General features: G+C 32.6%; 5 protein-coding genes across 7 annotated transcripts in view; 3 read left to right on the top strand and 2 right to left on the bottom strand.

The window, feature by feature from the left end:
• LOC145286021 (SWI/SNF-related matrix-associated actin-dependent regulator of chromatin subfamily A containing DEAD/H box 1-like) overlaps positions 1-3248 on the top strand; it is a 148180-nt gene extending 144932 nt beyond the window's left edge. For all 3 annotated transcript variants that reach the window (XM_080134639.1, XM_080134640.1, XM_080134641.1), the window contains one exon: positions 2932-3248. In XM_080134639.1, coding sequence (XP_079990765.1) covers positions 2932-3011 — 80 coding nt within the window. In that variant the 3' untranslated portion in view covers positions 3012-3248. The remainder of the gene's footprint in view (positions 1-2931) is intronic.
• Positions 3249-34004: 30756 nt separating this feature from the next.
• LOC145286412 (T-box transcription factor TBX22-like) lies at positions 34005-147861 on the top strand. The gene is made up of 8 exons (XM_080135334.1): positions 34005-34603; positions 69711-69813; positions 76487-76603; positions 81320-81476; positions 94480-94623; positions 121954-122018; positions 143521-143612; positions 147301-147861. Exons 1-8 carry the CDS (start codon positions 34432-34434, stop codon positions 147837-147839), a joined length of 1389 nt encoding a protein of 462 aa, XP_079991460.1. The 5' UTR covers positions 34005-34431; the 3' UTR covers positions 147840-147861.
• A 32581-nt stretch (positions 147862-180442) lies between these two features.
• Positions 180443-213366, bottom strand: LOC145286023 (peptidase M20 domain-containing protein 2-like). Its single transcript, XM_080134642.1, has 6 exons — positions 212253-213366; positions 210006-210154; positions 205862-206004; positions 204271-204425; positions 187500-187734; positions 180443-181175 (listed from the first exon to the last, which is right to left on the bottom strand). The coding sequence occupies exons 1-6, from the start codon at positions 212649-212651 to the stop codon at positions 181030-181032; spliced, it is 1227 nt and encodes a 408-aa protein (XP_079990768.1). The 5' UTR covers positions 212652-213366; the 3' UTR covers positions 180443-181029.
• A 10803-nt stretch (positions 213367-224169) lies between these two features.
• LOC145286478 (uncharacterized) lies at positions 224170-224859 on the bottom strand. The gene has a single exon (XM_080135384.1). It carries the CDS (start codon positions 224857-224859, stop codon positions 224170-224172), a length of 690 nt encoding a protein of 229 aa, XP_079991510.1.
• A 12452-nt stretch (positions 224860-237311) lies between these two features.
• LOC145286024 (anaphase-promoting complex subunit 1-like) overlaps positions 237312-288358 on the top strand; it is a 103611-nt gene continuing 52564 nt past the window's right edge. Inside the window, exon 1 of the mRNA XM_080134643.1 lies at positions 237312-237543. Within this exon, the coding sequence (XP_079990769.1) occupies positions 237460-237543 (84 nt within the window). The 5' untranslated portion in view covers positions 237312-237459. The remainder of the gene's footprint in view (positions 237544-288358) is intronic.

The raw sequence follows: 288358 nt of genomic DNA on the forward strand, positions 1-288358 counted from the left end.
CTCTCTCTTCCTTCCTTCCTCTCTCTCTCTTTCTTCCTTCCTTCCTCTCTCTCTCTTTCTTCCTTCCTTCCTCTCTCTCTCTTCCTTCCTTCCTCTCTCTCTCTTCCTTCCTTCCTCTCTCTCTCTTTCTTCCTTCCTTCCTCTCTCTCTCTTTCTTCCTTCCTTCCTCTCTCTCTCTTTCTTCCTTCCTTCCTCTCTCTCTCTTTCTTCCTTCCTTCCTCTCTCTCTCTTTCTTCCTTCCTTCCTCTCTCTCTCTTTCTTCCTTCCTTCCTCTCTCTCTCTTTCTTCCTTCCTCTCTCTCTCTTTCTTCCTTCCTCTCTCTCTCTTTCTTCCTTCCTTCCTCTCTCTTTCTTCCTTCCTTCCTCTCTCTTTCTTCCTTCCTCTCTCTCTCTTCCTTCCCTCTCTCTCTCTCTTCCTTCCTCTCTCTCTCTCTCTTCCTTCCTCTCTCTCTCTCTCTTCCTTCCTCTCTCTCTCTCTCTTCCTTCCTCTCTCTCTCTCTCTTCCTTCCTCTCTCTCTCTCTCTCTTCCTTCCTCTCTCTCTCTCTCTTCCTTCCTCTCTCTCTCTCTCTTCCTTCCTCTCTCTCTCTCTCTCTTCCTTCCTCTCTCTCTCTCTCTTCCTTCCTCTCTCTCTCTCTCTTCCTTCCTTCCTCTCTCTCTCTTCCTTCCTTCCTCTCTCTCTCTTTCTTCCTTCCTCTCTCTCTCTTTCTTCCTTCCCTCTCTCTCCCTCTCCCTCTCTCTCTCTCTCTCTATTCTTCCTCTCTCTCTCTCACTCAGAGAGAGAGGAAGAATAGAGAGAGTGAGAGAGAGAGGAAGAATAGAAAGAGTGAGAGAGAGAGGAAGAATAGAAAGAGTGAGAGAGAAAGGAAGAAACAGTTTCTTCCTTTCTCTCTCTCTGTTTCTTCCTTTCTCTCTCTCTCTCTCTCTCTCTCTCTCTCTCTGTTTCTTCCTTTCTCTCTCTCTCTCTCTTTTTCTTCCTTTCTCTCTCTCTCTCTCTCTGTTTCTTCCTTTCTCTCTCTCTCTCTCTCTGTTTCTTCCTTTCTCTCTCTCTCTCTCTGTTTCTTCCTTTCTCACTCTCTCTATTCTTCCTCTCTCTCTCTCACTCTTCTCCTCTCTCTTTCTTCCTTCCTCTCTCTCTTTCTTCCTTCCTCTCTCTCCTTCTCTCTCTTCCTTCCTCTCTCTCTCTCTCTCTCTGTTCCTTGCTCTCTCTTCTTCTTCCTTTCTCAGTCTTTCTCTCTCTTCGTCTTCCTTTCTCTCTTCTTCTTCCTTTCCCTGTCTTTCTCTCTTCTTCCATATTTGACTGAATTGAAGTATCCTTGTACTCACATCAATTTAAAAAATTCACTTCAAATTAAGAAGACAAAAAGAAACTGCAGCAACATATCAGCTTAAAATATCCATCTTTTAGGTAAAAAAGCGTTTCTAATTGTAATTGTTGTTGTTCCAGGTTATACAATGTAACATTTAGTCCATATGCCACGACTTGTGATCGTTAGGAGCACATTAATCTCAACTTAATCTCAGTGTTTATGATGCCCCTAAATTTGGTCATCCTAGTGTTACTTCGTACAGGGTAGAACATGCTATCAAGATCCACAGCCTCAATAACAGATTTGAATCAGCTCCTCAGATCCAAAAACAGTGTAATCTTGTTAAAAAGTGATCTCTCTACAGTTAACAGATTGAATGAATTTAATTTGCGAGGCTGTGTTCCAAGATGCAAGCCAATGATTTCTGTAAAGAACAGAAAGCACCATCTGGACTTTGTCAGATGCAATGAATATCATGCCTCTTCATCTGGGTCGAAAATGATTTTTAGTAACAAAAGCAAGTTCAGTAAGCTAGGCAGTGATGGTAGTCAGTACATTCGTCAAAATGAAGAATTGAATCCAAGGTTCAAAGCTGCAAGGTGGTGGAGGTTCGGTTTTAGTGTGGGGTATTATTAGTAGGGCTAGCACAACAGCATATTCTTTTCATTGTTTTGACTCGTGTGTGGATTCGTTGATATCTTCTATGCTTTTATGTAGAGTGATGTGGTTCTCAGTTGATTAACTGTGTCGGATATATACTCGAGAGTCAAAACAATGAAAAGAATATGCTGTTGTCACATCCCTAGTTATTAGTGTCAATGATTTAGGGCCTATAGTTCGCTTGCAAGGTGAAATTTATTCAATCAAGTACATTAATATGTTGCCTGGGCATTTTCTACCCTACTTTGGCCAGAATTTGGATGATAATGTAGAAAATTAGAGGGGCTATGCTATTGAAAATTAACTAGTTCATTGTGTTCCTGTTGTATTTGTGTTGCATTAATGTTCTAAAGTTACATTTAAATAACAATTTTCTATTGTACAGAGTTTCGTTTTGCCTTCTTGATTTGAAGTTATTGTTTTTGAATTGACGTGAACACTTAAATACTTCAATTAAAAGTGAAATATGAACATGTAAAAGGAATAAAAGGCAAATCAAATGAGGTATATAAAAGGCAAATCAAATGAGGTATATAAAAGGCAAATCAAATGAGGTATAACTTGTTTAAACAGTTATGTTCAATTTAGCTTAAATTTGCGGTTTTGGAAAAAATGACGTGTGGACTTTTTGGTACCACTGTGTGTGTATATATGTATAACACTAATGGTCTTTTTTGTTGTTGCAAATTATTTTGATGACATTATTTCTGTCATATGAAGATTAAATGGAAATTCTTTTACTTACATATTATTTTATACAAAAATTTAATTATCTATATTTCTTGTAAATTTGATTTAAAAAAAAAAAAATTTTTTTAAACTGTTGCATTCTTTAATTACAGTATTGATTTAGCTTAATAATTTCGTTTAAACAAAATTGCCATGAAATATCAACAACAAAATTAAATGCTGTTAATTTTTGAAGATTTATTTTTTATTTTTTTTATTTCTTTTCTTTTTCTAGATAACACTGAAGAGTCAGAAGTTGATGTGGAGTCTTTGCTAAAAGAAGTGTTGTCTAATGCTGTGAAGAAACCAGATTAACCACATTTTCCCCAGCATTTCTACACTGTCCTCTTCATTTTCTATTTTTTTTATCATTGCCACATCATTACATATATAAGAGGTATTGCATCTACACACATGCGTGCACACACACACACACACACACACACACACACAATATGGACAGTTGAAATGAACATTGTTACATCAAATTCTTTGTTATTGGACTCAACACTTCATTCCAGCAAATTGATTAAAAGAAATTTAAAAACAGAATTTAACTCTGAGTTTAATTTACTGTCATAAATGACTTGTTAATCCCCCCCCCATGACATGTGATAGGTTATTTTATGTGAAAACTATTTCTTTCTACAGGATAATTTCTTCGTTATCCTTCACTATATTGCATTGAGGAATAATTTGTGAATATATCTAGACCTTTCCCATTAAGTAAAGTCATTCAGCTTCCCAACCTTTTTTTTATGTTTGCATAATTCATCTAAAATTGATTTCATCATTCTTCATTGAACGAAATTGCTCACCCAGTGTGTGATCCGTCCTTTAGATCAAAATTCCAAATTTTGAAACCCAAAAACAAAAAACTGGCAGTACTTTTAGACATTGTTGCTTCTCCATACACAGCACAGATCTAAGGAGCAGCTTTAATGGCCTTTACACCTAAAAAAAAAAAAAAAATTACTGCTATTTTGTCTAATTGACCTTAATGACCTGAAAATACACAGTTGTTAAAAATTTTAAAATTTAAACATTTTCAAATTTGAAAAATGCTTATAAATTATTCCTCAGTGCAATCGATTTCTTTTCTATTTATTTTTTATTTTTGTTTCACTTATATTTTCTTGTTGACATGTTTTCCTCTGTAGTAAACAAAACAACTGTACATGAATATGAAAATACATTTTTACTTATTCATTTATAATCTGTATGTTTTATTTGATATGCAAATTTTTCAGGTTGACAAGAAAGTTCTTGCGACTTTTTTACTCTTGAATTCAGATGAACATTTCTCGGCTAAAACAAAAATTTATTCAAAATACACATCAGAATCAACATACTTTTACCAACACAAAACAAGTGCATTTATTCCAGTAACGTTAAAATCTTGCATTCTTATGCCGATGAACTCGCTGAAAGCGTTTTTGATATCACATAGGTTTTTGAAGCATTTCTCACACAAAAAGTTATCAAGATGCTTGAAAAAGTAGTAGTTGATAGGTTAGAGGTCTGGAGAATATAACAGATGAGACAGTTTTGTAGCCCAATTCATTCAACTTCTGCAAGATTGGTTAAGCAATATGCAGTCAGGCTTTGTCATGGAGGAGAATTGGGCCTTTTCTGTTGACTAATGCTTGGTGGTGGTGTTCAAGTTTCTGATGCATTCCAGCCATTTGTTGACAGTACTTTTCCGCCATAATGGTTTCGTCTGCATTAAAAAAACTGTAATGGATAAGACCAGTTGCAGACCACCAAACAATCAGCACAACCTTCTTTTGGTGCAGTTCTGCTTTCAGGAAGTGTTGTGAAGCTTTGTTGGTGTCTAACCACTGAATGGAGCGTCGCCGGTTGTCGTAAAGAACCTACTTTTCATTACAAGTCACAACTCTGTCGAGAAATAGGTTGTTCTTGTTGCGTAAAAGTAGCAATACACATGAAAAAATTGAAATGGCTTAAAATATTTCAATAATGGTATATATATATATATATATATATATATATATATATATATATATATATATACACACACACACACACATAGAAAGAGTTTGATGAGCTCAGAAAGAATCTTTTTAAATTTTTTAAATCCAATTAAAATTAAGGAAGTTATGACTATTTTTGTGCCTCATGCGTTTCGTCACATTTTTTATACTACTTTTTCAGTAAAAGTGCTATATCTTTGTTAAAACAGAAGATTAAAGAAGAAATTTACCATGTAAGTGTATTTTTGTGCTAGGAATTAGAATATGCTACTGAAAATCTCCAAAAATTAATGGTTTCCAAATAATCTGCAGTTAATGCACATAAATATGCTGCAATTTCTTAAAAATGCCATGTATTCATTAAAAGAAAAGAAGTTAAAGAACTCAAAGCTGAATTGTAATGCATTATATGTACAAATAACTGAAATGGAAATCTAAGACTGTTTAAAAATGAATATATTGCAATATTTCTTTAGTATTATTGTAGATTAATACCTTCCGCTAACACCCCCTCCACCCCACATGACCACCTCTCTTTTGTAGGCAATTACATGTGAATACCTTAAAAAACTTTGATGAAAGATAAACAAGTATTATTTTAGAATTTAATATAAAATAATTCCCCATTTTGAACCATTCTAGCATTTTAAGGCAGTTAACCTTTTTTTTTTCTATCTGAAATAAATCCTGTGCGCCTTTATTTTTATTTCTAAAGACGATTATGTGTGGTTCTAAGAGGGTCTTTGTGCAATTATGAGAGGATGGAGAGGTTGCCACTCTGACTTTGGGTTAATGATAGAGCCAAGGAAAATTATGTGTGAACACCCTGAAGACTTGATAGAAACAAAAACAATTTTAGAATTTAGAGTGGGAGTTAATTTCACATAATGTAAAATAATTCACCATTTTGAGACCATTCTAGTGTTTTAGGACAGTTGACTAATTTATTTTTTTATGGGTGATAAGGATTTTTTTAAACACTTATATGTAGCTTACCAAGGAACTTTGTTTGGTGAGAAGCTTGCCACTTAGACTTTGTTATTATTAGGTTTTAAGAGGAGGAGGCTTGCCATTTGTACCTAGGGTTAGAGGTAGGATTAAGGGAGTTTTGTTTTTTTTTGACCCCCATATTTACGATTAGTGGGTCATAATTATTGGCCTTTAAAAATGTTATGCCTTAGATTTGGGACATCAAATTACTTTTAAATATGAAATTTATTTTTGTTTGTCGTAATTCTTATGGGGTGTGAAACTTAACAAGAATTATGACAAATAGACAAAAAATAAACAGAAAACGTGATGTTTGGAAAACTTATTAAGTATTTTGCCCACTTATTTAAATATCAAAAAACATTTTTTGCTAAAACTAACAAATTTTAGATAAATTTGGTTTTTATTTCCAATTACATTTCTTGTCCGAATGACACATTATTTCATTAAACTTTCCAGTTTAAGACGTTTTTTTTATTTCTCTACCTGGACATCGGGCCAAGATCAGTGTAGTATTCTGATGCTACACTTTGCCTTTTCTGTCCTCTTGTCAATGAAGGAGAAATCCTGCATGACTGAGACGATTTTTGTTTGTTTCTATCCAGATTGACCTTTTTTGGGAAGCTGGATTTTCCTCGCATTAAAAACTGATCTTGCATCTGTCCTTGTGGGGAGGCAAGTAAATAGGAACTTAACTAGAAACTGAGTACCTCCTACAAATATTTAAATATTGATTTTGCATTTTTTTTTTTTTTTTGTAGATTAGTGTCCATTCGATTATAATCAGCTGAAAAAATTGTAAAAAAAAGACATATATATATATATATATTTTTGTCTTTTTTGTCTTACGTGAAGCTAAAAAATCATTTCACATTTTCGGTTTTTTTTTTTTGTTTTTTTTAAACAAAACGCTGTTTAATTCACCGTTAAAAACTAAAGTAATGGATAAAAGTGCATACGTTACATATTTGTTTTTCAACTATATTTTTAAAATTTGACCAAAAATAACACCGGATTGCTTTAAAATTATATATTCTGATAACCAAATATCTCTAGTTGAGCTAATTATGTTCTGATAATATGAGCTCCAACTAAATATGTAAGAACATTTTTTTTCATTTTTCATTTTTTTTTTTTTTTTTAAATTCATTCTGGAATAAAAAACAGGACAAAAAAAAGTTTGTTTACAGTAAATTAATATCAGCAATAGTAAAGCTGCTGCTTCTACAGATCGTTTTGGATACTTTTTAAAAATAGAACAACTTTTTCCAGGTATCATGATTTTAAATTGCTCGGTTCACAAGATAAAGCCGGTTACATTTTTATTTTTAACGGATAAATGTAATAAAAAGATTGATTTATTTAACAGTGGGTGTCCGAAGAAATTTTTTTTTTTTTTTAATTTTTCCAAACTCGTCATGTTGAAGTCTTTTTTAACACAACAAAAAAATAAGGTGTCAAAAGGATTTCGGGCAACTAAATCTATTAAAAGTAATAGCTCTTCTAGTTGATTTCCAAATTTCATGGCAAAATTCTTAAGAGAAACGTGATACCACAGTTTACAAATCGGGGGGGGGGGGGTCATCACAAAATTTTACTGAAAATGCCGTTTTATAACATTTTTAGCACTTTATTTGCTTAAAATTCTTAAAATATATAATGTACATTATTATTTATTAATTTATTTGAAAGTATATTCATTTTCGAACAAAACGGTGGTATTTTGAGGACTTAAGATGCTTTGGTTTTTAAAATATTATTTTAGCAGAACACCCTTGAAATCTGTGATTATCCAAAGCGTTTTATCGTCCATGTGTATTTCTAGTGAGGCAACCATTTTTTTTGTCTTTCCAATCTCTCACAAGCGGTTGGAGATTTTTGTTTATGTTACTACTAATTCAGAAGTTCTCAAACAGTTGTGTGTGAATTGGCTTCAATTAAGGCTTTTAATTGATCGTCAACATCTGGTAACCACTACGCTCATCATCTTCAAGACTTTTGTCGCCATTACAAAATTTCTTAAACTACCATTGTGCTGTGCATTCAGTAATGGTTCCTGGGTCAAACACTGTTGATAATGCGAGCTGTTTTAGCAGCTTCTTAACTAAGTTTGAATTGAAATAAAACAATTGTGTGAATTTGCTTTTCTTTTTTTCATCTTGTATTCAACGTTCTGAAAAGAAGACATAATTGTTTTAAAACGATTGTAATTTAAACGATTAGATAGAGTGAAAAATGCTCTTTAAAATGATATATAAAGTAAAGGTATTCTAATGAAAACTTATTTGAAAATACATTTGAAATCCAAATAAAAAATTCCATAAGAATATTTTTCTCAACCTAATAAATAAAATCTAGGTGAAACCTTTCTTTTTTAATGTTATTCTTTATTTTAACTATTTCAACTCTTTTTCTGTACAATATTCACCCTTTTATTTATTATTTTTTTAAAATTTTTGCACAAAAAAAATACACCCATCCACTTCTGTTGAAAAATTCAGATCAGTTCCATCTGTGCTGAGACAGAACTTTTTTAATGTCTTCATGCAGTGCCTGGTGTGTCATTTGTTTTAAGATAGTTGAGTTGACTTCCTCTGAAGAAGGAAGTTTTTAGGGAATATTACATTCACAAGCGATTCCCTGTTGCATGTCAGAGGAGATGGTGACATTAGTTTGTTGCGGAGAAGTGCTAGTGTTCTCTCACAGCACCTTGTGTTTCTGAATGATCACCCATCTGGTACTGTCCAGGTTCAATCTTGCTTAATTTTGATGATGTAACAAAAACCAGTGTGTTAATGTGATAATCTGCTTAAAATGCCATTCAATATATCTGCCTTTTTCTTTCTGAAACTATCTTTTTCTGTTTCTGATTTTTTAATCTTTTGCTATGGAAGTGGGTAGTAACCTGTTTGCCACTTCTGTTTTTTCTATCTTGAATGACTAAATAGAACAATCTTAAGGTTGCTTATTGTATGGAATATTTCTGTTTATTCCTAGATGGAATTGTGTTACATGTCTTTTGTTAAGATACTTTGCAGATGTTTGACAAAAGTTAGAACACACTTAACTAAGCATTTTTTGTCTAATTTCACTTCTATAGTGATGACGTTTTCTTTGTTTCATCAAAGTTTAAAAGACAAAAACAAAATGATAGCAACACAATAACGTCCAAGAAATCAAAACAGCATATTAACAAAATATAAACAATACTTGCTGACAAATTATTCTTCCTTTCAACAAACTAGTTCCTGTGTGAAGATCATATGACACCTCATTTATTGGGACAAAGTTGTACCAATTAAATAAAATTTGAATATTGTTAAGGTTGAAAATAAGAATTTATGTGGACTCCTCAAGAAATCAATCTATACTTTTGAATAATTTAGAGTCATTCCAAAACTCTACATCAATATTTTGAGTTATACAATTGAAGACAAACTTGTGATTATTATACTATGTTGTGTGTGTTGATAATTGTTTGTATGCATCTGTCTACTTCAAGATGATGAAACTAATCTGGCAATCTAAGATAGTGACCAATCTAAAATCTATATTTCCATGAATGCATCCACACATCGAGGCAGATTTTAACATGGATTTACCACATGAACAGATTTTAAAACGGTCTTTACCACATGAACAGATTTTAAAACGGTCTTTACCACATGAACATTAAAACTAATTGTAGAAGTTATTCTAAAATTTTCTGTATTAGATTTGCTTTTCACTTTGTTTTCACTCAGATTTTATGATCTATTAGATTGTTGAGTTTTTATTACACTGAACATGCGTGCACGTATAATGAAGAGGATCTGATATTTCTTGCTCTAATTTGTGAATTGAACAGAATTGATTGTTAACAAGGAAATCTAAACTCAAGACAAAACTTTTCTTTCTAATGGACCCTCGTTTGTTATTAAATAAAATAGTTAATTTATCTACAAGATTAAGATAAAACTTAACAAGGAAAATGAAATGCTTACAAGATTGAATGTGTGCTTATGAAGCTGACATATCACTTGCCTAACGTACAATTCAAATATCTGTGTGGACATGTGTTTATATTATTAAACCATCTCCATTTGGTAGGTGTTGGCTGCAAAGATACAATGAAATTCTAATTAACATACTGTTATGTCTAATGCTGTTTTTTGGTGAACACATATTTGTTTAAATCCTTCTTCCAATCTTGTTGGAATCTCAGTTCTTTCTGTTAAAGAACTAACTATGCAAGCATATATATATATATATATATATGACTTGTGCTGGTGAAAACAAAAGCTGCAAAACTCAGCAAATAATTCAATCATATTTGATTTAACACCTATTCTACACTGACATGTTTCTGACAGGAAATACACAAAAGTTTTTTGTTCATTTGATGTATTAAGCAGTCTTAAAAGAAATACCATCTAAATAATTCTCATAATAAAAAAAACTTGATGCTTGTTTTTAATCTAATGATACAGGAGCAGCATAACTTGATGCTCACTGTATGTGTCCCTATTTCATGTTCATGCAATCCTTTGCAAAGTGACCATTCTGTCCATAGTGGAAATAATTCACTTTAGTATGTGGGTGAAGTCTCTGAATTTTTAAGACCGCTTTAGTCACAGATGTGAATCTATCCGACAAAAAATCAAAATTCTCAAATTATTAACAATTCTCAAGTTATTAATAACTAACAGGTTACCCGATCATAAAATACACTCAAATATGATATTTTGATTAATGCAGATTTCGTATTTATTTATATTGGACCCCATATATAGTAATGATATAGTAATTTTAATGTATAGTACTGTACACTAATTTAAAAAACAAAAAAAAAACTCCTGTGCCATCACCGACAATTGAAATCTAAACGTTTAGCTTATGGCTTACTTTTCTCCTTTGACATTTATGCCTGAGCTATGAAGCAATGTTTTCTGCACATGAACCAATAACTATTACGTTATGCATGCATATTCATAATGCCGTCATTCAACCTTCATTTAGCAAATTCCACTTTTTTCATTTTAACACTTTTACACCGATGTTTTTTTTTTCTCCTGGCTAAAACCCAGATATAAAGTTTTGCATGGGTTCAAATAAGTTTCATGTCTGTAGACCAAAAACTGACAGGAGTTTGGTAGACAAAATCTTTTAAACAAATATATACATGCATATATAAATGTATATAGAAAGAGGTTTGTGTTTACTATAACCTTTTTATACAAATATTCTGCAAGTATAAATCATGTAGAATATCTGCATGAATATAATTACACGTAATAGTTATAATCATCCCATGAAAAAAACTATTAGGGAATTAATTAAAATGAATGTTTAAAAGAATATGCAAATTAGCTATATCTTTTGCAGATGAATGCAATTCCACGACCCATATATAACAAAGTTGTATTTTCTATTTGAAATTTATAGGAGTATAGATTCTCAAATTATTAACAATTCTCCAAAATACAAATCTGACAAACCAAACACAAATGTCAACTCAATCTTTTCTCTTTTTCTCTCGCTGAACATTCTGTCATCTTAACCCTAACACATTAACTTTAATCTGTTATGAGAGAAAAGTTTACATTTGCACAAGTGAACTTTTGTCATTGCACAAAAAATAACAAGATTCTACTCCCAGTTCGATCTCTGATAAACACGACACTCTTTTTCCTTGCGGACCTGCATTGTGGCTGCTACATCAGCCAATTTGCCATACTCATGCTACATTTCGAGTGAAAGGGGGCAGTGTTGTCCCCCATCTGAATCATCAAAGAATTTCTAAAAGAGGGGGACACAGCTTCATTGAAAAATTTACAGGGACGTTGCAAATTGCATCACCACACTGAGAAGTCCGTAGTCAATGGTCGTTGACAGCTTGGCACATGGAAGGCATGTGTCCATATCTCAGTTCAGTGCCAGTAGTGGATAACAGCAGTTAGCATTTAATATTAAAGCAGAGCAAGTCGCTTGCCAATGTCCTACCTTTATTTATAAGAACAATAAACAAAAGCTCTCCCTTCAGAAAATCTGTCCAATGAATTGAAATATTCAGAGTTCAGGTCTAGTGTAAAATAAACATGCTGTTTGGTAACGTGTTTATAATTGATTCTACTCACATAAGAATCTGTTGCTTGAATAAAAGGGAACAGAAAATCTGACACATTTCCACTATTTTTTGAGCTAATTTATTTATGTAACGAATCATATATATAGATCCTATGAATTAACACCAACTAATCTATGTACCGACATGCACTCCTGTACAGTAAAAAAAAAAAAAAAGTAGCCACCTTATGACCACCAGCCATGATACTTTCAACATTATTACTACCATATTTCACATGAAATTGAAGGTCGAAATCTTTGTTGACAAAAAAGGAAATGCAACACTTAAAGTTCAGTAAATTTATTGAATTTTCATGCGGCAAGACAGATTGTTCTAGTGCAAACAAAATTCCAACTAATTGGCACACTCGTACTTGAAATGGCTTCACCTGAAAGCATAACAATGTGAATAGTGTGGAAGACACCTTTATAGTTAATCTCATTATATTTTGCATTTATTAGCACAAAAATTCTTGATTAAGGAAAGGAATGATCTCACGAGCACAAAGGAGGCGACTTACAAGCAAATTGAAGCTACGCACACTCCAGTAGAAGAGAGAAGTACACATATGATCTAAGCTAAGAACAATAAAACCCAACACAATGTGGACATTGCAGCAAAGGACCTCCTCAAGAAGAGTACCCAGCAAAAGAAAAATCATGCATGATATGCAATAAAAAGGGACATTTTTCTATTTCTATTGTTTGCCGTTTCAAGATGGGAAATAAAAAAACAAACAAGTAAAATGACAGTCGCAGTGGCACAAAACAGGAGAATCAACACGGCGACACAAAATGAAAATAATGCTAGTGGTTCAAGTGAAGATATATATTTCCACTCTGTTCAGCATTTACCATCAATTACTCCAGAAGCTTATGCCAAGTTAAAAATTGGCAACAGACAAATGCAGATAGATGTCAATGCTAAGGTTGATACAGGTACTATGAGCAATCTTTTGCCCAAGGGAGTTTATAAAATATTTCTAAGAAAGTAGAGGCAATTATACAAATGCAACTGAGGATGTGAAACAACTCACCAGTTTTCTAGGAATTGGTTAATTACATTAAACACATTCTCATCATGATTTGCAACCTTGACTAAACCCCTTTGTGACTTGATATCTAAAAGAAATAATCTCATGTGGCCATCCCAGCGACAGAAAGTATTTGAGGAAATCAAAGAAGAAATACAGCAGTCCGATATTTTAACCCAAACGAATCCATTGCATTACAGGTGGATGCATCGACCACAGGAATAGGTGTAGTTCTGCTACAAAAGGGGATACCAGTTGCATTTCCAAGCAAAACACTGGCCCAGAAACTCAATACTTAAACAAAGCGAGAGAAATGTTACCCATCGTTTTTGGTTTGGAGAGATTTCACCATTATGTGTGGGTTCACAAAATAACCATCCACACAGATCATAAGTCATTAGAATCGATAACGTTAAAGAACCTATCATGAGCACCTACAAGATTTTCAAGAATGCTATTGAAAGTGGAAGCATATGATTTCATAGTGAAATTTACCCCAAGAAAAACTGTACCAATTGCAGACTTCCTATCACAAGTATCATCTAGACTTAGCAAATGTACTGAAAGAATTGATCTCAATGTCCACAGTGTTGCATCAAAGAGTTGAGAAAACCAGACTAAAAGCTTGTTCAGTTATGTACTGGGTAAGGATAGATAAAGATATTGAGTATATAGTGCTAAATTGTCACACCCGCCAAAAATATCAGGCAAGTATCTATGCCGAATCAATGCACCAGCATAAAATCCTTTACTTATCCTTGGCAATATATCAGTACAGATGTATTCTCAATGGCAGCCGTCATCAAAAATATAAAGGCAAAATTTGAAGAATGAGATGTACTGGAAGTTCTGTATGCAAACACTGGTCCACATTTCATAAGGAATTTAAAGTTTTTCAAGGTCATGTAGCTACCTATACAGGACATTGTCTTCACATTACTTGAAATCTAACAGATTTGCCAAGAGGATGGTTGGAATATGCAACAGAATTCTGCTGAAGGCAAAGGAATCCAGCCCGAATCGATGACCAACAAATACGGACACCACCAATATCCAAGCAGCAACTTGGCAATAAGCAAACAAGAAGAGCATTACAACAGTACAAGGAGAAATAAAACTGTTATGACAAGCAGCAGAAGAGACAGCACCCACCTCTACATGCGAGGCAGAAAGTCTATGTCCTGCATGCAAAGCAATTGGAGCCTGGAACCATTTTGCATTCCAACACCACACACATTTCAGAACAGGTCATCACCAGACTTTTTGCCAGCATCCAGCAAATCTGAGAACCAGCCACCTCTTACATGGATAAAGCAGTCAACCATGGAATCAGACACCCTTGGATCCTGCAGACCTACCCCCTCCAAGCCAAGATGTATAAAGGTCCCACAGACACTAGATCTATAAAGCTCCTTACACCCTTAGACAAATAAACTATATTTTCCCATTAACAAAACAAATAAATAAAAATGGCCTTGGACATATAGCATTGCAGTGCCAGGGAAATGCCGAAGGAGAGGACGCATTAGCATTAGTCTCCTCCCTGACCAACTGAACACAAAGAAGCCCCCCGCCATGAAAGTATGTGTATGGGCAAGAGTGCACGACATTGATTGATTCCGGGTGTTTGCAAACTCTAGTAAGTAAAGTATGTGTCACTTACAGATCTGCAAAATGTATATCTTCAAATCCATGTTGACAAGGTGCTATGATCGTTTCAAACAGTTATTTTCAGGGTCCAGCGCTTGTCTTACACGGTTGGTTTTGGCTGAATGTGGTGCCACTGAAGTCTGTTGTATATATTGCAAGACCATGCGATCAAAAGCACCACATCAGCACATGTTGATGATATTTTCATTGATAAAAGTGTAGTTCCCATGTCGCGCATGCAACATCTTTTAGACTATGGCATGGTTTCCAAGGATCCAGTATGATTGAGTGACAAAGTCTAAGTTCTTGGCTTAGAAGTCTGGGAAAAAGATGGCACTCTCCGATGGAAACGAGGAAGTCCAATTCAGGAAATCCCTAGTGCATTTCAGCATGTATAAAAAGTTCTTGATTTAGTATAAGGTATTTGTTGCTTTTGTTATTGTTACAAATTCTTAACTGTTAAGTATTCTACACAAATGATTGTTACAAATTCTTAACTGTTAAGTATTCTACACAAATGATTGTTACAAATTCTTAACTGTTAAGTATTCTACACAAATGATTGTGTTGTTCCTACTTGCCTCTCCAAACATTCATGATTTTACTTATTTTTACTAATCTTTTCAACGTTTAATTTAATACATTTAATTGTCAGCATGAACCACCTTTTCTTGGATGCAACATATGTTAAAGCTTCAGCGAAGTTTATTGTCTTTATTTTTGAACTAACATTAAAAACATGAAAAAAATATATATTTACTTGTCTTTCTACAATAGTAAAGTTAGACACAAGGTCGGTTTTTAATGCAATGAAAACCCTGCTGCCTCCAAAAAGAGGCACTTGGGACTGGAGCAACAATTTTTTTTTTAATTCTCTATCTTAAACGATTTCTCCTTCATTGACCAAGGACAGTATAGTATCAGAATAGATACTATACTTTAACATTAATTTTATTTGGAAAAGTAAAAAATAATGCAAATAAACCGAAAATAAAAAGATATTGTAAATTGGTAAATATTTAAATCATAATTTTTTTTTTCATTTTTAAAATATTCAGAGTAGACAAAAATATACTCGATTGTGAATGGCAATGGCCATGAAAAGTGCTGCCCAATTTAATATAAAGTAACACCCTTATTTTTAAGGCTTTTTAACTGTTGAGGACTCAAGACGTAAGCATTATTCTTTTTTTGCTATAGGAGATAACTTCTGCATGCTTTACTTTTTAAGGTGATTTCATGTGGTTTTATAACATTGTGAGTCGGACTTAGGGTTAGAGAGATATTAAAGATTAGTGACCTGTCCCCAAAAGTTAGAATGTCATAGAAATGAGGGATCATTTTGATAAATATGAAAAACTAATCCCCCACTTTAAATTCTAAAATATTTTTTGAAATAATTGCTTAAAAAAACATAATCTCATTTTTTGAGATGGATAGCTAAAGGCCTTTATCTGCTTTTAAATATATATATATATATATATATATATATATATATAATTTATTTTTTTAAATTCACAAACTTCTTAATGGTTTCCCTTTAAATATATTCTCAAAGATTTTTATAAACTTGCAAGATTTTCATCTTGTGCTATTTTTCCCATTTATACACTTGTGCCATCTTACCTACCCTCCCCAATCTGCCCTTCAGAATGGTTCTAAAATCTATTTATCAATTAATACATAAATTTGGTGTCTGTGTTTTACGGATTTCTTTTTTAATTTTTGCTTTGCAAATATTAATTTTTCTGATATTTATGGAGAACTTATTTAGCAATATTCAATATTTTGATATGCCATTATTGTATTGTTTAATTTGTAATATATTTCAACTTAATTTTTATTATAAACTAGCAGTTCAGCCCGGCTTTGCTCAGACCCTATGTACTGTTCAAAGCTTGGCCTACGTGTGAATACACTTTATGTAAGATTTCAAATGTTTAAACTAAGATTTGTCTGAGTAGTTTTGTAGAGACTGCAGAGGTCATTTTTTTAAAACTTTGACCCCAATTTTGACCCCTTAACATTTATTATTTTGGTCTCAAATCAAAATACACAGTTTTACCCATGTCCAAGTTACCTACATCTAAAAGTTCAAGTGTTCAGACCCAAAATTAGCTGAGTAGTTTGCTAGACACCGCAAAGGTCAAATCTTTTGAACTTTGACCCCTTGGCAGCTCAAATTTTCGACCGAAACCGATTAAAAAGCTTGGCCTATCTCTGAATACCCTTTATGTAAAATTTTGAATGTTTAGACCAGAAATTGGCTGAGTAATTTGGTAGAGACCGCAGAGGTCAAATTTTTTTAAACTTTGACCCCAATTTTGACCTCTTAACATTTATTTTTTGTGGCTCAAATCAAATTATAAAGTTAGATCCATGTCCAAGTAACCTACATCTAAAAGTTCAAGTGTTTAGACCGAAAATTGACGGAAGAGTTTGGCAGAGTTTTCAAAGATCAAATCGCTGAACTTTGACTTCTTGACAGCCAAATTTCTGGCTGAAAACCGATTAAAAAGATTTTCCCAAATCTCAATACTCCTTTTGTCAAATCTCGAGTCTGTAGACTGAAAACTGACAGAGTTATTTGGTAGGGAAATGTACACACACACACACACATTTTCACTTTTATAGAGTGAGATATATAGGTTAAGAGTGGTTGTCGGTGTTCACTAATTCATAATTGGGGTCTATCAATTTTTAAGACCGGTGATGCAAGTGCAGGAATCCCTAGAAGTCGAAAGTAGTAGAATATTCGCAGGACCGTTAAAGGTAAATCTAATGAGATCTTCGAATTACAAAAAGTTTCCACCAAACCACATCCTCACACATATAAAATTTTTAAAAATGTGAATAATTCTGGAAAATAACGACATCTGATAAAGAACTCAACATCGCTGTATTGAAATGAAATAACATTTATTTACATGTTTAAGAAACATTAATTACAATCGTTCCAACGTTAAGATTTGTACAAGTGTTTATTAGACAGGCTTAGCTAAATGAATGTCTCATGAAAAGGGCATGAAGTTTAAGATTACTGATTTTTATGAACAGAGGGACATACGTGGTTATTTTTCAAGGGTGTGTGTGTGTTCATCACATAAGAAAACAGTAGTTCATAATAGTATTGTTGAAAAGAAGAAATAATTCTCGTTTGCTGTGGTAACTTTCCATAATGAGAATTAAGATTCATATGTCATGGCATTCTCAGCGAAGCTGTTTTATGTCTGAATAGACGGAGTCTGGCATATGTGCAGCGGTGAGGTTCACTCGTAGAGTTAAACACCGTTTTAGACACATTTATTCGTTATGATAAAATCCTACATTACATCCTAGGAGAAACATCGCCATTATTGCCAAAGTTTTCAGAGGAAAAAATTCGTATTTTTCCCTCTAGTTCTTATGTCCACCCATTGCACTCAGTTATCACCGGGAAGAAGTACACACATTATTATTATACTGACCTTGCATCCTTTGGTAATTGGATCAAAAACTCACATACACACCATTAACATTCCATTTCCCAATACAAAAAGGACAATTTCTCCTTCCAAAATTTCTTCATTTTCCATTGGCTGAGATCTGACAAACCGATTATTCTGGAATGCAATCTAAATACATAAACGAACACACTCAATATTTACAAATATGGCTGCTCTCTCTACACATCACATCTGTTAAAAATAAATTAATCCAAATACAACCATATCAAACTCCCATTATCCGAAATTTTAGTACTGATGCACTACCACTTACATATATGCACATTAACTATTCAAAACAACCACACTCCCCCCAAAATTTCCTGAAAACTAAATACATTACATTTATGTTTGACTGTGTTTTCTGAGCGGCGATTTTTTAATTCTATTTTGCTTGATTGATTTTTATTTTTAAATTTTATTTTTATAACACCAAACAGTTCTATACCTCCCCTTCAAAAATTTTTTACCATACCCTGAACCTTATATTTTCCGCATGTATGCTATATACTTAGTTATTCTACAAACGCAACCCCTTCCTTGTGTGTTTAACTTTTACGCTTTCTGTGCGGCGATGTTTTCCTTCTACTGAACGAATCTCTTAGTAAAAGACAGTTGTCCTCCCTCAGAACAATGACAAATTGTAAAACAGTATCGGCTTTCGGAAGTGCTGAAAATGAATATCACAGTTAAATTTGTTTTCATGATATAAAGAAATTGCTAGGTAGCCAGAAAGTAGGTGCTCGTTTTATGTTAAATTTATATAGCAAAGTGATCCACCAACTTTTGAAAAAGTCATTTCTTCATACCATGAAAACTACCTGTCTGCGTCAAATTTAAATGTGATATTCGTTTTTAGCACACCCGAAAACCTGTATAAGTCGTAATTTTTAAGTTTTTTTGGGCGGATGGAAAGAAACTTGACATTGATCATTTTTAGTTTTTCTTTTTGAACCTACAGAATTTTTGGCCATGTAAAGGTTTATAGAAAAAGAGACAACGAAATGGAATTTCCTTCTATATTCAAAAGCAACTTGATTTGTCATCTTCGTTAGTAGAGAGACTGACCGGTGTATATGTAAAACACCACATTTTGCAAAGTTAGAAAATTCCTGGCTACTAAACTGGGGCCCATTATCAGTTACCACCTGATCTGGTATTCCATGTCGTGCAAACTGGTGTTTCAGTTTAGTTATCACTGTCTTTGCTTATGTATTGAGAAGATGATCAATTTTCCAAAAGTTGCTCATGTAATCAACTGTGCAGAGATAGTCTCTATCTGCAAACTTAAAGAGATCTATTCCCACTTTCGCCCAGGGTCTGTCATGGACCTTTAATGGTTCTGCCAGATTAGCTACTTCATATTTTCTACACGTGGGGCATTTTGAAACGTAGTCCCTTATGTCACTGTTCATATTTGGCCAATACAAACATTCTCTTACTCTTCTGCAACATCCCTCTACTCCCAGGTGTGTGGAATGTATGGGGAAAATGGCTTACCATACAAACGTCCTCGTGTCTGTCTGTCCTGTAAGTCGCACGCGTTGAGAAAGACAGAAAGGGTCCATCATGGCAGCCGTGACGTTTTGTAATGAACGAAGTCTTGCGAGATCACGTGCGCATGCCTTATAAAAACAGGTCACTTGTCAGTAAGAAAGTATCGAGAAATCATTTGACATTTGAGAAGCGGCAAAATCAGTTGGGAGAATTTATGTGTGCTTTGATTTTTGCCTGTTGATCGACTGCAAGCTATTTCAGCCCATTTTTTTGCAATGGACAAGTTTGATCTGAGATTGATACCGGAGTTCGACGGCTCCTCTGCCGAACCTTCAGTAGTTGAGTGATGGGAAAAAGCTGAGCTTGTCTGCCAGCTTTGCAAAATAAAGGATCCTACACTTGTCATCTCATTAAGGCTGACCAAGGGGGTACACTCCGTTTATCAACAGCTTGAGGATGAACCAACTCTGGAGGAGGTTAAGGAGGCACTATACGCGGCCTTTGCTATGGACCCTTTTATTGCCTGGAGGTAGTTCACCAACGGCGGCTTGGGTTGAATGAGATGGTGGGTGTCTACCTGGCGGATTTAAAGAGATTAGCCACGCCGTTTGGTGAAGTGACTGAACGCATATTAAGTTGTGCCTTTCTCACGGGGCTCCCGGATGACATCAGCCGACTGCTACGAGCATCGTCAAGGCTTAGCGAGATTGGGCTTCAGGAATTGTTGGCTAGATCTCGCAATATTTTAAAAGAAAAAGATGCGAAGCCGGTGCTAGCAGCTGCAGAAGCATCTACTCCATTAGAAGATGGTGTAAGCTGTTATAAATGTGGCGGGCCAAACTACTTTTCTAGGGACTGCCGAAGCCAAAGCAGTGCAAAGAACACGTCTGCTCAGGAAACGTCAAGATGCATGCATTGCTACCAGTGTAGCAAGCTAGGTCATGTAGCAAGAAGTTGTCCGGGAAACGGACAAGGGGAGTAAACTATAGTGCCAGTATTCTCCCCAGATCATTGACAAATAGGGCGCTACCTGCAGTGAGAGTGCGCGTGAACGGATGTGAACACTTTGCACTCGTAGACACAGGGTGCACACAGACTCTCGTGCACAAGGCATGCTATGATGCATGGGACAAGAAGAGGATTCCAGTATTGACAGTTGGCGGGGGCACGCTAGCCTCTTGTGGAGTTAGTGTCATTCGTACACATGTCGATGATAGGCTTACAATAACCATACGAGCCCTGGTTGTGAGCGGGGACCTTCTTGGTTATGACTTGTTGTTAGGAATGGACGTTATCAAAGAATTGGGCGGTATCCGTATTGGTGGTGAGGGTAAGGCACATTTCTCTAACGCCTGTCTTGCTCTGGGTGCATCCATGAAACTGGAACAGCCTGACTTTCATGTGGAATTCGACCAGCGTACGAGGTTCTGGACAGTTTTTTGGAAATAATCAGACGAGCAACCACCCGGGAAGTTGTACAATAGGGTTCCAGAATATAAAATTCCCCCTGGAGTTCATGGAGAATACGATAAGGAACTACAGACTTGGATAAAAAATGGATAGCTAGTTCCCTATTCAGAGAAGGAATTGGGCCTCCCAAAGTGTCTGATCCCGTTAATGGTGGTTATCCGCATAATAAACAGAAGGTGAGGTACTCGACTATCGGGAACTAAACGAGCACGTAAATCCTTTTACAGCCTGCGCGGATGTATGCACCGAGAAGTTGAGGGAATGTCGGCAAGCAGGATCTAATGTATCTGTGCTGGATCTTCGTAAAGCATACCTTCAAGTGCATATACATTAGTCACTATGGCCCTATCAAATGGTGCTCATCAAGAGAGAAAGGTATTGCTTAATCTATATGGGATTTGGACTTAATGTGGCACCATCAATTATGCAAAGGATTGTTGACGCTATATTGACGCTAAGGATGAGTGCATTCAGCAACATCTGCATATATCGATGATGTGTATGTGGATGAAGAAATTGTGCCTGCAACACACATAAAAGAACATCTTCACAACTTTGGCCTTCTCAGCAAGGGACCAGAAAGGCTACGGGACGGTGCAAGAGTGCTCGGTTTGCAGGTCTGGGAAGAAGATAATGTCCTGTGCTGGAAACGAGGCAATGAAATCCCAGGTATGCGCTGTGTTTTCATGTGATGGAACGTATTTTCATTGTGTGTAAAGTTGGTTGGACACCCTGGTGGATGGCTTCGTATTGCAGTGGCATTCATTAAACAGATGGAATGACAAAATTTATGATGCCCCTCTCAATACAATGGTGAGAGAGGTCCTCACCTAAGTGCACAAAGAAGATCCAGCATGGGGCAAATGGTGTGTTGACAGCCAGGACCGTAGTGTATGGGTTGATGCAAGCTCTCTTGCCATTGGTGTGTTATTAGTCCATGATGGGACCGTAGTGGAAGATGCTTGCTGGTTGCACCCAGAAAAGGACTCCCAACACATAAACCTGGCAGAACTCGATGCAGTGATCAAGGGAATAAACTTGGCAATCCTTTGGAGACAACCACCCTGTGACTATTCACAGATTCTGCTTGCGTTCATAAGTAGATTTCAGAAACTCTTACCGGGCGGGCTAGAATGCGAACCAAAGCAACAAGTGAGATGCTCATCCATTGGCGGCTCAACACAATCATGAGCTTGATGAACGAATATGCACTATCAATAGAGGTGTCCCTGGTCAGATCCAGCATAAATAAGGCAGATTGTTCAACAAGGGTACCTCAAAGATGGCTTGATGCCATAAAGAGAACTGTTGAACCTACGCAACCTCCCTGTGCCGCATCTATGATCCTTGGTCAATCTAATCGGATTAAGGAAATCCACCAACAAAGTGGGCATCCTGGAGTCAAGCGGATCCTATATTTCGCTAAGTTGGTTGAACCAGGAGTGCAAAGGGCAGACATCATGGAAGTGGTCAAAACTGCGTGGAATGCCAGTCTGTTGACCCAGCACCCATTCGCTGGGAAAAAGGGAAGTTGGAAGTTAGGAGCCACTGGAGCCGGCAAGTGATAAACATTACTAACCACAATGGCGAGGATTTCCTGACTCTCATTGATTGCGGTCCATCAAGGTTTGCCATATGGCGTATGCTGCGTCGACAAGATACAGTCACTATTGTCCATCAACTAAGCAATATTTTCCTTGAACATTGACCCCCAACAGAGATATTGCTTGACAATGGTGCTGCATTTACCAGTGAGCAGTTTAGGAAGTTTATTGACAGCTGGGAAGTACATCTGAGGTTTCAATGCACCCATGTACCTAGTGGAAATGGGATCATTGAACGGAATCATCGAACTGTCAAAATAATCATGGCTAGATCAGACTGCACAGTTTATTTTTACAATGTAACCCTGAAAGATGATGGTTTGCCCTCTACGGCGCCAGCTGATACATTGCATAGGTATCACGTTAGGGTGAAGGGCATAGAGATGAACCCGCTACCTGAACTGGAAGTAGCCGGAGAGAGAGTGAGGAAAGAGGATGTTGTGTGGATCAGAAACCCGTGAGACACGTGCACAACAAGGTATGGAGTCGGGCAAGTCACTGAAATAATCAGCCCACAAGTGGTACAGGTCGACGGCGTGCCCTGTCATGTTAAAGACATATGGTTAGTAACGCAACCATCACTAGATGACACGAGCGAATCAGTCAGAATCTAGCGAGGCATCACTTTGGATTGCAGCACCACCATCAGACAGTGACTCAGAGATCAGTAGCCTCCCAGAAGACATAGAGAGAAGTAGCCTCCCAGAAGAGACAGAGATGCTCGACCCTCAGACCGAAGACGAAAGTACAAGTGAAGATGAGGCATGTGTCGTCCCCCCTCGAAGAAGCACCCGGCGAAGACGATCACCACCCCCTTGCCAGCTCTGTGATCATGAAATCAGGGGGGGGGGAATGGCTTACCATACAAATGTCCTCATGTCTGTCTGTCCTGTGAGTCACACGCGTCGAGAAAGAAAGAAAGAGTCCATCATGGCGGCTGTGATGTTTTGTAGTGAACGAAGTCTCGTGAGATCACGTGCGCGTGCCTTATAAAAACAGGTCACTTGTCGATGGGAGAGGATCGAGAAATCATTTGACGTTTGAGAAGCGGCAAAATCAGTTGAGAGAATTTGTGTGAGCAGTGATTTCTGCCTGTTGATCGACCCCAGAATGCAGTTTTTCTTTCAACACTCCCCGCTGTGTCAGTGGGACCACTACCCAGTTTCCTCCGAAAATTAACCCATCTTGCACCGTCATTTCACTCCACATATTAAAATATGGTCTCACCTCTGGGTCAAGATATGTTTTGTCTTCTGGCCATCCTTCCAGAATTACTTGCTGCAACTGCTGCATGCTTCTGTCTTCCTTCGTTGCTGAGCACAGTTCAAGCAGCCTTCTCTCTGTTACAGGAATATATTCTGCTTCCTTGACATCATCTTCATCATCCATATATTCACTGCCCAATCCATAAATATATGCTCTTGATAGCAAGTCTGCAAGGAACATTTTCTTACCTGGATGGTACAGAACTGTAGAATCGTAAGTCTATAGTCGCATCAGCATGTTTTGCAGTCTCTTTGGGCATGTCACCAATTCTTTTTTCATGATCGCTTCCAGTGGCCTATGATCAGTTAGTACTGTTATCTGTCGACCAAATGTATATTGGTGAATCCGTTCACATTCGTAGACTACTGCTAGTAGTTCCTTCTCAATCTGTGCATACCGAGTTTCTGTGTCAGTCAGTGCACGGGTGATATAGGCTAGGGGTTGATCCTCTTGCAGTAGTGCAGCCCCCATGCTCTTCTCACTTGCATCGCATTGAATGACCAAAGATTTTTTGGGGTCATAGTACCTTAATACTGGTGCCTCACTCACTCTTTAATTTTCCCAAAAGCCTCTTCATGAATTTGGGACCATGTCCATGGCACATCTGCCTTCATTAAATTTCTAATAGGGGCCATCACATCAGATATGTGTGGTAGAAATTTTGCCAGGTAATTTACGAATCCAACCAATCGTTGCACTCCCTTCACATCTGTTGGGCACAGCATTTCTTTTATGGCTCTTACCTTTCCAGGATCAGGACGTAAACCATAACTGGTAATCATGTGTCCTAGGAAAGATGTAGACATTTGTTGTAGGTTCAATTTTTCAGCATTCAATCGCATCCCACGATCACAACATCTCTGCAACAGTTTCCTGAGTTTTTGTTCATGATCAATTGTTGTTTCTTCCATCGTTTTACCCTTCCCAATCACCAGAAGATCATTTGCTTTGTTAACCACCCCCTCTAAATCGGACACATTGTCAAAAAGGGTCTTTTGAAATATCTCCGGTGATGGAGCAATCCCGAAATGTAAAACTTTCCACCGGAACCTACCATATGATATAGAAAATCTTGTTAATCAACTGCTGGCTTTGTCTAATTTTACACGCCAAAATCCGTCTCGTAGATTCAGGGTAGAAAATATCTTGCTGTCAGCCAGTTCTGGTAGTAAATTGTCCAGTGTAGGTAACTGAAAATGTTCCCTCTTCAAAGCTTTATTCAGTTGTCTTGGGTCTATGCATATACGTAGGCTTCCATTTTTCTTAGCTACCAGTGCTACAGCCTTTACCCATGGTGTTAGGTCACTCACTGGTTCAATAAAATTCTTCTTAACCAGTTTTTCTAACTTGACTTTTAGCTTGTCCTTAAATGCCACTGGTATTATTAGTGTTGCTGCAACATTTGGTGTTACTCTTGGATCCACCTACAAATGTACCTCTTCTGGTAATTGACCCAATTCTTCCTTGAATACATTTCTGAAGTCATTGATAATGCTGTCTGAGTACTGGCTGCTGGATTAATTAATTTGGGAAACTTTGGCGACCATTTTGAATTTGTCGTTATTGATTGTGACAATTTGTCGTTATTGATTGTGACAATTTGTCGTTATTGATTGTGACAAGTTCCATTTTCTGGATTGCATTTGCTCCAAGTAAGGGATGGAAATCCTCTTTCACAAGTTTTTGGGCTTTATCATATTTCTCGACACTCTCCCAATGGCTTCACTTCTGCTCCATTCCACATGATAAGAGTCTTATTTGAATGTTCCAGTGTTTTTCTAATCATGTGTTTCTCATTCAATATGTTCACGGACGCTCCACTATCGAGCTGAAAGGCAATTGGTTTTCCTTTCACCATCATTTCCGCTTTTATCAGCTCTTGACTTGCAGCATTCACCTTTTCCTTAATTGTCACGCTGTCTACATGTCCATAGTCTGAACAACTACTACCGTCGTTTTCCTGGTCATAATGTTGGGTTTTGACCGTCTGCCCCGTCTTTTTCCTTGATATTTTGCATTTCACGGCAAAGTATTTTTTTCCCTTACATTTATAACAGGTTTTACCAAATGCAGGACATAACTCTTTGCTCACTCCATGCCGCAATGCACTCCTTCAGACCTTAGGATTCTGGACTGGACTATAGCATTTTCAGACAGCTTACAGATGTCAATACATTTTTGTAAGTCTGTTTTATTTTCAATAACTCAGCTTGTGTCTGGGGGTTGTGTATTCCCAGTACTACCTGATCTTCGAGTACTGATGAAACGCAATTGTCGCAAAAATTGCACGTTTTTATCAACGTCCGAAGTGCCGTAATAAAGGATTCCACAGTCTCTGATTCTCCTTGCTTTCTAGAATGAAATACATAACACTCATAGGTTTCATTCATTTGAATAATTTCGATAGATGTTCTTTCATCCTCAGGTGTTGAAAATTGAAACCCATAGTAAACTTTCAATACGTCGTCTCCCAACGTATGAAGCAAAAGTGCCCTCTGATATTGTAATTACTGTTTTGTCAAATACGTAATAATGGCGTTTCAGTTTAAAAACTTCCAATTCGCCGCTAAATTGTCTCCCATATATAGGGGCGCTGGAGGCCTTATGACAGCCACTGGTTTGTTTGTTTCTTCCATGTCCGCTTCCAGCATTTTTTTCCGTCCACGTGACGTACGTATAAATTACAATTCGAAACAAGAACAATAAAGTTACTTATCTGTTTCTGCAAATAACTTTCAGCTTCTTATTCTTTTATACATCTTACTTGGAGTATTTCCATCCCACCGCTGCCGCCATGTGTCATTATCTTATTGAGGATGTCAATAGATTAGAAAAGACATAACGATAGATCAGCTTTTACATAATGGCGTCTTTATTTAACATCACTCAACAAAGCAAAAAAAGTACACCTGTAAGGGACGCAACTCGAGATGGTGAAAACTCTTGTTAGTCCCTCATGCAACAGTATCCAGGTACAGCACTGTTCAAAGATCGGATTAATTATAGCTGTTGAAGGGGTTGGTATGATGCCGTCTGATGAAAAGATTCAATTTTCGACTTGAGTCGACATTACAGAAGTTCATAATTAATGTTAATTGGAAGGAAATGTCATTAATGACAGGTCGATAATTCTGACCTTAAAAAGTCTCTAGGAGACATATATGATAATAACGTAGCCTAATCATTTAGGCTTAAAAATAAAGTCTCAAGGAGACGAAGGGTAGAGCCGCCCAAATGCCTCATATCAATAGAGAGTTGAGTTCCATGTTCCTTCTTCTACGGCTTCCATGTCTAGAACCACCTATAAAGAGAAAAATGCATTCAAGACCCGCCAAGCTCGTCGCTGGCGGTTAAAACATCGACTAATATGATTGGTCTAAACAAAGACAGTGGGTGGCCAAATCAGCCAATGAGGGGCTTGCTTATAATTGTAGAATTTTTCACAATTCATATTTTTGTGAGGTTAAAATATAATATTTTTCTTTTTTGAAGATTTTTGTCCGAATTAGCGGTTTTTGAAATTTTCAGACAGAGAAAGTAAAAAATCTAGCTATTTTTCTGGAGATTTCTTTTGCTTGATCTAGCGGGTTTTTAAAATCTCAGTTGGCAAACAATAAAGTTAACATAGTGGTTATGCTTTGTTTGTCGGTCATGGCCTGAACACAATTTTGTATGGCAGTAAATTATTAGCTGTTAAAGTTTAATAAAAAAAAAAAAAAAAAATAGAGCGATCGAAAAAAAGGGTGATTTTTTCGTGTATTTTTTAATCGTAGTCCATTGTTGATTTCCGGTTTCACGTGTTATAAGAACGTGTGTGAGTGTTGTCAAGAGATGGAGAGAAATAAATAAAGAATTTCACAAAATTTTCAACCATTTGGGGAGCACCTGCAGCGACGCGTATTGGCGGATCGAGATGCTAAGGAAAGATGCATCTAGGAATGCAAATATGAATGAGATAAGTGCAATGCAGCATCTTGCACGGGAAGTTAGGATGAATTGATTTAATAATATTGAAAGAAAAAACATGAAGAAATGCAATGAAAAAATAACAGTGGTGAAGCTGGGGGACAATTGGTAATGCTATGAAAAAATGCGGTGTGCACTCTCTGGAAAAGTCATGAAGATTGATTGGTCAAAAATTTGACAGGACACAGGGTGTGTCTCTGTGACATGCTAATGAAAGATGCATCTAGGAATGCAAATATTAAAGAGATATAACGCAATGAAAACCCTACAGCTTGGCGCTGTGTTCTCTACCCAGCCATGGAAATATGGCCGACTCTGCGACCCATTGTTGATGGGGAATTGTAAAGGACAATGTGTCGATGAGATATAGAAATTAAATAGAGAATAGAGAGAGAGAGAGAGAGCGAGAGAGAGAGAGAGAGAGAAAAGGATGCCCTCGCTGAGATAACTTTAAAATAAATAAATAAATGTGAAAAGAAAATTAAATAAGGAGGCAGAGTAGTATATATTTTATACCTATCCTGAGAGAAAAAGAAACCGATGGTATCAATGTCATTCTGATTCTTTGTAAAAGAGAGAAAGAGGTTTTTGTTGAGATAATTAATTAGATAAATGTGAAAAGAAAACCAAAGGAGGATAGATAGAGAAAATACGGAAATGTGTATCTTGTTCGAACATGTTTTCCTCACATACACGCACGCACATGTACGCACGCACATACGCACACACACGCACGCGTATACACATCCTCATACACACACTTACAAGCATATATACGCGCGCGCACGCACACACACACACACACACACACACACACACACTGTGCGCACGCACCCGAGATATGATGTCACAACAAAAAATGCTGACTCACGGTAACAGGATATAAAAAGCATCAGCATCCACGCTAATCCTCTTTTTCACTCCTGGCGTTTACGGCAACACACGTTAAACACGCGAGATGTTACTACTGTTTTTGACCAGTGCGAACATTTGATGACTCACATCCCTTTGTCCTCTCCTTCTCCCGTTTTTTTCCACCGTCGAAACAAGTCATCATGATTTCTTTCGCGACCAACGTTAACCACCAGGTTCGACAAACATTTTCTGGTGCCTTTCAGTAATTTCATCATGCGGTTTCGTTTTTTATCTCTCATCCATTTCATACCACAGAACTGAATATTATCCACAAGAGACTTCATTTTTCCATGAAAAATAAATAAGTTATTTATTTCAACCATTGTGTTTCTTCTCGCCAATACATTCGTTTCATTATTTTCTTTTGTAGTGAGTTAGGATTATTATATCCTGGTCCTCAACAATCTTGCGGATTTGAACATTTAATTTTATAGGATAAAGCAAAATTTTATAAAAGAATCAAGCGATAAATTAGTTGAGTAGAATTTTGAAACATTTAAACTGCCAATGTCATTTCTAACGTCACTTCTGTAGACTGTTACGATACAGTTGTAAAACAAATGCTTTATAAAATGAAATATTTTATTTTGATCCTTGCACTATAAAATGTGCGTGGTTGTGCCTGGTGTTGTTTGTTGATACCTGTGGGAGAATGAGGTCAGATCATCGATGAGATAATAGCTCGTCAATAATTAAAGAATTGTTTTGATATTTTGTGGTAGAGGCGAAACAAGAGCCTCTGGTGTTGAATGGCAAGAAATGGCCGAAGAATTCAAACAATTGCCTTGGTAGTCGAGAATTCCGACCAGAAGAAAATAAAGATTGGTCAAGGGCTTTGGGAATTTTATTTTTTAATCCTAGCGGCCATCCAGCGGTGCTGGAAAGGAAATTCTCTCTTTATTTAAGGAACTTAAAAGAGACTGTCTTGGTAGTCAAGAATTCCGACAATTAAATCGAAGTTCCCTTCATGAAAGACATTTGATTTTAAAAGAAAAAAACATTAGAATCAGAAGGTTCTAGAAGATTGAGAAAGCGTCTTTCAAAGAAAAATACTGAAAGACAAATATAGCATTTTAAAGAAGCTTTAAATTTTGCATGTTTCTTGCCTTTCAGGTTTTTATGTGTAAAATAAGATTGTTTTTTTATTTTAAAAGAGAACACCAATATTTCCCCGTTTTTTTTTTCTTATAATTTGTTACTGTCCTTTGAACGATAAATTTAACGTTGTCATTCCAGTCAATTAATTATAGAATTGTCTCTCAATTATTTTTAATTTTTTGCAATTTTAATTTTTTATCCTTGCTTTGGGAAATAAAAGCAACGGCATTTTATTTCAATAAAACTTGGATTAAATTTATATACTTTTCAGGTCCAGTCTTCATTTTCTCCCTTTTTATTGTGCTTATATGTACGAGACTTTGCTTTATTTGTTTTTTCTACTTTTTAAATATATTTATGAAAACGTATTTTGGTAACGACCCCCCCCCCAAAAAAAAAAAAAATGTTTGCATTTTTAATCTGTTTGATTTCTAAGCTTAGTGATAAACTGCAATTAACCTCTTAGTTTATGATTTGGGAAAAGATGCTCGTTGTATTGATTCTCGTCTTTATTTTTGCTAGAATAAAATTGGTCACATTATCAAAACTGGTATGTTACGTATCCGCTCTCAAGTAAGATTGTTTTTGTTTTTTTTTAGCAGAAAAATGAATATTTTCCCATTTCTTCCTATAATTTGTTGCTATCATTTGAACGATAAATTTAACTTTCTCGTTCCAGTCGATAGGAATAGTCTTTCAATTAGAGCCCCATTCTTTATGTATGTTTCTATTTTTTATTTATTTATTTTTTGTAATTGTTCCTTTAAGGGAATTTGACTTGACCCTAGCTTTGGGAAATAAAAGCAACGACATTTTATTTCTTTTTAATAAACTTGGATTAAATTTATATACTTTTCGGGTCTAGTTTTTATTTGCTCCTTTTTGATTTTGTTTATTGTTGCTTTGCTTTTATCTTTCCAAGTCTTTGCGCACTTCATAAGACATTTCTCTTTAAATTCCACGTTACTTTGCTTTATTTTTCTCCCTATTTTTTATATTTGTTACACTAAAAAACGTATTTTGGTAACGAAAACTATAAAATACGTCAGGGTTGACCAAACTGAAAAAAAGCATCCTGGACAATTGCCATGTTGTCGAGAATTCCAACCAGAAGGAAAAAGTTGTCCAAGGACTGACTGAATTAGAAGAAAAATATGAAAAAAAAATGTATATGTGAACGGGGTATGACCTTTTCTTTTACCTGGTGAAGTGTGAAAAATCTTGAGATTGCCTTATTGAAATAACGTGTAGCTGGAGTAGCCCATAATAAAAGAATTTCCCAATGTTACGTTACAAAATATGCCAAAATTGTTTTAATGGGAGATTAAAATGTCATCCCTAATCCCATGATAGACAAGGTTGGAAGGGGGATAGAGGGGCGGAGAGGTGTGAAACCAGACTGGCTGATCTGATGGCTAGATGCGATCTGGTTGACAGATTTTGTGTCAACCACCTGGGCAGGGAGATTTAGACACTGACAAATAGTGTGCCTTCCTTCCTGAATATTGTTAACTCTGACACTGACAAGCGTAAGGATGTCTCTAGTCAAGCACTTTTGAATCAACTCAGGAGATTTGCGAGGGATTTCAAGAGTATTTGGAGGAGCGCTTCATCCAACTGTCCAACCTCCCGGTACAGGAGTTTGGAAACTATTTGGCCGATTCTCCCCTCCTCTAGGCGGTTAGAGCGGCTGATTGCAAAGGTAGAGTTACCGAGCGTGAGGTATTGACTGCACTGAAGCAGGTTGGCTGTAACAAATCACCCTATGAACCGTATTTGAGTTTGTCGCACATGTTTATACCGATTCTGATGAATGTGTTCAACCATCGGTTTAAAGAGGGTTCCATCCCTGGGCAAGTCACCAAGAGAGTGATTGAAGAAGCGGGACAGGCATGTTGGGGAAGAACTAGACGATTACAGGCCCATAACGCTGCTGAACACAAGTTCCTAGTGAATCAGTTACAGGAAGTTATCAAAGAGTTGATCGAACCCGAGTAAAAGTATGCTGTGAAGGGGAGATCGATTCAAAACAACTTGCATCTGATCTGTATGATCCTAGATGGCTTCTGTGTCATCTTCTATCCCTCCGATAGAAGATGACACAGAAGCCACGCTGATCAATTGGGATCAGTCCAAAGCTTTCTTCTGTCCTCATTGGGACAGGAAGAGGCATTGGGTTTGCAGACAGATCTGCATTCAAAGTCCAAATGCCCGATTTGGCGTACAACTGAGATGCTGAAACTGGCCTTCCTAAGTCAAACCTGTTGAACCCCGTGATTAATGGTGACTTTCCTAATTTCATCTTCGACCACTTAGTCGAGGGTAGGTGTAGGCTGAAGGGCGACACACAATTCTTTAGAGAGTGCCAAGTCGTACTGAAAAAGCTTCCTTGGTCCAGTGACCTTTCATGGCTTTCTAGAAAAGAACTACACAGGAACTAGCCGGGGGTGGGGTTGCTGAAAACCTGCTTGGTTGACGCCTGGGATGGCCGAAAGGGGAGATCTGCTCTGAATGGAGTTGGCCGTCAGGCTTAAGTCATCTCAACAGCTCTCAGTTCTCGCTCACCTGGTGATCCTTAATGCCTTGCAACACAATGCCGGAATAGTGGAAACATCTGATTATTCCTGCTGTGGTTCATTTGAAGGTGAAATAATCGAGCGCGCTTTCTTCGAATGCCTCGAACTCTGAAGGAGTAAGTTAACGAGGTAACGGTTCTTATCGATCCCAAGCATCCTCGCCTACTAAACGTTTCCTATGTTATCGACAATGTCCGTACGCTGTGGGACAAGGAGAGATGGATGGTGTTTTTGCAACACCTGAGAGTGGGCCAAGGAATTGAATCTTTTGCTGATCAGGATCTAATCGCTTTCTTCAAGCACAAGCTGAAGGTCAAGATCAGATGTGATAGAAAAATTTATTTCCTCGGAGTTTGAAAGAAGAGTAGCGAACTTGTGTGCGAGAAGAAGAGTCAAGTATATGTACGTGATCCCTGCCTTTGGGTAAGTTTTTAAGTTTTTAGCCTCTTCGCTAGTCAAGTGAATTAGTTTCCTCCTCCCTGGAAACAGAAAGGCTTCAAAATGCCCACACTCCATTTTCCTTTCTTTTCGTCCCTGACATTTCTTCCTCATTTGCCCTCATCTTGGAAGGACTCTTCTTACTCTCCAACTCCCATCATCAACATCAATCTCCATGTGACGTCACTCCACGTTTCCACATCTCCAGCCTTTCCAGTTACCTAGCACCTCGCACTTGTCCAGTCAGTCTTGCTGCTGTCAAGGTAGAACACTTCAAGTTTTTCAACCTTCCTGTTTCCAAAATCTTCGTCGATCAACTTTCGCCAGTTTTTTTTTTTATCCTTTTTCTCCCTGTATTTTATAACGACATAAATACATTTCTTTTATAACTGTTCATATGCGTTTGTCCTCTCTTCTTTTTCTCTGATCACTACCCACACTCAAAATAATTTTTGAAAATTTGACAGTTGAACTTATTACTTTTTATCACTCTTTCGGCAACCTGTACTTAAATACATTGGTATTTATAGAAGGCCATTATTTTCCTTTCATTCGACAACCATTTTATTACAAAATATCACAGGAATTCATTCATGTGAAAATAAGCTCCTATAATTTCCCATTCAGTTTATGTAATGTTTATGTAATGTACACACGGTATCACTCACATAAATTATAAAAATAATAAACCTCTTTACAACTATGGATAATATGGAAATAATTGTTAGTTATGCAAGAAGAATGGTGTGACGTTTATGCATTTTCCAATGAAATCAAAATGGAATAAATAATGGCTGCGGTTTTACATCTTTATTAAAATATTTCTCTTACTTTTCATGTAATCAAACTAAGAAAGATTATATTCTCAAGTGAGAAAATTCATTAAAAAAAAATAAATAAACAGTAAACATTTTTCGAAGTAAAATCCCTAATCGTCGAGTATACGACTATTAAGTGTGAAAAGAACACACACTACAAACCGATTTATCATGACGCCCAGATAACATTGTTTTGTGTGTGTGTGTGTGTGTGTGTGTGTGTGTGTGTGTGTGTGTGTGTGTGTGTGTGTGTGTGTGTGTGTGTGTGTGTGTGTGTGTGTTACTCGGTTGGGGCAGTTCACGCATCTTTATCATTTTGACACAAAGTTCAACCCCCTCCTGTACACCTGCGTTCCCTTGACGGTGTCAGACCACATCACAGATTCTTGCGTTGATGATTGAAGCAAGCAGACGTAAAAAATCTAATGTGTTCGTTTATTTTTCATTCAGGAAATTTAATGATTAAAAAACAACAAAAAGTCTATAAGAATAAATCAAACCAGAAGAAAAAAAATATACTTTAAAATGAGTTTTTTACCTGCATGATCAATTTCAAACAAAAAATCCAGAAACTCGAATTGCCCATGATCATCAAAGAATCTTCTCTAGTGCTGCTCAACATTAGTTTTCGGTATTTCTTTGCTCATTTGCTCATTCTTTTCTTTTCTTTTTTTTTTTTTTTGTGAATGCAAGAATTCTATTCTTTTGAAATTTGACAAAACCTTTTCAAAAGATTTAAAATGTAAGATACATGGATTAATCTTTGCGTTTTAGTTAACTGGATTCCCCATTTTCTTTTCTCATTTTTGTTATCGTCATCAACAACAAGATGATGAGCGCTAACGCACGCGCCTTTTCAGTCGAATCTCTTCTTGCTGAGAAGAATGAAAACTTGAACGCTGAAAAAACAGAACGCGAAGATGGAATTTGCTTGCGCAGTCCTCTTTTACAACAAATTGAACCTTTGTCCTCGCCAACATTCCAGCACACGAGAACAAACAGTAAGATTCTTTTTTTCTATTATTGTCAAATGGAATTGCTTTCATGTTTAAATGTGCCTACGCACCTCAATAAGATGCGCAGTCTGCCAATTAGACTTCAATAATAATAATAATAATAATAATAATAATAATAATAATAATAATAAAATCATTTTGTTGATTTATCCGTTTGAAACTGTCATCGCTGAGCATGTTTTATTGTGTTATTGTTCTTTAGTTGCTAACAGATATTGCCTGGAAATGAACGAGAACCCCTGTCTATTACCCAATATTTGCGTTTTTTTTTTTTTTTTTTTGTGCCGAACAAAAGATACGGAAGTTTATTGAACGCAATACAACGAACTTATAATCAAATCCTCATGTTTAAAATGGGCTTATAGATACGAACGTTGTTACTTTAGCACGGTACATTCATTTTGGCCACGAGCGCCAATGTCCACTATTTTACTGGGCCGGCAGTGGTTCCCACTAACAACTGTAGTTTAATTGTTTTTTGGGTTTTTTTTTTTTTTACTGGTGGGTTAGGGGGGCATACTTACACCGGACAACGCTGGTACACGGTTCTTCGTCACAACACAAACAAAATAAACAACCTTGCTATCGTACAATATTATTATACTGACATAAATAATTATTTCTTGTGTTTGTTTACCATTATTTTATCAAATTTTGTTTGCTTATTTCATTTCTTTCATTATAGTTTGATTTAGTTTTCAAATTATATCATTACTTTTTTCTTTTTTTATATCATTTTAATTTCTAGTATGTAACGAATATGTTTGTTCAAATATAAGAGTTTTAAGAAGTTAGAATTTAACAGTAGTCCTATCTGTAAAATCTTACCATTTAAAAAGCTTTTCAAAATAAACAAGCCTTGAATTTCACATGCAATAAAATTGCACTATTCACATTTCTAATATAATCTAATTTAAAGTCGTCATCATCATCATCATCATCATCATCATCATCATCATCATCATCATCATCTGCATTAACCAGGGTTAGATTGTTAGGTGAACAGCTAATTATACGGATATGTAACACGCTAGAAGATACTCTCGAATCCAGATAACAAAACAAGAGGACAACATCCCAAATCACATTAGATTTCGGTTTACATTGTTTAGACAAATAAGCAAAGAAGGTATCTTAGAACTGCACGTGCACGGCTGTGGAACTCTCTGCCGCTTGCCTGCCCCCCCCCCCCGAATTCAGCTTGGATGTCTTCAAGTCCAACACAAACAAATTCCTGATGAACCGCCCCCTTAAGTAATGACACCTTATCAAATCCCCAATACTAACTATTACTACGATACTATCCCAGTGATTACTGTACACACAATAACCCTTATCCCCGAGTGGCTCCTGGACCTTGATAAATGGTGACCCCCATGTAAAAAAAAAAAAGTAGACAATGTCAGAAACACGAGAAGTTGAATCCATGATGATCCATAATTCAATCTAGCCGACGTCTAATATTCATTCTATACCCTCCATCAAAATACCTTGGGTTACGAAACTGAAACTGTTACGAAAGAACTTTACTACGTTTTGTAGCAGCAATTAAAGAAAGTCTTATAGTTTGCTATTAACTTGAATTAATGAATTAATTATTAATGAATTAATTATTAATGAATTAATTATTAATGGATTAATGAAATTATGAGGCTGGTGGAGCATGCGGGCCCGATTTTACGACTGAGCATAAAAACGATGCATGTAAAAACATTGCGAAAAGAAATCAACAAATCATTGCGCTTTGAAACATTATCTCTTTTTATATCTTTGTGCATATGATTTCCTCCCTTAACTAATTATGAGTTTTAGGACACACTCGCTAGGCATAAAGGTCTTAATGTGGGCCATATTTAGTTTAATTTAGTGTGTTGCAAAGATGGCAAAAGAGTGGAATACCTTCTTGAAAATTCAAATACATCCGTTTTTTGTCTTTGTCTGTCTGTCTGTCTGTCTGTCTGTCCATTCCACCTTTTCTCGGAAACTACTGTGCTTAATTTGGCTGAAAATTTGTGTGGACATTTGAAATGTTAAGGTGCAGTGAACTAAGTATTATGGCATCCGTTCGATGCACATGAATTAATAGGAATTAGTATTTAATGCAAAAAGTGAGCACAAATTTAATCATATTCAACCATCAATTCGGCATAAAGCAATCGTTCTAAGTCAACAGTCTATAACTTTTGCCCATTTTTAACGGCTAAAAGTCTAGCTTGAACAATAATCATGTAATTGATTTGAATCAAATTTGGAATAAGAATTGTAGACATAAGGTAGACATATAGACATAGCAGTATATATTGATTTTAAATTTCGTATGGAGTTGTATATATAAAGGTTGTGCAAAACTGTCTTATTTGAGGAATTAGTTCTTACTGAATATAAATTAATATATTAATTCTTCTAATTCAATATAGACATACATATTGCATGGTGAAACAATTTTAGAACTGGCAGTTTTTGTTAACGCACTTTATATAAAATTTCTGTCCAAGGCATTGTTAGCGTGGAGGTCCCATTAGTACGGAGTTCTATCCACGTGTTTTGTTTTGATTGGTCGACCCTACCACAATTACGACCACAGTCACGGAGTGAGTTGAAGAAAGCTGCCGGGTGAGCTGAAGTCGCTGGAAGCTGCAGAAACTAGTGTGGCAGGATGTAAGGGAGAGTTCCAGTGGTAGAGAGTGGAGTGCGCATTGCGTTCTGCCGTCCCTGATGCGTCCTCACCGGGGACCACTCCCGACTTGACGAGTCATCGAGATGAGAGTGGTCCAAGCTCCCGAGCGAAATTGAGGGTTTTTAGTTCTCTCCCACTGGAAGATCCAGGGTTGGAAAGTGGGATTGTGATATCAGCACCCCATAGGACACTCTGACCTGCAAAAAGTGCTTGGGCAGTTTCGTCAGCATTCCTCAGTCGACTAACTCCTTCTTAAAGAAAGAAGGTAAAAGTATAGGAGGATGGACTTCCTAGAACTGCACCGAAATAAACTCCCACCGCAAAATCAACAGGGACAGGATCATATGCTCATAACAATATCTTATATCTGTAAATTCTGGAGTTGCATGAAAAGGTAGTGATGTTCCTAGATTCGGGATCCAGTTCTATTTTGTAATAATAGGAGTTTCGGTCGATTTTCGAAAAAAACGTATGCGTTGTCAATTTCACTCGGTAATTGCTCAACTGTTGGTATTTGATACCAAACACATTTCACTGTTTATTTGACACACATAAGTCGCCACATATTCTAATTTCTCTGTTTGATTTTTGTACTGCTCCTAACGACGAGACTTATGGAATGGGGCTTTCTACTAATTTTCTAGTATTTCCTTGATTTTTTTCTCTACTGCTTGTTGAATATGAAATGATTTTGATTTTTTCCATTCTTCCAACGAGGGCAGGTGATGATCTCGAATTTCTTTTGTTGATTTCGATATATTTTTTGCTGTAATCGATTTCACATATACAGTAGTCATAAACTCTAGTTGGACACTGGCACAATTTCATTATCTGCTGAATAAGTTTCACCTGAAAAACGAATGCCTGAATGTCTGAATTATTCAGATTCGTCGATATTGAATGCACGTAATTGTGGCCATCTAACATTTTCGTTTTCCTTTTACTATTGTTCATTTTTTTTAGCATGTTTTGTTTTTTCAAATGCTACGCTATAGTTTTTTTTTTTTTTCAAATGCTAAGCTATAGTTTTGTTTTTTTCAAATGCTAAGCTATAGTTTTGTTTTTTTCAAATGCTAAGCTATAGTTTTGTTTTTTCAAATGCTAAGCTATAGTTTTGTTTTTCAAATGCTACGCTATAGTTTTTTTTTTCAAATGCTAAGCTATAGTTTTGTTTTGTTTTCAAATGCTAAGCTATAGTTTTGTTTTTTTTCAAATGCTAAGCTATAGTTTTGCTTTTTTCAAATGCTATGCTATAGTTTTGTTTTTTCAAATGCTAAGCTATAGTTTTGTTTTTCAAATGCTAAGCTATAGTTTTGTTTTTTTTCAAATGCTAAGCTATAGTTTTGTTTTTTCAAATGCTAAGCTATAGTTTTGTTTTTTCAAATGCTAAGCTATAGTTTTGTTTATTCAAATACTAAGGTATAGTTTTGTTTTTTCAAATGCTAAGCTATAGTTTTGTTTTTTCAAATGCTAAGCTATAGTTTTGTTTTGTTTTCAAATGCTAAGCTATAGTTTTGTTTTTTTCAAATGCTAAGCTATGGTTTTGTTTTTTCAAATGCTAAGCTATAGTTTTGTTTTTTTTCAAATGCTAAGCTATAGTTTTGTTTTTTTCAAATGCTAAGCTATAGTTTTGAGGGCAGGCAGGTGATGATCTCGAATTTCTTTTGTTGATTTCGATATATTTTTTGCTGTAATCGATTTCACATATACAGTAGTCATAAACTCTAGTTGGACACTGGCACAATTTCATTATCTGCTGAATAAGTTTCACCTGAAAAACGAATGCCTGAATGTCTGAATTATTCAGATTCGTCGATATTGAATGCACGTAATTGTGGCCATCTAACATTTTCGTTTTCCTTTTACTATTGTTCATTTTTTTTAGCATGTTTTGTTTTTTCAAATGCTACGCTATAGTTTTTTTTTTTTTTCAAATGCTAAGCTATAGTTTTGTTTTTTTCAAATGCTAAGCTATAGTTTTGTTTTTTTCAAATGCTAAGCTATAGTTTTGTTTTTCAAATGCTACGCTATAGTTTTTTTTCAAATGCTAAGCTATAGTTTTGTTTTGTTTTCAAATGCTAAGCTATAGTTTTGTTTTTTCAAATGCTAAGCTATAGTTTTTTTGTTTTTTTTTCAAATGGTAAGCTATAGTTTTGTTTTTTTCAAATGCTAAGCTATAGTTTTGTTTTTCAAATGCTAAGCTATAGTTTTGTTTTTTCAAATGCTAAGCTATAGTTTTGTTTTTTCAAATGCTAAGCTATAATTTTGTTTTTTTCAAATGCTAAGCTATAGTTTTGTTTTTCAAATGCTAAGCTATAGTTTTGTTTTTTCAAATGCTAAGCTATAGTTTTGTTTTTTCAAATGCTAAGCTATAGTTTTGCTTTTTTCAAATGCTATGCTATAGTTTTGTTTTTTCAAATGCTAAGCTATAGTTTTGTTTTTTCAAATGCTAAGCTATAGTGTTGTTTTTTCAAATGCTAAGCTATAGTGTTGTTTTTTCAAATGCTAAGCTATAGTTTTGTTTTTTTCAAATGCTATGCTATAGTTTTGTTTTTTCAAATGCTAAGCTATAGTTTTGTTTTTTCAAATGCTAAGCTATACTTTTGTTTTTTTCAAATGCTAAGCTATAGTTTTGTTTTTTCAAATGTTAAGCTATAGTTTTGTTTTTTCAAATGCTAAGCTATAGTTTTGTTTATTCAAATACTAAGGTATAGTTTTGTTTTTTCAAATGCTAAGCTATAGTTTTGTTTTTTCAAATGCTAAGCTATAGTTTTGTTTTGTTTTCAAATGCTAAGCTATAGTTTTGTTTTGTTTTCAAATGCTAAGCTATAGTTTTGTTTTTTCAAATGCTAAGCTATAGTTTTGTTTTTTCAAATGCTAAGCTATAGTTTTGTTTTTTTTTTCAAATGCTAAGCTATAGTTTTGTTTTTTTCAAATGCTAAGCTATAGTTTTGTTTTTTCAAATGCTAAGCTATAGTTTTGTTTTTTTCAAATGCTAAGCTATCGTGATGTTTTTTTCAAATGCTAAGCTATAGTTTTGTTTTTTCAAATGCTAAGCTATAGTTTTGTTTTTTTCAAATGCTAAGCTATAGTTTTGTTTTTTTTCAAATGCTAAGCTATAGTGTTGTTTTTCAAATGCTAAACTATAGTTTTGTTTTTTCAAATGCTAAACTATAGTTTTGTTTTTTCAAATGCTAAGCTATAGTTTTGTTTTTTCAAATGCTAAGCTATAGTTTTGTTTTTTCAAATGCTAAGCTATAGTTTTGTTTTTTCAAATGCTAAGCTATAGTTTTGTTTTTTTTTCAAATGCTAAGCTATAGTTTTGTTTTTTTCAAATGCTAAGCTATAGTTTTGTATTTTCAAATGCTAAGCTATAGTTTTTTTTTCAAATGCTAAGCTATAGTTTTGTTTTTTTCAAATGCTAAGCTATAGTTTTGTTTTTTCAAATGCTAAGCTATAGTTTTGTTTTTTCAAATGCTAAGCTATAGTTTTGTTTTTTTCAAATGCTAAGCTATAGTTTTGTTTTTTTTCAAATGCTAAGCTATAGTTTTGTTTTTTCAAATGCTAAGCTATAGTTTTGTTTTTTTCAAATGCTAAGCTATAGTTTTGTTTTTTTCAAATGCTAAGCTATAGTTTTGTTTTTTCAAATGCTAAGTTATAGTTTAGTTTTTTTCAAATGCTAATTATAGTTTTGTTTTTTTCAAATGCTAAGCTATAGTTTTGTTTTGTTTTTTCAAATGGTAAGCTATAGTTTTGTTTTTTCAAATGCTAAGCTATAGTTTTGTTTGTTTTTTAAGTGATTTATTACTCCACAGTAGTTAACATTTTTTTCCAAATGCTGGGCATTTTGTTTGACCGTCTATGTAATTGGAGCCATTACAGCCTTAACATTTTGTAACTGTTTTAATAAATTGTTGCTCCTGGAATATTTCCCATACTCACTACTCACTGCTATCTTGTAAATTTGTGTATCTCTGAGCGCTCTCTTTCACTTTCTTCTTTGCTTAGCTTTCGCTTCAGTAGATTTGAATATGAATGTTCTTTGAAGTGCTTCCGCTAATGTTCCCTTAATTCGAAGTTTTACTCGTGCTGTTGTTGAATCCGAGTATTTTTTCTGTTGAGGGGGTAATGTTTCGTTAATTTTAAGTTTGTTAAATTGCTCCATCTTCGTCGCCAGGTTTGCTGTACACTGAAGATTCTCTCACCTCAACCGAGCGGGTTCTATTTATACTCGCCCTGACCTCACACTAAGAACTATGAAACAAATCAAACACTCTGAAATGTTTATTACAGCTTTGTTATCTTTGTGTTGGACTTACAATACAAAGACTTCATATACAATTATCGGATATTGGATTATCTACATGATCACATGGTTTCCTGCTACTCAGACTGAGATCGATGTGTAATATCTGTTTTGTCCTCGGTTGGGAAATAAGAACTCATCGTAGACTGAAATCATTTTAATTTTTGTCCCAATTCAGAGTACCTGGATTTTCCGTACATTAAAACCTGACCTTTTGTCTAACTCTGACCTTTTAACTCTGATCTCGTGAGGAGGCAAGTAAAATCTGGACTAAATTCTCTAAACACATTTTCTGCTTGACTAATGTTTAAAATAGGCAAAAATGTCTCTTCTTTGGATTATTCCGACTAATAGAAGTTCGAATAATCCAAAGAAGAGATATTCTTATATTCGCAATGTTTCAGTCTGTGTAACTTCTGCCCTTCATGAAGTGCATCTTTTTAAACCTGTAAAAACTGTCGTCAAACTTGGGAACATGTACAAAAGTTTAATATTTATTCCATTGGAGACGGTTGTTCTCATTCCACATGACTGGATAAAAGTATAAATGGTATTTTTAGGTCTTATGGTCTGTAATAAAGATTAAACGACTTCCATAAAATTGCCACTTAAAGAATTGATTAATAATCTATTCTAACTATCCATGTGAATAATTTGAGTATGAATTTCATAAATATTTGATTAATTCCATCTTTTCTCTTTCTTTGCAACATCTCTTTCACAGACGTTATGTGGCTAGTTTCAGAACACATACCATAATAGTATTTGCAGAAAAGATTCTATTAATACTATTATGGCATGTGTTATTCGAAATTGTCTGATCTATTCCCTGCTTCTCTTGTTCCAGCTCGTTTTACTCGTTGGTCTAGTGGTCTTCATCAATTTACTGTTTTAATACTTCATTGTAATACAACTTTTTATTCTTATAGTTTCTTAAAACTTCATCTTTGTGGAACTCTCTTTCTACTGACTGTTTTCCTCCTACCCATAGATATTGTAGAATGGGTTGATTAATCACATATGTATATTTGATGTACTTCATATACTTCTGTTAAAATCACAGATAACTTGCTGCAAAATAAATCGCATACAGTTTCACATAAATACACGTAAAAAGCCTGTGCAATCGCCAACTGAACAGCATTGCTTGCATCCAGTGGTGGGAAGACCAAGCCTAACACAATGAAAACAATGTAGAAAAAGACCGTTGTGTTATTTCGGGTGTTTTCTTCTAGACTAGTTGCAAAATTATCGGCTTGAGAGTGTTCTTTATTATTTAATCAATAATTGCAATGATATGGAGTTTATACGACACAATCACTTTGACACACGCCAGATCACCGAAGTTAAGCAACGTTGAGCCTGGTCAGCGCCAAATGGGTAACCATTTGGGAAGGCGAGGTGCTGTATGTACCGTGAGGTAAAATACCAGGTTGAGAAACTGGCGCGGTCTATTCTTCTCTTGAAGGTAGATGGGATTCTCTTAAGCTGTGATAGGCACTACATCTAGTGATGGCGTCACGATAAAAGATATAAATCGCATAGGGTAGAATACCAATGTTAGTTTTAGAGACAAAATCGCCAACATATAATCGTTTTCATATATTTTTTAATATTTTCTGATAGTGGAAAGAACTTCGAGATAACTATAGAGGTGAGAGCGGTAGCATAGGACAAAAGCTATCAGCAGCTGCTTTGCATGCCATAGCATTGGTGTTTGCAATCGACTCGTTTTGTCCTGCTCGTCCAGTTTAAACATTTGCAGATAAAGGTGATAAGAAGACACACTTAAGACTGAAGATGGCGCCATAGTAAACATCTTTATTTGTCCCCCTCTCTCTCTCTCTCTCTCTTTCTCTCTCTTTCTATCTCTCTCTTTCTCTCTCTCTTTCTCTCTCTTTCTCTCTCTCTTTGGAGTGTTATACACTTGAATACAATTTCAAACCGACAAGAAAACCCAATTTCTGAAAAAAAAGTGTTTTCTTCAAAATCACAGAAAAAAACTTTTAAAGAATGGATAATTCATGAAATTGCAATAATGTGTTAAAATAAATCAACTTTATTATTGTTATGAAATTCTGTCTGGAAAGATACTGAACCTTTTATATGTACAAAGCCTACTGTCTTGATTCGGCTCCATTTCGAAATTTATGTATGCTAGGTTTATTGATATAAAATTAGGTAAGCGTTATATATTTGTAGATTTCCATGTATAGGATTTACCCATAAACTAATTAACCTATCAATATATCAGTATGAATTTTGGAATACAGTTACTAAGCTATGCTTACTTTGATTTAGTTTGTGCAAAGAGGGTAAAAAGAATGTGGAAACAGTAAAAATTCTGATACAGTTTTGTGAAATTGTAACGATTTGTTCACCAAATTCCCTCTCTGGGAAACAATAAATGGAAGTAAAAAAATGGAAACGGCAAAAATAAAATAAAAAAATTAAAAAAAAAAAGAAGCAAATAAAACTAGACCCGGAAAGTAAATTAAATGAGTCCAAATTTTATTGAAGACAATTATTTTTGTTTCCTAAAGCAAGAGCTAAAATTAACCAGGTAACAATTACGAAAATAATACAAAACAAAAACATGAAAACATACATAACAAGAGGGATCTCTAATTGACAAGAAATTCAAGAATTAATTATCGCTAGCAACAATGACAAAAACAATATCTGCTTATTTAAATAAGACTTAAAAGAGAAACAAAATTAAATGCAAAAGTCCTTCATGAACGCTTTTTGAAGTCCTTCCTTCCAGTTTTTTTTTTTTTTTTCTCTCCGATATTTCTTCTTTCAAATAAGTATCTTCTAGAATAAATTCTCTTCCAGGTTGGGCGCTCTTTTTCTCTTCCTGGAAAGGTCAATCTGTTTTTGTTCTTTAAAGGGAGGTTCCTTTTTTTAGTCTTTCTCTTAGAATCTTTTAGGATTTTCTGGTCTTTGTCTATAAAACTTGTTGATAAGAGGGAATTTCTTTTCTTTCAATTCTTTCCAAAAAGAAAGTCTGTCTTACAGATGGAGTTAAAAAAATAAATAAATAAAATAAATAAATAAAACTCAACCGTTCATCAGAGTGAAATATCTGGAATAAATAGTTAACTTGCTCAAATTAACGCAAAATGTATCAGACTTTCTTGTTCTAATACTGTGTATTCTCTTTTTCAAGGACCCTTTTCTTTTTAATTGAATGGAGAAATTCAATAAAATAGGTTAATAACAAATGCCCCCAAAATGTATCTGGTAGACAAATGGGGTCCGAAAATCCAGCTTCGTTCTGAGTTTGGGAAAAGGTGGGTCTGCCACGGGTGTCCAGGTAGAGCCTTTGAATGAACGCGGCAAACCATTAACCCTTTCAACATTGATATAAAGAGTATGAGAAAGTTTTGAAGTTGCTTTCTTAAGGGAGAAGAGGTAATTGTTTAGTTTAATCAAGACATTGAAAAAATGAAAATATTGAAAAAAATATAATTTTCCGGTTATGGAATTAAGTTCTCATAAAAAAAATCACTTAATTTGATCAAATATTTTTTTTTATAAAGGAAAGTTAAATTTTAATGATATCGATCGTATCTCGCCGTCTTGCCTATTTCACGGATGAGGAGGGTGGCGCCAAGGAAGATAACTCCATCACTGTTTAAAGTTTGTCAAAATTTGACGAGATTATTTTAAAACATGAGCAGAAAAAATATCTAGAAAAATATTTTAGTTTTTTTAATTTACTTTACAGAGTTTCTATTTCATTTTTTAAATCACTTTTTCATTTTGTCCTTTGTTAATCATTTTTTCGTTTAAAGACACCCCCTCCTTATCCACGAAATAGGCGAGATGGCGGGATACGATAATCTCATTAAAATTTGATTTCCCTCTGTTATAAAAAACTACTTGATTAAATTAAGTGAAATTTTTTATGAGAATGTAATTCCATAATGGGTAGGTACAATGTTAAATTAAAAAAATCTAATTCTTTGAACTGTTGAATAAAAAAAATCTAATTCTTTAAACTGTTGAATTAAAGAAAATCTAATTCTAAAATGTTGTCTATAGTAATAAATGCTCGAAAATTCTTTGAATTACTTCTTTCTTTACTTCTTTGAATTGCTTCTTGTTTTCTTTTAACTTGTCTTGCCTTTGGTAGCATTTATTTATTTTCTGTTTTTCTGTTGTTCGAAATTAACAACTCTGCACTTTATTCAAAGGAGCTAGGTTAGGCCTCGAGACCTTTTCCCGAACTCAGGACGAGTCTATGTTTTCTCTAAGGAAAATCTTCCAGAACTTGATTAACGTGTATATTTCAAACAGAGTCTAAAATATACGTCCCGGTTCTTCAATGGCAATTTTGAAACTGATTAAAAATGGACGAGGAAAAACGCAGGAATTCCATCACCTCTCTCCTTCACCTTTGGGTGAATACTAGACTCACTGTCATGCTAATAGAGGATTAGAGGGATGAGCCAAGCCATAACGAAAAATATGTGCAAATCCCCACTGCTTAATGGCTAGAAAAATGTTAAGAAAAATAAAATTCCTAAGCAATAGTTATTAGACATCAATTAATAAATATTTAATACATTTCAGTTTTTTATAGTGTTTTAGGCTTTAGAGGTGCATATTATGAGTAGAACCTTCCCATTAGAAGATGTAAATATTTCAAGTTTTCATTAAATTTGATCCATAATCATCAGACGTCAATTAAGTAAGAATCCCTGAATTTTAATTTCTTCTTTAAAATACTGTAAGTTTTAACTTTAAAATTTAGACATTTTCTAGAATCAAACTCACGTAACGAATTTTGATCAAAATTGGAATAAAGATTCTTGGCAGTAATAGTATAGTCATAATATCTCTTGATTTTAATCTGGATATAAAAGTAAGACAGAACTGTTTTGTCCGGAGAATTAATTTGCTCATCCTGTTCTGAAAATATATATTTTTTAATTTTATTTTTTATTTTTGAACAATTATTTTTTTCATGATATAAATTTTTTCTTGATAAGAAATTCAAGATCTTTTGAAAAGTGATTTTTCCATCAAATTAAACACAGAAACAAATCCAAACCGCCAACATCGAAATTATTTTTTTTACAATTTTGCTTTTTTAAAAACAGTTTTCCAATAATGAAAAAATCTACTCGTTACATTCTTGTTTGACAAAACATCAAATCGACATCAGAAGACACCAACAAAAATAGTTTAATCCACTTTTCCTTTGATTAAAAGAATATGCATAAAAACATGAATAAATACATTTTTTAACATACTTTCATCTTTTCTTTTGCTTCACGATTTTCATTGAAACTAGGACCCATTCAAACAATTAACCATTGCTAATCATCATCACGCCAACCAACTTAACTGGTGATACTTGATCTAAACACTTTGAGCTGCTGTATTTAGTTTCAAAAAGGGGCTGTGCATTTCAAGCATATGGTGATCATGAAATATTGGATTCTTTACTTTTTGTAACTTTGATTTCTGCAAATACTAACGGGAATAACCGTTACAGAATGATCTTATCAACAACATCGAATATGTGTGTGTGTGTGTGTGTGTGTTTACTATGTTACCATTATTATGCAAAATCAATCGATTTTCTTCTTCCCAAATACGTTTAACTAATCCATATCATTTGTTAAAACAGCAGATATCTTTGCATCTTTGCAATCGCTACAACGTTTTGTTTCCTTACATTTCAATGGCTACCGTTTACCTTCCAAAAGAATTATTGATCACATTTTGCATGATTTTTATATTGTATGTATTTATATTAATGATAAAATCTGTGATAAGTTATTCAGTGGAAGAACATACGAAATACTGAAAACTAGTTTTTGAAATATTCAAGAAATATAGAATGGTGATTAATGCAAATAAATGCAAAGTTCCAAGACGGAACCTACATTTCTGGATCATCGTATATAAATATAGCTTGCATTTCCCATAAGAAGCTCAAAATTATTCAATAGTCGCAAGTACAAATATGGCAAGTTTACAATAAATTTTACTGCTGTTTTTACCTAACTGGACCAGCGTCCCTCAACCTCTTAGTGATCTTCTAGCTGCTATAAAAGGTGACATTGTAGTTGAGATAATTATGTAATCGCTGCATTCACAAAAAAGGCATATCGATTGCATTTATTTGAAAATGGAAAAGATTAACAGGTGTTCGAAACTCTCTTCCCATTTTATCGCATTTGCACATGGGCTCTCAACCACAGCCAAATATCCAATTTCAACTGTGACCAGCAGTGAGGATGGTGCAGGCCATAATCTATTGGATAAGAATGCAATCAAATCAGTTTATTTTCTAAGAAATAGAATTTTTCATTAAATATTCGATAATTTCAGCTTACAACTTTTATAGATAGATGTGGTGGTATTATGGATCTGAGTTGATATTATGGATCTGGTGGATTCTCATGCAACATTTATTGCTAATGGGAGGAGCAGGCGAAAATTTGATTCCCAGACAATAAGTTGAAAAGAAAAAAAAAAAAAAAAAAAACAGCTCGTAAAAACAAGAAAAGTCATCCAGATGAATTGGAGTGTTTTTCATGAAAGATAGAATCTCCCAATGAAATTAATATTCTCTGATAAATGGAAAAACTGATTTAGTTTGAGAAAGGGAGAAAGAAAAGAAAAAGGGAAGTTATTACATTAGAATTTCCATATAGTAGGGGGAGGAGATCATTACTATAGAGCATAGAGGAAGATAGCATGATTATTAAAAGAAAGGAGGATTATATAGAAAAAGTCGTTGAGGTAGAAATAATAATCCATTAAGGGAATAGAGAAATAAATTATCAATAAAAACATTTTTTCCAGACGATTGTGAGTTTCTTTCACAGTTGCTGGCAAATTCACACTAGTGCCACTCGCAATTTGTCCGGATCGTGATCGGCCAAAAGAACTTAATTAAATTAAAACAAAAACTCTAGCCGATTCAGAACGTGTTTCATCCATCGGAAGAAAAATTATAACTATTTTCTGTATATCATGGACTCTCCCGCTGATTTTGCCGTATGGGGTTCTTACAACTTCATCTTTTTAATCTTGTGTTTGAGTCACAGATGACATTTCAGTGCAGTCAATAACCTACAGAGAAGTCCACAAATTGTGCAAGAGTATTGTTGGAGTATGGATTGTTGGAGTATGGATTGTTGGAGTATGGATTGTTGGAGTATGGATTGTTGGAGTATGGATTGCTGGAGTATGGATTGCTGGAGTATGGATTGCTGGGACGGCAGGCGATACTTTATTTCTTTCCCTAGTTTGACGCAGCTTGACAATATTTGATGCTGCATTTTTCATAATGTTTTCATTGAAGCATGTAAGACCTCCATTCATTATGATCATTTACAGAGTGTTCGAGGGCATTAGTGTTTATTTCAGCAGCTAAGAGATTGCTTTTTAATTTGTCTTTGAACCTAAATAATGGTCGGCCTGTTGTGCAGTGACCACTGTCAAGTTGATTGTACATCAACATTTTTGGAATTCTTTCCTCTTGCCTTCCGTAATACATGGCCAAACCAGCGCAGTTGTGATTTTACGAGAAAGGACTCAATGCTGTCAATGTTATACATGGTGAAAAGGTCAGCATTTGCAATGATGTCACTCAAACTAATTCCACAAATTTCTTGAAGACAACTTATGTGAAAAACATTCAACTGTTGAATTTGTTTTCTGTACAGTGACCAAGACTCTGAACCATACAAGAGCGAGAACTACAGCTTGTAGACCTCTATCTTCATTTGAAGTCTAATACCCCGAACTTTCCAAAGTCGATGGCAAAGTTTCCTGAGGCTTTTGTAATTTTATTGACTATCTCATCATCAAGCATTCCACAAGTGTTTACTTTAATGCTGAGGCAATTAAAGTTTTTGGCATATCTCAAACTAATATCGTCAACTTGAATTGGCACCTCGGGGAATACATGCACAGGCGAGTTTTGCTTGACACTCCCAATTTATTTTGGTACTGGAGCTGGATGATGAAGAAGTTTAGTTTTGTTGTGCTTATGGTTAATCAGAATGCCTTGCAAGCAGCAAAGACGTTGAGCTTCCTCAAACGAAGCAACCACAAGTGCAGCATCACTCATGAATTATACTGGTTTAAACTTCATCAGTTTTGGTTAAGCTAGATGAAGTGGAGAAGGAAAGTTTAACTGTATTTTGCTTAGCTTACATTCTCTTATATTGTACTATCTATATTATATTATTGTCTCTCCTGCTATAACTGGAAAAACATATTTACAAGAAAACCATAAAAGTATAATATATATATATATATATATATATATATATATATATATATATATATATATATATATATATATATATATATATATATATATAATTGACAGAAGCTTTGAAATACCTTCGAGTTACAGATTCTATAATACTGTAAAATTAAAGTCCATATAAATATTAATATCAATATCTATAAGACAACCCAACCAGATAAAGAAGCTCAATATACGAGATAAAACACTAGTATAACTGAAACTTTATTTAAATTCAGTCAATTAAAAAATTTACAGCAAATTTATTATTTGACAAACTTTAAATTTTTGTATTCATTGTCGAAGAATAAATTTGTCGTAAATTTTTTACTAAATAAAGCATGGAGAAAAGCAATCAATGAAAGTTGATACTCATACAGACGTTAAGGGAATGTAAAGGCGGGTGTATTTTATACAATGTTAATAATGGTTGCTTGATGCATTACATATATATGCTTGTGGATAAAAAAGGGAATACTGCCATGTTAATAAAAGGGTCCTGTTCATAGGCTGTGGAAACTTGTAAAAATTGGATTTTTCTATGCGCTGATGAATGGCCCACTTGTGCAAAATTATAATTAATGAACTATTATATAGTTATATACCAGCATTAGAAATAATTGTATGCAAATTGTTACCAAATGATCAACAATATGAGCATTTGTTCATTGTAAAGTGGTATTATATATATATATATATATATATATTAAATACCGGGATTGTGCAACAAACTTCAGCATCGACTCTTTCTCCGTATTGAGTCGAGCTCACTCCGTATATCATCTAAAAGTCTTGGATACTGTTCATGTTCGCCTTAGGAAGCCTTCCCGTTGTAAGCAAAAGGACTGTTTGTTGGGTTTGAACATGATCAGCCTCTAAAATTCATCCCCATACGATTGCTCTTGCTCCCGTCTCTTTTTTTAGATTTTATCATTACGGAAAACAAATCACTAAAAAATAAATCCCTTGATTCCAATTTTGATGAGTGAGGGCGAAACATGTCAATTGACTCGTTTTGATTTTTTTTTTTTCTATTTTCCTACTTTTATTTTTTAGTCGCTATCCATTTTCCTTTTCTCCTCGGTCTATTTTTTTAATATAAAATGAATTCCGAAGAAATACGTCTTCCCTTCATGATTGCCTTAATAAAGTTTTGTACCCCCAAGAAAATCATGAAATATATATATATATATGAGAGACATATCGGTAATCTAGCATGCTGAAGTTTGTGAAATATTTTTTATTAAAAAAATAAATAAATAAAAGTAAATAAAATGAAAATGAATAGTTATTTACCGTCGTTATCCTTTGCTTAGTTTGGTTTTCATACATAAGTAAATTTCATAGTTTATAAGGATTGTTTGATACTGTAGATATTCATAGTTATACCCTATTCCCAAAAGAGAAGAGATGTAACATATGAGAAATATTTGGAAAAAAAAACCCTCCTTGCTGTTATTTCAGATCATTTGAAACCATAGCAACAAGTTTTAGTCTCCTCTCCATAAAGGCCAAAGGTTTTGGGGAAATATGAGATATTTTGTAATTCATATGCAAAACTAGGAAAACAAATGACTATGATTGAAACATTGATAAAGGTGCAGTATCTTTCCACCTACCAAAAATCTTTTAAAATTTATTATAAGTTTTTGAGTGTACTGAAAACAAAAATAATAATTAAAATCCCAGAAAACCAGTAGTTTTCAAGATATGAAGAAATTGTAGTTTTAAAAACTGGGGAATCACTTTTCTATATTAATTTAACGTAAAATGAATACCCACTTTATAACCAGCTTTTTTTTTTGTTGGGGGAGCGTCTGTTATTTTATTTAGAGGTGGTGTTTATTATATAATTGTGACCTGGTAGATCAACATAAAACCTACCTTGAAAAACTTATTTTCTATAGGTTTTTGAGTATGCTGAAAACAAATATCGCAGATGAATTTTCCGCAAATAAGTTTTTCCCGGATATTGTGCAATGTAATTCTGCATGCTATGAGTAGTGGCCATTGTTGTATGCACAAGCGCGCATATTTTTGCTTAATACCCGGAAAAATACTTATTTATAGAAAATTTAAATGCGATATTCGTTTCCAGCACACTCGATAACCCATAAAAAAAAACAAGATTGTTAAGGTAGGTTTTGTGTTGGTCTACCAGGCCAGCTCTAAAAAAAAAAATAAGAGACCCCCCCCCCCAAAAAAAAAAACAGTGGCCATAAAGTTGGTTCTTATTTTACGTTAAATTAATATAGAAAAGTGATCCCCCACTTTTTGAAATAATAATATACGGCCTTAAGGGCAAATGTCACATAGTCCACTCATTAGCTTTCCAACGAGCTTTCATTTGTTAAATTCTGATCAATAGTTGCTGAGATTTCGAACATAAAATTGCCAAAAAAGTAGTATATCTATATAGGGACATATCTATACTCGTAGCCAAATTGAATATTGAAATGCTCATAGCTTTGGTTCTATGAAAATGTGCAGGATTTTTGAAGATTACAATACTATTCTATAGTTAAAATTTTATGACTATTTATTAAAAAAAAACTATATTTTCAAACCAATAAAACATGCCTAAATTTGTCTACATTTGTATATAGAGTGTCCTGGCAAGCAACTTCGGTTTTGTTGCTTCGGTTGTCTCCTCTACATTTGTATATTTAGTATCCTGGCAGGCAGTTTCGGTTTTGCTGCTTCGGTTGTCTCCCCTGTGGTCTTGCCAGGCCATTTATGTACAGTGTTGTGCTTAGCATTTATGCGCGCCTCCCCTCGCAAAATGCGCCTTGCGGCCCCTCTACCCACAAAATACAATGTTCGCCCCCCCCCTCCCCAAGATACTGAACACACACTAAATGGTACTTTAAACAACTCGAAAAAATGTTTTGAAGAGATCGCAGAATTGGTGTTTTGAAGCTATACATGACGAACGTTTTTACAACTTTTATTTACTTTTTAGTATTTCTTAGCTATTTTTATAGCCATTTCAATGTGTTTCCGTTCCCAATCTTCTATAATTTTTTAAATGGGAATTAAAAAAAAAAAAAAAATGGACGTAACATTCAAAGTATTTTGCCACAGATAATTTGATATACTTTCAAAAATTAGCTTCCGTAGTTTATTTTGAAAAAATAGAGGGAGTGTCAGAAAGTGTTTGTATTGGAAGTGGAGGAGGAAAAAACGAATTAAATCGTTAATAGTAGTAACGGAATGTTGCTGAAAGTAATCAAATCATTTTAAAATGTCACGATGTAAGAGAAAGTCATTAAGTGCTAAAAGACTACTATCGCTAGGTGTATCAGAATTTTGGGGGAATTTTTGTCACCCCTAACACAAAACTACGAATAAAATATAAAAAAAATCGTAATTTCTCTTTTTAAAGTGGGTTGTTTATTTTCTTTATGGAAAAAAATAAACTATTAAAGTTGTTTGAAAAATAATAGAAATATTATTTTTTATTTAAAAAAAAAATAGTGTTTACAAAGTGCCAGCGCACCTTCATGCAGCCATTTTTTTACGTAATGAAATCAATTGAATTTTACGAGTTAAATATTTTTCAATTTTTAAACTTTAAACAGAGTCAATGTGAAATTTTATGCTCTTTCCAATAAATTAAATATAATATTTTAGACAAACGTTTTTTTTTAATTTTGAAATGTCTATTAAGATTTAAATAATTAATTTACGCACCAAAGTTTTATATATCACAAATTGAAGATAAAATATCAATAAATAAAATATTCTTATTTAAAACAAAAAAGAGAAGTGTTTTTTTGGAAATTTACCTGTAAAGTCCAAAGTGTAAAACCTGTTTTTTTTAAAACCACATTGATTTAAAAAAAAAAAATTTTACATGAAAACTCATGTGATGCTTACATTCTCAAGTAAATGTCAGATGCTGATGGCAATTTTTTCTATTTCATTCAATGTTTTCTTTTTTTTTAGATATTAAAAAAAATCACTCGTTGAAGTAGAAATAAAATATGTTAATCAAAAACTCATGTATTTCATTAAGAAAATCTTTTTTAAATCGGTGGAGTGGGTTTGTTTTTAAACGGCAAAAACTATTAAGTGAATGCGTTCAGTTTTCACCTACAGTGGTCCAAATATACTAATTTTGGTTTACAGCACGCAATAGAAAGAGACATTAACTGTGACGCTTAGGGCCATCGAAGATTCAACGTGAAAAAAAGCAGACAGTTGTCTCCCTTTATTTCAACTGTGAGAAACATCTGATCGTGCGTTTTTTTTATACTTGCTTAAAAAATATTTTATTTAAAAAGGACATGGAATATAAAATATAAATATGGATAAATTCTTAACAGTGAAGAATGAAAGTACCCATTGAATAGTACTTTTTATAGGTAAGTGATTTTTTTTAATTTATATATATTTTTTATAATCGAAGTAAGTAAAATTTCATTGATTTTCTTTAAATCTTTTTTAAAGAAAATCGATTTAAAAAACAAATATTGCATGATTTGCTATTAAACCTGTTTTTTTTTTTAATTTGGTCTTTGCTCCTTTAATTGAAAAAAAATTAGGGTTTTAATGGCATTTTTCAAGTAGTTATAAGCTTAGAAAGATATTAAAGTTCTTATCACGCATTTTTGATGGCCGTTTCTGATACACCTACTACATCGCAATTAAGATGCAATAAAGGCAAACTTCATAACTTTTAAAGAAAACTGTGTGAATTGTTTTCAATTAATGCAATTATTGGAGCTAGTCTGAACTTACCCCAAAGCAACAAATTTGATCTAATACTTTTACAGCAGCAATTGCTCCCTCATGATCTGTTAAAAAATATTTTACTTCAAATATAATTGATGCAACTGCAGCCTTCTGTTGAATAATATAATTATTTCACAAATCTGTTAACAATAACAAAAACAAATGACATGATCAACAATGAGAAAGCAGATAAAAAATGAAAACTACTCAAAACATATATGTTGATTTAAATCAAGTTAATTCCATTATTAAGAATAAATATGGAACTCACTTGGGTGGCAAATAATGGAAATTCAAACAGGTTTTTAGGTTGCGTTAATTTGTATTCTCTTTAATGGTTAATAAACCCCAGATAAACGTATTTTTTGTATACTATCTGTTAATTTGTATGTTTTGTGTACGGAAATGTGTGTGAGTACTTTATTCAACTGTTCATGAAATATTAAAAAAAATTAGTTTCAATTTACAGAAACTGCGTTCACAAGATGCCACTGTAACTGGCAATATTGTTACATTTCGAAGTCCAACAGCAATATTTGGATATCAGTTGACAAGCGTGTGTTTCATTTTATGAAATGTGCCTACATCTGCGACCAAAGAATAGTAACGATTACTTCGACAAATTCTTCAGAAAATCCCTAACTGATACAATTGGGCAGACAATATTCTAATCTGTGGCAAAGACACAAGAGAACATAACAGAACCCTAGATATAGTATTAAGCACATTGAAGGAAAACAACCTCAAAATTGCAGAGCACAAAAGCATATTCCACAGTGAATAAATCGAATTCCATGGTTTTATAGTGTTCAATATAGGAATCAAACCGACTGACTTGACAATAAAAACAATCAGAAATTTCAAAAACTCTGAAGAATCTTAGGCCTAATCAATTACCTCGCAAAGTTTATTCCATGACTAGCAACGTGAACCAGTAAAAAAAAAGAATAATGTTTTCTTATGCTGAAGAATTCAATCATTCAGAACAAACCGCTCATGTAGTTTGATCCAAAACTGCAAACATCTGTCATGTTTGCCAAAACAAGGGACACTCAGTCCCATCAGCTACGCACCCAGACGAACGACAGTACTATCAATTAGAAAGAGAAGCCCTAGCAATTGTATGAGCTTGATAAACGTTCCCCTTTTAGCTTTACAGAAAGAACGTTCTTATAATGATCGACCATCAAACTGTAACAACTATCTTCAATCCTAAATATAACCCTCTGCACATATTCTGCGATGGATTTTACATGTGCAACAATATGATTGCACAATAAAACACATTGATAATAAAGATAACCCGACATACTCTCTCAGCAACTTTTAGGGTATCAAAAAGTAGTCGTACCTGAAGAAGATATTGCCGAAGGGTTTATCAACAGAATTGTGGCTAACAGTATTTCAGAATAAATCACCTTATCGGAAATAATGGATGAATCTCAACAGGATACAACCGTCACAAAAGTGAAAAAAAAATGCAATACAACAAATGGACTGAACCAATAAAGTTAACAGATCCCTTTAAACACGTAACTGACAACAAAACGAGACGTAGTCATATATGTAGCCAGAATCATCATACCCCACAGAAACGAATCCTGAAATTGACACATGAAACATGGGAATAATGAAAACAAAAGCCCTACTCAGAACTAAGGTATGGTGGCCCAGTATAGACAAAGACAGAGATTGCCATAAGTCGATGTATTCCATGCACAACATTAGACCTGAAGGGAAACCAATTTCCAGTGCATTTCGATGAAATAAAAGGCTCCTGAGAAATATTCCATGTAGATATCTGTAGACTTTTTCCTAGCAGGGATTATGTAATCGGAATGTTATGCTACTTAAACAAAGTAAACACAAGCTAACACCAATTTAGCACCACCATGAAGAATAAAAGAATGCAGAGGCGAATCTGCAATTACGACGCAAGATGACAAACTTATTTGATGAGACACATCACTAATGAAAAAATCCATGAAGACAAGACTCACCAACAACCAAGAGATGACGACTTTCCTTTTGGCGACGACCTTTAAGAAAGATAGAGAACATGCGAGAGAAAGTGAGGAAAAGGAGTAAGAAGAAGCGAATCTCCATATAACAAATAAAACGCCACAGAAAATCCCAAACGTATGCAAGCATCAGTTCAAAAGAGGAGAGAGATAATGTGAACACAAAAGAGGGAGAATCTGTGATGTCTACACGAGTATAGATAGAACCCACTCGGTCGACTCGGTTTACTGTACTGTGTACAGCAAACTTAGGGCTTTATTAAGCATGTACTTGTTGAGGTGACATGTTTGCCAATTGACCTTCTCTACACCTCCTTTTGATTTGACCGATATGGTGACAACATTGTTTGTCTACTTTTCCTATCTGCCCAGATTAATTGTGTTAACATGTGGTCAGTTGTATCACCATCACCAAATCAGTTCTGCTGGTGCGATATGCAGCCAGTCTCTTTTCTATCCCCATCGATTTCATTGATGTGTTTTCGAGTACGGATACCAAAAGATGTTTGATGCACCTGCTCTTTAATTATATTGTCGTGACGGCCATGATTATTATTCGGCATTCATGAATACTTTAGCCCGTGTAACAGAAAACAACAGTTTCTTTCTGTGCATATGGTCACTGAAATTGACCAATCAGCTCCCACAAAAGTAGTATATCAACATACAGAGACAGTATATAATAAGGGTATCTTTTCACTTAGCCGCTCATTTGAGGACAATGATTCCTGACATCTGATATCTGATGCGACCATTTTTTTTCCAGTCTCTGCCGACTGTACTTTACTCCACGAATGTTTGCAAGATATTATAGTGCCATTTCACCACTGCGACTGTGACATCCGCAGCAGCCATCTTCCCATTGAATCTCTGCTAATCAGAACGATATTTTTACATGTACTATAACAATGATGACAGCAACAACCTTCTCTTCTTTTACACCATTTCAACAATGACTGCCTTCATCATCACTACAATCACAGCAACTTCAGCAGCTATCAACTAATGCATGCATCATCAATCTCTACAGCTTGTCCTCTTGTACTGACGTCATCTTGCATTTTCTGATGAATCCTTCTTACTCATGCTGAACTTCTTCAGCTCCTTCATCTGGCATTGCCCTGCTTTTTCAGTTTCCGTCGACGGTCTGCCTTTTTCAGTACTCGTCAACTTAATGTCTTTTCTTTTACCAGCTCTTGATCACATCTATGCGCACCAAACTTGGGGCATTTCATTATGCCTCAGGAATGTCCACATCTTCATGTGATATCAACAGCTCCCTGTGAAAATACAGGACATTTCATTCAGGGTTTATCAAGCGATACATGCATCGCTATCATCACCCAGGAGACCCTTCGACCAGGATAGCAATGATGTTGATGGTGATCTTCTTTTTCTTCTTCTTCTTCTTCCTCCTCCTCATAATCCCCTCCTATTACTACTACTACTGCTACTACTGCATCGTTTCATGCTGATTCATTGAATCATAAGAGAGGTGACGATGGTCTGGTGGTTAACGACACAGACTGATGACATGGGTGTTCCAAATTTGAATCAAGTTCATTCCACAAAAATCACTTTCAATTAGGATGTTGGCAACCTTCTTGTAGTCCATCCCGTAAGTACCCGATGTCTTTATAGAAATAATTCTGACGAGTAAAGTATTGGGGAAACCAATTGCAACAATAGAATATTGGGTTCATACGATATGATGGTGATGATGAATCATGAATTTGTTTAATTATCATACGATAACAATCCACCCTTTTTTCTAGCAATTCATTGAACCATGAACTCTTTTCCTAATTGTCACTTATTTTATTTCTTTGAAATAAACACCACCTTTATATTTTACCGCACACACAATTTTGTTTGCCCTTCTTTGTCATTGCTGTATTTTTGTTTGTGCCTCCATTCTTAGTTGAAAGACCAATCACCATAATCAGCTGCTTCAGCAAGTAATGATTTCAATGTTAGTGATACAGACAATGATTTCAGTGTGTTAGTGATACAGACAATGATTTCAATGTGTTAGTGATACAGACAATGATTTCAATGTGTTAGTGATACAGACAACGATTTCAATGTGTTAGTGATACAGACAATGATTTCAGTGTGTAAGTGATACAGACAATGATTTCAATGTGTTAGTGATACAGACAATGATTTCAATGTGTTAGTGATACAGACAATGATTTCAATGTGTTAGTGATACAGACAATGATTTCAATGTGTTATTAATACAGACAATGATTTCAATGTGTTAGTGATACAGACAATGATTTCAATGTGTTATTAATACAGACAATGATTTCAATGTGTTAGTGATACAGACAATGATTTCAATGTGTTAGTGATACAGACAATGATTTCAATGTTAGTGATACAGACAATGATTTCAGTGTGTTAGTGATACAGACAATGATTTCAATGTGTTAGTGATACAGACAATGATTTCAATGTGTTAGTGATACAGACAATGATTTCAATGTGTAAGTGATACAGACAATGATTTCAGTGTGTTAGTGATACAGACAATGATTTCAATGTGTTAGTGATACAGACAATGATTTCAATGTGTTATTAATACAGACAATGATTTCAGTGTGTTATTAATACAGACAATGATTTCAATGTGTTAGTGATACAGACAATGATTTCAATGTGTTAGTGATACAGACAATGATTTCAGTGTGTAAGTGATACAAACAATGATTTCAATGTGCTAGTGATACAGACAATGATTTCAATGTGTTAGTGATACAGACAATGATTTCAATGTGTAAGTGATACAGACAATGATTTCAATGTGTTATTAATACAGACAATGATTTCAATGTGTTAGTGATACAGACAATGATTTCAATGTGTTAGTGATACAGACAATGATTTCAATGTGTTAATGATACAGACAATGATTTCAATGTGTTAGTGATACAGACAATGATTTCAATGTGTTAGTGATACAGACAATGATTTCAATGTGTTAGTGATACAGACAATAATTTCAATGTGTTAGTGATACAGACAATGATTTCAATGTGTTAGTGATACAGACAATGATTTCAATGTGTTAGTGATACAGACAATGATTTCAATGTGTTAGTGATACAGACAATGATTTCAATGTGTTATTAATACAAACAATGGCCAGAGAATAGCAGATTATCCAAACTTAACCACAGTTTGTAACATCTCAAAAACTTAATCTAAAAGGAATGAACGAAAAGATACTGAATCATTGATTTAATATTGATTGTTAGAAAATTAGGTTCAACAAAACATCTTAACTTAATAACCATTTCCAGCAATGATGCCATAAGCAAACCACAACAGACATCCATCAAGCACGCATAATGTCCACCGAAAAGATCAAAAAATACTTCTGTCGTCGTTGTAGTCGTCATCATCTATTATATATTAATAGAATAGCATGTGTATGTTATTTATTTTGTGTGTCACGCTTACATCCGAGTGACTGTCGTTTAATTGTTATGGACTTCCATTTATTGTAATAAATAATTTTACCAAAAATTCTTTATGAGTTCTTTTTCGGTTTCGATTATAGCTGATTGCACTCAAGTTATTTATTTTGTTATAAATAATTTTACCAATAATTCTTCATAAGTTTTGGTTTCGGTTTTGATTATAGCTGATGGCACACCAGCAATCTATTTTTTTTTTATAAATAATTATATCAAGAATTCTTCATATGTTTTGTGATGGGGTTCTTTTAGAATGTATGGGGGTATATACAGTTCCGGTTGTAAGTAGGGTGTGTGTAATTAAGGATCAAGTGAGTTGTGTGTTTCTTATAATTGGGCAATTACGTTATTGGTATGCAAACGGTATAGTATTTTATTTTAGGGGTGGTTTATAGGTATTGTTAGAAGGGGAAGAAGTTACTAAAGGGTAGGGATTTATAATGTTTGCAATTAAGTGAGGTTTCGGTTTTTTATTTAAAAGTTTGTCTCTATCTCTAAAATTAGTAATCAGTAATTTTTCAGTTAAGCATAAGTAACATGGGGAGTTTAGTGATTTACATACCCCCATACATTCTAAAAGAACCCATCACAGAACCCCCACTTATTTATCCCCACCACTTTTTAACTGTATCCTTCTTTGCCTAACTCACTCCTCATTTCATTATTTAAAACCTAAATCCCAACCCTTATCACATCTTAACCCTCCTTCCTCCTCATAACACCACACAAGACTGGCTTTAATTAACACACCGCATTTTACACCTCACTTCTCTATAAATCGGCTTCCACTTTCTCTTCCCTACACCGCCTCCTTCTCACACCAAAAATTTGCCTCCACCCCGCCTACCTCCACAATACCTTCCAAACCCCTCCTAACTTTACCCCCTAAGCCCCTTAAGTATCAGTCCCTTAACATGAATACTATACACTCATATATGACCCCGTAGCCCTATCTACCCCACATTTACAACCCATAACTTTCAGTAATATGTTTATCCTTATAATCTGCCAATCACTCAGAGTTCTCGCCTCATAGTTTCTTATTGGCTTATTTGATTGCTAGGTTTGGATTTCTAATGTTTTAGTTACGTCTTTATCAAAATTGGTATTCCATGACTTGCTCTTCTGTCTATTATTTACTTGTTAACAACTAATTATCTATTTACCATCTACATTATTTAACTAATTATTTAATTTACCATCTACATATATTATATTTTTTCTTTTATATTTACTTCTCACTAATTCTCTCTTTAATTATTATCTTTTTTGATCCGAAGCTTATATATATATATATATTTATGTATTTGTGTATGTATATATACTCATGCATGTTCTCTTCTCCCATTGATGTGTGTGCGTATGTGTACATGTGTATGTGTGTGTGTATTTGTGTGTGTGTGTGTGTGTGTGTGTGTGTGTGTGTGTGTGTGTGTGTGTGTATTATTTACTTATCATAAACTTTTCCTTAAATATTTTTATTAATTCATTATTTGATTAACTTACTGATATTCTTACCTATTTTTATATTATCAATATGCCGCATATTAACTAATCAATATTACAACTTTGCATAACCCCCCTCCCCCAAATTATAAGCGATTTTATAGCCGCCATTTGCCGTTTAGGTTGCACCTGTTAAAAATACCACTCCACAAACCGTTAAAATAAATTACCACGCAGCAACAATACACCCCCAATTTAATCCTAAAACATTTACTATTTAAACTCAACACTATGTTAAAGACCATATACGATCTTATATATCATACTCTATATAACAAGCTTCTCCTTTATTTATTTAGAATTCAATAAAGCTTCCTCCAACATTCTATAATTCCTCTTAATCTTTTTCGTCCCTAATGAACCCTACGCTAGACGCCGCATCTTCTCCATGCTACCTAGCACCTTCTCTACTCTTCTGATATATATATATATATATATATATATATATATATATATATATATATATAAATGTTTAGAGGTTTGTATATAGTTTTAAAAAAAGTAATAGGTGGAAGTTTCTCGAGAGCTCTTTCGGCTATCATCTCGTCAGGAGTAAATCGATAGCAACCTAAATAATATTGTAACGAAAATAAACAGTTCTATTGGGGAACTTATTAAATGTGCCAAACGTACGGGGACACTAATTAAATTTATTTACGTTTAAAAACGATTAAAGTATTGGCACAACGAGGGAGAAAAAAAAAGCGGGAGAAAAAAATTCAAAATTCCCCAAAGAGAAACAATCCGTTTGATGTTTCTTTTTGCCGGCACAAAGAAGGTTGACGCACCGCGATAGAGACGGCCTCCAAAATCTTTAAATGGTTTTTGGAGTCCGCTCTATGTAGCACCTCGAACCAATCTATTTTATATCTATCGGCACAGCACGGGTTGTCAACCAAATGCTGGCCAATAGCAGAGTCCAAGGCTGCAGAAGGAGGGAGACCACCAGACCCCATCCTCCCTTGTCTGATCTTCGATGGAACATGCTGGTTTATACGAGTCAAAAGGTGCAAGGATGTTCGCCCAACATAACCAGCATCGCACTGGCATCTAAACTGATATACAATGTTACTATTTTGGATGTAAGGCAAACTATCCTTGCGAAAAGATGGAAAAGCAGGTCTCGTAGTATGTACCAAACGCAAGGACACCGAATTGAAGCAGTCGTAAATACTTCTTCGAATCTGTTTGGAAATTCTATTACTCCCCTCCCTAATCCACGGTAATTTAAAATAAACCGGGCATTTCAAGGGTCCAAACTTTTTAGAGGATTTAAAATCCGCAACCTTTTTGAAAATACAGTCATCAATAAGGTCAACAGGATAACCATTATTGATGAATATTTCCCTGATCTTATCGAGTTCAACATCTAATCTGTTAGGCGAACAAATCATGAGGGCTCTATGTACCAAAGTATTAATTAAGCCGACCTTACGTGATTTAGGTACAAAAGACAACCAGTTCACATATAGGCCAGTAAATGTCGGCTTTCTATAAATTGTAGTGAGAAAGCCCCCCCACCCTTGAGCGTTCGACAAGAACATCCAAGAAAGGAAGCGAATTGTCCTTCTCACTTTCCATAGTGAACTTAAGAGCCCCATGTAAAGAATTCAACCTATTAAAAAATATCGACGCTTCACTTTGCGAAGGAAAAATAGCAAAAGTGTCGTCAACATATCTGAAATATGCAGTGGGTTTAGTTGTAGAATTAAACATAACGGATTCATAGTACCCGACGAAAATATCCGCTAAAGTTGGGGCCAACGGACTCCCCATTGAAACCCCGTCAACCTGACAGTACATAATATCACAAAAACTAAATTCCACGGATTTCGTACACATTAAAATGAGTTCAATAAGAATCTCTTTACAAAACCGTGGAGCAGTCAGGCGACCATCATATAAAGCGTCGGCACATATGCGTATAGTCTCATCCAACGGTATGTTGGTAAAAAGACTAGAGACATCAAATGAGCACATGAAAGACGTTTCTGCATTTGAATCCAACCCACGTACACAATCAACGAACCGAAAAGAATCTGGGATACAATGCGTGGTGTATAACTCACGCACAGGTTGCAGAATTTCCACAAGCCACTGATCCAAAGAATGTTGTGCTGAACCAACCATTGATAAAACGGGTCTCAGTGGGACACCTTGCTTATGGATTTTGGGGAGACCATACATTCTGGGACGTTGTGACCCAGAGGGCCTGATCCTATCATAGACATCCTTGCAAAAAAACTTCTTTTTAAATAATGCAAGTAGACGTCTTTGCATTTTAGCCTCGTTCTTACAAGTATTATCCGTCCACTCGACAGAGCCGAGTTTACGGAATTTCGAACCATCATTGAGAATAACTGCCATTTTCTCAACGTACTCCGATTTATCCAAAATCACCACTTCTGCACCTGCACCTTTGTCTGGTTTACACATATAAATATCGGTATTAGATTTTAACGCTTTCATAGTCTTAAATTGCGTTTTGAATTTTTTCTCCCGCTTTTTTTTTCTCCCTCGTTGTGCCAATATTTTAATCGTTTTCAAACGTAAATAAATTTAATTAGTGTCCCCGTACGTTTGGCACATTTAATAAGTTCCCCAATAGAACTGTTTATTTTCGTTACAATATTATTTAGGTTGCTATCGATTTACTCCTGACGAGATGATAGCCGAAAGAGCTCTCGAGAAACTTCCGCCTATTACTTTTTATAAAACTATATATATATATATATATATATATATATATATATATATATATATATATATATATATATATATATACTAGCTGTACCCGGCCACGCATTGCTGTGGCTCAGTTTGTTAAAATGGAACACATTCGTCAAAAAAAATTGCATTTTATTCGTTTATTTACTTTTAGTATTTTTTGCAATTTTTTTAATCAATAAAAGTTATTTTTCCCTCATAAAAAAAGATTAATTTTTTACCATAAATTGTTAGGTGAAAGTTTTTTTTTCAGGAAAACTTGCACTTTTTTTTTTAAAGAAATTTGGCAGTAAACGTTTCTCTTTGAAAACGGAATTTTTATTATAAAAAGAACAGATGAATGCTTTACATGAACACTGTAAATAGTTATGTGAAAGTAGAGAAAAGTTTGATTCTTTTTTTCATGAGAATGTACAAATTATTTTTTTTTAACAGATGTTCAGAAAATAAACAGAAAAATACTTCCATCATTAATTATGCAGAAAAATAAATAAAATGTTGATTTAGTGTTTTAACATTATGCTTATAAATTACGACAAAACTTGCTGAGTATGCGCTGTTTTACGGTTGTCGTAAAAATCGAACGGAAACTTAAATTTCGCTTCGTTTTAATCTTTCTTAATTTTTTAATTGTGCCCCCCCAAACGAATATAATCAAAACAGTAACATTCAACAATTGTACTTTATGTATATAAAACACAAAATATTTTTTAAAAAATGTTAATAACGAAAGGGAAATAATTCCATTTTTAAACGAAAAAGTCAGTTTGGTATATCTTTTTGTTATTTTTTACATAAGTCCAGCTTACCATTCACATTGGAAATGTCGACATTTATAGGTTGTTGGGTACGTTTAAAACGAATAAACACTCCAATCTAGTAGATGTATCAGAATTTTTGTAGGAATTTTTGACACCCCTAACACGAAACTGCGAATAAAATATAAAAACTCGTAATTTCTCTTTTAAAAGTGGGTTGTTTATTTTCTTTATGGATTATACTTTCAAAATAAACTATTAAAGTTGTTTTAAAAGTAATAGAAATATTTTTTTAAACAGTAATGAATTTTACGAACTCAATATTTTTCAATTTTTAAACTTTAAAAATCTATCAAAATTTTTCTATTGATTCTATTTTTACGATATTTTCAGGATCAATGTGAAATTTTATGCTCTTTCCAATAAACCGAATATAATATTTTAGGCAAACGTTTTTGTTTAATTCACGCCCCCCCCATTTTCAAGTGTCTATTAAAAAGTAAATAATTAATTTACACACCAAAGTTTTATATATCACAAATTGAAGAGAAAAGGTCAATAAATAATATATTCAAATTTAAAACAAAAAAGCAGTGTTTTTTAGAAATTTACCTGTAAAGTTCGAAGTTTTTTTTAAACCACGTTGTTTGTTTTTTCTTTTCTTTTATGAAACCTTGGTCCTTGCTCCTTTAATTGAAAAAAAAATTAGGGCTTGAATTACATTTTTCGAGTAGTTATAAGCTTGGAAAGACAGGGGGTCGAATAATTCACGCCTCCCATTTTGAAATGTCTATTAAAAAGTAATGTCTATTAAAAAGTAAATAATTAATTTACTCAAGTGTTATATATCACAAATTGAAGAGAAAAGGGTCAATAAATAATATATTCAAATTTAAAACAAAAAAGTAGCGTTTTTAGAAATTTACCTGTAAAGTTCGACGTTTAAAACCTTTTAAAAAAACACGTTGTTTGTTTTTTTTGTTTTGTTTTTTTAATGAAACCTTGGTCCTTGCTCCTTTAATTGAAAAAAAAATTAGGGCTTGAGTTACATTTTTCGAGGAGTTATAAGCTTGGAAAGACGGGGTGGAATTATTAACTATTTTTCACGAAATTTCTGACACACCTACCAATCTACCCATGTTAGAACGGCTTTCAGAATAGACACCCCTAACCTTGCCAGCATACCCGAAAAGCTATAAAAGTTGATGTGTCGAATGTGAACGATGAGTTGGACGTAAAAATGTACCGAATTTAAAAGGGAACGAAATTCAAATTTCCGTTCCAGTTTTACAACAACCGTAAAGCAGAGCATTCTATACAAATTTTACATAACTTACTGTATTAATGCTATTTTTTTAAGCAAAAAAAAAAAATTTAGGTTTGGCTATAAATTCCTAAACTCATTTCACCCTAAATAATTTAGGTGACTGAAATAGGAATCTAATGGAATCTTTAATTTCCTGAATAGTATGTGAGAAATTCATTTTTCTCCGAGTTATATCGAATTCATTAATACGGACTTTAGGGGCTTTTTTCGGAATGTTCATGTAAAAATTATTTTTTATTGTTACAAATTACGATGCTTTATTTATATAAAAAAAGCAAAAATAAATTCTTGCGTTTTTTATTTACTACTGAAAACCATAACTTTAGTAAATGCACTTTTTTGTTTAAACAAAATAAAACATTTTCACTAAGAGTTAAATAAAAAATAATTAGTTCATTATATTCTGCGATCATTATTTGATAAATACTGAAATTTTCATTAAAATTGGTTAATTTCCTGATTTTTGGTGAATTTTTAAGTAAAGGGAAGGGTCAAAATGTTTATACACTTTGAGCGTCGGCATTCATTTTGTCTGTACCTACCATTTTTCGATGAATATTTGATAGGAAAGCGACCACGTGTGGTTAATTTAAATCAAATTTCAATCACATGGTTACATTATCAATAATCATGTAATTAAACCCATTGAAAATTTACCGATGTTGTAAACACATTCTGTTTACATTAAGCCTGTAGTGCTGAGACCAAAATACCCTTTTAGTGATGCAGTGTTGGCAACTGAGATTTTAAAAAAACCCGCGAGATCAGGAGAAAGAAATGTCCAGAAAATCGCTAGATTTTTAACTTTTATCATCTGAAATTTTCAAAAATCGCTAATTCACCCCCCACCTCCCAAAACTCCATATTTTAACTTCGTACAATAAAAAAAATTATAAATATAGTATATTCAATATATAAAATGTCCCGTGTTTTCTCACTATATGTTTCTGGAATTATATTGAAGCGATTAGCTCCCCAGAAGGCTTACATATTTTATCAGCTAGTTTTACCTGTTTTTTCAGAGAGGGTATTTTTTTTCAAGAAACAAATCATAAACTCAAACTTTTTATAATAAAAGTTAAATTCAAATATACTGCAAATTAAACATCACAATAATGGTGCAACATATTTTGAAATTAGAAAAATAAAAAAACAAAAAACTTTGTTTTAGCATGTTAAAAGTATTTAGGTTGGTAGATAATTAAATTCTACTGTATTGGTATAAGTTTTTTTGTTTGTTTTTTTTTTGCTGTTGTTTCTTGCTTTTTACAATTTTCGACTAAATACTTCTAAATTAAGCGGGGTTGCTTAGATCGCATTTTAAACTAAACTTCGGAGGTTGGAATGCTCCCCCCCCACCTAAAATGTACTTGGAAAAATCGATTTTATAGCGAGATTTAAGAATGGTTAGCCGAGAAAAAGGTGAAAAGCAAAACAAATAATCAATAAATAATTGTTACCAAAGACAATAAATGCTACTTTTTTTTTTACTTACATGAATGAATTTATTTTATGTTTTAAAGTATTTTCAAGTGCTTTTCTTTATTTTTTAATCTAAAATTGCGGGTGTGTGGGTGCGAAATATCTCCAGATTTTCTAGAATTCCCCGCTAGATTGCAAACGAAATCTCCGGATCTAGCAGGAAAGCCGCTAAATTGGAAACACTGGTCACGTGACAGGAAGCGGTAATAAATAATTGTCCCGAAATAAAAAAAAATGGCCTATCGGTACAAAGAAAACCACCTATTTATCATAGAAAAATTAAGTATAATGTTATAATTAAAAAGAAATATATAAAAACACACATGGATATAGTAAACATATTATACAAAAACGTGCAAGCCATCCTCCCAGTGGTTTTTTAGACTATTAATTGCGAACGAACCAAGAGTTACATTTATCTATCTATCTATCTATCTATATATATATATATATATATATATATATATATATATATATATATATATATATATATATATATATATATATATCATTTTTTTGAAATCGCAACGTTATAATAAATAATAATATAAAAATAATATATACGAAATCTGCAAGAATTAAAATATCATATTTAAGTGTACTTTACGACTGAGCTACGCCGGGCGTCCCTGCTAGCTTCTCCACGTTAAAAAAACGACCCTGGTGTCTAACTCTGCCCCGTGGGGAGGCATTGTAAATAGGTACAATAATATCAGGGCATCTCCATTTATGCTGCACATCCACAGAATGCCAACATCAATATTCTTCTTCTTCTTCTTCTTCTTCTTCTTCTTCTTCTTCTTCTTCTTCTTCTTCTTCTTCTTCTTCTTGTCGTCGTCGTCGTCGTCGTCGTCGTTGTTGTTCACCATCATCGTCATCGGGTAACGATCCATCATCTGGCAATTCATTGGGTCATAAACTCTTTTCCTAATGGTCACATATTTTACTTTTTTAATTAAATGTCACTTTTATATTTTGCTACACGAATGAATTTCCTTCTTTCCATTGTTATATTTTTGTTTATTTCCTTTCTTCACGAACCAGTGACCCTGCAACGAAACATTAGTTTGACATGTATGTTTTGGTGCATTACTTTTGAACACCAAATACATCAAGTTTTATTTTGAAGCAATATTTTATTATTTTTGGCTCTCTTTTGTGAGAACGAATAAGAATGGAAAATCCATCTGCACCCATTGCAGTTGAAAGCAATGTCAACTTTTGAAACAACTTATTTACAAGTACATCCAACACTAAGCAATAGAAAGATAAAAAAGAGAACGTGAAAAAAAAAAGTGAGAAAGAGAGAGTGAAAGAGAGAATATTGCATTTTCGTGCTTTGAGTATGCATTCTTTTGAATTGATTAGATTAAAGACATTGTAAGGATACGTGTAAGTCATTACTGTGTTCAGTATTGTTCTTACACATGTACGAGAAAAAAATCTGATTATGGCATGCAACTAACATAGAAAACATTACAAGTGTATTTTCTTATGACAAACTTATAATTCAACAAGTTTTCCAAGAACCGATCAATAAATAGAAAAGTTTTAAAGTCGACTACAAAATGATTTGAATTTTTATTTGAATAAATTGGTTCGAATTTTCCTTTCTTTTCTTTTTCTCTGTCTTTTTTTAGCGTTTTTTTTTTCTTTTATTTCTACCTCTTTTTCTTTTTCTTTATCTCTCTCTATCCCTCTTTATAATTTCCAGTGCTGGATATTCTTGTCAAGAGTTTAATGAGTTTACATCAAGTTCAATAATTTAATTGTATTTTCCAGATTTCCGAATTCAACAAAAAATTAAAGTTGAATTGTGTCAGAATGAACTTTGGGAATCTTTCTATCGTCTTGGAACAGAAATGATCGTAACAAAATCTGGAAGGTTAGTAAATCGTTTTAAATGTTTTTCTTTGATTGTTTTTGTTTTGTTCGCTGTTGCAAATCTTAGAAGTAAGAAGAAACGCGCTGTGAAATCTAACGGCTTTAAGCAAATTTATTTTAAGCCCAATTCTGTCCGGTGCATTTTTTTCATTGTAAATGTTCTGGAACTCGCGGCAGTTATTCCTCAGAATCTTGCTTTCAGGTACCTACAATACCGTCTAGCAGTCAAACTTTAGAAAGCGTGCGTTGGGCAGACAGATAAACTCAAATTAACATAACGAAAACAACTATTACGTTGAAAACGCTTTATTAATTAGGTAAAAAAATCTGAAACAAAAACAAAACAAATAGTTAAAAGGAGAAAACATAATTAAACAAAAGGAAATAATACATGAAAATAATTATGTTTTGGACAGGCTTCCAAATTAACAGATTCTGGGATATCTTATCTTTTTCAATCAACTGTTAGGTGAAAGTCCGTAACAGTTAGAAAAGTGTCTTTTCTCTATTAAATTGTTAGGGGAAAGTCTGGAGCGGCTAAAAAATGTCCTTTCCTTTTTTTTATTATTATTAAATCGTTAGACGAAAGTATGGAGTGGTTGGGAAATGTCTTTGTTTTTTTATTATTATCATTATTAAATCGTTAGGTGAAAGTATGGAGTGGTTAGAAAATGTCTTTTCTTTTTTCTTTTTTATTAAATCGTTAGGTGAAAGTATGGAGCGGTTAGAAAATGTCTTTTTCTTTTTATTAAATCGTTGTTAAAGGTTGTTATTCTAGTGCGGCGCATAAACTACCCAAGCGCCCATGAAATAAAAATAATAGAAGTCTGAGAAAAGATATAAGTTCTGTGCGAACGAAGAAGGAAATAATAAATTAGAATTTCTACAAATTAAATATAGAAGTCACACACTAGATTAAATAAACAGAAACAGGATACTCTAACTTAACTTCTAAATCTGACCTCCAAGATCGCCATGGGCATGGAATATGTGCCTATATTAAAGATAGCTTTCCATGTGGTTGGGACATCTCCAGGGAAGATCCTAACTTACCCTATATGTGCTTCCGGGTTGCTTTAGCTCACACTACTGCATTTATATTTACTCTCTATCGCCCCCACAACAGCGGAGTTACTATCTTTAAAAGCATATCTGAGAAAATTGACCAAGTCCTATCTGCTTATCCTTCAGCTAACATTCACGTATGTGGAGACTTCAATGTTCACAACGTCGAATGGTTGACCCACTCAAACAAGACCGATGATGAGGGGAGGTTCTGTCATGATTTCTCCATTGCCTATGACCTCACTTAATTTGTTCAGGAACCCACCCGTGTGCCCGACAATGACGGCCAGTATGCGAGTCTACTAGACCTTTTTCTCACAACTTGCCCTGAACTATGTTCAGTTTCTGTTCTGTCGCCTCTTGGATCTTCCGACCACTCTGTTGTATCAATTAAGATAAAAATGAAATGTAATAAGTCCCCAGACGTACCTCTCCATCGCACAGTATATCGATACACTAAGGCTGACTGGGATAGCTTCCATACATTTATATCTGATCTACCTCTGCATTCCATGTTTAAAAAGGATGTGTCCTCTATAGTATTAGACCTGACGGAATGGTTAATTGTAGGTATTGACCGTTTCATACCCTCGAAAAAGTTTCAGCAAAAACCTAACAGCCAGCCATGGTTCTCTCCAGAATGTGCTGCTTCCATTGCGCACAGAAATCGCTTTTTCCACTGCTTCAAACGTAATAGATGTATGGAAACTAAAGCCGCTTTCAGGACTGCCAGCAACCATTGTAAGAAAGTAATAAAGAACGCAAGAGAGTTGTATGCTCAATCTGTTAAGTCCAAAGTAGCTGAGCAGCGGCTTGGTTCCCACCAGTTTTGGCAAATAGCAAACAGAATCCTGAACAGAAGCGTGTGCTCCATCCCAACTATTATCAATGGACCTGAGGTAATCTCGTCAGCATCAGACAAAGCCAAACTCTTTGTCAAGAACTTTGCAGCTAATTCTACCCTTTGCGAGGAAGGCTGCCAACCCCCAATATTTCCTCCTGTATCAGAAAACACGCTATGTGATATACGTATATCTGTACGTGATGTTGCCAAGCTAATCAAAAACCTTGATTCCAGTAAAGCAACTGGCCCTGACGGTATTCCAATTATAGTACTCAAAAAACTTCAACATGAACTAGCGCCCATACTTACAAAACTGTTTAAACGTTGTCTTAAGGAGAATAGTTTCCCATCTCCCTGGAAAATTTCATCAGTATGCCCTGTATTTAAGAATTCAGGTGATCGCTCATCCCCCTCTCAGTACAGGCCAATAAGTCTCCTGTGCGTCATGAGTAAGTTGCTAGAATCTGTGTTAAATACAGAAGTAATCAACCATCTCAACAAAAATAACCTTCTTAGTGACACTCAATATGGTTTCCGTTCTGCTAGATCTACAGCAGATGTGCTTACAGTTATATCGCATAGGATTAGCAAATCTCTCGATGGTGGCAATCTTTCTAGGGCAATTGCTCTTGACATATCTAAAGCCTTTGATAGGGTATGGCATAAAGGTTTACTTCATTAGATCGCTAGCTATGGTATAGCTGGAAAAGTCTTCTCAATTATTAAATCATTTCTTTCTGATAGGTTCATAAGAGTAGTAGTTGAGGGGCAAAAATCAGAAGCTCACAGTATTAATGCCGGTGTCCCTCAGGGGTCCATCCTGGGCCCAACTCTTTTCCTGATCTACATTAATGATCTTCCAAATCACATCCTTACATCATTTGTAGACATTTATGCTGACGACACTACCATTTATGGTAGCACATCTAAGACAGTAAACGACCAAGTTCTCTCCAATTCTCTCTCCTCTGATCTTGAGCATGTAGTACAATGGGGAAAGGAGTGGCTGGTTACTTTTAATGCATCTAAAACCAAGCTTCTCTCTTTACATCATCAACATTCTGATCCACATCTGGCATCAATTGAAATGAATGGCTCTCGTCTTCAGGAGGCCTCAAGTTTTGACAAGCTTCTGGGCTTGACCATTACTCCTAATCTTAAATCGAACACGTACATCAAATCTGTTGCCAAGGCCGCTGGAAAAATGGTGGGATCTTTCTATCGATCCGGTAAATATCTCACTACTGATGCTATTCTCTATCTATATAAGAGCCAGGTACGTCCAAGGATGGAATAATGTTGCCACATCTGGGCAGGAGCTGCTAGAAAGGACTTGTCCTGTCTTGATAGAGTTAAAAATAGACTTTGTAGCCTCGTAGGAGATGTCCTTTTCTCCTCCTTGCAACCTCTATCTCACAGAAGAGATGTTGCGAGTTTGTCTCTGATGTATCGTTATTTTCATGGAAAGTGTTCGACTGAGCTTTAATCTATGGTCCCCCCTCGCCAAACTTTCACAAGAAACACTCGTCTAGCTGTAAACACTATCAATAATTCCCCCCACTCTTTATCTGTGCCTAAACCTAAACGTAGATTCCATGAACAAAGCTTCTTTCTTAGAACTGCACGCCTGTGGAATTGTCTTCCGTTTTCCTGCTTTCCGGCTGACTACAATATGGTTGTGTTCAAGTCTAACGTAAATAAGTTCTTGATGAGCCGTTCCATATAAGTTATCAAATTTAACAAATTTTCATTACTAATGATTACTATATTGTCCAATTTCTACTGTACACTCTTTAACCCTTATCCTTGAGTGGCCTCTTAGCCTTGATAATGTGGTGATGCCTATGTAAAAAAAAAAAAAAAAAAAAACAGTGTTTCGAGTTCTTCATAGAAGGAATAGCCAGGTAAAGGAATAATAGGATGTTCTAAACGTACCTCATGGCTTAAACGGGGAAAGCCCAGTTCATGGAGTCGAGTAAAGTCCGTTCGTATTGATTCAAATTCCGCGGTTAAAAGGGAGGAAGGACAGAATCGTAAAACGACACTGGGGCGAGATCGCGTGGGAACACGGAGTTCTCGAAGGATAGCGATATGACATTCTTTTCCTTTTCTTTTTTTTTATTTGGAATGCCTAAACGGCTAAGTTTTCCATTAAAGAAAGATCAGAAAGGGAAGAAATAAGAAAGAAAACTATATATGAAAAAACTCGCACAGAGATGAATGAGAACGAGGCACGAGGCACCGGTGCTCTTAAAGCGTGTGTCCCTTGTTAAAAAAGAGCCCGGTCTGGAGACAGAACAGTAAATAACCTCAATGTAACAGGAGTCACTGTGGTGCAGTGCAGATGTAATGTCACCTTCCTTGTCTGACGTTACGAAATAAAATAAAAGAAGTAAACGTCACGACAAAAAGAGACATGTGTAAAACATAAAATATTATCTGGAATAAATATGACTCATAACTAGAGTCGTAACCAGGATACGGGAGGTAGTTGAGTTGACGACAATGTACCAGAAAAGAAGTTTTGAAAGAAACTTTAATTATAAACGTAGAAAAAATAATGATGGTAGCCGTGAAAATGTTTTATAGAATGACAGTGTTATGAATTTCACTGCCAAAGTTTGGGTTGCAATATCTCCATCTGTTTTCAAAAAATAGTGTGTTCTTTGTGCTAATATTACTAATACCTGTTGCTGTTGATGCTGCTGCTGCTGCTGCTGCTGCTGATGATGATGATGATGATGATGATCATCATCATCATCATCATCATCAGCAGCAGCAGCAGCAGCAGCAGCAAAACGATTGGAGTGGGGTTACAATAATCTGGCTGTTGGTTGGGAGAACAAAAAACAAGGAGCGGGTCGTTCATCATTTAACGAAGGGATTTCTCCACTGCCTTCAAGCCGATATACTGCTTTGCTACTTACTACTGTAACAACTGCTTGGCCGAAACATTCATACCAGTAGGTAATGTCTCTCCACAATTTCGTTTTCAGGGATTATTCGGTAGTTTGTCTAGTTTCGTCTTGAACACTGACAAGTCTCCATGTTTCTAGTTCCAAAGAAGCCTCTTATTCCTTTTCGCTTTCTCTCTTAAAAGATGGACAATAATTAAGATTGGAAGATAGCCATAGTTGTACTTGTCAAGTAGGGATTATTGCACAAAAGTCATATCTGGTAACAAGAAGAAACGATGTTGGTGGGCCAACTTGCCGTAATTGAGGAGGCCTCAGTCATTTGCTGTACTCTTTGATCAGGCCTTAGGGTTGTGAACATTCAAGTTTTTTAAATATACACTTTTCTCTCATTAGATTCTCTACTTTTCAAGCCGATATACTGCTTTGCTACTTACTATATATATATATATATATATATATATATATATATATATATATATATATATATATATATATAGCGGTTGTTACAGCAGTAAGTAGCAAAGCAGTATATCGGCTTGAAAAGTAGATAATCTAATGAGAGAAAGGTGTATATTTAAAAAACTTGAATGTACCTATATATATATATATATATATATATATATATATATATATATATATATATATATATATATATGTATATATATATATATATATATATATATATATATATACTAGCAAAAGTACCCGTCGTTGACTGGGTTCAAAAACAGTCTACAGAAAATGGACTCTGATTTATGAAAGTATGATATGTTATGAAAAGGAAGGGTTGTAAATTTGGGTTGAATTTGGGGGTATCAAAACCAAAGCGAAATATGCTGAAAGTAAAAATAGAATAGATAAACCCCATAATTTATTATACCATACCTGTTCACACTGAAACACTTATCACAATATTCTGTGGATTTATATTAAAAAAACCTTGTTAAACTTTGTGACATATTTCCATTCTATGGAGGTCAGGTGTGAACGAACACCCCATAATTTTATTATACCATATTTCTTCAAACTGAAACATAATTATTAAAGTATACTTACGCAGATAGATATGAAAAGTCTTTATTAAGGTTTGTGCCTATTTCCATTCTATGGAGGCCAGACGCGAACGCAGACCCCACAATTTTATTATACCATCCCTAGGTTTGTATCTAGGGGCGTTTTTAATCTACTGGGAGAAATGCACCCTCAATCTTTGTTAAGACATGCATCTAGAAGGGAAACTTTGATGCAAAACCTGAGGTCTACTGTCTTCTCTGTCTTGTGGCAGCCATTGCCCCAACTGAGATTAGCAGTTTTATCAAAAAGTGTGGTTGGTTCTGCACAAAGCCTTCAGTCAAAAGTCATTTTGCAAACGCTGTGTGATAAAGCAATAGAGAAACAATGCATGCCAGGCAGTGTGATCTTTTAGTTCCAATTAAATAACTTGAATGTTCGTCTAATTAAAATATCCAAACGACTTCTTGAATCATATATGATTACTGCGGCTGTGACAACAACATATTCTTTTCATTGTTTTGATTCTTGAGTATATATCCGTTAATAACTTATATGTTATTATATAGACTGATGTGGTTCTCGGTTGATTGACTGTGTCTTACTGAGTCGGATATATACTTGAGAGTCAAAAGAATGAAAAGAATATTCTGTTCTCACAGCCCTAATGATTACGTATGTGCTTATCAGTTTTTCATCAGAGGATTGGATCAAATTTTCGATTCATAATGGTCATAAAGTCAACTATATGGAGTTAAAGAGTAAAAGGTAAAAGTGGTATATATACACATAAAAATGATGGCACTTGTTCGAATTTGATTCATGTTTCATTGCAGGCGAATGTTCCCGGTGTTGCGTATAAAAGTGGATGGACTTGATCCCAACAGATTTTATAAGGTATCAGTTACATTGCGACCCGTCGATAAACTCAAATACAGATACATTTATCACAGGTAAGAATGGATTTATGTTAACCGTTTCTAAAACTGCATAAAACTTTGGTGATTTCGTGATAAGAATAATTAAAACCAATTGCAAATGAAGGTTGATATTTGAATATTTTTGTCTTGGATACAAAAATTGAAAATCTTATAAAGCTATTCTTGACACGAGAACGTTGCCAAGTTCTGAAGATTTTTACGTAACTGTAATCGGGTCAGGAGTTTTACTTTTAGTTTTATTTTACTTATTGCCCCTATCTCGCCTTTCCTTGCAAGAAAATATTTATATTTTTGAAAATATAATTCAGTGAATAAATTTTTATTATTTGAAGAAGAAAATATTTACATGTTTTATAAGATAATTCAATTAATTAATTTTCGTTGTTTATAAAATAATTTTTGGAAAGGTAATGACTTAGATGATTTTTTTATTAATTGAAAAAGAAAATGTTTACATATTTGGAAAGACAATTAAATGAATGAATTATCAAAAATTATGTTTACAGTTTTAGAAAGATAATTCAATGAATGAATTTGTATTATTTTCAAATAATATTCACCTTTTTCTGAAGATAATTTAATGAGTGAATTTTTAGTGATTAAAAAATATTTGGATTTTTGTGAAGGTATATCTATGAACAAATTATTATTTATAAAAGAGAATATTTTTGTCATTTGAAAATAATAAATTTACATTTTTGGAATAATAATTCAATTAATGAAATTTTATTTCCAAAATTCTTTTTGGAAATAAAATTTCATTAATTGAATTATTATTCTAAAAATGTAAATTTATTATTATCATAGTTAAATATTTCTATATTTAACTTTTTGGAAAGATAAGTCAGTAACAATGAAATTGCTTATTTAAAAATGAAAAAAATAAATCCTTTCAAAAGAGCATTTAATTAACGAATTTCTTAGTTATAAAAAGAAAATATTTCGATAAATAAAATATTGTTATTTAAACAAGAAAATATTTATATTTAGAGGAAAGATAATACAAAGTATATATATATATATATATATATATATATATATATATATATATATATATAGAGAGAGAGAGAGAGAGAGAGAGAGAGAGAGAGAGATTAGGTATATAGATAGATAGATATAGATATATAGTAAGTTATAAAATATATATGGCGATTAAGCTACACTGAATATTCCGCGTTTCACCCACTCTAGGATTCTTTTATCTATTATCTATCTTTTATCTATTATATCTATTATATTTTATAACTTACTAACTAGCTCTACCTACGTATTCAGCACTGTTGAAGTACATACTTAAAGCTTACGCATAAATTTATACTTTCGTATATTAATTTATGTGATTAAATGAAGTAGTTATATATATATATATATATATATATATATATATATATATATATATATATATATATATATATATATATATATATACTAGCAAAAGTACCCGCCGTTGACTGGTGTCAAAAACAGTCTACAGAAAATGGACTGATTTATGAAAGTATGATAGGTTATGAAAAGGAAGGGTTGTAAAGAGATAGCTTCGAATTTGGGGGTATCAAAACCAAAGCGAAATATGATGAAAACAAAATGTATAAATAAATAAACCCCATAATTTATTATACCATACCTGTTCACACTGAAACACTTATCACAATATTCTGTGGATCTATATTAAAAACCTTGTTAAACTTTGTGACATATTTCCATTCTATGGAGGTCAAGCACGAACGAACACCCTATACTTTTATTATACCATATTTCTTCAAACTGAAACATAATTATCAAAGTATACTTACGCAGATAGATATGAAAAGTCATTATTAAAGTTTGTGCCTATTTCCATTCTATGGAGGTCAGGCGCGAATGCAGACCCTACAATTTTATTATACCATCCCTATTTAAGTTAAAACATACTTATCAAAGTATTATTATGTACATCTATATCAAAAACACTTGTAAACGTTTTTTTTTTTTTTTAATTTTAAAATTTTTTATTTCCATTCTTTGTGGACCAGGCGCGTACGTAGACCCCACCATTTTAATGAATCATTAATCAGATCAAACATACCCATTCCTATGTCTCGATACATCTTCTATCATTATATGTGATCAGTTTTCTATAATAGTCAACCATATAGGAGCCTATTCGTGACCAGACACACACACAGACGTTCAGATGTATATTATAGATATATATATATAAGTAAATTTTTTAAGGCTAATTTTATGAGTTAATTTTTGTTATTTAAAAAAATATTTACATTTTTGGGAAAATAATTTAATGAATTTCTTTTATTTAAAAAGAAAACATTTACAGTTTTGGAAAGATAATTGAATGAAGTTGTTATATATTTTTTTATTTTTATTATAATTCAATTTAATTTAATTTTTTCATATTTGGAAAATAATTCAATGAATATATTTTTGTTATTTCTAAACAAATATTTACATTCTTTAAATTGAAATAATAATTCTTTTAATTAAAATAATAAATTCCGTTTCTTAAATATTTAATTAATCAAAATAATAAATTAATTAGCTTAATTAATTAATTAAAATAATAAATTATTTTAATTAATTAAAATAATAAATTCTGTTTCTTAAATATTTACATTTCTAGAAAGATAATTCAACGAAATTTTGTTGTTAAAAAATTTATGTTTACATTTTTAAAGAATATTCAATGAACGAAATGAATGAAAGTATTTACATTTTTTTCAATAAATTTTGTTATGTTCATGAGGATTTTGAATTTTAATTATTAATATTATTCAAACTTGAATTTTATTCTCACGACGTTTCGAACGATGTAGTTTTCGACCTTCTTCAGATATATTTCCTCAAACTCGAGAATTTTTCTATCAAAGTTGGCAATCTGTACGTAATTGTGAATGGATCACTTTATTTAATGCACAGGAATAGCAAGCTCTAGTTCCGTCAGACATAACCATATTCTCTGTATCATCCGCACTGAGGACTGAATTTCTTATCTCCCGATGTTACTTGAAACTGGATTTACCTAGTACTTTATCCGTTACGCCACTGATCTTTGTGAGCACTTCTCATATGAATTTTGTATTCTTGGTTTTAGATTGCAGATATAAATTTTGACATTAAAAACATTTTTTCAATATATTATTAGTACTATTATTATTTGAAAAAGGAAATGTTTGCATTTTTAAAACGATAATTTAATTGATGAGTTTTTGTTATTAAACAATATTTACATTTTTATAAAGATAATTCAATGAATTCGTTTTTGTTACTTAAAAATGAACATATTTACCATTTTAATATAATCCAACGAATGGAGCTTTGTTATTTCAAAACAATGAATATCTGCATTGTTAAATGAAATTTAATGAATATAATTTGGTTGTTTTAAACAAGAATGATTTTTGAAGAATAATTTGATGATTATTTGATAATTGTATATCAAAAAGAAAATATTTACATATTTTAAAAATAATTTAATGAATTAATTTTGGATATTTAAAAAATAAAATATTCATATTTTTGAAAGATCATTCAATCAACATTTTTTAATATTAAAAAAATGGTAGAAAACTGATTCATACCTTTCAAAAGTGTTAATATTTTCATATTTACATTTTTGACAGATATATGCTAGTTTTTGCTATTTAATTTAATTTAAAAAACAAATTATTTACCCAATATTGTAGTGTATATATTTTTGTTATTCCAAAAATAAACTATTTAAATTTTAAAAAATAATTCAATGTTTGTTATTTCACACAGAAAATATTTATATTTCTTGAAAGAAAGTTAAATGAATAATATTTTTCATTTAAAAAAATAAAATATTTACGTTTTTTAAGATTAGCCAATAAATTATTTTTTGTGTTTTAAAACTATTTAAATTTTATTATTTTATTCCAATTCCATTATTCTAAAAATTACAACTATTGGAAGATAATTCAACTATTGAATTTTTATTATTTCTGATGGAAAATATTTGCATTGTTAGAAAGAACATTCTATGAAATCATTTTGTTATTTAAAGATGAACATATTTAATTTTTAAAATTTTTATTATTTCAAAATATTTTAAAGTTCTGAAATTTTTTAGATGACAGTTGATTGTTTATATTAGTTGCATTGATCGGACTATTGTTCTCATCTTGAGTGTTATTTATGCAACGTTTTGGTAAGATTTGCCTTCGACCATCCTCAGGCATGTTGGGTGTTATTTGGAAAAAAAAAAGAGAAAAGTTACTGGCTCAGTAAAATATTTTCGTATTCTTTGAGTTAGTCTCTATTTTATGATTATTGTTTCGTATTTATGAAAAAAATTGGTTGATAAAGGGGAGGCAATTCTAATAAAGATTGACAGGGATTATCTCCCTTCCATCACCGAAATTTTAAGGGTGTTTGTTTTTTTCTACAATTAGAGGCTCCCAAATGCTACTAATCTTCAGGCTTGGTCTGGTTAGTAATTTTTCTTTTTTTCGCCTGACCCTCCACCTAGCATCCCTGTCAATTATTTTGACTTTGTTCCACGAAGGGAATATTCAATCCGACGAAGCGTTGCATAAATAAAACTCAAGATGAGAATATTGTTCTCATCTTGAGTTTTATTTAGCAATGGAACCAGTGTTCTACAAATTCCTTTTATTTTTGATTTGAAATGGAATTTTTAATACACATCTTAAGATTATGTGCATTTTTTTATAAATATAAAAAATCTTGATGAAATCATTTTTCTTTCAGTTCCAAATGGATGGTGGCTGGCAATGGCGATTCTATCCTTCCCAATCAAGTCTATGAATATTCCGAATTGCCATTAAATGGAGCTACTCTTATGAACCAAGTGACTTCATTTGAAAAAATCAAATTAACTAACAGTGAAGCACCAAAAAGCAATCAGGTAATCTGAATTAATAAAATGAAATCTGAAGGTGTATGGTTAGGGTTATTGGATAACGTTGTGAAATCGGTAAAATCGATTTATGGCAGGGTAGGGTAAGGGTTAGGGTTGGAATTAGAGTTACAATAAGGGTTTGAGTTGGGGCTAAGGTTAGGTTTTGAGTTAGGTTGAAAGTTTGAGGTAGCATTAGGGTTTCAGTTAGGGTGAGGATTGGAGTTAGGCTTGGGTTTGAGTTATGGGTGCAGTTTGATTAGGTTAGGTTTTGTGATAAGGTTAGGATTAGGGTTAAGGTTTCAGGTAGGGTTAGGGTTTGTGTTAGGGTTAGAATTTGCAATAGGTTTTAAATAAGGGTTAGAGTTTGAGTTAGTTTAGGGTTTGTGTCAAGGTTAGGGTTTGAGTTACGGTTAGGTTTTGACAGGGTTAGAGTCGCAGCTAGGCTTAGGGTTAAATTATGGTGTAGATGTAAGTTAGGTTAATAGTTTGGGTTAGAATTAAGCTTAGATAGGCAGAAAAACTGCTGAAGCATTTAGCCAAGGAACCACTATTGAACACACAGCACATTAGTGGTTAAAGAAATTTTCTGGTGGCAACAAGAGTCTTGAAGATGATGAGCATAGTGGTCGGCCATTAGATGTTGACAACAATTATTAAAAGCCTTAGTTGAAGCCAATCCATGCACAACTGTTCGAGAACTTGTTTCTGAATTAGACATAATGTATACAATAATTTCCACTCACTTGAAAAAGATTGGAAAAACAAAATCTTGATAAATGGGTGTCTCACGAATTGAAAGACAACCTAAAGAAACACCGTTATGAAGTATAATCTTCCCTTTTTTACACAACAAGAACGGCCAGTTTCTCGACCGGGTTGTGATTAAAAGTGGGTTCTTTATGTCAACTGGCAATACTCAGCTCAGTGATTAGCTCCACAACCATTCCTAAAGCACCAAAAGAAAGCCATACTTATTATTTGGTGATGTGCGATCGGTCTCATCCATTATAGGTTTTTGAATATAGGCGAAACCATTATGACCGAGAAGTACTGTTAACAAATGGATGAAATGCATCAGAAATTTTGACAACAACACCTAGCGTTAGTCAACAGAAAAGATGCAATTCTTTTCCACGACAATATCCGATTATACATTGATTGAGGCAAGTCAAGAATTTACAAGAATAATGATTATATGTATCACCACATGGTTGAAAAGTTCTATGACAGAAATTGAGCTAAAACAGTAATTTCTTTTACAAGTTCCCAACTGGGAATTAATTCAAGCTCTCCACAAAGAAGATTAATCCAAAGAAGTATGAGCTCCCTCGAATGCTTTTACGGGAATAAGTTGGGAAAATTTCCCTTGAATTAGAGACAAATACAACACGTCCTTACACGGGGAAATTGACTTGGAAACTGAAAACTGCAACTTTTAATGCATCACACGTGTATATAAAAAAGAGAAAAACTGTTCAACAGCAACCCCGGAAATGCAACAGCAGAAGTGCTTTAGACAATGCAAATTCCAACACACTCCCCAAGAAGGAGCAAAAAGTAATGAATATTCATTACTTTTTTCACCACAGAAGATGTTCCTCCATCTGTTAATTCTACAAGTTGAATTTGAACTTCCTTAAAAAGGGATTGTTTTAACTTTATTTGATGATATGAGAGCAACAAGAATGCTTTATAGAACGTTATTTTTTTATTTTTACAATCAAGAATTTTACAAAGTTTACAACAAGTAATTAATTGTTTTATTATGTTTTAGCGCAAGGTTATATAAGAATTAAAGAATTAATTATTTCTTTTTTAGTCCTAAGATATATTTTCTTTCTTCTCTTTATCCTAAATGAGACAGAAGGAGCTTATTTGCAGGTACATATTAACATTAGCAGGAGAAGACCATTAAGTCTTACAATCTGAACAAAGCCAATCTTCACATAAACAAGTAGGACAGAAATAAGGTTTCCCTTTTCTTCAAATTCAGTCTTCTCGGGATACATGTATGGGTTCTATGATATCCAGTTTTCATGCTCCAGGAAGACATTTAGATAGTTTTTATATAGTTCCCTTTTTCTAGAAAGTCTAATACTTTCTCCAAAATCTTCAAGAAGGGGACATAATTTGACTCCACCTAAGATATCTTGTTCTCATCCTAAGGAAGATCAACGTGGTATTTCCCCTCTTTCAGAGCTAAAGTTTCTTTGAAATGTCTTCATCATAGAACGACAAATCAGAGTCCTTGTCTATATGAATTGAGTTATGGTTAGAGTTTGAGTTAGTATTAGGGTTAGAGGTTAAGTAAGGGTTAGGGCTTAAGTTCGGTTAGAGCTGAAAATAGGTTTAGGGTTAGAGTTTGAGTAGGGGTTTGAATTTGAGTTACTGATGAATGGTGATTAGGGTTTGAGTTTGGAGTAGAGTTTGAGTAAATGTCAATGTTTAAGTTAGGATTAGGATTAATGTTAATCTTAAGCTTAGTGTTAGGGTTTGAGCAGAATTTATATTTGAATTATGGTTTATGTGTTGGAGTTTTAGTTATTGTGAGGATTTGAGTTATGGTTAGAGTAAGGGTTTTATTAGGGTTAGTGTTTGAGATATAGTTTTATTAAGGTTAGTGTCTGAAATATGGTTTTGGTAGTGTTAGAGATATGGTTTGGAGTTAGTGTTTGATTTAGGCTTAGTGTTTGAGATAAGGTTATGATTTAAGTTAGAATCAAGGTTTTGATTAGTTTACGGTATAAGTAAGGATTAGGGTTGGCGTTAGGGTTAAAGAATTAGTTAGGGTTTAAGTTAGGGTTAGGGTTTAATTAGGGTTGGGTTTGGATTTTGTGTGAGCGTTTAAGCTAAGCAAAGGGAATTAGGCTAAGTGATTGCGTTAAGGTTAGGTTTTGAGTTATGGTGAAAGTTAGGGGTTGAGTTAGAGTTATGATTAAGGATGAGTGTTTGAGTTAAGATTAGGTTTGAGTTAGAGTTTGAGTAAGATATGAGTTAAAGTTTGGGTTTGAGTTGGGGTGAGTGTATGATTTAGGTTTAGATTATGGTTAAGGATAAGAGTAGATTAGGGATAGGGTTTGAGACAGGGTTTGAATTAGGATTTGGATTTGAGGTAGGTTTGAGGTAAACTAAGGGGCTGAGTTAGAGTTTAAGTTAGGGTTAACATTTGAGTTATGGTTAGTTTTTGAGTTAGTTTTAGGGTTTAAGGGTGAGGGTTCGATTGAGGTTGTTAGGGTTAAAGTTTTGGTTATGGATAGGTTTATGTTAGATTTAAGGTTTGTGCTAGAGTTAGGGTTTGAGTTATAGTTAAGATTAAGTTCGAGTAAGGGTTTCACTTAATCTGAGGATTTTAGTTAGGGTCTGAGTTAGGGTTAGAATTTCAGTCAGGGTTACAATAAGGTTTAAAAAGGTTTAAGGTTTGAGTTATGATCAATGCTGGAGTTAGAGTTAGCATTAGGTTTTGAGTTATTGTTAAAGTTTGACTTAGGGTTAGGGTTTAAGATTAAATTATTGTTACAGTTTGGGCTAAGTTTTGATTTAAGGTTATAGTTTGAGTTAGTGTTAGTTTCAGATAAGGTTAGGGTTAAAGTTTTAGTTATGGTTAGAATTTGAGATAAGATTAAGGTTTGAGTTAGGCTTTTAGTTATGATGAAGGTTAAGTTTTAGTTAGGTTAGCATTTGATTTAGGTTAGGGTTTGTGTTAGATTAAGATTAGATTAGTCAGATTAGATTAGATTAGATTAAATTAGTTAGGGTTATGGTTTTAGTCAGGATTATGTTTCGTGATAGGATTAGGATTTGAGATAGTTACAGTTATATTAGATTATGGTTTCAGTTAGTTTTAGAGTTTGAGTTAGGGTTAGGGTTAGTGACTGTTAGGGTTAGAATTCAGTTAGGAGTATATTAATGGTTTTAGCTAGGTTAAGGTTTCGAGTGAGGGTTAGGATCTGAGTTAAAATTAGGGGTAAGCATTTAAGATACGGTCAGGATTGGAGTAAGGATTAGAGTGTAAGAAAGGTTGGCAAAAGTGGACCATAGATTGGAGTCCAGTCGAGCACTTGCAATGAAAATAATGATAGAGCAGAGACAGGCTTGCAATGTCTCTTCTCTGAGAAAGTGGTTGCAGGGAAGAGAAAAGACCATTACGATCCATATTTCAATTGGTTTTTGAACTCTATCAAGGCAGAATAAGGTGCGTTGAGATGTGGCAAGAGTATTCCATTTTATGATGTACCTGGCTCTTATGCAGATAGAGGATTGCATCAACAGTGTGATACTGGAGCGATAGAGTGATCCAACCATTTTTTCAGCGATTTTGGCAACAGATTTGATGTATGTGTTCTACTTTAGATCAGAAGTGAAGTTCAGTCCCAGGAACTTGTCAAGACATGGAGCTTCTCCACAACGAGAACCATTCATTTCAATTGGATGTGATGGGGGTCAGAGCGATTATGATGAAAAGAGAGAAGCTTGGTTATCGATGCATAAAAGTTAACCAGCCACCTTTTTCCCCATTGCGCCACATTCTCAAGATCAGAAGAGAGAGAATTAGAAAGATCTTGGTCATTGTTGGCTTTTGAAGTGTTGCCATAAATTTTGGTGTCATCTGCATAAATGTCTACGAATGATCTTAGAATGTGATTTGGGAGATCATTGATGAAGATCAGAAAGAGAGTTGGGCCTAGGATGGAACCTTGAAGGAGGTAAGCATTAATACTATGAGTTTCTGATTTCTGCCCATCAATGACTGCCCATCAATGACTACTCTTATAACGTTTGAGTTAGGCTTTGAGTTAGGGTTTAATTAGGGGTTGAATTTCAGTTATGGTTTAATTAGGGGTTGAATTTCAGTTATGGTTTAATTAGGGGTTGAATTTCAGTTATGGTTTAATTAGGGGTTGAATTTCAGTTATGGTTTAATTAGGGGTTGAATTTCAGTTATGGTTTAATTAGGGGTTTTAGATATGGTGAAAGTTTGTATTATGAGCAAGGTTAAAGGTGGATTAGGGATAGGGTTCAAGACATGATTTAAATTAGGGTTAGGGTTTTAGTCAGGATTAGGTTTTGTGATAGTTTTTTTTTATATATAAAGAGGTCACCTCTTATCAAGGCCCCGAGGCTAAGGGTTAATGTGTATAGAATAGTCATTGGGACAATAATGTAATAATTGTTAGTAGCGAAAATTTGGTATGATCAGATTATTTAAAAGGACGATTCAACAAGAGCTTGGACTTGAGGACGACATTATTGTAGTCAGCTGGAATACAGACTAACAGAACAGAGTTCACCAGGCGGGTAATTCTAGGAAAGAAGTTTTATTCATGGATTCCACGTTTAGGTTCAGGCACTAATGGAGACTGGGGTATTGATAGTGTTTTTTGCTAGATGAGTGTTTTTTTGTGAGAGATTAGCAAAGGAGGCATAGGTTGGAGCTCAGACGAGTATTTACCATGAAAATAACAATAGAGCAGAGGCAAGCCCACAACGTCTCTTCTGTGTGAAAAAGGTTGCAAGAAAAGAAAATGAGCATCACTAGGTTATGAAGTCGGTTTTGAACTCTGTCAAAGCAGGACAGGATGCAACGAGCAGCTCCTGTCCAGATGTGACAACAGTACTTGATTCTAAGACGTGCTTGGTTCTTAAAGAGATAGAGGATTGCATCAGCAGGGAGATATCTACTAAAACGGTAGAAACCTATCAGAGAGGAATAATTGAGAAGACATTTCCAACTATACCATAGCTAGAGATCCTTGTCAAGAACAATTGTCCTAGAAACAAAGCCCATGTTGAGAGATTCGCTAATCCTGTGAGATAGCTGTAGATGTAGTAGAATGGAAAGCATATTGCAAGTCACTGAATAGGTTGTTTCTGTTGAGGTGGTTGACCTCTTCTCTGATTAATACAGATTCTAGTAACTTACTCATGACACACAGTAGACTGATTGGTCTGTACTGAGAGGGAGATGACCGATCAACTGAATTTTTAAATATGGGACAGACGTTGATCTGTACTGAGAGGGAGTTATAGTTAGGGTCTGAGTTAGGATTAGGGTTGAGTTTATGTTAGGGTTCGGGTAATAGTTGAGGTAGGTAAGGATTCGAATTAGGGTTTGAGTTATGGTTTAGGGTTTGAGTTAGGGTTAGCATTAAGATTCAGATTTCGGTTAGAGTTTCAGTTAGAGTTAGGGATTGACTTAAGATTTAGCTTTGATTTAGTATTAGGGGTTGAGTTTGGGTTAGAGTTTGTGTTTTGGTAAGGATTTTAGTTAAAGTAAGTGTAAAGTGTTTAGTTAGGATTAGGTTTTTAGTTAGAGTTTCAGTTAATGTTTGAAGGTTAGGGAGCGAGTTAAGATTTGTGTTAGCGTTAGCATTTAAGCTAGGGTAAATTTAGAGTTAGGATTAGGGTTTGTTTCAGTTAAAGTTAGGGTAAGGGTTTGAGTTATTTATAGTTTGAGTTATGGTTAAGATTAGGGGCTGAGTTAGAGTTATGGTTTGAGTTTGGTTTAAATTAATGTGAAGGTTTTGGTTGATAGGTAGGGTTTAGATTTGATTAGGGATAGGGTTTGAGATAAGGTTTGACCTAGGGCTAGAGCTTGAGTTAGGGATTAAGTTTAAATTTGAGCAAGCATTTAAGTTTGAGAGAATAAAAATTTGAGTTAGGGTTAGAGTTTGAGTTACTTTGCTGGAGTTAAAGTTTTCATTAGAATTGTTTAGGTTTAAGTTAGGCTTAGGGTTTTAGTCAGGATTAGGTTTGAGATATGTTTAGGATTTGAGTTCTGATTATTGTTTTAAGTAGGGTTAGGTTTTGAGTAGTGTTATGGATTGAGTTAGGGTTAGACCTTCAGTTAGGGTTAGGTTAAGGGTTTGAGTAAAGGATAGGGTATAGATTAGAATTATGATTAGGGTTAGGGTTAGATTTTGAGTGTTAGCTAGGGCTTGAGTAAGCGTTAAAGTTTTAGAGTTAGGGTTTCTGTTAGGTTTTGTGTTAGGCTTAGTTTTTGAGCAATGATTGCAACATTTTATAAAGCTGAAGTGTTTAATTTAAAGTTAGGGTTTGAGTTAGGGGTATAGTTTCAGTTAGGATTAGAATAAGGGTTTGATTTAGTGTTAGGATTTTATGTACGATTAAGATTATGGTTAGGTTTTGAGTTAGGGTTATGGTTAGGTTTTGATTTAGCATTAGGGTTTGAGTTAGTGTTAGAGTTATAGTATTTGGGTTTCAGTTAGAGCTAAGTTTTGAGTTAGGCATATGATATGAATTAGAATTAGGGTTTGAGCAGGGGTTAAGTTTAGAGTTAAGTTAAATGTTAGCTGAACTCTAACTGTTGTTTGATTACTCCTAAGTTTTTGATTAGTTCTCAACAGAACGCTAGTGTTGAGAATGTTTTTTTCCTAGTGCTTATATTTTCGCTTTTCAAACTTTATGATAATCTAATTGTATTAACTTCCATTTCTAGTGCCAAACTTCCGAAGTAGAGGGACGGGGGCATTCTTCTGTTGAACATTTCGGTGCTTCTGTACAAACACTGTGCTGAAAAGAAGTGAATAACAAAGTCTGATTACAGAAAATAATAATGTTTTGACAACTCAAGACAATGCAAAATGAAATGTTCGTAAAGAATGAGAGTTCATAAACTCAGAAAATATTCTGATGCAAGATGTTTCTTGTGGAAGAAGAAATTGAGTATTTATATCCACAATGCCGTATGCATGTGCAAATGAATAGGTACAAAAATGCCTGTGTGCGTGTGTGTGCATGAGAGAGAGAGAGAGAGAGAGAGAGAGAGAGTGGGGGAGTAGAGAATAGAGAGAGGATGTACTAATTTATGTACAAGAAGGTTCAGTTAACCGTGTGTATATGCTGGAGGTCTCTCGTCAAGGTTTATACAAACAGGAACCGGAATTAGGTTTTATGGAAGTAGATACATTAGGTACCTCCAACGCGCGCCACAGATTTAACCCTCCCCTATATGTAACACGATGTAACTGTAATTTAATTTAATATTATCTTCCTAACTTTTGTACCGTCTAAAAGAAGAAACTTCAAATAAACTGTTAATATATTTTTAATTTTTTACAGCATACGAAAATAATGAAAATGCAAGACTAAAATCGTATTTACATTATTGATGCTTTAAAATAACGTTCCTATGTATTATTGTGAAGTTGTAAATATACCCATGTTTAAAAAATCTAGCAAAAATTAACTAATAGTCAGATTTTCATAAAATTTTGGATACTTATTCATTTTTAAATTGATTTACATATTTAAAGTAGGTTTCGCAAAAGATATGAGGGGAAATTTGTGTGTGTGTGTGTGTGTGTGTGTGTGTGTGTGTGTGTGTGTGTGTGTGTGTGTGTGTGTGTGTGTGTGTGTGTGTGTGTTCTATACCTTCTATATTTCATGCTACAAAAACTAAATAATATATATATATATATATATATATATATATATATATATATATATATATATATATATATATATATATAAAATGGTACCAACAAATGCCAGCCTTACACTCGCCTACCTAGAAGAAAGTCTATATGGAAAGATAGAACAAACATTCGGTTAACACACTAAAAAACTATTTATAGAATCCTGGAATAGATGCCTCGATGACTGCTTTATCCTGTGGACACCAACATGGGGGGTGGGACATCAAAGACCTACACGCCATCATTCCAAACCTACACTCCAAAATTAAGTTCACTCTAAAACAAAGCTCTACAGAATTACCCTTCCTAGAAATACTAATAAAAATTAAAAACAATAACATTATCACAGACATCTACCACAAACCTACCGACACCCAACAATATCTATGCTTTAAAAGCTATCACCCTAAAAGCTGCATAAAATCCATACCTTACACCCTAGCATGTAGAATCTGCACTATAATCACGGACAAAACCTTCGAATAATTCAACTCAAGGAACTAAGAAGAAAGAAATACTCACCACAACTTATAGACAAAGGAATCCAACTGGCGAAAAATATACCAGTAGAACAATTGAAACCCTAAAAAAACGAAACAAAGAACAAATCCTAACATACGTCTCCACACATAACACAAACAACCCAGAAATTTTCACAGAGATAACGAAAAGCCTTGTCCTACTTAACCAAAACAGCAAACTAAACGACTTCCTTAAAACAACAAAAATAATAAAAAGTAAATGCCAACCCAAAAACCTAAAATGCATTCTTACTTCATCCAAACACAATCAACACAGACACAAAATGCAACAAACAACGATATGGATGCTGCAAATAATATTATAGGGAAACACACATTCATAAACCCTACACAAACATTTAAAGAAAAAAAGGCCTAAACTGCACCTCAAGAAATGTGGTCTATGTAATAAAATGTGTACTATACGAGAAATCCTACATAGGCGCCAATAAAAACCTCAGTAATAGAGTAGCTTGCATCGATCCAACATTAAAATCGCAGCAAATAAACATCTGCATGTTTCACAGCACGTGCATGCATGAAGTGAAGGCAAATTTAGGATAAACTGATAACTACTTCTATTTACTAACACTAGAAAAATACTTCATAACATAATTCAATCCTATATATGTGTGTGTGTGTGTGTGTGCGTGTGTGTGTGTGTGTGTGTGTGTGTATATATATGTGTGCGCGTGCGTGTGCATGTGCATATATATGTGCACGCACACACACACATGTGAAAAGAAAAAAGCACAGATTTTAACCCATACACATGCATACACACATGGAACGTGCAACCCTCGCCTTTGCGCGCATGCACACGCGCACTAGTACATGCGTACACATCAAAAAGGAAAAACTCACACCCACATCCAATATAAAACCGATTCCCCAAACTAAACAAATAACTAGAAACAAAATACATTATTCCGCATTCAATGAAAGAAAATCTCTCTAGATAAGGCAATTTTAATCAATGTATATATATATATATATATATATATATATGTGTGTGTGTGTGTGTGTGTGTGTGTGTGTGCATATATATGTATATGTGTACATATGTGTGTGGGTGTGTATGTGTATGCATACTATTTTTATATATTTATCATTTATTTTTCATTGTACTTATATATGTACATGTATATATGTGTGTGCATATATGTATATATGTATATTTATATATGTATATGTGTGTATATGTATATGTATATGTATATATATGTGCGAGTGTGTGTGCGTGTATATATATTTGTATATATGTACATATGTGTGTATATGTGTGTATGTACGTGTATACTCCTATTTTGATATATTTATCATTTATTTTTCATCTTACTTATATATGTACATTATATATGTATGTATGTGTCTGTGTGTATATATATGTATATGTGTATGTATGTTTATATTGGGGACCGACCTTATACCTAACTAAGCCTTTTGTCTCTGCCTCCCTCTTTCCCTCTTCTACACAACGGCATGCACACAGACGCACGCACGCATACGCAAGCACACACTCATGTGAAAAAAAAAGAAACCACAGATTTTAACCCATACGCACGCATGCTGATGAGGAGACGTTGTTTTATAAAATCAAATGATAAAAGTATTGTTCAAGACGTATTATCTTAAAAACATCGTTTCCGAAATGATCGTACAATTTATTGATTTTGTTTGTTTTTCCTTTTTGAAACCGATTTTATATGTAAATTATGAATCATTTTACTCAATATTAAAATAGCTCTAGGATACCTATGCCTATCGAGCTTATTATATATCTACATTACAACGAGTACTGTTTTCTTTTAATAGTATTAATGCATTTACTAATACATTAAAATAAACTCCACTCTTGTTGATCTAATTCCCGCAGTATATATATATATATATATATATATATATATATATATATATATATATATATATATATATAAAGCTGAACGTCTCTGTGTTTGTCTGGTCACGAATAGGCTCCTATATGGTTGACTATTATAGAAAACATATGATGATAACACATAATGATAGAAGATGTATCGAGACTGTGCGAGCCTTTCCTAGTCTTACACACAAACACGCCTTCACATTTCAAGCTATATTACTTGTCGCATACATACGCGCACACAAACATACGCACCCACGTCCACACACGTACATATATTCACATTTGCGTACATACACTCACATTCACGTGTATATACACACACGCTAACGAACACACATGTACTCACACACGCGCACACGTACGCACACAAGGACGACGTCACTTCCTTTCAAAGGAAATCCACACATACGCAAAAGACACACCGGAAACACCTATAAAAGGAAGAGACCCTATTTCCAACCCTTTCTTCTTTTCGGACCAGCTCTCGAGGTTGGGCTAACCAGTGCCTCCCTTTCGGGAGGCGCACGCTCGTGCGCGTCACGTCCTCTGCGACTATGTATGGGGCACAAGCTAACAGACCGTATGTACACCTTCTCACTCTTTCTCTCTCTATCTATTACTTGTGCCAGAAAACACCACCGCTTAGCTGACGGCTAACATGGCGCACAGTTTAACTGATATCAACTCTCTATCCTCTTCTTTGTCTCCACGCTGGACTACCATTCCAATTTCCACTACATACATCACTCACTTCTTTTCCCACGCGCGAACAAACGATAGTGACCCGAACTTGAGATGAACACACATTTCCTTTTCTTTCTACAACACCAGTCCCGCAACGAACGATGGTTACACCCGTGCGGACATGAACATATGTTATATCTAAAACATTCATTCTTTCAACAGTAAATAAACGTTTATCTTATCCATCAATTGAGTCTTTGTTTCCTTCAATTCCATTCGTTTCGTTATTTTCTTGTGGCGAGCTAGGGTATTATATCCTGGTCCGAAACAAGACACAGGAATGGATATGTTTGATCTGGCATAATGGTGATTCATTAAAATTGTGGGGTCTGCGTACGCGCCTGGTCCACAAAGTATGGAAATAAAAAAAATTTAAATTAAAAAAAAACGTTTACAAGTGTTTTTGATATAGATGTACATAATAATACTTTGATAAGTATGTTTTAACTTAAATAGTGATGGTATAATAAAATTGTGGGGTCTGCGTTCGTGCCTGGCCTTCATAGAATGGAAATAGGCACAAACTTTAATAAAGACTTTTCATATCTATCTGCGTAAGTATACTTTGATAATTATGCTTCAGTTTGAAGAAATATAGCATAATAAAATTATGGGGTGATCGTTCGCGCCTGACATATGGAAATATGTCACAAAGTTTAACAAGTTTTTTTTTAATATAGATCCACAGAATATTGTGATAAGTGTTTCAGTGTGAACAGTTATGGTATAATAAATTATGGAGTTTACCTATTTTATTTTTACTTTCAGCATATTTTGCTTTGGTTTTGATACCCCCAAATTCGAAGCTATCTCTTTACAACCCTTCCTTTTCATAACCTATCATACTTTCATAAATCAGAGTCCATTTTCTGTAGACTGTTTTTGAACCCAGTCAACGACGGGTACTTTTGCTATATATATATATATATATATATATATATATATATATATATATATATATATATATATATATATATATATATATTATTTGTGTAAATCTTAAAACCTAACAGAATTATAACAAACAATCATGCAGTTTGGAAAAGAAAAAGAATTTTTTTTTAAATCATGAAGTCGCTTCTGCTGTTCTATATTTATTGAAAACTTTGTATAGTTAACACAATTGCTGACGTCACCGATTTTGTGCTCCGTTCTTCACAATCGGTTCCTAACATACAGTAGAGACAAAAAATATCGAAACAAAAAGGGAGAGAGAGAGAGAGAGAGAGAGAGAGAGAGAGAGAGAGAGAGAGAGAGAGAGAGAGAGAGAGAGAGATAGCTGTGTATTTTAAATAGAATTCTCTAATCGATTAAAAAAAAACGACAAAACAATACAATATGCCAAAAACAATGATGGAACTGCTTATCTCGATAATTTAAATAACAATCATGTTTTTTTTTTTTTTTCTATTATCATATTTCAGATTTCTCTAGTATCGATGCAGAAGTTTAAGCCATGCATCCACATAACTGCCGTGGGAGATGATTCCAAATCTTCCAAACATAACATTACTGCGGAATTTTCACAGACAGTGTTTATGGCGGTCACCGCGTACCAAAATCAAGCAGTAAGTTCAGAATATTGTCTTCAATTTTTTTAATTTTTTTTTTATAACGTTCAGCCGAATCTCGAAGATCCATAGGATGACGGTAAGGTAAATTCTTTAAAATGGAATCGCATAAAAGGTCGAGAGAAGATTAATTTGCTGATAGATTAATTGCTGATAGAATTCCAAAGCTGCAACTTAGCAAATCAAAGGTTACTTTATTGAAGAATGTTATGTGTAATCAAGCCTTCCCTAATTATATCCCCTTTTTCTAGATAAATCTTCTACAAAAGAAGAGGATTAGGATTTGTGAGAATTTTGAATTGGTTGACTTGCCGAGGGTAGGTCGGTGGGGAAGAAAGGAGTGCTGGTAGCTGTGACCAACACGGCCGGTGGCCCGTTAATCAAAGAACATGAGTGCCTATTCCTTACAAGTTAAATAGACATTTCAGTCATGCATGAATCTCGTTGACTGAGAGTTGGAGTAGATAAAAAGGGGTGGCCGCTCTACTGTTGTTGTAGTAATTGTTGCTGTCAAATTACACTTCGACCATCGTTACCCATTTGTTACTTTTACAAGCAACGTCGACATTTTGTAAGCAACGTCGACATTTCGTTGCAAGACTTAAACTGTCTTTCCTTCCCCCCCTCCTACTCGTCGGTATGCTAATTCCAACAGATTACTTATTGTAAGATGGCCACTCAATAAAGTTGCTATTATATTCAGCTTCTGTGTCATCCACATTCCTATACTAACGCATGAACGTAACAAAGAAGTTCTATATTTATGATCACAAAAAAATATGCATTGTTAAAATGCATTCGTGGCGAAGTATAGATGCTATGTGCACGAAACAAGTTACGAACTTGTATAAGCTACCCTTTTTCTTCGTTCATTTAGTTTGCTGAATTCGTTTCGCAACTACGGCAGTTGGTTAACACACACGTCGAACTTCTAAAGCTTCCGTTGCCACTCGGTACATATGCACACATACGCACACCTGTGTCTAAGCCGGATCCCTCACTCGTCTACGAAACGCCTGAATTCTCCGCTGCAAAAGGCTGTGTCGTTGTCAGTGAGAATCTCTTCAGGTTGCCCCCACTCGTAAACTATGGACTCTAATTGACGGATGACACTAGCTGAGTCCTGTCTTGTTAATAGTCACCAGATCGCAAACCTCGTTGGTCCGCAATCGATCAGTGTGATGAAGTGCTGACCACCATAATGGGTTATGTCCATGCCCAGTCGGCTCCAATTCTCGTCGACTTCCAGCCGACCTTTCTGCCATTTGGTGGGAGCAGGGTCGATTGACTGGCATATTTGGCATTCCTTGACCACTGCTTCTACTTTGCTTTTGGACACTGACAGGTTGGTTAAGTGTACGAAATAATATGTCTGTCTCACTCCGGGGTGTCCACTGTCATGGTGTACCTTCTTGATTTTATCCATCTCCTCAACAGAGGCAGCACATAAAGACCCTGGTTCGGCTTCTTTCTTCATTGCGTCGAACCATCTCTGGGGCACACGGGTAAGTCTATCAGCAAGATTGCAGGTTGAAGTGACAAGTACCGCATTCACCGACTTCCACCAACTTCCTTATTGTCTCCAACCTTCGTCTGATTAGCATTTCGGTAGCCGCCTTGGTGCGCACTCTCGTTTTGCCTGTTAGTGTGTCAACTATCCAGCGAATCTGTGCGTATGCATAATTCTTTGACTTTCCACTGGAGTGCCAAGTTTATTCCTTTTATTACCGCATCCAACTCTGCCAGGTTGATGTGAGCAGCATCATCCATTGGTTGCAACCAGCAGGTGTCCTCAATCACAGACCCGTTCATCTCCAATAGCGCCCCAATCGTGAGAGAGCTCACATCCACCCACACATTTAGCCTGTCTCCCTGGACGCACCAATCTCCTTTAGCGGGGTCCTCCCGCTTGACTCTTGTGATGATCTCCTTCACCATGCGCAGCAACAGATTATCCACCATTTTGTCATCCCAGCCTTTGGTAACTGCACTCGTCCTCCTCTTCATGATGGCTGTCGCGGCCCGAGTCCATCCACCTACTGGTAAGTGTCCCACCAGTTTTCCACACAGGGAAAATATAGCCCGCCTCGTGAGGACATGGGGCACTTCAGGAACTGCAGTTGTTGTGCTGAGCAACCGTCATTAATGGGATCAGACCCTTAGGAGGTCCAATTTTCTTGTATCAGCCATCCTCGATCCATTTGCGAAGTTCTTCTTCGTACGCGGGCCTCATGTGGTCGGGCACATGGTATTCAGTTATTCTATTCTGCAGTTTGGCTGGTTCCCGGTTTTCCGACCACTTCCATGAGGCAGTCCAAGCCCTCTTTTGCTCGTCAAATTCGACGCTGAAGTCTGGTTGGTCGATCCTTAGCGCAGCACATACTGGGGCTGTCTCCTGAAAATGTACCGCCCCCGTTGCCGTTATATAGACACCACCAAGGGCTCTGATAACATCATATCCTTGGAGCAGGTCAAAACTCAGGGGTTTTTCGAGCACTACCAGCGCCTCTAGGTTAGCGGAGCTTCCATTTTTCGTCCGAATGTTTACATTGCCCACCCCGCAACATGTGCGCGTCTCTCCACTGATGGTAGTCACTCTGACGTTCTTCTTTCTCCAAATGTGGCAGAGATCTGCACATACGATAGTGCGGGAGCACCCGGAATCAAGGAGTGCTGAGCACAGTGTTTCGTTGACATATATCAGGATGATCGGCAGCGTCTCATTTAATTTCTGCGTGGGGAAGAGGTTGACGCTGACACCTTGTCCCCGGTTCCGTTTTCCGGACAGTCTTGAGCTATATGGCCAGTTTCCTTACACCGGTAGCAGCGAACAGCCGTTGGTTGTTGCAGGCAGTTCCTTGCAATGTGGCCCTGTCCATTGCATCTGTAGCATATGATTCCACCACGTGGACCGGGTCCCTGATACAGTTACTTATCATTCGGTGTGGACTGAGCAGCAGCAATTACTGGTTCCCTCATCTCGGAGTAATTCTTCATTACAGTCCTGGCCCGATCTACTAGGTCATTAAGGGGCAACGAATCTGCACTTGAGCTAGCTCGTAGTAGTTGCTTTCCTCCTGTCGGGAGTCCTGCTAGGAATTTGCATGCTAAGGCCCGCTCAGGCAGTCCACCAAACAACACTGTCAACTTCGTCAGCTCTGCCAAGTACACGTCGACCATTTCGCCTGGACGTAAGGTCCTTGCCTTGCTCCCAAGCAGTGGTGGGGTCAATCGCAAACGCCTTAACAGCGCTGCCTTGATTTTCTTGTAGTCCTGTTTGCCCTCATGGTTGAGCTGTTGATACACCGCAAAGGCGCCGCCAGACAAACACAGAGGAACAACATATTCAAAGTTTTTTACGCCAGACAAAAGGCAATGTAATTCCACCTTTTCCACCCAGTCAATTACCGGGGTCAATCCATCAAACTCTGGTATTAATTTGAGGTCAATTTTTTCCCCCATTTCGCCGAAATAGCTTGAATTCATTTCACAACTACGGCAGTTGATTAACACACACACATGTTGAACTTCTGATGCAGTTAATACATACTGTCCTCGATCTTCTGAACATACTCCTTTTATTGTCCAAGCGTTCGTCATCAACCAATCGGTGGCCAGAAAAACAGTCACGTGAGGCCTGACGTCATCGCTCAATAATCTTACAAAAACCACAGCCGCCATTTTTAATTTCTGCCCTCCCTGTGATCCTCCCAGCAGGTAAGACAACACGCGCAGACACGTGGTCGCTTTCTTCCTTCATTCTGTTCGACTTTACATTTGCTCTTTCGATTTTATTGCTTCCTTTTGTAGCCAGTGGAAATAGGATACAGTCAAAATAGTAACTTTGTGCTACCTACGGCTACCGGCCTCTACATAATAAAGGTTATTTCACATATACGTGTGAACTCGACAATTTTCAACTAATGAAAATGATTCTTACTCGTTGAAACGATTATTTTTGCGAGTCTATATGAAATTCTAATAAAGAAAGTATCTCGACACCAAAAAGAAAGAAAAAAAAAACGATCCAGGAATAAGAAATTCAAGAACAAGAACATTACGCTTAGCTCCACTGCGCTTCAATAGGTGTGTGTCAGAATTTGGGGGAAATTTTTGACATCCTTAACACAAAACTGCGAATAAAATATACAAAACTCGTAATTTCTCTTTTTAAAGTTGTTTGTTTAATTTCTTTATAGAATATACTTCCAAAATAAACTATTAAAGTTTTTTGAAAAATAATAGAAATATTATTTTTTATTTTTTAAGAAACAGTGTTTACAAAGTGCCTGCGCGCGCTCATGCAGCTATTTTTATTTTTTACGTAATAAAATGAATTGTATTTTATAAGTTAAATTTTTTCCAAATTTTTCAATGTAAAAATCTATCAAAATTTTTCTATTGATCCAATTTTTACAATATTTGCAGGTTTAATGTGTAATTTTATGCTTTTTCCAATAAACCGAATATAATATTCTAGAAAAATGTTTTTTACCCCCCCCCATTTTGAAATGCCTATTAAAATGAAAATAATTAATTTTCTTGCTTTGATTTATATATCACAAATTGAAGATAAAAGATCAATAAATAAAATAATCTAATTTAAAACAAAAAAAGAATAGTTTTGTGCAAATTTACCTGTAAAGTCAAAAGTTTAAAACCTTTTTTTTAAACCACGTTGATTTTTTTTAAGTGAAACCTCACATTTTTTAAATTTTGTCCTGAAAAGATTGAATACCTACAATTTTTTTTTGATTCTTTCAATGTTTTTTTTTTTTTAGATTAAAAAAAATCACTCCATAAAGAAGAAATAAAATGTATTAAATCAAAAACTCATGTATTGTTTTAAGAGAATAAAAAAAATGGAAAATTGGTTGAGTGGGGTTTTTTTTAACGGCAAAAATTGTACGATGCCCCAACTTTTGTTTACAGCAAACACATGCCAGAAATAGAAAATTAGATTAATTCTGGCGCTTACAGGCCACCATAGTTCTCAACTCTAAGAAAGGGAGACGGTTGTCTCCTCTTTTTCCTCATTTTGACAAGCTGAATTCATGGTATTTTTTAATCATTGCTTAAAAAATATTTTATTTAAAAAGTACATTGAATATAAAATATAAATATGGATAAATTCTTAACAATGAAGAATGGAAGTACCCATTGATTAGTATTTTTTATAGGTAAGTGATTTTTTGGAATTTATATATGTTTATTATATTCGAAGCAAGTTAAAATTAGATGATTTTCTCGAAATCTTTTTAAAGAAAACCGATCTAAAAATAAACAAATATTGCTTATTTTGCTATTAAACCTGTTATTATTTTAAAATTTGGTCTTTGCTCCTTTTATTGAAAAAAAAATAGGGTTTAAATTACATTTTCAAGTAGTTATGAGCTTCGAAAGATAGCAAGTCTAATTATTCAAGTTTTTATAACGAGTTTTTAATGGCGATTTCTGACACTGCTAGAGCCTCAGGACCTTGGAGAGACAAATGATTACTCAACTCACATACACAGAATTTCACACATATTCACACATAAAGACTACACACACAATGTCTTCTCAATTCACACACGGATATTCACACTGACGGTTTTATTTATTTTTTTTTTTTTACTAGGTCTTCATTAACAAGGCTTGTGAGCCACTCAAGGATAAAGTTAAAAAAGATTGTCAGTTGGATGATGATCGCCGGGTTAAGAAGACCGGAAGCAATGGGTGGAATGGGATTAAAAGCAATGCACTTGGAGACGAATCTGCTGTAGTCGGTTGCAAAGCAAGCTCATGAAATCTTCTTCCACAGGCAGAATGTTCTAAGAATGTTCTAAGAATGTTCTAAGAAAGAAACTTTGTTCATGGATGTTTCATCTAATTTTAGTGATGAGAAAGAACAATTCTTTGCTGTGCTTGTAGGAAAACGCGTTATTGGTGTGAATGTTTTAGAGGGTATTAGGTCGGAGCTCAGTGGAGCATGAACCCATCAATATGTTAGAGAGAGACTAGTAACATATCTTCTGTGTGAAAGAAGTTGTAGGGACGATAAGGAAACGTTCCTAGTGACACGTCCGCAGATATGGCAGCAGTATTCCATCTTGGGGCTCTTTCTTATACATATAGACTCTTAACTCTAGACATCGAACACTTTGTATTCTTCCACATTTCAAATATTTTACGAACACAAGAACATTAATTTTAGAACGAGCAATTTACGCACTCAAAATATCTTTCACACTTTCACAGTAAATTTGTCAAGAAATATATTTTCTTTGTCGATCATGTTTTTTTTTCTTTCTGTTGGTGAATAGTTGAGAAAAGGCCACCATTTAACAAGTTCTATTCACGTTTCTATCTGTTATTCACATGTATCATATATTAATTATTAGCGTGGCTCTACTGGCTCTTAGTACATTTCTAAAGATGCGATCGTCATCTATATCCTATCCAGACCATGTTACAATTTGGTGATCCCAGCGTGATTTGAAAACTGAATCTTATGATACAACATTGGCGACCATTCATCATCATCATCATCATCATCATCATCATCATCATCATCATCATCATCATCATCATCATCAACAACAACAACATCATCATCATCATTGAACCACTTTAACTGACAACCCGAGGTTTTAACACAAACGCAACAAATGTTATGCCTGCCATTGGAACACGCAAATACCATGAATTTAATTGCTGAGAGACGAGGTACGATGTCCAAGAAAAAAACATCCGATTTGTTAGGAGTGCTGGAGTCATAAGCAGGAATCGGCACGGCATGTCTGAACCTTTCATTGGCTCTAATTGTATAGGGAGTTAGTAGTAGTAGTAGTTAATGGATTTTAGACGTGGATAGCGATTCTTTGTTGTGCATTCTGCCTTTGTTGGACCCATAGTTTTTGTTATTATTGTTGCCATTTTTGTTCCTTTATGCGAGATTCACGGCGATATGGGTTTTTAGCCTGAATTGTTTTAGCTATGAAATGATTGTATTATACCCACCCGATCATCAAATTGAAAACGCATCCTTTTCATTGACTGAGAATTCTTTTTACACCTACATATGAGCTATTTGTTTTGTTTGTTTTTTGTTGGCTTTTTTGTTTTTATTTTGTTTTTTGTTTTTTTGAGACATCACCTTATTGTGCGGACGTAGGACAAGGTAATTGATTTAAGTGTGTCCCATTTTCACCTGGTGGGAAAGGAGAAAGAAATGAAAAAGAAGGAAAAAGAAGTAAGAGAGCAGTTTAGATTTCACATTTGACCACAAATGCAACTATTTCCAATTCGCGTGAAATATCAGTTATGAGGCATTAAGATTTGATAACTTGTGCAAAGGCCAGAGTGAGTGACTGCTCGTTTTCTTACACAAAATAAAAACGGTGAACATACACAACGCAATATAATTCTTACAGAAAAAAATAAGTGTCTCAAATTGCTCGTCCCTAATCCCCACCCTCGTTCTCTCCTTGTTCAGACTAAAATGTTATCAAATGTTTACATACAGGAATACTTGAATGCGATGGTGAGAATGACGGAATAAGAAACTAAAAAATACAGATTGTCCGAATTGTCAGAAGTAACTGATGGCCAGAATTTCACTTCATTTGTGATTACATAGAATCTTGTTGCAAACTGAGAAATAATTTTAATCTTATGAAAAGAAAAAAGTTATCCCGCTCGGCCCTTCTAACAATCTTGAATAAGGTATTATCAAAGTGGCATGGGCGGTCGGGAGGTGTCTTGCTCATAAGTGGAGTGTCAAGATTTTGGCAGTTGAACTTAATGTCACCTCTGCTGAACGCCTTCAACGTCGCTCTGTTATGTTGATTAATATCACGTCCTGTTGCTGGTGTGATGCTCAAGTGGTGCTAAACGTAGGTTATGCTCCTCCTCCTGCTAACAGGGCTCTCCAACAGAAATTTTGTGGAGCAATACGACTGTTTGACAGTCCTCAATAGGAGGCCACAATTTGAACATTTTCAAATCCAATAAAATCACTGATCTTGGTCGCAGAATAATCAAATAAGAAAAGTTGATCTTCTTATTGTGGGTTTGGGTTAAAAAAAAAAAAAGGAATATGTGGTTGTAAGTTTGAAAATGTTTTTAACTATAAAATTATACAATCTTTTGATTCAATAAACGTCTGTAGATAATAAACTGATCAGCGCGAGTGTTTTAATTATTTGTAAAGTTTAACGGCATGTGTTTCTTTTCTATCTAAAAAGTTTTAAAAAAAAATGTTGTTGTTTTAATTTCAAACCAACAGGAGTATCCAGCGTTGTTGTGGGTCGCAAAAAATTAAATTGAATCTTCGTTTCCACACTATTTTATCTCCATAAATGGCCAAAGTAACGTAAGTTTGCAACACCAGATGCAACATACAAAATCAATATATCTATGCTAATAGCCACTATCTTATGTAACTTTCGAACACCATTTTAGACACATTCAGTCGTGATACTAAAATGCTACACTGCATTCTATGAGCAACACCATCACAATCGCAGCATCTATAGAGGAAGGAGTCCCTATTTTTCTCTCTAAACATTAAGTCCTACCACTGCTATCACTTGTCACCGGAACGAATTGTACATTTTCCACAGATTCTGTGACTGCACCGACCGTAACTGGCTCATAAATACATAGACCTAACATAATATTTCCAATTTCTGATTCATAAATAATAAAGGCTCCATCGCCAAAGTTCGTCCAGTCTGATTGGCTAAGCTATATATATTCTCAGATTCCAGAATACAATTCTGCAATTTATAAACGAACGCTTACTAACATTAAATTATGGCGTCACTAAGAGACATATTACGTCTTCATCACAACACCTGCAAAATAAATAGTCCTTGCTAGCGAGTTTTTATACCATTAAGTTTTTTTTTATTAAACTTAATACCATTTAAGTTTGTATTGGTGATGTTTCAAGCTGACGCATTACATATATATTTATATCTTGAAGACTTTAGCTCCCAAATATTTGCATCTTTTATATTAAGATTTCTACTAAAAACAAAATACAAACACACAAAAAAGCAATTAAAAAAATACGGGAATTTCTTTGTAAATTATTTTATTTTTTCTATGCGACTTGAGGAGATTTATATGTTTTCCGGATTTATGATACTCATTATCGCATGTAAAATTGTCGACGACAAGTTGTTTTAATGTAATGTTTTCGACAGGTAGCCAAACAACACATTGCTTGGCTCATGGCAGGACTATTTGTTATTCGTTTACAGATTACCCAAAAACCTAGAAATGTCGTCACATGTGAACGGCGGTGAGAAACAACCAATTTAACTTTTTTATAATCTTGAACATTACCTTTAAGCATAGAGATTACGGCTATATTAAAGATGTTAAATCTGGACTAAATTGAAAAGGTTAGCTCCCAAATATTTGCGTTTTTTTCTATTGTTATGCCGAACAAAAAATACGGAAACAAACTTATTTTTTACCAACAATTTAATCACATCACATAATCAAATCCTCGTGTTAAGAATAGGTTTATAGATACTAACGTTGTTACTTCGACACTGTACATTGATCTTGGCCACGGGCGCCAGTGCCCGCTATTTTACTGGGTCGGCAGTGGCTCCCACTAACAACCGCAGTTTAATTGTTTTTTTATGGGTTGAGTGGGGGCATACTTCTACCGGGCAACGCCGGTACATTGGTCCTGCCAGTTATTAATAATTTTAAAACGCAGGTGTAGAGAAAAAGAGAAAACATTTTCCAAAGACATACATTGTCCATCTCCTAAAATAGAAATTAAATTTTACTGCTCTGAAAAAGTAATCGCTAAAAAAAACATTAAAAAATAAATACTAGATGGCCGACATTAGAAGGTTATCTGGGAAGTCTCGATAATTGCTAAAAAAATCTAAAATCAAATAAAATACTGTTAGATTATTACATTTTCACGCGGTTCTGACATCAATTCGGTAAGTTTCTTTTAGTGATCATTTTAGATTAAATTTAGATGCGCATCTAAATTTAATCTAAAATGATCACAAAAAGAAACCTACCGAATTGATGTCAGAACCGTGTGAAAATGTAATAATCTAACAGTATTTTGTTTGATTTTAGATTTTTTAGCAATTATCGAGACTTCCCAGATAACCTTCTAATGTCGGCCATCTAGTATTGTTCTAACTTTACACTCAACATTATTTGTGTATAAACGCTTTAAAATATGTTTAAACGCAAAAATCTTGTCCAACTCGGTAAAAGAGTAACTTATCTTGCCTTTAGTAACATTTATTTTATATATTGTTATTTTTTCTTTGTTTTATTTTTTTTTTTTTACCACTTTTTCGTTTTGCTGCAAAATGAACAGTGGTATGAATGGTTTTATTTTTATTATTTATGTATTTATTTATTTCATAGATTATGGCATTTTAGGCTTTTTGAGGTAAAAATCAATTTAGTATAACGCATTACATCTGAAGTAAAACATTTTTTAAATTAGTAAATATAATCGACGTTCGTTCCAACATGGCGGCATGGTTAGTGGTAAGCTAAAACGTGGAATTAGATAACGTTACCTGAAATGAAATACACACTTTTACCAGGGTCGTGCAGAGGGTGTGTGTGGTGGGGATGCCCAAGCACCTGCCCTTTTTACCCGTTTTAAAAGTGCCCTTTTCAGAGGAATGTATTATAGGCCCACCATTGCTATATTTTTGCGATTTTTTTTCTCACTTGAGCACCTGCCCTGAGAAAGTTCTCTGCACGTCACTGACTTTTACTGGCTTATAAAACTTAATTTAAATTATATTTATAAAAAATATATGTTACAAAATAAAATTCTTGTGTTATCTAAAAAAAAACAACAAAAAAAACATTCGAATGTCTTGAATAAAGTTTATTATTCCTTTAACATTTCAGTAAAATATTTTATTTCACTGCATTAAACTCTATTTCCGTTCCAGTGTTTTTTGTTTCGTTCATGATGCAAACAATGTTGAAATATGTTTTTCCTATTGCTGCATAATACTGAATTAATTTTAACTCGAAAACGTTCATCATACCATAACCTTTAAAAATAAAATCTATTATTATCGCTGATACACAATTTTCATTTACTTTTTTAAATTATCTCACTCTGACGCCGATCTCAACGTTTAACCAAATTTCTTACTTGAAATTATAATTATATTGATCTGGTGTTTATAGAAACAGAGTTAATAGAAATAAGTGTAGTATAGTCACTAGTGACGAAATACATGTGACGTCACCTGCTGCGATAAAAAAAAATTTGCAAAGCTTCCATAGATTTGTTACACATCTGTTTGTGTATAGAGAAATAATTATCGTAACTATACTTATTATGTTATGCTATGTTTATTATGTTATGTTATGTTACGTTGTGTTATATTATGTTATGTTATGTTATGTTATGTTGTGTTATGTTGCGTTATGTTATGTTGTGTTATGTTATGTTATGTTGTGTTATGTTATGTTGTGTTATGTTGTGTTGTGTTATATTATGTTATGTTATGTTATGCTGTGTTATATTATGTTATGTTATCTTGTGTTATATTATGTTATCTTATGTTATATTATGTTATGTTGTGTTATATTATGTTATGTTGTGTTATATTATGTTATGTTATGTTATGTTGTGTTATATTATGTTATGTTATGTTGCGTTATATTGTTATGTTATGTTGTGTTATATTATGTTATGTTATGTTGTGTTATATTGTTATGTTATGTTGTGTTATATTATGTTATGTTATGTTGTATTATGTTATGTTATGTTATATTATGTTGTGTTATATTATGTTATGTTATGTTGTGTTATATTATGTTATGTTGTGTTATATTATGTTATGTTATGTTGTGTTATATTATGTTATGCTGTATTATATTATGTTATATTGTGTTATATTATGTTATGTTGTGTTATATTATGTTATGTTATGTTGTGTTATATTATGTTATGTTGTATTATATTATGTTATGTTATGTTATGTTGTGTTATATTATGTTATGTTATGCTATGTTATGTTATATTATGTTATGTTATGTTGTGTTGTGTTATATTATGCTATGTTGTGTTATATTATGTTATGTTATGTTGTGTTATGTTATGTTATGTTGTGTTATGTTATATTATGTTATGTTATGTTGTGTTGTGTTATATTATGTTATGTTGTGTTGTGTTATATTATGTTATGTTATGTTGTATTATACTATGTTATGTTATGCTATGTTATGTTATATTATGTTATGTTATGTTGTGTTATATTATATTATGTTGTGTTATATTATGTTATGTTATATTATGTTATGTTATGTTGTGTTATATTATGTTATGTTATGCTATGTTATGTTGTGTTATGTTGTGTTATGTTGTGTTATGTTATGTTATGTTGTGTTATATTATGTTATGTTATGTTATGCTGTGTTATGTTATGTTATGTTGTGTTATGCTATGTGGTGTTATATCATGTTATGTTGTGTTATATTATGTTATATTATGTTATGTTGTGTTATATTATGTTATGTTATGTTATGTTATATTGTTATGTTATGTTGTGTTATATTATGTTATGTTGTATTATGTTATGTTATGTTATATTATGTTATGTTATGTTGTGTTATATTATGTTATGTTATGTTGTGTTATATTATGTTATGTTATGCTATTTTGTGTTATGTTATATTATGTTATGTTGTGTTATATTATGTTATGTTGTGTTATGTTATGTTGTGTTATGTTATGTTATGCTGTGTTTTGTTGTGTTGTGTTGTGTTGTGTTATGTTATGTTACGTTGTGTTGTGTTGTGTTATGTTGTGTGACTATTCAGTTTACTTAGTTCTGCCAATCTGTGTATTTCAGATCTTCATTTTACTTCCATTTTTTTACTTTATTGTATACTGTAAGATATTTATCTCATCTGTTTTTTCTCTTAGACAGTGGCAAAATAAGACAAAATACAACAAAGACCTACCTTAAAATTTAATATAAATTTTATTAGATCCCCATTTGCAAGAAGGAATACCTGTTTTGCATCTGTAAAAAGAGCTGTTAACAACCTCGAAAGGTGATAGTCTTTCATCTTCAACAGGAACTGGAAGCAGGTTTCTTCGAAGATTTCAGTTTATAGCCATTTGAAGGGGGTCATTATGATGCCTTTTGATGAAAAGATACAATTCTCGCCTTGAGATGATATTACAGAAGTTTATATTAATGTTCATTGAAGGAAATGTCATCAATAACAAGACCCATATAATAATAATAGAGCCTAATTATTTAGGCTTAAAATAAAAGTCTCAAGAAGACACACATAATAATATCTTAGCCTTATCATTTAGGCTTTAAATTGAAGGCTCAATTAGTCGATGGTTGGAGGCTCCAAAAATGCCTCATATGCGGTGGGTTAGTTCCATTGATCCTTCTCGTATGGCTGTCTTGGTTGGAACTGAAAAAGAAAGGAACGCATGCAAAAAGCCCGCTAAAGCGAATCGACCCACAGCAAATACAATCGACCAATTTGATTGGTCTAAAACAAATACAATGGGAGGCATGATGTAATTGTCAATTTTCTAACATTACATTGGAAACTACATACACATTTTTTATGGACACAACCTCAAAGCGAACTTTATAAGGTTTGCGAGGAATTATAAGGTTTGTTTTGTGTATACATTGTTATTTTCGTGTTTATTTGTTTCATTCGTAATTGCTTGTATTAGTGCATGTATGGAGAAGCAACGCTGCCCAAACTCCAGCAAACTCATTCAGTGAACCCTTGATTGAAGAGGCTATGCTAATTGAAACAAAGTTACCATTCTGTTTATGCAAACAAACAAAAAATTAACATATAAAAATAAAAACGACGAAAACGTTACACTCACACATTCTCTTTCTCAATACAATGAAATTCACTTTTAATCAGGTGTAAATTCAACCATTGTTTTCATTTCTTTTTCAACAAACAACGTTTTCAACACAGACGTTAAATATTCGCTGTTTTCAATTAAAAAAAACGAAATTTGGATACTATCTCACAGAATCACGTGTGAAAAAAAAAACTGAAACTTCGGTCAACTCTACACCTTTATGTGTGTAAAGTATGACGTCATTTTTGCGTGTGAACACGTGTGTTAAAAAAAAATGACACAACCTTGCGTGACAATGTGGCGAAAAATAGTTAAAAAACACAAAAAAACTATAAAAAAAAAAAAGTAAATAAAACTAACAATAACGCGTATACAGACACACAATGATTTTTTTAAAAATTCAAACAAAAAAAAACTGCAGTAGATTCGAACGCCAAAAAGCTACTGATTTCAATACCCCTCCCCGCTTTCTCCAATTTATATATGCTCTCCTCTTCGTTACCAAAACCAAGTAAGAACTTTCACAAGAACATGTTAAGTCAACACCTTTCATCCAATGATGATGATCCCCGATAGTTTTGTAAAGAAAAATAACAAGGTGACCCAAAATTAAAAAATCTCTATAAAATTGGAAAAACTGAAACAAATGAAACTGACGGACATGAAAATATATAATGCCCCCTTCCTTAGGCTTTGAACCCGAATAGAGGGCGAAACAAAAGAAGCACTTTATACGGGCGCTCAAGCTTCCTTATCTCACGCACACATTTCTACACACTAACGAGAGTCGGGCAACAGAAACGAATTGCTACCCACTGCCACACACTAACAAACAACATAACATTAATGCGGAAGTGCCTCAGGGGTTGATCCTTGGACCACTATTATTCCTGATATTTATTAACTACCTTCCTGATAATATTGTGTCCGAGATGGGTATATTTGCTGATGATCCAATGCTCTATAACATGCACGGGGGAAGAAGAGATGTACACAAATCTAAGACAATAGCTGAATCGTTAGAAAATGACCTCCAGACCATAGTGGAATGGGGCCGTAAACGGATGGTAACATTTAATGCGAGTACGACTAAGCTGCTCTCCTTTAACAATTACAAGAACCTTCCCAACCACCGATATCCATGACAAATAATTTTATACTTGAGAACTTTTCTTTCAAACTCCTTGGCTTAGCATTCACAGGAAATATAAACTGGAACAAATACACTGAGAACATTGCAAAGGCTGCTGCAAGGAAGGTGGGTTCCCTCTATCATGCTAGAAAACTACTCACACCTGAGAGTATCCTGTACCTCTACAAGGTCACTATTCGCCCATGCATGAAGTATTGTTGCCACATCTGAGCTGGTGCATCTACCACTAGTCTCTCCCTCATTCATAGGGTCCAAATTTGTCAACTAGGCTCCAACCCCTGTCCCATCGCCACTAGGTTGTATTCCTGTGTCTGTTTTACAAGTATTTTAATGGAATGTGCTTTTATGAACTTATTGAACTTGGGTCCCCCTCAATGCACCTTAACAAACCTGCTTAGCAACAAAATCACACCCATTCACTGTTGAGATCCCTAAATGTCGGAAATATTTCTACTCTAATAGTTTCTTCCCTCGAACGACTAGACTTTAGAATTCTTTTCTTGCTACCTGCTTCTCTGACTGTACTGATATGCAGAAGTTTACATGTAACGTAAGTCAACATCTTGTTAATCTTTCTTAGGCATGGCCCCAATTAGTATTTATGTTCAAGTGGAGATATGTCTTGTTTGGGGTGAAGGTTAGTAAAAAAAAAAAAAGAAAAACAGAATAAAGGTGGTCACACACATTCACACTAACAAATATATAGGCAAATATATCTCATGTCATCTGATTTGCTGAACATTCTCTACAAAAACAAACGTTTGTATAAAGTTTTAAAATGATCACTTGTTGGCTAAACATGACTTTATGTGATGTTATTACAATGAATTCATGTGATGTTATTACAATGAATTCGTGTGATGTTATTACAATGAATTCATGTGATGTTATTGCAATGAATTCATGTGATGTTATTACAATGAATCCATGTGATGTTATTGCAATGAATCCATGTGATGTTATTACAATGAATCCATGTGATGTTATTGCAATGAATCCATGTGATGTTATTACAATGACTTCATGTGATGTTATTACAATGAATCCATGTGATGTTATTACAATGAATTCATGTGATGTTATTACAATGAATTCATGTGATGTTATTACAATGAATTCATGTGATGTTATTACAATGAATCCATGTGATGTTATTACAATGAATCCATGTGATGTTATTACAATGAATTCATGTGATGTTATTGCAATGAATTCATGTGATGTTATTACAATGAATCCATGTGATGTTATTGCAATGAATTCATGTGATGTTATTACAATGAATCCATGTGATGTTATTGCCATGAATCCATGTGATTTTATTACAATGAATTCATGTGATGTTATTACAATGAATCCATGTGATGTTATTACAATGAATTCATGTGATATTATTGCAATGAATCCATGTGATGTTATTACAATGAATTCATGTGATGTTATTACAATGAATTCATGTGATGTTATTACAATGAATTCATGTGATGTTATTACAATGAATTCATGTGATGTTATTACAATGAATTCATGTGATGTTATTACAATGAATTCATGTGATGTTATTGCAATGAATTCATGTGATGTTATTACAATGAATCCATGTGATGTTATTGCAATGAATCCATGTGATGTTATTACAATGAATCCATGTGATGTTATTGCAATGAATCCATGTGATGTTATTACAATGACTTCATGTGATGTTATTACAATGAATCCATGTGATGTTATTACAATGAATTCATGTGATGTTATTACAATGAATTCATGTGATGTTATTACAATGAATTCATGTGATGTTATTACAATGAATCCATGTGATGTTATTACAATGAATCCATGTGATGTTATTACAATGAATTCATGTGATGTTATTACAATGAATTCATGTGATGTTATTGCAATGAATTCATGTGATGTTATTACAATGAATCCATGTGATGTTATTACAATGAATCCATGTGATGTTATTACAATGAATTCATGTGATGTTATTGCAATGAATTCATGTGATGTTATTACAATGAATCCATGTGATGTTATTGCAATGAATTCATGTGATGTTATTACAATGAATCCATGTGATTTTATTACAATGAATTCATGTGATGTTATTGCAATGAATCCATGTGATGTTATTACAATGAATTCATGTGATGTTATTGCAATGAATCCATGTGATGTTATTACAATGAATTCATGTGATGTTATTACAATGAATTCATGTGATGTTATTACAATGAATCCATGTGATGTTATTACAATGGATTCATGTGATGTTATTACAATGAATCCATGTGATGTTATTGCCATGAATCCATGTGATTTTATTACAATGAATTCATGTGATGTTATTACAATGAATCCATGTGATGTTATTACAATGAATTCATGTGATGTTATTACAATGAATTCATGTGATGTTATTACAATGAATTCATGTGATGTTATTACAATGAATTCATGTGATGTTATTGCAATGAATTCATGTGATTTTATTACAATGAATCCATGTGATGTTATTACAATGAATTCATGTGATATTATTGCAATGAATCCATGTGATGTTATTACAATGAATTCATGTGATGTTATTACAATGAATTCATGTGATGTTATTACAATGAATTCATGTGATGTTATTACAATGAATTCATGTGATGTTATTACAATGAATTCATGTGATGTTATTACAATGAATTCATGTGATGTTATTACAATGACTTCATGTGATGTTATTACAATGAATCCATGTGATGTTATTACAATGACTTCATGTGATGTTATTGCAATGAATTCATGTGATGTTATTACAATGAATCCATGTGATGTTATTGCCATGAATCCATGTGATTTTATTACAATGAATTCATGTGATGTTATTACAATGAATCCATGTGATGTTATTACAATGAATTCATGTGATATTATTGCAATGAATCCATGTGATGTTATTACAATGAATTCATGTGATGTTATTACAATGAATTCATGTGATGTTATTACAATGACTTCATGTGATGTTATTACAATGAATCCATGTGATGTTATTACAATGACTTCATGTGATGTTATTGCAATGAATCCATGTGATGTTATTACAATGACTTCATGTGATATTATTGCAATGAATCCATGTGATGTTATTACAATGAATCCATGTGATGTTATTGCCATGAATCCATCTGATGTTATTGCAATGAATCCATGTGATGTTATTGCAATGAATCCATGTGATGTTATTGCAATGAATTCATGTGATGTTATTGCAATGAATCCATGTGATGTTATTACAATGAATTCATGTGATGTTATTACAATGAATCCATGTGATGTTATTACAATGAATCCATGTGATGTTATTACAATGACTTCATGTGATGTTATTACAATGAATCCATGTGATGTTATTACAATGAATTCATGTGATGTTATTACAATGAATCCATGTGATGTTATTACAATGAATTCATGTGATGTTATTACAATGAATCCATGTGATGTTATTACAATGAATCCATGTGATGTTATTACAATGACTTCATGTGATGTTATTACAATGAATCCATGTGATGTTATTACAATGAATCCATGTGATGTTATTACAATGAATTCATGTGATGTTATTACAATGACTTCATGTGATGTTATTACAATGAATCCATGTGATGTTATTGCAATGAATCCATGTGATGTTATTGCAATGAATCCATGTGATGTTATTGCAATGAATCCATGTGATGTTATTACAATGAATTCATGTGATGTTATTACAATGAATCCATGTGATGTTATTACAATGACTTCATGTGATGTTATTACAATGAATCCATGTGATGTTATTACAATGAATTCATGTGATGTTATTACAATGAATCCATGTGATGTTATTGCCATGAATCCATGTGATTTTATTACAATGAATTCATGTGATGTTATTACAATGAATCCATGTGATGTTATTACAATGAATTCATGTGATATTATTGCAATGAATCCATGTGATGTTATTACAATGAATTCATGTGATGTTATTACAATGAATTCATGTGATGTTATTACAATGAATTCATGTGATGTTATTACAATGAATTCATGTGATGTTATTACAATGAATTCATGTGATGTTATTACAATGAATTCATGTGGTGTTATTACAATGACTTCATGTGATGTTATTACAATGAATTCATGTGATGTTATTACAATGAATTCATGTGATGTTATTACAATGAATTCATGTGATGTTATTACAATGAATTCATGTGATGTTATTACAATGAATCCATGTGATGTTATTACAATGAATTCATGTGATGTTATTACAATGAATTCATGTGATGTTATTACAATGAATTCATGTGATGTTATTACAATGAATTCATGTGATGTTATTACAATGAATCCATGTGATGTTATTACAATGAATTCATGTGATGTTATTACAATGAATTCATGTGATGTTATTACAATGAATCCATGTGATGTTATTACAATGACTTCATGTGATGTTATTACAATGGATTCATGTGATGTTATTGCAATGAATTCATGTGATGTTATTACAATGAATCCATGTGATGTTATTACAATGAATCCATGTGATGTTATTACAATGAATCCATGTGATGTTATTGCAATGAATTCATGTGATGTTATTACAATGAATTCTTGTGATGTTATTACAATGAATTCATGTGATGTTATTACAATGAATCCATGTGATGTTATTGCAATGAATTCATGTGATGTTATTACAATCAATTCATGTGGTGTTATTACAATGAATTCATGTGATGTTATTACAATTAATTCATGTGATGTTATTACAATGAATTCATGTGATGTTATTACAATGAATTCATGTGATGTTATTACAATGAATCCATGTGATGTTATTGCAATGAATTCATGTGATGTTATTACAATGCATTCATGTAATGTTATTGCAATGACTTCATGTGGTGTTATTACAATGAATTCATGTGATGTTATTACAATGAATTCATGTGATATTATTACAATGAATTAATGTGATGTTATTACAATGACTTCATGTGATGTTATTACAATGAATTCATGTGATGTTATTGCAATGAATTCATGTGGTGTTATTACAATGAATTCATGTGATGTTATTACAATGAATTCATGTGATGTTATTACAATGAATTCATGTGGTGTTATTACAATGAATCCATGCGATGTTATTACAATGAATCCATGTGATGTTATTGCAATGAATTCATGTGATGTTATTACAATGAATTCATGTGATGTTATTACAATGAATTCATGTGATGTTATTACAATGACTTCATGTGATGTTATTACAATGAATTCATGTGATGTTATTACAATGAATTCATGTGGTGTTATTACAATGAATTCATGTGATGTTATTACAATGAATTCATGTGGTGTTATTACATTTAATTCATGTGATGTTATTACAATGAATTCATGTGATGTTATTACAATGGCTTCATGTGATGTTATTACAATGAATTCATGTGATGTTATTACAATGACTTCATGTGATGTTATTACAATGAATCCATGTGATGTTATTGCAATGGATTCATGTGATGTTATTACAATGAATTCATGTGATGTTATTACAATGAATTCATGTGATGTTATTGCAATGAATTCATGTGATGTTATTACAATGAATCCATGTGATGTTATTACAATGAATCCATGTGATGTTATTGCAATGAATTCATGTGATGTTATTGCAATGAATTCATGTGATGTTATTACAATGAATTCATGTGATGTTATTACAATGAATTCATGTGATGTTATTACAATGAATTCATGTGATGTTATTACAATGAATTCATGTGATGTTATTACAATGAATTCATGTGATGTTATTACAATGAATTCATGTAGTGTTATTACAATGAATTCATGTGATGTTATTACAATGGATCCATGTGATGTTATAGCAATGAATCCATGTGATGTTATTACAATGAATTCATGTGATGTTATTACAATGAATTCATGTGATGTTATTACAATGAATTCATGTGATGTTATTACAATGAATCCATGTGATGTTATTACAATGAATCCATGTGATGTTATTGCAATGAATTCATGTGATGTTATTACAATGAATTCATGTGATGTTATTACAATGAATCCATGTGATGTTATTGCAATGAATTCATGTGATGTTATTACAATGAATCCATGTGATGTTATTACAATGAATTCATGTGATGTTATTGCAATGAATTCATGTGATGTTATTACAATGAATTCATGTGATGTTATTACAATGAATCCATGTGATGTTATTACAATGAATTCATGTGATGTTATTACAATGAATTCATGTGATGTTATTACAATGAATCCATGTGATGTTATTGCAATGAATCCATGTGATGTTATTACAATGAATCCATGTGATGTTATTGCAATGAATTCATGTGATGTTATTACAATGAATTTATGTGATGTTATTACAATGACTTCATGTGATGTTATTACAATGAATTCATGTGATGTTATTGCAATGAATTCATGTGATGTTATTACAATGAATCCATGTGATGTTATTGCAATGAACCCATGTGATGTTATTACAATGACTTCATGTGATGTTATTACAATGAATCCATGTGATGTTATTACAATGAATTCATGTGATGTTATTACAATGAATTCATGTGATGTTATTACAATGAATTCATGTGATGTTATTACAATGAATTCATGTGATGTTATTACAATGAATTCATGTGATGTTATTACAATGAATCCATGTGATGTTATTGCAATGAATCCATGTGATGTTCTTACAATGACTTCATGTGATGTTATTACAATGAATTCATGTGATGTTATTACAATGAATTCATGTGATGTTATTACAGTGAATTCATGTGATGTTATTGCAATGAATCCATGTGATGTTATTACAATGACTTCATGTGATGTTATTACAATGAATTCATGTGATGTTATTACAATGAATTCATGTGATGTTATTACAATGAATCCATGTGATGTTATTACAATTAATTCATGTGATGTTATTGCCATGAATCCATGTGATGTTATTACAATGAATCCATGTGATGTTATTGCAATGAATCCATGTGATGTTATTACAATGAATCCATGTGATGTTATTACAATGAATTCATGTGATGTTATTACAATGAATTCATGTGATGTTATTACAATGAATTCATGTGATGTTATTACAATGAATTCATGTGATGTTATTACAATGACTTCATGTGATGTTATTACAATGAATCCATGTGATGTTATTACAATGAATTCATGTGATGTTATTACAATGAATTCATGTGATGTTATTGCAATGAATTCATGTGATGTTATTACAATGAATCCATGTGATGTTATTACAATGAATTCATGTGATGTTATTACAATGAATTCATGTGATGTTATTACAATGAATTCATGTGATGTTATTACAATGAATTCATGTGATGTTATTACAATGAATTCATGTGATGTTATTACAATGAATCCATGTGATGTTATTACAATGAATCCATGTGATGTTATTGCAATGAATTCATGTGATGTTATTACAATGAATTCATGTGATGTTATTACAATGAATTCATGTGATGTTATTACAATGAATTCATGTGATGTTATTACAATGAATTCATGTGGTGTTATTACAATGACTTCATATGATGTTATTACAATGAATTCATGTGATGTTATTACAATGAATTCATGTGATGTTATTACAATTATGGTTTGCCATTTAATAATGTCTTCCTTGATTTTTCATGTACAAAACTACATATTTTGATCATGTATTTAATTATTACCTTTCTAATCTCTCAATCATTCATTTTCATTTGAATATGCATGCATACTTTTTAAGAACCATCATTTCCATCCTTTGTCACGTTTTTCAAGTCTCAGCAAAGTACAATCTTCAACGCTACAAATGTAAAAACTGAATCACTCAATTGCAGACCTTATTTTCTCTTACTAAAATAACGTTGCAGAAAAGCAAATTTTTCAATATGGAGAAATTTTCATTCCCCAGATGCAGTAAAAACAAAAAAAAGTAATATGGTGTTATGAGCATAGTGAAAAAGTAAGTGATCCTCGGAAATCGTTGAGTCTTCCTGCTAGTATTATATAAAAGTGTTTCAATTTTAAGAGTTGTTTGAGAATGTTTAAAGACTGGTCCGGATCATGCCTTTTAGAGGCAATAAGCACTTAAGACTTAAGTGCTCTTTATATGTCATTCAAAATATAAACACAATAAACCACACAAGATATTATCCATCGAAATGAATCAAAACTAGCAATTAGAAAGAAAACAACTTTTACTTACATTTGAAAGTTTTCTCCTGATTTTTTAACTGCAAAATCTTTGCCCAAATCATCTTACATGAAACACTGGCTTATATATTACATAATAAATAACACAAAATTGTATCCACTGAAATAAAACAAAACTAACATTAAGATAGAAAACAATACAGTCATTTACTTTAGAAAAATTTTCTCCTGATTTAACTGAAATTTTGATCAGATTATGAAAACTAATCTTGCATAATACATCTACCTTTTATACATTTTTTTTTACATGCTAATCACCACTTATCAAGGCCCGGAAGCCACTCGGGGATAAGGGTTATTGCGTGTACAGTAATCAATGGGATAATATCGTAGTAATCTTCAGTAATGGAGATTTGATAAAGTGTTTTACGTAAAGGGGCGGTTCATTAGGAATTTGTTTATGTTGGACTTGAAGACATCCAAGTTGTAGTCAGGTGGGAAACAGGCAAACGGAAAAGAGTTCCATAGGCGTACACTTCTAAGAAAGAAGCTTTGTTCATGGAATCTACGATTTGATTTAGGCACAGATAAAGAATGAAGAAAATTATTGACAGTGGTTTCAGTTAGATGGGTGTTTTTTGTGAAAGATTGGCAAGGGGGGACGAGAGATTGGAGCTCAGACGAGCACCTGCCATGGAAATAACGATAAAACAAGGATAGGCTCGCAACGTCTCTTCTGTGGGAGAGAGGTTGCAGGGTAGAGAAAAGGGCATCCCCCACTAAGCCACGAAGTCTATTTTGTACTCTGTCAAGGCAAGATAGGCTGTTTTTAGCAGCTCCTGCCTAGATGTGGCAGCAGTACTCCATTCTTGGACATACTTGGCTTTTATATAGATAGAAAATTGCATCAGCAGCGAGATATCTTCTGGAGCGGTAAAAGGGTCCTACCATTTTTCCAGCGACCTTGGCAATAGACGATGTACATGTTCCATTTCAGGTCAGGAGTAAAGGTCAATCCCAGAATCTATTTCAATTGATGCCAGATGGGGATCAGAGCGTTGATGATGTAATAATAGGAACTTGGTTTTAGATGCATTAAAAGTAACCAGCCACCTCTTCCCCCACTGTACCACACGCTCAAGATCAGAGGAGAGAGAATCAGAGAGAACTTTGTCATTTACAGCCTTTGATGTGTTGCCATAGATGGTCGTGTCATCAACATAGATGTCAACGAATGATTTAAGTATGTGTTTTAGGAGATCATTGATGTAGATCAGGAAGAGAGTTGGGACCAGGATGAACCCCTGAGGAACTCCAGCATTAATACTGTGGGCCTCTGATTTCTGCCCATCAACCACTACTCTTATGAGCCTATCAGAGAGATTTAATGATTGAGAAAACATTTCCAGTTATACCGTAGCTGGAAATCTTGTGAAGTAGGCCTTTATGCCATACCTTATTGAAGGCCTTTGATATGTCAAGAGCAGTTGCCCTAGAAAGGAAGCCTTTGTCAAGAGATTCACTAATCCTATGAGATATAACCATTAGCACATCTGCTGTAGATCTAACAGAATGGAAACCATATTGCATGTCACTAAGAAGGTTATTTCTGCTGAGGTGGTTGACTATTTCTCTATTTAATATGGATTCCAACAACTTACACATGACATACAGGAGATTTATTCATCTGTACTGAGAGGGAGATAACTTATCACCATAATTCTTAAATACAGGGCATACTGATGAGGTTTTCCAGGGTGTTGGAAAGCACTTCTCCTTAAGACAATGCTTAAACAGTTTTGTAAGTATGGGGGCAAGTTCTGGTTGAAGCTTTTTCAACACTATAATTGGGATGCCGTCAGGGCCGATAGCTTTACATGGAATCAAGGTTCTTGATTAGCTTGGCAACATCATGCACAGATATTTGTATGTTGCATAGTGTGTGTGTGTTATAGGAGGAAATACAGGGAGTGATTGGCCTTTGTTGCATAGGGTAGAATTAGCTGCAAAGTTCTTGGCAAATAGTTTGGTCCTCTCTGATGCTGACGAGATGACGTCAAGTCCATTGATGATGGTTTGGATAGAACGCATGCTTCTGTTCAGGATCCTGTTTGCTATTTGCCAGAACTGGTGGGAACCAAGCCGCTGCTCAGCTACTTTGGATTTAACGGACTTGCTCTCTTGCAGTTTTTATTACTCTTTTACAGTGGTTGCTAGCAGTCCTGAAAGCAGTTTTAGTCTCAGTACATCTATTATGTTGGTAGCTATGGTAAAAGTGATTTCTGTGCGCGATGGCAGCAGCACATTCTGGGGAGAACCATGGCTGGCTGTTAGGTTTTTGTTGGAAGTTTTTGGATGGTATGAATCGGTCTATGCTTACAATTAACCATTCGGTCAGGTCTGATACTATAGAGGACACATCCTTTTTAAATATAGAATGCCGAGGTAGATCAGATATAAATGTACAGAAGCTATCCCGGTCAGCCATAGAGTATCGATATACAGTACGGTGGAGAGGTACGTCTGAAGACTTATTACATTTCATTTTTATCTTAACTGATACAACCGAGTGGTCGGAAGATCCCAGAGGAGATAGAACGGAACATGAGCATAGCTCAGGGAAAGTTGTGAGAAAAAGGTTTAGAAGGCTTGCATACTGACCGGTAGTATCGGGCACACGGGTGGGTTCATGAACAATCTGGGTGAGATCATAGGCATAACTAATACTATGACAATGAAAAGAATCTGAAATCTTAGGAAGATCTCTGTTATTCCAATAATGGACTCATGAAAAAGCATTTCCAAAATTACCTGATAAATATACCCAGTGAACTAAATGCAAGAGAAATTCAAACAATTGCACTTCAAGGGACGGACAGAATCTTAAAAAGATCTCTCGATTGGAATATATAAGATAGTAGGTGAATTCTTGGCATTCAGTAGGATACCCCATCCCCAGTTTGAATAAACTGATAAAGAAATTGAATAAATAAATAAATATAATGCCTTGTTTTATAGTTGTTCTAACGGGATTTTTAATATGCTTCATCTTAGAAAATGAACATTCAGCTGAGCAATGAGCGATCATTAATGTAAAAAATATACGAAAGCCAATATCTACATTCAGAAAGATACACTAAATACCATCTACTACAAGACTTTTTTAAAGTTCAGCATGACTGAATCTGGTTTTTACATTTATCTTGTTTCACTGAATTTATGGAGCACATATGAATGAAATTGCTGAAGCTCGGCTGAGAAATTACGGTTGAAATCTTCTGTGCAAGCATCAATAAGCTTTTGACTGAGAATACGTTTTTGTGTTAAAAAATGTGACAGTAGTGCATCGCTAAAAAAAGAAAATATCTCTGCAATTACATATATTTTTGGAGCAAACAGTTTACAAAGAAAACATTTCGATTCTCAAGTAATCAAGGTGAAATTTATTGCATTTGTATTTCCAGAGATTTGCTTTGACCTGGAATTGATCTATCATGTTTTGGAAGTTATGTGGAGAAAGAGATCAGCTTTGCAGTTTTGGCATCTAAATTCAAAGTCATTTCTTGTTTCATTTTTATAGTTTTCTCTTTTGTCCACCACTTAACTGAACACATTTCGTTCCGGTTTTTGTATTCTGCAGAAAAATAAATAAATAAAAATAAATAAATAAATAAATAAATAAATAAATAAATAAATGATGATGATGATGATGATGATGATGATGATGATGATGATGATGATGATGATGATGATTGAGAGAAAAAAATCAATTATTTCAACCAGGCCAATATTGAGATCTGAGTCGCCTGACCATTTTGAATTATTTCATTAAACACTGAGGCACCATTAAAAATTCGGCTATGAAACTTTATATGGTGCCCTTTCCCTTGGTGCTCTAAGCAATTGCTTATTTTGCTTACTGGTTCACCCAGCGATGCCTAAAGAACGGCGATAACTATTGCTTTGTTAATTAACTTTTTGCTTCTTATTTTCATTTCAGATAACACGGTTGAAAATCGCCAGAAATCCTTTTGCCAAGGGATTTCGAGAAGCCAATAAAAACAGGTGAGCTATTTATTAGGATTTTCATTATTCACGTTTTTCAAGTTAGTGATTGATCATTTCAAGTGACAGCAAGTTTTCCCAATAGTTGATCACTCTCCTCAGTATTCAAACAGATTTCAATAATGGTGCATATGTTAAGCGATTAGCATAGAAAAGTTTACAAATGATTTCGAGTGGATGTTGAAAAAAAGATGAAAATCAAGCTGTCTCAGAGATAACACAAATGTGTGGCAACTTTTCATTTCACCAACGATTGAGTTTCCCACATATGTGCGACATGCTTGGGTCGAAAGTCGAAAAAACTCAGAATACATTCAACAATAATAAATAGAAAAAAAAACTCAGAATACATTCAACAATAATAAATAGAAAAAAAACTCAGAATACATTCAACAATAATAAATAGAAAAAAAAACTCAGAATACATTCAACAATAATAAATAGAAAAAAAACTCAGAATACATTCAACAATAATAAATAAAAAAAAAAAACTCAGAATACATTCAACAATAATAAATAGAAAAAAAAACTCAGAATACATTCAACAATAATAAATAGAAAAATTCCACACTTGAAGTGAATCACACGATTTCCTTAATTTGTATCAGAAAACTATCTGTTATCGCCAGCCAGTATCTAGCCAGTAGTTATAATGTAATTCAACGTAGTTTTCTTTATATTATTTTTTTTTTTCAATTTTCCTCTGCCACCATGTAGAGTTTGGTTGTCTGATTTATCTCATTTTGAAAAGACAATGATTTGCTTTTAAAATAACTAAACTAAAAATAATAAATCTATTAAAACGTAATTTATTTGATTTAACTATTTTGCATTCCTAAAATGTCTGTATCTGCTGGTCTGCCTTTTGAACAAGAACATCTGTTTCACCAAATCTTGAAAGATTCCAGTATCAAATGTATTGAATAACTTAAGGAATAATCAAGTATTAGACTATAAAGCTGAGTGAATTTTGTCATATATATTTTAATCACACAAAATTGCAGACTAAAACATTCTTTAGTTCTGTGATTGAGTTATGTTGGAAAAAAGTCCATTTTTATTCTCCTAATTGGGAAGCAAGTCAATATCTACTATGTGATTTTGAATATTTGGTCAGCTTTAATTCTAAGGAAAAGTATCCTCATGTCAGGTTGTCCTGACAAACCCTTGTACAGAGAGAGACCTTATACACTCGAGGAGAGTATCTAGTATGCATTCAAGTTTTGAATTTCCAAATGAAATCCAAGTGGAATTAAAAGTGCTAGTCGTTGTGACCCAACGGGTCACCGATGCACCATAAAATTGCGAACACTATAAAAAAAAAAAGTTCTCATAAACTATTGTAGAATATGTACACTAAAATTTTTTTAAAAAAATCAATAAATTTTGTTAAGTGATAAGACCGCCGCCCAATTGACTGACGCTTCACTAAAATCGAACCCAACACATACTTGTGTCAGTTACAGAGTACTTATAAAGTACACTTGTAGGAGATTTCTACTTGAATAGGTTGACTGCTTGGCGCCACACCTCAGCAGGTTAGCCTTTCGGCATCCGCCTTCAAAAAAAACCTCTCCACTTGTACAGACGTCTGTTGCTGACGGCAGGAAAGCATTCAGTATCAACCACTTTTTACACTTCCAAACAGATAAGAGCTGTAAATTGTTTTAGATCGCAATCACTTAAGCAGTTGCTTATTGTTGTTGTTTTTTTTTTTTATCTGATAGCCACTTGTTGAAGTTGAAAATCATTTTCCCTTTAAAAACAACGAGTGATAACATTTTAAAGATATTTTTTTAACCTTAGCCATTTTGTCTGCGTATTTTATTTTTGTGTTATGTGCTTAATCTATATATATAAAAACGAAAATGTATGTATGTATGTATGTATGTATGTATGTATGTATGTTCGCTTTTTGTGTATGTCTACAAAAGGCTTTTTTCGCTGTGATTCTTGGTTGGCTCGCTCCTTCTTAAAACTTTTTATATGCTGTCTAAATAATAATATCTACGACTAAGGAACTCGGGTTGAAGCTATCTTTAATTTACCCGACTTTTACAAGCTATTTTCGAGATATCTTTTGATCACCGCGTAGCAGGGAAAACAGAAACTGACTTCCAGCGCAAAACTAGGTCAAACATCGACTTAACGTTCTCGCACCTGTTAATTTCGCTTTATAAGCGGCAACTTAACATACTTATCAATTTATCTATTCCTGTGGTCAAGATGGTTAGGTCACAGGTTTTTTTTTCCATTTCCTTTCCACCTCCGCGTCAAAGGTTCAAGCCTACCTTTCTACTAAAACTTTTTTATTTTCTTTTACACCTCCAAACACCCAGCCAACGTTTTTTTTTTTAACAGGGTTGTTTTGATCTACACCCCCACACACACACACACACACTCTCACAATCACCTTCAAACACCCGGGCAACGCCGGGTACCCCCCCCCCGCTAGTATATATATATATATATATATATATATATATATATATATATATATATATATATATATATATAAGCGAAAATGTATGTATGTATGTATGTATGTATGTATGTATGTGTGTTCGCCTTTTGTGTATGTCTGCAAAAGGCTTTTGTCACCATGATTCTTGGTTGGCTCGCTCCTTCTTAAAACTTTTTATATGCTGTCTAAATAATAATATCTACGACTAAGGAACTTGGGTCACAGCTATCTTTAATTTACTTGACGTTTACAAGCTATTTTCGAGATATTTTTTGATCACTGGGTACTCCCTGCTAGTCGGTAATATATTTAAAACAAAGTTTATCTTAGGTGCTTCTTCGCTTTTTACTAAGATGCTTGTTATATATATATATATATATATATATATATATATATATATATATATAACTACTTCATTTACTCACATAAAATTAATATACGAAAGTATAGATTTATGCGTAAACTTTAAGTATCTACTTCAAAAGTGCTCAATACGTACGTAGAGCTAGTTAGTAATTTATAAAATATATATGGCGATTAAGCTACACTGAATAGTCGGCGTTTCATCCACTCTAGGATTCGTCAGGCTTATGCACGAATTCTGTGGTTGTTTCTCGTTTTTATATGGTCCTCTTTTGTTGAGGATTTTAGTTAGCCAATCAGCTTTCTAGTATCCACCGCGCCCCTTCCTATCAGCCAATGGGAATGCATTTTATTGAACAAAGGATCTGTTTTAGAACTAGGTTAGTGGTTTATGGCAGACCTTTTCCTTTTTTTATATATATATAAATATACATATGTGTACATACATATATGCACATATATATATACATATATATATATACATACATATATGTGTGATCGTTTATGTATATTCATGTTTATTTAATTTATTTATTTGTTTATTTTCTATTGTTTTTTTTTTAGTTTTAAAGCTATTTTGTATCGCTATCCTAGAGTAAGCTTTATTTTGTGAACACAGTTATTTGCTATTTCTCTTCTACAGTTTAATAGATTTTGGGGTTCTTTAAAGTACAGGATAGCAAATTTTTCATGAAGGCATAATTTACATGGGTCGCAGATAGCAGATAAAACCAGAAACTTTTATAAAATAGATAAGCAAGAATATAACAAACTAATCACAGAAAACATTACAAAAAAACTACAAAAAACTAGACACAAACGAATGCGACTACATAGATATAATAAATACTGAAAGTAAACAAATTACTGATAAACTAAAAATTAGCGATAAAGTTGGCAAATTGAAACCTAGAGAGTCATACATTCTGCTTAAAGACCACAAATGGGACTTTAATAATAATCCCAGCACCCGCCTGATAAACCCAACTAAACCAGAAATAGGTATAGTTAGCAAAACTATACTTTCTAGAGTAAACAAACAAATCAAACAAGACCTAGAACTAAACCAGTGGGCAAATACTACCGAGGCAATCACCTGGTTTAAAAATATAGAAAAAAAAAATAAATGTACGTTTATACAGTTTGACATCATAGACTTTTATCCCTCGATATCCGAAGAACTTTTTAACATTGCCCTAGAATTTACCGGGGCATACACTGATATATCCTCGGAAGAAATCAACATCATTAAAAAATGTAGAAAATCAGTTCTAATAAATAACAATAACCAATGGATAAAAACTAAAATGAAAAATTCGTTTGATTTGGCGATGGGTGCCAGAGATTTTGCAGAGGCATCAGATCTTGTGGGATTATTCATTCTATATACCCTCACAAGCATATTCGATACTACGGATATCGGCCTATATAGAGATGACGGACTAGCTATAATAAAAAAACTCCAACAAAGTCAAGGGAGAAAACTTTAAGAAAATTATACACAAGGAAATGAAAAAATTAGGCCTAAAAGCAGACGTATCAGCTAACATAAAAATAATAAACTTCCTGAACATCACGTTAAACTTAGATAAAAACACATATGAACCATACTTAAAAGATAACGCTACTCCAATTTATGTAAACCTTAAGTCCAATCACCCACCATCAATTATAAAACACATTCCTAACTCGATCGTAAGTAGACTCAGTAATAACTCAAGCGATGAAAATGCATTTAACAGGTCAACAAATATCTACGAAACAGCCCTAAAAATAGTGGATACAAAAATATCGATATCAAATATAAGCAACAAAACACCAACAACTATAATAAAATTAAAAATAGAAGAAAAAGAACTATAATTTGGTATACGGCCCCATACAATCAAATGTTAAAAACAAAACTTGGTAAGAAATTTCTAGATCTTATTGAAAAACACTTTCCCGCAACCAACCCCTTACACAAAATCTTCAATAAAAATACCTTAAAGTTATCCAACAGTTGTTGCGACAATTTAGAGATGATAATTAAAGCACATAATAACAAAATACTAAATAAAAACAATGTAAACAACAACGAAATAAAAAATAAAAAAAGTAGACACCATGACAAAAATAAAACCAACACTAGCAGAAATAATGATAATAATAATAATAATAATAATAATAATAATAATAATAATAATAACAATAACAATAACAATAATAATAATAATAATAATAATAACAAACCAACCCCGGACAAGAACAACCATACAATAAATAAAAATACTAATAATGAACAAGATAAATGCAACTGTAGACACCGCACACTTTGCCCAGTTCAAAATAAATGTCTAACAAAAAGCGTAGTTTATCAGGCAACAATATTTGTGAAAGAAAACCCGAATAACAAGAAATATTACGTAGGCATGACTTCCTTAGATTTCAAAACCCGATACTATGACCACAAAAGTACATTCAACAATAAAAAATACTGTATATAAACAACACTAGCGAATAAATACTGGGAACTCAAAGAAAGCAAACATTCGCCGGTAGTCGAATGGAAAATAATAAGACAAGCTACCACGTGTAGGCATTTAGACGGCCCATGTAAATTATTCCTTCATGAAAAATTTGCTATCCTGTACTTTAAAGAACCCCAAAATCTATTAAACTGTAGAAGAGAAATAGCAAATAACTGTGTTCACAAAATAAAGCTTACTCTAGGATAGCGATACAAAATAGCTTTAAAACTAACAAAAACAATAGAAAATAAACAAATAAATAAATTAAATAAACATGAATATACATAAACGATCACACATATATGTATGTATATATATATATATGTATATATATGTGCATATATGTATGTACACATATGTATATTTATATATATAAAAAAGAAAGGAAAAGGTCTGCCATAAACCACTAACCTAGTTCTAAAACAGATCCTTTGTTCAATAAAATGCATTCCCATTGGCTGATAGGAAGGGGCGCGGTGAATACTAGAAAGCTGATTGGCTAACTAAAATCCTCAACAAAAGAGGACCGTATAAAAACGAGAAACAACCACAGAATTCGCACATAAACCTGACGAATCCTAGAGTGGATGAAACGCCAACTATTCAGTGTAGCTTAATCGCCATATATATTTTATAAATTACTATATATATATATATATATATATATATATATATATATATATATATATATATATACATATATATATATATAAGGGCGAATGAACTCTTTTTCTGGGTCAACGGCCAACTAGCACCGTGTATATGTGTATTGGGGTGGAGAGGGCTCCCGTAAGCCGTGGTGAAGGCAACCTTTCTAGGAGAAGCAAATCTCTGATTTAAAAAACCATGAAGCGGAAGACCATTACCCGCACTAAGCTGGTCTGCAGTTTAATTTGTTGCTGGCTATCTTGCTCTTGCTTGTTGCTGGATCTCAACATTTTGAACCGAGAGAGAGACTTAGCTGTTGTACAAAACTGAGACTCTGTAACATCATATTTGTATAGATACTCCCTCAGGCATTTGGGCTCATGGATTTTAAATGTCTGAGAGAGTGGCACTCGTCTGACAAGACGTTGCAATCATCATGTATATATATATATATATATATATATATATATATATATATATATATATAAGGGGATTAGAACAGTAGTCTAAAGAGCAGAGTGTATTTTAATGTGATAGTAAAATTACTAATTTAATTAAAATACAAGAAAAAAACAGTGCTCGTTGTAAGGCAGACATATAATAAGCTCGATAGGCAAATATCCTAGAGCTACTTTAATATTTAGTAATGTGATTTGACTATTTAAAAGTAAAAATTAGAATTAAAAATTAAAAATCTTAACTTGATACCCTTATTAATAAAAATTTTGATCATCAATATTATTATTAATATTAGTTTATCTGATATATGTACTATCATTGTATATCATTTTAATATATATTTCACCTTAACCTGTACTATATTTATTAATTTTAATAAACAAATTATTAAATACTAAATTTAATAAGTTCAAAATAGATTATAATATTAATAGAATAAACACTAATTATCTCCCTTTGATTATTTAATTAAAGAAATAAGATTATCTCCCCCCCCCCTTTTTTTAAATAGTTGCTTAATTTTAAATTAAGCTTTTACAAATATATTCTAACCGATATAAAATTTTCCATTGACGTTCTTTTTGAAAATTCAACATTTCATGCGTTTATAAGCTACAATCAACATCCAAATGAATGCTTTGACCATAATTACGGTTTTCAAAAGGCGAAGAATTAAAAGGTAAATAAATGAATAATATATATATATATATATATATATATATATATATATATATATATATATATATATATATATATATATATATATATATATAATTCTTAATTTTTATTAAAAAATATATTATTATAACCTTATATTTAAACCAAATTCAGATTTATAATTTTATTCTATTTTTATTTTTTATCCTCAACCCATATTAATTTGCTTATCAAGTAAATATTTTCCTTTTTATTTTAATTTCTTCCAGATACATCTGACTTACTTAAAAATGCTAGGTTTATTTATGGTGTCTTTTACATATATTAAAAAAAAACACCCATTATTTTTGCTGATGAGGAGACTTTGTTTTAAAAAATACTATATGTCAAAATTATTGTCCGTGGCTTAATGTCTATCACAATAAAAACATTGTTTTCCAAAACGATCGTACAAATTATTGCCTTTGTTGTTGTTCCTTTTTATGAAACAGATTTTTAATTTTTAATTCTAATTTGAATTTTAAATTGTCAATCACATTACTAAATATATATATATATATATATATATATATATATATATACTGTTTAGTTGCATCTCAATGACTAAAATCAGTCCACAATCATAATTATTTATTTTTAGTTATTTCAGCAAACGTTTATATTTTTTCCTTTCCATCTTACACGCATTTTGTAACCTGTAAAAAAATATTGTCTTTGGTTTGATAAGCTGTTCTTCAGAGACAATCATTTATTTATTAAAAAACGGCCAAACTCTTTTTATTTGTTTAAATCAGTGGTTCTCAACCGGGGTCTACAAGGACCCTAGGGGTCCATGGAATATTTTGGGGGGTCCACAGGCAGAACATAACAAAATTATCATAATTATTATAGTTGTTGTAGAATACTTTATTTGCATTAAATTAGTTTTCATTTAAAAATAAAGCTTAATTATATAATATTTCTTAGATTATTAAAACCTCAAAATTTATATTAATGAAAAATAGAAGATTGTCTTATAACCAATAGTTATGAAGGGGCCCACCAAGATAAAAAGAAGGGAAAAGGGGTCCATGAGTAAAAAAAGGTTGAGAACCACTGGTTTAAATGCTTCCCAATTGCTTGTAAACTTTCAAGTGTCACATAGTAATGCAATAATTTTAATTAGTATAAAAATTATTGCATTTAACAAAATAAACATATCTAAAAAGAAAAGAACAGCTGGGGTTTTGAAATCCTAAAATATTGAACTAAAATAAGCAGAAGCAATGTAGCAAAACATTTTATCTCTGGCGCATCTTGAAACCATCAATCATTTGGTTAGTAGTTCAGTAACATATTCAATAAGGATCTTAGTTGACATAAAAATTCAGCACAACTTCCCTTGTCTCTTTCTCTTATTGTAAATTGTTTGTTATCATGGCCACATCATTGACTTTCCCTCCAAACTATCAAAAAACATGACTACCCTTTTCTCTGTTCACACTATCCATTTCATATGTCCCTAGCTTTAGTAGATTCCATTTTAGATGATTGTAGCGTCTTTGGGTATTGCCAAGAATCACACTGATATTTAATATAAATTCGAGTACAAATGCTATTAAGGGAATAAAATGGACAGGGCATGCATATAAAAATGGATATAAACAAAACTTTAAGATAAGAAAAAGGTCACCAGTTAAGAAGCTTCGTTGGAATTTACTATCTTCCTCATTCCATAAACCAGAGAAGTTTTCTCAGAAACGTGGACACAAAATATTTTCCAATCAATGAAAATCGTTTCAAACTCAATATATTTATACATATAAGAAAGAATGTAGCAATTAGAGCTATTTGCTTTTTAGCGTTCGTTGGAATCAGTCACCACACGTATACCCCCTCGCTCTCTCTCCATCTATTTTGGCGACCATAAAGCTGTTACCTTTTTGTGTAGATATAAAGTTAACGGTCATTAAACTTTTACTTTGAAAGCACATATAATAACTAAACTAAAGGCATGCAACACTATTTTCAATTTTAACAAATAAAAAAATTTCATTGGATAGTTTTTTTTTATGTTTTTTATTACATTTTAACCCCAAACAAGGCACATTGCCACTTTGGTGTAGCGGGCTACTATCAGGGGCAGCAACTACTGGGGCACTATGTTGGGATTTGGGCAGCAAGATGTCGGTTCACGTTACACTTGAACTTCTGCATGTCAGTACAGTTGGGGAAGCAGGGACCCGGAAGGGAATTCCAAAGTCTAGCTGTTCTGGGGAAGAAACTACTGGAGTAAAAGGCTCTCTTGCATCTAGGGATCTCTACTGTGAAGGGGTGGGATTTAGCTGCTTGTCAGGTTTGTCGGGGGTATTTACGTCGTGGGGGCACAAGTGTCTGCAGTTCGTCAGAGCATTCACCATTAAAATACTTGTAGAACAGGCAGAGGGATGCAACGTTTCGTCATTGGGAAAGAGACTGAAGCTTAGATGCCAGTTCAGGACCTATCAGATTGGTGACTCTCTTTTGAAACTTGTTAAGGAGCGAGAGACTAGTAGCAGATGTACCAGCCCAAATATGACAGCAATACTCCATACATGGGCGAATGGTGGCCTTATAGAGGTACAGGATACTTTCAGGTGTCAGTAGTTTTCTAGCACGGTAGAGAGAGCCTACCTTCTTCGCAGCGGCCCTGGCAATGTTTTCAATGTAATTGTTCCAGCTCATGTTTCCTGTGAACGTTAAGCCAAGCAGTTTGAAAGATGTACTCTCAGACAGGGAGTCACTGGCCATTGCTATTGGTGGTAGAGAAGGTTTCTTGTAATTATTGAAGGAAACCAGTTTAGTCTTGGCAGCATTGAATGTGACCATCCATTTGTGTCCCCATTCCACTACAGATTGGAGGTCATCCTCTAGTGTTTTTGCCATTTCTTTAGTTATGTGTTCATTTATTTTCCTTTCATGCCTGTTATAGAGTGTGGTGTCATCAGCATATATACCCATCTCAAAGGCAGTTTTGTCGGGGAGGTCATTAATAAATATTAGGAACAATAGAGGTTAAAGGATAGACCCCTGAGGCACTCCCGCATTTATATCACTCTGTTTAGATGTACGACCGTCGAGGACCACCTGGATTTTTCTCTTATCAAAGTGGGGGAGGGCAGAGCAGTAGCTATAGATATATCTAAGGCTTTTGACAGGGTATGGCATGAGGGTCTCCTCAGGAAAATTAGATCATGCAGTATCACTGGTAGAATACTTAACATAAGTTAAGTATTCTACCAGTGATACTGCATGCCATACCCTGTCAAAAGCCTTAGATATATCTATAGCTACCGCTCTGCCCTCCCCCGCTTTGTCCAGTGAATGGTATATACGTTCAGAGATTACAGTGAAGATGTCTGCTGTGGAACGGGCTTGTCTAAATCCATATTGTTTGTCAGTCAGAAGTTTAGCATCTGTAAGGTGACGGACTAGAGCATGGTTAATTATGGTCTCAGATATTTTGGCGAAAAGTGGGAGGAGGCTAATGGGGCGATAATTTGATGGGTCAGTTCTTTCACCAGAATTCTTTAATATTGGTACCACAGAAGCAGTTTTCCAACAGCCCGGAAAGCATGATTCATTAAGGCATTTGTTGTAGAGTTTGGAGAGAACTGGAGCTACTTCAGCTGAGCACTTTTTTAATAGCACAGCTGGGATGAGATAAGGTCCACATGCTTTTGAGGTGTCAAGCTTTTTTATGATAGCATGCACCTGAGCAGGGGTGATTTTTAGATCGTATAGCGTGGCATCTGTCCACAAAGGAAAGTCAGGCAGGGGGGTGGTTGGAAGGGTTCAGTGTGGAGTTTGAGGCAAACCGGCTGGCAAGCATATTAGCCTTGTCGGTTGCTGAGCAAACCAACCTCGTGGTTGTTGGTTAGTGGGGGAATTGTTGATTGCCCATTATTTACTACACTGTTGAAGATTTTCCAGAAGTCACGATTTCCTAATTTTTGTGCTTCGATGCGTTTTTTACTGGTTTCAGTAAATTCTCTCTTAGCTGTTGCTATTTCCTTCTTAACGTTACTTCTAGCTTCTATATACTTCAGTCTGTTTAAACTGGACTTATGTCGGTTAAATCTGCAGTATGCATGCTGCCTTTGAGCAATGGCAGTTGCGCAAGTAGAAGTCAACCATTGGGGAGAGTGGGGCTTGCTATAAAATTTCCGCATGGGAACATGTGCTTCAATTGCTGTTTTGAACCATTCAGTGGTCTCATTTGCGCACTGTCCAGCAGGAAGAGAAAAATATTTCCCCATGGGGCATCTCTGATAAGATCTCTGATGGCTTCCCAGTCAGCCTTTTTATAATATCTCGTTGTTTTGAGCACTGGCTCTTCAGTTTTGGGTCTAGAGTTTAGGGTGATTTCGACCATTATCACTGCATGATCAGCGTTCCCAAGTGGGCTGTCATCATTTGTAATACAATCCTCGGGAACTGTGGTCAGAAACAGATCTAGAAGTGATGCGTTTTGTTCTTGCTGGTCAGGGAAACGGGTTGGAAACGTAACCATTTGTGATAGGGAGTGAGATATAGCAAAGCTATGTGTTGTGCTGCCTGCTGCATCTGTGTGAGTAGAGAATCCAAGCCAGTTTTTGTGGTGAACACTAAAGTCACCAAATACATGTACTTGTGCGCTAGTGTCAAGGGAGAGTGCTGTGTCTGTGCTGTCAGAGACTTTGTTTATGATGTTGCAGTCCTGGGTCGAGGGAGAGCGGTAGAGAAAATAAAAGTAGCTAGTGTTATGTTGTATGTTTAGTCTAAAGCACATAAAGGCTTGATCGTCCGTTTCTAGGTTTGTTTCTTTAGTCAGGGGGAGGGTGTTACGAATGTAGACTCCAAGTCCGTGCATATGTCTGTCAGAGTCCTTACGGCAGAGTGGGAGATAGCCAGGCATGTTAAAGTAGTTAGAGGGGATGGAGGAGTGTAGGTTAGTCTCGCTTAGTGCTAAGATATCCGGGGTATTTGTTAGGAGAAATGCTTCAACATCAGCTATATTAGTTCTAAGGCCACAGATGTTAGTGAATGCAAGCCTCAAGGGAGGAGGCAAGTTGGATTTGTTTGTCCCTAGGCCTGGTTTAAGCTTATTTTTTTATTGTACTGTCATCATGTTTTTAAAGAGTTTCAGTTAGGTAAGGGGGAGCTGAACAAGAGGTTATGCATGGTATCAGACATGCAACACAAGTAGACCATTAGCTGACCTTTCTTCAACTAGGACTGTGGCCTCAGGAAAGCCCATCTGGGATGAGTGCAGAGTCCCTTTCCATGCACGACATGGCACTACAAACATCCCGATATTATACAACTGTTGATGGAGCAGCCGCTCTAAGTGCTACGAAAGAGTTAGGGCACCTGTACTACCAGTCGGAAACAGCAGCAAGGAACTGTCAATCTGGTACCCTCAACCCATCAGAAGAAGGTCACCCCAATCTAATTGCACAGGCATATGTGATACTCAAGCACTCCCAAGTGCCCAGTTTTGAGGGGTGGGATGTGTCGGGAGTGGGGAAAAGGCATTCATTGCCCTAGACAAGAAACAAGATCTACCACTAAGTGTTTTGACAATTCACTATGATAGTGTCTCTGCGCCTGACTAATAGGCAAAGAAGGAGTATGGAAGCCGGGCGATAGACAGAGCCTATCTACTCCTAAAGCAATTTAGGTTTGCAGACCGGTAATTTGTTTGAGTCACCAGCTCTAGGAGGATTGTCATCCAAGACTGGAGAGGCCTCCCTCCCCTTTGGTTTAGTTTCAGAGTTTTCCTTCTCCTAGACGGTTGATCTGGGAAAATCTACTGGGTCCATCAGCCCTGAGAGGGTTTGCTCTGCGCCTGGGTCCTAATCCAGGTATTTCTGCGACCCTGTGTGGTTAGTTAATGTTACAGGGTTAGTTTGTAGAGGTTATATATCTAATGAATAGTTACACTCCTATGTGATTTAGGGACATGCAGTGGAAGCAGTTATGTGAGCAGGCTTGTTAGAAAAGCGTTAGTACAGATTAAGACTTTTACCTTAGATTTTTCCATTTAACTTTATGTTAGTTTAGGTACAGGATAACATTATAGTGTGAGTAGGTATTAGGAATTGAGCTAAGAATTTTGCCCAGTCACTGTATATTTAGATTTAGGAGGGTGAAGATGTGGGTGCAGTACAGTAAGGGTATAACTGGAGGTACATTTTAAGTCATGGCGTATTCTGTATGTATAATTAAGTAAATAGATATTAGGGCAAGTTTTCAGTAAATGCAGATAGATAGAAGATGTGTTAGTGTTTCTACTATTGAAGGGAGATAATTTCAGTTTTCATTTAAGAGTCATCTAGCGTTTTGCTTAACAGCGAGTATCAGATTTGGTTTAGTATTGTTCGTTGCAAAACCATCTAGGAAGAGGCAATTGTTATGTAATGAAGATCGCTTTGCATCCGAGTGCATACTTTGGCTGGTAAGTACCAAACTGGATAGGAATGAACTCTAATGCATGTCAAAGGTAAAAATGTATAGATGTTTAGTGATGACTGTTAGGCGGTTAGCATGTGAAAGTTAGGAGCTTGAGGCTAAGACGTGTGTATAATGTAGGGTTTTAGTGGCAGCTAGAGGGAGGGAGCAGATTGTTAGCTTTCAAGGGTCGGGGTTATTAACTTACAGAATACAGTAAAATTTCATTAGGATTTAGAGTTTCAACTATTGTTTTAGCTTGGGAGAAAGGAATAAAATTTTTCCCTTCTTTTCCCCTATTTTGCATGCAGGTTAGAGATAGGCAGTCATCTTGGAGGTAAAGAGAAACAATTATTTCGTTGTGATTCGGAATTCATATTTATAGGCAGTCGTTAAGGTTGGGGACAAAACAATTCCTAGTGACGCAGCATCATCACTGTAGATTTCAGTACAATTATAGTAACAGTTAATTACAAGCTATATCCAGTGGTTTGGTAGAGATATCAACGAGGCCTCTTTATTAATACAAGCGAGCATATGGTAATTGTAGATATTAAGTATATTACTTAAAGTTCTTCTGACTTCTACGGTAGAAAAAATAAATCCATGTTTGTGTTAATTTCCGAAAATTTATCCTGCCTAATGGTATTTTATCTCTAGCCTTAGTACAGAGCGTGGAATTAATAATTTAAGCTGGAAGAGAACGTGGTTGAGTTTTGCTGGGAGGGGGGGGGATTGTAAACTAAGCAAAGAAAGCAAAAAGACAAATGCATATATAAATTATTAAAATACACATAATTACAAATTACAAAATGAAATAAGAAATTTAAAAGAGAAGAAATAACAAAGTTGGTATTTTTTAGGACTAGGATCATTTAGGATAACACTTAACTTGCTCCACGCCCGACAGCACTTCCAGAAACAACGGCTATCCATATTTGGAGGAGGGGTGGGGTGATTTCTTTGACCAGATATTAAACGTCTTTGTACTAATTTTATCTTCCGAATTCTATGCAGATGCGTGTATATGTTAATTTTACTTCTTTTTTTTTTTAGCTTTAGTTCTTCTAGCTTCGAAGATAGATAAAATAAATCCATGTTTGTGTTAATTTCGGAAAATTTATCCTGCCTAATGGTATTTTATATCTAGCCTTAGTACAGAGCGTGGAATTAATAATTTAAGCTGGAAGAGAACGTGGTTGAGTTTTGCTGGGGGATGGGGGAATTTAAAACTAAGCAAAGAAAACAAAAAAACAAATGCATGTATAAATTATTAAAATACACATAATTACAAATTACAAAATGAAATAAGAAATTTAAAAGAGAAGAAATAACAAAGTATTTTTTAACACCTTTGCCTTTCAAATTCTTAAAAGTGTACTTTTAATTTTCAAGCTCATTAAGCATATTAATTATCCCTCCCACCTTTTCGGTTATTAATTTTATATATTTGAAACATAACATTTCGGTTATTAATTTTATATATTTGAAACATAACATTTCGGTTATTAATTTTATATATTTGAAACATAACATTTCGGTTATTAATTTTATATATTTGAAACATAACATTTCGGTTATTAATTTTATATATTTGAAACATAACATTTCGGTTATTAATTTTATATATTTGAAACATAACATTTCGGTTATTAATTTTATATATTTGAAACATAACATTTCGGTTATTAATTTTATATATTTGAAACATAACATTTCGAGTAACTAGTATTAGAGATGAGCAATTTCGATAATCTATATACCAAACAAAATGATTGGTGAAATATGTGGATGAAATATCTTTTGAATTGTGAATGCCATGCACGAATGGGAGATAATCAAAATTTTTAGACTACTTCTGGAACACCCTGTACATAATTTTTATCCTTTTTAAAGCAATCCCACGTATTTAGTGTCCCCTTGATGAAAGCACTGATGTAAACGATGCGTCTCGCCGAGCTGTGGTTGCAAGATATCACGAGAATAACCACATTTACGAAGAGTTGTATTGTTTATTACCCCTTCATGATACAACCAAAGCAGAAGATATTTTGTGTACATTTACTGGTTATTTTTCTAAACAGGACATTGAATTGAACATAATTATTTTGCGTAACAACCGATGGTGCTGCTGCAATGATTGGCAAGAAGAAAGGATTTGTAAAACTTCTTAAAAATCATGTTGGACGCAAACTGTTAAGTTTCCATTGTATCAATCATTGCATCAGGAGGGCTTATGTGCAAAGACCTCATCTTTGAATTTGGTCTGTGATGAAAACTGTTGTTGAGATAATCAACTTTCTTATTTCTCACTCTTCATTGGTTCACAGGCAATTCAAATCTCTTCTACAAGAAATTGAGTGTGAATATGGAGATCTGTTATACAGCAATGTTCGCTGGCTTAGTCGAGGCAAAGTTTTAGCTAGATTTGTTTGTTGTCTTGAGGCTATTAGGGCGTTTCTTGATAAAAAGCAGAAACCATTTCCTCAACTGAATGATGAAAGCTGGTTGTTAAAGTTAATGTTTATGACCGACATAAACACACATTTAAATGAGCTTAATTTGAAATTACAAGGACAGGGTCAAACAGTCTTTGATCTTTTCAGCTATTGGAAAGCATTTACAATGAAACTTGACATTTTTACCCGTGACATCAACATCAAAGCATTTAAGTACTCTCCAAATGTGAAAAATCATGCAAATCAATTTGAAGTGAACATATACGAGCTTCAGGAGTATGTTGAATCACTCAAAGCAGAATTTGATAAACGAAGCCAGGACTTCTACATTCATGAATCCTTATTTTCATATCTTATTAAGCCTGACATTCTTGATTTGACAAATTCCCAACTGAAACTTTTTAGCTGGATGGACATTGATGATTTTGAAATGCAACAGGTTGATTTTAGGTCTTCAAAAATATGGACATTAAAATTTGCTGAACTAAGAAAGTCTCTGCAAGATGAAAATTTAGAAAAGTCTGGTGCTATTTTGAACTGTTGGACTTCTCTCCCAAGCTCATTCATCTGTTTGAAGAAAATTGCTTTTGTTCTTCTCTCAACTTTTGGTTCAACTTATTCTTGTGAGCAAATTTTCTTTCACATGAAAGCAGTGTTGCCTCCACATCGAAGTCGTCTAATGCCTGAACATTCAGAAAATTGTATGAAGCTCAGAGTTACAAAGTATGTTCCCGACATTGAGGAATTGGCAAAGACTATGCAAGGACAAGAGTCCCATTAATAATAAAAACTTTACAAAAACTTTTAAGAAACTGTTTTTTTCACATTGTTTATAAACTTTGATATTATTGTATATTTTATAAAATAAAATACACTGAAAACAGGTATATTGACCTTGATTGCTATAAAATATGAATGTTGGCACATTGGATAATTTGAAACCCTAAGTCGGCATACAGTTAGCAAAAGGTTGACGACCCCTGGTCTAGACAACACTTATAACAGTTAAAGTTTGGGTATATTTTTTGAGACACCTTATATATATATATATATATATATATATATATATATATATATATATATATATATATATATATATATACCTTGTTAAGATTTTTTAACCAAATTTTATATATATTAAAATTCCAGTAATGTTCATATACCAATAAAATCAAAGTCAAAATTAATTCACTCAATTATTTAAGCTTCATAATTATCAGTTTTCATAATCGAACATGCATATAATATATTTTTATTTTTTCGATTGCCTCCGAATTTAGTAATCCAAATTACCAATATTGACAAGGATCCGTGGCGCAGTTGTTAGAGTACTAGGAAAAAATCAATTGTATTCTGAAGGTTGAAGGTTCAATCCTCAGTGTGGGCGACCGAAATATACATTTACGAATTACTTAGGACCTCTATCCAGTCATGGCTGGTGAAACAAGAACATGCCACCCCCGTGAAGTAAATAAAGGGGTCCGGTCAAAATTCCATCCAAATTTCCGAGTTTGACAAGATACACTTGAAGAAGCTTGGAGGTTATATCGACCGAAACGTTGTGAAAATCACACTCAAGCTAAGAACAGTAGTCCGATGAATAATAACCCAAATCATTTGTTGTAAAACTATTTTACTTGTAAGTCGATTTACTTGCAACCACTGTGTTGCATTGTGGTGGTGTATACGTGTGTTCATGCACATCTAGTCTATATAAATATATGTGCATATATGCTCGTGTGTCATCTAGTGGTTATAAATGTTCGTTGTGTGTGTGTGTGTGTGTGTGTGTGTGTGTGTGTGTGTGAATGTTTACATATATTCAAACAGAGTTTACATAACATGGACAACGTAACAGTCATTCGGCATGGGTTCAACAAACATGACACATAAGCACAGAATGGCCGTTTGATAACGGACTACTAACCTTAGGTTGTGGCTCCTTTCATTTCTTGGAAACTACACGAAAACATTTCACTGTGAAGCAGTAACAACTGGACTTCTTTTTGTTTTTCCTCATTTATTCTCATTTTCACAGTTAGGTGTTTCCCTCAAAGATTTACTCCCTTTAGTCCTTACATCGTCACTTAGTATGCTCAGTCGAATGCTTCTCCGAATGGAAAAGTAAACCTCCTCTCATGGACGGCCCCTCGTTTTGACTCTCACTTGTATCTCTAGTCTATATATCAAAACCTACTCTTTCTTTGTTACCAGGTCAGTTCTATTTTCTATTGTTTATAAAATTAAATTCTTAAATGTGTTTTATTATAGCTCTGTAATATTTTATTATTTATAAATATGTTAAAATTCCTCCATTAGATTTCTAACATAAATATTTTAGCTAAACATTTTTTTTTCAAAACATTCTCTCTGCATATTATTTTCTACATAACAGTTAACAAATCAATAATAATAATAATCGTTCAGACTTTTGATATTACCACCACAACATAACACAGATAATATGCTGTGATCATAGCCAAAAGGTCCAATATAACAATTGTATTAGTTTGCTTCCAAGAATTCAAACTAGCCGAATATTATTTTAGGGATCATCAGTTACATGAAACACTGTTTTGGGTATTTAAAAACAAAAAACTATATTAAATCATTGCTCCCTAAGAGTATTTGTGAAACATAACCTCCCTAAAAAAACAAAAACAAGAACAAAAACTTTCAGGATATTAGATCTTGGTTTTGCCGCATATTAATTTAACCTGTTCATGTTACTAATAAACAATTCTTTAATACTTGCGTCATTCGTCTTTGCCTCTAAAAGAAGTGTTTGTTATTTACAAAATAAAAATCTACAATATTTTATAGGGTTCAGATGAATACATTATATCAATTATCCTTCCCACCTTTTCGGTTATTAATTTTATATATATATATATATATATATATATATATATATATATATATATATATATATATATATATATATATATATATTTGAAACATACAAAAGCTCTTTCAAAAGGTACTACTCTTGATGATCATGAGGTCGAAAACACTAATGGCTGAAACATTATATAATGTACAACTAAAACCAGGAAAATTGTTTGGCTCGTTGAAAAATTAACAAGAAAATCAAAAGAGAAAAACTGTTATAGTCAATCAAACTATGTGAGGGTCGTTCCAAAAGTAAAGCTTTCTATTTTTTTAACTCAAAATTTGGAGAGCTATAAAGACAGGAGTGGTACTATTAAAACGAGCGATCTTTTGTGATCCAGAATTTAATTTTCTTACATAGTCATCACTATTCTGAATTCATTTTTGTCACCGATTAATGATGGCTGGCATCCAGAGCACACTTTGTCATACGAAGGTCATTCCAAAAGTAAAGCCTCCTTTTTTTTAAACTCAAAAAGTTAAAGAGTTATAAAAACAGGTGTGATACCATTAAAACGAGCGACTTTTTGAGCTTCAGAATTTATTTTTCTACATAGATACGGCTATTCTCAATGCACTCTTGTTACAAATTCAATTATTCATATCTGCTTCTGACGCACGTCCATGACAGGAGTTGCTTTCTTAGAGTCTTATACTATCAATATCTACAAGAGAGAGATGAACCTTTCAGGTAATAAATGCATAAGTTCAATCATCATAACAATACAATTTGCAATCCCTTCTGATCAATTTGGGTGAAATATATATATATATATATATATATATATATATATATATATATATAGACGGAACCAAAAGGAATTAGAAGAATTCTTGAAATGGAGACTCATCAGGATCACAATAGATCCCTACTTCACTTCTATACTTTTTACCCTCTACCCTAGATATCCCAATATTTCGTTCCTAATATACCTATCGCTAGACGCCACATTTCTTATCTGTTACCTAACACTTTATCTCCTCTTCTGATGAGAAGCATTAGGTATAAAGAGCATCTATATTTCTTATCCCTAATGATGTAATTTCCTTATTGAATGGATGATTAAATTAATATGCATTAGTATATATTTTTGTATTGTCGATTTATCCTTTTTCCTTTTGTGTGTGTGTATATATATAGCCGAATGGTTCAGGTCCTTACTAATAAAGTCAGATATGACTTCTGTTGCCAGGGTTCGAATCTCTCGACTGGCGTAACACCCTGCACTAATGATTCCCGAAAGGATGAAACACTAGTGTCTGTAGGTATTTAATGATTATTGTAGTAAATAATAAATGTCAGCCCCTTTCGTTGAGCACTTTCAATTGAAATAAAGTCAGTCAACTTAGCTCATATGTGCAGATCGTCATATAATGATTAGCTCACTCTGACTGATGTTAAAAGCATTTAATAAGAATAAATGTTTAATTTCAACAGTATCTCTCATGGTTGACAGTAGCTGAATGATTCAGGTCCTTGCTAATGAAGCGAAACATGACTTCTGTTGCCGGGGTTCAAATCTCTCGACTGGCGTTAATCGTGACTCCCTGCACTGATGATTCCTGAAAGGATGAAACACTAGTGTCTGTAGGTATTTAATAATTATTGTGGTAAATAATAATAATAATAATAATATATATATATATATATATATACATATATATATATATATATATATATATATATATATATATATATATATAGAGAGAGAGAGAGAGAGAGAGAGAGAGAGAGAGATTCCTAGAAAAGCAGGAAATTTGAAGTAGTAAATTTTATTGCTCAAATTTATTTAATTTAAATTTTATTGTCTAGTTTATTCTTTCTTCAATTTGCGGAAAACATTTTGAGCATCTGTGAGTGTATTATAAGTCTTTGTAAAAATAAATTACCGTTTAGCAAATTTACTTCTTTTCTAATTACCACCCTGTGTATATAGAGTATGTACGTATCGTGTGTAGGACTCTGAATTCAATTTACACTTTAAGAAAAAATAAAATTGCTGGTTTTTTGGGGTTTTTGCCTAGAATATGTTTAAGATAAAATTAATCGAAATTATATGAATTCAGAAATAATGGTGAAAAAAAAACTAATTCAAAGAGAATTATAGAGGATTGTTGAATGAAATATTCAATAGAATTAAATCTGTAGATTGATATTGTATTAGATGTAAATGATTTGTGTTTATGATTGAATAGGAAAAAACAGAAATAGTAAAAGAGGCATAATTATAAGGAAATAATAATAACAATAATAATAACAATAATAATAACAATAATAATAATAACAACAACAACAACAACAAGTCTGCAAAACATAAAAAATTATGAGGATTTTTTATTATCTTCTCATCTAGGTGACTCTGGAGACAAATCCCTTAGATAAATAGTGCTACTTACCAACTACCGACTCTTTCAAAATTACACTCTCTTCTAAACCAGTGATTTTGTTCCACCAATCAGAGTCTTTCTCAGCTCCTCTTGCTCTCATGATCGAAAACAAGGATTGCTTCATTCAAAAAGTTTTAAACAAAATTCAATAACTATAACAAAATTGTTGGCTATCTTTAACACTGCCCTAATAATGGTGTCTTCTTTTACAGAAGTTCTCTAGAAGCAATGTTGGCGACATTAGGAATGATTCAACCATCAGCAATTGGGAAATCCAGAAGAAAGAACAAACAGAATGTTACGTGTATGTATTTTGATCCTATGCATTTATATTCATTCATCTCTTATAAATCATATTAATAAACTAGAATTAGAATAATCATAGTATACTTATCTGCCGTTAATTAAGTAGAATGTGTAGGTTTTTGTCACCATTTGCTTTCCACTTTTTCACATTTAACTTTAGTAGATTATAGAAGATTCATCTCACGTGTGAAAAGAGTAGAAAATCAGATGAAGGGGAAGAGGAGAACAAGGAAATAACATAATTTTCAAGTGATTTGATTTTCTGATAAAATATTACCTAACCAAATATATAATATGAAATATTACCCTATCAACTTTAATCTAAAATACTAACTTACCATTAAATACTAACATAATATCAGGTTGACAAGAAAGTTTTTGCAGTTTTTAACTTTCAAATTCAAATGAACATATCTCGGCTCAAACAAAAATTTATTGATCGAAATAAGCACCATCAGAATCAACACACTTTTGCCAACGCAAAACAAGTGTATTTATGCCAGTAAAAATCTTGTGTTCTGGTGGCAATGAAGTCACTGAAAGGCGTTTTTGATATTGCTTAGGTTTTTGAAGCATTTCTCATGCAGAAAGTTGTCAATATGCTTGAAAAAGTGGTAGTCAGTAGGTGAGAGATCTGGAGAGCATGGAAGATGAGGCAGAGTTTCATAGCCTAATTCGTTCAACTTCTACAGGGTCGATTAAGCAATGTGCGGTCAGGCATTGTTATGGAGGAGAATTGGGCCTTTTCTGTTGACTGGGTGTTGTTGTCAAGATTTTTGATGCTTTTCATCCATTTGTTGACATTTGTTACTTTTCCGCCATAATGGTTTTACCTGCATTAAAAAAACTGCAATGGATGAAACTGGTCACAAACCACCAAACAGTCAGCATGACCTTCTTTTAGTGCAACTCTAGGTTTGGGAAGTGTTGTGAAGCTTCATCAGTATCTAATCACTGAGCTGAGCATTGCCAGTTGTCGCAAAGAACTCACTTTTCATCACAAGTTACAAACAGTTGAGAGACAGGTTGTTCTTGTTACATAAAGAAGGGAAGATGACACTTCATAAAGGTGTTTCTTTTGCTTGTCATTCAATTCGTGAGGCACCAATTTATCAAGTTATTTTTGTCTTTCCAATCTCTCTTAAGTGGTTGGAAATCGTCATATATGTTAATTCAGAAGCAAGTTCTTGAACAGTTGTGTGTAGATTGGCTTTGACTAATTGATATCAACATCTCATGGCCGACCACTACACTCATCATCTTCAAGATTTTTGTTGCTGCCATAAAATTATTTAAACCACCATTGTGCTGCGCGTTCAGTAGTGATTCCTTGGCCAAATGCTTCGTTGATATTGCGAGCTGTCGCTTTTTTCCCCGATATTGTCGAAATTCATCCCTTCTTTTCGATTTTCTAGCCTTAATTTAAACCTACGTCACTTCCGGTTTGATGGTGATCGTAACAGCAAAGACGTCACGTTTTTTTCCTCCTTCACAGTACGGATTCGAGCCTGCCTTCCTACTACCAATTTTTTTTTTTTTTTGCTCAACATACACCTCCAAACACCCAGGCAACGCTGGGTTGAAATGCTAGTATATCTATAAAAGTGAAAATGTGTGTGTGTGTGTGTGTGTGTGCGTGTGTGTACACACACTTCCCTACCAAATAACTCTGTCAATTTTCGGTCTGCATACTCTAGATTTGACATAAGGGGTATTGAGATTTGGGAAAATCTTTTTAATCAGTTTTCGGTCAGAAATTTGGCTGTTAAGAACTCTACCACACTCCTCCGCCAATTTTGCGTCTAAACACTTGAAATTTTAGATATAGGTTACTTGGACATGGATATAACTTTATAATTTGACTTGAGCCGAAAACAATAAATGTTAAGGGGTCATAATTGGAGACAAAGTTTTTAAAAAATTGGCCTCTGCAGGTTCTACGCCAATTTTTTGTCTAAACATTTGAAATTTTACATAAAGTGTATTCAGACATAAGGCAAGCTTTTTAATCATTTTTTTTTTTTTTTTTTGCTGAAAATTTGGCTCCCAAAGGGTCAAACTTCAAAAGATTTTACCTTTGCGGTTTCTAGCAAACTATTAAGCCAATTTTGAGTCTAAACATTTGAAATTTTACATAAAGTGTATTCAGACATAGGGCAAGCTTTTTAATCATTTCTTTTTGCTGAAAATTTGGCTCCCAAAGGGTCAAACTTTAAAAGATTTTACCTTTGCGATTTCTAGCAAACTATTAAGCTAATTTTGGGTCTAAAGACTTGAAATTTTAGATGTAGGTTACTTGGATATGGGGCAAACATTTTAATTTAATTTGAGCCCAAAATAATAAATGTTAGGGGGTGAAAATTGGGTTCAAAGTTTTAAAAAATTTGACGTCTGCGGTTTCTACCAACTTTTTTCTATGGTACTTAAGAAAGCCTATTATATAGAAAGGCATTACCATACATATTCACACTTTTTAATATATACATATGCAAATCAAGTTATGAACAGTAGGAAAGTCGGACGGAACTGCCAGTTAAAAATAAAATGTAATATATATATATCTGTATTATAAAAGCGGTGTGTGTGTGTGTGTGTGTGTGTGTGTGTGTGTGTGTGTGTGTGTGTGTGTGTGTGTGTGTCTGGTCACGAATAGGCTCCTATATGGTTGACTATTTTAAAAAAATGATTGCATATAATGATAGAAGATGTATCGATACACAGGAATGGGTATGTTTGATCTGGCAGAACGGTGGTTCATTAAAATTGTGGGGTCTGCGTTCGTGCCTGGTCCACAAAATATGGAAATAAAAAATTTAAAAATTAAAAAAAACGTTTACAAGTGTTTTTGATATAGATGTACATGAGAATATTTGATAAGTTTGATAAATAGGGATGGTCTAATAAAATTGTGGGGTCTGCGTTCGCGTCTGGCCTCCATAGAATGGAAATAGGCACAAACTTTAATAAAGACTTTTCATATCTGTCTGCGTAAGTATACTTTGATAAATAATTAATTAATAAATTATGGGGTTTATCTATTTTATTTTTACTTTCATCATATTTTGCTTTGGTTTTGATACCCCCAAATTCAACCCAAATTTACGACCCTTCCTTTTCATAACCTATCATACTTTCATAAATCAGAGTCCATTTTTTGTAGGCTGTTTTTGAACCCAATTAACGACGGGTACGTTTGCTAGTATATATATATATATATATATATATATATATATATATATATATATATATATATATATATATATATATATATATATATTTGTTCTAGAAGTGCACCAAAGTTCTATGCATTTATTTGTATTTGAATAATCTGAACACACCAAATTAGATTTTTCCTCCCAAAATGTAGCTTTTATTTTTTTTTAATGAGGATGGGTTATTGTAAAGAAATCACTCGAAATTAATCAAAATATTAAACTTCCTACAAAACTGGACCGATGGTTTACTAGCACCTAGAAAGCCAAACTGACCTTTGATGAACTCCGAAAGATTCCCAAAACTGACAAGTAGTGTTTTACTGGCTCATGATGAGTCAGGTGGGAAATGTTTTAGTTGAAACTTTTATTTATGAGTTTATTTGAAAGGAGAGTTAATTACGAGTTTATTTGAAAGGAGAGTTAATTACGAGTTTATTTGAAAGGAGAGTTAATAAAAACAATATTTTTCAGGTTGTGCACAAGTTAAGAACATTATGCCAACATGGTGCAGTAGAAGTCAGAAAATGGCAGTTCCACACGTCACAGTTTCAAACAAGACATCATTTTACTGCTATAATGACAACGCAGACTTACACAGTTTGAATTGTTTAACTCAACCGAACACATTCTTTATTGAAAATTTCTCACCACCACCACCACCTACTTCGTCATGTGTGATCACTACAACAGCACTTCCTGAAGGAAGCTTAAGACAGCCATTAAAGTGCAATTCGTTTCCTTTGTCTGTTTTTGAGAAGAAACAATCCGATGTGATACTAAATACAAGCAATAGTAACATTCCTTCATCTTTGCTTGACCAGCAACAAAGAGAATCAGCTGCACCAAAACACCTGGCTTTCACCTTTGGACATGTCATCTGTCCGCAGCCTACAGATTGCATTAATAATACCTCTCAATTTTTGTCCAATTCTACAAGAAATGGCACGTCTTTATGCCATCAAATAATGAACCAACACTCATCTCATTTTCTTTCATTTGCAAAATTCTGAATTAAAGTTTCCATTTTTTAAATCTTTTCTTTTGTTTTGTTCTTTTACTTGAAATATTTTACTCATTAAAATGGATAAATATATTTTTCAGAAAATTTCTTACAATCACACCTTGACCTTGTTAAACTTTAAAGTGTTTTGCTTTAATTGAATATATATATATATATATATATATATATATATATATATATATATATATATATATGAACAAATGATTAATAAAACATGTTAAAAGACATCTTGAAAAAGAGTTAAAAACATTTTTAATTTTAAAAAGGAAGCACAAGATAAGTGGATAGTCCTTTTCGAAGAAATACTCTCCTTCTCATCAGAGGGCAGGAATTAGCAAAATGCGGGATCGGATTTTGCATGTAAAAGTATTTAATGAAACTACAAGTAAGTCACAGGTCTTACTTGGTTAAAAAAAGGGTGAGGTAAGGGGAACAGGAGGTAAAAGAAAAATGATAAAAAGATTTCACATGAATGGATAGTCCGGTGAAGGGTAAAAATCCAAAAATGGTAAAATCCAAAACGAACGGATTAAAAATTTCCAATCCAATGGGTAAGTTCCAAATGGTCCAAAATAATCCAAAAGGCAGAGTTCCTTGGAAAAAATCGCAAATGGTATGAGTTCCAAATCATTAAAAGAAAAAGCACTGGAGAAAATATTTAAAACACGTCTGTCAAGGCTGGAGGAATCAAGTAAATATTTACTTGATTCCTCTAGCCTTGACAGACGTGTTGAACTTACCCATTGGATTGGAAATTTTTAATCCGTTAATAGCAATTTCTTTTCAATAATTTGAATAATAATAATAATAATAATAATAATAATAATAATAATAATAAAATATATTTCTTCAGTCAACCTGTCTATGACAGACAGCATTTCCCATCTAAACTCAGTATCAAATCCCAGTGCTTCATCAGTCAATCGTTCACCACCCATTCGTTTCTTTTTGCGGATATGATGCTTCATGCTTATCCCCATTTCAGAGCAGAGTTTTTTTGACTCGTCTATTGCAGTGTTCACTATCTTTTCTCTATTCCTGATAAGGCAATCTCTCAATGCTGTGACAGAAAAGAAGTAGCGATTTTCTTTCCCAGATTAACTTTCACCAAATGTCCACGGAGCATAGGGTCATACCAATTCTAAAAAATTCCTTGTTTTCTTGATCTCTTTCATCATTATGGAGGTATTCCCAGTGACCCCATAGTACCAGATTCTGCTTGACAATAAACCTGATGATGTCCAGCAATCTAGCTAGAATTTTCCGCCACTTCTTAGTTTCCTTCTCAATAAGATATTGCTCTACTTTGTCAACTATGTTTCCTTCAGCAAGTCGGATCTCTAGATCCTTCCAGTTGAGAAACGCTTGAGCAATATTAATTGGACGTAAAATGATTTTTTATTTCAGAGACATTGTAGCATTTTAGAACACTAACCAAAAATTATTATTTTCCTCATGGAAATAAATTCTGTAAGCTTTGGGCAGGGGGAGTCCAAGCGATTACGCATAGTTTTACAACCTTGCCAGTCAGACTTCGGCTTAGTGAACATTTCTACAATGTTAGAGTAGCCTGGAAATGGTGATTATTCTTAATTTTAGCTTTAATTAATGTAGGAAAGTTTAAATTTAAAAATAATTGTTTGTGCTTTTTTTCAGCAAGATTTTAAAGGGGTCCATATGCAATCGCATAAAATAAAATGGAAGTCGAATAAAACAAAAGGAAAATATCATTTTTAGCCAAGTGTGTTAGTCTAAAATTCTCACAAGATTAGTAAAAAGTATTTCTATTATAATTATTTGTATCTTGTTTTTTGTTTCATTTTTTTTTTTGCATTAAAACAAATCAATCTACTACATATCTATGACATTGTCAGTAGTAATAACCGGACAAACATTGTTTGGTAGATAGAACGTATAGAATAGTAAAGAATACATTCACATCCGTTCTTAAGTTAAGAATTGTTTTCTATATAGTAACTATGTTATTTAGAAACTCATGTTTAAAATGGAGAGGGGAGTTTGTTAACTATTCTGTTCCTATCCCGTTTTATTTTGCATAACAATCGTTAATTATTTTCAATTGTTTATGAAATATTCAAATAGCATTTTGCCAAATAATAACGAATGCAAATAAGCTTTGTTTTAAAAGAGAATTGCATCTTTAGCTGTTTCATTATTTTCAATCAATTAAAGGGAAAACATTTGCAAAATATATTTAGAACCTCCTCCTCCGTATATTTATTATATGTCCCCCCCCCACACACACTAAGTGCATTTTTTGTTTGCGAAAATATATGCAGACACGAGGTTTTAGAGTAATCGAAAAAAAAGACAAAAAAAATCACTAATTAAATATTTAGAAATTTTAAAAGAATCGGGATTTGAATCGGGAATCGTATCGGATCAGGAATTTAAGGCAGAATCGGTAAATGAATTGGAATCGGGAAAAAATTTGCAATCATCACTAGTATACACACACACACACACACACATACACACACACGCACACACATATATATCTATAATATAAAGCTGAATGTGTGTGTGTGTGTGTGTGTGTGTGTGTGTGTGTGTGTGTGTGTGTGTGGTCACGAATAGGCTCCTATATGATTGACTATTTTTTAAAAAATGATATAAGATGTATCGATACACAGGAATGGGTATGTTTGATCTGGCAGAACAGTGATTCATTAATTCACGCCTGGTCCACAAAGTATGGAAATAAAAAATTTAAAAATTAAAAAAAACGTTTGCAAGTGTTTTTGATATAGATGTACATAATAATACTTTGATGAGTATGTTTTAACTTAAATAGGGATGGTATAATAAAATGGGGTCTGCGTTCGCGTCTGGCCTCCATAGAATGGAAATAGGCACAAACTTTAATAAAGACTTTTCATATCTATGCGTAAGTATACTTTGATAATTATGTTTCAGTTTGAAGAAATATGGTATGATAAAATTATGGAATGTTCATTCGCACCTGACCTCCATAGAATGGAAATATGCCACAAAGTTTAACAAGGGTTTTTAATATAGATCCACAGAATATTTTGATAAGTGTTTCAGTGTGAATAGGTATGGTATAATAAATTATGGGGTTTATCTATTTTATTTTTACTTTCATCATATTTTGCTTTGGTTTTGATACCCCCAAATTCAACCCAAATTTACAACCCTTTCTTTTCATAACCTATCATACTTTCATAAATCAGAGTCCATTTTCTGTAGGCTGTTTTTGAACTCAGTCAAAGACGGTTACTTTTGCTAGTATATATATATACAAGTTAGAAAAGCATTTCATCCAAGGCATAAAAATTGTTAAACAAAATGTTTTTACTATAGGCTTTAAAAATAGAGGTACAAGATTCAATTTGAAATTTATTTATCTTCAAAGTGCACTTTTATAAATTTTACAAAGTAAGGTATAAAAATTTAATTTAAATTGAATCAAAAAATTACCTTGGATTTATTTTATGTAATGTACATTCTGTTGCACTTTTTAAAAAAAATCATTGAAAATGTTATATCTATATCATTAATTGCTAGATAAAAGATAATGTTTTTTTACTTGCAACAAAATGTACATTACATAAAATAAATCCAAGGTAATTTTTTGTGTAAGGTGGTCAAAATCGCCTGCTCCTTCTTTCATTAGATTATTTCGGTTATCATTACTTATCAAAGACATTTTGATTTTAAAAAAAAAACTATCTAAGAACACTGCCACGCACATAAAGCACCTTTTTTTCTTGGAGGGAATTAGACCTGGAGTCTAAAGAGCAGAGTTTATTTTAATGTACTAATAAATGTATTAATACTATTAAAAGAAAACAGTGCTCATGGTACTGTATATATATATATATATATATATAATCAGCTCAATAGGTATAGATATCCTAGAGTTATTTTCATATTGAGTAAAACGATTCATAATTTTGAATTAAAAATCAGTTTCAAAAGGAAAACAAAATCCATTGTACGATCGTTTCAGAAACGATGTTGATTTTATCTAAATTGACAATAAATATTGACAATTATTTGACAATTATTTAAATTGACATTGAATATTGACAATTAATTGACAAAAGTTTTGTCCTTTAATAACAAAGTCTTCTCATCAGCAAAGAATAGTGGGGGGGCAGTTAAAGACACCAAAATAAAACTAGCATTTTAGTCGTGTGTAAGGCAGATATCCTTTTATTTCCATTATAAAATCTGCTCAATCTGAGTAAATTTATCCTCTGGCCTGCTGTTATTTTTACCTTCTAGTTAAAATAATTATTTATCGTTTATACATATAATTTACTATTATTTATTGTAAAAATTGCTTAAAATTTATTTATTTGACAAAAAAATGACATTTTCTACAAACATTTATTAAGAAATACAAATGAACAGTAAGTTTTTTGCTTTTTTGTTTTTTGTGTTTTTTTCTGTTGATGTTTCTACATTTAAAATTTTGGGTTTGTATTATACACATAAATTCGAAAAAGTTAAAAATAAAAAATATACAAAATACTGTTAAAAACCCACCGAATATATGTCAGCCTATGCCACGTTAACATATATTGAGCGAGTTTCTAACAGTATTTTGTATATTTTTAACTCATTTTTAACTCATTTTTCCAAACTTATCATGTTCAGCAGTAAGTCTGGCGCCATTTAAAATTTTCCAATACATCGGTAAACAGTGCATGTTTTTCGAGCTGAATAAACATGTTGCATTAAATAAAAACACTAAAACGTTATCCAGCTAGGTAGAAAAGTAACTTTGATAACATTTGTTTGTTATATATTTGGTTTTTTTTCACAACTTTTTCAAATCTATGTTGTAATACAAACCCAAAATTTTACTTTATTTTTTTCTTTCACATAGTGTTCCGTCCCGTAAAGACCATGTGCTCCACTGTTTCGAGCGTTTTAAATCTTACACCGGAAAGTATAAACACTTCTCCAAAATTAAAACTCTGAAGATATTTTGTCATTGAATCAACAGGTTTATTAACAGACAAGAAGGTAAAAACTGAAAAACAGAAAGAAAGAATAAAGTAGAATTAGTGTGAAGTTAGTTCAGTGTGGAAGGGGGAAGCAGAAAGTGCTTAAAATACGTCGAAATTGAATAAGTCCAAAATACTAACGAAATAGAAAGTGAGAATTAATCTAATGTGGAAACAAAATAAAGGATAAAACTTACAGCGGAGGTCTGACGTCGAGGACAGAAAGGTGGAGGCAAATAAAAGTTACACCCTCGAGGCTGTCAACCCATGGAAAAGTGAGAAAGGCCAGTTCCCGATGTTAGCAGTGATGGGTAACAAGTTGTCCCCTCCAAAGAAAGGGAAGGGTGAGGGCGATAAAGAAAGACTGAGTCACGACACATAGCGTTGTTATTATTCCATCGGCAATGCTTGGCTTTATCCGGCTGTTGGCATTATGCGCCAGAGAAAGCCAAGCTGAACGCTAAGTTATGTCTGGTTCATTAAATGCATAAGTACCAATTATTTTTTTAAAAAATAATTACACAACACTTTAAATTTAAATTATTGTGAATTTATTCAAACAATCCTTTGGAAAATAAATATTTAAAATAAAGTGGAGCTTATGCACTTATGTTACCATGCTATTTTTTAAAATAATATTTTCACGTTAAATACAAGTTTTACAATATCTTTTTGTTTATCAAATTGTTAGGTGAAAGTACAGATAACCTGGTCGGTTTTTAATGTGCGGAAAATCTAACTTCTGAAAAAAAAGGGATAGTAACAAAAATAAAAACTGCCTCAGTCTCAAAGGATTTCTCCTCTACTGATCGAGGAAAGAAACAGTGAAGTGTAGTTCACCCTTTGTTTCTCTCCCATCCACCCTCTCTCTCTCTCTTCCTCTCTTAATATCTCTCTTCATACATCTCTCTTTGAGCCCCTTTCTTTCTCTAACTCCCTCTATCTCTCTCTTTCCTTCTCTTTTCCTCTGTCCTGCTCCCTCTCTGTTTCTAACTCTTCTCCTCTCTCTGTCTATTTCTCAATCTCACTATCTCTCTCTATCTCCTTCTTTTTCTCTATTTCCCTCTCACTTTCTCTTTTCTATCTCTATCTCTCTATCTTCCTCTCTATCTATCCATCTTTAATCCCTTATCCTATTTTAGTCTCCTAAATTAATTACAGTGAATAAGGCATCGTCAAAACATGAATAAATTCTATTTCAGTCACAATTGACTTACTGTGAGAATAGAAGTTATTTGGAAATTACTGCTACCTTGAACAGGACCAGAAGTAACTGGTAAAACCTTTCTAATTAAATTGATTTTGACAGCCATTCGGTGACAAAATGACATAGCCTTAGTCTTTGCTACATGTGGAATACCTGCAACCTTGCTACCAAGTAAAAGAACTATTCATTCTATTTTGAAACTACTATTAAACGTTCAATTTTTCAAAAATCTCATGTTCAACATCTCCAAAACATCCAGTATGGGGAAAAATATTGCAGAAATGCAAACTTATTGTTTGAGATGAATGCACAATGGCTCGCAAAAAATCACTTGAGGCTCTTAGTCGATCCTTGCAAGATTTGCGTGGCAATATCAGACCATTTGGGAATGCAGTAATATTGCTTGCAGGAGATTTCAGACAAATGTTACCTGTAATTTCCCAATCAACACTAGCAAATTAAATAAATGCTTGCCTCAAATACTTTACTTTTTGGTGCCATGTGAAGACATTAAACTTAACTCAAAATATGAGTATCCAGTTGCAGACTGCTTGATCCGCACAAAAACTTTTGCATCATTTGTGGGAAATTGGGTACAGAAAAGTGCCGGCTGATCCGAGTTAAGGGCAAAATTCTTTGACTTTTAACTTCTGTAATTTTATTACATCAAAAGAAGAGTTGGTAAAAAAGGTTTTTACAGATATTCAAATTAATTATATGAATTCCACTTGGCTGAGTGAATGAACTATTCTTGCAGCTCAATGCAAAGACGTCCATGAAGTTAACGCTATTATTCAACATAAAATTCCAAGTAAAGTAGTCACATACAAATCCATCGACACTGTTCTGGAAGCAGATAAAGTGGTTAATTATCCAACAGCTAGATTTGCCAGCGATGCCATCGCATGTACTGCAACTGAAAATTGGCATACTAATTATCATGTTGTGAAATATAAACCAACCCAAGATTTGCAATGGCACATGGCTTGCAGAAAAAAATTAACAAACAATATCATAGAAACAACAATCTTAACAGGACCTTTCAGAGGTGAATATATCTTCATTCCACACATTCCTATGATTCCACCGGATATACAATGGGAAATTAAACCCATAAGAAACATGCACTTTCTCATTTCAGAATTTTTCCATTGCGCTAATTTTAGTCACAGCAATGCGTGGCAGAGTACAGCTAGTATAATAATAAATACAAAATCTGCATTAACCAAAATATCATTTAAGCATATTTTATGACCGGGCAATGTCGGGCAGCCTGCTAGTATATTATAATACATATTAATTCCACTAGGAATGGCAGAAAAACGATGACACAACAAATTTAAAAAAAAATATAAATAAATTCCCTGGGAATAGTGATGTGATAATCTCATTCTCAAGATACAGGTTAAAAAGAACAAAAAACGAATGACGAACACTTACGAAAAGACTAGAGACAAAATTATTAAGAATATATATTTCATTAATTAAAATTTAATTGTAGATGTAGCTAAATGAACGAGAAATAAAACAAAAGAGAAGATAATCAAGTTATTGGGCAAATCAAAGTCACTGAACTCATTATGTTGACGCAAAAAGTTCATGAAATGTTCAAGAGAGAGAAGAAAAATGGATAAACTCACGTCCTTTCTTTTTTTTATACATATGTGCATATATATATATATATATATATATATGTATATATATATATATATATGTGCGTGTGTGTATATATATATATATATATATATATATATATATATATATATATATATACACTAGCAGGGAGACCCAATGTTGCCCGGGATTGAATGATGATCAACGAATATTTCACACTTCTATATTTTTATTGTCCATGAAATCGCCTTTCCTTCTTTTTCTTCATGGCCTATAACACGGTGCTGCATAATGTATCTTTCTCCCTTTGTCTCTCTTTACACTTTTGTTTTTACGCGCACGCATGTGCTGACAAATGTGTCACCTCTTTCTCTTTTAAACAGCTGTCTGCCTTTTTTCCCCCTCTTTATAGAGTCTCTCCCGTTGCTTCTCTTCATTTGTTTTCATGCAGACAATAAGCAAAAAAAAAAAAAAAAAATGAACGCATCTCTCTCTCTCTCTCTCTCTCTCTTCCTCTCTTAATATCTCTCTTCATACATCTCTCTTTGAGCCCCTTTCTTTCTCTAACTCCCTCTATCTCTCTCTTTCCTTCTTTTTTCCTCTGTCCTGCTCCCTCTCTGTTTCTAACTCTTCTCCTCTCTCTGTCTATTTCTCAATCTCACTATCTCTCTCTATCTCCTTCTTTTTCTCTATTTCCCTCTCACTTTCTCTTTTCTATCTCTATCTCTCTATCTTCCTCTCTATCTATCCATCTTTAATCCCTTATCCTATTTTAGTCTCCTAAATTAATTACAGTGAATAAGGCATCGTCAAAACATGAATAAATTCTATTTCAGTCACAATTGACTTACTGTGAGAATAGAAGTTATTTGGAAATTACTGCTACCTTGAACAGGACCAGAAGTAACTGGTAAAACCTTTCTAATTAAATTGATTTTGACAGCCATTCGGTGACAAAATGACATAGCCTTAGTCTTTGCTACATGTGGAATACCTGCAACCTTGCTACCAAGTAAAAGAACTATTCATTCTATTTTGAAACTACTATTAAACGTTCAATTTTTCAAAAATCTCATGTTCAACATCTCCAAAACATCCAGTATGGGGAAAAATATTGCAGAAATGCAAACTTATTGTTTGAGATGAATGCACAATGGCTCGCAAAAAATCACTTGAGGCTCTTAGTCGATCCTTGCAAGATTTGCGTGGCAATATCAGACCATTTCGGAATGCAGTAATATTGCTTGCAGGAGATTTCAGACAAATGTTACCTGTAATTTCCCAACACATTTCCCCCTCTTTATAGAGTCTCTCCCGTTGCTTCTCTTCATTTGTTTTCATGCAGACAATAAGCAAAAAAAAAAAAAAAAAATGAACGCATCTCTCTCTCTCTCTCTCTCTCTCTCTCTCTCTCTCTCTCTCTCTCTCTCTCTCTCTTCCTACTCAAATCTTTTCTGATGACAATTTCAAGTAAAGAAAATAAATAAAACTAAATATTGACAAGTTTGGCTGAGCTTTAAAATCAATTTTGAAATTAAAATATGAAATAAAATATGTAATCCAGTTGTGGTTACATTACAATATACATGCTAGCAGGGATTGAATGATGATCAACAAATGTTTCATACTCCCATATTTTTATTGTCATCGAAATTGGTGAAATTGCCTATCTTTTAATTAAATCGATTAATTGCCTGCTTTAGTTGGGGACCCGCTGCGGTGCACCTAAAGAAAACTCACATGCCTCTCGCAGTCACTTAGTTCACAATATATATTGTAGTCTACACTGCATTGTAGAGAAGTTTTATAAAATTATTTTTTACATATAATGGCTAACATTAAAGTTTAAAATGAAAAAGTCAAGTATCATGCTTCAGTTGTGCTCTACACAGAAACATCCATTTTGAATGCATCCCTGTCATATCAAAGAACCTACTGTTGATTGTATATGCTTCGCCTGACTGGTTGTGCAGTGATAATCGTTTGAATTTAAGTTTAAAATAAAAAAGTTAAGCATCTTGGTGTAATTATGCTTTAAACAGAAACATTGATTTTGAATGCGCCTCTGTCATATCAAAGAATCTACTGTTGATTTTATATGTCGAGCCTTTCAGCTTGTGTGGTAATAAAGCTTCTCAAATCCAATTGTGATGTCAGGCTGCATAAGGTGTTAACTTTGGTCAAAATCGTTTGTTCCTTCTTTCATTGGATTTTTGGATCTTTCACGCTGATCGAAGCTTTATCAAGTGATTTCTTTTATTAAGCATTTTTTCTCTCATTTTGGAGATGTAAAAATATCTCTAGTTTTTTTTTTTTTAGTTTTTTAAATTTTAATCTTCATTCAGAACGATTTTTCTTTCTTATTGCCATGTGAGCCGCATGTTGCACTTAAAAAGACTTAAAAACTGTCCAACAGAAAGATCTTTACATCTCCAAGTAGAAAAAAAATGATTAATAAAAAGAAATTACTTGAAAAGGCTTTAATCAGGGTTAAAGTTTACATTTCTTTGATCAGGATTGAAGTTTACATTCCTTTGAAAAACAAAACAAAAAAAAACTGATATCGTTTGGCTTTCTTAAAAAAATGTATATTCATTCATAACGATATAAAAAAAAGTGCCACCATATATATATATATATATATATATATATATATATATATATATATATATATATATATTAGTCATCCACAAACAAACTATTTTATTGTATCGCAGCTCTTCAATGTTGCTAGACCAGCAAGCATCACAAGCCAGAGATTGAGTTAACAATTGTCTACTTGATAGTTTGTGTTGTTGTGATTATATTGTGTCGAGTTTCTGACCGCTGTGCAACTTTTCCCCCCAAACTGGTTTTAGACAGCCCATTTCTAGCAGGGTGTGATGCTATTTGAGATGTGTGTAACATGGCTTTTACTAATGAAGATGGTAATGAACTCTGATATTGTCGCAATTGCTATTGTTGCAAACGCTTGTTTATTGTTTCACAGTAAATTGCTTTGTTATTAGATTAATCATTTCTACTTAGTTGCTAATATATTTACAATGTGACATGATTATCTTTTATAAAATAAAAATGTTTTCTGATATTTTTTATTGAAAAAGACATAAGATTTGATTGTCATGCAACTATGTAGAATTTTTATATATTTTTAAACAAGCAAAATCATTCTGTATAAACTTAGCTTTAACTTCTTTCTCTCTTCTCTGTTGTTTTGCCTTCTTTCTCTACACCTTTATATCTCTACCATTTATTTTATTCTTTATAATTCTGATTATGTGAATATTGCGTTTTTCATATCTTTTAATTATCCATTGTTTGTTCACTCACATCATAACTATGGCGTCGTATATTAGAAAATCACTTTACAGAGTAACTATGGCATTGTATATCCAAAGATATGGTGTTGTAGGGAAGACCGTAACTTGCCTGACTAGCATGTGTGCTTTATAGAGTTTGGTCGCTTAACAAAAAAAAAAAAAAAAGAAAAAATTGCCACTCACAGTTGCTTTAGTGCTTGACAATAACGTGTCAGTAATGCACACTCTCGCCGTTTCCATGCAAATGAAACTACCTCAACGCATAAAAGGAAGAGAGAAAAGGGAAAGAAGAGGTGCAACAGATTGTTTAAGTCAATTAAAAAGAATGTAGGTGGGAAAAAAATCACACAACTTTATTGAAACTAACTTTCAAACTAGAATATTAGAAAACCACTTCACAGGGTAAACATGGCGTTGCATATTAATGAGCAACTAAACAGATAGTCATGACTGGAGGTCGATACAAAATTACAAAATTAAAATCAACAGCAGCCAAAAAGAAAGTTGTTTTTACTTTGTTAAACAGGATTTCTCAGTTCAAGGAATTCAAAGAAATATTTTGATTTGGAGCATAATATCATCTAATTTGAAGAATGAAATTAATTTTATTTTGAATCACTAGGTTATCTAGACTGTAAAAAATTGGTTCACCAAAATGATTCATTAACGAAGCATAGATTTTTTTTTGTTTGTTTAGTGTAGCACTATTTTAGCAAAGATGAAATCAGAGTTAACATTTTTCTGTTAAATGTTTAACTTTCATGATTCAAGTTGAGAATTCTTTTCAGATTCTCCATCTGTTAGCATGTCCACCAGATTGCATCCAGAGTCTTCTACAAGGCAATGTAGGTGTGATGACGCCTTCTAACCGATTTTTAGTCTGTATAATGGATTCTATCAGAATTAAAAGTTTTGACTTATTTCTTCAGAGATGACCAGAGAGCCAAAGCATTCCCACCCTATTCTGGGATAAGAAGAAGGTGTGTAACATCATCATGTTCTGTCAAACAATGCTTCTTGCGGTTTTGTCAGTATCAGCTGTAGAGGAAAACATATTTCTCCAAGGCTCTAAAATAGTCCCTCATAAGATTGTCAGAAAAGGAAGAGTTTGCTGATTTTAATGTTTCTTTCCGTTGAGTAAATGTTGTTAAATAAACTTCAATAAAAAAAATGGACTGTTTACATGTATGTATTCTCATTTTTGTTAATCAAATTGATCAAGTTATGAATGCAGTTCCAATAAGTCAATATATATTTCAAACAGAAAGGAAATTGAAAACTGTACACATCTTTGGTAGATCTGATTTGCTGTGTGATTTGGTTGTGTTGCTGAAATTTTACAATGTTGAGTTCCTAACTGCTGTGCAATTTTTTCCAAAACAGCTGGCTTTAGACAGTCTATTGTTACCTACCTTGCCACTTTTATTCATGTTAAAATACTATTGTGTACAGTTTATTACTTGAAAAACATTATGGTATTTAATAAACAACGGTTTCTTCAAAGATGACATCATTCAAGCAAGATTCACAGACTTTGAATAATATTCACATAGACTCTCCATATCTATTTTATTGGATAATGTCATCCTTTTTGACATTATAAATGTAAACAAACATTTTGCTGGACAGCCTCCCCCCCCCCACACACACACAACTTAGAACACCCCTATAAATCTGGCTCCCAATTCACCATAGTCTTATATATCTCAATGGTCTTGTTTCGAGATGAATTTAAAGAAAAGGGTTTTCCGGTCTTCTAACTCGTTTAAATAGATGATATTATCCCTTTGTGATGTCATCTACTGTATGAGCAAGATCCAGTAGTATTTTTCGGGTTTTGACTTTCGACAAGAATATACTCGCTACATCCAACTAATGAGTTGTAGATGACAAAACAGTTGTCTATAGAAGACTACATTATATATGCAGTTCTAATATATTGCATATACTGCTCCATTTGCAACAATGGAGGATATATTGGCAAAACTCTGACACGTTTTCGAATCCGCCTAAACAATCATAAGACGACAATCAGACAAAAATCCCCCACCCCACTAGCAAACCACTTCAATTTACCTGGACACACTATAGACAATATTAGATGTCTTCTAATAGACTCAAATTTCCGATCAACAAAAATATGAAAACAAAAACAAATACAATGGATCATCCGACTAAACACTCATAAGACAGGTCTTAACACACACCTTGGCCAACTTAAATTCTACAAATACTTAATATGATTTCAATATGCATATTACATCTTTTCATTTTATAGCTAACACATGCATTATTCTCTTGTTATTCTTATTACTTTATTCATCTTCATTATTATTTTTATTATTATTACTGTTATTATTATTACTGTTGTTATTATTATTACTATTATTATTACTGTTATTATCATCATCATCATTATTACTATTATTTTCGTTATACCTAACCTTCTATCTGCACCATTTTCATATATATATATATATATATATATATATATATATATATGAAAATATATATATATATATATATATATATATATATATATATATATATATATATATGTTTACATCTATGTTTACTTATTCACTCACTTTATTTTATACATGTCTTTAAATAGTAATTGATATTTGTGTTTGACTATATAAGTATGTGCATATGCGCCTATATATGTATGTATGTGTTTGTATGGGGATGTGTATGCATATATCTGTGCATATATGGTTTTATATTGTTTGTATATATATATGTGTATGTACGTTCCTGCCCATGTAATGCATAATTATGTTGATGTGCACATCTTTGTGCTGCCTTACATGCTCTTGTATTTTGTTTTATGCTTATATATTTGTATATGTATGTATATGTATACATGTATATTTGTATATTCTATATGTATGTATATATATATATATATATATATTCATGTGTATGTGCTTATGTATATATATGGTATATGTGTACATGTGCGCATATGGGTATGTGTGCATGCATGTATGTATGCATATGGGTGCACGCATGCATGCCTGGACCTGTACATACATGCGTATGGATATATATGCGTGTATGTGTGTGCATGCGTGCATATCTGTTTATGCATATTATTATTTATATATGCATTATATGTAGGGCGGTTGCATGTATTATATACATATAGTCATTGAATATGACTGTGTATTGGTATGTATGCATATATATACCTGTACCCTTATGCACATGTTTTTTGTGTAAAAGCTACTATTGGTCTATGGTTTAAATATAAATATTATTATTATTATTATCATTATTTTATAAATATTGTCATTATTATCAATACACACAGAGTGACTTTCGAGCCAAAAGCACATACATTTAAGTACCTGCTCTGATATTATCCTCGGTCTGTGTATGAGAATTCCTTCGGGACTGAGACAATTTTCCTTCAGGACTGAGACTATTTGTATTCTCATTTAATTATTAACTAATTTTATTGATTTTATTATTATTATTATTCATTCATTTATTTATTTATGTTCATCCCATCTTTATTGAGGGAGAGACGGAATTTACTCACCATTAAAAACGCCGCCATTGTCTCTAACTCTGCCCTCTTCAGTAATTTTATTATTATTATTATTATTATTCATAACTAATAATTACATTATTTTTACCATTTAACAATTTCATTTCTATTCCATTATACATATTGAAATCAATTGCTTCTCATTTTTGCCGTTTGAATTAAACGCTTTTACATTGCAACATTAAAAAAAAATATTAAAAAACACAATCTTCTTCTACAAACGGCTAAAATATTTCACGTGAACTTTTTTCAACATGATTGCTAGGAATGAACGCTTTCCACACTACAAATCTCCAGTTCTTTCAATGGTTTTCTTTTTCTTTTCGATACTTTTTTGTGACCAAGAGCGAGGTCCGCTTGAAATATAAAAAATAACAATAAAAATATTAAATACAAAAAGTAACATCGTTTTTCATGCTTCAAAAAACCCTCATAACCTTTAAATCACTATCCTAGAAGCATACATAGACTTTTAACATATATATATATATATATATATATATATATATAAAATATAAAAATACAAAAATACAAATACAGAACTGTAGCAGTTAACAAACTATTTATTATAAGTGGATCAATGCCCGGTGCCAAAGTGATTCAGCTACACGGTTGGCAGGGCGCATTGATTTGATCTGTCTCCTTAAGGACTATTTTTAGCCCTTTGGGATCTCAGCTGCGATCGCCGGAGAGATGCCAGCAAGCGACCTATACAGACCTCTCTCACTAACCCCTCCCACTGTTACTTGTTGATGACTGCAGTCTGATGGCAGACGACACCTTCAAACAGAGTTTTACACTTTCTTTCTTTCTCTCCAGTTTGAGATACAATCTCGCCTTTTTTAAATAAACCCTTTATTATTGTTTTGTTAAAAGCAATGTCGTTTGGCCTTGTGTTTATTTAAGTAATTATTAGGAGAGAAATACACAACATTTCCCTCCTATAGGATTGAATTTATTCAACTGTCAGTCGTGTTGTCTGTTGGCGAAGGGAGATAAGTGCTTGGACTATTTGATCACGTTTATATCTGACTGATCATTCAGGTTCAGAATTTCAGCATGAATACATTTCAAACATTTAGTTATACTGATTAGAAAACAAATGTTTCCACAACCAACCATTTTCTTATCAAATTGACTCAATGACTATATCACTCAATATAGATGGGCCTGACATATAGATGGCACAACTAAATAAGATCAACAAATGATTTTTATATTCCTACGTATGGTCAAATTTCTCGTTCCCTTGACTTGGAATTACGTAGAGACTTTACGTTGGATTTTACGATAGCTATCCCATTAGGCGTTAACTTTCTGCATCATTTCAACCTATTGACATACGCAGATAATAGCTGATAGATGTTAATACAGAACTTTCCGTCACGGGTTCAAAATCGAACTTCACATCTATCGGCCCAGTATTTTTCATCGCTTCTGCCGATGATCCATATCATACATTATTAAACTCCTACCTGGAGTTAACTAACTTGAATTTTGTTGTGAGTGAACCACCTCACTCAACAGCTCACTATATTGAAACCACAGGTGCTCCTGTATTCTCATGACCTCGACGCCTCCCTGCTGACAAACTTAAAGCAGCGAAGGCAGAATTCAACCATATGCTGCAACTAGGAATCATACGCCCCTCGTCCAATCCATGGGTTTCCCCTTTGCATATGGTCCCGAAACGTTCTGGAGATTGGCGTCCGACTGGGGACTACTGATGATTGAATGCCACTACGGTACCCGATCGTTACCCAATCCCACGCATACAGGACTTCACTTCTTCACTGCATGGTTGTAAGAACTTCTCCAAACTAGATTTGGTTAAGGCATACCATCAGATTCCAGTGAATCCAACCGACATCCTGAAAATTGCTATAACAACTCCATTTGGAGCGTTTGAATTTTTAACTATGCCTTTTGGTTTGTGAAACGCAGTTAGTACCTTTCAACGCTTCATGGATGAGGTAGTGCGTGATTTAGAGTCTAAATCACGCACTACCTCGTCCATGAAGCGTTGAAATTAGACCTCGTCTATAACTACATAGACGACATTCTAGTGGCAAGTGCCTCACCTGAGGAACATGTCACTCACCTCCGCCTAATGTTCGAATGGTCTCAACAGTACCAGGTTAGAATTAACCTTGGTAAATGTGTTTTTGGTGCTTCAGAGTTAGTTTTCCTGGGCCACATCATCAGCCCAGAGGGTATATCTCCCTTACCTGAAAAGGGTAAGGCTCTACAAGACCTTAAACCACCCACTTCACTTCGCCAACTAAGGCACTTCCTCGGCTTGCTAAATTACTGCAGGCGTTTCATCCCACACTGTGCGGATCTCTTGTCTCCTCTTTCTGACCTGTTACGTAATAGGAAGAAGAAAAATGAGCAGATTTCACTGAATAATATTCAGCTGAAAGTCTTTAAACAAGTGAAGGAGAAACTAGCAACACACACATTACTTGCACATCCTGTTCTTGATGCCCAGTTTTCACTGGTTGTGGATGCATCGGGCACAGCTGTAGGTGCAGTGTTGCAACAACAGCACCAACAACAACTACAACTCCTCGCATATTTTTCGAGGCAGCTGAAACCGGCAGAACAACGTTACAGCACGTTTGGCCACAAACTCCTGGCTATGTACCTCACAGTGAAACACTTTCAGCATTCACTCGAGGGCCGACAATTTGTGATCTACACTGATCACCGTCTGCTTACATTTGCACTGCGTGCTAAGCCGGACAAATATTCACCTTGCGAAACTCGTCACTTGGATTTTGTTTCGCAATTTACCAGTGATATCCGACATATCTATGGGGGACAGAACACTGTGGTAGACGCCTTATCCCATCTCCCTATTAATTCTGCCCTCACCTTCGGATATCGATTTACAACAAATATGGCCTTAGACCAGCAAAGTCTGGACATGTTGAATCTGTCGTCACCTGAATTCGCAACTTGCAAATTCGTGTATCTGCCTGTGCCTACTTCGGATACGCAGATCATATGTGACACTTCAACAGATTCACCTAGACCGTTTGTTCCCATGACTCATCATAGAGCTGTTTTTGACACATTACACAATCTGGCATACCCCGAACGCAAAGCCACAGTGAAGCTGATTACAGCTAGATTTTTCTGAGGAATGACATTTTTGATGAGGTATGACATCACTGCCTGGACACATTCCTGCATTTCCTGTCAGAAGTCAAAGGTCCACAACCATATCCGTGCACCCTTGGGAACATTCAGCACCCCAGATGCTCGGTTCAGCCATGTTCACATCGATCTGGTTAGACCATGGCCAGTCAGCCAGGGATTTACTTATCTCTTGACCTGCATAGACCGTTCACACGGTGGCCTGAAGCTATTCCCCTAAAGGATATTTCGGCTGAATCTGTAGCGCGAGCCCTTATATCGGGCTGGATATCGTGCTATGGAGCTATGCAACAATTACCACAGACCGTGGAGCACAGTTTGAATCTCACCTGTTCCAGGAACTTTCCAGGATTTTAGAGATCAAACGTATTCAAACAACAAGCTATCACCCAGCTTCAAACGGGATGATAGAACGCTTCCATCGACAATTGAAAGCTGCCTTATGCGCTTACCCTGACCAACAGCGATGGAGCGAATACATACCTGTTGTCCTTCTTGGCTGTCGTGCAGCTATCAAAGAAGACCTGGTATACTCTCCAGCCAAACTGGTCTATGGAGTATCTCTATCTCTGCCAGGTCAGATGCTGATCCCGATAGAACTAGGATTGTCAGATCCAGCTCTGTTTATAAACAGACTGCAAGGTTACTTTAGTAAGCTCCCACCCATGAAACCTAGGGAACAAACCATAAAATCTTTGGTCTCCAAAGACTTCATGGACACACGTGTTTCTTAAAGACTGTGTGAAAGCCCCTCTAACACCGCCTTATACTGGTCCTTATTGCATGTTATCACGCACTTCTAAACTTTTCACCCTGGATATTAAGGGCAAAAAAGAAACAGTATCCGTTGACAAAGTGAAAAAAGCTTTTCTTGACTCAGAAACACAAGACACACATATCCCACCTACATTCACACAGCATACACCTGAAGTGAATACTGAAAATGACAACTGTGTCACTACTACACGTAGTGGCCGCTGTGTACATTGGCCCAAAAAATTATGCAAAACTTTGTATATTTAAACCCCTGTAAATTCGGTTTATTTTATTTTTTTTTATAAAAAAAAAAAGAAGAAAAAATTTTAGCTAGAACTTTCTATTCTCATTACCCCTTTAGATATTCTTTCTTCGGCAACATAAACTTCCAGACATTACGTTGCCTTGTGTTCTGTATTTTTCTAAAGACTGCTACCTTTTTATTTTTCTTCATCGGCTTTTCGCCTAAGCAGGGGGTGACGTAGCAGTTAAACTATTTACTATAAGCGGATCAATGCCCGGTGCCAAAGTGATTCGGCCACACTGACCAATTGGATGGCAGGGCACATTGATTTGAGCTGTCTCCTTAAGGACTATTTTTAGCCCTTTGGGATCTCAGCTGCGATCACCAGAGAGACGCCAGCAAGCGACCTATACAGACCTCTCTCACTCACCCCTCCCACTGCTACTTGTTGACGACTGCAGTCTGATGGCAGACGACATCTTCAAACAGAGTTTTACACTTTCTTTCTTTCTCTCCAGTTTGAGATACAATTTCGCCTTTTTTTTTTTAAATAAACCCTTTGTTGTTGTTCTGTTAAAAGCAATGTCGTTTGGCCTTGTGTTTATTTAAGTAATTATTAGGAGAGAAATACACAACATTTCCCTCCTATAGGATTGAATTTATTCAACTGTCAGTCGTGTTGTCTGTTGGCGAAGGGAGATAAGTGCTTGGACTGTTTGATCACGTTTATATCTGACTGATCATTCAGGTTCAGAATTTCAGCATGAATACATTTCAAACATTTAGTTATACTGATTAGAAAACAAATGTTTCCACAACCAACCATTTTCTTATCAAATTGACTCAATGACTATATCACTCAATATAGATGGGCCTGACATATAGATGGCACAACTAAATAAGATCAACAAATGATTTTTATAAAGTACTAACTTTTTAATGGTAAGAATCAAAATTTGAGCCCAACTGGTTTATTAATTTACAATTATGTAATGTATGCTAGTGTTGCAAAATTTTTAAACAAAGGAAAAATCTGAATTGCATGTGTTGATAAAGCATTGTTTTCAGATAGGAATAAATTCTGTTTAATCAAAAGTTGATAAGTCTTATTTGGATTCTGCATCATAGGAAACAATGGTTAAGCGGTGGTAAGCTGATTTTTAGGCAGTCAGACAACCATAAATGATTCTGAATACTCAGATCACCCAAATTCAATAATTGTCCTGAAAAACAAACGTCCATAAAATTGTTTTTGTCGCAAATTCAAATTAAAGATAACAAAAGTGTGAACAAAAACGTGTCGACCATTTCAGAGTTTTCGATTGTTTCAATGGATGTTACAATAGACGCACCACTTCACTCTAGAATTAAATCGGCAGCTAACTGAGTAGACAGCAAGCAGTAGTGACCAAATATGCAAATATGAGAAGGCAAAGTTTTAGTCTCCATATTTTGAGATATGCAAGGTATTTTGTTTATCGATTACCTTGAAAAATCATAATTGTTGTAATTATTACAGCAAAAAATTATGTACATAATAAAAATGACACAAGTTTTTAGTAATAAAATGTCTCTTTATTTTTTCTGGCATATTTTATATCACATTGATTAAAATCATTTTTGTCAAAATTGATCGTGCAAAAAAAAAAAAAAAAAATTATTTTAACTTAATAAAAACAAATAAAAAATACTCATTTGGAAGACATAAAAATTTTTCTTTTAGATTTCAGTGAATAATAAGGAGTACACTGAACATGATTGACCAAAGGCTTAAATGCAAAGACAATTAAATCCAAACACTCTTTGTTATACAGTTATCTGTAATAGATAATAACTTGATTACACTGGAAATTTATGCTTAAAAAATCTTTGTTTTTTTTTTGTTTGAGATGTGTCAAAGGCCAAAGACTGTCCTTTCATTTGTTGTATTTTTGCCCAAATTTTAAATCAATTTTTCACCCCTAAACATGTACATCAAATGGGCATGTATTACAAATGAATATGTTTGGGTTTAGTTAAGAGTGGGAAAAAGGCAGTTCACTTTGGTTTTATGAAATTTGTAGTTATTCTCAAGCAGTTTTTGAAAGTAAATAAGAAAAAATGCACATAGCAACCTTGTTGTCTCATTTCAAGTTCTTTTTTTTTTTTCTTTTTTTAAATAGAATCATGGGTTCTTTGAATTCTTGGATCTTAATTTTTATAAAAGTTTTCCATTTCTTACTGTTTTTCTTACTGACTTTATTAAAAAAAATAACTAACTGTAACTAGCATTTTCACTTCCATTTCTTAATGACACAGAAAAAAAAGGATAAAAATAAGGTGAAAAAAAATTATAATAATTGAATTCATATAGTACTTTTAGTACTTTTTTGGCCAGCACAATTACTTCTGTAGTCAAAACTAACCATTTATTCAAACTATCATTCTCATTTTGTTTGTTATATTCCTATAGTTTTTCAGCCTATGTCATGCCAACCTTCTTGAGATCGATTTGAGACACTGAATTTCACTTTGAGATTTCAAACAGGTTCTTGTGTTCCTTATTTTATTTTTGTATATTTTCACTATTCTGCTTTTCTTACGTCCAATTTTGCTGATCTTTGCATTAAAGTTAAAAGGATAAGTGAGGAATTTATGTCAAAGTTTTGTGATAAAAAAGTTTATTCTTTTAGTCAATGTTTTGCATCATTAGTAGGGGAAAATATTTATATATATAATTTCGGATAAAGTAAAGATTAGATACCCCGTAGCAGACAACAAAAGTAGGTGAACAATTTAAAGGGCACCAGTGGTTTGACCTTGACATTGCCGTTACTTGTTTCTAAACTTGTAAACAGGTCAAATAGCAGACATTCGAATGTTCGCAAGCAAGATTTTTAAAAAATATATTTACAAAACTATTAAATATTTAAAAGAAAAAATATATATTTACAAAACATTTTCTTTAACATTAAATATTTACAAAACTTTTAAGGATTAAAAAAAACAAAACTTTTTTCTATTTACGCAAAACTTTTTAATGTAAGTAATAGAACAAACATATTTAAACAAAATTTATTTAAAATGCGATGTATGTAGGTGGTTCTAGACCAAGGCAATTTTTATGCATAATAAAATCGCAAGTATAAACAATCGAGATTTTAAAAATATATTTTATTCACATATCTTTTATAATTTTTATTTTTATAAAGATGAAGTGTAGTATCAAAAGATACAAATCTTTTTATAATTTTTATTTAAAAAAAAAAAAAAAACTAAAGCTTGCTATTTGCTTACTTCACCATAAAGACAAATTAAGTACAAGTAAGTTTAGCATACGAAAATTTCAGTTTCTAATGTTTTTCAATTAATATAGGTCATTCATTTTATTTTTTTAAATTTTTATTATAATTATTATTAGTTCTGTAAATATATTAAAAAAACTCACTCAGAAAGACACCCATTTATTTGAATATATTGTTACATTTACATTCGTTTTGTTACTTACACAAAAAGTTTTGTGTAAATAGAAAGTTTTTTTTAAATCCTTAAAAGTTTTCTAAATATTTAATATTAAAGAAAATGTTTTGTAAATATATAATTTCTTTTAAATCTTTAAAAGTTTTGTAAATATATTTTTAAAAAAGTCTTGCTCGCAAACATTCGAATATGTCTGCTATTTGACCTGTTTACAAGTTTAGAAACAACTAACGACAACGCCAAGGTCAAACAACCGGTGCCCCTTGAATTGTTTGCCTATTTTTGTCTGCTATGGGGTATCTAATCTTTACTTGATCCATAATTTCTTTTTTAAGAAAATATATTAAAACTTAATTATTCGATTTTTACATTACATTTTAAAGTAGATTTTCAGGTTAAACACAAATTTGTTTTCAGATTATTTCTTAAATTTAAATCTTAAGAAGAATAGTTTTAATTTAAAACTGTTTTTATGGAAGTTGACTTTGTTTTATATTATTTTAATAACCAAAATTAAAAATACATTTTAAAAATAATTTTGATATAAATAAAAAGTATGTTAGTTCCCTCACATCTACATGACGTACTCATTAGTATTTTATTTACTTGCAAGAAATTATTAACTATCTTATTAACTATATTTTTAACTATCTTATTAACTATATTTTTAACTATCTTATTAACTATATTTTTAACTATCTTATTAACTATATTTTTAACTATCTTATTAACTATATTTTTAACTATATTTTTAACTATCTTATTAACTATCTTATTAACTATATTTTTATAGTTTGTCATTTTCGTTAAGGTTTTGCATTTGTAAGTAAAATAACTTTCTAAAATCTTATTTACAAAAAATAATCTAATAAACCTATAAAGTTGAGTTTTTTTCTTGCCCTGACATTGATATTAAAAGCCTACTTTTTCTATTTAAAAATTAATAAAACAAACTTCTTAATATACTCACTTATGGATATATGAACGACTAAATGAAGGTTAACTAATTTGCATATTCTTTTAAAAAATGAGCATTAATTAATTATTTATTCATTTTTTATGTTTTCTTATTAGATGATTAGTTTTATTTCACTATTACGATGAATTCTATTTATATATACTGTCTAGATTCTGCATAATTGTATAGAATTTAAAATGAAAACATTCTAGTATTCGGAAATTATATATATATCTATATATATGACCTTGTCAGTGTGTGTGTGTGTGTATGCAAAAAGTATCTACCAAACTCTTCTCTAAATATTGTTTACAGAGTTGAAATTTGATATATAGGGTATTTGGTAGCACACTTTTGGTTTGATTTTTAGCTGGCAAAACTTGCTGCTAAGTGGTCAAAATTGGAAACAAAACAGATAATCTTGTCAGGGTAAATAAAACATTACATGCTGCTGTTATTTTTGCACAAGAGCAAAATTAAACATTTGATTTGTAGCTCAAAGATGCTTAATTTTTAACTTTTTGTATCCATCTGCACACAATTGTATCTTATCTTTTATGATCAGATGGTAACAATGCTGGAGAGATAAATAACGACTAAGCCTGGAGGGTTAAACATTCTGGTTTTGATTCTAGCAGATGGTACCCAAGTCATATTTTTAATAACTTTCGTAATCATTATTGTATATTTGATAATAATCAATAGAGAATTAGGTTCAGTTTATCATCAGTATTCATTCAAACATAAAAAAAATGATTCCAAAATTATGGTAGAAATTTAATAAACCTTTCTATTCAAAATTATATTGAAAGAGTTCCATGCTCACATAATTCCAATAATTTCTGAAACAATTAATTTGCTATTAAAAATTTTAAAAATATGATAATAAAACTTATACTGGTGATATTTTATTTTCAGTAAAATATATTTTCTCTTGTGTAATCAATCTTTTATTTCTTAGAGCAAATACATTAAATTAACTTCTTTAAACTTCTTAAAATATATTATCCCATTCCGTTAAATGTATTTTTCATTTAAACAATTTATCCAAACAAAGAGAAATATTGAGATAAAAATTTACAGCAAAATTTTATTGAGAAAAATTTATCAAGATTAAATTATTTTTAATGAATTGTATGGAATTATGTCCAACTTGTTTACAACATTCAAATAATGGATAATAAAATATGATTAATTAATTAACAGTTGTTCCTTAAGAATTAAAAAATATATATTTTAAAAATTTCACAGCATTTAAACACAGCCCATTTTTCTAAGTAAGTCAAAGAATACTTATTTTTTAATGATTGAAAAGAAAAAAAAAAAACTTTAAATTTTCGATGCAAAAAATCTTCATAGGAAAATAATTTTTTAAATAAGGCAATAAAAATTTTTCTTTTAAAAAGTCAATGAAGATTATATTTTAAAAATATGCAAATAAAGCAACTGAAACTTTCTTTATACAAGTCTAAAAATAAAATAGTATATGCCTGTATGATTTTCATCAGAATTTATCTGATCTTTTAAAATTTTCTTGAGATATTTTTTCACAAACTTTCCAAAGTTTTGTGGATTTTTATTAATATGTGGAATCCCAGATTCCATGATGACATGGCAGTCAACCACATAGTCTCAAATATTTTGTTTACATCAATTCTATGATATGCAGTGGGTCTCCTCATCCAGATAGACCAGTTCTGTTGGCATACTGCCTCTACATTTTTTGGTAAGTCTTTCATTTGTAACCACATATCAAGAAAGATTGACACTTGTGCACATTTTTGGTATATTTCTTGTAAGCACAAATAAATGCTGGTATATTTTCAGTTTATTATTATATTTATTTTAGTTCTTTTTTGTTTACTACTTTTATGTGATCATTTGTTTCATATATCTGAAAAGCAATATAAATAAAAACATGGTGTATATATGAGAAACAAATAATGATTTCAAAAGATAAAGTTGAAGAAATCTGTAACTATGTTGAAATGGCTTAGGAAACTGGAACTTATATTTAACTAGCATGGATACCCGGCGTTACCCGAGTGAACATAAAATTCAGTTTGGAAGAGTTGCTACACTAATGCACCCCCAGAAAAGAATGGAAGAAGTAGGTGACAACCTGAACCCCTCCCCACAAAAAAATGAATCAATACAACCTTTGTTTCAATATAAATAACAGCAAGTGCCCGTGTGACTGCAAAATAAAAAAATAGCTGTGCAAGTAGGCTCTTACCTGAAATGCAAAAGAGAGAACGAAGGGAAAAGGTAAGTAGCAAACGCTTTTGCCAACCGTACCATGACTCTGACAAAAATGACGTTTATAAACATAAACGCGCATGTGACTTGCAAAAAAAATGGTGTTGCGAAAAGTGACCCCCTCCCCTTGCAAGAAATGATCCAGTTGACCACCACAGAATTAATCTTTTTTTCTAATTCTCAGATCCCTGAGGGATCGCTTTTTCAGATGGTACTGGTTTTGACCCGGTTCAATGTGGCTGATGAAAGTTTTTAGCAAATATACGAACACAAACACACAAACCGACGTTTAAACTTACATAATAGATAAGACAACAGGGGAATTAACTCTAAACCGGTTTCTAAAAAAATTGATGTCGGTAATAATAATTCAAAATAAATTAAATATATTATAAATCAACCTTAAATAACAATTTAAAATAAAACACTTTAAAAAAATTCTCTCACTCTAAATAGTAACTAAGATATAGCTATTTAGTAAAATTGATTTTCCTTAATGTAACACGCAAATCGTATATTTTCATACTATATATAGAAATAAATGAAATAGAAAAGTAATGGACCTTTTGTAGATATTAATCAAATTGTAAACAAACAGACACTAATACAAATTTATATATATATAGATGAAGCATTTTTAAATGTAAAAAAATTCTTATATGAAAAAAAAAATGTACTTAAAAATAGAAGAAAACTTTAATTTTTAAATAATTTTTTTTTAGTTGAAACAAGCAAGAAATATAAATTATTCTAAATTATGTATAATTAAGTATTGGAACACATTTGAATCATTCGAATTCTTAATATAAGAAACAATATTGAAAATATATTTAACTTGTTTCTAATTTGATATCAGTTTGCTTCAGTACTATTTTAGTTAGAAATGAATAATGAAAATTTTATGAGAATTATGTTAAATTGTGAAATGAAATTGTGATTCAAGAATTATGATGAAGAATGAGCTTTTGTAAAATTGAAAAGAAAAGGATTTGAAGTTATTGTTAGATTTTATAATGTTTCCATGTTCATAATGGCATTGCATGTGATTGCAGAAGGAATTCTATATCTGTTTTCAGTGTCCAAGACACACGTATACATTTCAGGGTAATTTTCTAGTTCACTTTTGTATTTGTTATGGATATATTTCCAATTCAAAAGTAACTATATTATTTTGTTAACAAGATGATCCGAGACAAACCGCTATGTTAAATTTTAGTTTTAATATTACTGTAAATAACGTAGACAATATTTAAGTACTGTTTTCTATATAAGCAAAATGCATAAATGATGATTCTAGTAAAAAATAAGTTGTTTGGGAGGAAGGACAAAAAAGCAGATGCATAAGCCAGTAAATTACCAAAATGTAGGTAGGTGACCTCTGCTTTAAATATATATGTAAAGTTGGGTTATCTGTCACACTAACGTTGATATTAAAAGCCCAATTTTCTATTTCAATACAACTTCTACTATATACTAAATCATAAATATACCAAGAACTTCATATTCCTTTAAAAACAAACTTTTATTCATTCATTGTTTTTTTTTTCTATTATTGGATGATTAGTTTCATTTCACTATTACTCACCGTTTTCTATTTGTGCATATTTTTTACACTGTCTATAATTGTATAGCATTTGGAGATGCATTTAGAGTAAATAAAAGTAATTCTGTCAGTATGCAAAACGGTCTCTACCAAACTACGCTATCAATTTTTGGTCTACAAATTTGAAACTTGATATATGGGTATTTGGATCTGTGGAAAAAAATTAATTTGGTGTTTAGCCGGAAAATAACTGCTAAGAGATGAAGATTAAAAAATTGGAACTTGGCTAGCGTAGTTTGACGTAATGTGTATGCTGATTTAATGTCATTAGCCCAAATGGTAGCAAATAAAGGGTTGAATGCTTTGGTCTTGATTCATTCTGATGACACTCAAGTCATATTTTGGTTTATTTAACTTTTGAAATCACTACTATATTCTGGGTACAATATAATAATCAATAGAGAATTGACTGTATAATAATAAATATGAAATCTGCATAAATTAAAATATCATATTTAAGCATATTTTATGACTGAGCAATGCCGGGCAGCCTGCAAGTATATATATATATATATATATATATATATATATATATATATATATATATACACTCCTATAAATTCGTTTTTCTTTTGTGTGCATTGATATTCATATTAAAACCCCTCTTTTCTATTTATTTAAAAAGAAAATAGAATTTTCTTATATATGGATCGTGCAATTGCACTCATCTGCAAAAGCTCTAACTAATTTGCATATTCTTTTAAACATTCATTTTAATTCCTTATTAGTTTTTTTGGTTTTCTTATGGGATGATCATCTTTAGTTAACTATTACGTGTAATTATATTAATGCAGATATTCTACATGATTTATACTTGTATATTTGCATAAAAAGTTTCCATGTATATTTATGTATACATATATATTTTTGTTTAATCTATCTATATATCTATTAAAGCAAATGTGTCTGTGTACATTTCCCTACGCAATAACTGTCAATTTTCAGTCTACAGACTCGAAATTTGATATACAGGGTACAGAGATTTGGGAAAATCTTTGGGATCGGTTTTCGGTCAGAAATTTGGCTGTTAAGGGGTCAAAGTTCAACAATTTGACCTTTGAGAACTCTACCAAACTCCTCCGACAATTTGGGGTCTAAACACTTGAAATTTTAGATATAGGTTCCTTGAACATGGATCTAACTTAATAACTTGATTTGAGCCCCAAACAATAAATTTTAAGGAGTCATAATAGAGGTCAAATTAAAAAAAATTGACCGCTTTTCTTTTTTTTTTTTCAACATACCCCTCCAAACACCCGGGCATAAATGCTAGTATATACATATATATATATATATATATATATATATATATATATATATATATATATAAACAATTTCAATTATATTGATAAAATGCATTTAAAATCAATATTTCTTTCAAAAGTATTCAATACAAGGTAGAGCTTGTACATTAGCAAGCTGCCCTGTATTGCCCAGTCATAAAATATGCTTAATATTTAATATTTAAATTAATTCAGATTCTGTATTTATTATTATAGAAACAATTCTCAATTGATTATTATATTGTACCTAATATATATTAGTAATTTCAAAAGGTTTTAAAAAAATGACTTATGTGCCATCAAAGCAAAAACATGTAGCTCTCCAGTCGTATCCATGACCTAAATCCATACGTATACAAAAACTGCAAAAAATAAGCTTGTTTAACCTATCACTTTTAATTAGCACAGGCGTCAGAAAAAACGGGTATAGGTCAAGGTCAATGAGTTATGAATATTTAATTTTGTTCATATGCAAAAGTAACAGCCACATGTAATGTTTTGTTTGACTTACCCTGCCAAGGTTAACTGTTTTGTTTCCAATTTTGACCTCTTAGCAATTTTACCAGTTAAAAAACAAATCAAGTGTTCTACAGATCCAAATACCCTATATATCAAATTTTAACTCTGTAGACAATATTTAGAGAGGAGTTTGGTAGAGACTTTTTTTTGCACACACACAAACACACACGAGGTCACTTTTATATATACACTGCATATCAAATTATTAACAAGTTTACATTTTTTTTAAATATTTAAGAACGAGTGAATAAAAATCTATGAAACTTTGAAAAAGTGCTTACAATACTATTCAGCTACTCCAGTAAGAAAATAAAATTATTTAAAGCAGTATTAGCAAAACTATGGCAGAAGATAGGAATATCTGTTGATTTCAGTGTGTCAAGTTATTAACGAGGTTGAGAAAAAGCACCATATACCCATAACTTTTTATTGAAGTAATTTTCAAACATTAAATGAACTAGAAAAAGTGCTTAGAACACAATAACTACATAGCAATTTCTACGTTGACATAATTAGTAGGGGATATGAGATGGACACTCCATCTTACTTAACCCAGAGAACCCCAGTTGTTGCAAATACTCTTTGCTTTTGTTTGTTGCATGTGAGGGAGCATTATCTTGCATAAAAATAATGGTTCTTCTGAATGTTAACCTTTGCTTTTTCAACCATGGTTCAAACTGCTCCTTCAGAAAAGCTATGTAAGCATTTGATGTCATTTTTACGCCTTCTGGGACTTTCCATGGGCCAACTAAAGTACCTCTGCTAAACCCAGCCCAAATCATTATCCCACCACCACCTTGTTGGCACCTTAAACGCTGATGACGATGTCGTTCATCTAGGACCCATCCCTTGCTCCAACCATCTGGGCCATCAAGAGTGACACGCACTTCATCCGTGAACAAAACTTTCAGAAAAATCCGTTTTCATGTTGTCTTCAGCCAATTTCAATCGGTTTTGTATGTGATGTTGCTTTAATGGAGGCTCTGTCACAGACTTGGCCACTTCTTTCAGAAGGCGACATCGAGTACATTTTGAGACATTCCTCAATCCGGCTTGGTCAAAGACTTCTCGACTTGTCTGTCCAGGGTTCCTAACAACTTCACGTTTAATTTGCAGTAGAGAACAGCGTGAAACAACTCTAGATTTATCTTTATCAGCTCTCTTACGTATCTTTGTAGGTTGCTAAACAAAGTTCTTTAAAGTTTGATGGTACCTTCTATCATTTTCGATATTTCAAGGGTAGTTTTACATTTTGCTAGCTGCTCTGTAATAGTACGCTTTTCAGAACTACTCCAACCCCCTTTACGACCTATTTTATTGACGAAACAAACTGCCTTGTTAATAATTGGACACACCTCAAATACCGTGGATTCAGCAATTACGATGGCAAGTTGTTTACATTGCACGGAACAGTACGAAAATTTCACAGTATGCGCTGCTCAGCATTGCCAACGTTTCCGAAGCTTTTGATCGGTAAGTTTTTGAAACTGGTAAAAAAATGTTACCTCGTTAATAATTTGACATGCAGTGTGTATATATATATATATATATATATATATATATATTAAAATATTTCCATATGCTAAAACATTTTCATCTTAAATTCTATGCAATTATGCTTAATGTAGACACTATGCATAAATAGAATTCAGTGTAATAGCATAATAACAGCATAATCATCTAAAAAGAAACCATAAAAAATTAATAACTAATTAACACTCGTTTTTTTAATGAATATGCAGATTAGTTAAACTTCATGTAGTTGTTCGCATATCCATGACTGAGTATATTAAAAAGTTTGTTTTAGGCTTTTAATATCAATGTCAGAGCAAGAAAAAAATCTCAACTTTATAGTTATGTAGATGAACATTTGAAATGGCCATTCATAAATACAATCACATTTTGGTGCTACTTGTATTTCAGTCAATTGGAGCCAAAGGTAGGAAATGAAAAAAAATATATATATTTCCACCTTTGACGCCAGTGAAATACAAATAGTACTAAAATGTAATCGCATATATACATATATGATGAAAATAATAATCTCATGTATTAGAGAAATGAAAAAGCAACAAACCAAATATATTCATCAATGTTTTATCTGTATTTCAAGACTTCCTTAGGATGATTAATTTAAAGAAAATAAAATACCAAGTATAATATTTTAAAATATACTTGCTGTCAAATATTGCACTTGGTGTTTTATTTTCTTTAATCATCCTAAGGAAGTCTTGAAATAAAGACAAAACGTTAATGAACATATAATTTGGTTTGTTCCAGTATATGAAGGACTATCTTCCCCTGATTGATCCAAGAAGCAGCAAAATTCCACCCCTACACTATAGATCCCTAGATGCCGAAAAGCCTTCTACTCAGTTTCTTCCTACAAACTACTAGACTTTGAAATTCCCTCCTTGACTATACTGACAGATTTTGTGTATGTTTTAATGAGTCGAGCATAGAGAGAAAACAAAAAACAGAATTTAATTTTTTTTTATTTCAACTTAAAATTAATTAAAACTGCTGCCTTTTTAAAATTTAAATATGAAATTCTATTTAAAATAAAACAAATGTTCTATTTTAAAATTTAAATTGCATTTAATACCCATCAAAGTTTTTACATATTTTGTTTTATTCAGAAATAGTATTTTATCTTATCCTTTGAAAATTTTGTTTGTTTTTATTTCAGTTGTTATACCCAACTTTAAAAAAAAGCAATAATTTTTTTTTTTCTTTCTCCATTTTAATTATTCCATTTACTTAAAACACACCACACACGAAAATATCCATAATGAATATAAATATGCTATTTTCCCATGACAGTATTTTTTCTTATAAATTCATTCAAAACAAGGATTACTCAAAAGAATGTAGTTAATGTTAAAAAAATAAAAAAATAATGGATTTTAGAAAAAAAAAAATGTGACTAAAAATAGCAGAACTATGAATAATAATTTTCTTTTCATTTTTATAAAATTCCAGTTTTCATCATGAAAATAAAATATAATTTCGAAAAATATCTAAATAGGAAAAAATTAACAAATGTTGAGTTTGAAAATTATTTCAGATATTTTGAGATGAGGATTGATAATTTGTATTATTTGAATAATTCAGACTACAGTTCTCATCTTGGCTGCTATAGTCAAACATTTCAGCTGATGTAATTTTCAGCCTCCTTTAGGTAAAAGCAGTAATTAACAATCAGTTCTAAAGGACAGTTTTCAATATTCAACAATGATAACTAAGAATAACATAAGAAGTTAACACTTCTACCTGGTCATGACTGACAGAACGAGAACAATCATTGCATAGATCAAATAAAAGATTTGATTCAAAATTCAATATAGGTTCCCAACTTTGACATAAAAATTCCCAAATTTCAAAAGATGCATCTGAAGAAGAGTCAGCCAAACATTGGGAAAATAACTGAATAATAATCCAAATAATTGAGATAATCATGTAAATTAAAAATTCTTGTCAATTGAGAAGATCTTTGATAATTTTCAAAAGTTTATATTTATTTGTATTTATTATATTTTATATGCAGAATTATTCAAGAATCACTTAATCTTTTTAGCATTCTATATTAACGCATTTGAAGTGTTAACAACTTATGCAATTATATAAAAAATAAACAATCCTGAACACCAAATAATTATTATAAAAAGTTTTAGTGATTAAAAGGCAAATTAATATTTTTCAATCAAGATTAATATACAGACATTTTCAACAACTATAATCATCATTTCATTCATTTGAAATTGAATGTTAAGGATTTTGATAAAACTAAGTTGATGATCAAATTAAAAGTCAGTGCATATTTTTTATTAAAAAAATGCATTCCCTGATGATAATGAATATTTCAATTCATAAATATAGAAAAAAAAAGTATCATTTGAATGATCAAGAGAAAGATTGCTATACAAACCAGAGAACATAAATAAAATTAAGTAAAAGAAAATTGTTAACAAAATTAAAAAGAACAGAATATAAATTTCTATAAACATAAATATTCTTGAAATCAGTGGGCAATTAGCAATTCTTGTATTTCAACCGGAACACATCATGTATAACATTGTATTTTTTTTGTCTTGTTTTGTTATTGCCAAAAGACTCCATTAATAGAGTCATCTGAAGTTTTGTGCAGACAAGGGGAATAACTTTAAAATAAACAAAGATTTCCCTGAAGAACCGTGAAATATGTCATGTCTAATCACATTTGAAAGTGTATGAGCCAGCTTACTTGGCTGCATGCTCTTGAATTAAATCCTCTTTCAGCTGAGTCTTCATCGTTGCAAGCAAACTTGGATTCTGGAAAATGTCGATAGCAGTCATAGCAATTGATTCAGCAATTTTGAGTGTGATACACTGAGCCGATGAATTACCTGGAAGAATTTAAAATACAGATATTACAGGTCATTATATATCAAATTGTTTTTATAAAGTTTGCACTTGAAAATACTTAAAAACTGTCCATTTAACAACTCAACAGAAGGAGAAAAAAACATGATTAATAAAAAGAAATCGCTTGATAAAGCCTCAATTGGGATGAAAGTTTGCTTTATATCTTTAACGATAAATAAACATCTTTTTTAATGAAAAAAAACTTATATTGTTTAGGTTTCTTACAAAAAATAAATTAATATTCAATCGCAATTATATAAAAAAAAGTGGCACCCTATTTCTTATATATATAGCATATTCTTCATGGATAATATCCTCATCTTCACATCTCAAGAAGAAACCAATAAGATCCTCATCACTTGAAAAAATGTTGATCCATGTATAAATTTCACCACTGAACACCCTGACACATCTGGATCCCTTTCACTTCTAGAGTTCACCCTTAATATTACCAAAACAGGACACATACACACAAAATTCTATAGGAAGAGCAGCTGCAGGGACATCTTCATAAATTACAAATTTGCCCTCCACACCAAAGTTAAAATAGGATATGCTATGAATGAGGCTGATCGCATCCTCAAGTGATATAGACAAGGCCCTCTCGGCATTTTCAACACACACTCAGACAGAACAGCTACCTTGCACATACTAAATGCCAACCCAAAGAAACTGGAAAACAACAATACACACTTTCCAACACCTGCTTCTTAAAACTAGTGCATTTCACTTGATAAAATAATATCAGTCATCAACAAAACCAATCACAGGAGAAAATTAGACATTCAACTAACACATTCAGGACTAACACTGAGACAACAATTATTAAAAACTAGAAAACCAATCAACAGCGATCCGTGCACTTTACCAAATTGCCCAATCAATAATATATAATTATATAAACGTACATATTCAGTATATCAAATACAATGTATGGTATGTGGGGAGTTTTACATTGGCAGCACAGTTAGGCCATTGCACATACGCATAAATGAACACATTACAACCAAGGCATTCTTATTCTATAAACACCTGTCCAACAACCACAACAAAGATGTACAAACAAAAATACTAACCACAGAAAGAAACCAAGGTAATCTGAAACTTAAGGAATTACTACTAATAAAAAAAAACATAAACCCAAAATAAATAACAGGGCAGAACTAAACTACAATCTCCTTACATAAACACAGAAACACCAACAACAATCTGGACATGCACTCACTACTTGTAATAACAAACAAATAATTCTATTACACTCTTGACCATTAATCAATATATAATAAATGAATAAATAACAAGATTAGATGAAATACAGAGGGAAAAAATTTATATATATATATATATATATATATATATATATATATATATATATATAGTTTTAAAATATAATTATCCACTGACACAAATAAATAACATATATATATATATATATATATATAGATAGATGTGTGTGTGTGTACATATAAATAAATAAACAAATAGAATAAATAAATAAATTAATATATATAAAATAAACAAATAAACAAGCAAATAAAAATGTAATAAAATAAATAACTTCAATTATTAAAAAAATATATCTGTGTATGTGTGTGTAGCACATATACATAGGCATGTACGTGTATACATATTGATATGTAGACTTTGGCAGGGGAAGTAATCCAAGCACACTTAGAGTGACTTCCCTTAGACCATTTCCTTTACCTCAAAATGCGTGGAAGGCCTGTTAACTGAAAAATGCCTGCAGGCAATGTAGGTAAGATTTGTCAAATTGTCACTGTCGATACTATTTTTTTTTTTTTTTTGTACATGGAAGTCACGACTTATCAAGGCCCGGAGGCCACTCGGGGATAAGAGTTACTGTGTGTACAGTAATCAATGGGACAATATCATAGTAATCGTGAGTAATGGAGATCTGCTAAAGTGTCTTACTTAAGGGGGGGGGGGGCGATTTATCAGGAATTTGTTTACGTTGGACTTGAAGACATCTAAGTTGTAGTCAGGTGGGAAATAGGCAAACGGAAGAGAGTTCCACATGCGTGCACTTCTAAGAAAGAAGCTTTGTTCATGGAATCTATGTGAGGAAAATTACTGACAGTGGTTTCAGCTAGACGGGTGTTTATCGTGAAAGATTGGCGAGGGGGAACCACAGATTGGAGCTCAGACGAGCACTTACCATGGAAATAATAATAAACAGAGACAGGCTCGCAACGTCTCTTCTGTGGGAGAGAGGTTGCAGGGAAAAGAAAAGGGTCCCCTACTAGACTACAAAGTCTATTTTGAACTCTATCAAAGCAGGATAAGGTTTTTCTAGCAGCTCCTGCCCAGATGTGGCAACAGTACTCCATCCTTGGACGTACCTGGCTCTTATATAGGTAGAGAATTTCATCAGCAGTGAGATATCTACTGGAGCTGTAGAAGGATCCCACTATTTTTCCAGCGGCCTTGGCAACAGATTTTATGTACCTGTTCCATTTAAGACCAGGGGTAAAGGTCAAGCCCAGAAACTTGTCAAAACTTGAGGCCTCCTCAAGATGAGAGCCATTCATTTCAACTGATGCCAGATGGGAATCAGAACGTTGATGTAAAGAGAGAAGCTTGGTTTTAGATGCATTAAAAGTAACCAGCTACTCCTTTCCCCATTGTACCACATGCTCAAGATCAGAGGAGAGAGAACTTAGTCGTTTGCTGTCTTAGATGTACTACCATAGATGGTAGTGTCATCAGCATAAATGTCTACAAATGATGTAAGGATGTGGTGTGGAGAGATCATTAATGTAGATCAGGAAAAGAGTTGGGCCCAGGATGGACCCCTGAGGGTCTCCAGCATTAATACTGTGAGCTTCTGATTTTTGCCCATCAATTACTACTCTTATGAACCTGTCAGAAAGAAATGATTTAATAATTGAGAAGACATTTCCAGCTACACTGTAGCTGGAGATCTTGTGAAGTAAACCTTTATGCCATACTCTAGCAAAGGCCTTTGATATGTCAAGAGCAATTGCCCTAGAAAGGTTGCCTCCGTCGAGAGATTCGCTAATCCTATGAGATATAACTGTAAGCACATCTGCTGTAAATCTAGCAGAATGGAAACCATATTGTGTGTCACTAAGAAGGTTATTTTTGCTGAGATGGTTGATTACTTCTGTATTTTATTTATTATCTATTTAGTTTATTTATAAGATAAAACACAAGAAAATATGTTAACTAAAATTTAATGTACTCTTTATTTTTAGTTCATATCAAAACTTTAATTAAAACTGATTAGTTAATGAATTTTTAAGATGAATTTGTGTTTGCAGGTCTCGGGAGAGAATAGGGAATTTTCTATTTCATTTCCCATTTCAATCATGTAAATTATTTACGGATAAAATTTTATAAAACAAACAAACAAAAACTTAAGTTTTAGACATATTTCAAAGAAATAAATTACACCCGGTGATAAAATATTGAATTCATCGATTGTTTTATATAAAAAAAAAAAACAAAAAAAAAAATAAGCAAAAACAAAGCAAACAAACTGTCATAAAAAATGCTTCTAACTTGAAAATACATGCACGTTTGTACTACCTTCATAAAATTACCACAGTTATTCTCTAAGGCAACAAAAAATATTTTTTATGGTCATGTGGTTGAACAAAGGAAACTTTAGGCACCCTTTACCTACATGTTGATCTGATAATGACGTCACGCTGTCATGTTCACTGGCCTCCTCCCTCGGTAGCCGTAATATTACACGACACTAATACAGCAGTCATGAACACGCCTAATACACTTTAATACACAAATATTAATTATTTATATACATTAAAAAAAATGTTTTTTAAATACAATAATTTCTAACAATACTAGTATCCTGGAAATTGATTTGGCAGCCAGTCTGCGACACTGACTTCTAAATAATAAAAAATAAAACATACAAAAGAAAAGCCTTCCCGAACAGTTGTATACGTTTGTTCTTATTTTATCTCATGAAGAGATACTACTCTTGAAAATTAGGGATATCAACACCTACCATCTTGTATGACACATTAGGTTGGTAAATAAATGTAACAGAATTGAATTATATTGAAAATTCCTTCTAATATTGTCATTATTCTTTTATATGGTATTTCCTACGAACCACATTGATATAGCCTTCAAACACAACTCCTTTCACACTACTTCATGCAAACTAACACATCCTTCTCATATATAGAGAGTCGCCAACCTGACAGGTCCTGAAATGTCATCTGGGCTTCAGCGTCTGTCCCATCGATGAAATGTTGCATCCCTCTGCCTGTTCTACAAGTATTTTGATGAAGAATGCTCCGACTAACTACAAGCCCTTGTACCCCTTCAATGTAAATGCCCCCGACAAACAGCAAGATCCCACCCCTGTACAGCAGAGATCCCTAGATGTAAGAAAGTCTTCTACTCTAATAGATTCTTCCCCAGAACTGCTAGATTTTGGAACGCCCTTCTGGATTCCTGCTTCCCAGACTGTACTGATATGCAGAAGTTCAAGTGTAGTGTCAACAGACACCTTGCTGCTTAACTCCCTACATAGTGTTCCTGCAACTTATGGCCCCAATAGTAGTCCCCTGCAACAAAGTGACACTGCCTTGTTTGGGGAGAAAATGGAATGATATATATGATATACATTCTCACATCAGAAAAGGAAAGATCTAAACTGCAGGAATACATTTCAACATTTTCCCCAAATATTATCAGTACTTTATCGAAAGTGAAATCAAAAAAGCAGCAAAAAATTGAGAAAATCTCTTTTGTAACTTTAATTTCATAAGAGTTGAGTGAAACGTTGAGATGTATTCTTGAGATTTAAATCTTTCCATTTGATCTCATACACACACATATCTAAATTAACAAATGTAGAATTTTTTTTTCATATATCACTCCGTTATTAACATTAAAACAGGTTACTGTTATTAAAAGCAATAGAATATTTTTAACTATAATATATATAGTACTGAAGAAAAAGATAGACACCCAAATATGAAATTTGCAAAACTTCTCTTTTTAACAGTTTTATAATTAATGTTTGCTGTTATTTATTTATCAGTTTATTGTCTTAATTTCCCTCTGTATTTGCAATAGTTTTGCCAATAGTAATAGTTATTAATTGAAGTAATTTAATAAAAAGAATTACAAAAACTATTCTTATTAATTTCATTTACATCATTTCTCTTGGTATTTTGTCTTAACTAGCTAGAAAGATATACCAAGGAGGTATAAGCGTTCACAAAGAGAAGTGACTATTCTCTCTCAAGAAGTAGCTCTTAAAAAAAAGACAATAAAAAGTAAAATTTGGTGTTGCTCTCACTCTTTCCTTCTTTTCCTCCCTCTCCTTATTTAGCGATGATAAATTTTCTAGTTTAGTTGTTTTTGAAGGACATTTTTTATTTACAAGATAAAAAAGAAAAAATATAAAAATATATATTGCCTGAAATAAAAAAATGACTTTAGATTTTAATTATTAAATCTTAAGTAAATTTAAATAAAAATTAAATGTATAAATAAAAACGAACATAGAAACGTTTTCATTGCTTAATAATTCTTGTAATTTTTTATGGACTCATTTAATAATAGTGTCTATACAAATACTAAAAGAACTATTTTATTATATCATATATTCAGAAGTGCTTTTTTACACAATATATTCGCTTAAGAATAATATTTAGAAAAATTACTTTACTTGCAAGTACTTTTATTCCAATAAAATAATACATTCCTCCCATTGTTTGTGAACCGAAACATTTTTGCCTCTCCTCCTTCATTTAAAAATACAAAACATCCTTTCCTGTATATAAGTATGTTCTGTGAAGGTGCTCTTTCTTAATTATGAAAAATAATACAGAATTTTATTAACAAACATTTAAATGTTTATTATTATTTACAAATTTAATAATTAAAGACCATTATAATTAATATACATAGAAAGTTTTTTAAAAAAATTGAATAAAAATAATTATATAGGGTTCAGAGGTGAGAGCAGGAGGTTTTTTGAGTTTTTCGATTCTGCCAAGCAATACTCGTGTACAGATGCTTCTAGTTGGATATAAATCTTGGCATTAGTTGTAAATAGGAGTGAGAATATCAAAAACCTCCAACCAGTATTGATGACAGAAAATAAATTTATTGAAAAAAGTAACTTAGCAACCACAACGTTAAATAAACAACTTCTGTGAGATTTTGTTAGTTTTTTTTTATAGGAGAAAAAGGTGAGTTCAATCCTCCTTATTTCAGTACTATATGACAACGTCAAATTAGATAAAGATGAAATTACAGAAATAAAATTCACTTACCCGCAGTTGCAGCAAAATCTCTTGTGTGCTGATGAGATGTTGTACCAATGTTAAATTTTGGATGAATACTTGGTATGATATGCGAGACATTCCCCATGTCTGTAGATCCACCATATCTGACAAGACCAGGATCAGGCTCAATTCCTACAGTTTGGGCATTTGTTTCAAAGAGATTTGCAAGTGTGTCATTCGATAACAAGGACCAATAACCTGGCTGCACTAACTTATAATCCAACTACAAAAAAAGAAAGCATTTTTAAGCAGAATTCATTTTATGCTGATTTTCTCCTCACCTGCTTAAAACCTCGATGAACATTAGTAAGCATTGAATTGATAAAAGTTTTTAAGATAATATGATTATTAACATTATAAACGTACAAATACAACAAAGAAAAAGAAGACAGCAAATCAAACTCTAATGAATCATACAAAATAAAAATAAAGCTTAAGTGATTAGATTTACTCCTAGATAAGGATAAGACATTTGTGACCCAAGTTTAAATAGATAGGAAAACAAACTTTCCCAGGCAAATTGGGATGAAACTCAAAGCTTTCATGATCAGAGATGAGTAATAGTTCATGTATATATATATATATATATATATATATATATATATATATTTAAATATGAAAACTTTTTGGAGTTAGTGTTCAAGGTCTTTGTAGAAATATGAAAATGTTCAATTGTAGAAATATTAATTCTTGTGACTTTTTTATTCTTCATTATAAAAAGAGAAATATCTTTTTTCAGGGATTTTTTTGTCTCAAAAATCTGAAATTCTGGATTCTTGACATAATTAATTTTCATGACAAAGTCCAACTATTCTCAGAAAGAATCAAATAAATGAATCATTAAACTTTGTGGTAAATTCTACCCGATTTCTGAAGAAAATAATTAGCTTTTTAATTTGTAACCAGCTTCATTGATGTTGGATGAATAAAAAAGTGGAAGAACAATATTTCTCAAATTATTATTAATTATATTTGAAGTGATTCTAGCAGAAAACAGTTAAATAAGTTGCCTGCCAGATAAAATAAAGGAATTTTGCATCCAACGAGAGAATTGCCTTGACCAATTAAATTGGAATATTAGAGAATTCATTTTCAAATCATTAATACTCTTTATTAAATATAATGAACCAAGATGTTTTTGCATATCTAAGTCAATCAATAAGGTAATGTCATCACATCAATTAATTTGGGTGACATTCATCTGTTGTTATATCACAACTTGGAGACATCAAAATAGTGTACAATAAAGTTGGGATGATTAATTGGAACTTGCATCAGAAAAAAAAAATCAGAACTTTTTTGGAGTATTAGAATCAGAAAAATTTGATCTGAATTTTCAATTCCAAAAACGATTCTTTTAATTTTTTTAAACATAATTTTCCACTAATGATAAAATGATAAATATTTAAACTACCCGTAAAACATAATATAATATATAAATCATAATAACATCAAAATGTAATGTAAATTTATTTTACTTATTTACAAAAAAAGTAGAACTATGTATCATTTTGCTAAGTAATCTTTAAAAGAATGTAGTTGATTGACAAGGTTCTAAAAAAATGTTTAAAATTTAAATATTTTGTCAAAAAAATAAGAACAAGCATAATAGAATAAAAAAGTTTATTTTGTTTTGAATTTATTTTATGTTGTCATGCTTTTGTCTTGGAGTTTCATCTGAACTGATTGTAAAACAAAATGTCTAATGATATAAAAAGAAAATAGAAGTCAATAAAATCCAAAACTAATAATAATTCTTGTTTATTATTAATAATAATAGACTGTTTGGCAGTCTAGTTGTTATATTTTCCTTTCACTGAACACACACCTTCATGAAAAGCAGTGAAATTTGTCCACATAAAAGCCTATATAATATTTTCACTGCAGAAATTCCCCTCTGCACTAAAGTAATGTAGGTTTACAACAACAAATGCCACATACAAATTCAATACATCTACTCTAAAAGCCACTATCTTTTGTAGCTTTTGAACACCATTTTATACACATTCAGTCGTGATAATAAAATGCTCCATTGCATCTGATGAGCAATCACCATATCTACTGAGGAAGGAGTTCCTATTTTTCTCTCTAAATATTAAGTCCTACTACTGCTACCAGTTGACACTGAGAATAATTCTACATTTTCCTATGCTATTGAGATTAGACCGATCATAACTGCTTATTAGATACATCGACATACCATAGCTGTACAGTTTTCCGATACATAATTAATAAAGTCTCCCTACACAGTCTGCCCATTTTAATTGGATGAGCCCTGACTATTCTAATATTCTAGATTCCTATTCTCCCTACATTAACGAACAATTATTAACATTGAAAGATGGTGTCACTATCCACAACTGGTATTGTACGATAAAACACTATACTTACTACTATACAAATTTAAAATCAGCTACAATTTTTATTAAACCATATTTGCAAGTGTGAACTCAATTACATGTCTAATAAAATTAAACACTCATGTTTACACCACTTTCGCCTTAAGGTATCCACAAGTTTTGTGAACATATGACGTCACTATACACAACTTCTGTTGTTAGTGTATGATGTCACTTCTCTGGTGAAAAGTAATTCATATTTACATTTCTTATTTTTTGTACTTGCAGTTTATTTCCGTTTATTTTTATTTGGACATACATACGTACGTACATCTGTTGGTGTGCATGTGTTTGACTGCATGTGCATCTCCCTATTGCTTTGTTATTTCATTCTTTAAAAAATTTTCTTTTTTTTTTTTGCAGCAATTTATCCCTCCCTATATATATAAAATGAACTCATTTTTTCCCCTATGATTTTGACTGTAATAGGATTAAAAATTAAGGCATTACATGTGAATGTAATATGCACAAACTGCAGCACAATATCTGAGGTGTGTTATAGGCATATTACCTCTACACTTCCTCAATAATCATAGATTCCTATATTTTTTCTGCTGAGAGTTAACTGCCACAATCGGTTAAAATCAATGGAAGTAGTAAAATCTTTTCTTCTAATTAATTCCTCCTTCCCCCGCCACCACTTACACCGTTTCCGGGATCGTTCACAAATGCACAGTTACGAAGGAATACCGGTTTCAGTTTTCTTTACTTCGTAATTGCTTAAAAGAAACTGGAATGGAATTTTACCATGCCTTTCCGTTCTATGCTTTCTACTGAATAAACACACCATGGACTTAACCGAATCGAAAGGTTATTTATGCCATTTTTTTTTTCTCACTTTTTGCTGTGTTTTTTGTTTTTTCCGAAGACATTCATCATTTTTTTCCCTTATTTTTGCTTTTTGTTTTTCCGATTTCTTTTTTAAAGAAGTTTTGTTTGTTTGCTGTTTTTTTTTGTTTTGCCGATTTTTTTAAAGAAGTTTAACATTGTTTTTTTTTTTTAATATTTAAATAGGGTTATTACTTCGCTTATTCTTTACTTTACCCTCCCTCTTATACACACACCTCCAAACACCCAGGCAATGCTGGGTATCCCCGCTAGCTATTTATAAAACACCATACTTTTGTACAAATTTAAAATCGGCTAAAATATTTTTTTATGATATTTGCAAGTGCAAGCTCAATTATATGTCCGTAATAAAATTAAACACTCATATTTACACCACTTTCGACTTAATGTATCCACAAGTTTTGAGAACATAAGAAACATATATTTTTACCTTTTCCATTTTCCACAAAGCCATAGCAACACATGGCCATTATATAGTATCATGCTAGTATATAATTAATATTTTTTTTTTTTTTTACATTTTCACCCCAAACAAGGCACATTGCCACTTTGGTGTAGGGGGCTACTATCAGGGGCAACAGCTACTGGGGTACTATGTAAGGAGCTGGACAGCAAGATGTTGTTTCATGTTACACTTGAACTTCTGTATGTCAGTACAGTTGGGGAAGCAGGGACCTGGAATGGAATTCCAAAGTTTAGCGGTTCTGGGGAAGAAACTACTGGAGTAGAAAGATCTTTTACATCTAGGGATCTCTACTGTGTGGGAGTGGGATTTAGCTGCCTGTTGAGTTTGTCGAGGGGGCACAAGTGCTTGCAGTTTGTCAGAGCATTCACCATAAAAATACTTGTAGAACAGGCAGAAGGATGCAACATTTCATCGATGGGGCAGAGGCTATCAGATTGGCGACTCTCTTTTGAACCTTGTCTAGGAGCGAGAGACCAGCAGCAGATGCACCAGCCCAAATATGACAACAATACTCCATACATGGGCGAATGGTGGCCTTATAGAGGTACAGGATACTTTCGGGTGTCAGTAGTTTTCTAGCATGGTAGAGAGAATCTACCTTCTTCACAGCAGTCCTGGCAATGCTTTCAATGTAATTGTTCCATCTCATGTTTCCTGTGAATGTTAGGCCAAGGAGTTTGAAAGATGTACTCTCAAATAAAGAGTCGTTGGCCATTACTATAGGTGGTAGAGAGGGTTTCTTGTAATTATTGAATGAAACTAGTTTAGTCTTGGTGGCATTGAATGCGACCAACCATTCGTCTTCCTGTCGTGCCTGTCATAGAGTGTAGTGTCATCAGCATATATACCCATCTCAGAGGCAATTTTGTCGGGGAGGTCATTCATGAATATCAGGAACAATAGAGGTCCAAGGATAGAACCCTGGGGCACCCCTGTATTTATATTATATTGTTTAGATGTACGACCGTCGAGGACAACCTGGATTTTTCTCTTATCTAAGAAGGATTTAATTATGTTAAGTATTCTTCCAGTGATACCGTATGATCTAATTTTCCTGAGACCCTCATGCCATACCCTGTTAAAAGCCTTAGCTATATCTCTACCCTCCCCCGCTTTGTCCAGTGAATGGTATATACGTTCAGAGATTACAGTTAGGATGTCTGCTGTGGAACGGGCTTGCCTAAATCCATATTGTTGGTCAGTCAGATCATATTCTTTTACAAACACTAGTGTTTTATGCTTATGCAATCATCAGTATAGGAGGTGACAATCCCTGCCAGTCGGGAGATTCGAACCCAGCTACAAAAGACATCTTTGACTCCATTTACTAAACCTTTACCTTCGGGCAACCAAACAATTGCCAGGAGAATGAAGGGAATTAATAACTAATAAATGCACAATTTGGGCGCAGACAATTCAAAGAGTTTGAACAACAAAAGAAGTCATGAACATTGCATAAATGCTAGTTGGCTGCTTCTTATATTTCACAGACAGTGGCCATCCTTAAGTATTCTTAAAGGGGCTTAAATATATAAATAAACTATTTTAAAGAAATTTAACATGTGTATTATGAATTAAAATTAATTACTAACATATTTTATTAATTTTTGTTTCATATTTAAACTGATATAGTTTAATGTTATGTGAAAGTTTGAATTGTTTGTTGTAAAAGTAAAGTTTTTACTATGTAAGAACCTATAAGTATTATTATTATTACTATTGTAGATTAACACTCTCAGCCAAATCATCTTACCCCTAAAAAAAAAACAAAAAAAAACAAGATTCTACTTTTTGGAGAGCCGTTCATTAAATTTTTGTTCTACCACTAATCCTAAGTCTGACTAATAAGATCATAATACCGCATATAATGTCTTAAAATGTAGCCTATCATTAAAACACAGAATATATCTCCCATGATTTTTTTTTCTGGTTAATTGACCTAAAATGCCAGAATGGCCTGGAAATGGGAACTCATGTATGTTAAATTTACATGAAAAACTGATCCTCCACTTTAAATTCTGAAATAATTTATTTGATTCTTCTGTTTATTTTTTCTTTCCTGAGAAGTTTTTTAGGGTGTTCAACATGTATTTGTTTAAAAAGAGGATCTCATTTTATGATTGAAAGTGCTAATGTGATCTTAGTTACTTGTCTCATCGGTTTGGTACATTTCACCAATTCACCGATTCAGCGATGGGACAATTCAGCGTCAAAGTTTTTTTTATTTTTACAATTCAGTGAATTAAGACATTTTCTATTTTAAATAAAATTGAGTTAAAAAAATTAAATTTGATTTAAAAAAAAAAAAAGAACTTAAAAATAACCGTATTTAGTTAAAACAGAACATAAAAACCGACAACACTTAGTTCTCAACAGCGAGATTACATTTTCATATTGTTTTTATTAATATAAAAAAAAGAAGTAAAAAATATTTTAAAAGTTTTTAATCTTTAAAAAATTAATTAGAAAATAATTAACCAAAAAGAATTTTGCAAAAACATAATTTTTCTTAAAAACAGTTAAAGTGATATTTCCATCTTGTTTTTCTCAATTTTTTTAAAACAGTTATAAAATCTTTATAAAAATGTGGCTGGTGTAGTCAATGCTGAATTGTCCTTCTGCCGGATCGGCTATAACGTTAAATTGACCAAGCTGAAATGGTCCATTCTCTATCTCCTCACATGGGCAGAGTTAGACACAAGGTCGGATTTTAATATGGAGAAATCCAGTTCTTCAAAAAAAGCACTTTGGATTGGGACAAAAATAAAATTTGCTCAATCTAGGAAGATTTCTTCTTCACTGATTACAAATATGGTACCAAAATAGTTACTACACTTTGAATTATTTATTTGCTAAAAATATAACATATTTTGACATATGAAGCATAAGTATATTGTTTTTGTTACAAAGGAAATGCTTACCAATAACAGAAATGAAAGGAAAGGTTCTGTTATTTAATTGAAAACATGTTCCACTGTCCTTTTCATGATAATGAAACTTAAAATGTGTCCGATAAATACAATTTTTAGTTTGTTGGCTTCATTTTTTTTTCTAAATGTCTTTCTAATTTGTTTCTCTATAGCTGAGATATCACTCTTTGTTAAATAACATGTACAATATATCACTCTTTGCTAAATAACATGTACAATATATCACTCTTTGTTAAATAACATGTACAATATATCACTCTTTCTTAAATAACATGTACAATATATCACTCTTTCTTAAATAACATGTACAATATATCACTCTTTGTTAAATAACATGTACAATATATCACTCTTTGCTAAATAACATGTACAATATATCACTCTTTGCTAAATAACATGTACAATATATCACTCTTTGCTAAATAACATGTACAATATATCACTCTTTGCTAAATAACATGTACAATATATCACTCTTTGCTAAATAACATGTACAATATATCACTCTTTGCTAAATAACATGTACAATATATCACTCTTTGCTAAATAACATGTACAATATATCACTCTTTGCTAAATAACATGTACAATATATCACTCTTTGCTAAATAACATGTACAATATATCACTCTTTGTTAAATAACATGTACAATATATCACTCTTTGTTAAATAACATGTACAATATATCACTCTTTGTTAAATAACATGTACAATATATCACTCTTTGTTAAATAACATGTACAATATATCACTCTTTGCTAAATAACATGTACAATATATCACTCTTTGTTAAATAACATGTACAATATATCACTCTTTGTTAAATAACATGTACAATATATCACTCTTTGTTAAATAACATGTACAATATATCACTCTTTGTTAAATAACATGTACAATATATCACTCTTTGTTAAATAACATGTACAATATATCACTCTTTGTTAAATAACATGTACAATATATCACTCTTTGTTAAATAACATGTACAATATATCACTCTTTGTTAAATAACATGTACAATATATCACTCTTTGTTAAATAACATGTACAATATATCACTCTTTGCTAAATAACATGTACAATATATCACTCTTTGTTAAATAACATGTACAATATATCACTCTTTGTTAAATAACATGTACAATATATCACTCTTTGTTAAATAACATGTACAATATATCACTCTTTGTTAAATAACATGTACAATATATCACTCTTTGTTAAATAACATGTACAATATATCACTCTTTGCTAAATAACATGTACAATATATCACTCTTTGCTAAATAACATGTACAATATATCACTCTTTGTTAAATAACATGTACAATATATCACTCTTTGTTAAATAACATGTACAATATATCACTCTTTGTTAAATAACATGTACAATATATCACTCTTTGTTAAATAACATGTACAATATATCACTCTTTGTTAAATAACATGTACAATATATCACTCTTTGTTAAATAACATGTACAATATATCACTCTTTGTTAAATAACATGTACAATATATCACTCTTTGCTAAATAACATGTGTAATATATCACTCTTTGCTAAATAACATGTACAATATATCACTTTTTGCTAAATAACATGTACAATATATCACTCTTTGTTAAATAACATGTACAATATATCACTCTTTGTTAAATAACATGTACAATATATCACTCTTTGTTAAATAACATGTACAATATATCACTTTTTGCTAAATAACATGTACAATATATCACTCTTTGTTAAATAACATGTACAATATATCACTTTTTGCTAAATAACATGTACAATATATCACTCTTTGTTAAATAACATGTACAATATATCACTCTTTGTTAAATAACATGTACAATATATCACTTTTTGTTAAATAACATGTACAATATATCACTCTTTGCTAAATAACATGTACAATATATCACTCTTTGTTAAATAACATGTACAATATATCACTCTTTGTTAAATAACATGTACAATATATCACTCTTTGTTAAATAACATGTACAATATATCACTCTTTGCTAAATAACATGTACAATATATCACTCTTTGCTAAATAACATGTACAATATATCACTCTTTGTTAAATAACATGTACAATATATCACTCTTTCTTAAATAACATGTACAATATATCACTCTTTGTTAAATAACATGTACAATATATCACTCTTTGTTAAATAACATGTACAATATATCACTCTTTGCTAAATAACATGTACAATATATCACTCTTTGCTAAATAACATGTACAATATATCACTCTTTGCTAAATAACATGTACAATATATCACTCTTTGCTAAATAACATGTACAATATATCACTCTTTGCTAAATAACATGTACAATATATCACTCTTTGCTAAATAACATGTACAATATATCACTCTTTGTTAAATAACATGTACAATATATAACTCTTTGTTAAATAACATGTACAATATATCACTCTTTGTTAAATAACATGTACAATATATCACTCTTTGTTAAATAACATGTACAATATATCACTCTTTGTTAAATAACATGTACAATATATCACTCTTTGTTAAATAACATGTACAATATATCACTCTTTGCTAAATAACATGTACAATATATCACTCTTTGCTAAATAACATGTACAATATATCACTCTTTGTTAAATAACATGTACAATATATCACTCTTTGTTAAATAACATGTACAATATATCACTCTTTGTTAAATAACATGTACAATATATCACTCTTTGTTAAATAACATGTACAATATATCACTCTTTGTTAAATAACATGTACAATATATCACTCTTTGTTAAATAACATGTACAATATATCACTCTTTGTTAAATAACATGTACAATATATCACTCTTTGTTAAATAACATGTACAATATATCACTCTTTGTTAAATAACATGTACAATATATCACTCTTTGTTAAATAACATGTACAATATATCACTCTTTGTTAAATAACATGTACAATATATCACTCTTTGTTAAATAACATGTACAATATATCACTCTTTGTTAAATAACATGTACAATATATCACTCTTTGTTAAATAACATGTACAATATATCACTCTTTGTTAAATAACATGTACAATATATCACTCTTTGTTAAATAACATGTACAATATATCACTCTTTGCTAAATAACATGTACAATATATCACTCTTTGTTAAATAACATGTACAATATATCACTCTTTGTTAAATAACATGTACAATATATCACTCTTTGCTAAATAACATGTACAATATATCACTCTTTGTTAAATAACATGTACAATATATCACTCTTTGTTAAATAACATGTACAATATATCACTCTTTGTTAAATAACATGTACAATATATCACTCTTTGTTAAATAACATGTACAATATATCACTCTTTGTTAAATAACATGTACAATATATCACTCTTTGTTAAATAACATGTACAATATATCACTCTTTGTTAAATAACATGTACAATATATCACTCTTTGCTAAATAACATGTACAATATATCACTCTTTGCTAAATAACATGTACAATATATCACTCTTTGCTAAATAACATGTACAATATATCACTCTTTGCTAAATAACATGTACAATATATCACTCTTTGTTAAATAACATGTACAATATATCACTCTTTGTTAAATAACATGTACAATATATCACTCTTTGTTAAATAACATGTACAATATATCACTCTTTGTTAAATAACATGTACAATATATCACTCTTTGTTAAATAACATGTACAATATATCACTCTTTGTTAAATAACATGTACAATATATCACTCTTTGTTAAATAACATGTACAATATATCACTCTTTGTTAAATAACATGTACAATATATCACTCTTTGCTAAATAACATGTACAATATATCACTCTTTGTTAAATAACATGTACAATATATCACTCTTTGTTAAATAACATGTACAATATATCACTCTTTGTTAAATAACATGTACAATATATCACTCTTTGCTAAATAACATGTACAATATATCACTCTTTGTTAAATAACATGTACAATATATCACTCTTTGTTAAATAACATGTACAATATATCACTCTTTGTTAAATAACATGTACAATATATCACTCTTTGTTAAATAACATGTACAATATATCACTCTTTGCTAAATAACATGTACAATATATCACTCTTTGTTAAATAACATGTACAATATATCACTCTTTGTTAAATAACATGTACAATATATCACTCTTTGTTAAATAACATGTACAATATATCACTCTTTGTTAAATAACATGTACAATATATCACTCTTTGTTAAATAACATGTACACTATATCACTCTTTGTTAAATAACATGTACAATATATCACTCTTTGCTAAATAACATGTACAATATATCACTCTTTGCTAAATAACATGTACAATATATCACTCTTTGCTAAATAACATGTACAATATATCACTCGTTGCTAAATAACATGTACAATATATCACTCTTTGTTAAATAACATGTACAATATATAACTCTTTGTTAAATAACATGTACAATATATCACTCTTTGTTAAATAACATGTACAATATATCACTCTTTGTTAAATAACATGTACAATATATCACTCTTTGTTAAATAACATGTACAATATATCACTCTTTGTTAAATAACATGTACAATATATCACTCTTTGCTAAATAACATGTACAATATATCACTCTTTGCTAAATAACATGTACAATATATCACTCTTTGTTAAATAACATGTACAATATATCACTCTTTGTTAAATAACATGTACAATATATCACTCTTTGTTAAATAACATGTACAATATATCACTCTTTGTTAAATAACATGTACAATATATCACTCTTTGTTAAATAACATGTACAATATATCACTCTTTGTTAAATAACATGTACAATATATCACTCTTTGTTAAATGACATGTACAATATATCACTCTTTGTTAAATAACATGTACAATATATCACTCTTTGTTAAATAACATGTACAATATATCACTCTTTGTTAAATAACATGTACAATATATCACTCTTTGTTAAATAACATGTACAATATATCACTCTTTGTTAAATAACATGTACAATATATCACTCTTTGTTAAATAACATGTACAATATATCACTCTTTGTTAAATAACATGTACAATATATCACTCTTTGTTAAATAACATGTACAATATATCACTCTTTGCTAAATAACATGTACAATATATCACTCTTTGTTAAATAACATGTACAATATATCACTCTTTGTTAAATAACATGTACAATATATCACTCTTTGTTAAATAACATGTACAATATATCACTCTTTGCTAAATAACATGTACAATATATCACTCTTTGTTAAATAACATGTACAATATATCACTCTTTGTTAAATAACATGTACAATATATCACTCTTTGTTAAATAACATGTACAATATATCACTCTTTGTTAAATAACATGTACAATATATCACTCTTTGTTAAATAACATGTACAATATATCACTCTTTGTTAAATAACATGTACAATATATCACTCTTTGCTAAATAACATGTACAATATATCACTCTTTGCTAAATAACATGTACAATATATCACTCTTTGTTAAATAACATGTACAATATATCACTCTTTGTTAAATAACATGTACAATATATCACTCTTTGTTAAATAACATGTACAATATATCACTCTTTGTTAAATAACATGTACAATATATCACTCTTTGTTAAATAACATGTACAATATATCACTCTTTGTTAAATAACATGTACAATATATCACTCTTTGTTAAATAACATGTACAATATATCACTCTTTGTTAAATAACATGTACAATATATCACTCTTTGCTAAATAACATGTACAATATATCACTCTTTGTTAAATAACATGTACAATATATCACTCTTTGTTAAATAACATGTACAATATATCACTCTTTGTTAAATAACATGTACAATATATCACTCTTTGCTAAATAACATGTACAATATATCACTCTTTGTTAAATAACATGTACAATATATCACTCTTTGTTAAATAACATGTACAATATATCACTCTTTGTTAAATAACATGTACAATATATCACTCTTTGTTAAATAACATGTACAATATATCACTCTTTGTTAAATAACATGTACAATATATCACTCTTTGCTAAATAACATGTACAATATATCACTCTTTGTTAAATAACATGTACAATATATCACTCTTTGTTAAATAACATGTACAATATATCACTCTTTGTTAAATAACATGTACAATATATCACTCTTTGTTAAATAACATGTACAATATATCACTCTTTGTTAAATAACATGTACAATATATCACTCTTTGTTAAATAACATGTACACTATATCACTCTTTGTTAAATAACATGTACAATATATCACTCTTTGTTAAATAACATGTACAATATATCACTCTTTGTTAAATAACATGTACAATATATCACTCTTTGTTAAATAACATGTACAATATATCACTCTTTGCTAAATAACATGTACAATATATCACTCTTTGCTAAATAACATGTACAATATATCACTTTTTGCTAAATAACATGTACAATATATCACTCTTTGTTAAATAACATGTACAATATATCACTCTTTGTTAAATAACATGTACAATATATCACTCTTTGTTAAATAACATGTACAATATATCACTTTTTGCTAAATAACATGTACAATATATCACTCTTTGTTAAATAACATGTACAATATATCACTTTTTGCTAAATAACATGTACAATATATCACTCTTTGTTAAATAACATGTACAATATATCACTCTTTGTTAAATAACATGTACAATATATCACTTTTTGTTAAATAACATGTACAATATATCACTCTTTGCTAAATAACATGTACAATATATCACTCTTTGTTAAATAACATGTACAATATATCACTCTTTGTTAAATAACATGTACAATATATCACTCTTTGTTAAATAACATGTACAATATATCACTCTTTGCTAAATAACATGTACAATATATCACTCTTTGTTAAATAACATGTACAATATATCACTCTTTGTTAAATAACATGTACAATATATCACTCTTTGTTAAATAACATGTACAATATATCACTCTTTGTTAAATAACATGTACAATATATCACTTTTTGCTAAATAACATGTACAATATATCACTCTTTGCTAAATAACATGTACAATATATCACTCTTTGTTAAATAACATGTACAATATATCACTCTTTGTTAAATAACATGTACAATATATCACTCTTTGTTAAATAACATGTACAATATATCACTCTTTGTTAAATAACATGTACAATATATCACTCTTTGCTAAATAACATGTACAATATATCACTCTTTGTTAAATAACATGTACAATATATCACTCTTTGTTAAATAACATGTACAATATATCACTCTTTGTTAAATAACATGTACAATATATCACTCTTTGTTAAATAACATGTACAATATATCACTTTTTGCTAAATAACATGTACAATATATCACTCTTTGCTAAATAACATGTACAATATATCACTCTTTGTTAAATAACATGTACAATATATCACTCTTTGTTAAATAACATGTACAATATATCACTCTTTGTTAAATAACATGTACAATATATCACTCTTTGCTAAATAACATGTACAATATATCACTCTTTGTTAAATAACATGTACAATATATCACTTTTTGTTAAATAACATGTACAATATATCACTCTTTGCTAAATAACATGTACAATATATCACTCTTTGTTAAATAACATGTACAATATATCACTCTTTGTTAAATAACATGTACAATATATCACTTTTTGCTAAATAACATGTACAATATATCACTCTTTGTTAAATAACATGTACAATATATCACTCTTTGTTAAATAACATGTACAATATATCACTCTTTGTTAAATAACATGTACAATATATCACTTTTTGCTAAATAACATGTACAATATATCACTCTTTGTTAAATAACATGTACAATATATCACTCTTTGTTAAATAACATGTACAATATATCACTCTTTGTTAAATAACATGTACAATATATCACTCTTTGTTAAATAACATGTACAATATATCACTCTTTGCTAAATAACATGTACAATATATCACTCTTTGCTAAATAACATGTACAATATATCACTCTTTGTTAAATAACACGTACAATATATCACTCTTTGTTAAATAACATGTACAATATATCACTCTTTGTTAAATAACATGTACAATATATCACTCTTTGTTAAATAACATGTACAATATATCACTCTTTGTTAAATAACATGTACAATATATCACTCTTTGTTAAATAACATGTACAATATATCACTCTTTGTTAAATAACATGTACAATATATCACTCTTTGTTAAATAACATGTACAATATATCACTCTTTGTTAAATAACATGTACAATATATCACTCTTTGTTAAATAACATGTACAATATATCACTCTTTGTTAAATAACATGTACAATATATCACTCTTTGTTAAATAACATGTACAATATATCACTCTTTGTTAAATAACATGTACAATATATCACTTTTTGCTAAATAACATGTACAATATATCACTCTTTGTTAAATAACATGTACAATATATCACTTTTTGCTAAATAACATGTACAATATATCACTCTTTGTTAAATAACATGTACAATATATCACTCTTTGTTAAATAACATGTACAATATATCACTCTTTGTTAAATAACATGTACAATATATCACTCTTTGTTAAATAACATGTACAATATATCACTCTTTGTTAAATAACATGTACAATATATCACTTTTTGTTAAATAACATGTACAATATATCACTCTTTGTTAAATAACATGTACAATATATCACTCTTTGTTAAATAACATGTACAATATATCACTTTTTGCTAAATAACATGTACAATATATCACTCTTTGTTAAATAACATGTACAATATATCACTCTTTGTTAAATAACATGTACAATATATCACTCTTTGTTAAATAACATGTACAATATATCACTCTTTGTTAAATAACATGTACAATATGGTTAAGTTTGTAAAACAAAACTAAATACATTTTACCTAATATTTAGTTTAGCAAAATTCTTTTTATTTCTTTTCAAACCAATATCTTTACATTTAAGCTTTATAATGTTCCTTTTCTAACCCTAGGAAAACAGTTTCCATAAGATGACCAAAAAGGCATCAATAAATTGTTTGGGAATATTCACTGATTCTAGAACAAGAATTCTAGAAGAAGATTCTAGAACAAGAATTCGTCTAGTCTGGTGTAGTATTCAGCTATGTGCTGTTAATTGAAGCAACATCACTAGGAAAAAGTGCACTATTCCTTCTATGAGCTAGTATATAGCAGTGTCGAGCGGATCTTATTTGAGTTTCAAATACTATGCTATTTTGAATATTTGGTTAGGGTTTACTGGTAGGGTGAAATATCCTTATGTCAGGTTGTCTGGAAAAAACCTGTACAGAAAGACCAAAAGCATTCAAGGATGGTCTTTAGTAGATATTCAAATTTTTTTTTTGTATAGAGTGAAGCTGAGGTGTATTTTCAAATTGTTATATGCTAAATGGAATTCAGAAACTTCATGTTGACAATGTTTCTATGAAAACTAAATTTTGTATTTTAATTTAATAAATTACATTTTTGGAGATTTTTAGGATTGATAAAAATGAAAGTAATTTTGACTAAAAAATATCAAAACAAAACACTCAAGAAATAGAAAACTTGAGAAACAAAATATTCAAGCAATGGTTTAATAAATAAAAATGCAATTCATATAAAACCACATTGCCGGATTCAGTTTTGTTCAATGTGAACAAGATAGACCATATGAAGGTTCTCAATATTCCTATTGGTGTAATGTGTCTGTTAGTATATGCAACATGGCACGCTGTATGGTCAGATTGTGCATTCATTTCATGACCACTGCTCATTTATAACGAATTGTTAAAAATAAAACATTTTGTTTGACTTTTGCAAGTTTTAAAGTAAAAAAAAATCACCAATATTTATAAATACTTTTAATTAAACGTATATTTTTACAAAATCATAAGTATTAAAAAGGCATAAAATGTTCCCCTTACAATACATCCTGTTGCTGTTGCTGCTCCATTGGCACATGCAATGACTTTATCAACAATGATGTCGAGTTCACCCTTGGTTGGGGCTCGAATAAAATATTCCATTTCTGTAAATTCGGGGATAATATTTGGGGCCATACCTCCATTCTTGATAATACCTGCATAAAATAAAATTAAATATTAGAAAATTAACAATTCATGTGCAGTAATTAAAATGTACAGTAATTGAATTCAGGGCATTTCTGATGTCTACAGTCATTTATTTGAGAGAATGCTTTGGAGGCTAGAGCTGCTCTTACACAAAGTTATCTCATTAATTAATTTCCAACCAGATGTTACAATGTAATATTCTACAACTTAATCTTAATACACACTCCTCCCTCTGGCTTGATAGCAATACAGCATTGCTTAACTGGATCTCAATGCATCTTACAACCTGATCTACATATGATATTCCAGACTTGATCTTGATACTCTTGACTTGATCTCAATACAATATATTTATGGCTGGATCTTGATATGACATTCCACAGTTAATATCAATACATTGATACATTGAGTTGATCTCCATACCACATTCAACCAGCTGGATTATGATATGAAGTTCTCACAACTTAATCTTGATACAATATTCTTCCAGTTTGATATCAATATATTATAATGAGCTGATCTCAACATTGTGCTATCTTATTCCTGATACATTCTCACGAATTGATCCCGATACGACATTCTCACGAATTGATCCCGATACGACATTCTCACGAATTGATCCCGATACGACATTCTCACGAATTGATCCCGATACGACATTCTCACGAATTGATCCCGATACGACATTCTCACGAATTGATCCCGATACGACATTCTCACGAATTGATCCCGATACGACATTCTCACGAATTGATCCCGATACGACATTCTCACGATTTGATCCCGATACGACATTCTCACGATTTGATCCCGATACGACATTCTCACGATTTGATCCCGATACGACATTCTCACGATTTGATCCCGATACGACATTCTCACGAATTGATCCCGATACGACATTCTCACGAATTGATCCCGATACGACATTCTCACGAATTGATCCCGATACGACATTCTCACGAATTGATCCCGATACGACATTCTCACGAATTGATCCCGATACGACATTCTCACAAATTGATCCCGATACGACATTCTCACGAATTGATCCCGATACGACATTCTCACGAATTGATCCCGATACGACATTCTCACGATTTGATCCCGATACGACATTCTCACGATTTGATCCCGATACGACATTCTCACGATTTGATCCCGATACGACATTCTCACGATTTGATCCCGATACGAATTATTATGATTAGATTTTGATACTATATGCCCCCTGCTTGATACAAATACATAATAATGACTTAATCTTGATACAACATTCCCCCAGCTTGATATCAATACAATGACTTGATTTCAATATAAGATTCTCCAGGCTTGATCTAGATACAATAATTTCACAACTTAATTTTAAAAGATAAAAAAGATCTAGATAAAACTTAAAAAACAAACAGACATTAACAATTTAATTATTAGTCAATCAATTTACCATGAACTCTCCATGTTGGCTTCATTTGGTGACGCAAACAAGAAATATTTTGATAACAAAGTACAGCAGCATCCAATGCATTTATCCCATACCACGGTGCACTGGAAGCGTGAGATGCTTTTCCTGTGTATTGCATATTGATCCTGAAGAAAGAAAAAAAACACTTTTGTTTTAGATTCTGTAAAATCATTGAGAATAATATTTAAAAAAGTTGTTGCTATCAGACACTTAAGTGACATATTTTAATTTCTTTTAATTTGAGAGATTAAATTATTTTAACTCTTATAAATAAGAGAACGTATAAAATCTAAAAGAACACAACTACCACTTAATAATAACTTAATAATAACTTAATAATAACTTAATAATAACTTAATAATAACTTAATAATAACTTAATAATTAGATGCATCTCACTGCGAGACATGATATAATAGTGGGAAGAAGGTAAATTCTATTTGATTTTAGAATACAAAAAATTTGCCATGTTTAAACATTCTTGATATCTAACTCTTTGCTCTTTACTTCAGACAATTCTTACTTTCAATTAAACATTAATACCATTTTGAAGAGACAAAAATTCTATGATATACGATTTTTTACAGTTTAGTTTTATTTTAAGAAAATTTTATTAGCTTGGTAGCTTTTAAAGGCTTTCTTAAAAACTATGTTGATATTTTGGAAGAGGAATATTTTTACCTGGTATTTTTTAAAGTATTTAATTTACCAAAATATTTAATTTTTATATTTGATGTTAGAAAAAAAATTTGGGGAAAGAATTTCAATACTTTCTTTCAAGACTTTGTTTTTCTTTTTAAGGTCAAATAACAATGAATATTGCTAAGATCATTTGATTTATTATAAATAAGAATTGCTTCAAAAACAAATTATTTCAATTGAACATTTTGTATATCTAATATCAATAATGATTGTATATGTGTCTTTCAGTTTGCCTGTTTGATTACTACTAGACATGATATAACAGATGAAAATGAAGGGTGAATGAGGTAAGGAGTAGTAGTAGGAGAAATGGAATACGGGCACAAAGGTCTCATAATTTGAACATTGTGAGTTCAATTCCTGGACAAAGTAATATATTCTCATTGTATTTTCAATCACACATAAAATAAATTTCACTAAACAATCCTATTGACAATGCCATTTTGTTATGATAGTAAAAGTACATGGTCTACTTAGCAGACATGCAATGAAGTACCAGGCTATTGTATACTACTACTACTACTAGTACTTATAATTATTGAACAAAGAAATTTTCACTTTGAAGATATCAGGGAACTTTCATAGCGATCACCGAATAATACAGATGTCTTTTGAAAATCTAGATAATTTAAAATTTGGAAGCAAAGAACGGGCTTTAAAAAATTACCTACTCTAGATGAACATAAACTAAAGTGAAGTATGGTGAAACAATGTTCGACTGGGGACCAGATCTTTGAACAAAAACAAAGAACAAGGAAGGAAAATGAAAAATAAAATGTAAAAAAGTTTGAAAATTGGAATCTCAAGAAATTTTCTAGGCAAACTCCTTTAATTAAAGCAAATGTTTTCAAGCATAAAAGTTGGTTCAGAAAATACATGGAAACTGACTTTTCTAAAGTAATTCTCACAGACGAATTGTGACAAAAAGAAGATGGTAAAATGTTGGCAATCTAATTATATGAGCTGAATTTTTTTTACCAAAACAATATTGAATTATTCAAAGTTGATAACAGTAGTTAAACTGAACAGTGCTATGTAACCAGTGCTAACAATTGCAGAAATAATGCATTCTTTTAATAATACGAGTGTTAGTCTTACAATTTGAAAATAAAGCATGTTCATTCTCATGTAAAAAAAGGTTAATGTAAAAGTTTTACAAAGGAAAAGATAATTGAATTGTCATTATCAAATCCGTATCTGAATCAAATCAAAAACTATGTTCACTTGTGAAGATGAACTGATATGAAAATGATTTATTACAGGTTATTAAATAAAACATTATTTTTAATCTAATATTAAAAAAAAATCATATACAAGCAATGAATGTGAAAGTTCAATACTGAATGGTGAATAAAATAAGTGACACACAGCATACGACTTTGCGTTGGTTGTTGAGAATAATTAGTGAATTGAATAATTAGTGAATTTGAGAAAAATGGACAGTTGCATTGTCAGAAGTTATTTCAAATCTCAATAATTTTCTTCTACTGACAGTATGTCCCATAGATGAGGTCAGATTCTACTGTGACATCAATTGCTCTATTGGAGCAAAGAATGAGAGTTTTTTTATAAAAAAATAAATTTCAATAAGTTAAAATTTGGAAACGCGAAAAAAATCAAGTAATTCATTTCCAACCTCAACTAAAGCTAACAGAAAAGTTCACCTCTCAAAGTAATATAATCTTAAAGAGCACCCAGTGGTTAATCTACCAAGAGCATGAAGAAAAAGTTGGTATTATTTTCAGGACTAGTCAAAACTTCTGTCAATTTTGGGATTTTCACAAATATGGCAGATATTTCAAGTTGACATGCCAACTAAAGTGAAAATTAATTCTTGTGAATCTGCATTACATAAAACTGTAATTACATTTGTTTGATATAAACTGCAACAGGAAATTACTAATTTTATTTAGAAAGCAAAACTTTACAATTTGTGAAAAAGAGGGAACCCTAATAGGTGCCGCATTATAGGTAGTATGTAGATGCTAGTTAGTTACAAATTCTACTAGAGTCTTGGGTATGAACTTAAAGTGTATCCAGTGGTGAACCTATCAGGAGTGCAGAGTAAAAACCTTTAGTTATTACTACTCTCAAGGCAACTGTGACCTCCGTAGGAGTGGTAGTACTTGTCAGGGTCCTAATTTTGGGTTAGATACAATTGGTTCTGGGCATAGCACTAAACTACTTTAGATGTTTTGAGACAAGATGTTTACTCTTATCCCTACCTCTACCCTCCTGGGAATTAATTTTTCCCAGTCCATTCTATCTTTTTTGGAGCAACCTATTTCCTAACTTCAGCTACTGAAACTCAAACTCTACCCTCAACCATCTTGTGTATGATACAAAACTGAATCCCCTGGTGAAGCCCCTCTTTGGGAGCTTTGTGGAGTATGGAGTCATTTCTTAATTATCACTACTCCCAGGTCCACTCTCAGCTGGAGTGATAGTACAAGGACTTTGCAGTAATATACTTTAACATTAAGTGTAGTTCTTAGTCCCCAGGGACAGTATTATACTATCATGGAAAAAGTCAATAGCTAGGTGATTTGCTTGTACATGCAACATAAAACTTATTTAGAGTCTATCTAATTGTTGCCAGCAATTTAATGAAGCAAGACAAAATGCAAGGTCTTGAGAGATAGATGTGCTAAAATAGGATATGGTCCATCCAAAAGTAACCATTGGTAAAGTGAATAAGAATCATTTTTCTACGTGATTATGCTACCTCCCTAGAAAAGAATAGACACCATCTTCATGCTTGTCCACAGCAAGTCTGATCAACATATAATTCATTGAGAATATATATATATATAAATATAATTATTATTATTATTTTAATACCTACAGACACTAGTGTTTCATCCTTTTGGGAATCATTAGTGTTGGGAGTTAGGATTACAGCCGGTTGGGAGATTCAACCCCGGCCACTAGCTATCTCTGACTCCATTAGTAAGGAATATATATATATATATATATATATATATATATAGATAGATAGAGAGAGAGAGAGAGAGAGAGATGAAAAAGAAAAGAAAACAAGTTATGTCCTTTCATGGACATATAACTTGGTTTGTTCCTTTTTCATCTCTCTATCTCGTCAGAATAATATCATAGTAGGTGTAAGTTTAAATTTAGTAGATGTTAAGAACTATATATATAACAGTTCTTAAAATCTACTAAATTTAAACTTACACCAAATAGGATTACCTGAACATCATTTTACAAGTACACTTACAAAACAGACTTTACTATTTTCTGAAATATTACATTTAAATATTAAATAAATGCTTTTATCGTTTTTATTAACTTTCTAATTGCCTGAATAATATTATAAAAATCAGAGTATAAAATTATATTTACATTTTAAAAAATGTGGACAAAAAAAGGGAAAGAATTGTCATGAAATAAGGAAGAGATTGTTTTACCCCTGGACACATAAATATTTTGGTCTCCATATTGTTTTATTTGAGGGGTGGGCCATCATTGCTACATCCACATCATCTAGGACACCAGCATCAATAAGTTGCACTTTACCTCCCAGTCCTTCTTCGGCAGGAGTACCAAGAACAGTCAGCTATAAAACAGAAACAAATAAAAGTATTTGGTATTTTAAATTATATAATTCAAACGTATAATCAAAGGTAAATGGTATGTCTATTCAGTTTTCATGCTTTCTGTAACGTCATAAACTCAGCTCGTGAGATTAAATGAGGATTATTTTAAAACTTAGATCTCCTTTAAAATATTTGAAGTGTTAGTCATTTTTACTTCAAGATGCTGCTTCATGCTCTCTGGCACTCTTTTCCTATTTTCATTTGTGATGACGTTTCAAAGTCTGCCAGCTCACAGAAGATCAAGTACAATTCCTTAGTCTTCAAATCGGCGCACAATGTTTCAAATTGTGTTGTCACTTGGGCTATCTCTTACATGAAAATTCCGTCAATAAACTCTGAGTCAAAACAATTGACCCATGATTTTGGTAAACAATTTCACAACTTGCGTTCGTTGTTCAATGCTAAACTTATCCATAATTAATTTCCAAAATATTATCTGTAAAATATCTGAAATTGAGAAAAAATAATCATTAATGATAAAATGACAAAGATTTTCAATTCTTCAGTGACTTTTTGGACACCTAGTTAAAAAAAAAAACGACTTGATTTGGGAATCTTAAGTAGAACGACCCCTGGTGGTGTGAAATGTGGTATTATGGTGACTGAGAATTCTAGCTAGGAATAGCTTAGACAATTCAAAAGTGCAGTGACAAGGATGGCTATAAACCCCTCCCTTCTCACTTTTTTGATTGACCTAGTGCCTAATTTTGTTTTGTTAAAACTTTTTGTTTTGTGAAATAAAATACAATAAAATATAAAATAAATAAAATATAAAATCAAGGAGACAACTATTTCTCTACTTCAGACAAAATTAGATATTCTTTGTTACCAGAACCTGTTGAGCGGGTCGGGTCGCTTAAAGAGCATTTCTTTTTTGCGACCACGATTGTTGCCTGCTTGCTTTTGAGTACCGCCCTCCACCCCACCTTTTTTTTTTTTTTTTTGTTTATTTTTTGTCTTGTTGTTTTGAAACAATTACTAGAATGACTCGGAAATACGGGATCATTTTGCATTAAATTTTAATTTGAAAAAAATTACTCACTGTAAAATGTTACCAAATTTGTGGCGTTATTCCTACGTAGTCATCTAGTAATGTAGAATTTAACTTTTGTCCGAATGGAGGATTTGAGCGAAGGGTGTTATCCAATGATTTATTTATTTTCATTGTGTGTGTGTGTGTGTGTGTGTGTGAAAACATTTCTTTTTATTTATACTTTTGGTGTAAATTTAAAATAATAATAATAAAAAAACAACAACAACATTTAAACTGAGTCCGGAAGTCCGCTTTTGTAAGCGCCACCAATTCTACATTAGTAAGCGATTTTTAATTGACTTCGGTCATTATTCCGAACGAATCGACTTATTTTTTGTTTGTTTGTCGTTTTTTTGTTTTTAATTAATGTTTTAAGGCCAAAGGTCAAATACTAATGGTTCTTGGTTCGGTTGTGCCCTTTACTTTTTCTCACGATTGTAAAACTTCTGAAAATATTTTTCTCGTAAGGTCCGTTCATTATTATTTTATGACAAAATGTTTCTACAAAAAAAAAAAAAAAAAAAATTTTGGTATTATTATACAAACACCGTGACAGCGTTAGGGTTAGGGTTAGGGTTAGGGTTTTGGGTTAGGGTTAGGGGTAGGGTTAATTCGCTGTCACGGTGTTTGTATAGTTTTACCAAAATTTTAAATTAAAAAAAAAAAAAAAAAAAGGACATCACATCACTATCATTCAATGCAATTTTATTTATACCCCCGCCCCCATCCTCCAGTAAAGTTAAAGACAAGGTCAATTTTAAATAGAGGCGATCCAGTTGCCCTGAAAAGAAGGGCACGCTGGACATGATAGGGCCTCGTTGAAATTTCTCCGTTAGTGCGAATGGATGCCTATGAGAACTATCTCTTGAGGCAGATCAGAAAATAGATACAACCGGTCCAAAGGTTCCTGACGCCATTTTATTGTTTGGTTTTCTATTTGTCAGCCCCCTCCTTAAAGGACCAAAGTTCGACACAAGGCCATTTTTTTTTTCCTACAGGTTATGCTAGACTGAAAACAATCTTACCTTGCCCTTTAACTTACAACCATTACTTTCCATGGCTTTTTTCACTGCAATTCCTGCGGCTACTCCGATCTCAGCAATAAGATTGTGACCACAAGCGTGACCAATTCCCGGTAAAGCATCATATTCACAAATGATGGCCACATGAGGCCCTTTCTTCGCGTCGTCGTCGTCATCGTCGCCAAAAGTCGCCTTAAATGCAGTCTCCAGTTTATATTTTCTTTCGACTTTTAGTCCATATTTTTCAAGGAAAGCCGTGAGCAGATCGTGTGCCTTGTATTCTCGGAAACCGATTTCAGGATTCTTCCAAATATTGTTGCTCAGATCGAGAAGTTCCGTTCGGAATTCGTTATTTTCCAACTTAAAAACATCGCGCACATTAGACTTAGCATCAGATGCCATGGTTATCACTTTTATTGTCAGATAATTTATTGCTTTTGTTGTTATCGCCCCTCTATTTATGTCTGGGTTAATTATATCGTTATTGTGTTGTTGTTATCGATTAAAATCACGAAAACACTGGACTTCATTATTCTAACATTTCTCACGTTTGTGATTAAACGAACTTTTTATTATTTATTTTACTTTTTGTTGGCTTTTATTTTTACGTGTACTTTTCGTATTTTTGTGATATTTTTGTTTTGCAATTTTGAAGCAAAAGGAAAATCTTTAACTGTTTTAATGATTAAATGTGTTCAGTGTCACAAATGTGTTTTGTAATTGATGCAAAATACGGTGAATATCAACAAATGAAGAAACACGAAAAAAAGATTGTTTTTGTTCTATTTACATAAAAAGTGAAGCTACCCAACACGAATAGATAACACACGAAACACAATGAACGTTGGAAAAATAAATATTTAAAAAATCCTGCCGAAAACGTTAATTAAATCATTGCGAACAAATCGTGTTTTGAATTGTAATTGATCACCGACATCTTGTTTATAATTCTGTCGTGTGATTCAGAATAATCACAGAATTGTAGTTGCAGCAGTTGAGGGTAAAAAAAAAAGTTTCCGTTAAATAAATAAATAATCTCAAGAAAGCGATATAAACTGCATGTCACCGGTAATGGGCGGTGTCAGAACAAAACAGTCAGTAATTTGTTAACTCCCTTTTATAAGAAAGTTCCGACTCACTCATGTGGTGAACAACAGGGTTGCCAGCTTGGCTTTTTTAAAGCCAAATTTCACGAATTTGGATTTTTTTAAAGCAGTTTGGCTTTTAAAATTTTTGTTTGGCTTTTTTTTCAATTTTGGCTTCAAATTTGGCTTTTTTTAAAGCAGTTTGGCTTTTAAAATTTTTGTTTGGCTTTTTTCTGATAATTTTATATAAATATTTATTAAATATGGATTATTAAAGAAAAAGTTATAATAAAGTAATTTAAACATTTGGTTGGATGTCAAAACTTGTAGATTAAAAAAAAACTTTTGACCTCCCACTCCCATTCATGGATTTACATGAGGAAAACAGTCCTACTAACATTTGTCATATCAGGAAAAAATCTTTTTTCTAAAGAATAAAGCCGCCTCCACCACCACACCCCACCCTCTCGCACTAAGGGAATATCACACCTAAATGTTTAATCCGGTTTCACAGTTATTTACTAAATGTCTATATGGACCCTTTCAAAGAGTTCACAGTTGAGTATGAAACCATTTTGGGGACATTTTTTAGTGCTGGCGCCTTGTCTCTGCCAATTAGGTCACTGAGTATATTTCCTCTGAAATAATTAATTCTTGTATTTTTCGTTTGAAATTCTTTAAAAGTAGTGTTTTGAAATTAATTGAATCAATTTATTTTGAATTTATAGAAATTTGAAAACTTATAACTATAGCTATTTAAAGTTGTATTTAAAATGAATATTTTTTAAGTATTCATATACTTTTTCCTGAGTAGTCCCAAAAGTTTCATTAAAAGTCAATAATTATAGATTTTCTAACTATCTTGGATTAATAGACATATTTGCCTTAATAATAACGCATAGATTGTTCTTGGAAACAGTCTAGTTTTAGAGTTACGACTAAAATTAAATTTATCAATATTTTAGAGATATTTTAAGTTGATACCTCCAAACCCCTGATTAAATTTGGTCTTCTGATGACTGACATAATTCTTTTAAGAATATGATTGACAAATAGAAACTTATGTACAAATTGTACCAATAAATATGGTATGGAAAAAATGGCACTAGTAAAAATAGTAAGTAGATGTGGAGTCTAAGATAATAACCAACTACCTTTCAATTATGCTGTCATCTTAGAAATATGTCGATTATACTCACATGTTTACTCATTTTAAGTGTTTTCTTCATATTTCATGCGTAATACTAAATAGATGCTAACTCCAAATGGTTACTAATGTCATAATCGTAAAAAAACAAACATTTATAAACATCTTTTTTATGTAATCTGTCCCCGTTGTCAATCAATGCTTATATTAAAGTGTAGTACCTGCTCTGATGACCTAACTTTATCTACTAATTGAAACTACTGCACATGTTTTGTTTGACAAAATAGTTGAAGAAATAACTGATTTTGGCCAAATTCTTAAAAACTGTATAGGATTTGCTAGTGATGGCGCAGCTTCTATGGTTGGCAGTAAAAATTCAGTGTGGTCACGAATTAAGACTGAATCACCAGATTGTATGCAGATGAAATGCATCTGTCATTCTTTGAGTCTTTGCATCGAACATGCATTCTCAAAGTTGCCTGCTAATGTTGGTTTTCTTTTAACTGAAGTGCCATTATGGTTCAGTAATAGTGCCATTAGACGAGAAGAATTCAAGAGTTTATTTAAAATAATGAATCCTGTAAACGAAGGAAATGTTTCTCTTCCATTTCAAACTTTATCTAAAACAAGATGGCTAGTAAGAGGCAAAGTTTTATATAACATTTTGATGAACTGGGAGGAATTATTAGGTTATTTTAGCACTTGTGAAGCAAAGTTAAGTATTAGTGCAAAATACAAATGTCGTCTCTTAAAAGAAATGCTGGCAGATAGGATAAATAATTTTTATTTTTTGTTTGCAACTCCTGTTGTCCAGGAATTTGAAATAATAAATTCAACATTTCAACAAGAAAACAGTGATCCACATGAACTGTCGAAAGAATTAATGATGCATCACCAGAGTTTATACGAAAGGCTTTTGAACAAAGATGGAACATATAAAACATTAGAAAATGTTGACTTTAGTGCCAAGTTCATTCAAGAAATTAATAACTTTACATTAACTGCTGGCACACAAGTGAACAAAAACTAAAAAATAAAAGAAGTGAAATTGAGATGTTAAGCTATGTTACAAGAAGCCTTACATCAAGTAGAAAAAAGACTTCCTGACGCTGTCAACCTATTTAAAGGGCTCTCATTTTTAAACCCGGACAAAGTTCTTAATCAAAGATTAAGAGCAAAGTTTGAAGATTTGCCATTTCAACATATTATGGAAAATAATTCTATTATCGAGGCACAATACAGAAAGGTTTGTTTGGTAGAATGGTGTGAAGAACCGTATTTTGCAGAGAATTGCATCCCCCCCAGATTCTCTTAAATTCTGGCAAGGTGTGGCTAAACATGATCATTTTAAGGAACTTGCAGCATATGCTTTAACATGCCTAATAACCCCCGCAAGTAATGCAACTGTTGAAATAATGTTTTCTTTAGTTACTGCTATCAGAACAAAACCTCGTAACAGAATGCAAAGTAAAGTACTGGATGCTATTGTAAAAGTTCGTTCTTACCTTTTATATAATGGAATTTGTTGCAAAGACTTTATATGCACAACTAAAATGATACAGCTACACAACAGTGATAATCTTTATAGTCAAGAAGAAACCATAAATAATGATGAAATTAAGTATTTAGAAGAAGTTCTCCACTATTTGCCATGAATTTTCAACTTATTACTTTTTATTTTCAGGAAGAATTGTGTTTCTATTTGCTACCATTGACCAAATTTAAATAAGTTCTTTTGCATTGTTATAAATAATATATATGTTCATATGTGCCTTTTATACAATGTCATTTTACTCCATTTGAAAATGTTCCATTAATTATTGTAAATACATTCAATTCTACAGACTTGCGATTCTGCATCTTTCATGTATATATAAACAAATCAGAAAAACTGAACTTTTTGGACAAGTTATATTTCTGTTACCTTTCTACCACATTTACCTCTGCTCTGACATTCTATTCACATGAACTATCACAAACATTTATGTTCATAGCTGTGTTTTAATTCAATATTCGTTTTATTCTTGTTTTGATGTTTTTTATATTTTCTAAAATTAAACTGAATGAGTTCAACCTTATTTATGTAAAAGCCCAACTCACTTCTTCATTCTCTCATGATTTTTGTGTTTGTCGTTATATCCAATCTGTGATAGTAATTAATGAAAAGTATTTTGAACACATTTTTCAGCTATATTGAAGATGTTGACTGTCAAATGTTTGTGTTTTTCCTCTGTTTTATTTTCTTAATGCAAAGTCCTTCTTTATGAAATTGAAACCGTAGCCTCTTTGATATATTTTTAAGGGAATTAAAAAATATATTTAGATAAATAAATTCACACTGTGAAACATAAGTCTATATATTTTTAAATCGTACTGGAGGATGTTAAAGAAAAATAACATGTGAAAATGTTATATTTAAATAATTTAAGTTAATAATCTTGTATATCTCCTTTCGCAGATGAAATTCTGGTTATATGCCCTTAAAATGCTATCATGTTAAAATGGGTGATCACTCTATGTTTATATCTGAGACTGATCTCTCACTCTAAATTCGAAAATACACAGGTTTTTCTAAGATATACAAACGTAATTGTTTAAAAAAGTAGATCTATTCGTTAGGGGGGGGTCCTCTAAAGTTCTCATTTACAAATTTACCAACTTTTCCTTAAATTATTTAATATTAAAATAATACTAAATATTCTTCAATGATTTCTTGTATAACATATCTAAACTGTATAATTTATTGTAATGAGATTATTAAAAACCATTCCCTGTTAAATTAAAACCGAAAATATGCTTGGAGGAGGAGGGGGAGCATATTTTTCAGTTTCAATTTCGTAGGTAACATCTTTGTCAATAAAAACACTACAAAACTAATACAGGAAAAACTGCAGAATTTAGTTAAAAACTTCAATATAGTCAATTTTTCTTTAATCTCCAATTTGGCATTTTTTTGGCCTTTTTTACTTAAAAATGTGTTCGGAGGGGGTATATTTTTCAGTTTCAATTTCATAGGTAACATCTTTGTCAATAAAAATACTACAAAACTAATATAGTAAAAAAATACAGCCAATATAGGAGTTAAAAACTTCAATATAGTCAATTTTTCTCTAATTTTCAATTTGGCTTTTTTTTTGGCTTTTTTTTTACTTAAAAATTGTGGTTTCGCTTTAGAATTTGGCTTTTTTTGGCTTTTTTTCCTGCAAAATTTGGCTTTAAATATTTTTAAAAGTCTGGCAACCCTGGTGAACAATGTTCGCAAAGAAGTTTTATATTAAAATTAGAACCTCATCTGTTGAGTCAATACGTGGCACTATGCATATTTGAAAATGTCATAAACGATGAATGGTTGTCAGTCGCCTTTTAACGTCATCCAGTGTTCAAGGTATAAATATAAATACAAAATCCACAGGGTTTTATAAGTATACCATTAGGTGTATCAGAATTTTTGTAGGAATTTTTCACACCCCTAACACGAAACTGCGAATAAAATAAAATAAAAAACTCGTAATTTCTCTTTTAAAAGTGGTTTGTTTATTTTCTTTATGGGTTATACTTCCAAAATAAACTATTAAAGTTGTTTTAAATATTTTTTTATTTTTTAAAAAACAGTAATGAATTTTACGAGTTCAGTATTTTTCAATTTTTAAACTTTAAAAATCTATCAAAATTTTTCTATTGATTCTATTTTTACGTTATTTTCAGGCTCAATGTGAAATTTTATGCTCTTTCCAATAAATCGAATATAATATTTTAGGCAAACGTTATTTTTTTAAATTCACGCCCCCCCCTCATTTTCAAGTGTCTATTAAAAACTAAATTAATTTACTCACCAAAGTTTTATGGTAATCTCCAAAAATACCGTTAGGGCTTACAACATGGTCGCCAGAAGAGTCAACAAAAAACTGTGAATAAAATATATAAAACTCGTAATTTCTGTTTTTAAAGTGGGTTGTCAATTTTCTTTATGAAATATACTTCCAAAATAAACTATTACAGTCGTTTAAAACATAATAGAAGTATTATTTTTTATTTTTTTAAAAACAATGTTTACAAAATGTCTACGAATGTGCGTAGACATTTTGTAAACATTGTTTTTAAAAAATAAAAAATAATACTTCTATTATGTTTTAAACGACTGTAATAGTTTATTTTGGAAGTATATTTCATAAAGAAAATTGACAACCCACTTTAAAAACAGAAATTACGAGTTTTATATATTTTATTCGCAGTTTTTTGTTGACTCTTCTGGCGGCCATGTTGTAAGCCCTAACGGTATTTTTGGAGATTACCAGTTTTATATATTACAAATTGAAGAGAAAAGGTAAATAAATAATTCATTCAAATTTAAAACAACAAAAAAAGTGTTTTTTAGAAACCTGTAAAGTTCGAAGTTTAAAACCATTTTTTTAAAACCACGTTGTTTGTTTTTTCTTTTGTTTTTTTTTTTAATGAAACCTTTGTCCTTGCTCCTTTAATTGAAAAAAAAAAAAATTAGGGCTTGAATTACATTTTTCGAGTAATTATAAGCTAGGAAAGACGGGGTCGAATAATTCACGCCTCCGATTTTGAAATGTCTATTAAAAAGTAAATAATTAATTTACTCAACAAAGTGTTATATATCACAAATTGAAGATAAAAGATCAATAAATAATATATTCAAATTTAAAACAAAAAAAAAAGTAGTGTTTTTTTAGAAATTTACCTGTAAAGTCCGAAGTTTAAAACCTTTTTTAAAAGAAAACCACATTGTTTTTTTTTTTAATGAAATTTTGGTCCTTGCTCCTTTAATTGAAAAAAAATTAGGGCTTGAATTACATTTTTTGAGGAGTTATAAGCTTGGAAAGATTGGGTGGAATTATTCAATATTTTCACGAAATTTCTGACACACCTAAACCAGACCCTCCGAGTCTATACACTTCGTCTAGTATATATATATATATATATATATATATATATATATATATATATATATATATATATATATATATACTAGACGGTACAAACCGTTCAGCCAACGTTAACCATGGCAAGAAAGTCTCCTTTTGCTGTTATTTTAGATCACCTGAACTCATAGCAGAAAGTTTTAGTCTTCCTTCCATCAAGGCTTTAGAGAAATATATATATATATACTATCAATACAGTGGAAAAGAAATGTTTACCTGATATAATCAGAGGCAAACTTCAATTTAATATATATGTTGCGGGGCCGGTCGTCCGGGGACAATCGCCCCAACAACTAACAAGGTAGACATGGGCAAAAGGTGAAACAGCAAAAAGGCAAAGAAGGATGACAGACACAGGTTGTTTGGTTAAAGACGAGGGTTCGCCTTTTATTTGCAAAGGAAGTGAAAAATCGTATGATCTGGATGCTGGTTGTCTGGAAGGTCGCATGTCACTGGAGGCTAAGGTTTGGAGGTCTGGAACAGGTACTTTAGATGTAGCGTGGTTCAGGATTACTCGCTGAGTCTGGAACGATCAGCTGGACGTCAGGACGATCCGGAACAGACAGTGGACACTGAGAATGAGGTGTTCAGTGTTAAGGAACGGACGACACTGAGAATGGAGAGGTCAATGTTAAGGAACGGACGACACTGAAAACAGAGGGGTCAATGTTAAGGAATGGACGACACTGAGAACATGGGGCCAGTGTTAAGGAACGGACGACACTGAGAACGGAAGATCAGTGTTAAGGAACAGACGGTTGGTAGGGAGCCAGGTGTGAGTGAGGTTGCAGACCAGAGGTGCAAAGTGCAAGAGAGGTTGCAGGCCGGACGAGCAGGGTGGCAGGAGGAAGCTGGAGGCACCCAGGGGCTGGAAAGGCTGCGGAGATGAACAGGAAGCCGCTGGAAGCGCTGGAGACTGGGAGTGAAGTTTGCTGCTGGTGGGTCTCAGGAGGAAAGCAGTAGTGAATCGCATTAGTAGAAAAACTTATTAGCCCTGATAAGGCTGGTTGTTTAGCCCTGGTAAGCGCTGTTTGAACTGCTGTTGAGACTGCCGCTGTCACTGCTGCTTTTGCTGCTGCTGCTGGAATCCTTCGGCACTGGTGGATTCAGTCGACGTAACTGGTAGCGTCAGTCGTTGTTTCGGGAGCCTCCTCTTACTTCCTGGCCGAGTTGCTGGATTTATTTGCTTTCCCACTGAGCAAATTAGGCACAAGGCCGTTTTTTAATGTGGAGAGATTGGGGAAATGAGGACCAACTCTCCGGGGAGTAGGGGAGCTGGATAGTGACAACTGGTATGAAGGGTTTTACCTACATTGACCAATAACTGATTGCTACAAGAGCAATGGTCTTATATGTGGGGTTGCCCCCACATATGGTCTTTGCTTGAACTTTGTGGCCCAGGCCCTGTAGGGCTCGAGCCGGGTGAGTTGCAGATTTATTTGAAAAATGGAGATGGTGATTTTAAAACCACGACAAGGCGCTCTCCCTGGATAATTGATCGTTATCAATCAATAGTAGATATACGTCTTGTATTTGCTTGGGGAAGGTAACCTTTCTTCCTCAGTGGGTGTGTCTAGTTGAGGGGATGGACACTTCTGGAGGTGGATGTACCTCTTGATGTGCTGACTGTGATGGTGTGGTTGGTGGGACGGGTGGGTTGAGACAAGTTCTGCCCTGGCGGTGCTTTTTTTCAGAAATGCTGGCTTGGCTCTGTCGATGGAAATGGTGTCTGTCTGATTTCCTCGGTCGATGGTGAGATGCTTCTCTGAGCGCTACAAGACTTTAAAGGGATCCTGGTATGTTGGTGTCAGAGGTCTCTTTAGTGCATCATTTCTGATAAAAATGAACTCACAGTCCTGTAGCTGATGTGGGACCTGGACTGTTGATGACAGTTGCCTGGGTAGTGTGTACTTTAGTTTGGCCATTTTATGGCGTAGTTCCTGAGTGAAAGGACTCGCAGATGTGAGATCGGGAATAATGTCCTCAAAATATTGGCCGGGTAGTGAGAGTATTGTGCTGAAGATTATTTCCGCTGAAGTACAACCTAGGTCTTCCTTAAGTAAGTTGCGGATTGATGAAAGAATCAGAGGAAGTTCATCTATCCAGTTGCTGGTGGGGTGTTTCATGGTCAGGGAAGCTTTTAGTGTCCGGTGGAATCTTTCCACGAAGCCATTGGTGCAAAGGCGATAAGTCTTGATGTGTTTTACGCTGAGTAGTCGAGTGAATTCCTGGAAGAGTAAAGATTGGAACTGTGCACCTTGGTCGGTGGTGATGATGCTGGGCACACCAAATATGGCCATCCACTCTTGAAGGATAGTTTTTGCTACTGTTTTTGCCGAGATATCTTTGATGGGCGCTGCTACTGGCCACCTGGAGAAACGGTTGACTATGGTAAGAAGGTATCGGTAATCCTGACACATAGGGAGAGGTCCGACTATATCAATATGGATGTGGCTGAAGCGTGCGTCTGAGTTACTGAATGTGCCTGGTGGGGATTTTGTGTGTCTGTGGACCTTGCATTTCTGGCACGCAAGGCACGTGGATACCCAATCACGAATGTCGGTATTCATGCTGGGCCACACAAAATGATCAGCAATTAGTTTGGCGTAGCACGTTTGTTGGGATGTGATAATCCGTGCAGATGGTCAAAGATTTGTCTCCTGAGTGCTGGAGGTATGTATGGTCTGGGATGGTCCAGTGTGGTATCGCAGTATATAGTTCTGTTGCTGAAAGGGGCTGGAAACTCTTTCAGTTGGAGGGATGTGTTAGCCAACACTCCCAGGAAGGGTCGAATCAGATCCCTGGGCCTCTGCTATTATGTTTTAGCTGAGTGGACTGTCTTCTAAGGTGTTGATGTTGGATCTGGACAAGGCATCTGAAACAGTGTTGTTATTTCCTTTGACATTGGATATCAGAGATGAATTGTGAGATGTAGTCCAGATGTCTGATTTCACAGGCCGAATACCTGTCAGAGTTGTTTGACAGAGAGGTTGTCAGTGGTTTGTGGTCAGTCAAAACAGTGAAGTTCCGTTCTTCCAGTAGGTGTCAAAAGTACCTAATGGCGAGATATATTGCCAGAAGCTCTTTTGAGAAGGTGGTGCATCTTGACTGAGCTAGTGATAGCTTTGAAGAGAAGAATGCGATGAGTTTGCGTTGGCTGCCACACTTTTGTTCTACCACCACTCTTACTCCAGTATCTGAAGCATCTGTTGTGAGGTATATCTGCGTCCATGTGTCCTCGTTTAGAAACGCTAACTTCGTAAAGTTAGCTAAGGCAGTTTTTGCAGCTTGAAATGCCTTTTCCTGGTCGCCATCCAGGGTGATGGCTTTATTTTTTCTCTGGAGGAGATTCGTCAGGGAGGTGAGGAGGTCTGAGCATCTGGGGATGAATTATTAGTAAAAATTTACCATCCCCAAGAAACGACACAGCTGCTTTACGGATGTAATCGTTGGAAAATCCTGGATGGCTTCTATCCTTAGCAGGGAGTGGGGTGATTCCATCGGCATCTGTGTGGTGTCCGAGAAAATCTATGTGTTGGGCCCCAAATTCACATTTGTCGGGGTTGATTTGAAGACCATAATGTCTCAGGTGGCGAAACACTTCCTTTGGGTGTTGCTCGTAGGCATCTGTGTCTTTGCTGGCCACTAGAATGTTGTCAATGTATGCAAAGACATATGGCAAATCACGCAGGACTTTGTCCATCAATCTCTGGAATGTCTGGGCCACATTATGCAGTCTGAAGGGATTTTTAAAAATTCAAACAGTCCAAAAGGGGTTGTGACTGCTGTCTTTGGAATGTCCTCCAGAGCGACTGGGTCTTGGTAGTACACCTTCGTCAGGTCTATTTTTGAGAAGATACAGGCCCCTTGTAAGCCCGAGGTAAAATCGTGAATATGTGGGAGGGAATACCGGTCAGGAACAGTGGATGCGTTGAGTTTCCAGTAGTCCATGCAGACTCTGAATTCCCTGTCAGATTTTGGTACCAGATGGAGTGGTGAGGCATATGGGCTGTTTGAGGGATGGATGATGTTGTCTGCTAGCATCTCCTCGAATGCCTTCTTAGCATATGTCAACTTGTGTGGAGGAAGTCGCCACGGCCGTGAGTATGCAGGTTGTCCAACAGTTTTGACATGATGTTATGTCTGATGTTTGCCAGCGTCGGTAGGCTTAATAGGCTGGGTAATGTCCTTGTACCAACTCAGAATTCCTACATAGTGTGGGTCATGCGGTGTTGCCACGCTAATCCTAGTTGAGTTCAGATGTGATGGAGTCCCCATAATCTTGAGAGATGTGTTGTCGGACATGGTCCTCGTCTTCATGTGGACAGCCAAATTGTAATAGGCCAAGAAATCAGTGCCAAGCAAGGGTGTTCTGACATTTGCTATGGTGAACGACCACTTGAGGTCATGCCTGAGGTTGATATTGAGCGTTAATTCCTTGTTCCCATAGGTTTCTATGATAGAGCCATTTGCTGTCCAGAGTTGAAATGGGGTGGGTTTCAAAGTGGATTTGTTAGCGGGTGGTATTACGCTGATGGCTGCATCGGTGTTGACTAGGAATTTTAGGCCATTGTTTCGGTCCCACACATAAAAGAGATGACTATGCGATTGTGTACCATCAGGGGTTATCGCCACTGTCTGCTGGTTTAGTTGTTTCCCTGTGTCTTCTGGTGTCTGCAGGCTTGATCACCAAAGTTTTGATGGTACCAGCATTTGTCTGGGTTGTTACTTCGTCCCCGACTTCAGCTATGAGTACAGCTTCGATTCTGGGTATATTGTGCTGGGCTTCGATTCTGGGTATTTGGTGCTGGGCTTCGTCGTCTCTGGAGTAGGGAGAGTTTCAGGTCTTGGAACTCGGCTCTTAATGGAGCTATCATCTCGTCAAAGCATTGAGTGGGGGTTTTGACTTGGTGAACACTTTGGTGGCCCTGGGAGTAAATTTTGTTGGCAGAATCGGCCACAATATCCATGGGTGTGTCTACTGGCACCAGAGCCAGAACTTGAGTAATGTTTGATGGTAACTGATCCATCCATAGGCCTCGGAAGATGTGTTCGGCCATGGTGTGATTTCTGAGGTGACTTTTCATGAGACGCAGGAGCTTGGATGGTGTTCTGTCGCCCAGAGTCATATTAGAGAATGGATCTCTAATAAGGTCCTCATCCAAACATCCCGTACGCTTGAGAATGGCTTCTTTAAGGTATGGGAGCTGGTTTGGTGTGTTGAGGAGGATGTCATCCACTTCTTCCACTACTGTCGCAGGAAGGGCTTGTACCACTGAGGCAAATTTGGTGTCTTGGCATGTGACTTTCCTGGCTGCAAATATCGCCTCAAGTTGGATGAACCAACTCCTTGTGTTGACCGCATTGTACGGTGGAAGCTGTATGAAAGGAGCTGATGAGTTGATCTCGGGTTCATCTGAATTTTCAGCCATTTTCTCTGTCAGCTATTTGTGTCAAGTATCACGTCAGGCTCACCACTTGTTGTAGGATTGGTCATCCGGAGACAATCGCCCCAACAACTAACAAGGTAGACATGGGCAAAAGGTAAAACAGCAAAAAGGCAGAGAAGGATGACAGACACAGATTATTTGGTTAAAGACAAGGGTTCGCCTTTAATTTGCAAAGAAAGCGAAAAATCGTATGATCTGGATGCTGGTTGTCTGGAAGGTTGCACGTCACTGAAGACTAAGGTCTGGAGGTCTAGAACAGGTACTCTAGACATAGTGCGGTTCAGGCACAGCCACCGAAGGTAAGAAGAAGGCCTGTTAACTAAAAAATGCCGGCAGGCAATGTAGGTAAGATTTATCAGACTGTCAGTACTATATCAGGGCCATTCGAAAAAGAGCAAAAAAACATTTTTAAAAAGAAAAAGGAACACAGTTCGATTAATACTGAAACTGAACTTTATTCAATATAAAATATAAATATTATCGGTAATCATGAAGAAAGAGAGAGCCTGTTTCCTCCGTTTAACTATAGGTGGCGTTACTGTCTGTCCACCCAGTTACGGAAGCACAAAATGTATATAATGGCACCCTTGAAATAAAATAAATGTTTTTGTTATATTTTCATTTTAAATATGTTTTTTTTTGTTTGTTTTTTTTTCAAACATATTTACGTTTTTTTTTGTTTTTGCAAACATATTTAAGTTTTATTTTTTTTTCAAACATATTTAAGTTTTTTTTTTTTTCAAACATATTTAAGTTTTTTTTTTTTTTTCAAACATATTTACATTTTTTTGTTTTTGCAAACATATTTAAGTTTTTTTTTTTCAAACATATTTAAGTTTTTTTTTTTTCAAACATATTTAAGTTTTTTTTTTTTTCAAACATATTTACATTTTTTTGTTTTTGCAAACATATTTAAGTTTTTTTTTTTTTCAAACATATTTAAGTTTTTTTTTTTTTCAAACATATTTAAGTTTTTTTTTTTTTTCAAACATATTTAAGTTTTTTTTTTTTTCAAACATATTTACATTTTTTTGTTTTTGCAAACATATTTAAGTTTTTTTTTTTTTCAAACATATTTAAGTTTTATTTTTTTTTTTCAAACATATTTAAGTTTTTTTTTTTTTCAAACATATTTACATTTTTTTTTTTTTCAAACATATTTAAGTTTTTTTTTTTTTTTGCAAACATATTTACATTTTTTTGTTTTTGCAAACATATTTAAGTTTTTTTTTTTTCAAACATATTTAAGTTTTTTTTTTTTTTCAAACATATTTACATTTTTTTGTTTTTGCAAACATATTTAAGTTTTTTTTTTTTTCAAACATATTTACATTTTTTTGTTTTTGCAAACATATTTAAGTTTTTTTTTTTTTCAAACATATTTAAGTTTTTTTTTTTTTTTCAAACATATTTAAGTTTTTTTTTTTCAAACATATTTACATTTTTTTTTTTTTTCAAACATATTTAAGTTTTTTTTTTTTTTGCAAACATATTTACATTTTTTTGTTTTTGCAAACATATTTAAGTTTTTTTTTTTTCAAACATATTTAAGTTTTTTTTTTTTTTCAAACATATTTACATTTTTTTGTTTTTGCAAACATATTTAAGTTTTTTTTTTTTTCAAACATATTTACATTTTTTTGTTTTTGCAAACATATTTAAGTTTTTTTTTTTTCAAACATATTTAAGTTTTTTTTTTTTTTTCAAACATATTTAAGTTTTTTTTTTTTTCAAACATATTTACATTTTTTTTTTTTCAAACATATTTAAGTTTTATTTTTTTTGCAAACATATTTACATTTTATTTTTTTTTCAAACATATTTAAGTTTTTTTTTTTTTTCAAACATATTTACATTTTTTTGTTTTTGCAAACATATTTAAGTTTTTTTTTTTTTCAAACATATTTACATTTTTTTGTTTTTGCAAACATATTTAAGTTTTTTTTTTTTTCAAACATATTTAAGTTTTTTTTTTTTTTCAAACATATTTACATTTTTTTTTTTTTTCAAACATATTTAAGTTTTTTTTTTTTTTGCAAACATATTTACATTTTTTTGTTTTTGCAAACATATTTAAGTTTTTTTTTTTTTCAAACATATTTAAGTTTTTTTTTTTTTTCAAACATATTTACATTTTTTTGTTTTTGCAAACATATTTAAGTTTTTTTTTTTTTTCAAACATATTTACATTTTTTTGTTTTTGCAAACATATTTAAGTTTTTTTTTTTTTCAAACATATTTAAGTTTTTTTTTTTTTTTCAAACATATTTAAGTTTTTTTTTTTTTTCAAACATATTTAAGTTTTTTTTTTTTTTTTTCAAACATATTTAAGTTTTTTTTTTTTCAAACATATTTACATTTTTTTTTTTTCAAACATATTTAAGTTTTTTTTTTTTTCAAACATATTTAAGTTTTTTTTTTTTTTTCAAACATATTTAAGTTTTTTTTTTTTTTTCAAACATATTTAAGTTTTTTTTTTTTTCAAACATATTTACATTTTTTTTTTTTTCAAACATATTTAAGTTTTATTTTTTTTGCAAACATATTTACATTTTATTTTTTTTTCAAACATATTTAAGTTTTTTTTTTTTTTCAAACATATTTACATTTTTTTGTTTTTGCAAACATATTTAAGTTTTTTTTTTTTCAAACATATTTACATTTTTTTGTTTTTGCAAACATATTTAAGTTTTTTTTTTTTTCAAACATATTTAAGTTTTTTTTTTTTTTTCAAACATATTTAAGTTTTTTTTTTTTTCAAACATATTTACATTTTTTTTTTTTTTCAAACATATTTAAGTTTTTTTTTTTTTTTCAAACATATTTACATTTTTTTGTTTTTGCAAACATATTTAAGTTTTTTTTTTTTTTTCAAACATATTTAAGTTTTTTTTTTTTTTCAAACATATTTACATTTTTTTGTTTTTGCAAACATATTTAAGTTTTTTTTTTTTTCAAACATATTTAAGTTTTTTTTTTTTTTTCAAACATATTTAAGTTTTTTTTTTTTCAAACATATTTACATTTTTTTTTTTTTTCAAACATATTTAAGTTTTTTTTTTTTTTGCAAACATATTTACATTTTTTTGTTTTTGCAAACATATTTAAGTTTTTTTTTTTTTCAAACATATTTAAGTTTTTTTTTTTTTCAAACATATTTACATTTTTTTGTTTTTGCAAACATATTTAAGTTTTTTTTTTTTTCAAACATATTTAAGTTTTTTTTTTTTTTCAAACATATTTAAGTTTTTTTTTTTTTCAAACATATTTACATTTTTTTTTTTTTTCAAACATATTTAAGTTTTTTTTTTTTTTTCAAACATATTTACATTTTTTTGTTTTTGCAAACATATTTAAGTTTTTTTTTTTTTCAAACATATTTAAGTTTTTTTTTTTTTTTCAAACATATTTAAGTTTTTTTTTTTTTCAAACATATTTACATTTTTTTTTTTTTTCAAACATATTTAAGTTTTTTTTTTTTTTCAAACATATTTAAGTTTTTTTTTTTTCAAACATATTTAAGTTTTTTTTTTTTTCAAACATATTTAAGTTTTTTTTTTTTTCAAACATATTTACATTTTTTTTTTTCAAACATATTTAAGTTTTTTTTTTTTTTCAAACATATTTACATTTTTTTGTTTTTGCAAACATATTTAAGTTTTTTTTTTTTTCAAACATATTTAAGTTTTTTTTTTTTTTCAAACATATTTAAGTTTTTTTTTTTTTCAAACATATTTACATTTTTTTTTTTTTCAAACATATTTAAGTTTTTTTTTTTTTTCAAACATATTTACATTTTTTTGTTTTTGCAAACATATTTAAGTTTTTTTTTTTTTCAAACATATTTAAGTTTTTTTTTTTTTTCAAACATATTTAAGTTTTTTTTTTTTTTCAAACATATTTACATTTTTTTTTTTTTCAAACATATTTAAGTTTTTTTTTTTTTTCAAACATATTTAAGTTTTTTTTTTTTTTTCAAACATATTTACATTTTTTTTTTTTTCAAACATATTTAAGTTTTTTTTTTTTTTTTCAAACATATTTACATTTTTTTGTTTTTGCAAACATATTTAAGTTTTTTTTTTTTCAAACATATTTAAGTTTTTTTTTTTTTTTCAAACATATTTAAGTTTTTTTTTTTTTCAAACATATTTACATTTTTTTTTTTTTCAAACATATTTAAGTTTTTTTTTTTTTTGCAAACATATTTAAGTTTTTTTTTTTTTCAAACATATTTACATTTTTTTTTTTTGCAAACATATTTAAGTTTTATTTTTTTTGCAAACATATTTAAGTTTTTTTTTTTTTTTCAAACATATTTAAGTTTTTTTTTTTTTCAAACATATTTACATTTTTTTTTTTTTTGCAAACATATTTAAGTTTTTTTTTTTTTCAAACATATTTAAGTTTTTTTTTTTTTTTCAAACATATTTAAGTTTTTTTTTTTTTCAAACATATTTACATTTTTTTGTTTTTGCAAACATATTTAAGTTTTTTTTTTTTCAAACATATTTAAGTTTTTTTTTTTTTTTCAAACATATTTAAGTTTTTTTTTTTTTCAAACATATTTACATTTTTTTTTTTTTGCAAACATATTTAAGTTTTTTTTTTTTTGCAAACATATTTACATTTTATTTTTTTTCAAACATATTTACATTTTTTTGTGTGGGCTCTTTCTTTGATCATACGCATATATATATATATATATATATATATATATATATATATATATATATATATATATATATATATTCCCCTTACCTCACCCTTTTTTTTAACCAAGTAAGATCTGTGACTTACTTGTAGTTTCATTAAATACTTTTACATGCAAAATCCGATCCCGCATTTTGCTAATTCCTGCCCTCTGATGAGAAGGAGAGTATTTCTTCGAAACTCCGCGGATTAAGGACTATCCACTTATCTTGTGCTTCCTTTTTAAAATTAAATATGTTTTTAACTCTTTTTATCAAGATGTCTTTTAACATGTTTTATCAATCATTTGTTCATATATATATATATATATATATATATATATATATATATATATATATAAATACTCGCGGAAAAGGTAAAATAAGTGCAGAAAAAATAAGAAAAAAGGGGGGAGGCGATATACAATTTAATACGGATAAAAGTAAATTATGAATTTAGAAAACAAAGAATTAAATAACATATTAAACACCAACGATGAAGAATTTTAAAAGTGAAAACAAACGATAAATAATTTTTAGAATGAAAACAAACGATAAAATACAAAAAATTGAAATCAAACAAATAATTTAAATGCAAAAAACAATAAAAGTTACTAGTGCAGAAATATTTTTTGATTTAATTTAGAGAAAAATCACATGGATTGAATGGGGTGATTCTTTTTTGGGACGCCAGGACACCAGCTCGCCAAAAAGTACGCCACGGGCCAAATTTCATTCCGCCATAAAAACAACTTTCTACAGAAAAAAACCCTCTTATTTTTATACTTTTATCTCGCGAATAAACATGAAATTATATATTGAAAACCGTGTTTATTATTTTTAATATCCAACAACGGAGTTGAAGTCAATAATTCCGATTTTAAAACAAAACTAATTTTTTTTGATAAATCTCTGTTTGGCATACTCATGAATTATCTTTTTTAAAGAATAAAATTGAATAAAGTTTATTTTTACAAGAATGTTCAGACATTTACCTAGCAAATAAGCATAAAATTATATAGGAAAAACCGCGTTTATTATTTTTTAAAAGTCCAAATTATACATCGGGTCTGGAGTTGACTTCTTTTTTTTTCTTAAACGAAACGTGTCTGACCATTCTTGTAAAAATAAACTTTATTCAATTTTATTCTTTAGAAAAAATAATTGATGAGTACACCAAACACAATTTTATCAAACCAAGTCGCTTTAATTTAAGAAAAAAAAAGGAAGTCAACTTCATACCTGTTGCGGACCAGAGTATAAAATACCCTAACTCGCTACAAAAGAAAAATAATGAAACGAATGGAATGAAGGAAACAAAGACTCAATTGCTGGAATAGATAAACGTGTTGTTTATTTACTGTTGAAAGAATGAATGTTTTAGATATAACACGTGTTCATTCAGGCGTTGACGACTACATGCGTGGAAAAGAAAGAAATGAAGTCGAGGACGAGAAATGGCCGTCTCGCACGTAGAAAGGAAAATAGAAAAGGGAATGTTTGCCTCAGCAAAACCGTGCATTCATAATAGCAGTCGTCCACGTGAAAAAGTCTTCAAACCAAGAGCTATGGACGCTGAACTTGCCTGGTTGATGAAACCAGGCGAAATGGAGAAAAGAGGAAGTTGAATAGTGTCATGGACTTTTATATCAGGGTGAGTGTTCTGATTGCGCATGTCTGGAATTCCTTTCAGGGGAAGTGACGTCTCGCCTGTGCGCGCATGTGTGCGTATATGTGTGCACGTTAGCGCGTGTGTGTGTGTGTGTGAGTGTATATACGTGAACGTGAATATATGTACGTGTCTGTGTGTATGTGCATGCGTACATGTGGGTGTGTGTGCGTGTGTATATGTGAGGGAAAACATGTTTGAACAAGACTTCCCCTCCTGGGGAGAAAAAATAAATAAATATATATATATATATATATATATATATATATATATATATATATATATATATATATATATATAAGAGAAACGTATTTCGTTTTTGTTTTTTTTATTTATGTATATATATTTTTTCTTTTCTTTTTTTTTAATAAGTTATATATTGTTTGAAATGTTTTGGCCAATGAACTTTTCGACCTATTTTTGTTGTTGTTTGTGGTGTGTTGTTTTTTGTAATTTCTTTGTCCGTTTCTGAGTGTGTATGTTCTTGTATTGGACTAGGAGAAATGTGTAATTGTTTGTCTATGAATGCAGGTTTAAGTCTGTCTATTGAAATAGTGTCTTTTTTTTCTCTTTTTAAAATAGTAAAATACTTTTTACTCCTGTCGAGAACTAAATAAGGTCCGGAATAATTGGGACAGAGTGGTTTTTTTACTGCGTCGTCCCTGATCAAAACGTATTTACATGTGTGAATATCGCTTGGGACGAAAATGTTCGTGTCTGGCTTTTTCGTTGGAGTAAATTTTAATCATGACATTTTATGTCTTAAGTCCATCACAAAAGTTGTCGTTGGGGAAATGTCTGTATTGTTTTCACAGAATTGTTCTGGTAAAATCAGTGCTGATCCGAAAATTAATTCTGCAGGTGTGCTCTGCAAATCTTCCTTCCTTCGTGTTGCGAATTGCTAGGAGAATGAGTGGCAAATTGTCTGACCAGTCCGATTTGTTTTCGTTCATAGCCAAAGATGCTTTTAATTGTCTATGCAATCGTTCCACCATACCGTTTGTGCAAGGATGGTAGGCAGTAGTCTTAATGTGCTTTGTTCCCAACAAATGGTTGAATTCAGTGAAAAGAGTTGATTGGAACTGTGAGCCCCTATCCGTTGTAATTACGGAAGGCACTCCGAAAATCGCTATCCAATCTTGTAAAATCCCTCTGGCTATTGTTGCGGCTGATATGTCTTTCACTCGTATTGCTGTCGGCCATCTGCTGAATCTATCGACTATAGTAAGGACGTGGGTGTGTCCTCTTGAAGTGGGCAAGAGTCCAACCAAGTCGATATGAACATGAGTAAACCTAGCATCTGGTACACTGAAAGTTCCTGAAGGTGATTTTGTGTGCCTGTGAACTTTGTTTTTTTGGCAAGGAATACAAGTTTTGGTCCAACTACGGATGTCCGTATTCATATTTAGCCAAACAAAATGTTCCGCTATTAATTTCACGGTGGCACGTTTTCCTGGGTGGGACAAATTGTGGAAGTACTGGAAAACTTGTCGTCTGAGGCTGGGTGAAATATAAGGGCGAGGGTATTTTTGTGAAACATCGCAATAGAAATTTGTTGTTCCGAATAGTATCGCCATTTCTTTTAGCTTCAGTGAAGTTTTGCCCATTATAGCTGGGAGTGTGGTATCGGTTAATTGCTCTTGTGCTATTAATTCCATACTTAGAGGAGTGGAATTTAAAGAAGCAATTGTTGCGCGAAATAAAGCGTCAGCTACAATGTTTTCTTGTCCTTTTACGTACCGTATATTGGTAGAATATTGGGCTATAAGGTGTCGAATTTCTCGTGGACCATATTTGTCGACATGTGTGTGTAGAGCAAATGTTAGAGGTTTATGATCCATATAAATGAAAAATTTTCTGCCTTCGAGGAGATGTTTAAAGTGCTTAATTGCAAGGTAAATTGCAAATAACTCTCTCGAGAAAGTTCTATATTTAGTCTGCGCTTTGTTTAATTTGGCAGAGAAGAATGAAATAGGGGTCATTTTGCTGTCAGAAATTTGGTAAATGACAGCTACTGCTATTTCCGATGCGTCCGTCGTAAGTGTAAGTTCCGTTGTAGCGCTATCTTGGATATACGTAAGGTTGGTGAAGTTTGCCAAAGCAGTTTTCGATTGTTCGAAGGCCTGTAGTGCAGATCCTTCCAAAACTAACTGTTGGTTTTTAGTTCGTTTTTTTAACAAGTCCGTTAAAGGTGCGAGTAACGTGGAACAGTTAGGCAAAAAACGTCGGTAATAGTTAATTATGCCTACAAAACGGCGTACTTGTCTGAGAGATGTCGGTAGAGGGAAATTCGAAATAGCACTTACTTTTTCAGGCAAAGGGGAGATTCCATCCTTGTCGATTAAATGACCGAGAAATTGAACTTCCTAGTGGCTAAAAACACATTTATCAGTGTTTAGTTTCAGACCGAAATGTGACAGTCTTTCAAAAGTTTGTTCGAGGTGTAGCCAGTGTTCTTCGAGGTTTCTGCTGGCGATTAGTCCACATATGCGAATATGAACGGCAGACCTCTGAAAACTTTGTCAATCAAACGCTGGAAAGTTTGACAGGCGTTTATCAGCCTGAAAGGCATCCTTAGGAACTCGTAAAGGCCAAATGGTGTGGTCAGTGCTGTTTTATGAATGTGTCCTTCCTCGACTGGAATTTGAAAATATGCCTTAATGAGGTCCAGTTTGGAGAAAATTGTGGCGCCTTGGAGTCCATTGGCGAAGTCATGGATATGGGGAATAGGATATCTATCTGGAACAGTTATCGCTTTTAAGCATCTAAAATCTCTGCACGGTCGCCATGTGGTGTTGTCAGCTTTCTGTACCATGTGGAGTGGTGATGACAAGTACTTTTCAAGGGCCGTATTATTCCCATGTGGTTTTGAAATTCGGATTTTGCCAATTTGCATTTATCCGGTTTCAAGCGTCTGGGGGTTGAATAGACAGGCGGTCCTGTTGTCTTAATATAGTGCTTAGCGCTATGTTTGATGGGGTCCGTGTTTTTAAACGGCTGGGAAAGTTGAGGAAATGTTTGGAGTAACCGGCGGACGTGTAAATCTTCGGGTAAGGCAGTGCTGATTCTGGTGGTTAAAAATTTTGAGGTAGTTCCTCTCACCGAAATCTTCGTTTCGTTGTCTGTCAATGTGTGATGAGTCATGTCGACAGACAGGTTGAAATGGGCTAAAAAGTCTGCCCCAAAAATTGGAGTGGTCACGCTGGCTATGGTGAAATTCCATAAAAAATTCCCTCGCATTCCAAGGTTTAAATTTAAAGTTTTTTCGCCAAAAGTGGGTATTTTTGTACCGTTGGCGGCTTGTAAGTTGAAAAATTGGGTCCCTGTTGGGTGGCCATGCAGTGTCGGTATGACGTTGATTTCCACTCCGGTGTCTATTAAAAAGTTATATCTGTGAATTTTGTCATGGATATAAAACAGACAACTTTTTTTTGTGCTCCAGCCACAGTCGTCATCGTTACTGGCTGGAAGGTTCGTTTCCCTGTGCTGGTTTTTTGAACGCGCAGGGTGTAGTGCATTTCCTTGCATCGACGCTGAATCTCCTGTGGTAGAAACACACATCTTGTCTATGTCGTGACGTGGATCGGTTCCTGCTTGAACTTCTTCGCCTGTAACTTCGCCGCATGTCATTGTAGTTTCTGTGATAATGTTAACGCGTTTGAAGTATGTCGGCTAGCTGCTTCGAAAGCTTTTCAACGGCCGACTTTAATTCTGCTAATTCCTCGTCTCGGTTTTGGTCAGGTTGCCGTTGGCGGGCATATACTTGTCGGCTCCGGGAACTTTTGTGAATTCTGTCAGCTATGTCGGCGAGCTTTTCTGTTGCTGACTCCTCCAACATCGGAGCAAGGATTTGCTTGGTATTTGGGGGTAATTTACCCAACCATAGACTCTTCATGATGCTGCCCAACATTTTGTTGTCTCCCAGCAAGGCTTTCATGTGGCAAAGTAGTTGAGAAGGTATACGGTCTCCTAACCCCACTTGTGTGAACAAGTTACGAAGCATGGCTTCGTTGGAAACACCGGTTCGTTGCAGGATTGATTGCTTCAGCGTGTCGTACGGTCTGTCCTTGGGTACATTTTCGAGAAAATCAGTAACTTCCTCTACCACCTCCAACAGCAGTTTTTCCACTAGGTAACAATAATGCGCTCGTTGTGAGGTTACCTGCTTAGCGTCAAATATGGCCTGTAATTGGACGAACCATATTTTTGTATTTGTCGGGTTGAAGGGTGGAATGTTTAATGCCATGGTTTCGTTGTGGGAGTCCGTCTGTTGAAGTTCCATTTTTGTTTTTTTGATTTTTTGTTGAAATCTTTATATTTCAATTTCTTGTGCGCGGTTTGAAAATGTTCCTCCTCGTGGTCGACAAGTTTGTTTTTCTTTTAGAGAAAAATTATTTTTTGTGCGTGCCGTGGATTTCTGTGGGCGAGTTTAGTTTACCGCGTGTTTTGTTCATTTCATTTTTAAATAACGGGGGGGGGGTCACCATCGTTTGTAGAGGACTAGGACATATAAATCCTAATCCCGTTACAAAAGAAAATAATGAAATGAATGGAATTGAAGGAAAAAAAAAAACTCATTTGATGGGATGGAATAAACATGTTATTTATTTTCTGTTGGAAATAAAAATGGTTTAGGTGTAACACGTGTTCATTCAGGTGTTGACGACTACATGCGTGGAAAAGAAATAAATGAAGTCGAGGGCGAGAAATGGCCGTCCCGCACGTAGAAAGGGAAAAAGAGTGTTTGCCTCAGCAAAATCGTGCGTTCATGATAGCTGTCGTCCACGTGGAAAAGTCTTCAAACCAAGAGCTATGGACGCCGAGCTTGCCTGATTGACGTAACCAGGCGAAAGGGAAGAAAGTAGAAGTTGAATAGTGTTTTGGACTTTTATATCGGGGTGAGTGTTCTGACTTCGCATGTCTGGAAATCCTTTCAGGGGAAATGATGTTTCGCCTGTGTGCGTGTATATGTGTATGTATGTGTGTACATTAGCGTGTGTGTGTGCGCGCGTGAATGTGAGTGTATATACGTGAACGTGAATATATGTACGTGTCTGTGCGTATGTGCGTGTGTACATGTGGGTGTGTGTATGAGGATGTGTATATGTGTGCGTGTGTGTGTATGTGCGTGTGTATATGTGAGGAAAATATGTTCGAGCAGGTATTGCTGGAAATCTTTTGTGACTGAAGAAATCCTCCGAGACTGAGGAAATTATTAACGTCGGCATATTTTTATGAAAAAAAACCTGCGAATAAAAAATACCAGGAGGGGAAAAGTTTATGAGCAAAAAAATAATCATTCATTGTTGTTTGCGTGGGTTCCATTAGTCAGTAATTTGTTCGAACAGTTCGAACTTGACTCTCTTACTAGTGCAGATTTTTTACGTTGTATAACAGAATCCACATGCGTGATAATTTTGAGCAGCTGCTATTCATCCAGTGAAATCATGCAATCATTGCTGAGACACCTTGGACGGATTCTCAAATGCGAGCAACAAATGGTACCAATGGTGACTTGCAGAAACACTGTCTAGACTGGTTTGTTTTTGGCGCGATGTCGCTTATATATGGACTTTCTCGAATGTTCCAACCCATTCACTGTCTACATACGCAAATAGATAAAAATATCGTCCCATGGATTTGTGCGTAAAAGCAACACATTACAGCTGTTTCTCTACGCGCTGACAGGACTGCATGAGCGACCAATGACAAAATCAAATTGCTCCTGAAATTAACAAATTCCAGCCATATAAATTCCGACCGTTATGTAATCAGATTCTTCTGATTACATGACGAGCGGCTTGATTTAGCTGGTCACTACAATCTGATTGAAAAATAGCTTAAGAATTTTATGTTATATGCTAAACTGATTCCCCACTTTAAAGTTTAATACTTTGTTAAGGGTAGAAATAGAATATTATTTTTCTTTTTGGATATAGTCGCCTAGTGTATACCGATACATTAATACTGGGAAATCATGACAAACTTGGTTATATACTATTTTGTTTCGCAAACATGCAACTTAAAATGTTGTAATTGAATTGAAAAAGTGCGTGAGTGTATAGCCAAGGGAGGTAATGCACTTGTTTCAATAGCGGGAAATATGGCCGCCTGTAATGTAAGTCTGCATAGGAATTCTATGGAGTGCATTCTCACTTTCACGAAATCAAATTAATTTTGAGCACTAAGCCCCCATCAACTATCACACTGGCTTCGGAGGACATGATAGCAGCCTGTGAAACCCAGGATTTCGTACCCTTTGGGAAGGAATATATTCATTTACATCCCGGCACGTTCGAAATACAGGTAAAAAAGAAAAAAATGCATGTGAATTGAATTTCAGTTTAAAACGAAAATGTTTACTAATTTTAGTTTTTCATATTTATTTATTTATTTATTTTAATATAGGGGAAATTCTGAATAAAAAATAATTTAAAGTAACAATTTGAATTTATGTATTTCAATATTCATCAACTGTTAAATATTTCTGAAGCTGTCAATTCGAAAGTAATTCCTGTTGAATTAAAGTTTATGCCAAAGTCAAATCAGATTCTTTTTTTTCTCTTTTTCGTTCCTAAAACCAAAGAAATCCGTATTTTTATGAACTAGAAAATAAATGAATTTCAAATTGGAAAATAATTCTGATTAAGCTTTAAAAAAAAAAAAAAAGAATCAAAATAAACAATGCCAAGATTACTTAATTCAAATTGATTTCATTGTTGATATAATCATCATAAATCTTAACAAGGAACATCATTTTCGCCTTTCGTCATGAATTAGCAGGAAATTATGAAACTAAAGTATTTTTGTTTAAATAAATTCATTGAAAAACTGCTGGTTCTACAGAATTTGGACCGAACCAAACCTAAAACTTCGGTAACACACACACAGTTCGGTTTATATTCTGTGGAAATACTCAAAAGGGTATGTTTAGTTTAATCAAGACATTAAAAAATGAAAATATTGAAAAAAATATACGTACCGTTATGGAATTAAGTTCTCATAAAAGAATTTCGGTACTTGTGAACTTTTGTCATTGTGCTGAAATATTATTTTGAAAGCCATTCTTAACATGGGGAGAGTGTTTTCTAACTATTCTGTGCTTCCACCTAACAATTTAATAATAATAAAAAATGGTATTAGTGCAGAGAGTGATCCGGACGTAAATAATAACGTTATTATTTAAAAAGCCATTCTTAACATGGGGAGGGGAGGGTGTTTTGTACCTATTCTATACTTCAACTTTACAATTGAATAAAAAAACATATAATAAAACTTTAATTAAACTTGGAAATACGATTTTAAAAATAGCGCGGATACACTCTCACTCTACTGCACTGCACTGCCACTGCACTAGCACCAAAATATATATCGTGAAGCTTGAATTTAACCTGAAATTTTTTTTGTTAAAAATAGCGCGGTGGTAAAAGTGCACAAGCACCAAAATTTCACTTAATTTGATAAGTAGTTTTTTTTTTTTTTTTTTTTTTTTTTGGTGCTAGTGCACTTACTGATCCGCGCTATTTTTTTTCGAAGTTTAATTAATTAAAGTTTTATGATGTTTTTTATTCAATTGTAAGGTTAAAGTACAGAATAGGGTCAAAATACCCTCCCCATGTTAAGAATGGCTTTTTAAATAATGTTATTTCAGCACGGATCAATAACTGCACCCACTGCACTAGTACCTTTTTTACAGAGGAAAATCAAATTTGAATGAGATCGCCTAATTCGCGAACGAGGAGGGGGGTGTCTTTAAACGAAAAAATGATTAACAAAGGACAAAATGAAAAAGGACATAGAAACTCTGTAAAATAAATGAAAAAAAAAAAAAAAACTAAAATATTTATCTAGGTATTTTTTCTGCCCATGTTTCAAAATAATCTCATCAAATTTTGACAAATTTTAAGTTGTGATTGGAGTTATCTCCCTTAACGCCCCCCCCCCTCCAGGCGAAATGGCGGGATACAATCGATCTCATTAAAATTTGATTTTCCTCTGTAAAAAAAAAAAAAAAAAATTACTTGGGTAAATATGAAGAATTACTCCAACTCCACCCTCGAAAATTCCTTTAATATTACCACTCATGGAGGTTTTCGGGGTCGCTGAAAACGAAAATAATGTTTAAAATTACGGCAAACGAGTAGTTTCCAAGATATGAAGAAATGTTAGTTTTTAAAATCTTTTAAAATTTTTCTTTAATAATTTAACGTGAAATGAGTACCCACTTTGTGGCCACGACTTTTTTCCCCCACCCTCGAAAAATCCTTTAAAATTACCACTAACGTTTAAAATTCCAAGAAACAAGTAGTTTCCAAGATATGAAGAAATGCAGTTTCCAAGATATGAAGAAATAAAGGTGACCATAAAGTGAGTGCATTTCAAATGCACTCACTTTATGGTCACCTTTATTTATTTGAGGGGGGGGGGCTGCTGGTTTGTTTTTTCGTTCTTTTTATGGAGGGATATTCAATTATAGAATATATATAATTTTTTAACAGGCGCTTATGCGGTTTAATTAACCGTTTTGAGCAGAAGAACTTTAATATTTTACAAAAATTCTGTTTACATTTAATGAGAGGCGGTGGAGGGAGGGCAGTCGCGACCGTCACAACATCCCCACCCCGGCCTTCCACCGCCTCCCACTAAATGTAAACAGAATTTTTGTAAAATATTAAACAGTTCTTCTGCTCGGTTTATGCCGGCGCGTTCGCGTTACTTACGTTAAAACGGTTAACTTTTTGCAGCCATTTTATTCATTATTTTTTTAATTTATCATCAATAGGAACTTTCAACGGGCGACACAGATTGAACCCCTATATTTAAAACGATGTAACTAATATAATATCATTTTTTTTTTTATCATTTTAAAAGAATAGGCTTCAAATAAACTAGTAATATTAAAAAAATTTTTTACAGCGTACGAAAATAATAAAAATGCGAAACCAAAATCCTGTTTACACTATCAACACTTTAAAACAACGTTCCTATGTAGTGATCATTTTGAAGCCGTGAACACACCCTTATTTAAAAAAAAAAAATCTAGAAAAAAATTATCTAATGGTTAGATTTTCATAAAATTTTCGATACGTATTCATTTTAAAATTAACTAAGTTTTAAAAGCAGTTTTCGTTAAATATATTTAGGGGAAATATTTTTTTAGGTGTCCTACCCCCCCCTATCATGTTAGGAAAAGTAAACAAAATAAATTTACGCCCATAAAATTGCAACATTTTTTAAGCTGAAGAGATTAAATATTTTAAACCCATTACTTTTTTCATTTACTCACTTACTTTGAAGTTTTAAATAAAAAATGGACATAAAATCAATATATATATAAAAAAAAAAAAATCAACGTTTATTTTCTCAATAATATATACTGTAATTATTTGAATTACAACAATAAGAACAGAATTCTAAAATATAATTAATTTTTAAAAGATTTAAATAGAATAAAATTCTTATTCTGCGATATGAAGTTTAAAACAGATTTTTGAGTCGGGTTTCTAATTTTTGAAAAATATTTTCCTATAATATAAAAATGACTATTGGCAATTTTAGCAAATTCAACTACAATTTAAAATTATTTTAATTGGTAACAGATTTTTATTCTGGGGGGAATCAACTTGATTTTAGCACCTATTTAAAAAAAAAAAATGTACAGAGGCCTCTAATAAAATTAGCATAATAAAGAATAGCAAAAAACATAGCTTCCCTTACTCTATTTACCGTTTTTAGGCATTCATAAAAATTATACACAAAATGATGACGTTGCTGATATTGCCTAAAACATTGGCAATTTTATATAAGAATTTGGAGGTGCCTAATCATCAATCTAAATATTTTGTCATCAAAATAAGATATGCAAGTTGAAACGGACGAAAGTTTAATGAATACGTTTTCCCTTCACACTGCTTGACGTAAAATTATTTCAGTCATTCAAATTAGAGTGCAGTTGAGTTCATAGGTGGAAATGACTTTTAATGGTCACTTAGACTATAACTAAATTGACATTATTTTCTTATCATCCCAAGTTTTAATTGCCAACCCATACTTCAATTCAGTGGTACTTCTGCAGTCTATGTATTAGACCGTGCTAAAATTAAAACATTGTAGTTCAGAAACCCATGTCCTTCTTCGGAATTAAAATGAAAATCAAAACTCAAAATATTGAATTTCAGTTTAAACTAATGGAATCTACTTTATTGTCATGTCAAGATTTTAAAAATATCTGGTACTGGTTCGTATTATGTACTGGATGTCGGTAATGGTTTAGTTAGGGTTACCAACTTTCTGTTTTGCCATTTCTGAGACACCTTAATACCAAGCATTCTAAGATGGATGCAACAAAAGCTTACGAAACATGATAGACATTAAAAGCAACAGCGTGATACTTATGTAGCGTTAGCCTAACAATGTCTAAGACTGTAATTTTATCATAAGAGAAGAAATTTGTGAAAGACACAAATGCAAAAAATACTAAAACCGGCAAAATGTACAATTTGCACAAAGTAGATTTATTTCTCAATCAACAAACAAAAAAATTCAATCCATCTTGCATTTAAATCTGTATTTTCCTTGTAATTTTGCAGCTTGAAGATCTTTGTCTTTGTGGATGAACTTGTAAAACATGAAAGTTCATTTGTATCATCAGTTCAGGTTTGATGAGGTCAAAATTTAGTCTGTTTCTTTTGTCGGTCCAAAGCACATTCATAATACTGAACACCCGTTTGCAATTTGCATTTGACGCTGGAATTAACAAGGTGTACGACACAAGATGTATCGGTTGTGTATTGTTTGGCTGCTGAGTCGCAAAGAATTTCACTCATCTGTTTGAAATGTCACCAGTTAAGTGTAAAAAGTTCACTGCAAACGTTTTGTAGCATGCACAATTCTTCATACAATTGCTGTTGATACTTATGCCCAAGCGTTCAACAAGTGACAACAAGGCTAATCACTCAATGTCATTATCAAGAGAAAGTGTTGCTATGTTCTTGAAAAACGAATGTTCATAATCATACGATTAACAGCATTGAAAAACTGCATTGAAAAACTGGTCAACTTCTTGCGTAAATTTTTGTTCATCAGAGAAATTGACTTAAGAAGTTTTGTAGCATTACTTCCATCAAACTTGTTTGCTTTTTGCTGCTGTAACTTTTTCCTAATAGTCACCATTATTCCATGCGTTTTTGTGGCAGGAGTAGCATTTGATAAGAGCCATTTAATGGCTTCTTCAAGAATATTCAGTATGTTATGCACAAAATTTAAAGTACAATGTGGCAGAATGTTGAGGTTTTCTTCACAAGAAAACCCTGCCCATATGATGTCAGTGACATAATCTTCTTACAACAGCAAATATGATTTCAGCGCTGGCTAACACTGTAACAGTCAATCAATAGCAGCCACCCAATAGGTACATGTCTTAATAACTCTCTATATATAGAGGAAATTACAAAAGTGTCTGAGAACTTCAGATTTCTTTGCTGATGATGCAAACACATTATAAGTCTTGATAACAAATGATTCCACATCAAGGGCAAAAAAAAAAAGCATATTTCACACAGTTGTTGAGAACATAGCAATTGCGGTTCATTTGTACAATGTTAGAATTATTCAATTTTAGTCTCTAGTAAATTGAAGAATGTTTGCTATAGTTAACTGAACCATTATCAGTATTGTATAACGAGACTGACAAGTTGTTCATTTAAGCTGAAATCCTAAAAATTGGTCAATAATATCATAAGATATCTAGCAATAACATACTGAGTTTCCCAGCGTCTATGACAATTTTAAATGCTTGTATAAAAAAGTCTGAAAACTTATTGAAGACACCTTATATAGTAATAAATGAGCTCTCGCTCAGACAAATATAAATGCTGTGCTGTATTAATTTTTACTTTTCAACTGCAGTGTTGCAGTTTATGCCGATAAAAGCACTTCAAACAGCTGCAAAAAATTGATCTATGATAATTTAAGAATGCCATGAATTTTGTTAACCATAATTTTCTACTTAAACCAACAGCAACACACAGACTATGATATAATTAAAAGAAACACAGCCCAGAACCTACCACGTAGAGCTGAAAGTGAGCAACAAATCAACCACCACCAAATGCAGCACCCTGCTGTGCACTGAGCAACTTCTCTACTGAATGCTGCTTTTGCTAACACTGTAAGAACTTTTCTCATAAAGAAAAAAAAATCATTTTAGTAAACAGTTGCCACTGGGGCCACATTTGGCCTGTGTGTATTGCAGAGCTGTCAGCAACTTCTGGGACAAAAGTGACCCAACCTGGGATACAAAATGCCATACATCAATTCCTGGACTGTTCCAACCATTCTGGGACAGTTGGTAACTTTAGTACTAGTGCATATTATAAACCACATTTCTGTAAATGTCTACTCAGTCTGGACCGACATCTGACGTAAACTGCTGGAATATGCTGAGCATCGATCAAATCTTAAAAAGACTAGGAAACCCGATACAAATTACAAAAAGCAAAGAAACAGAAAATAACATTTATCAGATACTAATTACAATTTAAAAAAAAAAATGGAAAAACCAATAAATTAAAAGTCAAAATGCGATAGAGTACCAACTTATCTTTAAAAAGTTGATGTGTCTGTTTTTAATGAATATCACATTTAAAATTGTTACAGACAAGTAGTTTTTATAATATTTAATACCTTTATTATTCAATTTATTCCCTACTGTTTTCACTGGCTGCCATGTTTGTGCTTGTATGCATGCATTCAATTTTTGCATGAACAATAGGGAATAACATTGGATAATAAAGGTCATAATATCATAAAAACTATTTGTTGGCAAGAATTTTTAATGTGATATTCCTTCCAAACACATAAATACCCCTAAAAATCAACTTCTTTTATTTTTGTGTAAATAAGTAGAAACATATTTTTTTTCGCATGATTAAAAACTGATGTACTATTACACCTTACGCACTGATATTTTTTTTTTTGAGGTGGGGGTAGGATTTAGGACTTGCTTCTGTTTGTAACATTTCATCTATGCTTGGTAAATTCATTGTCATGTATTTTATTGTTGCGACTAATTAAAAGTAAAGAACTTAATTCTTTTTTCTTCTTCTAATACATCAAAAGTCGTCTGCTTTTGCTCCATATTGGCTGACCACGTCTTTTTGCTTTCTGATTGGCTGATCAGCAACTTGACCAGCGCTCTGCATATTCTGACAGTTTGCATAAGTCTCCAGCCCTACGGGACATTTACAAGAAATCTGGTTCATAATATGCACCAATACTGTTATACTTAAATAATAACCAGAATAAACAGGGGAGGTAGTCTTGTCACCTCGCCTCCTCGTGAAAGTACATGTTTTATATAAAAAAAATATAGTAATATGTTACTAATTGCAACATGACAATTGTTTAGATAACCTTGCTTTTAGTTGAAATTGATATGAGAATTAAGTAAATATTAATTTTTTTTAATGGAAATTCAATTTTACCGCTTTCGATTTTTGTTTTTATTCTGAAGAACCACTGAAGTTCATTCTTAACATGGAGAGAGAACTTTAACTATTCTATACTTTCACCTGATAGTTTAACAAACAAAGGATACCGTTAAAATTGAATTGAAGTTAAATCCTATCTAAAACATAACACAGTCTGTAAACTGCAGAAATACCAATACAGACACAAACATCATACTACTACTGCTGAACCATTTCAATCGGTTATTGGCTTTTTTTATTTCAAAAAAGGTGCTTATTTAGAATTACACTTAATTAAAAACAAAAATCTTTGTATGTTATTCGTCATGGAACGAAGAAGTCATATTCTAAAAGTCATATAAATTGATCAGTATTTTTTTTTTTAATAAGAAAGTGAAATTTTACTAGAACCAGGAGTAAAACACCCAGAATGTTATGAAAATAGTAACGATACAATGGCTGCCACCATAAGTCCTCTGGTTTATGTAGCTACTATACAAAAAAAATATTCAATTCTTCAGTATTGGTTTCTTCTTTGAGAATCCATGCAATTTGCGGCTACTATGTCTGCCACGTAACACTGGGTGCAAAAAATGTTTAAAAAAACAAAAGAAAACATTGGGTTAAGGTATGCAGTTTTAGTGACTGCTGCTACACTTTATGAACTTGACTCTTCCCTGCCATGTCTCGCTATATTTAAGCAAAAGACATTACCTCAACGAAATGTAGAATAAATGGCTATATTGTTAATGCCATGGTCAATTCCGGCAGTGTAAAAATATTGCTAAAGAATTCAATCTCTTTATTATATCAAAACAAAAAAAAAAACGATACCTTTAGCAGATCCTACAGAACATGTTAAAATCATTTGGCAAAACAATAGTAGATATTTCACAGGAAAATAAGATATTCTGGCATAATAGTGGAAGTAATTAAAGGCTTCTTTACTGACATAAGAAAAGATATCCTAAAAAATACAATAAAGTGGCATTAAAATTTAATGGTCCACAGCATGAACTTATTATTGGAGCTGTTAACAAAACCCATCTTCATCCACAAATATTTCTCCTCTACCTCTCTTCTCACACCTCTCCTATAACAATGCCTTTTGATACTAAATCACACTACCATACTATCACTGATATAAAAATTTATAGAGAAAAAAAACAGCTAGAATAATTAAAGAAGACATAATATAGCCCTCTGGGTTTCCGTCGCGAACTCAAATATTAGTGATGTCCAATGAAAACGCTAAGAAAAGAAAGATTGTTGATTATAGCGATATGATAAACAGATTTACCGAACTTGATGCCTATCCTTTGCCTAACATTGCAAAAACTGGTGGATGATATAGCCACGTACAATATCTTTACTACTCTTGATCGTCAGATCCCAATTAGTCTTTGAGAATACACTGATATGAAGTGAGGTATGTAGAAAATTATACTAATTTACCTGTCTTCCCTTTGGTGTTACTAATAGAGTAAGTGCCTTTTAAAGGAGCATCAGCAACATCGTTGATAAAGAAATCAGATATATTTGTGTTCATGGATAACATCACCTATGTAGGAAAACTCAAAACAAACAAGACTATAATCTCCAAAGATTCTATGATATAGTGAAAAGATACAATATTACTGTAAGTAAGAATAAAATATTATTTCAGCTAATTCGATTACATTACTTGGATATACTATTCATAACAACTAGATCACATCCAACTATAACAGACCCATGCTCAAAATATCATCTCCTAAAAATCTTAAATTTTAAAAACGAATAGTTGGAATGAAATTTTCTTCAGCAAATTCATTCAAAATTTCTCTGGCAAAATATTGCTATTAAAGAACAAAGTTCCCTCTGTCACCTCCATTATTACAGTCTTTTGAGGTACTAAAAATGAATTTAAAAAACGTTACTCTAATAACTGTCAATACTGACAAAGAATTTGAATTAGAAACCGATGCTAGTAAGCCTTGCATAACTGCTACTCTAAATCAACAAGATAGACCAGTCATATTTTTCTCAAGAACCTTCAGTGCCAATGAGATCAAACACAATGTGGTTGATAAAAAAAAACTGCCGCTATAGTCAAAGCTCTGCAGAAATAGCGCCACTTCCTATTTGGCAGGCATTTCAAAGTCATAACAAATCAAAAAAGCGTTAGCTTAATTTTTGATAACTCTAAAAATTTAAAAATGACAAAATATGCCGTCGGCAACTTGAATTTTATCAATTAAAATTTAGCACTGTTTATCAGTCTCAAACTGAAAATTTGGCCGAAGATACCTTTTCTTGTCTCTCCGCACTCACACTTTGGAAGACCTTTGTAATTTGCGCATTCAATTATGTCATTCTAGTGTTACAAGACTCTGTCACTTTACTAGAGCAAAATTTCTAGGACAATTGCTCCTGACATATCAAAGGCATTCGATAAGGTATGGCATAAAGGCCTACTTCACAAGATTTCCAGCTACGGTATAACTGGAAATGTTTTCTCAATCATTAAATCATTTCTCTCTGATAGGCTCATAAGAGTAGGGGTTGATGGGCAGAAATCAGAGGCCCGCAGTATTAATGCTGGTGTCCCTCAGAGGTCCATCCTGGGCCCAACTCTCTTCTTGATCTACATCAATGATCTCCCAAAACACGTACTAAAACCATTCGTTGACATCTATGCTGATGACACGACTATCTATGGCAACACATCAAAGGCCGTAAATGACAAAGTTCTCTCTGATTCTCTCTCCTCAGATCTTGAGCACATGGTACAGTTGAGGAAGAGCTGGCTGGTTACCTTTAATGTATCTAAGACCAAGCTCCTATCATTACATCATAAACGCTCTGATCCCCATCTGGCAACAATTGAAATGGATGGCTCTCATCTAGAGGAGGCCCCATGTTTTGATAAGCTTCTGGGTTTGACCTTTACTCTTGATCTGAAATGGAACACCTGCATCAAGTCTGTGGCCAAGGTCGCTGGGAAAATGGTGGGATCCTTCTACCACTCCAGAAGATATCTCACTACTGATGCAATTCTCTATCTATATGATGCAATTCTCTATCTATATAAAAGCCAAGTACATCCAAGGATGGAGTACTGCTGCCACATCTGCGCAGGAGCTGCTAAAAACAGCCTATCCTGCCTTGACAGAGTACAAAATAGACTTTGTGGCTTAGTGGGTGATGCCCTTTTCTCTTCCCTGCAACCTCTCTCCCACAGAAGAAACGTTGCGAGCCTGTCTCTGTTTTATCGTTATTTCCATGGCAAGTGCTCAGCTGAGCTCCATTCTCTGGTCCCCCCTCGCCAATCTTTCACGAAAAATACCCGACTAACTGAAACCACTGTCAATAATTTTCCCCACTCTTTATCCATGCCTAAATCGAAACGTAGATTCCATGAACAAAGCTTCTTTCTTAGAACTGCACACCTGTGGAACTCTCTGCCGCTTGCCTGTTTCCCTCCCGACTTCAACTTGAATGTCTTCAAGTCCAACACAAACAAATTCCTGATGAACCGCCCCCTTAAGTAATGACACTTTATCAAATCTCCAATACTAACTATTACTATGATACTATCCCATTGATTTCTGTACACACAATAACCCTTATCCCCGAGTGGCTTCTGGGCCTTGATAAGTGGTGACCTCCATGTAAAAAAAAAAAAAAAAAAAAAAAATCTCACATTCTTATTTAAATAAGAAGTGTAACTGAATTGTGCATCTCTTGTCAGTAACTAAAACCTAAACTTATTAATAGCAACCAAAGGACACTTGTAAAAGCTATGTTATCTTTTCAACCACTACATTTTGATTTCAAAGGACTATGTCTGATGTCTGTATACGGTAATAAATATCTACTCACTATAATAATCGATGAGTTCTATTTTCCTTTCACTTTCTGTTGCAGAGATATGACAAGCAAAACCATCTGCTGTCTAAGTTGATTCTTTTCAATTTTTGGGATATTTAATATGGAACACATCAACAAGTCCATGAACTTTCTCGGGGAAGAAACTAAAAAGTTTTTATTAGAAAAGGGTATTTCCACTTTTAAAACAAGTAGATACCACTCGGAAAGAAACAAACAAGTTGAAAAAACTTAAAGGCAATTCAAATAACTACACTCTCGTAACATGAAACTATCTTGTTTGGAAGACGTCCTACCTGATACTCTCCACTCAATTAGATCACTACTCTGCACTGCGACTAATGTAACATTGCATGAAAGACTATTTAAATGTAATCGGGGCTTCAATTCCTAGTTGGGTGAAAACCATATCAGAAGGATCATACTTAATCGAATAAGTATGATCCTTCTGTAACAGCAGCTACACTTTTAGAAATCAACCTGCACTATACAGATGTGCGACTACCTTCTGGTGTAGAAACTACTGTTAATGAATGAGATATGGCTTATTAATCTTCAAATGAAGACGTTACTTATAATAAAGATCTATTTGCAAGCATTGGGAGTCCTAAAGAATTATCTTGTCGATGTAGAGAAACCGAATATGTTGCCAGAAGAAGCGATTTTTCTCAAAAAGCTGATCATCTAAGATCTGAAAAATGCTTAGAAAATACAAAGACTTTGTAACTTACGTCTCCTAATTCTGTCCTCTGTCATGATTATTCTTGAGGGGAAAAATGTTATGATTTTAACATCCTTCCCACCCCTTCTTTTTACTAAAGAATGTATAACTTTGCTTCTTTCTTTTTAATTCAAAATAAAAGATTTGTATGTATTTTTGTTTTATTAAGTGTAATTCTAAATAAGCACCAAAGAAATAAATATGGAGGAAAAACACTTAAAATGCAACTTATTTATGCTGTGATATTGACTTCCTTTTTAATTAGTTTTGCTATTAGCAGAAAAAAGTCGAAATCTTTATTTTCAACGTTCGAAATTTGACTTTTTATTTTGCTTTTATTTATGATTTTAAAAAAATATAAAATTTCCATAGCCAATAAAATTACACTTTCAGTATTGCTTTACTTCGTATTGCCTTCAATGGAAAAGTTGTTTACGAAAATATTTTCATTTCCATTTCAAAACAAATAAGAAAATCTTTGTTTTGTTAATAAAATCAATTGTTGAAAAAAAAATTTGAATTGGTTCAAAGACACGAGTTTATGTTGTCTTGAGGGGGATAATTTATCTGGATTGTGTTTTGCAACAAAACCTGACAAAAAATAAAAATAAATCTCACCTGTTAGGCGCTTGTGTCGAAAAGGGGATAATACCAGGGAGATAGTTTCTCTAAGAAAATAAGCATTTCGAAGAGAGAATATAGGATGTTGAAAAAATAAGCACTTTATTAGACAAATAAATTGGACATAGGTTTATTTTTTAATAAAAAGAAAAAAATGATCATTTTTAAAAGGTTTCTGACTTGGGTTAGTGATAACATTTTTTTTTTTTTTTTTTCTTTTTTTCAGATAACTGAATTTGATTAGGGTCAATCACTGAAATGGGACACATTTTGGCATTTTTTTTGATAATTTCCTCCAAACTGCATGTGCCCAGGCTAGCAAATGAGGTTATTATAAAATCATTGGCAATTATTATTTTGTAAGTTTGGAGAAAAACTATCAGGTTGACAAAAAAGTTTTTGCGGTTTTTAACTCTCAGCTAAAATTAAAATTTATTGATCGAAATTAACACCATCATAAATAGTGGCACCAAGAAGAAAGTCTACAGATGTTTTTTTTTTAAAAAACCGCAAACTTAAACTAAATTGATTATAACTGTTTAAACAACCTATATCTCCTTTGATTCGCCTTTTATTCCTCTATGATTGTACCTGTTCATATTTAACTTTTAATTGAAGTATCCTAGTATTCACGTCAATTTAAAAAATTAACTTCAAATCAAGAAGGTAAAAAAAAAACTCTGCAGCAACAAATGAGCTTAAAACCAGCTTAAAATATCCATCTTTTAGGCAACTAAGCATCTCTAATAATAATTGTTGTTGTTATAAGTTATACAACGTGCCTCAACTTTCTCTTAGTGATCGTTAGGAGCTTATTGGATAAACCTTTCTGGTTTATCCAATCGAGAAATCAGCTGCAAATTGAAATGTGATGAGAAAACAATATAAATGACTATGCAAAAGCACTAAAACACAGGCAATGTTCTTGATGCCCCTAAACCTGATGGTACTAGAGTAACTTCTTACAGGGAAGACAATGCAATCAAGATCCACAACTTTAGAAACAGATTTGAAATGGCTCCCCAAATCCAACAACAGTGTAATCTTGTTAAAAAGTGCTCTCTTTCTACAGTTAAGAACAGATTGAAGGAATTTAATTTTCGAGGCTGTGTTGCAAGAAGCAAGCCAATGATTTCTGTAAAAAACAGAAAGCACCGTCTGGACTTTGTTAGATACAATGAAGATCATGACTCTTCATATTAGTTGAAAGTGATTTTTTAGCGACGAAAGCAATTTCAGTAGGCTTAGGCAGTGATGGTAGGCAGTATGTCTGTTGAAGGAAGGATGAAGAATTTAATCCTAATCCTAAGTTCCAACACTGTAAGGTGGTGCCGGTTCAGTTTTAGTGTGTGGTGTTATTAGTGCTAATGGTCCAAGGTCTATAGTTCACTTGAAAGGTCAAATTAATTCGACCAAGTACATTAATATGTTGACTGAGCATTTTCTACCTGAATTTTGACAGAATTTGGATGATAATCCCATCTGCATGCAGGATAATGCTCCCATTCACACAGCTGGCAATGTCAAGAGGTTCTTAGAAGAGCATGATATTCCATGTTTGGATTGGCTTGCACAATCTCCAAACCGCTATCCTATCGCAAACATGGCATTACATCAAGCAACAGCTAGGCAATGATAGATTCAAATTCGGAAGAACTTTGGACAAAAATTAAAGAGAAGTGGGATGTCTTTACACCAGAGTATTGCCGCAAACTAATTCAAAGAATCCCCAAAAGATTACAGGCTGTCAAATTGCAGAAAGGATATGCTACTAAATATTAACTAGTTCATTGTGTTCCTGTTGTATTTTTGTGAAATTAATGTTCTAAAGTTACCTTTAAATAACAATTTTTCATTGTGCGGAGTTTCTTTTTGCCTTCTTGATTTGAAGTTAATATTTTAAATTGACGTGAATACTAGAATACTTCAATTAAAAGTCAAATATGAACATGTAAAGTTATAGAGGAATAAAAGACAAATCAAATGAGGTATAACTTGTTTAAACAGTTATGTTAAATTTAGCTTAAATTTACGGTTTTCGAAAAAATGACAAGTACGGACTTCCTTTTTGGCGTGACTGTATATATAAAGTTTTCTGGGATACTTTATGTATGTTGCAAAAAATTTACTGAACTGAACAAGGCCACCTATATTAAGAGTTTAAAACTCACCAGAAAGAAGAGAATTAGGTATTTTCTTGTCAACATATGCATATTAAATGAAGTTATTTTACTCTTGCATGCATTTTTTTATAATAAAATCCTGTTAAAGCTTAGTATCACTTGGTGCACATACACAGGATGCACATTCTCATCACAGATGTCATCTATTAACCAACTCATCAGGTCACAAGTGTGAAACCAACATAAAATGAACTAATACAATGTTTAGACATAGGCACACTTGGAATAGTTCAAAACAAAAAGTTTTGGTTTGGAATCTGAATTCTTATGCAGTTTTAAAGTTGTGTGCCACTCCCCTGCTAGATTCAATAAATATGTAAAAATGCAGGGTAGTCTATTTTACCTAATCGCTTTATTCTAAGAAAAATCTTACTTCCCATCCAAAACTTTAAAAAGAGCTTTGCAATTGTACTACACTAGAGTTGTTAAATGATATAAATAAAAATCAGCGAAAAACTGCATATCTTCTTCATCAAAATATAGAGAAGAAAGAATGATACGGTTTCAATGACCATATAAAGACAATGCCTACTGCAATCCTTAATATAATTGGAAACATCATATTCTGAAAAAAATTTGTGAGAAAATATGGGTAATCATTTGTGGCCCACTTCACCTCGAAATATTCTAATCAAATTTAAAATCGTAAAGATTGAAAATATTATATTTTTTTTTAAATTATTAAAGATATGTTTAAAACTAATTAGCATTCAATTGAGATGCTGAAAACGTATAATATATTTATTTACAAGAATACTTGAACAATGAAACAATTTTTGTTGCAGTCAATCAATCAATGTTGAAAAGACTAAATTTATTATAAAAAATTATTCTAAATAAGATTGACAATTATCTTCTAACAAGTTGCATATAAGGCACGTTAATTAATATGCATTTTTTATTAATAAAGATAACTACAACAATTATGATTTATTTAAAATAACATGACCAAGTTTAATTAAATTAGCATGTAGTATGTATTTTTATTATTTCTACACATAGAATCGACAACTCCCACTTAAATTCTCTTTTTATTTTCTGCTTATTTGCTTAGTAAAACCTAGTTATTCCCCCTGCATTATCTAAGCTCTTGACACAAGCGCCATCCTTACTTGTTAACTACTTATTAACTTAAATCAAGTTTTAGTAAAAATAAAAAACTGTAAAGTATAATTATTAGCATTTAAAAATAGTTTAATGTTTAATATATTAAAATTAATGGACTCTACTCCTGAAGCCTGAAACACTTGACTAATTTTGAAGAATTAAAAAAAAATATATTGTAATATTGGAAGATTGTAGAGTTGGGTAGTGGATGACATTTACTATAGTAAAGAAAACTGTCAATTTTAAACAAAGGCTTATTATAAAACTTTAAATTATATCTGTTAATAATAAAAAATACCAAATTTCAAATGTGTAAAAAAAAAAATATATTGTATATAATGGGAAATTTTACTGGAAGTTTCATTAATCTAAATGTAGTTTAATTACTTGGCCTTTTGGTCAAGATCAAAGTGTAGTATCTGTTCCGGCAGATACTGCAAGCAAAGACCATATGTGTGGGCAACCTCACATATAAGACCTTGGTCAATGTAGGGGCAACCCTTCATACCAATTGTCATTATCCACCACTCCCCTACTCCCCGGGGAGTTGGTCCCCATTTCCCCTTCACTCCTCACATTAAAAATCGGCCTTGTGCCTAATTTGCTCGGTGGGGGAGCAAATAAATACCATCTGTTCTTCAGATGCTGCACTTCCATTTCTTGTTCTCTTTCAGTGAAGGAGCAGTCCTTCACGACTGAGACAATTTTTTATTTTTGTACCTTTTCTCCACGTTAAAAAACGACCCTGGTGTCTAACTCTGTCCCGTGGGGAGGCATTGTAAATAGGTACAAACAACCTCACCTCAAAGAAACAAAAAGTGATCACTCTCTGCTACTGGTGCGGGGAAACCAGAAGACACAATAGACACAATGCTTTACAGAAAAGGACGAGCTAAACCATGTGAAATAGCAAGAGTTAATGAACATAAATGGGGGCCAAACTTGAAGGGAAAGGAGGGAATATTTTACTCATGCTTGATTAAGTAACCATCCATCAGTAAAATATGCATATCGTAAAACGGTGATCGAGGAAAAAATCCACTTGCAAAGAGTTCCAGTGCTATAAGCTATAATTTTCCAAACCTTACAAAATATATACACTTTGTTCTAGCCATAGCTTGATTTAGAATACTGGAAGCTCCTTTATGATGTCATCCATTAAAATAAATCATAGATGACCCATGATTCAAAGGATCATAGGTCATCTATATATATAAAAGCGAAAATGTATGTATGTATGTACGCTTTTCCTTGATGTCCACAAAAGGCTTCTTTCAGAGAAGTGCTCGCTCGGTTCACAACTTCTTAAAACTTTTTATATCATCTATAAATTGTAATATCTCAGTTAACGACAGAGCTCGCCTGTCTATTTAATTTTATTGACTTTCAAACGTTAATTATTCCACATTTCCCGCATCGGCACGCGTTACATTCGGTTTTCGGTATAAACAAAAAGCGAAACTCGACTCTAATTACAGTGGTCTCTAGAGAGCTTAGTAACGTTTGGTCAATGTCGACTTCGTCATATCAGACGGTAGCTTTCATTTCGAGACGAGACACTCCCCCTAATAAACAGGGAGCTGGTTTTCCCCGAACTTTGTTAAAAACAAACAAACCGATTTATTTATTTATTTAAAAACTGTCCCACACAAAATAGTAACTGCTGAATAGCTATCAGCGTCATGTCAATAACTCGTCAAAAACGCGCACCTGTTTTTTTTTTTTTCACACTTTACTATTTTCCAACTGCACGTCAAGGCTTCGTTTTTTTTTTCACTTGTAAAAAACGGGCACCTGTTTTTTTTTTTTTTTTTTTTTTTTTTTTCACATTTTACTATACGCGTCAAGTCTTCGTTTTTTTTGTACACACATCTACAAACACCCGGGCAACGCGGGGTATCCCTCGCTAGTCGTATATAAAACAGTAACATTTAATGAAATATTTTTCCAAATAAGTCAGACAAAATTCTTTTAAACATGGAAAGTTAGAATGAAATTATATTTATTTATTCAGAAAAAGGGGAAGCAGAGAAAAAAAAAACCCTATTACTTTGACGCGGATGGAGATGACATATGTTTATATGTTTGTTACTTTCTAGTTCTTTTCATTCATTTTTTATTCAGAAAATGTAAAAACCTGAAAAACGCGATTATATGAATCTTGCTTGACATGTTTGACCAGATTAATATTACTCCTAGTGATAATTATGGTAGAAATACTGTTTTATCCAATGATATAAATATATTTTTATGAATTACATTTCTCTAGTATTTTATTTATTAAACTTTGAATTTTTAAAATGAAACTTGACTTAAAATTTTCTACTTCATTTATCAAAGTAAAGAATAACCTTCGTTTTATAAGATAGAACGATTTTTGAGAGTAACAAATTGAACAGAACAAGCATTAAATACAGGACAAAAAATTTGTTGAAAAACAAAGTGGAACACATTTGTTGTTAAGATAGTTACATAATTCTAATAAACTTTAAAAATAAACTAATTATACAACCACAATAAAAAAAACATTAGAAAGAGGAAAGATAAAATTTCATAGATATAACTGAAAAAATAGCTGAGCTATTGTAAGATAAATTTTACAAAAATTTCACTTTTTATTTGCTTAGTGAGATAGGGTGATCTGGTATAAGTTCATAACTTCTACTTTACAAAAATGTCTGTACAAAATCAAAACATAAATAGATCTATAGGACAACAGAATAACTTAAAAACAAAATAGACCAAGTAATAGAATTTTTTTTATATTTAATTTCCAAATTTACAACAAAATAGACAAGTTCACCTCTCATCTTCCAATCATTTCTTTTGCCTCCATTGAACATCAAAAGTAGTAGACAAGGCCTAAAATATCTTTTCAAAAGAACTATTAAAAAAAACTCACTCCTCACCACCAGGTATTGTTCAGACTAAAACGTCTGCCAAGGAGTTTTGTGACTGAGTTTCACCATCCTCATTACAATAGTCTGATAATGGTTGTTAATTTTTATCGCTGTCACTGTGTAGTAATGCACATTCTCTGATTCATCACACATCGACAACTCTTGTAGATTTTTTGTTGTATAGACGATGTATGAGGGTAGCATTCCTCCATTTGCACTTGCACAGCCATTCACTGTGATGGAGTCTCCATCTGATGAGCTGATGACCTAAAAAAGGTGACAAATGACCTTCATTTTAGAATTTAATGGGAGTTTTGATTCATCGACATTGTAAACTCTGTCAGGCCTGTTTGTCAGATGATTCTGCTCAAATATTCACTTGACAAGATCAAAACATCTGATCATGATGCTCACATTCGCAGAACTTTTAGCCCTGGTTGCCAATCAAAATATAGCAATGACCAAAATCTCTTTCAGTGATTAGACAGTAGTATTCAGCACATTACTTAGAGGATAAAAGCAGTAGAAACCACTTTGTTACAAATGTAACTCTTCAGAACTTGACAGAATTTGAGACCCACCCCCACCTCCCGGGAGGAGGGATTTCTCAAACGGATACAGATGGGAAAAACCACCCATTTGTTACTGTATGTAAGAAATACAATCAACATGTGCTTCAAAGTGAACAAACATGGTTATTGCATGAAATTGTTTTAAATTGAAAAAAAAATTTTCTCTCTTTTAATATCATCACAAAAAATGCAAAAAGTGTGCTTACTTTCTGGTCGGAAGTAAAGTAGGTTCTCTGTATTGTTCTAAACACTTTCTCATAGGCTATTCTCTATCTCTACAAATCTATTATCAGACTATGTATGAAGTATTGTTGTCATATTTGGGCTGGTAAATCTCTGTCCCATTTGAGTTCTTGATAAGGTGCAGAAATGTATCTGCAATTGACTTAGTGTTCTTCAGAATTTTCTGATCTATTTCCTGTTTCTTTTCTTCCTGCTTTGCCAGTAATGCTACAGAGCTTATTGGTATTTTTGTAAATTGTGATTTAAATATATTGAGCATTTTTCATCATTTTTTTTTCCTCCTTTTCTTTTCTTTTACTGTTTCTCTGCATTTTGCTGTGAACCAGAGTTTCTTTGATTTGATTCATGATTTAAGGGATGATTTAGAAATTGTTATTTTTGCTATTTCAGCTAGTGTGTTTGTGAAAATTATAACTAGATCTACTTTGTTGACTATTTCATTGTGGATTAGTGATGAATAGATTTTTTTTTTTTAATTATGGAGTTGTTATTTTGATTTTATTTTCCTATTTTTATTTATTTTATTTCATTCCTTTTCCATTTCTTTTTTTTTTTTTTTGGGGGATACCAGACATTCTCTCATTTTTTTCAGAGACTCTAACCAGGAATTCTAATTGTCCCTTTAAATGCAATCTTTGTATCTGCCTTCCACTTGGTTCACTGGGGATATTCGCCAGATAGTTTCTGAAATTTGTGGCTTTTATGATTGCCTGGGTGTTTGGAGGTGTGTGTGGTTTTGGGTAAATCAAAACTCCGGGGAGGGGGGGGGGGTTATAATAATAAAAGAAAAAAGTTTTGGTAGGTGAGTATGAGGATCGAACCCGAACCCTTGAGGCAAAGTTGTAAATTAAAGTGTAAAAAAAAAACATGCGACATTAACCACTGGGCCACCACGACATACAATGGAAAGACGCTTGAATTTATTTAAAAACAGAATTGACACGTGGCCGCAATAAAAGTTAACTCTGTTGCTTCTATTTGACCTCATTAATGAGGTCAAATAGAAGTAGCGGTTTGTTTACCCAACTTTGACTGGTTTTTTTCCCCCAAGATGTTCGGGAGGGGGAAACCAGCTCCCCATTGCCCAGATTGAATAGCAACTCTCTGATATAAGGAGTTTGGCCCCACATTGATCAAAGCTGAGAAGCCAACATTTGAATTTAGTTTCACTTTATTTATACTATAAAGCAGGACAAACAGGCGACAGAGCGAAATAGCGTGAATCTCATAAAAGTCGACGTAAATAAATCTAGAGGTGACCCGCGTTACCAAATCCTAGATATTATTATCTAGGGGGTATATAAATACTTCTAAGCGATCGTAACCCCCCTCCCCCTGGGAGCGTCGGCGAAAAAAGCCTTTGTGAGACATACATGAAATGGTCACACACATTTTGCTTTTTATATATATATAGATATAGAAGATACTAGCGGGGGTACGCGGTGTTGCCCGGGTATTTCGAGGTGCTTGGGCGGGGGTGGGGGGGGGGGTGTTAATCAAAACATAATAAGCAAAGTAAATTTTAAAAAATCGAAAACAAAAAACTAACGTAAGGCAAACAAACGATGTTAAATGTAAAAATTGGAAAAACAAAAAAAAGAAAACACGAAACAGAAAAACGAACGTTAAAACTTCGTTAAAAAATCTGTGAAAATTGGTTTAAATAACCCTGCTTCAATATTAAAATTTTAAAAATTTTAAAAAAAGACCTCTCACACCACGATTTGAACCTAAAATGGTTAGATAATGAGGCCGCGCTCTAAGCAACTGAGCTAAGACGACGTCGCTTTTTCAAATATTTAAAGTAAATCAGGTTACGATGTCGTATGACGCATGCTTAGAAGCGAACTCGTCATGAGAGGACGGTTTTTGCTGACCCCCCCCCCTTCGTAGGAAACTACTGATTTCAGGGTGAAGGAATTAACGTTTTTGGCTAATTTTTCGATATTTATCGGGCGAAGGTTGGAAGTTTAAAATGATACTGATCTGGTGAAAATCCGTGACCCGTGTGGAAAGTTTTTGCGAGACATACAAACACACATACATACATACAAACACACATTTTCGCTTTTCTATATATAGACTAGCGAGGGGTACCCGGTGTTGCCCGGGTATTTTTCGGGGTATGTGAAAAAACCCTGAAGCGTTGACGACGTGCAGTTGGAAAATAGTAAAGTGTTAAAAAAACAAACAGGTGCGCATTTTTGATTGACGTGATGGCGATAGGTATTCAGCAGTTACGATTTTGTGCGGGACAGTTTTGAATAAATCAGTTTGTTTGTTTTTAAAAAGCCACTCCCTGTTTATTAGGAGGAACAAAGTGAAAGCTACAGTCGTATATGACGAAGTCGACATTGAACAAACTGACTTTCTGCCTGTGATTAGAGTCAAGTTTCGCTTTTTTTATACCGAAAAGCAAATGTAACGCGTGCCGATGCGGGAAATGTGGAATAATTAATGTTTTAAAGTCAATAAAATTAAATAGACAGGCGAGCTCCGTGGGTAATTCTGAGATATTACAATTTATAGATGATATAAAAAGTTTTAAGAAGTTGTGAAGCGAGCAAGCGCTTCTCTGAAAGAAGCCTTTCGTGGACATTGAGGAAAAGCGAACATACATACACACATACATTTTCGCTTTTATATATATATAGACTAGCGAGGGGTACCCGGCGTTACCCGGGTGTTTTTCGAGGTATGTGAAAAAAACTCGAAGCGTTGACGACACGCAGTTGGAAAATAGTAAAGTGTTTTAAAAAAACAAACAGGTGCGCGTTTTTGATTGACGTGACGGTGATAGGTATTCAGCAGTTACGATTTTGTGCAGGACAGTTTTGAATAAATCGGTTTGTTTGTTTTTAAAAAGCCGCTCCCTGTTTATTAGGAGCGCAATGAAAGCTACAGTCTGATATGACGAAGTCGACATTGAATAAACTGGCTCTGGGCCTGTGATTAGAGTCGAGGTTCGTTTTTTTTATACCGAAAAGCGAATGTAACGCGTGCCGATGCGGGAAATGTGGAATAATTAACGTTTGAAAGTCAATAAAATTAAATAGACAGCCGAAGCCCTGAGGCGAAGTTTGAAAATAAAATGTGAAAAAACCATGAACCGTTCGGCCAGCCAGAATGAGTTACTGAAAGATGTTTGAATTTATTTAAGTACTAGCGAGGGGTACCCGGCGTTGCCTGGGTGTTTGGAGGTGTGTGTGGTTTTGGGTAAATAAAAACTCCGGGGGAGGGGGTTTAAAATAAAAAAAAAATGTTTTGGTAGGTAAGTATGAGGATCGAACCCGAACCCTTGAGACAAAGTTGTAAATTAAAGTGTGAAAAAAAAAAAGAGTGCAACGGTTTTAACCATTGGGCCACCACGAGATGCTAACGGAAACACGTTTGAATTTATTTAACAAATGTTGAATATTTATCCTACCGAAGTCAAGCAAATTAAATAGATAGGCGAGCTCCGTTGTTAACGCTGAGATGTTACGATTTATGTGATATAAAAAGTTTTAAGAAGTAGTTAGGCGACCGACCGCTTCTCTGAAAAAAGCCTTTCTTGGACATACACAAAAAGCGAACATGCATTTTTGCTTTTATATATATACTAGCGAGGGGTACTCGGCGATGCCTGGATGTCTTGAGGTAAATCAAAACTCCGGGGGGTGGGGTGTTAAATAAAAAAAAAAATATTTTGGTAGGTAAGTATGAGAATCGAACCCGTACCCTTGAGTTGGAAATTAATGTGTGAAAAAAAAAAAAACAGGCGACGTTACCCATTAGGCCACCGCGACATACATTTGAGTTTATTTATTGAACTATAAAAACAGGCGTGCGCAATAAAAGTTAACTCTGCTGCTTCCATTCGACCTAATTAAGAAGGTCAAATAGAAGTCACGCAGTTGTTTACCCAAGTTTAACTGTTTTTGTTTTTCCCCCCACCCCCCAACATCTGTTGGGGGGAGGGGAACCAGCTCCCAATTGTCCAGATTGAATAACAATTGTCTGATGTACAACATTGATCAAAGCTGATTGCTTCTGGACATTTCCCGGCGCAATGCCGAGAACGTTGTTCGTTGTTAACTTTGAATTAGTTTCGCTTTTTATACGAAAAAGCCTCATCAACATGCGAGAAGCTAAAATAGCAATAATTTTGTAAAAGTCGACGTAAATAAATCTAGATGCGACGCACTTTCCCAAATCGTACATATTATTATTTAGGACCCATATAAACAGTTGTAAGCGATCGTAACGACATCGGAACCGTGTGCGAGAAAAGCCTTTTGAAGACATACACGAAATGGTCACACACATTTTGCCTTTTATATATATAGACTAGCGAGGGGTACCCGGCGTTGCCCGGGTGTTTGGAGGTGTGTGTGGTTTTGGGTAAATCAAAACTCCAGGGAGGGGGGGGGTTAAATAACAAAAAGTTTTGGTAGGTAAGTATGAGGATCGAACCCGAACCCTTGAGGCAAAGTTGTGAAAAAAAAGAGTGTGACGGTTTTAATCATTGGGCCACCGCGAGATGCTAACGGAAAGACGTTTGAATTTATTTAATTACTTGGATTTGGCAGGTGCATGTTTTAATGAGGTCAACTTTTGACTGCGGGGTAGCATTTCATTTAGTGCGGAAATGCTTTTTTTTTCCCAAGACGTTGGGGGTAGGGAAAATATTATATTATAGGAAAAGGCCTAACCTACATGCGGCGAGCGAAAACTGTTGAATATTTATCTTCCTGAAGTCGAGCAAATTAAATAGACAGACGAGCTCCATTGTTAAATCTGAGATATTACGATTTACATGTGATATAAAAAGTTTTAAAAAGTTGTTAGGCGACCGACCACTTCTCTGAAAAAAGCCTTTCTTGGACATACACAAAAAGCGAACATACATTATCGCTTTTATATATATAGACTAGCGAGGGGTACCCAGGGTTGCCCGGGTGTTTGTAGGTGTGTGTGAAAAAACCCCGAAATATGAAAAAAAAAAAAGGTGCCCGTGAAAAAAAAAACGAAACCTTGACGCGCAGTTGGAAAATAGTAAAGTGTGAAAAAAAAACAGGTGCACGTTTTTGATTGACGTGACGGCGATAGGTATTTAGCAGTTAGCATTTTGTGCGGGACAGTTTTTAATGAGGTCAATAAATCGGTTTGTTTGTTTTTAAAAACCCGCTCCCTGTTTATTAGGGGGAGCGTCTCGTCTCGAAATGAAAGCTACCGTCTGATATGACGAAGTCGACATTGACCAAACGTTACTTAGCTCTCTAGAGACCACTGGCTTTCGGCCAGTGATTAGAGTTGAGTTTCACTTTTTGTTTATACCGAAAACCGAATGTAACGCGTGCCGATGCGGGAAATGTGGAATAATTAATGTTTGAAAGTCAATAAAATTAAATAGACAGGCAAGCTCTGTCGTTAACTGAGATATTACAATTTATAGATGATATAAAAAGTTTTAAGAAGTTGTGAAGCGAGCGAGCGCTTCTCTGAAAGAAGCCTTTTGTGGACATCGAGGAAAAGCATACATACATACATTTTCGCTTTTATATATATATATATATATATATATATATATATATATATATATATAGAAGAATCAAAGTCGTAGATCGTTACGACAATGAGGACGTAACCAATAGCTATTCAGCAAATGAGGTCAATAACCAGGTTTGTTTATTATAAGTGAAGTAAAAAAAGAAAATATTAAAACTTAAGTGGGGGGGGGTAATCAAAACATCGAAAAAAAAAACCTAACGTAAGGCAAACGAACGATGTTAATGTAAAAATCGAAAAAAGAAAACAGAAAAACGAACGTTAAAACCAAAAAAAAAAAAACATGTGAAAAATGGCTTAAATAAGTTTCGATATTAAAATTAAAAAAATCGGTGGGTATCCAGGTGTTTTTTTGGGTGTGTGGTTGGAGGTGGATTAGGGAAGTAAACAAAAAAACGAATGTTACGTGAAAAATGGCTTAAATAACAATGGTTCAATATTTAAATTTAAAAAATCAAAAAAAAAAAAAGACATCTCACACCACGATTCGAACCCAAAACATTTAAACAATGAACAGCGCGCTAACTAACTGAGCTAAAGCGATGTACATGAAATTTAGTCAGTTCTTCAACTATTTAAAGTAAATCAGGTCATGACGTCATTTGACGCATGCGTAGAACCGGCCGTTGTCACGAGGAAGCGGTTTTTGTTGACCCCCCCCCCCACACACATGTTGAAAATTGTCAATTTTGGGGTGAAAAAAATGAACGTTTTTGGCCAATTTTTGGATATTTTTCGGGCGAAGGATGGAGCTTCAATATGATACTGAGTTTGTGAATTTTTGTTGTCCGTCGAAAGATTTTAGCGGACAAACAAACATACATACACACATTTTCGCTTTTATATATAGATGGAATGACTAAGATTTTAAGGTTCCAGTTTCTTTTCATGTTATACATAAAATCTTGGTATTTAATTATCGTCTTAGCTCTATCTATCCCAGCATTAGGAACACTGGCTTCAACTTGGGTTGCTACTTTCTCCTTCTTGTCCTATATCATCATATCAAGTTCAAAAGCTCTGTTTGCTAGGTCTGTAACTGCAGGAATTGCATAGTAAGTAGATGTTGTATGATTAATTTCTAACTGTTCTTTCTGGTATGAATATGTATGTGTGAATTCAGAAGACCTTGGTCAGTGTGTGAATATGTGTGTATACATTTAAGTGACATGGCAACATTACTTCATTATGATTTGTCAATATGTGTATAGGCTTTAATATTTCACATATGCTCATCAAGTTTATCATTTGAAATGACTGAAAAATGTCAACACCTTTATGTGAAAGGATGTTTTTGATTTCCCTCAATCAGTTTTAGAACTTTATCCAACTTCAATCCTCTCTTAACTATCTCTGTCTAGTTCTTCTTCTCTACTCTGTTAACAATTAACAATTCTAAGTTCCCAGTTTTTATGGAGAACATCTTTTATGATTGGATTTGTCAAATCTTGTGATCATTGCCTGAGGGTCTTTCATGTTTTTTACCCTTCATCTTTTTACAGCTTCCAATACCATTCCTTTCGCAATTCTTATAGTAGGACTAGATCCTGATTCTGCAACTTAGATTTTCACAGTTCCATGAAAGCTCTTATCGTGTTTATTGCTATAATTCCATTGTCATTTTGAATGCACTTCTTTTCAACGATATCCATATTTTTGCCATCTGTTTAGGCATCCTGAATACTTCATCCTTTTGATCATCTTTTCATATTATTTTTAGAACCCTGCCTCAGCCTCTTTATTGGCTTTATATGTTTTTGCTTTCCTCTTCATCTCCAGATACACATCCTTATCGTATCTTTATCACAGTGATGTCAATAATAGTGGACTGCAGATTGGTCATTGCAATTGGCTCTGATATACAAGCGGCCCTTTTTGTGTGGGAGTCAATCTTCCATCAGTTAGCGAGAGTCCGACTCAGAAGTGATCAACCTCAACATCATTATAATGTATGTATCAATGCTCAATGCAGCTGAGGACAACGATCAGTTCTATCATGACCTCTAAGCAGCTGTAGATTGCATCTTGTTCGATGACTGTTTGATGGTTGTAGGTAAGTGGAATGCCTGAACAAATTGGCAGATATGATCTTGAGGTGTGTACTAGGATAATTTGATTTGGACACACAGTGTGAGAATTATGACTGTCTACTGCAAATAGTCTGGTCATCATACTCTCTTTGAGCGCCTATATAGATAACTTGTGAAATGGTGCTCCAACAACCCTTATCCCTGAGTGGCTTCCGGGCCTTGATAAGTGGTGACCACCGTGTAAAAAAAAAAAAAAAAAAAATGACAGTTATATATTTAATCAAATAAATTACATTCTGATTTGTGCATATTGAACAGCTGATACAGGTAGTGAACATGGTTCTGATCATGCAATTGTCTGTACAAACCTAAATTTGCAACTATAGACAAAGTGGCTTGAATCTGAAATTAGTTACTGGAGATAAGTTTTAACAAGAATTTCAAAACCAGTTTGCTCTTCAGTTTGATATTGTGCCAGCGAAGAGTGACAAGAACTACTGGGTCCTTCCATGATGAGCCTCTCGTGCGATAGAGCAGACCATAATGTTCATTGGCATGCATATGGAGAGATGGAAACAGCTGCAGTCTGTGGGGACATGTGTAAGATCTATCCAATAGTGAAGCAAGCAAGTCGAGAAAACTTAAGAAGATTCTTCAAAACCAGGATGATAAAGTGATCACTAATCTGACTGAGCGTCTAACACTTCGAGCTGCATCCACTTTCAATGACAGATTTGATGCTGAGCAAGCTGAGGAAGAAGAATTTTGCAAAACAGTCAATCAATCAATGGTGGAGAAAGTATATTGACTGCATAACAAGAATCTTAGTTGATGGAATTCCTACTGAAGTATATAAGGTTATACTAGTGATGCTGCAAGGGTACATTGTGTCTTCAGTGCCTATAAATGACTGAAGCTGTTTCTGATGATGCAAGTGAAGCAATTATCCTCATCTTCCACAAAAGTAGGAACCAGAAACTCTAGTGGCAAACCAGTTGCAGTTCTTTTGAAAAGTTTTAGAAAGCTTGTAATCTCTGTACATGCTCAACTCTTTATAATTTTGATATGGAGGAGGGGAGGGGGCTCTGTTGAGCAAATTTTAAATTTTCGCCATGTATATACAAACATCACTGTGCTTATTAACAGCCAACTGAACTGTGCTTTGATTATCCAAGGGGATTGCTCAACAAGTATTTGTACAAGTAGCAATACCACACCATTTTTTTCTTTATATTGAATAACCTCAAATCAATCATTATTGAAAAGAGCATAAAATACAAAGAAATACTATCTTTAGTTTTTTAAAAATGTGCTCATTAGAACTGGAGTTATGACCGTTCAAAGTATCAAAAAATGGGTGGTTCACTGGACATTTTGCCTAAATCAGTTCTATTCAAATGCATATAGGCTTGTGACTGAAAATGGTTGGAAATTTGCACAATTTACAGACTAGCCCATTTTTAAAAAGTTGTATCTTCAGTCTTTTTAAGATATGTTCAAAATTTCATCATACCATGAAGGTCCAATTGGCATTATTTACGATCATCTCACTTGGTAACTTGCATACCAATTAGCATATTTCAGTTTTATTTTAACAGCTTTAAGTAGAAACATCATAGAAACAGCTAAGAAAAAAGGTAAGTAAGGTTTTATCATCATAAGAAGTATTATTCTGATGGACATTATCATTTGTCATTATAACATCATGAAAAATCCAAGATGGCAACCGGGAAATCCAAAATGCTACCATGACACGATTCAAAGAACTTATTAACAAAGTATGGCGTTAGCATATCAAATAAAGGTAAATTTTGTACAGATCAGAATTATGTTTTCAAGTACATTAAACTAATTAGCATAATTATGTTTCATTTTAACGGCTTAAAGTAGAAGCATAAAAAAACAGTTTAAAAAATAGGAGGTGAGACTAATCATGCAAAATGTTATTCTGATGGACTTTATCATTTGTCATCATTACATTAAATTATCATTTGTCATCATTACACCGTGAAAAATCCAAGATGGCAACTGCGACATGATTTAAAGAAATTATTAACAAAATATGGCTTGTAACATATCAAATGAAAGGAAATTTTGTACAGATTACAATTGTTTTCAAGTTCATTAAACTAATTAGGATAATTAAATTTCATTTTTAATGACTTCAAGTTACCATGACAATTATCGGGTGAGTTTCTACCACTATTTTATTTCATTTTTTATTTTTAAGTCATTACCAAGACTTCAAGATACATCACAGCTATTTTTTCTTGTTCTCATATAATGCTCGACACTACTTGTTTTTTGGCTAGAATAAATATTTACAACACCAAAAATTTATCAAGGTAGGTAGAAAAGTAACTTGCCTTTGATAACATTTATTTGTTATATATTTATTTTTTTGCCACTTTTTCATACCTCTGTGGATTGTAAAACAAACCCAATAAAAGTTATTCTTTTACTTAACTGGATAAGTGGTTTGTGTGTTTTAACATTTAAAAGCATAGCCATTGTCGGTCATTCTTTTTCAAAGAATTTATTTTTTTTAAATATTTTTTTTCTTTCCATAATTAAAAACTTATGTTTTCTAAATAATAACAAAAATAAAATGAATACTGTATGTTCATAAGTTAGTTGGCGAACGTTTTGTTTAGATTTTTTTGTGCACGTCTTGGCACACAAACGTTTTCAAGTTTATATGCGGGTGTCGCTACTATTGATTTGTGCATGGAAAGTTTTTATCCAATTCTTTTCAAATTTTAGGACAAAAGAAATTAATATATTCGCTGTAAAATAGCGTTTGAACACAGTTTAATCTTTACTTATCTTTGCATTACAAAGTGTTAACTTGACATGTTTTATTTGCGACTTGAAAACCAAGGATAACAACGAACAAACAAAAAATGTTCATTGTCGGTTATTCTTTTCAAATAATTTATTTTTTAAAAAGATATTCTTTTCCTGTCCATAATTAAAAACTTGTTTTCTAAATAACAAAAATAAAATGAATAATTTATGTTCGTAAGTTAGTTGACAAATGTTTTGTTTCGATTTTTTGTGTGTGCCACAACGCACAAAAATTCTCACATTTGTATGCAATTGTCACTACTTCTATTGATTCGTGCTTAAAGTTTTTATCCAATTCTTTTCAATTTTTAGAACAAAAGAAATTAACATATTCGCTATAAATAGCGTTCGAACACAGTTTCTATCTTTACTTATCTTTGTACTACAAAGCGTCACTTTTGAGATATTCTAACTTTTGACGGGAAAGACATACATGTTGTGTTCAAATTCCATAGTAAAGACAATTCTTTTTCCTGATTAAAACAACTAGAAACGTTAATGCATACAACTTCCGCTTTGAGTGTTTATGTGAACACACACCGACCACTTATTTGCAAAAAGTGATCTATCGCTAGTGAGCATGCTATACTGACAGGCTTCGTTGTTAATAGTTGGATTTAAATAGTGATTTCTTTGAATATACAAACAGCAACAAAAATATTATAAAATACCATTTTAAAGTAAATTTTATTGTGAATCCAGTTATATAAGTTTTATTTTGATGGAGGTAGGAGAAATGTACTTATTACTGATTTAAACTATGAATGTCAAATTAAGTAGCACTGTGCACCTTGTCCAGTGCTGAACATTATGATGTCTGGTATTCTTAGTACAAGTACTGCAGTAGTAGAATTACCCAATTATTTTTCAGCAACCTTAGCAACAGATTTGATGTAAATCTTCCAGGTTTGAAGTGAAATTCAATCTTAGAAGTTTGTCTTTGTGGAGAGAACTATTTCGATTGAGAGAGATGAGGATTAAAGCATTGGTGGTGAAAATTCAAGAACCTTTATTTTAGGCATTAAAAGTAACAAGCCGCTTCTCCTATTACATGATGTACTCTAAAAGAGAATTAGCAAGATCTTGATTTTTTGATGCTCTTCGAAGTGTTGCCAAAAATAGTTGTCATTTGCATATATGTCAGCCAGTGAGTGTGATTGGGGCTACCAAATTGCAGATCTAGAATACAAAGAATTAATTACTATAAAAACTTAATATTGACTATATTCAATAATGACACGTGTTCACTGAAATATCATGACACATGTAAGTCCTTCACATTTATCAGCAAGGACAAACCACAGACAAAATTACTTTGATGTTGCATTTAGACTATAGACTATTTCAATAACACTAGTTTAATTGTGTACAAATTTTTTTTTTTTTTTTGATAAAGTATGCGAAATATACATTCTCTTGGGTTCACTGTTGCCGCAAAAGTATTTTTAGCTTTTTATTATGGTGGTGTTTTATGAATATTTTTCTTCTACAATAAGTCAAATGTTTTAATCTTAAATAATGTAAAAACCAAAGTTGATTGTCTTTTTATAAGTATTAATCCACTTTTAAGAAGCACGGGGACAATGAAATTTAAAATGTGAGGTTAGAAAAAAACGATCACGTGCGAATTTACATTTTTTTAAATAAACAGACAAAAAAAAAATATATATATATATATTGTATTGTTTTTTTTTTAAAATCCTGATGAAGGCTTTTTATAAGCTGAAAATTTGAAACTTTAAATAAATCTGTTTATTTAAAAAAATACAAATTTGCACATGATCGTTCTTTCTAACGTCACATTTCAAATTCGATTGTCTTGTTTTTAATGTAACATAATTGGAATGAAAATAATTCCTCAATTTAATTCTTTTAACAATGAAAAATTAATTTCCTATGTTTTTGCTTTCATTGCATTTTTCACTTCATTCTATTCATGTGGTCTTTTGACCATAGAATATGCAAGAATATGAATATCTATAATCTTTTGATCATAGAATATGCAAGAATATGAATATCTATAATCTTTTGACCATAGAATATGCAAGAATATGAATATCTATAATCTTTTGACCATAGAATATGCAAGAATATTAATATCTATAATCTTTTGACTATAGAATATGCAAGAATATGAATATCTATAATCTTTTGACCATAGAATATGCAAGAATATGAATATCTATAATCTTTTGACCATAGAATATGCAAGAATATGAATATCTATAATCTTTTGACCGTAGAATATGCAAGAATATGAATATCTATAATCTTTTGACCGTAGAATATGCAAGAATATGAATATCTATAATCTTTTGACCGTAGAATATGCAAGAATATGAATATCTATAATCTTTTGACCGTAGAATATGCAAGAATATGAATATCTATAATCTTTTGACCATAGAATATGCAAGAATATGAATATCTATAATCTTTTGACCATAGAATATGCAAGAATATGAATATCTATAATCTTTTGACCATAGAATATGCAAGAATATGAATATCTATAATCTTTTGACCATAGAATATGCAAGAATATGAATATCTATAATCTTTTGACCATAGAATATGCAAGAATATGAATATATATAATCTTTTGACCATAGAATATGCAAGAATATGAATATCTATAATCTTTTGACCATAGAATATGCAAGAATATGAATATCTATAATCTTTTGACCATAGAATATGCAAGAATATGAATATCTATAATCTTTTGACCATAGAATATGCAAGAATATGAATATCTATAATCTTTTGACCATAGAATATGCAAGAATATGAATATCTATAATCTTTTGACCATAGAATATGCAAGAATATGAATATCTATAATCTTTTGACCATAGAATATGCAAGAATATGAATATCTATAATCTTTTGACCATAGAATATGCAAGAATATGAATATCTATAATCTTTTGACCATAGAATATGCAAGAATATGAATATCTATAATCTTTTGACCATAGAATATGCAAGAATATGAATATCTATAATCTTTTGACCATAGAATATGCAAGAATATGAATATCTATAATATTTTGACCATAGAATATGCAAGAATATGAATATCTATAATCTTTTGACCATAGAATATGCAAGAATATGAATATCTATAATCTTTTGACTGTAGAATATGCAAGAATATGAATATGTATAATCGTTTGACCATAGAATATGCAAGAATATGAATATCTATAATCTTTTGACCATAGAATATGCAAGAATATGAATATCTATAATCTTTTGACCATAGAATATGCACGAATATGAATATCTATAATATTTTGACCATAGAATATGCAAGAATATGAATATCTATAATCTTTTGACCATAGAATATGCAAGAATATGAATATCTATAATCTTTTGACCATAGAATATGCAAGAATATGAATATCTATAATCTTTTGACCATAGAATATGCAAGAATATGAATATCTATAATCTTTTGACCATAGAATATGCAAGAATATGAATATCTATAATCTTTTGACCATAGAATATGCAAGAATATGAATATCTATAATCTTTTGACCATAGAATATGCAAGAATATGAATATCTATAATCTTTTGACCATAGAATATGCAAGAATATGAATATCTATAATCTTTTGACCATAGAATATGCAAGAATATGAATATCTATAATCTTTTGACCATAGAATATGCAAGAATATGAATATCTATAATCTTTTGACCATAGAATATGCAAGAATATGAATATCTATAATCTTTTGACCATAGAATATGCAAGAATATGAATATCTATAATCTTTTGACCATAGAATATGCAAGAATATGAATATCTATAATCTTTTGACCATAGAATATGCAAGAATATGAATATCTATAATCTTTTGACCATAGAATATGCAAGAATATGAATATCTATAATCTTTTGACCATAGAATATGCAAGAATATGAATATCTATAATCTTTTGACCATAGAATATGCAAGAATATGAATATCTATAATCTTTTGACCATAGAATATGCAAGAATATGAATATCTATAATCTTTTGACCATAGAATATGCAAGAATATGAATATCTATAATCTTTTGACCATAGAATATGCAAGAATATGAATATCTATAATCTTTTGACCATAGAATATGCAAGAATATGAATATCTATAATCTTTTGACCATAGAATATGCAAGAATATGAATATCTATAATCTTTTGACCATAGAATATGCAAGAATATGAATATCTATAATCTTTTGACCATAGAATATGCAAGAATATGAATATCTATAATCTTTTGACCATAGAATATGCAAGAATATGAATATCTATAATCTTTTGACTGTAGAATATGCAAGAATATGAATATCTATAATCTTTTGACCATAGAATATGCAAGAATATGAATATCTATAATCTTTTGACTGTAGAATATGCAAGAATATGAATATCTATAATCTTTTGACCATAGAATATGCAAGAATATGAATATGTATAATCTTTTGACCATAGAATATGCAAGAATATGAATATCTATAATCTTTTGACCATAGAATATGCAAGAATATGAATATCTATAATCTTTTGACCATAGAATATGCAAGAATATGAATATCTATAATCTTTTGACCATAGAATATGCAAGAATATGAATATCTATAATCTTTTGACCATAGAATATGCAAGAATATGAATATCTATAATCTTTTGACTGTAGAATATGCAAGAATATGAATATCTATAATCTTTTGACCATAGAATATGCAAGAATATGAATATCTATAATCTTTTGACCATAGAATATGCAAGAATATGAATATCTATAATCTTTTGACCATAGAATATGCAAGAATATGAATATCTATAATCTTTTGACCATAGAATATGCAAGAATATTAATATCTATAATCTTTTGACTGTAGAATATGCAAGAATATGAATATCTATAATCTTTTGACCATAGAATATGCAAGAATATGAATATCTATAATCTTTTGACCATAGAATATGCAAGAATATGAATATCTATAATCTTTTGACCATAGAATATGCAAGAATATGAATATCTATAATCTTTTGACTGTAGAATATGCAAGAATATGAATATCTATAATCTTTTGACCATAGAATATGCAAGAATATGAATATCTATAATCTTTTGACCATAGAATATGCAAGAATATGAATATCTATAATCTTTTGACCATAGAATATGCAAGAATATGAATATCTATAATCTTTTGACCATAGAATATGCAAGAATATTAATATCTATAATCTTTTGACTGTAGAATATGCAAGAATATGAATATCTATAATCTTTTGACCATAGAATATGCAAGAATATGAATATCTATAATCTTTTGACCATAGAATATGCAAGAATATGAATATCTATAATCTTTTGACCATAGAATATGCAAGAATATGAATATCTATAATCTTTTGACCATAGAATATGCAAGAATATGAATATCTATAATCTTTTGACCATAGAATATGCAAGAATATGAATATCTATAATCTTTTGACCATAGAATATGCAAGAATATGAATATCTATAATCTTTTGACTGTAGAATATGCAAGAATATGAATATCTATAATCTTTTGACCATAGAATATGCAAGAATATGAATATCTATAATCTTTTGACCATAGAATATGCAAGAATATGAATATCTATAATCTTTTGACCATAGAATATGCAAGAATATGAATATCTATAATCTTTTGACTGTAGAATATGCAAGAATATGAATATCTATAATCTTTTGACCATAGAATATGCAAGAATATGAATATCTATAATCTTTTGACCATAGAATATGCAAGAATATGAATATCTATAATCTTTTGACCATAGAATATGCAAGAATATGAATATCTATAATCTTTTGACCATAGAATATGCAAGAATATGAATATCTATAATCTTTTGACCATAGAATATGCAAGAATATGAATATCTATAATCTTTTGACTGTAGAATATGCAAGAATATGAATATCTATAATCTTTTGACCATAGAATATGCAAGAATATGAATATCTATAATCTTTTGACCATAGAATATGCAAGAATATGAATATCTATAATCTTTTGACCATAGAATATGCAAGAATATGAATATCTATAATCTTTTGACCATAGAATATGCAAGAATATGAATATCTATAATCTTTTGACTGTAGAATATGCAAGAATATGAATATCTATAATCTTTTGACCATAGAATATGCAAGAATATGAATATCTATAATCTTTTGACCATAGAATATGCAAGAATATGAATATCTATAATCTTTTGACCATAGAATATGCAAGAATATGAATATCTATAATCTTTTGACCATAGAATATGCAAGAATATGAATATCTATAATCTTTTGACCATAGAATATGCAAGAATATGAATATCTATAATCTTTTGACCATAGAATATGCAAGAATATGAATATCTATAATCTTTTGACCATAGAATATGCAAGAATATGAATATCTATAATCTTTTGACCATAGAATATGCAAGAATATGAATATCTATAATCTTTTGACCATAGAATATGCAAGAATATGAATATCTATAATCTTTTGACCATAGAATATGCAAGAATATGAATATCTATAATCTTTTGACCATAGAATATGCAAGAATATGAATATCTATAATCTTTTGACCATAGAATATGCAAGAATATGAATATCTATAATCTTTTGACCATAGAATATGCAAGAATATGAATATCTATAATCTTTTGACCATAGAATATGCAAGAATATGAATATCTATAATCTTTTGACCATAGAATATGCAAGAATATTAATATCTATAATCTTTTGACCATAGAATATGCAAGAATATGAATATCTATAATCTTTTGACCATAGAATATGCAAGAATATGAATATCTATAATCTTTTGACCATAGAATATGCAAGAATATGAATATCTATAATCTTTTGACTGTAGAATATGCAAGAATATGAATATCTATAATCTTTTGACCATAGAATATGCAAGAATATGAATATCTATAATCTTTTGACCATAGAATATGCAAGAATATGAATATCTATAATCTTTTGACCATAGAATATGCAAGAATATGAATATCTATAATCTTTTGACCATAGAATATGCACGAATATGAATATCTATAATCTTTTGACCATAGAATATGCAAGAATATGAATATCTATAATCTTTTGACCATAGAATATGCAAGAATATGAATATCTATAATCTTTAGACCATAGAATATGCAAGAATATGAATATCTATAATCTTTTGACCATAGAATATGCAAGAATATGAATATCTATAATCTTTTGACCATAGAATATGCAAGAATATGAATATCTATAATCTTTTGACCATAGAATATGCAAGAATATGAATATCTATAATCTTTTGACCATAGAATATGCAAGAATATGAATATCTATAATCTTTTGACCATAGAATATGCAAGAATATGAATATCTATAATCTTTTGACCATAGAATATGCAAGAATATGAATATCTATAATCTTTTGACCATAGAATATGCAAGAATATGAATATCTATAATCTTTTGACCATAGAATATGCAAGAATATGAATATCTATAATCTTTTGACCATAGAATATGCAAGAATATGAATATCTATAATCTTTTGACCATAGAATATGCAAGAATATGAATATCTATAATCTTTTGACCATAGAATATGCAAGAATATGAATATCTATAATCTTTTGACCATAGAATATGCAAGAATATGAATATCTATAATCTTTTGACCATAGAATATGCAAGAATATGAATATCTATAATCTTTTGACCAAAGAATATGCAAGAATATGAATATCTATAATCTTTTGACCATAGAATATGCAAGAATATGAATATCTATAATCTTTTGACCATAGAATATGCAAGAATATGAATATCTATAATCTTTTGACCATAGAATATGCAAGAATATGAATATCTATAATCTTTTGACCATAGAATATGCAAGAATATGAATATCTATAATCTTTTGACCATAGAATATGCAAGAATATGAATATCTATAATCTTTTGACCATAGAATATGCAAGAATATGAATATCTATAATCTTTTGACCATAGAATATGCAAGAATATGAATATCTATAATCTTTTGACCATAGAATATGCAAGAATATGAATATCTATGATCTTTTGACCATAGAATATGCAAGAATATGAATATCTATGATCTTTTGACCATAGAATATGCACGAATATGAATATCTATGATCTTTTGACCGTAGAATATGCACGAATATGAATATCTATGATCTTTTGACCGTAGAATATGCACGAATATGAATATCTATAATCTTTTGACCGTAGAATATGCACGAATATGAATATCTATAATCTTTTGACCATAGAATATGCAAGAATATGAATATCTATAATCTTTTGACCATAGAATATGCAAGAATATGAATATCTATAATCTTTTGACCATAGAATATGCAAGAATATGAATATCTATAATCTTTTGACCATAGAATATGCACGAATATGAATATCTATAATCTTTTGACCATAGAATATGCAAGAATATGAATATCTATAATCTTTTGACCATAGAATATGCAAGAATATGAATATCTATAATCTTTTGACCATAGAATATGCACGAATATGAATATCTATAATCTTTTGACCATAGAATATGCAAGAATATGAATATCTATAATCTTTTGACCATAGAATATGCAAGAATATGAATATCTATAATCTTTTGACCATAGAATATGCAAGAATATGAATATCTATAATCTTTTGACTGTAGAATATGCAAGAATATGAATATCTATAATCTTTTGACCATAGAATATGCAAGAATATGAATATCTATAATCTTTTGACCATAGAATATGCAAGAATATGACTATCTATAATCTTTTGACCATAGAATATGCAAGAATATGAATATCTATAATCTTTTGACCATAGAATATGCAAGAATATGAATATCTATAATCTTTTGACCATAGAATATGCAAGAAGATGAATATCTATAATCTTTTGACCATAGAATATGCAAGAATATGAATATCTATAATCTTTTGACCATAGAATATGCAAGAATATGAATATCTATAATCTTTTGACCATAGAATATGCAAGAATATGAATATCTATAATCTTTTGACCATAGAATATGCAAGAATATGAATATCTATAATCTTTTGACCATAGAATATGCAAGAATATGAATATCTATAATCTTTTGACTGTAGAATATGCAAGAATATGAATATGTATAATCTTTTGACCATAGAATATGCAAGAATATGAATATCTATAATCTTTTGACCATAGAATATGCAAGAATATGAATATCTATAATCTTTTGACCATAGAATATGCACGAATATGAATATCTATAATATTTTGACCATAGAATATGCAAGAATATGAATATCTATAATCTTTTGACCATAGAATATGCAAGAATATGAATATCTATAATCTTTTGACCATAGAATATGCAAGAATATGAATATCTATAATCTTTTGACCATAGAATATGCAAGAATATGAATATCTATAATCTTTTGACCATAGAATATGCAAGAATATGAATATCTATAATCTTTTGACCATAGAATATGCAAGAATATGAATATCTATAATCTTTTGACCATAGAATATGCAAGAATATGAATATCTATAATCTTTTGACCATAGAATATGCAAGAATATGAATATCTATAATCTTTTGACCATAGAATATGCAAGAATATGAATATCTATAATCTTTTGACTGTAGAATATGCAAGAATATGAATATGTATAATCTTTTGACCATAGAATATGCAAGAATATGAATATCTATAATCTTTTGACCATAGAATATGCAAGAATATGAATATCTATAATCTTTTGACCATAGAATATGCACGAATATGAATATCTATAATATTTTGACCATAGAATATGCAAGAATATGAATATCTATAATCTTTTGACCATAGAATATGCAAGAATATGAATATCTATAATCTTTTGACCATAGAATATGCAAGAATATGAATATCTATAATCTTTTGACCATAGAATATGCAAGAATATGAATATCTATAATCTTTTGACCATAGAATATGCAAGAATATGAATATCTATAATCTTTTGACCATAGAATATGCAAGAATATGAATATCTATAATCTTTTGACCATAGAATATGCAAGAATATGAATATCTATAATCTTTTGACCATAGAATATGCAAGAATATGAATATCTATAATCTTTTGACCATAGAATATGCAAGAATATGAATATCTATAATCTTTTGACCATAGAATATGCAAGAATATGAATATCTATAATCTTTTGACCATAGAATATGCAAGAATATGAATATCTATAATCTTTTGACCATAGAATATGCAAGAATATGAATATCTATAATCTTTTGACCATAGAATATGCAAGAATATGAATATCTATAATCTTTTGACCATAGAATATGCAAGAATATGAATATCTATAATCTTTTGACCATAGAATATGCAAGAATATGAATATCTATAATCTTTTGACTGTTGAATATGCAAGAATATGAATATCTATAATCTTTTGACCATAGAATATGCAAGAATATGAATATCTATAATCTTTTGACCATAGAATATGCAAGAATATGAATATCTATAATCTTTTGACCATAGAATATGCAAGAATATGAATATCTATAATCTTTTGACCATAGAATATGCACGAATATGAATATCTATAATCTTTTGACCATAGAATATGCAAGAATATGAATATCTATAATCTTTTGACCATAGAATATGCAAGAATATGAATATCTATAATCTTTTGACCATAGAATATGCAAGAATATGAATATCTATAATCTTTTGACCATAGAATATGCAAGAATATGAATATCTATAATCTTTTGACCATAGAATATGCAAGAATATGAATATCTATAATCTTTTGACCATAGAATATGCAAGAATATGAATATCTATAATCTTTTGACCATAGAATATGCAAGAATATGAATATCTATAATCTTTTGACCATAGAATATGCAAGAATATGAATATCTATAATCTTTTGACTGTAGAATATGCAAGAATATGAATATCTATAATCTTTTGACCATAGAATATGCAAGAATATGAATATCTATAATCTTTTGACCATAGAATATGCAAGAATATGAATATCTATAATCTTTTGACCATAGAATATGCAAGAATATGAATATCTATAATCTTTTGACCATAGAATATGCAAGAATATGAATATCTATAATCTTTTGACCATAGAATATGCAAGAATATGAATATCTATAATCTTTTGACCATAGAATATGCAAGAATATGAATATCTATAATCTTTTGACCATAGAATATGCAAGAATATGAATATCTATAATCTTTTGACCATAGAATATGCAAGAATATGAATATCTATAATCTTTTGACCATAGAATATGCAAGAATATGAATATCTATAATCTTTTGACTGTAGAATATGCAAGAATATGAATATGTATAATCTTTTGACCATAGAATATGCAAGAATATGAATATCTATAATCTTTTGACCATAGAATATGCAAGAATATGAATATCTATAATCTTTTGACCATAGAATATGCACTAATATGAATATCTATAATATTTTGACCATAGAATATGCACGAATATGAATATCTATAATCTTTTGACCATAGAATATGCACGAATATGAATATCTATAATCTTTTGACCATAGAATATGCAAGAATATGAATATCTATAATCTTTTGACCATAGAATATGCAAGAATATGAATATCTATAATCTTTTGACCATAGAATATGCAAGAATATGAATATCTATAATCTTTTGACCATAGAATATGCAAGAATATGAATATCTATAATCTTTTGACCATAGAATATGCAAGAATATGAATATCTATAATCTTTTGACCATAGAATATGCAAGAATATGAATATCTATAATCTTTTGACCATAGAATATGCAAGAATATGAATATCTATAATCTTTTGACCATAGAATATGCAAGAATATGAATATCTATAATCTTTTGACCATAGAATATGCAAGAATATGAATATCTATAATCTTTTGACCATAGAATATGCAAGAATATGAATATCTATAATCTTTTGACCATAGAATATGCAAGAATATGAATATCTATAATCTTTTGACCATAGAATATGCAAGAATATGAATATCTATAATCTTTTGACCATAGAATATGCAAGAATATGAATATCTATAATCTTTTGACCATAGAATATGCAAGAATATGAATATCTATAATCTTTTGACCATAGAATATGCAAGAATATGAATATCTATAATCTTTTGACCATAGAATATGCAAGAATATGAATATCTATAATCTTTTGACCATAGAATATGCACGAATATGAATATCTATAATCTTTTGACCATAGAATATGCAAGAATATGAATATCTATAATCTTTTGACCATAGAATATGCAAGAATATGAATATCTATAATCTTTTGACCATAGAATATGCAAGAATATGAATATCTATAATCTTTTGACCATAGAATATGCACGAATATGAATATCTATAATCTTTTGACCATAGAATATGCAAGAATATGAATATCTATAATCTTTTGACCATAGAATATGCAAGAATATGAATATCTATAATCTTTTGACCATAGAATATGCAAGAATATGAATATCTATAATCTTTTGACCATAGAATATGCAAGAATATGAATATCTATAATCTTTTGACCATAGAATATGCAAGAATATGAATATCTATAATCTTTTGACCATAGAATATGCAAGAATATGAATATCTATAATCTTTTGACCATAGAATATGCAAGAATATGAATATCTATAATCTTTTGACCATAGAATATGCACGAATATGAATATCTATAATCTTTTGACCATAGAATATGCACGAATATGAATATCTATAATCTTTTGACCATAGAATATGCAAGAATATGAATATCTATAATCTTTTGACCATAGAATATGCAAGAATATGAATATCTATAATATTTTGACCATAGAATATGCAAGAATATGAATATCTATAATCTTTTGACCATAGAATATGCAAGAATATGAATATCTATAATCTTTTGACTGTAGAATATGCAAGAATATGAATATCTATAATCTTTTGACCGTAGAATATGCAAGAATATGAATATCTATAATCTTTTGACCATAGAATATGCAAGAATATGAATATCTATAATCTTTTGACCATAGAATATGCACGAATATGAATATCTATAATATTTTGACCATAGAATATGCAAGAATATGAATATCTATAATATTTTGACCATAGAATATGCAAGAATATGAATATCTATAATCTTTTGACCATAGAATATGCAAGAATATGAATATCTATAATCTTTTGACCATAGAATATGCAAGAATATGAATATCTATAATCTTTTGACCATAGAATATGCAAGAATATGAATATCTATAATCTTTTGACCATAGAATATGCAAGAATATGAATATCTATAATCTTTTGACCATAGAATATGCAAGAATATGAATATCTATAATCTTTTGACCATAGAATATGCAAGAATATGAATATCTATAATCTTTTGACCATAGAATATGCAAGAATATGAATATCTATAAACTTTTGACCATAGAATATGCAAGAATATGAATATCTATAATCTTTTGACCATAGAATATGCAAGAATATGAATATCTATAATCTTTTGACCATAGAATATGCAAGAATATGAATATCTATAATCTTTTGACCATAGAATATGCAAGAATATGAATATCTATAATCTTTTGACCATAGAATATGCAAGAATATGAATATCTATAATCTTTTGACCATAGAATATGCAAGAATATGAATATCTATAATCTTTTGACCATAGAATATGCAAGAATATGAATATCTATAATCTTTTGACCATAGAATATGCAAGAATATGAATATCTATAATCTTTTGACCATAGAATATGCAAGAATATGAATATCTATAATCTTTTGACCATAGAATATGCAAGAATATGAATATCTATAATCTTTTGACCATAGAATATGCAAGAATATGAATATCTATAATCTTTTGACCATAGAATATGCAAGAATATGAATATCTATAATCTTTTGACCATAGAATATGCAAGAATATGAATATCTATAATCTTTTGACCATAGAATATGCAAGAATATGAATATCTATAATCTTTTGACCATAGAATATGCAAGAATATGAATATCTATAATCTTTTGACCATAGTATATGCAAGAATATGAATATCTATAATCTTTTGACCATAGAATATGCAAGAATATGAATATCTATAATCTTTTGACCATAGAATATGCAAGAATATGAATATCTATAATCTTTTGACCATAGAATATGCAAGAATATGAATATCTATAATCTTTTGACCATAGAATATGCAAGAATATGAATATCTATAATCTTTTGACCATAGAATATGCAAGAATATGAATATCTATAATCTTTTGACCATAGAATATGCAAGAATATGAATATCTATAATCTTTTGACCATAGAATATGCAAGAATATGAATATCTATAATCTTTTGACCATAGAATATGCAAGAATATGAATATCTATAATCTGGGTCACATTTTTATACCTGTGTATGCTCATGCTGAAAACAATAAATGAAGTAAATTACAAACCAGTCCCAACTTTTAAAAGTTAGGACTGGTTCTGTTCGGGGATTGATTTAGTGTATGTTCTAATGACCAAATAAACCCCTGACTTGAAACTTTAAAAGTAATGTTTTACTGATGAAATTTCTAAATAAGTGAAAAATCTTTATAAATATAAATCATAGTTCATTAAAATAAAGATAATAAATAATAATAATAAAAAGGAATTCATTGTTTGAAACGCTTGATAACAATTTAAGATTTAATGTTTAGAAAGATCAGACAAGTGTGAAATTGTTTTTAATAAATATTGTGTTTTATTAAAAATAAAATTGAATTTTTTTTTTTCTTGCTTAACCACACAATTGAGGGACGAATAAGCCACACCAACATGGCTGTTAAAACATGATACAACTTCATACTAAAAACGAGTGAAACATGATGCCTTAGTATAGACCCATCTGCTGTTTCACTATGACCTATAAGGTTTTCACTTGCCTGGTTGCAGACGGTATCTATCAACACCTCTTCTCTGGAGCATACTTGAAGAAAGAACTAGCATGGTGCAGGAGGAAGTGTTTAGGCAACAAGGATCAGTTGTTGATTGATAAGACCATTCTTGAGGAGTGTAGGAAAAGGCAAAGGACCTAAGCATGGTTTGGATTGATTATCAAAAGGCATACAATAGTGTGTCACACACGTGGCTACTAAGGTGCCTTGATTTATATAATATCCATTCAAGGATTAAACTGATGATGGCTGTATGTATAAAAGGTGCATTACGAAGTTAACACTTTGTAATGCAAAGATAAGTAAAGATTAAACTGTGTTCAAACGCTATTTTACAGCGAATATATTCATTTCTTTTGTCCTAAAATTTGAAAAGAATTGGATAAAAATTTTCTATGCACAAATCAATAATAGTGACAACCGCATATAAACTTGAAAACTTTTGTGTGCCAAGACGTGCACAAAAAAAATCTAAAGAAAACATTCGCCAACTAACTTACGAACATACAGTATTCATTTTATTTTTGTTATTATTTAGAAAACATAAGTTTTTAATTATGGAAAGGAAAAGAATATTTTTTAAAAAGTAAATTCTTTGAAAAAGAATGCCTGACAATGGCTACGCTTTTAAAGGAGTTAAAACACACAAACCACTTATCCAGTTAAGTAAAAGAATAACTTTTATTGGGTTTGTTTAACAATCCACAGAGGTATGAAAAAGTGGCCAAAAAACAAATATATAACAAATAAATGTTACCAAAGGCAAGTTACTTTTCTACCTACCTTGATAAATTTTTAGTATAGTAAATGTTTATTCTATTCAAAAAGCAAGTAGCGTCGAGTGTTACATGAAAACAAGAAAATAAATAGCTATGATGTCTCTTGAAGTCTCAACAATGACTTAAAAAAAAAATAAATAAATAAAGTAGTGGTAGAAACTCACCCGATAATTGTCATGGTAACTTGAAGTCGTTAAAATGAAATTTAATAATCCTAATTAGTTTAATGAACTTGAAAACAATTATAATTGTAATCTATACAAAATTTCCTTTCATTTGATATGTTACAAGCCATATTTTGTTTATAATTTCTTTAAATCACGTCGTGGTTGCCATCTTGGATTTTTCACAGTGTAATGATGACAAATGATAAAGTCCATCAGAATAACATTTCGTATGATGATAAAATCTTACCTCCCATTTTTTAAACCGTTTTTTTTATGATGCTTCTACTTGAAGCCATTCAAATGAAACTTAATTATGCTAATTAGTTTAATGTACTTGAAAACATAATTCTAATCTGTACAAAATTTTCCTTTAATTTGATATCCTACAAGCCATATTTTGTTAATTTCTTTGAATCATGTCATGGTGGCATTTTGGATTTCCTGGTCAGCATCTTGGATTTTTCATATTATAATGGGAAATGATAATGTCCATCTGAATAATACTTCCTATGATGATAAAGCCTTACATACCATTTTTCTTAGCTGTTTTTATAATGCTTCTACTTAAAAATGTTAAAATGAAACTGAAATATGCTAATTAGTCCGTAAGTTACCAAGTGAGATGGTCATAAATAATGCCAACCGAACCTTCATGGTATGATGATAATGTTCATAAGTTACCAAGTGATATGTTCAAAATTTTATAATATCTTAAAAAAATCTGAAGATACAGCTTTTTAAAGATGGGCTAGTCTGTAAATTGTGCAAATTTCTATTTTTAGTCACAAGCTTATATGCATTTGAATAGGACTGACTCAGGGCAAAATGTCCAGTGAACCACATATTTTTTGATACTTTGAATGGTAATAACTCCAGTTCTATTTGGCCGATTTAAAAAAAAAAAAGACCTAAAGATATTATTTCTTTGCTTTTTTGTGCTCTTTTCAATAATGATGGGTTTGAGTTTATTTGATGTAAAGAAAAATAATGGTGTGGTATTGCTACTACAATGTGAGCCAGGGCCGCCAAACAAATGCTCAGATGCTGACTTAAGTCAACCCTTGCAGGTCATACATAACTTCTCCAGAGATATTGGAATAAAGATTTTTTTTTCATTTCTGCCTAAAACAAAACACAATGCCACTTTAGTGTAGGAACACAATTTTCAGGAATACTATGTAGGTAGTTGAGCAGCAAGATGTCTTTACATTGTAAGTTGTATATGTTAGTGTACTAACTTTTGCATGTCATTACAGTCAGGAAAGCAGTGACCCGGAAGAGAATTTTAAAGTCTAGCAGTCCAAGGGAAGAAACTATTAAAGGCTTTCTGGTATGTAGGGATCTCTACTGTGTAGGAGTGGGATTTTGCTGTTTTTCAGGAGTATTTACGTTGAAAGGGTACAAGGGCTTGTAGTTCATAAAAGCACCTACCATTAAAGGATGCAACATTTCATCAATGGGACAGATCGAAAATAATATTTATTAAAGGCAAAGGCTAGAATTGAACCCAGTATTCAAGAGTTGAAAAGAATACATATTGCTATTTAGGTATGATTTTAGTAATGTAAAGCATTGTCCATTGTGTTAGAAATAACAATACAACTAGTTAGGTCAGATATCGGACAATGTAAATAAAGGAATGTCTTTGTTTTGCCAAAATAGTGTTGGACATATGTGTATGTAAATCCATGTGAAAAAACATTCACATGGTTGAGCACGTTTCTGACATCACAAAGAAAGATAGATTCAATATATTTAGTTAAGAGAGTTCAAAATCAGTCAGAGCTGAGAGACACAGCTAAGAAACTCAGGAGAGAGGAGTTAGCTGAACCCTTTTTGGAAGCGAACCAAGTCCATGCATATGTCTGTCAGAGCCCTTACAACATGGTGGCCTTCTCACCATGTTTAAATGATAATGTCACTTCTACCTATGGTAAGAAGGAAATCGATCTTCAATTTGTTATGCTAAACATGGAAAAACTTTATTAACTAGGATACTTATTATTTTTCCAGCCATGCAGAGCCACTAAAATGCCTTGTTTTGAATGCAGGGTTACCCCTTTTGGTGTGATGGATCTGTTGATCTTGTCAAATAACCTATCTGGGAGAGAGAAGGCTCAGATATAAAGCCCACACTTTTGACTCCATATCACTGCACCAAAAACATTGGGTAAAGAGGCTTTCTATGTCATGGCCAAATGTGCCATCAGAGCTGGGAAGAAAGTCCAAATGGAAAATATACAGTTTGATGAAAATATTTATATCAAGGACCCAGAAGAGCAGGAAAAATACAAATACTTTGACATAGAAGAGAACAATTCAATTCAGCATGCCAAAATCTGAGAAAAAAATTGACGATGAACATATATGCTGTTTTTTTTTTTTTTTTTTTTTTTACATGGGGGTCACCATTTATCAAGGTCCGGAGGCCACTCGAGGATAGGGTTATTGCATGTACAATGGAATAGTGTTGTAGTAATAATTAGTATTGGAGATTTGATAGTGTCTTACTTAATGGGGCGGTTTGTCAGGAATTTGTTTATGTTGGATTTGAAGACATCCAAGTTGTAGTCAGGTGGGAAACAGGTGAACGGAAGAGAGTTCCACAATCGTGCAATTCTGAGAAAGAAGCTCTGCTCATGGAATCTACGTTTTGATTTAGATACAGATAAAGAATGGGGAAAATTATTGATAGTAGTTTCAGCCAGACGGGTGTTTCTCGTGAAAGATTGGCGAGGGGGGATGAGAGATTGGAGCTCAGACGAGCACTTGCCATGGAAATAACGATAAAACAGAGACAGGCTCGCAACGTCTCTTCTGTGGGAGAGAGGCTGCAGGGAAGAGAAAAGGGCATCCCCCACCAAACCACGAAATCTATTTTGTACTCTGTCAAGGCAGGATAGGCTGTTTTTAGCAGCTCCTGCCCAGGCAGCAGTACTCCATCCTTGGACGTACTTGGCTTTTATACAGATAGAGAATTGCATCAGCCGTGAGATATCTTCTGGAGCGGTAGAAGGATCCCACCATTTTCCCAGCATGCCTGGCAACAGATTTGATGTACGTGTTCCATTTCAGATCAGGAATAAAGGTCAAACCCAGAAGCTTGTCAAAACATGGAGCTTCTCCAAGACAAGAGCCATCCATTTCAATTGATGCCGGATGTAAAAATAGAAGCTTGGTTTTGGATGCATTAAAAGTAACCAGACACCTCTTCCCCCATTGTACCACGCGCTCAAGATCAGAGGAGAGAGAATTAGAGAGAACTTTGTCATTTACGGCTTTTGATGTGCTGCCGTAGATGGTCGTGTCATCAGCATAGATGTCAACGAATGATTTAAGTATGTGTTTTGGGAGATCATTGATGTAGATCAGTAAGAGAGTTGGGCCCAGGATGGACCCCTGGGGGACTCCAGCATTAATACTGTGGGCCTCTGATTTCTGCCCATCAACCACTACTCTTATGAACCTATCAGAGAGAAATGATTTAATGATTGAGAAAAAAGCTGGAAATCTTGTTAAGTAGGTCCTTATGCCATACCTTATCGAAGGCCTTCAATATGTCAAGAGCAATTGCTCTGGAAAGGAAACCTTTGTCAAGAGATTCACTAATCCTATGTGATATAACCGTTAGCACATCTGCTGTAGATCTTGCAGAGCGGAAACCATATTGCATGTCACTAAGAAGGTGGTTGACTACTTCTTTATTTAATATGGATTCCAACAACTTACTCATGACACACAGGAGACTTATTGGTCTGTACAGAGAGGGAGATGACTTTTCACCTGAATTCTTAAATACAGGGCAAACTGATGAGGTCTTCCAGGGAGTCAGAAAGCACTTCTCCTTAAGGCAGCGCTTAAACAGTTTCGTAAGTATGGGAGCAAGTTCTGGTTGAAGCTTTTTCAGCACTATAACTGGAATGCCGTCAGGGCCAGTTGCTTTACTAGAATCAAGGTTCTTGGTTAGCTTGGCAACCTCACGCACAGATATTTGTATGTTGCATAGTGTCTTGTCTGTTATAGGAGGAAATACAGAGAGTTGATGGCCATTGTCGCATAGGGTAGAATTAGCTGCAAAGTTCTTGACAAATAGTCTGGCCTTGTCTGATGCTGACGAGATGATCTCAGGTCCATTGATGATAGTTGGGATAGAACGGACGCTTCTGTTCAAGATCCTGTTTGCTATTTGCCAGAACTGGTGGGAACCAAGCCGCTGTTCAGCTACTTTGGATTTAACAGACTGAGCATATAGCTCTCTTGCATTTTTTATTACTCTTTTACAGTGGTTGCTGGCAGTCCTGAAAGCAGCTTTAGTCTCAGTACATCTATTACGTTGGTAGCTATGGAAAAAGTGATTTCTGTGCGCGATGGCAGCAGCACATTCAGGGGAGAACCATGGCTGGCTGTTAGGTTTTTGTTGGAATTTTTTGGATGGAATGAATTGATCTATGCCTACAATTAACAATTCGGTCAGGTCTGATACTATAGAGGACACATCCTTTTTAAACATCGAATGCAGAGGTAGGTCAGATATGAATGTACGGAAGCTATCCCAGTCAGCCATAGAGCATCGATATACAGTACGGTGGAGAGGTACATCTGAAGACTTATTACATTTCATTTTTATCTTAACTGCTACAACAGAGTGGTCAGAGAATCCCAGAGGAGATAGAACGGAACATGAACACAGCTCAGGGGAAGTTGTGAGGAAAAGGTCTAGAAGGCTTGCATATTGACCGGGTGTATCGGGCACATGGGTGGGTTCGTGAACAATCTGAGTGAGGTCATAGGCAATGGCAAAATCATAACAAAACCTTCCTTCGTCATTGGTTTTATTTGAGTGGGTCAGCCATTGCACATT

The sequence above is a fragment of the Euprymna scolopes genome, chromosome 10 (genome assembly GCF_053919585.1).
Source record: "Euprymna scolopes isolate OS-2025 chromosome 10, ASM5391958v1, whole genome shotgun sequence".
Classification (NCBI taxonomy): domain Eukaryota; kingdom Metazoa; phylum Mollusca; class Cephalopoda; order Sepiida; family Sepiolidae; genus Euprymna; species Euprymna scolopes.

Bases quoted from the DNA above. Each gene is read 5' to 3' on its own strand.
- LOC145286412 (XM_080135334.1), top strand. From the start codon at position 34,432: ATGATGAGCGCTAACGCACGCGCCTTTTCAGTCGAATCTCTTCTTGCT. The intron at 76,604-81,319 runs GTAAGAATGGAT...TTTTTCTTTCAG, and splicing joins TACAGATACATTTATCACAG to TTCCAAATGGATGGTGGCTG. The intron at 143,613-147,300 runs GTATGTATTTTG...AATATTTTTCAG, and splicing joins GAACAAACAGAATGTTACGT to GTTGTGCACAAGTTAAGAAC.
- LOC145286023 (XM_080134642.1), bottom strand. From the start codon at position 212,651: ATGGCATCTGATGCTAAGTCTAATGTGCGCGATGTTTTTAAGTTGGAA. The intron at 210,155-212,252 runs GTAAGATTGTTT...TCTGTTTTATAG, and splicing joins GTTGTAAGTTAAAGGGCAAG to CTGACTGTTCTTGGTACTCC. The intron at 187,735-204,270 runs GTAAGGGGAACA...CTTTTTTTGTAG, and splicing joins CAACAGCAACAGGATGTATT to TTGGATTATAAGTTAGTGCA.
- LOC145286478 (XM_080135384.1), bottom strand. From the start codon at position 224,859: ATGGCTGAAAATTCAGATGAACCCGAGATCAACTCATCAGCTCCTTTC.